Here is a 243793-nt window from a genome sequence, read left to right as displayed (position 1 = left end):
ATTCATAAGATTTAAACCCACCACAGTGCTGAGAATAAAAGATCCACAGGACTTTCCACCTCACAGAGAGTGAAACATCTACACCTCCAGCGAGCAGGTAGAGAATCATCATGATTATACACTGGACAGTGAGGACAAGTCAGAAATCCAGTAAAAAATACCTGGAAAGCACCAAAAGTTTCAAAGATATCCATCCCACCCCAGGTCCTATGAAGTCATTACTGATGATGGTGTTACATTGCAAAGGAACAGAAGCCATCTCAAATCACTGTAAATTATACCACAGAATAGGAAGAGAGTTCTGATGCAATGATCGTGTGATAATGCTGAGCACCACTGAACTGTGGAAAGACAACCAAGGTGTCAGCCAAGAGGAAGCAAGGATAACACATACTTTTCCAGATGAATATATGATCACCAGATCAGGGTGAGCTTAGAAACCTCCTATTATTCTTGTAAACTCTGTTTTTACATGTCTGTTAATTGTTGAATTGACAAAACATGCCTATGTGCATTGGTGCATTTGTTGATGCTTTTTTTTCTTTGGAAAAAGGGAATATTGTATTATGTCTCCAGCAGGGATACACTATATTACAGCATGTGACTCAATTATATGAAGCATACATTTCTATGTATATACTTTTGTATTTAAACAAGCAGCATCATGCTCAACTTGCCCTGCCTGATGTAGATAAAGAGCAAAAGCTCTATTTGTGCATTCAGGTTGTTATGCCAGATAACCGTGACAGGTTTACAAAAGAAAAGCCTCCATTATCTTTCTGAATCAGCCAACAAGTTGTTATATGTTCCATGCTCTGGGTGACCACTCAATAATTTCTTGTGGACTTCAAAAGTGACCCATGACCTCTTCATTTCCAGGATGGGTGGTATGCCAGCAGCCAAAGTAAACGCCCTCACGTTTAATATAAACAGGCATGTTTTGTAGCCTCACACATTATAACAGTGGCCACTTCAGATCATACCTCGTTGGCTGTGAAGAGTTTTGGGAGATGAAATATGTGACATAAATTTTTTTAAAGAAAATATCCCTTGCTTCAACTATTGCTTTCTCTTATTAAAAGTAGTTTTCAATTCATCCTCCATTAGTGAGTCAAGCATTTAAGAGGGAATACTATAATCAGATTAGTCATATTTTACAAGGTCAGGCTCAAGGGACTGAATGGCCTACTCAACCCTATTACTTATGCTCTTATGCATTTTATAATTTATTGGACTCCTGTTCAGTCTTTGTTTAATTATTTTGATTCATCACCCCCTTTAATGGGACTAAAATTGTCCATGCTGATTGAATACACAAATGTATGATCTTTTGCAACTCTTGACAAAAGGATCTCAGGCTCCGTCAGCTAATTCAAAGTAAAATAACGTAGTGGTTATTAGAAGATGGAAGTGAAGAGGTATTGATGTATAAGAATTAATAGAGTGCACAATAACTCAAACATGTAACTCAATGGTCATGCATTTGGCAGCAAAGTTAATTGGTAGTTCTCTCCTCACTGGGTCAGAATGTTGTGAGTCCAGGTCCTACTCCAGGAATTGAACATTATATTTAGGCTATCACTTTAGTGCAGCACTGAAGGATTTCTGCACTGTCAGAGATTTCATCTTTTAGGTGCAACATCAAATTATGGCCCTATCTGTCCTATGAGAGAGACCTTTAAAATCCAAATGGCATGACTTCAAAGAAAATCAGGGCAGTTGCCCTAAGAGTATTGGCTAGCTAATTCATTTCCCTCAACCAACATCCCAAAAGCAAATCTTCTGATCATTATTACATTGACATTTGTGTCAAGTTTTTTTGAAGGGTTTCTCACTGTGGAGCCATATCTTTGTAAACCCTGCCTCGTTCATTGTTTACCTTGTCCCTGTGGTGCATCTAACATCCAATTTACACCCCATTTTCCCACATGCCATTCTCAGAACAGCTCACCACTCCGTTAATATTTGCCAATAGACGGGCACCTGTACCATCTTTAAAAGCCCATCTGTACCCACTGTCAGTTCTGGAGATGGTAAATTGGCACCTCACTTTGCAGGCAGGGTCCTGGCATTGTGCTGGATAGGCATAATGGGAGACAGGGAGAAATTGGCACCTCACTTTGCAGGCAGAGTCCTGGCATTGTGCTGGTGCCAAACCGGAACTTACTCTTCCCCCGGGAGCAGGAGTCAAGACTTCGACACCAGACAATGTCCAAGGTTGCTGGTCAGGCCAATGTAATCTCAGCTGTCTGGAGGAATGCCCAGCACTCTCAGAAGAAAGTCAATGTTTTTCTCTACTCTGCCAAGTGCAAATGTCACAATCTTCTCTCTAATATCTCACATTCACTCTATCTTTGCTACTGGACTCACCTCTCACCAAAGCCCATACTCTACCACTGTTGCTATTACTTGCGATATCTCCTATTACACACACACCAACCGCTGACACCACTACCCTGTGTGACCTCTGTGCTGCCTGCTCACTTGCTCAGGACACCTCCCTACCTGCACCAAAGGCAACATCGATGCCATCCACTTTCACTTCCATTAATTCATTGTAAAAGCTACCAAACTAACCATATCAAAGAACCAACTCCCCCAAATGCAAATAATATGTTCATCTGCAGTGGGAATGTCCAACTGTAACAAACATATCAAAAACAATGTATTGGCTAAATTGCTCAGGAGATGCAATGTGCAAATAAATATACTGTTAAAACTCAGGATTTGAGTCGGTCCAGGAGTAGGACAGCAGAACAAATTTTATACAATCAGTGTTTAGTCAGGCTGCCTCACGAAGATGCTCAACGATTTTTGAGGAAAGAACTAAATCATAACTACTCATTGGAAAGAATATATAACTCCATCAATTACGTCGGTTGTGGTTGCAGGAATATTGTTTGTTCAGCTTTCCTCTCATACCCACTGTATGTTGGCAGGTTGTTATCCATATTTGCATTCAATAAAATGAAAACATTTCTGCTAACCTTTCTGACATCTTAATCCTGTAGGGGTGTATTATAAACAGGCCTTCATAGACACGAATGGTTTAATACCTGGATGGGCATAATGGGAGAGTATAACAGCCCTCAGTAGAGAAGAAGGAGTCAGGATGAATGGGGGACTCCTCATCATTAAGCATTTCATGAGGAGAGGACCCTGACTCTGACTGTCCTGAGCAGGTCCTGCACTATTATCAAAGGTTGCCCTTGACGTGTTGCTGGGAACCACTGAGGAAAGGATATCCCTCTTGACTTGACTGAGGTCTGCTGACATACATGACAGGATTCTCGGCTTTATATCTGTAAAAAGCAGAGAAGCAATACAGAAGTGATTTGAGCCTGATATCTCTGTCCAAGGGGATAAAGCACAGAAAGACAAGGCAATGCATGGCAAGGATGCTGTGAACATCCAGGTATGCTCAGAGCATGTGATCACTATGACAGAGAGTGAGGAGCCTGGAGCTGCGGCCTGGTCCAATCCATGAGCTGGGTATGTATCCCTGAGTGCAATGACAGTGGCATTCCAATGATAGTCACATTGTGAGCATTTGAAATGAAGAAGCCTTCTATAAATGGATCAGAGATGTGTCATGTCGGATGCCAATGTCTCTGGACGTATGGCTGGTGCCCATGGAGTGGTGTGGCCTGAGATGTTGGCTCTTGGTGTCCAGCATGGAGGTCACCTGGAGTTTGCAATAAGCTGAATCTGCCAGGTGCCCACTCTTTCTTGTTGGGCTTTCCCGATGATGGACTTGTTTGGTGAGTTTGGTAAAATCAGAAGCACTAATATTAATGATACGAGTTGAGTTGTTAACAAGGTATTTAACAATCAATAATGACGCGTGTTGAGTTGTTAACAAGGTGTTTAACAGTCAATTGTCAACTCAATTCTGCAACTCAAGGCTTCTGCATTTCAAATGCTCACAATGTGACTATCATTGGAATGCCACTGTCATTACACTCAGGGATACATACCCAGCTCATGGATTGGACCAGGCCGCAGCTCCAGGCTCCTCACTCTCTGTCATAGTGATCACATGCTCTGAGCATACCTGGATGTTCACAGCATCCTTGCCATGCATTGCCTTGTCTTTCTGTGCTTTATCCCCTTGGACAGAGATATCAGGCTCATATCACTTCTCTATTGCTTCTCTGCTTTTTACAGATATAAAGCTGAGAATCCTGTCATGTATGTCAGCAGACCTCAGTCAAGTCAAGAGAGATATCCTTTCCTCAGTGGTTCCCAGCAACACGTCAAGGGCAACCTTTGATAATAGTGCAGGACCTGCTCAGGACAGTCAGAGTCAGGGTCCTCTCCTCATGAAATGCTTAATGATGAGGAGTCCCCCATTCATCCTGACTCCTTCTTCTCTACTGAGGGCTGTTATACTCTCGCAATGAGAAGGAGCGGTATTAAACCATCCGTGAATATGAAGGCCGAGCATAAATCTTGGCACATCTCTTATGAAGCTGAAAATGTGTTGCTGGAAAAGCGCAGCAGGTCAGGCAGCATCCAAGGAGCAGGAGAATCGGCATTTTGGGCATGAGCCCTTCTTCAGGAATGAGGAGAGTGTGCCAAGCAGGCTAAGATAAAAGGTAGGGAGGAGGGACTTGGGGGAGGGGCATTGGAAATGCGATAGGTGGAAGGAGGTTAAGGTGAGGGTGATAGGCCGGAGTGGGGGTGGGGGCGGAGAGGTCAGGAAGAAGATTGCAGGTTAGGAAGGTGGTGCTGAGCTCTTATGAAAGGCATAAAAGATGGAGAGAGATGATCTCTTTTATTTAATTTACTTGTGGGACGTGGGCATTTTGTCTGATCCAGCATTTAACACCCATCCTTGGTTGCCTTTAAGAAGGTGGTGAGTTGCCTTCTTGAATCACTCCAGTCCATTTTATGTAGGTACATTCACAATGCCACCAGAGAGGGAATTCAAGGATTTTGATCTAGCGACAGCGAAGGAATGGCAATGTATTTCCAAGTCAGGATGTTGAGTGGCTTGGAGGGGAAATTGCAGATGGTTGCATACCCATGTAACTGCTGCCTTTGTCCTTCTAGATGGAAGTGGCCATGGGTTTGAAAGATGCTGTCAGAAGAGCCTTGGTGAATCTTGAAGCCAAGATGGGGCCCCCAGCTACTGCTGCTAAATTCTTTTATTCATCTTGCCATGGTCCAAGTCACTCAGACCCTTATAAGATTCCATCCATAGAGTTTGCTACAATTGAAATTACAGCACAAAACTGAGTTGGGAAACATAGTTATCACCCCTTGGAAAGACTGGTAATCACACATTCCTGACTTAAAATAAACCTATACATGCGACTAATCAGGCAACAGGTGGGAACTCCACACAAAGACTGTTAGATGTACCAGAATAATATGTTTCAATTTCATTCAAGGTTAGTGTAATCAAACTCACTGAATGCTGTCACTTAACTCTCCTTGAACTATATGTTGATGTTTATAAATTGGAAGCTTATAATTGCTGAAGGATAATGACTTAATTTGTGGGAGATATTAGCAAAAGACTATTGTTGTGCCTAATCTTGAGCTGCCTGAATGAAAGATTTATTTACTCTAGTTACAGGAGGCAGTAGGCTTATATACCAGCAGATGGCTGGATAGGATGAGGAACATCTGCTAACGTCCATCATTTTCCAGTTCCAGTCTTTTGAAAATTCCTATTTATACTTAGATGCACTAGGGCCTCTTTTTGGGATCTGTGAGAGAGTCCAGAGACATTACCGGCTATAAACTCAGGTTTTAACACAGAATACAAGGTGGCTTGGCTGAAAATTCTTCTGTCCACCACTTTATCATGACCATTACCCCATTCAGCATTCCACTTCTGATGATCTTCCTGATGGGAACCGGGAGTTTGATTGACGGGACTCTTCCCAAAGGTTTGCTTCAATTGTTGAACTGTTCTGGTTAATAAAATTGCTTTTTAGTTAGGGCAGAATTTCATATGCTGTTTCTCGACGCGCTTTCTTTGTAAACAGCTAGAAGTGATCATTTAATTATTCTGGTTAATTGTGAATTTACTTTGAATGAAACAAAATTCAACTGTTTGTGAAAACAACCCAAAACTATCAACGAGCATGACACTGGAGCAGGATTACTTAATAGCTCATATTTATTGCTCAGGTTTTGCTTTGTTAGAAGGGTAGCGACTAATGATCGTTATGTCTATGCATTATTTATAGGGCAGGATGCCATTTCGTTTTTGCAACGAATGAGCCATATAATCATCCCTTTTAGCAATTAATCGCAAATCTAATAATTAAAAGAAACCATTTTTGTTTTAGCTGACTGCTGATTGGATCAGGAAATGTCAGAGATGGGTGTCAGTGGAAACTGCCCATGGTGCAGCTATAGAAAAGCAAGTTTGTTGTTTATGGTAGCTTGTCTTGTCTTGTTTAAATGTGATTCATTCAAAGTGAATGCTGAGTAATTACTGGGGCAATGAAGATGGGGGATAAAGCTGCTGAGGGGGTCTCTTGTGGTGCAGTGGTAGTGTCCCTACCTCTGAGCCAGAAGTTCAAGTCTCACCCGCTCCAGAGGTGTGTCGTAATTTGTCTGACCAGGTTGGTTAAAAATATTTATAAATGAGCTGGATGAGGTTCCAGCCATTGATATTAATCCCCTGCACTCACTGAGATGGGACAGAGTTCAGGGGTGCTGATGAAAGCATTTAAAATGTGCTCCCAATCCACATATGTGTTGCTGTGGTTTTTATGACAATGGCTATTGGGGTTTCAGAGATTTCTGTGCTATGGAGAGGCACAATACTTATAATATATTTAAATCAGAATCCCACGGAGTGTTTGGAATAAAACTCACTATTGGTAAGCAGCTTTCCTAGTAGTTAGCAGGGAAACAGAGGCAACACCTATCAATGTCACAAGTTAACAGCTGCTTTATACCAATGCTCCTCTCTCCCTCAGCACTTCCCACCTCCACAGGCAGACTCTTCAAGTAAACGTCTGGTTTATTCCCAAGATGCAAGGTAGACTGGTTAGCAAGGTTAGCTCACATGGAAAACAGGGACAACTAACCATTTGGATGCAGAACTGGATCGAAGAAGACAGAGGCTGGTGGTGGAGGGTTGATTTTCAGACTGGAGGACTGTGACCAGTGGAGTGCCACACGGATCGCTGCTGGGTCCGCTGCTTTTCATCATTTATAAAAATGATTTGGATTTGAATAAAGGTGGTATGGTTTGTAATTTTGCAGATGACACCAAAATTGGAGGTGTAGTGGAGAGTGAAGAAGATTACCTCAGGGTACATCAGGACCTTGATCTGATGGCTCAATGGGCCAAGAAATGGCAAATGGATTTTAATTTAAATAGATGTGAGGTACTGCATTTTGGAAAGGCAAATCAGGGCAGGACTTATACACTTAATGGTAAGGTCCTAGGGAGTGTTGCTGAACAAAGAGACCTTAGAATGCAGATTCATAGTTCCTTGAAAGTGGAGTGACAGGAAGATAGGATTTGAAGGCATTTGATATGCTTTTCTTTATTGGTCAGTGCATTGAGTACAGGAGTTGGGAGGTCATGTTGTGGCTGTACAAGACATTGGCTAGGTCACTTCTGGAATACTGTGTTCAGTTTTGGTCTCTCTGCTATAGGAAGGATGTTGTGAAACTTGAAAGGGCTCAGAAAAGATTTACAAGGATGTTGCCAGGTTTGGAGGGTCTGAGCTATAGGGAGAGGCTGAATAGGCTGGGGCTATATTCCCTGCAGCATTGGACACTGAGATTTATAGAAATTTATAAAATCTTGGGGGCATGGATAAGGTAAACAGACAAGGTCTTTTCCCCAGGGCGATGGAGTCCAAAACTTAAGGACATAGGTTTAAGGTGAGAGGGGAAAGTTTTAAACGGGACCTAAGAGGCAACGTTTTCATGCAGAGGGTGGTGTGTGCATGGAATGTGTTGCCAGAGGAAGTGATGGTGACTGATGAGACATTGATGTTACAACATTTAAAGGGCATCTATTTGAATAGGAAGGGTTTAGAGTGATATGGGCCAAAAGCTAGCAAGTGGGACCAGATTAATTTCGGATACCTGATCAGCATAGACGATCATAGACTATCAGGTGTGCTGTATATTTCTATGACTCTATGTCCTGACTCAATGAATTGTAGAATTGTGAGGAAGTGATGGTCTCATAATATTATTGCTAGACCATTAATCCAGAAACTCAGTGAATGCTCTGGGAACCTGTGTTCGAATCTATGCCACAGCAGATGGTGGAATTTGAGTTCAATTAAAAATATAACTACTGCGTAAGAAACTACTGATGACCATGAAATCATTTTTGATTGTTGGAAAACCCATTTGGTTTACTAATGGCCTTCAGGGAAGGAAATCTCCCATCCTCACCTGGTCTGACCTACATGTGACTACAGACCAACCACAATGTGGTTGGCTGTCAATTGCCCTCTTAACTGACCAAGCAAGTCATTCAGTTGTACCAATCCATAAAAAGTCTCTTCAGAGGCACCTAGGGATGAGCAATAAATGTTAACCAGTCAGTGGCGCCCACATCCCACAATTGAAAATCATTCAGTACAAAAGAGGCCTTCAACCCCTCAGATCTGCTGTGGGGCCAAATGGCCTGATACTGCACTGGACAATTCTATGCAACCCAAGCTGTGAAGAAACATTGCAATTTGAAGATTAAGTGGACAATTCTGATGTGCAAATATTTTACACATACTCTGGAATGAAAGCCACGAAGCATGGAAATATTTCATAGTTTGTGCGTGGGGAGTGGAGGATTGGAAATGTTATTCTGATAAACTGAATAATGTGAGACATGAACCAAAAGCTGACTGAATGGGGATGGGGAGCTAGAAAGGGAGAAAAATGGATTAAATGAGGGGAAAATCTGTCAGGAGGTAAAGTTCAAAGTGGGGGAAGGTCATCCATGTTTTCTTCTAAGATACATAGCACAGCGGTGATCTTGCGGGAGCTATGGGGCAACCAAAGGATTTTAATGTCTAGGTACAGTAATCACTAAAATCTGGTTCACAGGCAGAAGCAGTAATTAGAGTTAGAATTAGATTAGGTTTTTTTTTATCATGTGTACTAAAGTACAGGAGTACTGGTAAACTGTACAAAGTCACAATTCTCAGGTGCCATCTTAAAATACAAATTAAAGACAAAAGCAGAAGTAAAAGAAACAGAGCTAAAAAGAAAGGCTAAAAGATCACTCCCATCCCCTCTGTCATGAGTCCTGACCCACCACTGCAACCATGGCCTCACTGCCAGAAAAATAAAAAGTTTATTTTATCTCATTAAAGATTAGTGGTCTCTGAAACACTCAGCCCTGGGCCTCCATCCTGCCTGCCTCGAGTCCCTGCCCGCTGCTGCCAATGAAACACTGCCACCTCCGCTGTAGCCATGGTCAGGAGCCTTGGCTCAGCCTGCCAGTCTGGATCAGGTGACCTCGGGTTGAGATGGAGCCACACCCGCCTCATCCTGGCTTTGTATTGCTGCCACTGCCACCTCCTGGGACATGCGCCTCATTCGCCAGGAGACCTCAAACTGAGGTGGAGCTTCACCCTGGCGTTGCTGCTGATGCCAATTCTGCCTCAGTCTGCCATTACATTCGGGGCCTGGATATCATTGTCACGTTAGTAATGTACTACAACAATGGGAATGTGCATTTGTAAAGCACCTTTAATATAGCAACTTATTATCGTTGCTGTTGCAGTGTAATGGGAATTAGTACGTTAATAACGACAATGTAGATGAAGATATGACAGTTGTCAACAGTCAAATGCCATCAAGACTCCGAGAAGCAAAGAATGGAAGAACTGTCCTGGAGAATTACAGCCAGTATTCTGTACATTAGAATATAAGTAAGGAGTTCATAGGAACTCCTGAGAAGCAGTCAATAGTCTTAGACAAGGTAGAGACAGAGAAGCTGTGATCAGAATAGGGACAATCTCACTACGCAGAGAGTATATTCAAACACTCAGCAGCCAGAACTCATGGTAGGCAGACACCATGAGGATAGAATATTGCAGACGTGGGTTCAAAGGTTCAGCACACAGTCCATGGAAACAGTAGCCCTAGCACAACTCTATATTTGCTTCTGTGGTTTCTCACTGACATTGTGTGGATGAATTTGAAGAATCCTATCAGAAATCTCAATATGTGTGGAGTCCAAAAGATATTTTCCAGATTGTAACAGAGTCTTCACTGAAGTGGAGGGGATGTAGAAGTTGATGATGTTCTCCTGAGAACAGGAGGAAGTTGAGGAGGTTTTATGAAAGGGAAAATAATGAGGCACTTAGATTGAATTGTTTGCCTCACTGGCAGGATAGTCAGTAACCAAAAGGAACCGATACAAGGTAACAGGCAATTTAACTGATGTATAATGTAATGCTTCTCAAAAGAATAATACAGTCTGCATTGAGGTAGACCCAATCTGATGATATCATAAGCACCCGAGTGGAAAAAGGCAGAATATCTTTATATAGCAAAATGGTCTATATAAGAGAAGACCTGTTGAAAGCACATGACCAGTAAGTTGTGCATAGTCAGGAAAGAGTGAGACACAGCCCAACTGAGTATACAGTTCAGGAACATTAGATGCAGCATGGGCATTCAGTGCAGAGGGGAAGAGATGCTTCTTGTTTATTTTGATGGGTCACAGTTTGTAAGGTTTTTGCATGGGATGAAGTCCAGGATTGGGGACCCAGCACAAAAGACAGAGTGACATCACAAGGAAACCATAAGTTGCTAATAGTTGCTAATTTGACTATCTATTATAGTTTACTTTCAGATTGAAGATAAATAGAGAAAATACTTATAGGTAATAAATTAAAAGACCAGTAGGAAATTTGACAAAATCAAATTAAGAACAAAGTTGATGAAATAGAGAAGCCTGTCAAGGTTGTGTTGTGTTGTACCTGAATGATATGGGAGCCCCATTGTCGTTCATAGTGACCACATCAGCAGCAAGTGTTGGTTGCTTACGAGTTGATGTGCTGAAGTGGGAGGGGGAAAGTTACCTCGATGCCATGTTTCAGGAGTCAGTCACACCCTTTATATTAACTACTCTAAATTCAGTCAGTAGGGAGGGACAGGAGGGTGTGAGTCTGACTATGAGTGAGGCAGGTAGAGGGATCTAGGAAGCAGTGCTGACTTGAACTTGTTTAACAGGTTTGAGCTTCTTGCTCCCTGTGTGGATGAAAGCGTGGGCTGTAGGGAAGACGGGCAAGCTACCACAGCACCATGTTACAGGGAGCATTCATGTAGGGGGGAGAAAGAGAAATTTAGTTGTAACTGGGGATAGTACAGTCAGGGGAATGGGTATTGTTCTCTGTGACTAGGATCAGAAGTCCTGAAGGCTATATTGTTTGCCTGGTGCCCGGGTTCAGGATAACTCATCTGGGCTGCAGAGAAAGTGTCTGGATTAATAGTGTCTGGATTAGTGTGCCGGACTGCACACTAGGGTTCTGAAGGAGATAGCTGAAGAGATTGTGGAGGCATTAATGGTGGTCTTTCAGGAATCACTGGAGTCAGGGACGGTGCCAGAGAGCTGATAAATAGCTAATGTGACACCCCTGGTTAGGAAGAGATGGCGACAGAAGATGGGAAATGAGAGGCCAGTTAACCTGACCCCGTCATCGCTAAGATTTTAGAGAACATTATTAAAGATGAGATTGTGGAGGACTTGAAAGTGTATAATGAAATAGGGCCAAGTCAGTACGGCTTCATAAAGGGGACGTCATGCCTGACAAATTTGATGGAATTGTTTGAGAAGATAATGAGCCATTTAGACAAAGGAGAACCAGTGTAAATGATCTGTTTCAATTTTCCCAATATTCCAAATGCAGTGTGACCAGACTCTTACACAATCTCAATAGCACATCCTGCTCTTGTATGTTAACCCTCTTAAAATGAAAGCTAATATTACATTTGACAAGGTGCTGCATAGAAAGCTGCTAAATAAGAAAAGAACCCATTTCATTAGGGGCAGGTTACTGGCATGGATAGAGGTTTGGCTGACTGGCAGAAGGCAGAGAGTGCAGATTAACGCATCTCTTTTAAAATGGCAACCGGTGACTAGTGGAGTTCTGCAGTGGTCAGCGTTATGACCACAGCTATTCACATTATACATTAATGATCTGGATGAAGGAACTGAGGACATTGTTGCTAAATTTTCAGATGACACAAAGATAGGTGGATGGACAGGTAGTGTTGAGGAAGTGTGCAGGCTGCTGAGAGTGGGCAAAGAGAGTGAGCAGATGGAAGGAAGAAGTTTGGTAGGAAGAATTGAGGGGGAGACCATTTTATAATGGCAAAGACTTTGGAAATCTGAAGCACAAAGGAAATTAGGCATCCTAGTCAGGATTCTCTTAAGGTAAATATGCAGCTTCAGTGGGCAGTTAGGAAGGCATAAGCAATAGTAGCATTCATTTCAAGAGGGCTAGCATGCAACAGCAGGAATGTACTGTTGTAGCTGTAGTAGAGTCTGGTCAAACTGCATTCGGGAATATTGTGAGCAGTTTTGTGCCCCCTATCTAAGAAAGGATGTGCTGGCCTTGCAGGGGCTTCAGAGGAGGTTTACAAGAATGATCCGGGGAATGATGGGGTTTGTCACGAGGAGTGATCGAGGAATCTGACTTTGTATTCGCTAAAGTTTAAAAAGGTTGGGGGGAAATCTCATTGAAACTTGTAGAATACTGAGAAGACTGGATAACGTGGACATGAACAAGATGTGTCCACTAGTAAAAGAGACTAGGATCTGAGGGCCCATCCTCAGAGTGAAGGGGCAACCCTTTAGAACTGAGATAAAGACAAATTTCTTCAGCCAGAGGGTGGTGAATCTGTGGAACTGTTTGCTGCAGAAGGCTATGGAGGCCAAGTCATCGGGTATGTTTAACACGGAGATGGATAGGTTCCTGGTTAATTAAGGAATCAAGGGTTATGAGGACGAGGCAGGAAAATGGGGTTGAAGAACATCATTGAATGTTGGAGCAGACTTGATAGTCTGAAAGGCCTCCTGTATCCCACAGTCTTATGGGGCAGTTCTGTTATCCTGGATGCTCCAAATAATCTTATTAACAACATCTGTTTTACCAACTTGTACCTGCTTGCTATCATGCATGAAACTATATCATTTTTAAGGAAGTAGCCTCTTCTCATTAAAATATCTAATGGTTTTCCTCTACCTCTGTAGACTAAATAGGCACCATAGACCCAGCTAGAAAAGGAGTGTGGTGGCAGCTATCTGCTCAAGCACATTGGCATCCCTTACTCAAATGACAAAATCTGTGGAGTAGTTGGGGTGAATCTTTTTTGATGAAGTGTGGTGTTATGATCTGGAAGGTACTGCCCAAAAGGTTGTTGAAACAGATTCCATCATAACCTTCTAACAAAGACAATTGGATCCATATGTAAAAATGAACACTTTGCAGGACTACAGTGACAAAGCAGATGAGAAGTTGTACTATTTATTTCCTAATCATTTCCCTTGCCGCAAATTCCATCTCTCTTGCTGCAACCATCTGTGTCTGAAGTGGGCAGTTCACACCCTTGGTGCCATACTTGATCCCAAAATGTGTTCCCAACCATATATTTGTGTCATCATTCAGAACACACATTTCCACCTCTGCAACATCATTCGACTTCATCACTGCATCAACTGCTTTGCTGCTAAAACCTTCATCCATGCTTCTGTTACCTCGAGGCGCAACTATTCCAATACACTCCTTGCCAAACATCCACCCTCCATAATTGCTGCTAATGTCCTAAGTCAGAGCAGTGGTGCCTATTACCTGGCTTCCCTGTGCTCGCTGACCTACATTAGGTTCCAGGTAAATAATGCCTCAATTTTAAAATTCTCATTTGTGTTTTCAACTAAATACATGGCCTTGTCTCCAAATGTAAGGAATGGCTGGAACCCCTAATCCTCTGAGATATCAGCTTTCCTCTAATTCTGACTGCTTGAGCATCCATGATTTCCATACTTCCACCATTGGTGACTGTATCTTCAATTAGCAAGGTCCCAAGATCCAGAATTCAATCTATACTCTCCCCCCTCTCCACCTTTAAGACATAGCTTTAATCCTAACTCTATAACTAAACTTTTGGTCATTTGTCCTTGTATCTATTTTTGAAGCTCAGTGTGAAATTTTACTCCATAAAGCTCCCATGAAGTGCCTTGATACTGGGGGTATTCTGGCTGAGTTTGCAGGTGATACAAAGATAGATCGAGGGACAGGGAGCATTGAGAAGTTGGGGAGGCTGCAGAAGGATTTGGACAGGTTAGGAGAGTGGGCAAAGAAGTGGCAGATGGAGTACAATGTTGGAAAGTGTGAGGTCATGCACTTTGGTAGGAAGAATAGAGGCATGGAGTATTTTCTAACTGGGGAGAAAATTCAGAAATCTAAAGCGCAAAGAGACTTGTGAGTTCTAGTCCAGGATTCTCTCAAGGTAAACTTACAAGTTGAGTCAGTTTTTAGGAAGGCAAATGCAATGACGGTTTTTATTTTGAGAGGACTTGAAAATAAAAGCAGCGATATACTTCTGAGGTGCTAAAACACGCTGGTCAGACCACATTTAAAATATTGTGCGCTATTTAATATTGTGGGCCCCATATCTCAGGAAGGATGTACTGGCCTTGGAGCATGTTCAGAGGAGGTTTACAGGAATGATCCCAGGGATGAAAAGCTTAACATATGAGGAGCATTTGAGGACTCTGGGTCTATACGCAATGGAGTTTAAAAGGATGAGGGAGGGATCTAATTGAAATTTATAGAACACTGAATGGCCTGGACAGAGTGGATGTTAGGAAGATGTTTCCATTGGTGGACTGGGACCCGAAGGCACAGCCTTAGAGCCATAGAGTCATAGAAATGTACAGCACGGAAACAGACCCTTCGGTCCAACTCATCCATGCCGACCAAATATCTCAACCTAATCTAGTCTTATTTGCCAGCAACCAGCCCATATCGCTCCAAATCCTTCCGATTCATATACCCATCCAGATAGCTTTTAAACGTTGCAATTGTACTAGCCTCCACCACTTCCTCTGGCAGCTCATTCCATACACACACCACCCTCTGTGTGAAACATTTGCCTCTTAGGTCTCTTTTATATCTTTTCCCTCTCACCCTAAACCTATGTCCTCTAGTGCTGGACTCCCCCACCCCAGGGAAAAGACTTTTTCTATTTACCCTATCCATGCCACTCATAATTTTATAAAACTCCATAAGGTCACCCATCAGCCTCTGATGCTCCAGGGAAAACAGCCCTAGCCTATTCAATCTCTCCCTATAGCTCAAATCCTCCAACCCTGGCAACATCCTTGCAAATCTTTTCTGAATCCTTTCATGTTTCACAACATCCTTGTGATAGGAAGGAGACCAGAATTGCACACGGTATTCCAACAGTGGCCTAACCAACATCCTGTATAGCCGCAACATGACCTCCCAACTCCTGTACTCAATACTCTGACCAATAAAGGAAAGCATACGAAACGCTTTCTTCACTATCCTATCTACCTGCGACTCTAATTTTGAGGAGCTTTGAACCTGCACTCCAAGGTCTCTTTGTTGAGAAACACTCTCTAGGACCTTCCATACATTTAAAGTGTATCCGGACAGATGCATGAGTAGGTGGGGAGCAGGTCCTTAGGAATTGGGCGATAGGTTTAGACAGTGGATTGGTTCGGCACAGGCTTGGAGTGCCAAAGGGTGGGTTCCTGAGCTGTAAATTTTCTTTGTTCTTTGTTCTTTGTGGTACAGCATGTTGGGCTTGGTGGTCTCCTTTCATGTTGTAAGTCCTGAAGAATGGCACTCGTATCTGATTTGAATAGCAAATATTGTGCAGGATATCTGACAATAAGACTACAGTTGATAGGTCCAACCTTTTCCTTCTGTAACTTCCTCAGGTGTATCCATTCACCGAACTGTGGCTCAGTTCTGATCAGATGTGGAAATTTGACTAGATTTTCCCAATTTTGAACTCTGAGATGCTGAAACCAAGCTTGATAGATGGGGCGCAATGGAGCTAGTCTTTGTTTGAAACAGCAACTGGAGGAACAATGGGGTCCACCTCCCAATATAACTGGCCAAAGCCAATGTTTAGCCTTATTAACAGATGTTTGACTATGTTAAATGCTGTTATATAAATGCAAGCAGTTGTTGTTGTAAATGCCACACAGTCAAGTTTCCTGTCGAAAGAGAGGCTTGCATCTGCCCCTGACATATCACAATATCAGGACACCTCACATCTTTCCACATCCAGTGAAGTGCTCTGCACGTCTATCTAAACATCCCTCTAAGAACCAAAAGTTTGGATCTGATTTCAAAAGACAGCACTTCTGACAGTGCTGCACTCCTTCAGACAGCACTCGGCGTTCGAGTTTGGACTATATACTTAAGACCAGGAAATGGGATTAAATCCATGAATGGCCAGCTTCAGGGTGAGAGGCCCCACACATCGAGTCATCGTGGTCAAAGGGCATTGGCTATTTGGTAGAATCATAGAATCCTACAATGTAGAAGCAAGCCATTCGGCCCATCAAGTCCACGTCGCATCCATCGAGTTTGGGAAGGCTAAGAACACAGTAGAATGGAGCTTACCTTTAAGCAATTTACAGCCCCTGAAAGGGGCAATACATTTTCCAATCAGTTATCAGATAGTGTCCAAGATGCCATGATGCAGTCAGCAAGTATCTCCAAATCAGAGAGATGAGGATGTCAGCTCCATTTTTACCAGAAAAATCGCAAGAAGGAGCTTCATGTTGAAGAAAAAAAACTGCATTGCTTGAACCCCCTTAAGAACTCAACAGAAGTGCATCAATGAGGGTTAGGGAAGGTGACGGTAGGATATTGAGAAAGAGGTTAGCTCGTTCTTCAATGTACTGGCAGGGGCCTGGCCAAATTCCGTTTGATCTTCAATTGCTTTTAAGCCCAATTTTATGGCATGCAGTGAGAGTTAAACTGGTCTCAAAGGTGCTTTCCTTGAGCATTGTGAGAATGTGGAACACATTACCACAAGAAATCGTTCAGATAGATTCAACTAAAAGCTAGATAAACACTTAAAGGAGAAAGGAATAGAATGTTTGGCTAATCGGGTTAGATGACGTGGCTTGTGAAGAGATTTGTGAGTGTTGTAAACACCAGCAAAGACCTGTCAAGGCTAATTGCCCATTTCTGCATTGTAAAATTCTAGGGAAAACCTGAGACTTTGTTGTTCAGCTGCTCAGCAAGTGGGAATGATCACTAATCAATCCACTGAAGGACCTCTGACCCACTGAACTCGGTGAAGAAGCCAGGAATGACTTCCACATTTTTGTAGCAGGTCATCCATATTCCTGTCAAAAACCAAACAGCTCGTGTATCATCCTTTAATTGGAAGCAAGACGTGAGGCTAAAAAAAGTTTCATGAAAGTTGGACATCAATAACTATAGAATAGTCTAGGGATTTTGTTGGGAACTGTCTGATTTTTGTCTGCTTTCTTAAACCACTACAAGGCCTCACACAGGAACTTACCCCGAATACCAATTGTAAAATAAATAATTTGACATGTCAATGTGTCCCTCCCACAGAAAAAAAACACTGTATTTTTATGTTGTTAGTATAATACTTTGTGAAAAAAAAATATATGCTGTTAAATCATTTCTTCATGCACTTATCAGGCTAGCTGACAGGAATACCAAATCTCAACAGGAATACCAATTTATACTGCATGAGAAAAGGGGACAGATTTGTTGGCATGTTAAATCTGACTGGAGAGGTGATGCTATGGAGAATGCATCAGGGAATAGTTATTCCCCAGGCTTTTGTTTAAATTCAAGTCAGTTTACCTTCAAAGCATTATCATGGCGAATGTATTAAGGAAAAGTTGTCTGGCTTTTGTTTAAATGAAAGAGGTTCAAAGCACGCACATGTTTTTTCTCTTGCAAAGAACATCACTATGTATCTGAATCCATGTAGCTTCTAGCTGTCTGAACACGTGCAGTTTGCTACTACATATGATACAAGGCCACCACTTTCGACCTTGAAAAGCGCCCAGTCTAGCTCAGATTTTCCTGGAAGGATAAAGTGTCTCAAAATGTGAGGAACAGGTAAAACTAGCCATTTCACACTGATACCATGAAGTAGCAAAACAAATGATCTTCTCCACAAACACGATGTTGTCATCAAACCTAAGACACATGCCTACCACACAAATGAGCATTGTGCTGTAAGAATTTCATTGTTCTAGGATATATGTGCCAATGCCTGTTGGACTGTCTCAAACATCATGTTCCTTTGTCTGTTCACAACAGGCAGAATACTGATTGCATTCAACTGGATTGCACTTGCCAAACCTAAAACATAGTGTGCAATCTTAGATAGTATTCTAAGCTTAGACAACACTTACTAAGCAATTTAAGATTATCATCTGTATATCTGAATGTGGCTCAATCACATGTGCTAGCAACTATATGTATTTATACACCAAGCTTTATCCTTTGCAGTCAGAGCATGTAACTTAGGATATAGAACAGTATACCATCAGAACAGACCCTTCAGCCCATTGTGTCTAGGCCGACCATGATGCCATTCTAAACTGATCTCATCTGGCTGCACATGGTCCATATCCCTTTATTCTCTGTTTTTTCAGGTATCTGTCTAAATGCCTCTTGAATATTGCTGGAAAAGTGCAGCAGGTCAGGCAGCATCCAAGGAGAAGGAGAATCAACGTTTCGGGCATAAGCCCTTCCCTCTTGAATGTTGCTGTCATACCTGCTTCTACCAACTTTCCTGGCAGCGCATTCCAGGCACCTACCAGCCTCTGTGTAAAAATAATTCCTTGCACATCTCCTTTAAACTATTTTTCTTGCATCTTAACCCTATGCTCCCAGGACTTGCAATTTCAACCCTGGGATAAAGACACCGACTATCCACCCGATTATAATTTTACAGGCTTTTATCGACTGCCCCTCAGCCTCTGACATTCTAGCAAACACAGTACAAGTTTGAACACCCCCTCCTTATAGCTAATAAACTCCAATCCAGGCACCATCCTGTTCAATCTCTTCTGCAGCTTCTCTGAAGCCTCCACATCTTTCCTGTACTATGGTGATCAGAATTGCCCACAATACTCCAAATGTGACCTAACTAAAATTTTATAGAGCTGCAACATGATTTGCCAACCGGAGTCCTGACTGATGAAGGCAAGCACAGCACTGGCCTTCTTTACCACCGTATCCACCTCTGGTGTCATTTTCATGGAAATATGGACTTGTACCCCAAGATTCCTTTGTATATCAATTGTCCTAAAGGTCCTGCGATTTATTGTATACTTTTCTCTTGCATTCAACCTCCCAAAGTGCATCATTATCTCACACTTGCCTGGATTAAAGTCCATCTGCTATTTCTCCACTGAACTATTCAACTGATCTATATCCTGTTGTATCCTTTGACAACCTTCCTCACTATCCACAACTCAACCAATTTTCATGTTGTTCCACAAACTTACTAATCAGACCACCTAAATTATAAATCATTTATAAATATTACAAACGTTAGAAGTCCCAGTGCCTTGCGGAACGCCACTGGTCACCAACCTTCAGTCGAAAAAAATTACCCCTCCACAACTACATTTTGTCTTCCATGATCAAGCCAAATTTGCATCCAACTTACTGACTCACTATAGATCTCATGTGTCTTAATTTTCTGGTCCAGCCTACCATGAGAAATAACATGCCCATGTATTGTCATTTATTTCAACTAAACAAAATCTTGAGGAATAGGCTATTCTCTGAAGTGTTTTTCATGGCAATCCATTATCAAAGTTGGCTTGAAAGCTTTGAATATAAACAAAAGCCTGAGGTGTAGTTGCTTCTTGATGTATTTTCTATGGTAAGGCCTGTGCCAATCAGAGACTTTACCAACCAATCAATAACTTTCCTTGATCATTAGAAATTGCTATTCCCTTGAAATTTGGTTTTCTTGTGATATGTCCTGATGAGTGCAGGAGAAAAAAAGTTGTTGCAATCTCTCTTTTTGCAACAGCATTCAAGTTCTATACTATTAAAAGATCATTTATATTTTTCTTTGTTCATGGGATGTGAATGTCAGTGGCAAAGCCTGTGAAGATTGTCCACCACTAATTATACTTGAGATGGTATTTTGAATGTTGCCAGGCATATCTTCTAAGTGTATGGCTTCTTTAAGGCTTACGTTGTATAGTATTGGCCAGGATAGCCACCTCCTGTTCTAATGTGAAGTGTCTTGTAGAGTAAGCAAGTTGCTGCTTATCCCATGTCTGCAAACATTTGCAAGTTTAAAGAATAGATTTTACATTAATGCAAAGCCTATTAGGAATCCCTAGCTTCCATGACCCTACCTTTTTTATCCACTGAACTATTCAACTGATCTATATCTTGTTGTATCCTTTGACAATCTTCCTCAATATCCACAACTCTCCCCATTTTATGACATCATTGTGGATGGTTCTTATTGCACTCAAATTTCTTATTCTGACCAATCATAGGGGAGTCTGCTGTTTTGTTTAGGTTCCACCATGACTATAGAGTCCAGAAGAACCTTCTACTGCCTGTTTCTTGACAGGAAATGGACCCGCTGTTCCTAGACTTTTTGTTATTTAACTCCTTGCACTTTTGCATGAGACTGAGATCAATCTGCATCCTTGTACTCAAAAGTAAGAATTCCTTCTTGTGAAATATATATAAGCTTTCTAGTATTTGGTCTCCCCTATGTTGGAGTGTTGTCTGTGGCATACTTTTACCATTAAGTGCCATGCCTTTTGAACTATGGAGTCATGCATTTTGTCAACCGAGGCTTGCTATCTAGAAATATCGTGTTCCCATTTCTAACTTGAAATCCATGAAATGCCTATGGGTATAAATGGCAGCATGCCAAAATGTTTGGTTTGGGTCATGAATTTCCCTCAGGAAAATCTTGGGCTTGTCTTCTGCTTCAGATTGTTCTAATTTATTTATTGCTTTATAAAGTGGTCTTTTGCTTCTCTCTGACTGTGTCCTACCATGCTTCGGAAGCTTTTCTGAAAGTGGCCTATTACTTTACAATGAAAACCTTCAGTTTTACTAACTGGACATTGCTCATATCTGTGGGATATTTTGCTCCACTATCTTGATGAAGAGTTTTAGTATCTGCTAACTATCTTAACTAACATGGTGGGTTATCACCTATCTCTTTTGGGGTTCAATACCATTAGAATTGACTGAATTTCAAACATCTCTGTGTGAAATTGATCTTATTCCCTTAGGATTGGACTATGTTGTTTCTTTGACCGCAGCTTCACCCATTTAAATAGCCATTTTCAGAATTATCTTCTTTGGACTGTAGCAAATCTGACAATTAGAGCAGTAATAGCTCTAATAATTCTGTCCCTTATGAATTCTAATATTAAGTCAATGTTGTGATATGGTTCCCTTTGTCTGCAGTGATAATGAAAGGTCATCTATGGATTCTCCAGGATTTTCTATTCTTCTATTAAATCTTGTTTATTCAAGAATTTTGTTAGTACTAAAGTTGAAATATTTCAAAAGCTTTCAGCACCACTTCACATCTCTTACTTCTTGGTGAACAGTAACTATTATCTGCTGTACTCCCAATTTACTTGTTCTGCTTCTGATTTAGTATCCAATTTAGAAGTTATTCTACAACGACCCAGGTGGCATGGTGGCTCAGTCGTTCGCATTGCTGCTTCACAGTGCCAGGGACCTGGAATTGATTCCAGTCTTGGACAACTGTGTGTGTCGAGTTTGCACATTCTCCCAGTGTCTACATGGGTTTCTTCTGGATGCACTGGTTTCCTCCCACAGTCCAATGATGTGCAGGACAGGTGCATTGGCCACACTAAATTGCCTATAGTGTCCAGGGATGTGCAGACGAGGAGCAGGAGTCATGGGAAGTGCGGGTTTACATGGATAGGGTAGGGGGGTGGTTCTGGGTGGGATGCTCTTTGGAGAGTTGGTGTGGGCTCAATGGGCTGAATGGCCTGATTCCACACTGTAGGGATGTGATTATTCAGGAATTTCCTCCTGGATGTATTTTCTCTTTTCTAAACCGGTTACATGAGTTCGTCTTTGGGACCTGTTAATTATGTTTCAGCTGTACTTTGCAGACACTCAAAACAATGATGGCAAACAGAGTTACAGCATAAACTGTTTTGATTCTTATCTTTTATCCTGAATTACTGTACGTTTAAAGCTTTTGGTTGTACCAAGGATTTTTGTACCATTGTACAATCTCATCTGCGCTAACCTCGCTCTCCTCTGCCCTGGTCTCACTCTCCAATGTGCTGATCTTGCTGTCCAACATGCTGGGCTCACTCTTCTGCATGAGAGACTTAATTTCCTCAGTGCTGGTCCCATTCTCCCCCACGCAGCGTTCACTCTCCCCCACGCATCTCCCATTCTTCCCCACTCTGCGCTCACTCTCCCCCACATATGTCCCATTCTTCCCCACGCTGCACTCACTCTCCCCCACGCGGGTCCCATTCTCCTCTGTGCTGCGCTCACTCTCCCCCACGCGGGTCCCATTCTCCCCTGTGCTGCGCTCACTCTCCCCCACGCGGGTCCCATTCTCCTCTGTGCTGCGCTCACTCTCCCCCACGGGGGTCCCATTCTCCTCCGTGCTGCGCTCACTCTCCCCCATGCGGATCCCATTCTGCCCCACGCTGGTCCCATTCTCCCCCACGTTGCACTCACTCCCCCCCACGCGGGTCCCATTCTCCTCGGCGCTGCACTCACTCTCCCCCACGCGGGTCCCATTCTCCTCGGCGCTGCACTCACTCTCCCCCACGCGGGTCCCATTCTCCTTGGCGCTGCACTCACTCTCCTCCACGGGGTCCCATTCTCCTCCGTGCTGCACTCACTACCCACCAGGCGGGTCCCATTCTCCTCTGTGCTGCGCCCACTCTCCCAAACACGGGTCCCATTCTCATCTGTGCTGCGCTCACTCTCCCCCACGCGGGTCCCATTCTCCTCTGTGCTGCGCTCACTCTCCCTCACGCGGGTCCCATTCTCCTCTGTGCTGCGCCCACTCTCCCAAACACGGGTCCCATTCTCATCTGTGCTGCGCTCACTCTCCCCCACGCGGGTCCCATTCTCCTCTGTGCTGCGCTCACTCTCCCTCACGCAGGTCCCATTCTCCTCTGTGCTGCGCTCACTCTCCCTCACGCAGGTCCCATTCTCCTCTGTGCTGTGCTCACTCTCCCCCACGCGGGTCCCATTCTCCTCTGTGCTGCGCTCACTCTCCCTCACGCAGGTCCCATTCTCCTCTGTGCTGCGCTCACTCTCCCCCACGCGGGTCCCATTCTCCTCTGTGCTGCGCTCACTCTCCCCCACGCGGGTCTCATTCTCCTCTGTGCTGCGCTCACTCTACCCCACTCGGGCCCCACTCTCTACTACGCTGGTCCCATTCTCCCCCATGCTGGGCTCACTCTCCCCCACGCGTGTCCCATTCTCCCCAACGCTGCACTCACTCTCCCCCATGCGGGTCCCATTCTCCCCCACGCTGGTCCCATTCTCCCGGACATTGCGCTCACTCTCTCCCACGGGGGTCCCATTCTCCTCTGCGCTGCGCTCACTCTCCCCCCACGTGGGTTCCATTCTCCTCTGCATTGCGCTCACTCTCCCCCACGCGAATCCCATTTTTCCTCCGTGCTGCGCTCACTCTCCCCCACTCGGGTCCCATTCTCCTCTGTGCTGCGCTCAGTCTCCCCCACGCGGGTCCCATTCTCCTCTGTGCTGCGCTCACTCTCCCCCACGCGGGTCCCATTCTCCTCCGTGCTGCGCTCACTCTCCCTCACGCTGGTCCCATTCTCCCCCATGCTGCGCTCGCTCTCCCCCACGCGTGTCCCATTCTCCCCCATGCTGCAATCACTCTCGCTCACGCGGGTCCCTTTCTCCCCAACGCTGCACTCACTCTCCCCCACGCGGGTCCCATTCTCCCCCACGCGGGTCCCATTCTCCTCTGCGCTGCGCTCACCCTCCCCCACGCGGGTCCCATTCTCCTCTGTGCTGCACTCACTCTCCAGCACATGGATCCCATTCTCCCCCATGCTGCGCTCACTCTCCCCCACTCGGGTTCCATTCTCCCCCACGTTGCACTCACTCTCCCCCACGCTGGTCCCATTCTCCCCCACGTTTCACTCACTCCCCCCAATGCGGGTCTCATTCTCCTCTGTGCTGCGCTCACCCTCCCCCACGAGGGTCCCATTCTCCTCTGTACTGTGTCAATCTCTCCCACACCGGTCGCATTCTCCTCTGTACTGCGCGCACTCTCCCTCACGCGGGTCCCATTCTCCTCTGTGCTGCATTCACTCTACCCCACGCTGGTCCCATTCTCCTCTGTGCTGCGCTCACTCTCCAGCACATGGATCCCATTCTCCCCCGTGCTGCGCTCACTCTCCCCCACTCGGGTCCCATTCTCCCCCACGTTGCACTCACTCTCCCCCACGCTGGTCCCATTCTCCCCCACGTTTCACTCACTCCCCCCAATGCGGGTCTCATTCTCCTCTGCACTGCGCTCACCCTCCCCCACGCGGGTCCCATTCTCCTCTGTACTGTGCTCAATCTCTCCCACACGGGTCGCATTCTCCTCTGTGCTGCGTTCACTCTACCCCACGCTGGTCCCATTCTCCTCTGTGCTGCGCTCACTCTCCCCCACGCGGGTCTCATTCTCCCTAACGCTGCACTCACTCTCCCCCATGCGGGTCCCATTCTCCCCCACGCTGGTCCCATTCTCCCCCACGTTTCACTCACTCTCCCCAACGCGGGTCCCATTCTCCTCCATGCTGCACTCACTCTCCCCCACGCGGGTCCCATTCTCCCCCACGCTGGTCCCATTCTCCCCCACGTTTCACTCACTCTCCCCAATGCGATTGCCATTCTCCTCTGCGCTGCACTCACTCTCCCCCACGCGGGTCCCATTCTCCTCGGCGCTGCACTCACTCTCCCCCACGCGATTCCCATTCTCCTCGGCGCTGCACTCACTCCCCCCCACGCGATTCCCATTCTCCTCTGCGCTGCACTCACTCTCCCCCACGCGATTCCCATTCTCCTCTGCGCTGCACTCACTCTCCCCCACGCGGGTCCCATTCTCCTCGGCGCTGCACTCACTCTCCCCCACGCGATTCCCATTCTCCTCTGCGCTGCACTCACTCTCCCCCACGCGATTCCCATTCTCCTCTGCGCTGCACTCACTCTCCCCCACGCGATTCCCATTCTCCTCTGCGCTGCACTCACTCTCCCCCACGCGATTCCCATTCTCCCCCACGCTGCACTCACTCCCCCCCACGCGGGTCCCATTCTCCTCTGTGCTGCGCTCACTCTCACCCACGCTGGTCGCATTCTCCTCTGTGCTGCACTCACTCTCTTACATGTCGGTCCCTTTCCTCTGCGCTGGGCTCACCCTCCCCCAGGCGAGTCACATTCTCCTCTGTGCTGCACCCACTCTCCCTGACGTGGGACCATTTTGCTCTGTGCTGCGCTCACTCTCGCCTACTCGGGCCCCACTCTCGACCACGTTGGTCCCATTCTCCCCCATGCTGCGGTCGCTCTCCCCCATGCGTGTCCCATTCTCCCCCAAGCTGCACTCACTCTTCCCCACGCGGGTCCCATTCTCCTCCACGCTGGTCCCATTCTCACCCACGTTTCACTCACTCTCCCCAACGTGGGTCCCATTCTCCTCTGCGCTGCACTCACTCTCCCCCACGCTGGTCCCATTCTCCCCTACGTTGCACTCACTCTCCCCCACGCTGGTCCCATTCTCCCCCACGTTTCACTCACTCCCCCCAATGCGGGTCTCATTCTCCTCTGCGCTGCGCTCACCCTCCCCCACGCGGGTCCCATTCTCCTCTGTGCTGCACTCACTCTCCAGCACATGGATCCCATTCTCCCCCGTGCTGCGCTCACTCTCCCCCACTCGGGTTCCATTCTCCCCCACGTTTCACTCACTCCCCCCAATGCGGGTCTCATTCTCCTCTGCGCTGCGCTCACCCTCCCCCACACGGGTCCCATTCTCCTCTGTACTGTGCTCAATCTCTCCCACACGGGTCGCATTCTCCTCTGTACTGCGCTCACTCTCCCTCACGCGGGTCCCATTCTCCTCTGTGCTGCATTCACTCTACCCCACGCTGGTCCCATTCTCCTCTGTGCTGCGCTCACTCTCCAGCACATGGATCCCATTCTCCCCCGTGCTGTGCTCACTCTCCCCCACTCGGGTCCCATTCTCCCCCACGTTGCACTCACTCTCCCCCACGCTGGTCCCATTCTCCCCCACGTTTCACTCACTCCCCCCAATGCGGGTCTCATTCTCCTCTGCACTGCGCTCACCCTCCCTCACGCGGGTCCCATTCTCCTCTGTGCTGCGTTCACTCTACCCCACGCTGGTCCCATTCTCCTCTGTGCTGCGCTCACTCTCCCCCACGCAGGTCTCATTCTCCCTAACGCTGCACTCACTCTCCCCCATGCGGGTCCCATTCTCCCCCACGCTGGTCCCATTCTCCCCCACGTTTCACTCACTCTCCCCAACGCGATTCCCATTCTCCTCTGCGCTGCGCTCACTCTCCCCCACGCGATTCCCATTCTCCTCTGCGCTGCACTCACTCTCCCCCACGCGGGTCCCATTCCCCTCTGTGCTGCGTTCACTCTACCCCACGCTGGTCCCATTCTCCTCTGTGCTGCGCTCACTCTCCCCCACGCGGGTCTCATTCTCCCTAACGCTGCACTCACTCTCCCCCACGCGGGTCCCATTCTCCCCCACGCTTGTCCCATTCTCCCCCACGTTTTACTCACTCTCCCCAACGCGGGTCCCATTCTCCTCCATGCTGCACTCACTCTCCCCCACGCGGGTCCCATTCTCCCCCACGCTGGTCCCATTCTCCCCCACGTTTCACTCACTCTCCTCAATGCGATTCCCATTCTCCTCTGCGCTGCACTCACTCTCCCCCACGCCGGTCCCATTCTCCTCGGCGCTGCACTCACTCTCCCCCACGCGATTCCTATTCTCCTCGGCGCTGCACTCACTCCCCCCCACGCGATTCCCATTCTCCTCTGCGCTGCACTCACTCTCCCCCACGCGATTCCCATTCTCCTCTGCGCTGCGCTCACTCTCCCCCACGCGATTCCCATTCTCCTCTGCGCTGCACTCACTCTCCCCCACGCGATTCCCATTCTCCTCTGCGCTGCACTCACTCTCCCCCACGCGGGTCCCATTCTCCTCGGCGCTGCGCTCACTCTCCCCCACGCGATTCCCATTCTCCTCTGCGCTGCACTCACTCTCCCCCACGCGGGTCCCATTCCCCTCTGTGCTGCGTTCACTCTACCCCACGCTGGTCCCATTCTCCTCTGTGCTGCGCTCACTCTCCCCCACGCGGGTCTCATTCTCCCTAACGCTGCACTCACTCTCCCCCACGCGGGTCCCATTCTCCCCCACGCTTGTCCCATTCTCCCCCACGTTTTACTCACTCTCCCCAACGCGGGTCCCATTCGCCTCCATGCTGCACTCACTCTCCCCCACGCGGGTCCCATTCTCCCCCACGCTGGTCCCATTCTCCCCCACGTTTCACTCACTCTCCCCAATGCGATTCCCATTCTCCTCTGCGCTGCACTCACTCTCCCCCACGCGGGTCCCATTCTCCCCCACGCTGGTCCCATTCTCCCCCACGTTTCACTCACTCTCCCCAATGCGATTCCCATTCTCCTCTGCGCTGCACTCACTCTCCCCCACGCGGGTCCCATTCTCCTCGGCGCTGCACTCACTCTCCCCCACGCGATTCCTATTCTCCTCGGCGCTGCACTCACTCCCCCCCACGCGATTCCCATTCTCCTCTGCGCAGCACTCACTCTCCCCCACGCGATTCCCATTCTCCTCTGCGCTGCACTCACTCTCCCCCACGCGGGTCCCATTCTCCTCGGCGCTGCACTCACTCTCCCCCACGCGATTCCCATTCTCCTCTGTGCTGCGCTCACTCTCCCCCACGCAATTCCCATTCTCCTCTGCGCTGCACTCACTCTCCCCCACGCGGGTCCCATTCTCCTCTGTGCTGCGTTCACTCTACCCCACGCTGGTCCCATTCTCCTCTGTGCTGCGCTCACTCTCCCCCACGCGGGTCTCATTCTCCCTAACGCTGCACTCACTCTCCCCAACGCGGGTCCCATTCTCCCCCACGCTTGTCCCATTCTCCCCCACGTTTCACTCACTCTCCCCAACGCGGGTCCCATTCTCTCCATGCTGCACTCACTCTCCCCCACGCGGGTCCCATTCTCCCCCACGCTGGTCCCATTCTCCCCCACGTTTCACTCACTCTCCCCAATGCGATTGCCATTCTCCTCTGCGCTGCACTCACTCTCCCCCACGCGATTCCTATTCTCCTCGGCGCTGCACTCACTCCCCCCCACGCGATTCCCATTCTCCTCTGCACTGCACTCACTCTCCCCCACGCGATTCCTATTCTCCTCTGCGCTGCACTCACTCTCCCCCACACGGGTCCCATTCTCCTCGGCGCTGCACTCACTCTCCCCCACGCGATTCCCATTCTCCTCTGCGCTGCACTCACTCTCCCCCACGCGATTCCCATTCTCCTCTGCGCTGCACTCACTCCCCCCCACGCGGGTCCCATTCTCCTCTGTGCTGCGCTCACTCTCACCCACGCTGGTCGCATTCTCCTCTGTGCTGCACTCACTCTCTTACATGTCGGTCCCTTTCCTCTGCGCTGGGCTCACCCTCCCCCAGGCGAGTCACATTCTCCTCTGTGCTGCACCCACTCTCCCTGACGTGGGACCATTTTGCTCTGTGCTGCGCTCACTCTCGCCTACTCGGGCCCCACTCTCGACTACGTTGGTCCCATTCTCCCCCATGCTGCGGTCGCTCTCCCCCATGCGTGTCCCATTCTCCCCCAAGCTGCACTCACTCTTCCCCATGCAGGTCCCATTCTCCTCCACGCTGGTCCCATTCTCACCCACGTTTCACTCACTCTCCCCAACGCGGGTCCCATTCTCCTCTGCGCTGCACTCACTCTCCCCTATGCGGGTCCCATTCTCCCCCATGCTGCGGTCGCTCTCCCCCATGTGTGTCCCATTCTCCCCCAAGCTGCACTCACTCTACCCCACGCGGGTCCCATTCTCCTCCACGCTGGTCCCATTCTCCCCCACGTTGCACTCACTTTCCCCCACGCGGGTCCCATTCTCCCCAATGCTGCGCTCACTCTCCCCCACACGGGTCCCATTCTCCCTAACGATGCACTCACTCTCCCCCACGCGGGTCCCATTCTCCCCCATGCTGGTCCCATTCTCTCCCACGTTTCACTCACTCTCCCCAACGCGGGTCCCATTCTCCTCTGTGCTGCACTCACTCCCCCCCACGCGGGTCCCATTCTCCTCTGTGCTGCGCTCACTCTCACCCACGCTGGTCGCATTCTCCTCTGTGCTGCACTCACTCTCTTACATGTCGGTCCCTTTCCTCTGCGCTGGGCTCACCCTCCCCCAGGCGAGTCACATTCTCCTCTGTGCGGCACCCACTCTCCCTGACGTGGGACCATTTTGCTCTGTGCTGCGCTCACTCTCGCCTACTCGGGCCCCACTCTCGACCACGTTGGTCCCATTCTCCCCCATGCTGCGGTCGCTCTCCCCCATGCGTGTCCCATTCTCCCCCAAGCTGCACTCACTCTTCCCCACGCGGGTCCCATTCTCCTCCACGCTGGTCCCATTCTCACCCACGTTTCACTCACTCTCCCCCACGCTGGTCCCATTCTCACCCACGTTTCACTCACTCTCCCCTATGCGGGTCCCATTCTCCCCCATGCTGCGGTCGCTCTCCCCCATGCGTGTCCCATTCTCCCCCACGCTGCACTCACTCTCCCCCACGCGGGTCCCATTCTCCTCCACGCTGGTCCCATTCTCCCCCACGTTTCACTCACTCCCCCCAACGCGGGTCCCATTCTCCCCCACGCTGCGCTCACTCCCCCCTATGCGGGTCCCATTCTCCTCTGTGTTGCACTCACTCTCCCCCACGCGGGTCCCATTCCCCCCCACGCTGCACTCACTCTCCCCCACGCGGGTCCCATTCCCCCCCACGCTGCACTCACTCTCCCCCACGCGGGTCCCATTCCCCCCCACGCTGGTCCCATTCTCACCCACGTTTCACTCACTCTCCCCTATGCGGGACCCATTCTCCCCCACGCTGCGCTCACTCCCCCCCACGCGGGTCCCATTCTCCTCTGTGCTGCGCTCACTCTCCCCCACGCGGGTCCCATTCTCCTCTGCGCTGCGCTCACTATCCCCAACACAGGTCGCATTCTCCTCTGTGCTGCGCTCACTCTTCCCCACGCGGGTCCCATTCTCCTCTGCGCTGGTCCCATTCTCCCCCACGTTTCACTCACTCCCCCCAACGCGGGTCCCATTCTCCCCCACGCTGCGCTCACTCTCCCCTATGCGGGTCCCATTCTCCCCCACGTTTCACTCACTCCCCCCAACGCGGGTCCCATTCTCCCCCACGCTGCGCTCACTCCCCCCCACGCGGGTCCCATTCTCCTCTGTGCTGCGCTCACTCTCCCCCACGCGGGTCCCATTCTCCTCTGCGCTGCGCTCACTATCCCCAACACAGGTCGCATTCTCCTCTGTGTTGCACTCACTCTCCCCTATGCGGGTCCCATTCTCCCCCACGTTTCACTCACTCCCCCCAACGCGGGTCCCATTCTCCCCCACGCTGCGCTCACTCCCCCCCACGCGGGTCCCATTCTCCTCTGTGCTGCGCTCACTCTCCCCCACGCGGGTCCCATTCTCCTCTGCGCTGCGCTCACTATCCCCAACACAGGTCGCATTCTCCTCTGTGCTGCGCTCACTCTCCCCCACGCGGGTCCCATTCTCCTCTGTGCTGCGCTCACTCTCCCCCACGCGGGTCCCATTCTCCTCTGCGCTGCGCTCACTATCCCCAACACAGGTCCCATTCTCCTCTGTGCTGCACTCACTCTCCCCCACGCGGGTCCCATTCTCCTCTTTGCTGTGCTCACCCTCCCCCACGCTGGTCCCATTCTCCTCTGTGCTGCGCTCACTCTCCCCCACGCGGGTCCCATTCTCCTCTGTGCTGTGCTCACCCTCCCCCACGCGGGTCCCATTCTCCTCTGTGCTGCGGTCACTGTCCCCCACGTGGGTTCCATTCTCCCCAATGCTGTGCTCACTCTCCCCCACACGGGTCTCATTCTCCTCTGTGTTGCGCTCACTCTCCCCCACGTCGATCCCATTCTCCTCCGTGCTGCGCTCACTCTACCCCACTCGGATCCCATTCTCCCCCACGCTGCAGTCACTCTCCCCCACGCGGGTCCCATTCTCCCCCACGCTGGTACCATTCTCCCCCACGATTCACTCACTCTCCCCAACGCAGGTCCCAATCTCCTCTCTGCTGCACTCACTCCCCCCCACGCGAGTCCAATTCTCCTCTGTGCTGCGCTCACTCTCCCCCATGCTGGTCCCATTCGCCTCTGTGCTGCGATCACGCTCCCCCACGTGGGTTCCATTCTCCCCAACGCTGTACTCACTCTCCCCCACGTGGGTCCCATTCTCCCCAACGCTGTGCTCACTCTCCCCCATGCGAGACTCATTCTCCTCTGTGCTGCGCTCACCCTCTCCCACGCGGGTTCCATTCTCCTCTGTGCTGCGCTCACTCTCCCCCACGCGGGTCCCATTCTCCCCAACGCTGCACTCACTCTCCCCCACGTGGGTCCCAATCTCCCTAACGCTGCACTCACTCTCCCCCACGCGGGTCCCATTCTCCCCCACGCTGGTCCTATTCTCCCCCACGTTTCACTCACTCTCCCCCATGCGGGTCCCATTCGCCTCTGTGCTGCGCTTACTCTCCCCCACGCGGGTCCCATTCTCCCCAACGCTGCACTCACTCTCCCCCACGCTGGTCCTATTCTCCCCCACGTTTCACTCACTCTCCCCAACGCGGGTCCCATTCTCCTCTGTACTGTGCTCACTCTCCTCCACACGGGTCTCATTCTCCTCTGTGCTGCGCTCACTCTCCCCCACGCGGGTTCCATTCTCCCCAACGCTGCACTCACTCTCCCCCACGCGGGTCCCATTCTCCCCCACGCTGGTCCTATTCTCCCCCACGTTTCACTCACTCTCCCCCATGCGGGTCCCATTCGCCTCTGTGCTGCGCTCACTCTCCCCCACGCGGGTCCCATTCTCCCCAACGCTGCACTCACTCTCCCCCACGCGGGTCCCATTCTCCCCCACGCTGGTCCTATTCTCCCCCACGTTTCACTCACTCTCCCCAACGCGGGTCCCATTCTCCTCTGTACTGTGCTCACTCTCCCCCACACGAGTCCCATTCTCCTCCGTGCTGCGCTCACTCTCCCTCATGCGGGTCCCATTCTCCTCTGTGCTGCGCTGACTCTCCCCCACGCGGGTCCCATTCTCCCCAATGCTGTGCTCATTCTACCCCACTCGGGTCCCATTCTCCCCCACGCTGCAGTCACTCTCCCCTACGTGGGTCCCGTTCTCCTCTGCGCTGCACTCACGCTCCCCCACGCGAGTCCCATTCTCCTCCGTGCTGCGCTCACTCTCCCCCACGCTGGTCCCATTCTCCTCCGTGCTGTGTTCACTCTCCCCCATGCAGATCTCATTCTGCCCCACGCTGCGCTGACTCTCCCCCACGCGGGTCCCATTCTCATCTGTGCTGCACTCACTCTCCCCCACGCGGGTCCCATTCTCCTCTGTGCTGCGCTCACTCTCCCTCATGCTGGTCCCATTCTCCTCTGCGCTGCACTCACTCTCCCCCACGCGGGTCCCATTCTCCTCTGTGCTGCACTCACTCTCCCCCACGCTGGCCCCATTTTCCACCATGCTGCGCCCACTCTCCCCGACGTGGGACCCATTCTCATCTGTGCTGCGCTCACTCTCCCCCACGCGGGTCTCATTCTCCCTAACGCTGCACTCACTCTCCCCCACGTGCATCCCATTCTCCTCTGTGCTGCGCTCACTCTCCCCCATGCGGGTCCCATTCTATTCTGCGTTGCACTCACTCTCCCCCACGCAGGTCCCATTCTCCCCCACGCTGGTCCCATTCTCCCCCACGTTTCACTCACTCTCCCCCACGTGGATCCCATTCTCCCCAACGCTGCGCTCAATCTCCCCCACGTGGGCCCCATTCTCCTCTGTGCTGTGCTCACTCTCCCCCACGTGGGTCCCATTCGCCTCTGTGCTGCGCTCACTCTCCCCCACGTGGGTCCCATTCTCCCCAACGCTGTGCTCACTCTCCCCCACACGGGTCTCATTCTCCTCTGTGCTGCGCTCACTCTCCCCCACACGGGTCCCATTCTCCTCCGTGCTGCGCTCACTCTCCCTCACTCGGGTCCCATTCTCATCTGTGCTGCGCTCACTCTCCCTCACGCAGGTCCCACTCTTCCTAACGCTGCGCTAACTCTCCCTCACACGGGTCCCATTCTCCTCCGTGCTGCGCTCACCCTCCCCCACGCGGTTCCCATTCTCCTCTGTGCTGCACGCACTCTCCCCCACGCGAGACTCATTCTCCCCCACACTGCACTCACTCTCCCCCACGCGGGTCCCATTCTCCTCTGTCCTGCACTCACTCTCCCCCACGCGGGTCCCATTCTCCCCCACGCTGCACTCACTCTCCCCCACGCGGGTCCCATTCTCCTCTGTGCTGCACTCACTCTCCCCCCACGCGGTTCCCATTCTCCCCCACGCTGCACTCACTCTCCCTCTCTCGGGTCCCATTCTCCCCCGTGCTGCACTCAATCTCCCCCACGCGGGTCCCATTCTCCTCCGTGCTGCGCTCAGTCTCCCCCACACGGGTCCCATTCTCCTCCGTGCTGCGCTCACTCTCCCCCACGCGGGTCCCATTCACCTCTACCCTAGACTCACTCTCCCCCACGCTGGTCCCATTCTCCTCTGTGCTGCGCTCACTCTCCCCCACGCGGGTCCCATTCTCCTCTGTGCTGCGCTCACTCTCCCCCACGCAGGTCCCATTCTCCTTTGCGCTGCACTCACTCTCCCCCACACAGGTCCCATTCTCCTTTGCGCTGCACTCAATCTCCCCCACGCGGGTCCCATTCTCCTCCGTGCTGCGCTCACTCTCCCCCACGCGGGTACCATTCACCTCTACCCTAGACTCATTCTACCCTACGTGGGTCCCATTCTCCTCTGTGCTGCGCTTACTCTCCCCCACGCTGGTCCCATTCTCCTCTGTGCTGCGCTCACTCTCCCCCGCGCGGGTCCCATTCTCCTCCGTGCTGCGCTCACTCTCCCTCACGCGGGTCCCATTCTCCTCCGTCCTGCACTCACTCTCCCCCACTCGGGCCCCATTCTCCTCGGTGCTGCGCTCACTCTCCCTCACGTGGGTCCCATTCTCCTCCGTGCTGCGCTCACTCTCCCTCACGCGGGTCCCATTCTCCTCCGTGCTGCACTCACTCTCCCCCACGCGGGTCCCATTCACCTCTACCCTAGACTCATTCTACCCTACGTGGGTCCCATTCTCCTTTGTGCTGCGCTTACTCTCCCCCACGCTGGTCCCATTCTCCTCTGTGCTGCTCTCACTCTCCCCCACGCGGGTCCCATTCTCCTCCGTCCTACACTCACTCTCCCCCACGCGGGTCCCATTCTCCTCTGCGCTGCGCTCACTCTCCCCCACGCGGGTCCCATTCTCCTCGGTGCTGTGCTCACTCTCCCCCAAGCGGGTCCAATTCTCCTCTGCGCTGCGATCACTCTCCCCCACGCGGTTCCCATTCGCATTCTACCCTAGACTCATTCTTCCCCACGTGGGTCCCATTCTCCTCTGTGCTGCGTTCAATCTCCCCCACGCTGGTCCCATTCTCCCCCACGCTGCACTCACTCTCCCCCACGCGGGTCCCATTCTCCCCCACGCTGCACTCACTCTCCCCCACGCGGGTCCCATTCTCCCCCACGCTGCACTCACTCTCCCCCACGCGGGTCCCATTCTCCTCTGCGTTGGTACCACTCCCCTCCCCATTGGTCCCATACTCCTTCGTGCTGTGCTCACTCTCCTCTGCATTGGTCCGATTTTCCTCTGCGCTGCGCTCATTCTCCTCTGCGTTGGTGCCATTCTCCATTGCGTTGGTACCATTCTCCTCTTCGTTGCACTCACTCTCCTTCGTGTTGGTGCCATTCTCCTCCAAGTTGGTACCATTCTCCGCCGTGCTGCGCTCACTCTCCTCCATGTTGGTGCCATTCTCCTCCATGTTGGTGCCATTCTCCTCCGCGTTGGTGCCATTCTCCACTGCGTTGGTGCCTTTCTCCTCCGTGCTGCGCTCACTCTCCTCCGCATTGGTACCATTCTCCTCTGCATTGGTGCCTTTCTCCTCCGTGCTGCGCTCACTCTCCTCCGTGTTGGTACCATTCTCCTCTGCATTGGTGCCTTTCTCCTCCGTGCTGCGCTCACTCTCCTCCGTGTTGGTACCATTCTCCTCTGCATTGGTGCCATTCTCCTCCGCGCTGTGCTCACTCTCCTCCGCGTTGGTACCATTCTCCTCCGCGCTGCGCTCACTCTCCTCCATGCTACACTGAGAACGATTCCGTCGACTGCTGCCGCCGTGAAGAACCCTTCCCTCAGACATGCTGAGTCCTTGAACTAAGAAAAAAAAGCTGTGAAAGAAGAAACACAAAGAGTTGTGAAAGAAGACAAAAAGTAAAAGTGGACAGAGTCGGTGAGGTCTTGACAGGAGCTTGCACACTGTGCTGTTACTCTGCCAGCATCTGGTGGCAAGTAAATTTGCTTCGTGTAAAAAAAATCTTTTAGTGTTTTCAACTTATATTTCATTCTCTAAGTGCTTTGGAGTTGTGATCTACAGACCATTTAACTGCAATTTTGTTAAAATTAACCTCTCAGGATTTTTAAGCACACATTTAGTGATTAGATTGCAATGGAAAAGCAGCATTCTTGCAACAGAAGGTCATGCTTCAAGTGATTTGAGAGTAAGGTGGAGTAGGAAACCTTAACAGAGTTGCAGCTTTAGATCACATGCTGTGATATAGTGATGATTTCATGAACACATCTCTTAAAGGTGAACTGATATACTGACCATGAGACATAATAACAGAAGACAATGTTGTTTCCTTTCATTCCTTAACAATATCAGCGAGTCCACACATTTCCTGATTTCCCCAAGGTCAAAGTTGTGATTTCAAAATCCAACTGCTGGTGAAATTGATTGTTTACAACAATAATATTAAATATTTGTTGTATCTGGTGTTCTACAACTAGATTCACTTAAGCCATATTTATTGAATGTATTAGTCTCCACAAAGGCAAAAAGGGCACTAAAACAAAGAAAGGCAGAGTCCCCAATTCATATGGCTAAGAATTTGCTGTAGTTTTTGTAAAATGATTTTGGGATTGTATTTCTTCAAACTGTGTTGCTTTGCCAGCTCCTCAGATTACCAGCCCCTTGGAGACAGTGGACGCTCTGGTTGAAGATGAAGCTTCTTTCCTGTGTGGTGTGGAGTCATATCCAGCAGCTGAGATAACCTGGACTCGTAATAACATTCCAATAAGGTGAGATCACCCTAAAGTTTGAAAGAAGCAGATTTTGGCCTCCATCACTGCAAAGAATCAGAAAGAGGTCAAAGCAATACAGTACATTAGAGCCATATTATGGGCATAGATTTTTGCCTTATATGAGATGGTACTGTGATCCAGTAATTCACTGACAGGAGTATACACAAGACGATGAGAACATAAGTGCTAGGAGATGATATAGGCCCTTTGGCCTCTCGCTCCTGCTGCCCCATTTAACAAGATCATGAGTGATGTTCCACTCCCCTACCTCCACATCCCTCAATTCCCTCAGTGCTCAAGAATCTAACAATTTTGACCTTGAATAGATGCAAGAACTGAGCATCCACAGCTCGTAATGAGAGAGGATTGTTAGCAATTCATAATCGCTTAACTGGAAAAATTGTTCCTCATCTCAGCACTAAATAGCCGTGATCTTTCACCCTCCTAATTCCAGACACTCCTGCTATGGGAAGAAAAGTGTCTCGGCACCAAACCTGTCAAAACATCCAGATTTGTATCCATTTCAATGAGATTTCATTATTCAAGCTCTAGAGAATGTAAGTTCTGTTGACTCAATCTCTCCTCGCAGGACAGTTGGTTCATTCTAGTGTGGATTATGCAATGACAAAAATATGGTGTTTTTAAAACTTCAGATTTTCTACTATATGTTCCTTTGTCTCATTATATATGACCCCACAAAAGGGGATGCTGTTAGGTTGGGCTTGCACACCAGTATCTCCCTAAGAAGAAATGGGGTTGAGAAATAAAGAAACAAAGAACGTCCAGTGCAAACAAACACTTAGAAATTGAGGAGAAAGATGAGAACAGATAACCATCGAGCCACCCCTCGTGATCCAAAGGGACAGTCTCATGTGGTTCCAGCCTCCAATCACCAGCTACTCGTGTGAATATTGGCAGTCTATCTGACCACAGGAGATTATCCATACCCTTGTAGTAACATTCCTGTAAGGTGAGAACACCCAACTCCTCAGGTCACTGGATAATAGTCAAGTGTAGGAATTCTAGCCAATTTTCCTTTCTTCAATCCAGAGAGAAGAAAGGTTACCTCAGTGCAGGGATAAATGTTTTCATTGGAATTTCTACTGTCGAGTATTACCAATGAATGAAAAGTGCCTTTACTTTTATGATTTTGAATCCTGGATTTTCTAAACTTTTAAGCATTTTAAAAAATATTGCTGGTTCTTAATACCACACCAGTCAGCGAGGTTGAAATCTTGATTCCTCATGTGTGGTGAATATACACAGCACTCCCTGCCATTGTCCTCAACATTCCTAGCTTAAGGAGAGAATCAATCGACCAGGGGTTTCACCACTGACCACCATGCAGAGAAGCCTGTTGAAATATTCACATACATATCAGCCATCAGGTGAGCATAGGTTGGACTTAGCTTCAATGACCATCCAAGATTAAGTAACATTCATATCAGGCAGGAGAGAGTGAGGATTGCGGATGCTGGAGATCAGTGTTGAGGGGCTCCTCGGATGCTGTCTGACCTCCTGTGCTTTTCCAGCACCACGCTCTCAACTCTAACATTCATATCACGCAGGATAGTGAAGAAGGAGTTTGGTATGCTTTCCTTTATTGGTCAGAGTATTGAGTACAGGAGTTGGGAGGTCATGGTACGGTTGTACAGGACATTGGTTAAGGCCGCTGTTGGAATATTGTGGAAAGATGTTGTGAAATTTGAAAGGGTTCAGAAAAGATTTGCAAGGATGTTGGCAGGGTTGGAGGATTTGAGCTACAGAGAGAGGCTGCACAGGCTGGGGTTGTTTTCCCTGGAGCGTCGGAGGCTGAGGGGTGACCTTATAGAGGTTTACAAAATTATGAGGGGCATGGATAAGATAAATAGACAAAGTCTTTTTGCTGGGGTGGGGGAGTCCAGAACTAGAGGGCATAGGTTTAGGGTGAGAGGGGAAAGATATAAAAGAGACCTAAGGGGAAACTTTTTCACGCAGAGGGTGGTACGTGTATGGAATGAGTTGCCAGAGGAAGTGGTGGAGGCTGGTACAATTGCAACATTTAAGAGGCATTTGGATGGGTATATGAATAGGAAGGGTTTGGAGGTGCTGGCAGGTGGGACTAGATTGGGTTGGGATATCTGGTCGGCATGGACTGTTTGGACCGAAGGGTCTGTTTCTTTGCTGTACATCTCAATGACTCTGTGGCTCTATAAGTGCCAAGCAATGGCCACCTCCCACAAGTGAGAATCTATCCTCTCGCCTGACATTTATCAGAATCACCAGCATTAAAACCCTGCCAAACAATATTAACCAGAATGGAACTGGGAGAGCATGGAGAGGAGTGCTATTGCAACATTTGTTTGTAGCAGAGTAAATAGTAAGGCTTGAGGGACTTCAGAGAGCAGTGGTTCAGCAAAATGTACGGATAAGCTCAGGTAAAGTCCTTTTAACTTTTCTCTTTAGTCTTACAGCAGTTAAGATGGCAGTTAGAGCAGTTGCATGTTCCTCCTGTAGGTTGTGGAAGCTCAGGGAGACTTCCATCATCCCTTATGACTACACCTGCGAGTAGTGCAACTCCTGGGAGACTGTGTTCTGGAGCTGGATGCATTTAGGATTATCCAAGATGCTGAGTGCTTCATTGATCAGAATTTTAGTGAGGTGGTTACACTGAAGGTGCAGGCAGAGAGTAGCTGGGTGACCACCAAGAAAGGCAAGCTGAGTAAGCAGAGAGTGTAGGAATCCTCTGTGGCCATTCCCCTCGAAAACAAATATACCATTATGGATATTGTTGAGGGGGGTATGACCATTGAGGGGAAGGCAGCAGTATCCAGATCGGTGGCACTACGACTGGCTCTGGGGCACAGTGAGAAAGGGTAAAGGTAAACAGCAGCTTAGTAATAGGATGCATGATAGTTAGGGAGACAGACAGGAGGTTCTCTGGCCATAAACGGGAATCCCAGGTGCCAGGATTCAGGATGTCTCAGAATGGCTGCCAAACATTCTGAAGGGGGCGAATGAGCAGCCAGAAGTCATTGTGCACATTAGCACTGACAACATAGGTAGAAATAGGGATGAGGTCCTGCAGAATGATTACAGAGCACTAGGGAAAAAGTTTAAAACCAGAACCTCGTCAGTGCTAATCTCAACATTACTTCTAGTGCCACATGCTAGTGAGGGTAAGAACAGCAGAATATGGCAGATGAATGCGTAGCTAAAGAATTGGTGCAGGGGGCAGGAATTCAGATTTTTAGATAATTGGGATCTTTTCTGAGATAGAGGCGACCTGTTCAAGAGAGACGGTTTGCATTTGAACTGGAGGGGAACCAATATCTTGGCGACCAGGTTTGCTAGGGCTGCAAGGGAGGGGTTAAACTAGATTGGCAGGGGGGTGGGATCCTCAACAGCAGAGAGGCAAAGTGTGAGGCTCAAAGGAGATACAGTAATCAGAAATAGTAAAGTGAAAAGACAGGAGAGGCAAGAACATGGCAGGGAGCAAGGAATGCCTGTTGGATTAAATTGCATTTATTTCAATGCAAGAGGATTGACAGATATGACTGATGAACTCAGGATGTAGCTAGGTACATGGGACTGAAGTATTATAGCCCTTACAGAAACATGGCTAATGGAGGGACAGGACTGGCAGCTTAATGTACCAGAGTACAGATGTTTTAGGTGGGACAGAGGTGGTGGAAAGAGGGGTGGGGGAGTTATGTTTTTGATTAAGGCGACTGTCATAATAGTAATCAGAGATGAAATAACTGAAGAAGGAATCATCCAGTGAGGCTTTATGGGTGGAGCCAAGAAATAAGAAGGGGATGGTGACATCATTGGGGTTGTACTACAGGTTCCCAATGGGAATTAGGGGAACATATGTGCAGGGAGATTGGGGAACTTGCAGGAACAATTGGGTTGTCATAGTAGGAGATTTTAATTTTCCAAAAATACACTGGGATTGCCAGAGCATTAAGGGCTTAGGTGCGATGGAATTTGTTAAGTCTGTTCAGGAACGTTTCCTCAAACAATATATAGAGGGTCTACTCAGGAAGGTGACAGTGAGAGAGCACTTTGGGACCAGTGACCATAGTTCTATTAATTTTAAAATAGTTATGGAGAAGGACAAAACTGGTCCACAGGTTCAAGTTTTAAACTGGGCCAAGGTGAATTTTGATGGAATTAGCCAGGAGCTTGCAGGGGTTAATTGGAGTAGTTTGTTTGCAGGCAAAGGGACCTCCAGCAAGTGGGAGACCTTTAAAAGTGAGATAGCTAGAGTTCAAAGCCTAAATGTTCCTGTGAGAGTGAAGGTCAAGGTTGACAGGAATCGAGAACCCTTGATGACAAGAGATTTTGAGACTTTGACCAGGAAAAAGGAGGTATGGCTCAGGTACAGGCAGCTGGGATCAAGGGGAATGATATATCAAAGGAGATATATAGGGAATGCAGGAATTTATTGAAGAAGGAAATCAGGAGGGCGTAAAGGGGGCACAAGATAGTTTTTGCTGAGATGATTAGGGTGAATCCAAAAAGGTTCTTTAAGTATATTAAAGGAAAAAGAGCAACTAGAGAGAGACTAGGACCCTTCAAGGACCAAAGTAGACATGTATATGTAGAACCGAAGGAGATGGGTAAGGTCTTCAATGAATATTTCTCCTTTGTGTTTACTGTGGAGAAAGAAGACTTGGGAACCTGGGGAAGTTCAGGGTCATATCTTGGGGACAGTCCATATCACAGTAGAGGAGGTATTGAATGTATTAGAATGTGTGAAGGTGGATAGATCTCCTGGTCCTGACCATATATATCCAAGAGCACAGCAAGAGGCTATAGAAGAAATTGCAGGGGCCCTGGCTGATATTTTTGCATCATCCTTAGCCACGTGTGAAGTCCCAGAAGACTGGAGGGTAGCGAATGCTGTGCACTTATTCAAGAAGGGCTATAGTAGTCCTTTTTTTGAAAGAAAAGCTGTCCTTGGCTCAAGGATACTCTGTTCTTGATTTTTTCAGAGGAGTAATAAACTGGGCCGGGCTCTGATCAGTCTGGTTTGGCACAGAGATGAAAAAGATTTTGAGGGGCCTTTTGCTTATATGTAAACAGATGAGACTTCAGGCCAAAGTGGTCGTGTTGTAGAAGAGACCTGTATAATGAAAGAGAAGTGGTCATGCCTCGAGCTGAGCTGAGCAGTTCAGTTCAGAACTGGTTGGGATTTCAGCAGTGAGCTGTTTGGAAACTCTCTCTCTCCTTCTAACTTCAACCTGTAAGCATGTGTTCCATTTGTGTTGGTTTCTAAGGGGGTTTGCTTACTGGGACTGTTGTGTATATTCACAACAGTATAATTAAGTCTAGTTTGGATAGACTTAGTTTTGTAGGGGTTCTTTATTCTGTTCTTTGTGTTTCATTGTGTAATTCTGTGAATATGTTTCTGTCTGTTTTAAAATTTAGTAGTCAACCTAGCTACCTTACGCTGGGCAACTTTCACTGTACACTTACCGAAACAAATTGCAAAGTTATGGTCTGGGTTGCCTGCTCAAGAATGTTTTGAGTGGTCTGACCTAACAAAAGAAAAACTTGGGAATTATAGACCAGTAAACCTAACATCTGTGGTAAGTAGGTTACTTGAGAAGATCCTGAGAGATAAGATATGCATGCATTTGAAAAGATGGTTTGATTAGGAATAGTCAACATGGCTTTGTGCATGGGGGATCATGCCTTACAAACGTATTGGAAGTGACTAAGAAGGTTGGCGAGGGCATGGCTGTAGATGTAGTCTATATGGATTGCAGAAAGACCTTTGATAAGATTCCATATGGTAGGCAACTCTGAAAGGATAGATTGCATGGAATCCAGGGCGAATTGTAAATTGGATACACAGTTGGCTTGATGGTAGGAAGCAGAGGGTAATAGTGGAAGGATGCTTGTTGGACTGGAGGCCTGTAACCGGGGGAGTGCCTCAGGGGTCATTGCTGGGCCCATTATTGTTTGTTATCTATATCACTGGTTTGGATGAGAATATACAAGGCATGATTAGTACATTTGTTGATGACACTAAAATAGGTGGTATCATGGACAGTGAGGAAGGTTCTCAGAAATTGCAGCAGGACCTTGATCAGCTGGGAAAGTGGGCTGAGAAATGGCAAATGGAGTTTAATATAGATACATGTGAGGTCTTGCATTTTGGGAAGTCAAATCAAGGTAGGAGTTTCGTGGCAAATGGTAGGGCCTTAAGGAGTGTAGTGGAACAGAGGGACCTTGGAGTTCAGGTACACCGTTCTCTGAAAGTGGAGTCACAGGCAGACAGGGCAGTGAAGAAGGCTTTTGACACACTGACCTTCATCAGTCATGGCATTGAGTATAGAAGTTGGGAAATTATGTTGCAGTTGTACAGATGTTGGTGCAGTTGCACTTGCAGTATGGTGCACAGTTTTAGTCACCTTCCTATAGGAACAATGCTGTTAAACTGGAAAGACTGCAGAAGAAATTTACAAAGACATTTCCAGGCCTCAATAGTCTGAGTTAAAGGGAGAAGTTGGACAAGTAAGGATGTTTTTCTTTCGAGCGTAGGATACTGAGGGGGGGACCTTATAGAGGTGAGTAAGATAATGAGAGGCATGGATAAAGTGAATGCACTTAGTCTTCACAGGGTTGGGGAATCAAGGACTACGGGGCATCAGTTTAAGGTTAGAGGAGAAAGAATTAAACAGAACCTGAGGGGCAACTTTTTTATACAGAGGATGGTACGCACATAGAATGAGCTGCCAGCAGAAGTGGTTGAGGCGGGTATATTAACAATATTTAAAAGGCAGTTGGACAACTACATGGATAGGATAGGTTTAGAAGGATATGGGCCAAGTGCAGGGAAATGGGGTTAGCATGGATGGACTTTTTGGTTGGTATGGACCAGTTTGGGCCAAAGGGCCTCTCTCCATGTTGTAGGAGTCTATGACTCCCTAGACCCAGCTCACATTGACAATATTCCCAAACTAAATTAGTCCCACTTGCTTGTGTTTGGCCTACATTCCTCCAATTACTAATCATGCACATATCTAAATGTCTTTTAAATGTTGTAATTGTACTGCATCCATCACTTTCTCTGTGTATAAAAGTTGCTTCTCGTGTTCTTTTCAAACTTTTCTTCTCTCAGCTTAAAAATATGCCCCCTAATTTTGGACTCCCCACCCTAGGGAAAAGACCCTTGTCATTCACCATAGCTATGGCCGTCATGATTTTATAAACCTCTATAAGATAACCCTTTAATCTCCTGCACTCCAGTGAAAGAAGTCCCAGACTGTCCAAATTTTTATATCTCAAACCCTCCATTTGAGGCAACACTCTGGTAAATCTGTTCTCAACTGTGTCCAGATTTATAATAAATTTCCTATAACAGGACAATGAGAAATGCACAAAGTACTCCATCAGATGCTTCTCCAACATCCGGTGCAACTTCAACATGATGTTCCAACTCCTTGTCTGAGCCATGAAGGCAAGCATGCTAAATGCCTTCTTAATCACCCTTTCTACCTGTAATGCAAATTTCAAAGAATTATGTACATGAACCCCCAGGGTCTCTCTGTTATACAATCCTACCCAGGGCCATACCGTTAGCTGTATAAGTCCTGCCCTTGTTTGTATTACCAAAATTACTGAAATGTTTGCTTTGGAAGTGCTGTGGTCTTTTACATTACTTATAGAGTCATACAGCCTGGAAACAGACCCTTCGATCCAACCAATCCATGTTGAACATAATCCTAAACTAAACTAGTCCCAACAGCCTGCTTCTGGCCCATTTCCCTCCAAATCTTTCCTATTCATGTATCCATCCAAATGCCTTTTAGATATTGTAATTGTAGCCACATCCATCATTTCCTCAAGAATTTCATTCCACACGCAAACCAACCACTGTGTAAAAAAATTTACCTCTCATGTCTTTTTTAAATCGTTCTCCTCTCACCTTAAAAATGTGCTGTTAGTCTTGAAATTCCCCATTCTAAGGAAAAGACAACTACTATTAACTCTACCTATACCCCTCATTATTTTATCAAATTCTATCAGGTCAACTCTCAACCTCCTCCACTCCAGTAAAAAAAAGCTTCCTGTCTATGATTCAATGTAAAATAGATTGAGAAAAGAAGTTATAAATATCAGAAAAGATTGAACAAACTGTGCTCTAATTCTCGAGAAAATAAAAAAGCTTAGGAGTGAATTGATAGAGATTGATGAAGATATGATCGGGTGGATGTAAAGAAGATGTTTCCACTTGTGAAGAATTCAAAACTAAGAATTATCAGTAGAACCCATCAGCAATACATTCAAATAAAAATTCCAAGAGAAACTTCTTCACTCTGAGTAGTGAAAATGTGGAACTAGCTCCCGCACAGAGTAGTCAGGGAGAATTGAGGGTTGTGGAAGCTCAATCATTGAGCAGGTTAAAGTCAGAAGTCATTATGTTTCTGGGGACCAATGACATGGAAGGGTATGGTCAAAAGTCACATGATAGCATGTTATAGTCCAACAGTTTTATTTGAAATCACAAGCTTTCGGAGCACTGTTCCTTTGTCAGGTGAAATGAAGAGAGCATCTAGGCACAGACCTTATAATCAGACAGATCAAAAGATCATACAAATATTGTGAGTGGAGTGTTGGTGACTGAATAACAGGTCTCTGCAGGTCTTCAAGGGTGTCAGACAGTGTGAGTAAAGTGTCAACAGCTGCCTAGCAAGAGAAGGGATGACGTACAATCCCATTAATTGAGACAGAGAGATCATTAAAAAAAATTAAAAATAATATAGTGCTGGACACAATCAAATGACTGGAATACCATGCTACATCGAAGAGTCACATGCCAAGGGTCTAACCAAAGTAACAAGTAATCCAAAACTGTAAAAACTAATTAATGTAAAGAGATCATAACAAGTTATCAAGGTGATAGTGTCAAAACAGGACCATAAGGAAGATATTACAAAACAGTGTGGTAGACAACACTGCCTGGAACACTTGAGTGGTCCCCATGGCTGTTCCATGTGTCTGGATGAAGAGTTGATTGTTGAAGGTGAAGATGTTGTGGCCCAGAGCAGGGAAACTACGCAATGTCACAGCCTTCAACATGCCATCAATGAAAACAAACATCTCATCAAGAGCATCCCTATACCTTCACTTCCTACCTTCAAACAGCCACCAAACCTTAAACAGACCATCGTTTGCAGCAAACTTCCAGGACTCCAGGACAACATCAACCACAGCACCATACAACTCTGCCATGGCAACCACTGCAAGACATGTCAGATCGTTGACATGGATACTAACATCACACATGCAAACATCACTTACCACGTACATGGCAGGTACTCATGTGACGCGGCCAATATTGTCTATCTCATATGCTGTGGGCAAGGATGCCCTGAGGCACGGTATATTGGCGAAACCAAGCAGATGCTATGATAACAGATGAATTTACATCGCTTAACAATCGCCTGACATGGATGTTCTCTTCCAGTCAGGGAACACTTCAACGGTCAGGGACATCCAGCCTCCAATATTCGGGTAAGCACTCTCCAAGGCAGCCTTCGAGATACACAACAATACAGAATCACTGAGCAGAAACCGATAGCCAAGTTCCATACCCATAAAGGCAGCATCAACCGTGATCTTGGGTTTGTGTCATACTAAAGCTGACTGCACCATACTGTTTTGTAAAATCTTCCCTACAGTCCTGTTTTGACACCATCACCTTGATAACTTGTTATGATTTCTCTACCTTAATTAGTTTGTACAGTTTTGGATTACTTGTTCTTTTGGTTAGACCCTTGGCATATGACTCTCATGCCTAACATGTTACTCCAATCATTTGGTTTGTCTCCAACACCACTTTATTTTTATATTTTTTGTAACTATCTCTCTGCTTCAATTAATCAGATTATAGGTCATCCCTTCATGTGTTACTCAGCTGTTGACATTTTACTCACACAGTCTGATACTCTTGATCACCTGCAGAGACCTATTATTCAGCCTGTCAACACTCCACTCACACCATTTGTATAATCGTTTGATCGCTCTGTTTATAAAGTCTATGCCCGGGTGCTCTCTTCACTTCACCTGACAGAGGGGCAACATTTTGAAAGCTCACGATTTCAAATAAACCTGTTGGATTATAACCTGATGTCATGTGACTTTTGACCTTATCCACCCCACTCCAACACAGCACCTCCATATCATAAAAGGATATGGAGGTTGTGTGTGGAAATGACATTGAAGAAATGATCATTCACAATCGCAAAAGACAGGGCAGGCTCAAAGGCAGAATGGCTTGTTCCTGATCCAATGTTCCAATCCTCCTAAAATATAGATACATTTAAGGCAAAGTTAGCTATACTTAGGTGTGAAAGGAATGGAAGAATAAATGAAGTAAGGCAGGAGGAGGCTTGTGTGGAACAGAAACAATGGTACAAATCACTTGGGCTGAATGGTCATTGTTGTGCTATGGTTGGATTGTACAAGAGGAATGATATTGAAACATACTGTTTTCTGTCATTGTTCTTTTGAAGTTGACTATTTCCAGAGTCTGTACATATATTGTTAAACATGAAAATCCATAAGTTATTGCCAATAATTCTATGTTTCTTCCCAAGCTACACTGTTGAAGCCCATGCATACAGCAATCAATTATAAATCACTGAACTGACAAGAGATTGTGTTTTAATGCTATTAGTCTCTCTGTAAAACTCTTGATCGAAGTATAGCTAGATATTTACTTTTATAATCGTTCCTGAGCAACCTCTCTGCATTCAAAAATGGTACATCTCCTTCCACTCTACTGGCGCAGCAGGTCAGAGCCATTGATGCCATCAATATTGTAATGATACTGTCACTTTAAAAAGGTTATTTTGTCCTTTTTTCAAGAGAGGTGGTAAAGGAAGCAGTGCCGAAATGTCTTGAAATGTCTACTTTAACAATGACAAGGGAGTGGCCAGTTCTCCCAGTTCAGGTTGCTTCTAGTTTGGTTTAGTTGTAGAAGAGAAGCTGCTTGTAGCTGTAGCAGAAGCTACTAGAGTGCAAAAGGGTCCCACACTTCAGCAGATGATCGTTGGCTCACTTTTCTTTCTGAAATCTCTCCTGCCTGTAAGGACCTGTGTTTGAATTTACCTTTTCCCAAGGGGTGTGTTACAGGAATTGGAACAGCTCCTTAGTTAAGTTGCTGTGTTGGGGTCAGTTGAGTTTTCCAATAGTTAAGTTATTCTAAATTCCGTTTTCTTTTATTCATTTTTCAACTGTAGAGCTTAAATAAACTCTGTTTTGCTTAAAGCCAAGTGGTTTGACCAGCTGCATCAAACCTGGAACATCCACTTCACACCTGCCTGTAAAATAAGAAAAGGTTAGGGTCTGGGCTATGTCCTGAAAATATTTTGAGGGGGTCTGGCCTGGTCCATAACAATGTGTAACTAGAACCAGAAGCTGGCATCAACACTGCCCTTCTGCACACACTACTGTCCCATTTCACTAAGTGATCATTCTTCCTTTTAACCCACAGTCTCCTCTTCAGCTTACCACACACCATTTGTATAATCGTTTGATCGCTCTGTTTATAAAGTCTATGCCCGGGTGCTCTCTTCACTTCACCTGACAGAGGGGCAACATTTTGAAAGCTCGCGATTTCAAATAAACCTGTTGGATTATAACCTGATGTCATGTGACTTTTGACCTTGTCCACCCCACTCCAACACAGCACCTCCATATCATAAAAGGAGCGGTCCACCCCCCCATTTGGTATCCTACTCACCACCCACTCCTTGCTACCTCCATCAACACCCCCACTCCCAAGGATGAAAATTACATAATTCTGATCTTTTAAATAAGATGAGAAATTCAGGGGTGCTCCATTCAGGGGTGGTACCGTGGCTCAGTGGTTAGCATTACTGCCTCACAGTCCCAGTAATCTGGGTTCGATTCTGACCTTGGGTGACTGTCTGTGTGGAGTTTGCACATTCTCCCCTTGTCTCCGTGGGTTTCCTCCGGGTGCTCTGGTTTCTTCCCACAATCTGAAGATGTGCAGGTCAGGTGAATTAGCCATGCTAAATTGCTCATTGTGTTCAGGGATGTGTAGGTTAGGTGCATTAGTCAGGGGAAAATAGATAATAACAGGGTAAAGGAATGGTTGTGTATGGGTTACACTTTGGAGGGTCAGCATGGACTTGTTGGGCTGAAGGGCCTGTTTCCACACTGTGGGGACTCTATGATTCATATACTTGTCTACCCTACTCCCTCACTCCCAGGGATGATACACAACACAGGAGCACAGTAGTAGTTGGAAGGATGGTAGCATAGTGTTGGGAACTGGACAGGCAAGTTTTTGGTGTGGGGCAAATTGATTAGTTCATTCTAAATTTTTGCCAAAACACTGACATTATTGCTCCTATTCTCTGATGTAGCCAATGTTGCTGTCAGTGATATCTAATGCATTTGTGACGACATGGATGGCAAGTATGTGATGGCAATAAACTCAGCCAATGAGAAAGCAATTTTATTTTTGTGACACGACAATATTTTCCATTATGGAATAAAAAAATTTATACTTTTAAAAAATGGTAAAGTTTGTTTATGATGTACCTTAATCCTATGTGTATGTCAGAATACTTTTGTCACATTTAAGTTAAAATGTGAAGGATAACTAGTGCATTCTTCTTCCTGTTTCGTTGTCTGTGAGACTACTTCAATGCGATTAGCTGCTTAATGACATTGCTGCTTCTGAAGGCTCAGAGGTCCCTTTGGCTTGACTCTAGATTCAACCTGGTGTCAAGAATGGGGGAAAAGCATGCCACACAATCTATGTGGGCATCTTTTCTTTTCAAATAGCAGTAAGCACAGTCAATTCACCTGAGACTGAAAGATCTGGGCAAATTTGATATCTAAATCTAGAGATTATGTTAAATGATCCACTTTAGAGGCATTTCTGTTTATGGGTTCATTTGTTGACAAATACATTGCCTTGATTTTTCTTGTCATAATTTACAGACCGTTTGACACACGCTACAGCACTAAAGAAAATGGCCAGATATTAACTATCCTCAGTGTTGAAGATACAGATAATGGAGTGTATTGCTGCACGGCAAACAATGGTGTAGGGAGCTCTGTGCAAAGCTGTGGAGCCCTGCAGGTGAAAATGAGTAAGTTGAACACTTAAAACAGCTCAGTTCCCAAAATACAAAGACATCCATTTCTATAGCATCTTTCAAAAAGGGCATCCCGGAAATGATTTACAGTCATTGAAATCCTTTTGAAGTTAAGACACTTACACCCGACATTGCACAATTGATTTGCAGTTGTTATCAAACAGTACTGCAATAATGGACAGCATTCTGTGTTTAATTGATATTAATTAAGAGATAAATACCGGTCCATACACCAGTGTCGCTTCCTCTGGTCTTCTTTGAAATAGCATCATGGATTTTTTTTTCTGTCTATTTGAGAAAGAAGGCAAGAATTCACTTTCACAGCTTGCCGATAGGACAGCCCCTCTGGCAGTGTAGCACTCCCTCCGGGACTTCAACGATGATTTTGGGCACAAGTCTCTCAAGTGGGATTTGCCCACATAACCTGAATCAGAGGCAAGACTGCTAGCCAGTGAGTCACAGTAACAGGAAATTGCAAGGTTACCAGGTATAAACTCAGTTGTTTCCAAATGATATGCTTCAAAATTATTCTAACTGTAGGACTTTTTTTTAAGATCTGAAGGGTTAATGTTCACATTACATTGGCTCCACCCAGTTTTTTGATGTCACAGAGTCTATGAATGGAGACAAGGAGTTCTCCTCTAGCTGTCAGAGGTAACAGTATATCTCTACTGTTTCTATAAGGTCCTATCAATTGTACATGACCAACTATGATTGTGCTTATCGCTACCATGTAATAAACCTCCTTGTTCATTCTTCTGCCAGTCATCATTAGATAGCCCCAATACAAAGGTAAGACAAAGGAGGGCCAGTGACAAGGGGCTACTTTAAACAAGCCTTATCCACTACCATGTACTGATCGAGATGGCAAATACCATTCAGTACCAAGGTGGTCATCTGGGAAAATACCTCTATCTTCTCTTCCCATTTTCATGGACATCCCACTCTACAACACAGCATCACTAAATGTGAAGCTTAGCAATAAAACCTCATTTACCAAAACAGCACTCAAGACAGCCATTCATAATTAATCCTGGCTCCAGCCCTTTCTCTTCTTCTTGCTCTCACATTTTGCGACAGCTTGATTTTAGGAAGGTAGCATGCAGGATATTAGGGTTTGCTGTAGTTTCCAGTGATGCCAGTGCTTGGACAAAATAGAATTAAAAATATGAGCTATAAAGTTAATGTGTTTGAATACTTGATTCATTATACAATAACATCTGATATTTGATCAGAGGTTTAGCTGAAAACTTTTAATCCACTTCTTTGAAACTAATTAACTGTTCTGTTAAAATAACAGCAGGCAAGTTAAATATTCATAAAGAGTTTATCAAAAAGTTGATCTATGTCGATCTAGTTGATTCCAGATGGTTGAGAAATATGAGTTGAGGAATGAGCAAGGAATCCCATTCATCACAAATGCAGGTCTGACTCTCAGATGAAAAGGCATTGTTAGACTTCTACTTTTGAATGAGTTGTCAAATTTCACTGTCTTGATTTACACACAAGAACAGTGAGTTGGGAAAGATATTGAAAGCTGCCTGGCACAAATCCTCAAAGACTCAGTAGCTGTAGTTAAAGGGGAGCAAAAGTTGGATGAATGAGCTTGTCATAAAATAGAGGAAAAGGAAGTGAATGTGGCCATTCAGCCCAACGTACATGTACTGCTTCTCTGAAAGTTCTTCGAATTCGGCCCATTCCTCTTGCTCTTTCCCCATAAGCGTCAAAATTTTCTTTTTCAATTATATATCCACTTTGAGTTTGAAGTATGATATTGAATCTGTTTCCACCACTTTTCCAGGTAGCACACTCCAGGTTAGAATTATACAAAATCATTTCCCTCCGAACATTTTCCAATCATTGTAATTCTACATTTGAGTACCAATTCTACTGCCAGTGGAAACAGTTTTACCCTTTCAAGTCTTTAAGCTTCTTTATAATTCAAACACTTTTATTAAATCTCTTGCTTGTCTTTTCTGCTCCAGAACAATGCGGCGACCCCAGTACCTTCAGCTCCACCATCTAATCCTGCTCTGATTCTGGCAAATACTATTCTGTAAACTGAACAATTATTGTTTTTTTCATAAAGCTATGTAAATGGAAGCTTGGCTTCACTAGTGTGAAAGCCACCACAGGCCCAGAAAGCTGCTCTCTTACTGGAGTGGTGAGTTTAACCTCAGAGTCAACATCCCTCAGGTTAAGAGGCAGGTCAAGAAGGCAAGACCTTCATGGTAACCTCGATCCACGTGGGAATTGAACTTGTGCAGCTGGTATTACTCTGTGTTGCAAACCAACCATTCAGCCAACTGAGCTGACAGGTCCCATTCACTGACATACACCGTTGGTGAACTTATTAAGGCTTTAATTTAGATCAACAAATACATTGATCATTTCTAACAAATTTAGATCAACAAATACATCAATCATTTCTAACAATTTTGTAGTAATATTGCTCAAATGTCATTTTGTTTACTTTTTAATCCTCTCAGAACCAAAGATCACTCGACCACCCACTGATGTCAGAGTGTTGCTAGGATCAAAGGTTGTGTTACCTTGTAGTACAATGGGCAACCCAAAGCCAGCCATTTCATGGATTAAAGATGAAACTGCACTCAAAGTAAGTGAATAAATGTCCTCCATAGATATGAACGAGTTATAAGGACCAGATTTTCTGTCATTGACTCAGAATTGATAGACAATAGGCTAGTTCAAGGATTGTCTTGATCAGAATTGTTCATGCAATATTTCTGTGTTACTCCTCCATTTTATATGCTGTCTGAAAACTTCTAAAATACAGGGACATTTGAATTAAGTCATATTTAGGTTCTGGATCAGCTTCAATTGGAAAATAACTTTCCAACTCCATTTAAACCAGAAACAAAAAGAAGTTGCTGGAAAACTCAGCAGGTCTGGCAGCACCTGTGAAGAGAAATCAGAGTTAATATTTCAGATCCGATGACCCTTCCTCAGGATCTTCTTTCAGTTACTATTTAAAACACTTGTACTTAAATAACACATTTTATGACCTGTGCATTGTAGCAGTAATACTATCGGTGTGTGGTCATCAGTTATAATATAGGTAAGGTGACAGCCATTTTGTGCACAGTTGGCTTCCAATAACAAAAAAATGGAACGGTCAGATTATCTCCTTTAATGATGTTTATTGAGAGAGAATTATTGGCCTGGATACTGTGTGAACTCAGGCAAGACTCTTCCGATAGTACCTTTCAAACACACGACTGCTCCCAAATGGAAGGACAAGGGTAACAGGTATATGGGACCACCAACATCATGTGCAGGTTGCCTCCCAGCCACATACCATCCTGATTTGGAACCATATCACCGTTCCTTCACTGTCACTGGTTCAAGTCCTCAAACTCCCTTCCTGACAACATTGTGGGCATCCCTACATCACAAGGATTGCAATGGTTCAAGAAGGCAGCTCACCACCACCTTCTCCCAGGTAATTAGAAACGTGCAATAAATGTGACCTAGCCAGTGATGTTCACATCCCATGAATGAAAAATAAACTCTAATGACATGCTTTGAAATATGCCATCAGACCATTGAGAGAGCAGCTTGAGCCTTTGTTAAACAACTAAGATGAGAGATGACACCTCTGACAATAAGGTGCTCCCTCAGCAATGCACTGGGAACTCTGAATTCTCATTTAACTGTGGAAAGCCTCCAAATCATTGATTTTAAACTTCCTATTAAAATTGTGCTTCGCAGAGCCCAACTAATAATGAAATGTATTCTGCTCATAGAAAGATCGCCCTCGAACATCTGTCCTTGAGTCTGGGAACTTAAGAATTCGCAGTGTTCAAATTGAAGATGCAGGACAATATCGTTGTCTGGCACGGAACAGTCTGGGCTTGGAGTATTCCAGATCAGTAACTTTGGAAGTTCAGGGTAAGACAGGTACTGAAGTTTCAAATAGCTGTACTTTGAGGAAGAAGTAGCCATATGAATACAGATATATTCAATATCATTCAGACTAACCAATAAATGGAATTGATATCTTTCTGCAAACATCATTCATTAATGACCATATAAGAAATATGATTATCCCTTGTTTTAATGAAGATGTCAAATTACTTGAAATAAATACATTAATTCTTTGTTTAAAATGGAAGGACAAAGGAGTTTTGATGGTTTTGTTATTCATGTGGTTCAGGGTCATTTCAATTTAAATAAGCCTAAATAATTAGTTCACAAACACACAGCTAATTACTCTGAGGATAGATGTTACATGACTGATCAAGACATTCATACATTGACAAGACTGTTTAAATAATCAATCTTTAACCTTTGGAAAGAGAACGCCAGGTTTGCCTGAAATGACGACTTAATTCTAAATCCCAAAAGGCAAATGAGAGATAACAGGTTTAACACAAGCCTTAAAGCCTACATCATCTGACTGGGCTTTCTCAAACAATCAAATCCATTTGCAAAGCAATAAGCAAGAAGGCCATCACATCTATAAACTTCCAGATCAACACAGCATTTATTTCTGCTAGTGTGATTATTTTGTTTGCATGTCAAATTATTTTCCGACACTTATTTGCTTTTCTCCCTCATTGTGCAGATTTTAATATGACAAATGCAACCGAGAGAGGTATTTTGCCAATTAAGATTGCTGCATGTGTGCTGTGAGTGGTGCTACTAATACAGTGAGAACAACTTATTGAGAGATTTCTTAATAGATGGTCATTTTTTTTACTAAAACCTACTTTATGGAAATATCGTAGAAAGAACTGGATGAAAGAGGCATTTTTGTCATTACTGGGGCTCCTCTCAATAAGAGGTTTTTGCTAAAGGCTGGTACAGCTCATAAATTGGAGGCACAGTGGTAGGGCTACTGTCTTTGAGCTGGAGCTCTGGGTGCAAATCCATTCCAGGATTTTATGGCCAGGGATGATGCATTACTTACAGGGTTGAGAAGCTTCAATGTCAACCTGTAAATCCCACCAAAGCACCTCAATGACAGCTGGTAAAAGCAGGAGAGATTCCTAGAAGTTGGAGCTTCTACCATCACTACCCACAATTCTGGAATAAAACATGCATGGAAAAGTACTTATTGCCAAAGTAACTTGGACTCCCTAAGAGGACTGTCATGCAGTTCCTATACTTATTGTGTTTGCTGTCACCTGCTATGTTGATGTGCAATTTGCAAAGGAGGCCATTAACAGTCTGGAGTTCTATAGTTTATGCATGACCGGATATGTGTTGTTTATATTCTTGCGTATTCATTGTGGAAAATGCCTTTATTATAGAAGTTAATGTGTTCCCCCCAAAACCATTTTCTGTATCATCCACAAATATGTTGCTTCTGAAAAGTTTAAAAGCACAGAGTAATTGCTCTGGGTGTATGTAAGATCAGGTCAAGTACATCATGAGCTAGGGATGTCCAAAACCATTTAAGAGCATAAGAACAGTTACCTGACCACCGAAAATAAAATAATTATATTCAATTCACAGGACAGAGACACAATAATCTTTGGCCTAATTGCTCCATACAAGCCTTCTCTAACCTACATCATCCAATCTTATGAGGGCATCTTTCTATTCCTTTCTCCTCATGGCATTATCTAGTTCACCTTAAGTACATCAAAGACAATCACTTCGACCAATCCCAGTAGTAGCAAGTTCCATATTCTCACCATTCTCTGGATGTTGAAGTTTCTTCTGAATTTCTTATTGAGTTTATTAGTGATTAACCTTTTGTAGCATGTAGTCTGAGACTCCCTCTGAGGTGGAAACATCTCTGTGGCTCCAGCCTATTTTGGACCCCTGCAAAATTATAACGAGCTCCATCAGGTCAGCACTTTGCCTTCTCTTTGACAGAGGAATAGTACTCAGTAAAGCAATTTAGGGAAAACAGATGATTTCACAATGATATGAAATATTTCACTGTTTCAATGATGAATTTAGTCAGAAGTCTTTAATGGATATTGTAATCATCTCAAGTAATGGGATGTAAGCATGGGACACATTTCAATGCTTTCTTAAAATTATCTCTGAAAAGAAAGCATTGAGGAAATGAATACACAATGTGGCTGAATGTGCTAATCTGTTGCATTGAATCTTAGGTACCTAACCATGTGTCAGTAAATGGGTCATTTAGTCCAATAATTAGATGGCAACCTTAATTTGGGAAGAGAAAATGTTCCGAAAGGTGCAGCCCTTTGGAATAGCAGCACTCAGCATCATAAAATTAAAGGAAGCTAAAGCAAAATATTGCTAATGCTGAAGATCTAGAACAAAAACCGAGCGTGCTGGAGAAATTCAGCTGGTTTGACAGTATCCATGGATGAAGTGAGGTCTGCAGATGCTGGAGATCAGAGTCGAGAGTGTGGTGCTGGATAAATACAGTAGGTCAGGCAGCATCCAAGGAACAGGAGAATCGACATTTCGGGCCAGAGCCCTTCATTAGGAATTTGACTCCTGATAAAAGGCCCTGGCCTGAAATGTCGATTCGCCTGCTCCTCGGATGCTACCTGATCTGCTGTGCTTTTCCAGCAACACACTCTTGAACCAGCATACATGGACAGACAAAAACAAAGTTAACATTTTGAGTCTACTTCAGAATTCAGTTCAAAAGAAGAAGCACACCAGACTTGATGTTGCCAGACCTGCTGAGTTCCCCAGCATTTTCTGTTTTATTAAAGAACCAAGGGATGCGGCCTGAATTTCAGCAGCATCTTCTTCACATGAGCATTAATCAATGTGAGGTAAAACTTCCCAATAGGGGCAAACCAAAATCCTGGACGCATTTTAAAAAAGAATTGGATTTATAGTGGGGGAATACTAGAAACAGTTCTGGATTAGTAAATTAAGAGAGGCCGAATGTGCCTCATCTGTAATTATCTTTAAAGTAATCACTATTGTACAGTTCTTAATCTTCATACTGAGCTGACCCTTCTCACTGACTTGGCCAGTTATACCTTCAGGTTCATCTTAAAATAACTAATCAGAATAGCTCACAGTGCAAGTTCTCATTTTCCACTGGATGTACTTTAACTGTCAGGCACCACTCATTGGCCCATTACTGAAAATTCTTACTATTTTGGATCTCTTAGACATTAATTCTGATCTGTGTCTCTGCACCTTCTCTGCAGCTGTAACATTGTATTCTGCATTCTGTTCTGTTACCCTGATGCTCTTTGTATTATACAATCTGCCTGTAGAGCATGCAAAACAACTTTTCATTGTATCTTGGTATATGTGACAACAATAAATCAAACTCAAATTCAAATGTTAAATCTGCTTGTTGTAATCATGGCTGTGTTCTGCAGCAGTTCTGATGTTCCTGCTACATCTTAATTTTCGACAGTCACGTAAACATTAATCTCTGGCAGCTTAACCCCAAAGCTTTCACCATTGACAATTACAATAATCACCCTGTCAGTGACCTCCTCCACATCTGCAACTGGGAAAGCATGTGCCTCATGTTGGATAACTGGTACAAGTGGAGAGGCAGTTGGAACAATAGACTCACTGTGAGGAAGTTTTAACCATGATACAGCTATGGTTTGAGGTCAGACAGAGGATTAAAACTTTAATACCCTGAAAGCAGAATCTGAGCTACATTCGGTTAATAAGAAAGTGGGCCCAGGGGGTGCATCCAACCAGCTATTAGTCTTCATGTTAATCCTTGCTCCTCAGCCTCTTTTTCCCTATATCTTAGGCATCTGCCCCTTCAGAGTGGAAAAAAAAACTGCACACATGTTTAAGGGAAGAAGTGGTATAGTGGTAACGTTACCAGACTAGTAATCCAAGTACCTACGCTAATGTTTTGAAAACATTGGCGCAAATCCCACCATCACTACTGGGGAATTTTAATTAATTAATAAATCTGGAATATAAAGCTGGAGTCAGTAATGTTAACCATCCTAACTATCATCAATTCTTTTAAAAATTCATTTGGCTCACTAAGATCCTTCAGGGAAAGAAATCTGCCATCCTTGTATGGTGTTGCTTATATGTGACTCCAGACCCACAACAATGTTGATTAACTCTAGACTACACTCTGAAATTGCCAAGCAAACCATTCAGTTCAAAGGTAATTAGGTTTAGGCAACAATTGCTGGCCTGGCCAGCAAAGTCTATATCCTATGAAAGAATAAAACTAAAATATATGTTTGGGTGGCAGAATGGAACAGTGGTTAGCACCACTGCCCCTTAGCACCAGGGACACGGGTTTGATTCCAGCCTTGGGTAGAGTTTGCGTGTTCTCCCCATGTCCGTGTGGGTCAGCTGCTCTGATTTCCTCCCACAGACCAAAGATGTGCAGGTTAGGTGGATTGGTGATACTAAATTTTTCCATAGTCTTCAGGAACATGTAGGTTAGATGGATTAGCCATGGTAAATGCAGGGATTGAGTAAGATGCTCTTTGGAGAGTTGGTGCAGACTTGGTGGGCCAAATGGCCTCTTTCTACATTGAGGGATTCTATGAAGTGTTCGAACTTTCAAAAATTTCATATCCAGCCTAGAATTATCCTTACTACTGCAAACATTATTTATGTACAATTTTGTATGCCCACTTTTATGTTGCTATTCCACATCCCTGATCTACAATAAAATCTTTTTTTATAAATATTTTTATTGAAAAGCTTTTCAAAATCTTTTACAAAATATTTATATATAAAGAAAATAAACACCATCAAAACAGAAAAAAAGAGTACAAAGAACAAGGCAGTAACATAGTACCATTGTTACTAAACAACCCACTATTCTACCAAAACAAAATTATCTACTTAACTAAAATTAAGCTACAAACATATTTAATAAATACTATCTTAAATTACATTCAAGTTATTTAAATTAGATAATGTCTTACTACTTTATTCTCTTACTCATCACATCTCCACTGAGGCTCCCATCCCTGGGAGTACCCCTACAGTATCCATATTCTTTTCCTTCCAGATTCCCACGGCTGTACCACAACCCTGACTAATATTGCCGACAGGTCAGTTTCAATATAATTTAAAAAGGGCTGCCAAGTCCTATAAAACTGTTCCGTTTTGTGGTGCGCCATATTTGTGAGGTAATCTTGGAGGAGATGCTCCATCACTAACTTGATGGTTTTTCTGATGTCCAATTTAGTTAAATGTTCTTCCTCGCGCAATGGGCAAGGATATTACACAGTCTCTTCCCATGTTCCCCCAGAGAGGGCAAGTTTGGCAGCCCCAAAAGAAGAATTACTGGATCCATGTTAATTTCAGTCCCCAGAATGTCCTTTAACTACAACAAAATCTGAACTTTATTTGTGGTTTTAAATCCCTCCATGGACTGATCCCCCTCGATTTCGCACCACTCCTGCAGTTCCATTCTGGGTATTCCGAGCCCCTAGATAAACGAGTTGGTGACTGTTAAATTTAGATCAGGTTCCTAATTCCGCCACTGGTGCTCAATTTAAATATGTTAATGAAGGGCCCTGCCTTTTCGAGATGTCCCACAAACCACTCGAACTCACGTCCTGTTGTTAAAACAGCAACAAAAGCTGCTGCTGGAAATGTGTTGCCTCATGTCTGAAGGTTTATCCCATTGATGGGTGGGAAAGGATTGGAAAATGTGGTTGGCGGTTAATATCTCTGCCATTATTAACATGCTGTCACTAACATTGCCTTGTGAAAATATTCATGTGTGATTTTCTAGCTTGACAAAGTGCTTGCTTGTTCTCCATCAACTCAAAGCGTCAGCATTGACTGCTTGACTACATGCTAACTGGCAAAGTTTATGGCAAGAGGGGACCACAATCAGCATCACAACACTTAACATGATCAAAAGCCTCCCTAAGAACATAAGAAATGGGAGCAGGAGTAGGCCAACTGGCCCATCAAACCTGCTCCGCCATTCAATAAGATCATGGCTGATCTTTTCGGGAACTCAGCTCCACTTAGCCACCTGCTCACCCTGACCCTTATTTCCTTTAGAGTGGAGAAACGGAGCTGAGTCCACAAGACGATCCACCATGAATCTATTGAATGGCGGAGCAAGGTCAATGGTCCAGATGACCTAGTCCTGCTCCTATTTCTTATGTTCTCAAAACGCTAAGTGCTCTTCTACTCTGTCAAATTTAAGTAAGACTGAGAACCATTACTGATTATGTGGGCTTCTGGACGGCATCAACTCCTCCAACATCACACACAAAAGGATTTTAACAACATGCTAGCAAGTCCCTGATGTCACTGACCAAGATCATCAGATCCTCCCACATTGTATACCAATCCCAAATTCTTAATGAGCATTGAGTCTTGCAGGCATTAGCAAACTACAGTCCCATCTCCTTAGTCCAAGTGTATATTGTAGTTACAGATGAATATCTATTAAAATAGTAGATGACGGCGTGTGATCTAATGTTCCACTTACTGATTTGCACATTGTTCCTGTGGTTTGATTAACAATATTGATTCTGATGCCGCTGTTGAATTTTTGTTTTTTTGCCATCCTGGAAGCTTTCGTCATTTTAACGTGCTTCTTGTTTCTTTATGGTGATAGAAGGAAATGAAACTCAGCAGGACATCAAAGGTATCCTCAACTCCTCCGCTACAAATGTGTCTTGTGGAACTGGAAGGTCATGACGGGTATAGCCCTCTAAGTGAATTAGGATCTGTTTTCTCGGGACAGACATTCAGAGAAATCCCTCTTTCTTGATCTAAATCAGCATCATCAAAAAATTGGATATTTCAAAATAAATGATAGAAGTGAAAACGGGTACCAGAGCAGAGAGAACCCTTCAGTCAGGGAAGTGGCAAGGAACAGTGAGATACCTGCCATTGACAGAATTATTGCGTTTTACGTGCACTTGCCACCAGGTGAAAGCTGTCTAAAGGCACAGGAAGGCACAGGATGAGGCCACTCAGCCACTTGAGCATATTCCACCATTCAACTCATTGATGTTTACAGCACAAAATGAGGCCATTCAGCCTATCATGTCTGTACCAGTCAACAAAGGCTACACTAATCCCATTATCCAACTCTTGGCCAATAATCCTGGTGGCTGTGGCAATGCAAGTGCTTAAGTGTTGCAAGAATTTCGGACTCACATGACCTTTCAGGCCATGAGCTCCTGGCTTTCATCATCTGGGTAAAAAATTATATATTTTACCCTCCTCTTAGTCTTCCTCATCTTAACCTTAAATCTGTGTCTCCTGGTTATTGGCCCCTTCACCAATGAGGAAAAAAAGGTGCCTACCTATCTTTGCTATTGATGTCCCTCATAAACTTATGCACCTCTTTCAGGCCTCCTCTCAACCTTTACAGCTCCAAGAAAAACAACTCCGGCCTATCCAATCTTTCTCAAAGCTCGGTCCCTCCAGCCCAGGCATCCTCAATGCAATGACATCCTTCCTGTAATGTGGTAATCAGACAGCACTCAGTACTCTAGCTGTGGCCTAACTAGAGTTTTGTGCCATTCCAGCATAACCTCCCTGTTCTTGTTTTCTAAGCCTCAGCTGATAAAGGAAAGCATCCTTTATGCCTTCCTAACCATTTAAACAAAAGATCGGTGTTATTAATTTGATTCCTCCACAACTTGCCTGCACACAGTCAATCTCAACTTGAAAGGTTTTTTTTTGAGGAAGTGGTGGGGTGGTGCAGGGGGCATGGGGGTGGAGATAGTTCCAGATTTCCATGACCCTTTGGATGAGGAAACATGGCCTGTTAATAGCATAGCTCTAATTTAAGCTCTGCTCCCTTGACCTGGTCTTTTTCCATGGGAGAAAGTAGATTCTTTCTGTCTACCAAATAATCTAATTGAAGACATCTTAATTACTTCAATTGCAGTGGGCGGCACGGTGGCACAGTGGTTAGCACTGCTGCCTCACAGCGCCAGAGATCCGGGTTCAATTTCCACCTCAGGCGACTCTCTGTGTGGAGTTTGCACATTTTCCCCGTGTCTGCGTGGGTTTCCTCCGGGTGCTCCGGTTTCCTCCCACAGTCACAAAGATGTGCAGGTCAGGTGAATTGGCCATGCTAAATTGCCCGTAGTGTTAGGTAAGGGGTAGATGTAGTGGTATGGGTGGGTTGCGCTTCGGCGGGGCGGTGTGGACTTGTTGGGCCGAAGGGCCTGTTTCCACACTGTAAATAATCTAATCTAATTAGATTATTTCCTATATACAAACCCAATCTAGGGGCTCTTGTGGTGCAATGGCAGTACCTCTACCTCTACCTCCACAAGTGTGTCATAACAGGCCTGAACAGCTTTATTAAATTATCTACAAACCTAGTCCTTACAATTTGTGCTCGTAATTTAACAATTACCTCCCCAGTATATCATTCTGCATTCACTACATCCCATTCAAGGTCAACATCACTTACCTGAGACACAGTCGCTAGAACCAGAGGTACTCCAGATATAATGCAATTGCTATGGGTTATGACTCACGACGGTTACAAACAGGTCACTAGAATTTGAGGCATCAAAACAAATTTCAACAGGAAAGCAATATATATTCGTCTAAGATTAACTAAGGGAAAGGATGCTGACACTTGCTTCAAAACCCATCTAATATGTATAGAACATATATGAGTGTCTAATCAAGGCACTGGTTTATCAGAGCTCATTCAGCCTGAGTAACATCTTCGAAAGTGCTTTCCAATTATTCCTACACTTCTTCGCTTCCTCACAGCCATTCCACTTTTGGAAGTTATTATTGAATCTGCTTCCACTAACTCTCCAAGCAGCTCATTCCAACATCTCACTGTGCAAACAAAATTGCCCCTGTCAATCCTCTGGCTCGTTTGCCAATTAACTTAAATCTCTGCCCTCCAGATCCTAACCTCAGCCTTTTACCAGTGAAAACAGTTTCTCTTTGAAGGTTTAATTAAGGAAATAAATTTGAACATCTCTATTAAATGTCCCCTTATCCATCTTTGCTCTAATGAGATAATTTATTACTGATTCCAAAGACCTGTTTATTATTCAAGGTTTTCACCATCGGAGGTAGCTAAATTTGGCTTCTAGTTAACAGCTCACCTGAGTTGTTTCTGCCACTTCTGAAGAAACTATACAAAATATTTCCTTAAAAGTATGTGAATGGTAAAGGTTCTAAATTCTAACCATGTAATGAGTGTGTTTATTTTCCCAGAGGGTGTGCACATTCTGTTCCTACGCTCTAACTATTAGTGTCTCACTTTGGGTCATTCACATGAGGTTAATTAGACATCAGTGGCTTGGAAGAGGATCTACCAGATACATAATTACACACAGAATGTGACCAACTGAAATTATACTCTTGGTATAGCACAAAACACACGACGTGTTTCACTGCCCAGGCTATAGCTTTGTAGAAACAATGGACTTAAGGGATCTTGAAAATAATTATGATTTTGTTAATTAAATAGTAGGTTGAGATATTTAGCAGAAAAAAAATAGTTGCTCATTTTATCTTTTCAAGGAATAGAATGTGTCAGTCACATCCTGAGGTCTTGGACATGGACCTTCTTACTCAGAAGCCAGGGCACCACCAACTGATGTGTTCATAATCTGGCAGAAAAGGTTGAGTTTTAACTTGTAATTTCCTCCAACATATGCCAGGTGGTAAGAGTGGAAGGTGGAGGTTCCATATGATGGATAGAGAATCAGAGCTCCTATCCATAGCTCTAGGCCTCAGCATGCTGGTTAAAGTGCATGTTCCACAGGAAACATGATTAGGAGAAGGGAGATGTTGGTTTGCTTGATGGTTAGTCTGGATCAGATTGGTGCCAATAGTACATGATTCCATCCCTGTCCCATTTGGGATGGCTTTGGGATCTGCTTCCTTACCCTACCATCAGGATAGACCTGTACTCAGGCAGGGAAGTGAAGATGAAACTAAGCATAATTTTTTTTCATCTCCCTGGATCAGTCCATGGATGGTTTTCTTAACTTACCAGAAATTAAAATCCTCAAGTGGTGCATTAGTGGCATCTAAGGATAATGTCACTCCCTCTATCTCCAGTTTACCTGGCAGGTGGGAAAGGTGACTAGCTTCCCAAATGGGAAACCATGGTGACCCCCCTGCTGAGTTGAGGGGGGATCCTCCAATTCCCCAATGGGGGGGAGAATGGAAGCATAGATAGGGGACTATGGGTTGTCCCCGAAAGCCACACCTTTGTCCTGACCTCTGCCCATCTCTCCCAATCCCCATCTTGTGAAGGGAAGAATAAAAGATACTTATTTTCTTGGCCTTGGATTCCCCTAGGAGTTGGCCTCAATCCACAGACTTTAAAATGTACCTGCCATGCACCAAAACATACTTGCTTCTGATTGGATGGCAGTTTTAGGCAACCAAGGTCATTGGTGTCAAGACCTGCTCTACGGCCCAGTACTCACCCATGCTGTCTGTCAGGTCTTAATGAGATGATTCGTGGAGTTGGCATGCTCATCATCATTGAACACACTCAGCCTCACACTTCGAAAAGATTGGGAAAATTCCACACACACTGTGTAATTCTGACAGTGGTTACATCAGCAAGAATTTAGAGAAGGGAGAAACAGCAGAAGAGACAACACCTTCAATTTACATAGGAAAAGAATGCCCTAAGGCACTGCAGAAAGATAGAATCATACAACTCTTACTGTGTGGAAGCATATTTCAGCCCATTGAGTTCACACCAATCCTACAAAAAGCATCCCACCCTATCCCTGTATTTCCCATAGCCAATCCACTTAACCTGCACATCTTTGGACAGCAAACCAAAACCAGAGCACCTGGAGGAAACCTACACAGACACAGGGAGAATGTGCAAAGTGCACACAGACAGTCACCTGAGGGTGGAATTGAACCCGGGTGCCCGATGCAGTGAAGCAGCAGTACAAGCGACTGAGTCACTGTGCTGCCCTGAGAGGGAAACCCATCCTGTGCTCAGGAGATTTTAGGAAGGCTGACCGCAAGCTGAGTCAAAAAGCTGGGCCTTGGAGGAAGGGATGGGGACTATTTGTTTGAATTTGCACAGAGTAACCAATGTCTGAAGGTTGAGCCACAATGCCAAGCAGTCAATCTGTGTATCTGTGACAATCTGCTCAGGTGATGATGTAACCTTCCTGGTTGTGGCATTGTCTGGATTCAGTTTGCCAGTAATTCTTGTTTAATGTATTCCTGGAGGTTTCTTCAGGACTGTTCAGCCTTCATTCTCCATTCATTGGTTGCCTGACACATATATTAGCTTGCTTTCCTGCAGCCCATTCGACAACAAACAGCCTCTTGAGTACCTGATTGGATGATACTTGACTGCAGTTGGTCATCTGGTCATCTCCAACGTTTTTATGATTAGTCAATTGAAGTGTTCATAGAAAGTTAAAAGCACATTTTTTTTTAAATTTATGCCTCATAACAGTATCTTGGAGAGCAATTTTGAATTGGTGGAGAATCCAGATCAATTCCAAAGAGTTGCAAACCCTAGTCCATGACCTGTACTTAATATAACGTGTGGAATCGACCAGTACCAGTCAATATTGATATCATCCAAACTAAGTTCAAAGTTAATCTGTCACCTCGTGGTATAAGGATTAAAATTGAGACACCAGTGTCATGAACCCATCCATTTACAAGCTGGGCTAGCATTAATCTATTCCTTTTTTCCCCTGGGAAATAAATGAATCCTCTTTTGGTCCTAAGATCAGACAAAAATTTGGCTTGCAAGTATTTTGGATCAGTCTTCATTCTTGATGGTGAAGTGTAACTGATCATATTAAATATTGTTGATAATAATACAATTGTTAACATTGTGATAGTAGAGGATAAATCATTTGGAACGAATCAGAAACCTTGAATAACTGGACCTGGATAATGTCCACTCAGAACTTCTTTTGCAAACCTACAATAAAATATAAGAAACCCTGCATCCACGTTCAGTTATTGGGCTCCTTCAATCAAACATAAGAAAAAGAAAAGGAGAAAATAGCACATCATATCAGGTTTCAGTGTTCTAAATTCTGTTCTAGGCTGGTCGCAGGTTGGTAATTAATTGTTAATTCCAGTTAATTGTGCAGTTCCACTCTCTGCATTACAGAGAGCTATAGACCTCAGAAGGATTCAGCTATAGTTCTAAATTGGCTCGACTCAGTTGAGGACATTTGTAGTACCCGGAAACTGATCTCAATGCCCCAAAAACTAGGGATAGGACAAAATTGGGCAGGATTTGTTCTTGTAGTCACTGACATCAGGCAGGATCTGGCTCAAGTTGTGATGCTCCCATTCATTGTTTTAAGAGCTTCCAGCAGTTTCTAGCTTCATACAAGAACTATTTAAATAAAGTACCACAAACAGCTGGAAATGCAGACCAGCCTGAATCAGTGCTTTCAGGAAATGGGAGGAGAAAATTGAATAGAAGTCAACTTGCTAAAACTTCAGCCATGAAATTATAGGGGATGATGAGCAATTTTTGTTTTATAATTCCCTCATGCTGTAACACAGTTATGACGAAATTGGCAGAATCTGAGACTCACAGCAGAGGCCAGGGAAATTAAAGGAAAGTCCCTTTGTATAGAGTGGAAAGGGTAGAACGGAAGATAAATAAATGAAAAATGAGAGACAGGGCTTGTTTGGAACATTGGACAGGTCAATGGGAGCAAATGGCTGGTTCCAGGAAGCAGATTAACTGCTCAGCCCTACTCAGAAGGGAGGAGGAAGAAGAAAAGAGGGAGGGAACGGAAAACAAAACAAATCTCAACTTTGTCATTTATTTCAATGGCAGATGTGCAGCAGTATCTTAGCACTTGGCCCTTGGGGAATTGTACAGTGAAGATCTTGCAGATTGTTGGGATTGTTGTTGCTGTTTCAAAGTAGAAAACAATGATTGAACTTTAAAAGTCTGCGACTTCAGCAGAAACAATATCTGATTTTCAGTGGACTGTTTATGATCAAATTCAAACGGGCGCCAAAGGACAGTTGTTTATACCACTTTGATTTAGTCAATCCCATCTTACATCCACACCCATCAAAGCTGCTGATTCAAAGTTGGGTTCATCCTTTATGTTATGTTGACCTTGGGCAATATGTGAAATCAAGAACTTTCAGCGTTGAAATTTTTTTTCAGTTTACTGACAACCTCAAATCAATGGCAATTTCTTTAGTACTGGACTGTACCAAAGCTGGAAAGAGTACAAGAAAAAGTAGGTAAATACACAAGTAGTAGTTTGACAATGCTAAGCTTGGGATTTGATCCCATGACGATAATAAGAGACACAAAAGACAGAGTAGTCATGAGTGTGAAGGTAATTAGGGAAGAAAATGGGGTGGGGGGGGAGGGGAGGGAGGTGGTTACGGTGGCTTAGTGGTTAGCACTGTTGCCTCACAGCACCAGGAACCAGGTTCAATTCCAGCCTCGGGTGACTGTCTGTGTGGAGTTTGCACATTCTCCCCATGTATGCGTGGGTTTCCTCCAGGTGCTCCGGTTTCCTCTGACAGTCCAAAGACGTGTAGGTTAGGTGAATTGGTCATGCTAAATTGCCCACACTCTTCACAGATGCCTAGGTTGGGTGCATTGGTCAGGGTAACTCTTCAGAGGGCCAGTGTGGACTTGTTGGGCTGAAGGGCCTGTTTCCACAATGTAGGGATTCTATGATTCGAAAAAGAATAAATGGACAAGGGTGTTGTCTAGACTTGAGAATTTTAATTTTGAGGAACAGTTGGACAGGTCAGGGTTATTTACTTTACAACAGAGGATGCTGACATCAGATTTGAAACGCATAAAATTCTGAGGGGTCTAAATAGAGTTGTTCAGAAGGACATATAGCCTTTGGTTATGACCAAAGGAATAGATTTAGTATAATCGTTAGGAGGTTAAGAGGGGATTAAAGGAGAAATCTTTTCATGGTGAATTTACTGCGTGAAAGGGTATAGTGGCAAACATCCTTCTGAATATACATTTGAAGTATCAAAATTTATGGCATTACAGTCCAAGAACTGGAAATTAGAGTCAGGATGGATGACTATGTACTGACTGGACCTGACCTGATGGATGAATATGCTCCTTCTTTGCTGTAGGTTTCAAAGATTTCAATGAATGGTTTAAGAAACAACATAAAATCACTGGGACCTTAATTTCCAGGAGCAGGGAACTTCCTTATATAAATGTTGATTAAAAAGTAGAAAAACTGTTCCCTCTAGAGCATGGATCCAGATCAAGGACTTATAATCATTGACAAAAAATTCGAGAAAGAACATGGGGAGATTTCTTTCTAGTCATTAGGGATGGTGGAAGTTAATTCTATAAGTAATTTTAAAAGGTTGTTGGTCAGGGACTTGAGTGTGAAAGATTATAGCATTATCAACAACGAGTTGGGGTTTCAAAGAGCCACGCAAACATGTTAGGCCAAATGGCCTCCTTCTGTGCTTTAAGCTTTTGTTAGTCTATGACTAAATAAACTTTTTAGCAATTAAGACATATACTGATGTCCTGTCTTTGTGATCTCCAGCCCCACAACCCTCTGATGTCACTGTATGCCTCTTGAGCATCTCCAGTTGAAACACACCACTCTCAGTGGCTGTGTCTTTAGCTGTCTGGAAGTTGCTCCATAAACCTCTCCATCGCCTGAACTCATTATTACTCTTTAAGACATTCTTTAAAACCCACCTCTTCAAACAAACTCTTGGCAATCTGCTCTAATATATTATTATGTAGTTCAGTATCATATCTTGCTTTATAATTTTCATGTGAAATGTCTTTGGATGCCTCATGTATAAAAGTTACCTATAAATATAGGTTGTTGTTGTTGTGAAAAGTAATATATGAACAAGTTAAAATATGTGCACTTCAGCCTCAGGATAAGCTCATTCACTCTATCATTTTTGTGTAATCTGCAGAGTGTGCTGTCATGCTTGAGAAAAATACTCTTCCTGTACCATATTCAGTTTTCCCTTTCATCACTAGATTGGTAATTTATTGGAGGATATTTCTGTTTACTGCTTGACCTGAAAGCAATTGCCAACCAATGCCATATTAGAGACAATATGGCATAGTAGACTTGTGTCTATTGGATTTGAAATTGTCCAAATTCATCCCAAAGGAACCTTTGAGCAAAAAGACAGGAAAGTCTTCATCCTATTAAACTGGCGAGAATTGAACTCAGGGGGAGGGGATGTCGAGCTCATTGTGCAACTAAATATCTCCCCAGTCAAACCTCCGCCTATATTCTCAGTATAGCATTTTACATATAATGTCTATTGAAAAATATGTGACTTCCCATTAAGACTATCTGTTGTACTTAATATACCATGCAGTGTTAGAGAGCTACTTGTCCCCTGACAGCCCAGATTCCCTTTAATTGAGGAATAGTGAATGTGCTTTGTACATTTTCCTATCTTATGAGCACGCCAGTGTTAGATAATTGGGATTCTTACTCACAATTACCCTTCAGGGAAGATTGGGTCACCATCAGATGTCAGATATCATGTGACAGATCCACATTTTTTTTATTAAACCAATTACATTGCAAATTGATGGCAAATATGTACGCATGAAGCTGTGAAGTGAAGAAAGATCCACCTATGCCAACTATTACCTTGGCAAGAAGCAGCAAGATGATGCCACTTCCCATGAATGAATCAAATAAAACTATTCAATCCCTTCTAAGTGGTGACACACATGACTAAACCCACTATCAGATAGAAGAGAAAAAATGTTCCAAAGGGAATTGCAATCTCAGAATGCTGGTGTTAAGGGTTTGTTTACAAAATGTAGTCTCTCTTACTCATAGAGAGTTGCCTGCCTTTCTATTGGGAACATTAATGAGCAATTAAATTAGGGACTGTGACAAGTATCTGAGCATCAATTTTGCTACTGTACCAATGCAGACCCTTTAAATACAGCTGCATTTCCTTCAGCAAAATAATTAGCCACGGAGTGAAGGTTTGATATTACCATTCAGGTATTTGGTATAATCCTGTGACATCACCAAGCCCCTGTGTTTAAGAATCAATGTTTCCATTAAATAGACACGGGTATGAATGTACAAACTAATAATATTCCCAAATGGTTATTGCCGTAAGCAATTCAGGTTTATGAAAGGATGAATGTTGTGGGTCAGGGAGGAGCACTTTCACCACCAAGTAAAAGCTTTTGGGTTCAATTCCCATTCCAGAGAATTGACCACAAAAGTCAAGGCTGACATTTCCCAATTCAGGTTTCATGATCATGAAATTAGGAGAGACAATGACATGGTGGTACTGCCATGTTTGAGGAGCTCGCTGTGCACAAATTAGCTGCTGTGCTTCCCACATTACTACAATAGCCACCCTTCAAAAGTACTGCTGGAAATTCTGAAGATGTGAAAGGCGGTATTTAAATGTAAGTTCCTTTTTCTCAGAAAGCAAAAATTGCAATAAAAATGAAGAGCTCTCTAGAGTATTTAGGAGGTGACTGTCATTGCTTCAGTGATAGATTTTTAAGGTCGGTGGTATTCTCTATGTCTGTTTTGTTTCTTCCTAGTCCCTGCCAGAATCGTGAAGGCTCCTACATCGCAGAATGTCAGTTTTGGGTCTGAGGTGACTCTGCAATGCAAAGCCACAGGTGTCCCTATTCCCACAATCAAGTGGTTAGAGAATGGAAAACCAGTGAGTATCATTCATATATCTTTCAGTTGGATGGTCATGAAACTGAGGGATAACATGGTGTGACAGTGTTGTTATTGGACTAGAGATCTGGAGGAGGCCTCTCATTGCCTCAAGACTGTACCTCCATTCTAAGAGATCACGGCCGATCTGTGACCTGACTAGATATGCTTTGAATTTTCCCGTTCCCCTTGCTTCCTTTGGTTAAATAAATCTGTCAATCTCAGAATTTAAAGTAATAATACATCCAACATCAACTGACATTTGGGGAAGAATGTTTGAAATTTCTACCATCCCTTATTGCCTACCTTACACTTCATTGATTGTAAAGCAATTTGAGATGTCCAGTAATCATGAAAACTACCGTATAAATGCATATTTGTTTTCTCATATGCTTGCAGAAACGTTCCTAATTGCACTCGTGGCTTTAATCCCTTAAAGTGGAGTCACTGGGCCTAGATGTGGGACAGGAATTTAAATAGGCTGGATCCTGCCACTATCACAGCTCTGCCCAAATTAAGATTTTGGTTGGAAGGTCTAAGCTCCACCTTCCCCAGCAGTTGGGACCTCCTCGTCCCAGATCCCCATGCCAATCGAATAGCCAATCAGCTGCCTGAAGGCTGCAAGTGCTGGCAGGTTATTTCACACCAAGACAGGTTGTGGGGTCCTCTCCTTCAATCTCTCCTGCTTATGGGAAGATACTTTCAGTCTTAGACCACTGGAAACATGTTCACTCTTTTATGTTATCAGTTCCCTTTAATATTTAAAAAAAAATCAAATCAATGCTTAAACTTCAAAATTCCATTGAATACAACAAGTAGTTGTAAACTCTCAATGCTATTTCATCCTTGCAATCCAGATACCATTTTGGGAAATCTATGATGCTGTTCTTCCAAAAGGTCACAATTAGCACAGTTAATCCAGACATTGTTATATGTAGTTCATTGTAGAATTTAGGCACTCCCTTACCTTCCTCTGTTGTTTTTATGTTGTTTATCCTTTCTGCTTTATCCTTTCTTCTCTTCTATCTCCTCCATCATTGTCTCCCATTAACATTTACTTTCATTTCTCTGTTTGCCTATTCTTTCTTTCCTTTCAAGTGGCAGGTGTTGGCTGTAAGGACATGACATAGGAAGGAGAAATGGCCACTCCATTTATTTTCTCAAATGTTAGTACTTCCAAACTCCTAGACCTTACTTATATCCTGTGACCTTGACTTTCACTAATTCTCCTACTGTGAAGTCTTGGGAGAGAAACCGTTCTATATTCAACCAGAAACATCCAGAATTAGAAGTGTGTGAGGTGTTGAATATTAATCCCTTACTGTATCTTCTGACCAGACTCGCTGTGCTACACATATGGTTATAGTACCCTCCATCTGATAAAATGCACAATGATCTTTTCAATACTCTACTCACCAACCCTTCACATGCAACTCCTTTTCCTCCCACTTCTCCTTTGAACACAGAACATTACAACACAGTACAGGCCATTCGGCCCTAGGTGTTGCACCGACTGTGAATAACTCCATATTCTCCTCTTCCCCTTTTTTGACCAATAATCAGTTACTCTTAACCTTTCATCCAATCCATGGGGTGGGGGAGTTCAGAACTAGAGAACATAGTTTTTGGGTGAGAGGGGAAAGATTTAAAAGGGACCTAAGGAGCAACTTTTTCACACAAAGGGTGGTGTGTACATGAAATGAGCTGCCAATAGGAGTGGTGGAGACTGGTACAATTACAACAATTAAAAGGCATCTGGATAGGTATATAAATAGGAAGGGTTAGAGAGATATGGGCAAAGTGCTGGCAAATGGGACTAGATTAATTTTGAATATCTGGTCAGTATGGACAAATCATAGGGTTTGTTTCTGTACTGTACATCTCTATAGATTCTACAAATTGGTCAATGGGCTGAAAAATGGCAACTGGACTTCAATCTGGTTAAATGTGAGATATTGCAGTTTGGAATAAGAAATAAGGGTAGGGCTTATACAATTAATGCTAGATCCATAGGTAGTGTGGTAGAAGGGTGCTGCTACATAAGTATTTGAAGTTTGTGTCACATATGGACAGGGTGGTTAAAAAGATGTTTGACACACTTGCCTTCGTTGCTTAGTCGTCTGAGTATAAGAGTTAGGAAGTCATGCTGAGGCTGTACAGGACATTGGTGAGGCTTCTTCTGGAATACTGTGTCCAGTTCTAGTCACCCAGTTATAGGAAAGGTAGTATTAGGTTGGAGAGGATTCAAAAGAGAGTTACCAGGATGATGCTGGGCATGGAAGATTTGAATTATAAAGAAAAGCTGGATAGGCTGGGAGTTTTTTCACTGGAATGTTGGAGGTTGAGAGGTGACTTGATAGAAGTTTATAAACTAATGAGAGGTATAGATAAAGTAAGTTGTACATGCATTTTCTCTAGGATCGGGGGATTTGAAGACGAGGAGGCACATTTTCAAGATGAGAGGAAAGAGATTTTAAAAAGATATGAGAGGCAAATTTTTTTGCACAGAGGGTGGTTCACATGTGTAATGAACTTTCTGGGAAAGTGGTGAATGTGGGTGCAATTAACAGCATTTAAAAGACATTTGGATAGGTACATCAATAGGAATGGTTTGAAGGGATATGGTCCAAGACAAGGCAGGTGAGACTAGTTTAGTTTGGGATTATGTTCAGCATGGACTGGTTGGACCGAAGGGTTTATTTCCATGCTGTATGACTCTGTGACTTTATTCCCTATATTTGCACTTGCCCACAAGTGTAAATATCCTTGTCAAGACCAGTCAAAATCTTAAAAACTTCAATCAAATCACTCCTTGCTCTTCTAAATTCTAGTGTAAACAAGCCCAGCCTATGCAGCCTATTCTCATATGAAATCGATTCTGGCTAAATATCAATCTAGTGAACCTTCTGTGACTTATGCATTGGAACAACAATATCCCTCTGCACCTCAGAATTCTGCAGTCATTCTCCATTTAAGGAATACTCTACATGTATTCTTCTTGCCAAAATGAACAACTTTGCATTTTCAAATATAATGTACTATCTGCCAGATTATTGCGCACTTGCTTAACCTATCTATAGTAGACCACTCCTTGTTATGTCTTCTTCACACCGAATGTTTCTACCTATCTTTGTATCATTTGCATATTTAGTCAACAGAACTTCAATCATAATTCATCTAAGTCACTGCTATAAATTGCAATGAGGGCCCAGCACAGACAAGTCAATTGTCTTTCTTCACTTCAGTGAAGCTTGTTTAAGAATTAAAAATCCAAGAATGAAGAAGACTAAAAGAGACAATTGTCTAAATGATTTCTAGTTCAGTCTTTCTCACTCATTCTCTCTTCAGCAATCTGTGGTGTTAGTAATTAAACTCCCCTAAGTTAAGTGATCAATGTTCCCCTCGCAGCTGTGTTGGAGACTTACACCCATCATTTAAACTTTCTCTAAAATACAAAATTAAAAACAATGCTACAATAAGAAATTAGAACTATGCCACATTCTCATGTAGTCACAGACATTGTCTTAAAAAAGCACTTTATCTATATTTTACCTCAGTTCACTTTTTGTGATACAGATCTGTTGCTTTCTTCAACAAATGGTCCCATCAACAAGAATCATAGAATCCCTGCAATGTGGAGGCAGGCTATTCAGCCCATTGTGTCCACACCAACCCTCCAAAGAGCATCCCACCCAGACCCCCGCACCCCCCCCCCCCCAAACTATCCCTGTAACCCTGCATTTCCTGTGGCTAACCCACCTAGCCGACAAATCCTGGACTTTATGGGTAATTTAGGAGGGCCAATCCACCTACTCTGGACATCTTTGGACTGTGGGAGCAAACCAGAGCACCTGGAGGAAACCCACACAGACACGGGGAGCATGTGCAAACTCCACACAGCCAGTTACCCAAGGCTGGAATCAAACCTAGGTCCCTGGCACTGTGAGGCAGCAGTGCTAACCACTGATATGTTTCAAGTAGTTTACACCAAGTTTTTGAACCCAAAGTGTTTTGGCAAAATGTGTGGCATCAACCCATGGTTTCCTTGGTGTTTTCTCCAGGTTTCCATGGTCTTGATTGAGAACCGCATTAAGGGGGAAGTGATGGAGTCGAGGCTGCGAGTGCATGTTACCAGACCTTCACTGTTCACTTGCTTGACGACAAACAAACACAATGAAGGGAGTACAACGGCAAAAGCCACTGCTACACTCAGCATCACAGGTAAGTTAGGGACGTTACTAAGTTAGGAATTGCTGTCTTCCTGATCTTCCTAACAATTTTCTTAATGCAAAATATTATGAGCATGTGAATCTTCAAAATAGGAGCAGAACTAAAATGGTGGACTGAGAGCAGCATGGATCTTGCAGCTGCTCCTGAGAGATTCAGGCTTATTTCTAGATTTACTTCTAGACTTTTTACAGTTATTACATTTCAGTCATATAAGATTTTTATTTTGGTTCATTTTAGTTCTTTCATGAATAAGAAATGTTTGGAGGGATATGGGTCAAGCGCAAGCAGCTGGGACTAGTTTAGTTTGGGATTATGGCTTGTTGGACCAAAGGGTCTATTTCCATGCTGTATGCCTCTTTGCCCCGAATACTAGCCCATTTAGTCACTCAGGCCTGCTTTGCCATTCATTAATATCATGCTGATCTTTTTGTATTTCAAATACCACATTTACATCCACCTTTACGAACTCTTGATTCCCCCGCTGAACAAAAATCTATCTACCTCTGTCCTAAAAATATTCAATAACCCACTTCAGTCGCCCTCTGAAATGAAATCACACAACCTTCTGAGAGAAAAGAAATTCCCATTATCTCTGTTACAAAAGGGACTAATATTTCACGTTGACCTTGTCAAAATCATTCAGGATCTTAAACACTTCAATAAAGCCACACTTACTCTTCTAAAGCCCAGTGAAATTAAGCCTGGCCCATCCAACTTATACACAGCAGACAATCCACTCATTCCACACAGTATAGAATCCCTATAGCGTGGATTCAGACTCTACAGCTCAGCAATTCAACATTGACCCTCCAAACAGTAACCCATCCAGACTCATTCCTCTATCCTTTATTTACCCCCGACTAATGCACCTAACGTGCACATCTTTGGCCTTTGGGAGGAAACCCACACAGACACAGGGAGAACATGCAAACCCCACACAGGCAGTCACCCGAGTCTGGCATTAGACACAGGTCCCTGGTGCTGTAAAGCAGCAGTGCTAACCACTGAGTTACCGTACTATCCCTGTTCTGAGTTTAGCTACAATGTATTTGCTTCTCTCACTAAATTCATTGATGTAAACTGGAAAACCTGAGACACAGACCCAGATCTATGTGGGACTCTAGTTATCACTCCCTGCCAACCAGACAATGGCCCATTTGTCAATACTGTCTGTTTTTTTGCCTGCCAGCTGGCCAATTCACTATCCTTGCTAATATATACCCCCTAAACCTTAATCTTTTATTTTCTTTAACCAATGTCTTTTGAACTAAAACCTTCCAGAAATACCATCATACAATGTCTATAGGTTCATCTTTATCTATGGACCAATTTCATAGAAAACACAGATCAGGTTTCTGTACTGAATAAGAATTACTATTTGTTCCCAAGTAATTAGACTTTAGTAACAGCTAAGCAGTTATAAACCATCATTAATGACACTAATAATTATAACTTCAATCCCCTGACAACTGCCCCTTACACACAGACCAACAAACAAGGAAAGTGAGTTATAGTTGGAGAGGTAAATCAGGAAAAACAGCTCAGAAGTCTTTGTTCCCAGATTTTGTTGTTGAGATGATCTTGATGACTCTTCAGCTGACCAATATGTTACTTTAGTTGTCTTTCTGTGGCTGCTTCTACTGGTTGGAGAGACACAAAAGGTGACTGGTTCCCTGATAAAAATTCTCTGACTTATCAGTTCAGTCACAGCATATAACAATTGTTGCATGAGGATAAACTGATTTCCCTAGATTTACAGTGAGTTTTGACAATGGAGAACAGAAAGACTGCTCCTGAGTCTGGAACAACTGTATACTCCTTTGTTTTCGTAATATGTTCCCAACTCCAAGCTGTTCAGTTAGCTGAGAACCAATCACACAGTTGTTAGCAGGCAAAAGGTCAATGATAACTGGTCACCAATACATAGACCAATCAACATCTTGTTGCCAACAAAAACTGTGTCAGTACATCCCCTCAGCTTCAAATCATTTGCAATTCATACTGCAATCAATGCTTGCTCAAACAATAGTCTATGGCATTTGTCATGGGTGCCAGGTGATCGGCCCCAAAACTGCAGTCACCCTTTCAAACACTGGGATTCTCAATCAGTAAAGAAATAAAAATAAGTTATGATTCAGGGGCATATTTGTAGTTTGGTTTATGATTCAGGGAGACTACTTTAATTTGGAACATACATTGCTATCATTTTGATCATGAGTCGGAGACACTTTTTGTGGTAATGTGGGTCAGAGACAGCATTTGCTGTAGTTTTGGTTATGATTCAGAGATGCTGTTTGCTGTAGTTTGGGTCACGAATCAGTGAGGCTGTTTACTGCAGTTTGTTGTATATATCATATGCGCTGTTTACTCTACAGTGGGTTAAAATTCAGATCCACTGTTGCTGTTTGGGTCATGAGTCAGTGATGCTGTTTTGCTGCAGTTTGAGTTAAGACTCAGAGATACTGGATGCTGTGTTTGGGTCAACAATAGGGAACCACCGCAGTAGTCGGTGTCGTGAATCAGAGACACTTTGTTCCATCCCTAGCTCTGTTGGTTGGTTAATGCATCTTTTCACTCTGAAAATAACACATTTTATTATAAATAACATGGACCGGCAGAACAAACATTTTCTATCTCTGATAGCTGAGAAGGTGAACTGAAGTCTAACAGCTAGTAATGATTATCTGGGAGTTGAGAATGGCCATTGTCAATGCTTTTTCCATTTTGTTAGCAGCTTCATTCAACCTGACCTTCTTTCTGGCACTACTTCATGCTAAATCATCATCTTTTCATGGAGACATCCTAAGGATGAGTGCTTATAATGGAGAATTTACACCAATACAGAGTACTTTCCTGAGTATTTTCATCCATACTGGCCTAGTCTGAGCCTAAGAGTTGCATCCAAAGTACATATCTACATTATACAGTGTTTACAGCACAGATACTGTTCATACTCATTTTTATCTTCCACATGGGCGTCCACACTCATTTTCATCTGACCCTCGATTCCCCTGCCAAACCAAAATAAGTATCCAGCTCTGTCTTTAAAAAATCTTCAACAACCCCATTTCAATTGCCTTCTGAGGTGGAGAATTCCTAAGTCATCCTATCACCTGCAACTCTTTCTTGTATGTTTATCCAGTTTCCTCTTAAATGCATCCGAGCTATTGACCCCGACTACTCCCCATTGTAACGACAACCTGATTTTATAAAAAGATTCTTCTCAATTCTCTACTGGAATTTTTAATGACTGTCTTATATTGACAGGCCTTAGTTCGGCCTCTCCCAAAATGGAAACTCCTTTCCCATGTCTGCCCTATCTATTCTTTCCAGCGTATTAAATAATTTATGCTGTATCACCCCCATCACCATCTTCCAACATTTCTGATGAATACAGGCTCTCTCATTTCTGATATCTTCCTTGTAAATCTTCAGTGACCAGAAAGGAAATCGGATGCTCACAAGGATCTATATATCAGCTTAGTGTGTGGCTTTATGATGGATTGCCCCCTTTAACATCATCTTAAAATTGGCCCAAAATAGTCATGATTGTTGACACAAAAATTAAGAGGTTGTATCCGTCAGGAATTATTCAACAGGCTGGGATTCTTCTGTCTGGAACAGGAGTCATCAAACTACAGTTCATTAAAAAATGCAAGTGTGTCTCTACACCAATCAGCTGAACAGCAAAAATCACTATAAAGTAACAATATCTTTCCCTTTCTGTTTTTTGCATTCATTTTCTTGTTTATACAAACATAAGTACACCCAGCTTCTGTTGTTAGTATTCACAAATGTTTTGCATTTTTAGCCACCATATTACCTTCAATTTTAATTAAATTTTCTTTAAAAATGAAATATTTGATGCTAATTCCAATCAAACTTGAACAAATAGATAACAAAATATATACTACTATTTTTTTAAGGAACTAAAATACATTCATATATATATAAAACTACTCAGGGAGAGACAAATTTTAGTATTTAGTTGCTTGGTAGGAGGTAACATAAGAGACATGTTTATCAGTACGGACCGTGAGACCATATGATAAAGGATCAGAATTAGGCCATTCACCCATTGGATCTGCCCCACCATTTGATCATGGCTGATATGTTTCTCAATCCCATTCTCCTACCTTCCCCCCATAACCTTTGATCCCCTTCCTCATCAAGAACCTGCCTCTCCGTCTCTTAAAGAAACTCAATGACTTGGCCTCCACAGTCTTCAGTGGCAATGAGTTCTGCAGATTCTGCAATGACTTCTGTCTGAAGAAATTCCTTCTCGTCCCTGTTCTAAAGGATTCTCCCCTCACTCTGAGGTTGTGCTCTCGTGTCCTAGTCTCTCCCATGAGTGGAAACATTTTCTCCACTTCCACTCTAACCAGGCCTCTCAGTGTTCTGTAGGTTTCAATGAGATCCCCCTCATCCTTCTAAACTCCATCAAGTACAGACCAGGCGTTCTCAAATGTTGCTCATATGGTGAGCCCTTCATTCCCAGGATCATTCTTGTAAAACTCCTGTGGAATTCCTCCAACACTAGCACATCCTTCCTTAGATATGGGGCCCAAAACTACTCATAATATTCCAATTGCAATCTGACCAGAACCTTATACAGTCTCAGCAGTACATCACTGCTCTCTATCCTTCTCAAAGTAAATGCTAACATTGCATTTGCTTTCCTAACTACCAATTAAACCTGCATGTTACCCTGAATTAGGATTCCTAAGTCATTTTGTGCTTCAAATTTCCAAAGCCTTTCTCTATTTAGAGAATAGTCTATATCTCAAAATGCAAGACTTCACTTTTTCCCACATTATATTCCATCAGCCACTTCTTTGCCCATTCTCCCAACCTGTCCAAGTCCTTCTGCAGCCTCCCTGCTTCCTCAATATGACCTGCCCCTCCATGTATCTTTGTGTCATTCTGCAAACTTAGCAAAAATGCCCTCTGTTCCTCCATTTAGATCGTTGATGTATAACATAAATACTTGTGGTACCAACACTGACCCGTGCAGAACTCTACTAGTCACTGACTGCTCACCTGAAAAAGACCCTTTTATCCCCATTCTGGACATTTTGCCAGTCAGCCAATCTTGTATCCATGCCGAATGCCTTGGTTTTAACACCATGAGCTCTTATTCTATTTAGCAGCCTCCTGTGCGGCACCTTGTCAAAGGACTTCTGTAAATCCAATTAGATTATGTCCACCGGCTCTCCTTTGACTAAATTGTTCATTACCTCCTCAAAGAATTCTATCAAGTTTTTCAGGCATGACTTCCCCTTGACAAAGCCATGCTTACTTAACCTATTTCACCATGCATTTTTCAGTACCCTGCAAGAACATCCTTAAAAATGAGCAAAGTCTGAAGTCAGGCTCACTTCTTAAACAGGGTGTACATTAATTGTTTTCCAATCCTCTGCGATCCTCCCTGATGCTCGTGATTCCTGAAAGATCCACCACTGATGCTTCCACAACCTCCTCAGATATCTCCTTCACAAACCTGGAGTGTATTCCATCCAGTCTGAGTGATTTATCCACTTTCAGACCTTTGAGCTTCCCCAACACCTTCTCCTTAGTACACTCACCTCTGCCCCGACTCTATGTTGAACTTCTATAATGCTACTGGTGTTTTCCAACTTGAAGACTGATGCAAAGTACCTATTCAGTTCCTCCACCATTTCTTTGCTCCCCATTACTATTTCTCCAGACCCGTTTTCCAGCAATCCAATGTCCACTTTTGCCTCTCTCTTACCTTTTATATATATAAAAAAATTCTTGCAATCTTTGGTTATATCACTAGCTAGCTTAACCTCATGCTTCATCTTCTTCCACATTATTGCTGTTTTAGTTGTCTTCTGCTGATTTTTAAAGGGCTTCCCAATCCAAGGCTTCCCGCTGGTCTTCACTACTTTTTTCTTTTGCTTTTATGTTGTCCCTGACTTCCCTCATCAGCCATGATTGCCTCGTCCTTTCCTTAGTATGTATCTTCTTCCTGAGGATATGTTTCTGCCGTGCCTCCCATATTACCACCATAAACTCTGGCTGTTGCTGCTCCACCATCTTCTCTGCGAAGCTGCCCTTCCAAACAACTCTGGCATACACAAGAATACTAAATTGCAAAGGGAGGAATTTTACAGGGGTCCAAGGAATGAAGGCTATGTTGAGACTTGTGGCAGAATCGGGCAATGAGTACAGTGAGGCCGATCTTAACATCAGGAATATATCGCTTCAACTTTGATGCTTTTGTGGAGCCACGTGATGGGTTTCTCATGAGTTGCCAGTGAGGGACAGTTAAAGCTTGTTCAGCACTTTATTAATATTCAGCTTCCTATCTTACCAAACACACCAAATAAACTAGATGTTGAGAAATCTTGAGAGAGATGTCAAGCTTACTGCTTGCTGGAGAGAAGCCCAGGGTTAGACACCAGGCACCAATATCTCTGGAACTGCTCGATAAGCACTGGCCACATGCACCCCACATCCACAGACATTGGCATACAACATGGGCCAACCTGTAAGAATTCTCATGGCACGTCTCCAATCCACTTCCCATATGGACCATTAACAAGGTGCTTCTGCAATTCAATGTCGCACCTCAGGCTACAACAGCTACTAATGTTTTAATGCTGCAGCTAGGATACCATGTGCCCATGAACGTATACCCAGCTCATAGACTGGACCAGACTGCATCTCAGAATTACCTGGATGCTCAAAGCATCCCTGTCTTGTATTGCCTTGCCTTGCCTGTTTGGACTTTACCTCTTCAACAAGAGATACCTGGTTCATATTAATCCTGACTTGCCTTGCTTTTTGTCACAGGGAAGTTAAAGGAGATAATTTTCATACAGGAGATCCTGGCATTGTAAGGGAAGGTGGTCAGTGTCAGAATGCTCTCCACATATAAAGTGAGGTGCTGAAATTCAGGCAGCCTATCTTGATTCTTTCTGTCCTCTTGAGGCAGGCAGGGTGGAGAGGGTGCAGCTGTCTTCCTCCTGAAATGAGAGAGAGGCAGGTATTATAGGAGATGGCTGTTATTCTGGGTGCAAGTGTCCTGAGCTAGTGAATGGGCAACACAGAGGGCATGCAAGGTCAATGGAGTGAAGGATCGGGGTGGATGAGGGTGAGTAAGGAAATGCAGACAACAGTGAGAGTGACAGCACAGGGGCTTTGGTGGGAAGTGGGTTCAGGACCAGAGAGAGAGTGAGCGTGAGGTAATGGAGAGAAGACAATGACACCTGCCCTGGCAGACTGGAGAATGGCATTCACCTTCTTCCTACATCGCTCGGTATTCCTGAAGGAGGATGAATTGCATTGACCCATGTGACAACATTACATCAAGCTGCATGATGTGGTACTGTGGGCTCCATTGGTCATCCTGGGTGATGAGGGAGTCTGACAGCTGTACCACCAATCCCACAAGGCCTCCAGATTCCTGCCTCAAGTTGGAATGTCAGTTTCCCCTTATCTGGTATGTCCGGGGTATGTCAGGAACCATGCAGGGTAGACAAAGAGAGGAGCTCAAAAAGTATAGCAGGACAAGCAACATCAGAGGAGAAAGAGATCAACATTTCAAATCACAACATTGCATCAGGACTAAACAGCAGCTCTGGACAGACCGTGCTTATATGATGCATTTTTAAGAGTGCCAGTGTTTTGGGAATATCTGAATAATGTCCTGTGTTAATGTAAGTCATTTATGGGGGGTGCCATAGGAGTTGGGTGGCTACTTAATGGGGGCAGGCTTGGTGAAATAATGCAAAACATCTCACTGAGCCACACAGCAAGAATCCCTCCAAAAACCCTCACACCTAAACAAAAAACATAAGACTCAGCCCTGTGTGGCAATGAGAAAAAGGTGCTGATTGGTTAACAATTCAGCTCAGACTTGCTGAAGAGAATGCACCATGGAACTATTGTCATCCACAATTCACAACAGGCCCAAAGGCTAGATACATTCCTCTGCTGTTCAGTGGACAGCTTTCAGTGTACCAAAATCTGAAACTTCTATGAAACATATTGTGAACCCTACGAATAATCTTAAATTGGTTGTTAGGTAAAAACAATGACTGCAGATGCTGGAAACCAGAGTTTAGATTAGAGTGGTGCTGGAAAAGCACAGCAGTTCAGGCAGCATCCGAGGAGCAGTAACATCGACGTTTTGGGCAAAAGCCCTGATGAAGGGCTTTTGCCCGAAACGTCGATTTTCCTGCTCCTTGGATGATGCCTGAACTGCTGTGCTTTTCCAGCACCACTCTAATCTTAAATTAGTTGTTAGTCAACCAAGTGTCAGGAACAGAACTTACCTGTTTGCATGCGTTGTGATTAGCATGTTTTGTGACATTAGAGGTGTGTATCTCTCACACCAAAAATTAAATGCAGCACCTTCTTGTACAGGTGAATATTAGAATCAAGTGAAATAGTACAAGAGTGAAATACTACACAGTTGCTAATTATGCTTAATCCAGTCTGCGGTTTACAGTCTAAGTCTACCTCATGTCAGAAATGCAGTTTTTAAAAATAGTTTCTTCGAAGATTTTGATGCTTTAAAGTTGAAATTAAGGTTATGTCAAGCAAAGGATTCACAGCAGCTTGTAAGGCTTCTTATAGTTGAATTATTTGGAGATTAGTTCACAAGTGAAGTCAGAACACATTGCTCTGTTAGAACCTCCTGCTTTCAAGGTATCACTGATAATTACCTTGTCTGCTTGAAATGCACATAGCCAATTTGATGGATTTTGGAGAAACTCCTGTACGCAGCTGCGAGTTGATTTCCAAAGCAGACAAACGAAATCTTTCTCACTAAGTGACCTTTCACGAGTTCAGTGGTCTTTCCAAATATGGCAGGTAGTTATGTTGATTACACATTTTGTTGTGAGTCAACACTTCTAGGCATCTGAGACAGCTAATGTTGCTTCTGAATGAACCATTCAGTCAGGTAACAAGCCCCACCCCCATCCCCCTAACCAATTGCTTTGAGCTGAGGGCATTGACGCACATTAGATTGGAATGTTACTGTTATCCTTCCTGAGAGTGAGTGATTTCAATTCACGAAAAAAAGTCAGGTTACATGTCAGGTAGCTATCAGTTCCAGCCTTTTGTGTCCAGATTCAAAATATTAAAATTAGTTTGAAGTTCAAAATTGATATACTGGTAATGGAATACTGCAGATAATGGAAATCCAAAATAGAACTAAAAAGAAAAACCCAGTGGATCTGACAGCATCTGGAGCGATAAACATTTTGAGTTCAATATGACTTCTTCAGAGCTAAATGTTACTCAGCTGACTTGGTTTCTCCTGTAGTTTCTGTTTATATTATGAGCTGGTTCTGGATTTGATATGAGAATGTTGTAGTTTGAATTATTTCTCCTTTTGAAGTTGAATGACCAACAGCATTATGGCTCTTCAGGTTCTGTGTTTTTGATTAAGTTTTAAAAATGGATCTTGTTTATTAACATTGCCAGTGCCTAGTCTCTAAAAAGCAAAGGCTCTGGGCTGGCCTTGCTACCTCATGAGGTGGTTGAAATGAATAGCATAGATGTATTTAAAGGGAATCTAAATGAACACAGGAGAGGGAAAGAAATGGAAAGATAGTCTAATCGGGTTAGATGAAAAAGGATGAGTTGAGGCTCCCAGAGGTTGTTTGGAGTGTGGATTGGGTGTAGCTGATGGTGGCGGTGGTTGTGGTGTGGTGATAATGACACTTGGTTAGTAAATCAGAACATATGGGTTCAAATCTTACAATGGCACCTGGTGGAATTCAAATGCAATTAATAAATCTGGTATATAAAAGTAGTCTCCTTAATGGTCACTATGACAATTATCATTGATTATTGTAAATACTTACTTGGTTCGCTGATGTCCTTTGGGGAAGAAAATCTCCTATCTTTACCTCGTCTGTCCGAAATGTGATCCCAGACCTGTAGCAATGTGGCTGACTCTGAACTGTTTTCTGAAATAGTCAAGTCACTCACAGATTTCAAAACCATTTGGCTGTAGACAACAAATTGTGGTCTTATCAGCAATACCTACATCCCACTGAAGCCATTTGAATAAACATAAAACAACTTGGATCTTTGAGCTAAATAGTTTCCATTGCTTTTTGCTGTAAATTCTTTATCATGTCCTTGTCACATAAATGCCAGATAACAACCAGTTAAGTGAATCAAGATGGAGATAAATGAATTGCTGAAATTCATCCCAATTCTTACCCTGAGGCCTAAGTGTTTTTAAACAGGGCAACTTTTTTTTTATAAAGTATGTTTTAATGGACTTTTTAAAAGAGTTTTGAAAACTTGTTTGGAGCCGCACATCCAAGGCCAAATTCCACAGCTAGGAGCAGTAGGGCTCAATTCCATGTCTCATAAATCTCAACACAACAAACACTTAGGAAGTGGAGACCAGAACATTTCAGGGCAGCTAAGAGAAATATTTAAATAAATTGAGCAATTCTTCCCCATCCCTTACAACAGTTGCTCTCACCTCATAAAAGGTCAATTCAGAAATAACATTGGCTGAAGCCTGGGCTGAGATTGGCCTCCTGTATTATGTATATAGCAGTAATGACTCTGCCATAACATTAAATCATTTGGTGGGATGTATTATGGGACATGCTGTTAAGCGGCTGTAAAAACACATATTCTTGTCTTCTTGTTATGTTAGTTCAGGTTCATCTAAGGAAAAGAAAAAAATAAAATGTACTAATATGATATGAGGTATGGAACATTGTTCAGTTCCTTACCTGGGAAAATTTTATCCTTTTATTGGATATGAGGGTGCGCAGATTTGGCAGAACAACACCAGCTTGAGGACTTCAGTCGGTGGATAGACTAAAGAAATTGGCTTGACCTCCGGAGGTGGAGGAGCAGAAAATTAAGGCAAAGTTGATTTGGCTTTTGGTAGAGAACATAGCAAGAATCCGACTGGCAAGAGGGGCAATAATCAAAGAATGCCGATTCATGATAATTGACAAAAGAACCGTGGGGAAGAAGTTTCTTTTTTTTGAAAAATAAAGGAATTAAGGGACATGGTGGGAATGCAGGTAAGTGGAGCTGAGTCCATGAAAAGATCAGCCATGACTCTATTGAATAGCGGAGCAGGCTCGAAGGGCCAGATGGCCTACTCCTGCTTCTAGATCTTATGTTCTTACAGAGTAGCTTGTTAGGATTTGTAATGGATTGCCTGAAGGTGTGGTGAAAGCAGGAAAGGGAATTGTATAAATATCGGTAAAGGAGAGATTTGTAGGACTATAATACCGTAAGCTATCGGGGCAGAATTAGGCCTTTAGACCATTGAGTCTGCTCCATCATTTGATCTTGGCTAATGTTTCTCAACCCCATTGTCCTGCCTTCTCCCCATAACCTTTGATCTCCTTACTAATCAAGAACTTATCTCTGTCTTAAATATACTCAATGATTTGACCTCCACAGCCTTCTGTGGCAATCCGTTCCACAGATTCATCATTGTCTGGCAGAAAATATTTCTCCTTATCTCAGTTCTAAAGGGACATCCCTTCACCCTGAAGCTGTGCCCTCAGGTCTTAGTTTGTCTTGCTAGTGGAAACATCTTCTCTATATCCACTTTAATTAGGCCTTTCAGTATTCTGTAAGTTTCAATGAGATCCACCTCATCCTTCTAAACTCATTGAGTCCTCAACCACTCCCCAACGACAAGCTCTTCATTCCTGGGATTATTCTTGTAAACCTCCCATGGACCACCTCCAAGGTCAGCACATCCTTGCTTAGATACGAGGCCCAAAACTGCTCACAATATTCCAAATGCGGTCTGGCCAGAGTCTTGTACAGCCTCAGCAGTACATCTCTGCTCTTGCATTCTAGAACTCTCAAAACAAATACTAACATTGCATTTGCTTTCCTAACTGCTAATTGAGCCTGCATGTTAACCTTTAGAGAATCCTGAGCTAGGACTCCCAACAGCGTTTGTGCTTCAGATTTCCTAAAGCACTATAGCAATACAGCAGAGTTAAGTTGGAAAAATTGGATAGTTCTTTCAAAGATCAGCACAGGCAAAATGGGGCCAAATGGCTTCCTTCCTCACTGCACAAGCCTATGATTTGGTTGTGAAGATATTAAAGCAAAGTTGATCTGCACAAATGTAATTGTCATTCATGAAGAATTATGAGAGGTCATACAAGCAAGAGGTCAAAGATTTGCAGCAAACCACATGATGCACTACATGATGATAAACTAGCCTACGCCAGCCTCCAGTTGTACATCAAGCACTGGATGACCTAGCAAGATGCACAATGACTGTAATGAAATGGAAAGGTTACAACAATTAGGAAAGATGGATCAGGCTGGGACTCTTGTAAGAAATAGAACACTGAGAATGGGAATTGAGGGTCTCAAAATTAAGAATGGGTTTGATAGGAAAGCACATGGAGTTTTTTTTGAGTTGTGGAGCAGACTTGAACCATGAACACATATATAAGATAGCCACGAATAATTCCAAGAGGGAACTCAAGATATGTGTCTTTACCAAGATAATGGTGAAAACGTGGAACTAGACTGATTGAAAAACACATGTTTGGATAAGAAAGAGATGATTATGATGATAGCAATAAATTAGGAACAGAGACTTGTGTGGAGTATAAATTCTAGCACGATCACTTTCTATGCTCTGCTATAAATGGCAAATAATGACCATCTCAAATAGGAGAAGAAGCAGCCATCTCCCATTGGATTTCAACAGCACTAACAACACTAGATTAGTCATCAACAACATCTTGGAGGGGGGCATCATTAACCCGAAATGTAACTGGACCAGGCACATCAAAGCATTGATACAAGAACAGAGTTTAGGATGAACACTCTCATGCATGATTCAACTCAGGAATGTTCATAAAGTTCTCCATCATAAACAGGGTTCATCATAGAGTCATAGGGTTAGAGATGTACAGTGTAGAAATAGACTCTTTTGTCCAACTCATCCATATTCTACTTTAATCTACCTACTTTAGGAAAGATGTTATTAAACATGAAAGGGTGCAGAAAAATTTGCAAGAATGTTGCCTGGGTTGAAGGTTTTGAGCTATTGGGAGAGGTTGAATAGGCTGCGGCTATGTTCCCTGGAGCCTCAGTGGCTGAGGGGTGACCTTATAGAGGTTTAGAAAATTAAGAGGGGCATGAATAGGGTGAATAACCTTTTTCCCAGGCAAGGGGAGTCCACAACTAGAGGGCATAGGTTTAAGGTGAGAGAAGAAAAGTATAAAAGGGACCTACAGGGCAACTTTTTCATGCAGAGAGTGGTGCATGTATATAATGAGCTGCCAGAGGAAGTGGTGGAGGCTAGTACAATTACAACACTGGGTATATGAATAGAATGATTTAAGAGGGATATGGGCCAAATGCTGGCAAATGGGACGAGATCAGTTTAGGATAACTTGTCGGCATGGATGAGTTGGACCAAAGGACCTGCTTCTGTGCTGTACAACTCTACGACTTTATGAGTAAGAGACAACTTGATTGAAACGTGTAAAATGCTGAGCAATCCAGGTAGAGTGGGTGCGGAGAGGATGTTTACCCTAGAATTGGGGTTACTGGTTAAAAATAGGGTGGGATAGGGTAGCCCATTTAAGACAGAGATGAGGAGAAATCCTTTCTCATAGAGGGTCATGGGTTTTTGCAACCCTCTACCTCAAAAGGCTGAGTGTTTGAATACTTTTTAGGACGGATGTAGATAGATTTTCTGAAGGAAGGTATGAAAGGTCATTGGAGGGATCAGATCGGCCACAACCTTATTGAAAGGCAGAACAGGATCAGGAGGAGGCTGAGTGGCCTGCTCCTATTTCATGTGATTGAGTTCCATTTTTGTTGAAGTTCAGTGCTCCCTCAAGTACAGCATTAAAATGGCAGCCTAGATATTAAGCTCTACCACCTACTGGAGTGAGTCTGGACTTCACATACCTATTGCCTTGGAGGCACAATTGCTTCCCACTGACAATTAGCTCAGTGGACTTGAAAAAATGCCACATTATTTGCTCAGCAGAATTTTGCCAAGTAATGCCTCCTTGCTCCAATCTTCTTACTTCAGCACTGAATCTGGAATATTTCCCATCGGATTTGTTGCCTAACTCTGGAATTTCCCGGCTCTCCAGTAAGATATCTGAATCACTTCCTCATCACATTCCTCGACATGAAAGCTACCATTAAGACTTGTTGGCTGTACCAACTCTAACAATTTAAAAGTCATTAAATGAACAAATCCAATTTGCCCATCGGTGCAGCACTAACAGGAAATTCACATGTAGTTCATCTCTTTTCTTTCTCCATTTCAAAGAAGCAACTGGATGTTTTCCTAAACCAGATCTGAGCAATGCTTTCACCTGAAGATTGCCAATTGGAAACCTTTTCAAATTATAAAGAATTTGCAGCACAGAAACTGCTGAATGCCAATGTTCATTCCCCCTACACAGTTCCTGCCTCCCCAGCCTAGTTTACTTGCACGTCCTTCTCTTCCTTTTCACATCATGCACTCATCAGAACCCCAATTCCCTCTCAAATTCACCTTTGCTGATCACCTCAGCTACATTCGAACTAATCTCAGGTGGCAGTTACAAGTGGTTTAATTTTTAGGTATCACTCCACACACACCTCCAGCCCAGGGTTGGTAAGGGAGGCTGGAATTTTCCAGTTTCCTAATGCAGACCAATGACTAGAGGTGGTAGGCCAGGGTCCTCCGTGCTTTACGGAGAAATGCATTAAAAGCCACCCACCATGGTAAGGTCATGTGGAAATATGGGCAGATCAGCTTAGGGTCTCAAAGGAGTGAGTCTTAGCATCTGGTTCTCCTCAAAGTCTTGCAATAATGTCTATCATATCAATATAGCTTTGAACTCATTCCTAATATGCGATAAGCTATATTTTGGCATCCACAGGCAATTCTGATAGCTAGACCAGATGGTCTGGTAGTGTTACTGCTAGACTATTAATTCGGAGACCCAGGTAATATCCTGGGCACCCAGGTTTGAATCCGGCCATTGCAAATGATGGAATTTGAATTCAATTAAACAAAATCTGGAATTGAGAGTCTCCTAATGACAATGAATCTGTTGTTGATTGTCAGGGAAAGCCTCATTTAGTTCGTTAATGTTATTTACGGAAGGAAACTGCCATTCTTACCTGGTCTGGCCTACATATGACTTCAGAGCCACAGCAATGTGGTTGATTCTTAAACTAACCTCTGGGCAGTTCGGGATGGGCCAGCCACACCGTCATCCCATGAAGGAAAAAGGCAAATGATTTCTACCAGACATTGTGATTTCCTTAATGGTAGAAGCAACTTTGACCCTATAACATTTGTTAACCCATACAATAGTTCTCCCTGCCTTCACGCTCAGCTCACCTTGGTGGTTGTGTTGCCTTTTCAAATGTTTCTCAAAAATAGCTCAGCGGGCACCACCTTAACGAAGTGCTGTGCACTGACTGAACTTGCATTGCCATCGGGTGTTCCCAACTGGAAAAAATCTCATCTACTACAATTAAGTAGCTGAGGAATCTGTCTCTATGCTCACTCAATTATAAGCTCACCCGTGTGAGGAATCCTTACTTTAGTCCATTTTGCCCTGGGTTTATGTTCTGAAAACAAGCCCAGTTCCTGTCACCAACCTTATGATGAAAAATCAGCCCAAGGAGTCTGAAGTTCTAGATTTGCCTTACTGGCTGACACGATAACAGTGTATGGATTCCTGTGGAAGTAACCACAGGTACCTAAATTATGAGGACATGCTCAGTAAATCCTTGAGGTGAGCTACCATCATCGTTATAAGAACACTTCAGCATTGTCCATCCCAACATAAACCTACATCAGATTGAAGTAGAAGATCTGAGAAGAGTTCCCTCAGCCACAGACTAATTCCACAAAGTGAGCAGTGTGTACCCTCTCTGGAAGCCACTGTTCCCTCCAGGGTCACTCACTGACTCCCTCCTTCACTCTGGATGCTTTTATTAAAATTGATTTGGGTGTCACCGAGAAACCAACATATATTGCCCATCTTGAATTGCCCTGGAGAAAAGGGCAGTGTCTCTGGACATTGGTTCCACTGGATCTCAGAAGGCTGACTCTGGACTGAATTCCCTGAAAATGCACCCAGCCGCAGCTCCTCCCACCCGATGTCTGAAAGGGGGCACTGGGTCAACTCAAAGCCCATGTAGTGGGGTTTCCCACTCTCCTACCAGAGTAGAGAGAGAGAGAGAGAGAGAGAAGAGGGGTGGTTTAACTTGAGGGTCACAACACCTCAAGCAAGGGGAGAGGTTGAGAATGAGAATTCTTTATGGAAACCTCAGCCAGTGCAGGAATTGAACTCATGCTGTCGATGTTCATATACAGTAAACCAGCCATGCAGATGGCGGGGCTAACTGACACACGTACCCCTCATGAGCAGCTCTTTTTCTTATTTAAAACATTCCACAATAATAATTTACATTTGTGTAAGATCTTTCAGGTTATGAGCATCACATGGCACTTCACAGAATCATTTTAAACCTAGATTTGACACCAAGCCACACAAGAAACTGTTGGGTCAGGTGACCAAGTGCTGGTGATAGGAGTTGCCTTTAGGAGTGTATTAAAGCAGGGTAAGGGCGAAGCAAGATAGAGATGGGGAGGGGTAAGGAAACAATTCAATATCTCAACAACTAAAGACCATCGGTGAGCAGTTAAAATCAAGGGACTGTCCAGAGGCTAGAATTAGAACAACCTTTGACAGTTAAGGAGTTGAAGGAGATGACAGAGAAAGGGAAGGATGATACCATAAAGGGATTTGAAAACAAGGATGAGAATTTTAAATTTGCAACATTGCTTGACTAGGAGCCAATGGAGATCAACAAGTAATAAGTAAACTGGGCTTGGAGTAAAGACACTGGGGGCAACAGAACACTCCACAATGTTTTCACCTTTAGTATATAATCCCACTGTTGGCAGGGATCAACATTGACAGAACGGGAAATATTCAATGTCCAACCCTCTTTTTTAACCTTGTCAGGTAGGTAAATAGTTCATTGCAAGATCACAAAATGCTTTGTTTTCCCAAGTAAGCAGCTTGACCAGATAATAGAAATCCGAATGGAAATTCTCGAGACCCTGGCACTGGGTCTGTGCTTGTTAAGGGGCTGTCTGCGGCTAGACATAACAACGATTATTTGTTTTTCCTCCATTGTGTTTGATCTCTGGATTTTGTGCTACTTCAGCTCTTACAAGAGTTGAACTGCTCACAGACCCCATTCCAAAACAGATGCAGTGAAACCTTTTGTGTTGGCAGCTGTCAGCTCTGTTTAAGGGATTGTGGACTCGAAAGAAAGAGACCCAGATCTATTTTGATTTTAATACCAACCTCACAATGACCTTAACCTATGATATTGATGTAGTCTGTTCAAAACCCTGTCAAATTCCACTGCATTTTATCTTTAAATATCAGTAAAACAATGTCCAGTGTTGTCTTAACAGCACAGAGATTTGTATTAATTCCATTTGCAGTCACAATATGAATACTGATGGAGCTTTCTCTGGCAATGAAAATACACTTACTGCACTTTGCCACTCTTTCATTTCAAGTTTAAAGGACAGAAAAAGTCAATTTGGCCCCTCAGGTTCCATGCTTTGTCTTCTCGCTCTATTTAATATCAACATATTGATCCTGTCCTCCTATTGCTTTCTCCCGTATGTGTTAGTAAGGTACCCTAGTGCGATCATGCTCGCCCACTGATCTCATCCCAATATATTCATTATCACACCAAATTCTTGTCCCCTGTCAATTGGGAAATTACTTAACCAATTGGATGATTCCTGACCACCAGTCAAACAACATCCTTCTTTCCCCATTTGGAACGTTTTTATTCCTGATAAGCAAATGTGTTCAAAGATAATGCTTCATTAAAACACAAGCCTTTAGCATGCCTCTGTTTTTCCCTCTTGGTTACTTGCACCTGGGTCTTGGAGATTAATCTTAGAACCCCCACAGTGTAAAAGCTGGCCATTCGGCCCATCTAGTCCACACCAACCCTCTGAAGTGCATTATACCCAGCTCCACCCCATCCCATCCCTGTAATCCTACATTTCCCATGGCCAATTCACCCAACCTGCACATCTTTGGACTGTGGGAAGAAACCAGAGCAGCCAAAGGAAACCCACACAGACACAGGGGGATGGTGCAAACTCCAGACGGACAGTCACCTGAGGGTGGAATCGAGCCCGTATCCCAGGCAAAGTGAGGCAGCAGTATTAGCCACTGAACTGTCCCAGACCAACCCTAGTTCTAGAAAATCCTAGTTCTGACCCTGATCAGATAAAAAAATTACCCACTTACCTTCTGGTGTCTTCTGCATTGGTGATTCTGGGATAGGTGCCTCCTGTTACAAACCCACCTGGGAATCCAACAGCAAAGGAAATCTTTGGAGAAGCCAATCCTCCTTTTGCAGCAGTCATTTGTTGTGTTCTGTGACTTAAACATTCAGCAGCACAGCCAGACACTCTGACAGCTCCTGTAAAAGTGTAAGTATGTGGTGTAAGTGTAAGGTTAGGCATGTAGTTGATTAGTTAGTGTACCAGTTGGGTGAGAGGTTAAGTGCACCAGGGTCAATAAACTGGGAATTGTGCCAGGTGGGTGAGGTCAGTAGGATGCCAAGTGAGTAAAGTCAATAGAATGCCAGGTGGGTACGATCATTAGGGTGTCAGGTGGATGAGTCAGTAGGGTGCCGAGTGGGTGAGGTCAGTAGAGTACCAGGATGATGTTGTGCCTGGTAAGTGGGAGGGGGGGTTTCAGACCAGCATTAAGGGGCGTGGGTGTTGACATGGTCTGGTCAGACGGGTCTCATCAGGGGGTGTTTGTCAGAGGGCAGGTGGTGTAAGGGATTGGTAGAGGTGTAGTTGGAGGGGAGGAGTCAGTAGTGAGTCAGGGGTCAGTTTAATGATTACCCAGGAATTAGAATAGTTTATAATCTTCCAACCGTTCCTCAGTAAATATTAAGCTTTACAGAGTCAGAACCCTCTGGAGTTTCTGACTTTAAAGGGTTTCTTGGCAGTTTCTACATAGAGAGGAATGGTCTTTCAGAACTTTAAGTTCCCTGGACAATTGCAATAAAGTGAGCTGGTCAGGGATAACACCAGTACAAATGCACAATATCAGTATAGGCGACTCCAACAGTTTTCTGGTCATCGGTATATCTGGCCATTAATTCCTGCAGAGTTGGTAATTTTGACTTACCTTTCCCTTAAAGGCATCTATACTATTCATTTGAATCACTTCCAGTAGCAACTGTCAAATTCTCACTGCTCTCTGAGTAAGAGGCTTATCCTGTATTCCCTACATTCATATTATCCATTCGTTCACAGCTGACAGATTCGGACACTCTATAAGTGGAATCATTGGGCTAGATTTGACACTTCCTTCTCAGTGAGTTTGAAGGTGCAGGCACATTAAATCCTGTAGACAGTCTATTTGTCATCTAACCTTCTGCTCAAGCCTCCACTGCAGTTGTACCAGCGATATGTGGCTTTGAGCACCCCACCCACTGGTGTGCCATTTGAGACACTTCAGTCAGCAATTAAATTCTGTTGAAAACATTTAACCATGATGGAAGCAATTGCTGTCAAATGACCTGCCTAGTAAGTTCGTCTGTGTGGGATGATGGTGGGCTCCTGTACCTTTGTTGGCCCTCAGTATCTATTGAAGGCATCCCCAACATAGGAATTTCCTCACCCTCAATCCCCCCACCACCCTCAGGTAGGTTGCTGTCCACTCATGTCTTTTCAAACTCCAGCCTCTCACAGATCTTGAAATGCTTAAAAGGTTCCAATCCATTGCATTAACCTCCCGTCATCAAAGGTTGGCGCGGTGGCTCAGTGGTGAGCACTGCTGCCTCACAGCACCAGGGACCTGAGTTTGATTCCAATCTGGGGCAACTGTCTGTGTGGAGTTTGCACATTCTCCCTGCATCTGCGTGGGTTTTCTCCAGGAAAGGATAGAGGGGTGGGTCTGGATGGGATGCTCTTCAGAGGGTCAGTGTGGACTCGATGGCCTGCAGGGCATCTATGATCACCCAAGTGCAGTACAAGCATTGGCCACTACTCCTGTTGGTGCTGTCAATTATTTGAACAGCAGGTTAAGCATGCAATTTCATGCTGCTATTATGAAGTAATTACACGAGAGCAACATTTATTACTAACTCAGGATTCTGCAATTAGTCCAACAAGCTGCCTGTTGTACAGTTGAGTAAGGCTGTGTATGAATTTCAATGCCAGTGTGAGGCTGGGTACAGAGGCCTTGCATCTTGATAATTGGCTGATCGAATCTAACACCATGCTCCTTCGGTGTTTCATAAGAGGCAGAGAATGGACCATATTCAATAATTGATAAGCTAACAAACATTGTCTGCTGTTAGACGTGATTCTGTGTTTGAGAAGCATGTACAGAATAATCCCGAGTGTGTTATTGACTGCAGTGATGACTGATTTAAAACATCAAGCTAGTCATATGGCTCCTTTACCCCATTAGAAGTGATCATATGCAGGAGCTCATTCTCTCCATACAAAAGGAATGCAGCTTTTTTGAATTATCTGGAAGTCTGGTAGCTTGGGGAGTCTACAGTTTCCCATTTCCTTCTCAACGGCAGCCAAACAGAGTTGACTTGTCAGCCAATCAGCACCCTTTGCTCCTGCAGAGTCAGTTGTTGTGATTGTTTGGCACTTGGCATTCTCATGCCTGTCCTGGTGAGTGGAAGATAAAACTCTTCAGCAATGTGCCTTTCCTTTCAAGTTTGACGCAAGCAGCTATTTCCTTAATCAAATCTCCCCCTAAGCTTTAAAAACATGGCAACTTCTCTGAGATAAGTTCAGCAAATATCAGAGAGCATACTCATGGGGTATACACAACCACGAAGCGAAGAAAAATAACTTCCCTGAAAACTTATTCACAGACCTGAATCAGAGAGATGGAATGGTGCATGATCGTTTGATTGCTACCTCTCTGAATTCCCAGCTGGGCAACAGATGCAGTGAAATGAACGGTGAATGAGGGGAAAGATTAAAGAAAAAAGGAGCTTTTAATATAAATACAGAGGCCTTTGAGAATCTGTGAAACCCAATCATAAATCAGAACAGAATTCATTCTTTGAATCCAAAGCCGAAACCAGATTTTTTTATACAGCAAGATGTAGGAGGAACATTATTTTCATAGAACCCCTCAATTTCAAGTCCATGGCTTTCAGGAAAGTTATTTTTCTTCACCTCATTATCGTGTGTATCCCACGAGTATACTGTCAGATATTTACTGAACCTACGCCACAGAAGCAGCCATGTTTTAAAGCAAGAAATTAAGGAGAGATTTGATAAAGGAAGTAGTCACTTGGTGGAACTTGAATACTCAAATCATGCTGAAAGACGTAGGCTCCTCCCAGCCCACCGTGTGAATTTATAGTGGGTGGGATTTTACTGCCCAGATCACCATGTGTCTGAATGGTTGACCATATTAAGAAATATTCATCGCTTGTGGAGTTACCTGATGCTTAATTGTAACTTGGCTTCTTTCCAAGTGAAAACCGCCAGCTTTCTCAGTCAATCCTTGGTCTGTGCCTGCAAACTGTAAACGCATTCTGAAATGATTGTTTGAGTGATGTGCAAGTTATTGGAAACCTGATAATTCAACTCAATCAATATTTAATTTGTCTTCCCTTTAAATATTCCCTAACAATTTAATCTATTGCACTTGACCTTGCATTTCTTGAATAAATAAGAGCTGGGCAAATGATCTGTAATCAATAAAGTTAGTTGATAACCGCAAGGTACAAAGGTGGAGGGGAATTGCTGGTTCTAATTGCCTTGGCCAAGAATAAACAGTAAAGCACTGAAAGGATAGTTGCCTGGTGACAGATCAGAGAGGTGAGTATCCTGTAAATCATGTTGAGGACCTCAATTGAAAGATTTATTCATTTAGTCAGCCCTGAGAGGTGTGTTTCTAACTTTAAACCTTAATTTTGTCACCAGGCAGGACTTTCCTGTGGGATCTGCTTCATAATTATTTGCATGCTTAAGAAGTTGTTAAGATATTGCAAATCTGACACTTAGTTTTCTGTCTCTCAAGACCTCAGCAATATTAAGGCTGTCTGATTTCCTGCACACCTGTCTAACCCAGAACTTGGGCCCCTCAGACACGCACTGGGTTTTGACAATTGAGAGCAGTGAAAAATTCAGTCAAAAGAATCAGTTCGCAGTCTACACAACTCTCTCTCACACACACATATTCACACACACACTCTCACATAGCACAGCTGTTAAACAGATCCATGCTCAGGCTCACAGAAGCACCCACCCACATTGTGAAGTCTATCACAGCTTTTGCACACCCACAGATCTCAGTGGATTAGAGTGCAGACTGTCATCGCTCTCCCTTTGTCTCACGTGCGCACTAGAAGATATGTGCATTCACATGGCAAACACATAAGAGTTCAGGGGACAGTCTAACACGGCTCTCCCACACATTTGTAGGATTGGGGTAAAGTCAAACCTGGTTCATAGACATACAGAAAGCTGAGCTGCAGTCACCACAGCTTCCTCGCATTCAGAAACAGGATTGGGGAGCAGTTCCACACAACTCTGTCACACACTCTCTTTTACATTGATGGACAAATATCTAACTCTCCTCTTTTTTCTCTTTATCTCTGATTCATTGCACCCGACCTCCAATGGAACCTGCTATTTCCCCATAGAATGGAGGTAAGACATTTGAATTATTCTGAAAGGTTCATTTCAATCTTCTTGTTTTGTTTTACTCCTTGTCTAAACAGCGGCTATGTAAGTTTGCATTTGCACAGTAAGCAACAAAAACGGCAAATGTTGTCTTTGTCAAAGGGTAAAAGTTTAATTCTGGAAAGTGCTTATGTTTTTGAAATCAAAAAACAAGAGATAAAATATTACCCACCCAGATGCAATAAGAGTTAAGATTTTGCTAATGTTGCCTACTTGACATTCCCCAGCCTACCATATTAGATGGGTTCACCTTGGTGACACACTTTTCTGTTGGCCTCATGGGACTTGGTGTTTTCCAGGGTTGGCCACAATAAAATAAATAATTTTTTAAGGGGAAATAAATCTTTGAGCCAGTGGTCATATGTGTTTTTTTGGTATATTCTCCTTGTTATTGTTCCACTTTTGGAATAAAGGTTATAGCCAGGGCAGGATGTTGCTGACACAACTACAACTTGTTCGAGCCGCCCGGAATGCTTTACCTCCCATAGTGTAGCTGGTGGGGGGGTTACTAGCTCCTGAGTTTGCACATGGGTGTTTATTTGGGATGATTCTGGACTGTACAAGAGTAAACTTCAGGAGCAGCTTATTCCAGATGCTGGAATCTGTACTGCAAACAAAGAAATGCTGGAAATCACAGGCTGCATCCATAGGCAGAGAGCAAGCTAACGTTTCGAGTCTAGATGACTATTCATCAGAGCTGCCTTGAAGTGTGGACTCCAGTGGAACTGTCTGTTCTTTCCAGTCTGGCAGTTTGAGACACCATTGTTCTTTATTCTTACCTGTCAACTGTCAACTTTAACTGTCAACACCTTTTCTCCCCCAGCATGTCGCCCTTCCACTAATGCATAAATGCTGCCCCCTCCACACTTCCCATCAGCTCTGATGAAGAGTCATCTAGACTCAAAATGTCAGCTTGCTCTGTCTCCACAAATGCTGCCTGATCCACTGTGATCTCCAGCATTTTTTGTTTGCATGAGTAAACTTCAGCATGGGTATGGAAAAACTGCTGGATCTGCATTCACAATTTCAGAGGGATGGAGCACACCGTACCACTTCTTTTTGTCCCACTCCCAATCAGATTGTATTCTAAAGACCTGTGCCTTCCCTTAGGGGGCCAGTTATTTCTTAAATACCTTTTGCTCCTTTGGAGAGCCAGACATAACAGGCTGAGTGGGTGATGTTCTGCAAACCATTCTATGATTCTGATAGAGGCATGAGGTGCTTGAGGTCCCTCCATAGTCTTTCTACTACCTATCTCCAAATTTATTGTCTAGCCCCTCAATTCTCCAAATTCTCTGCACTCCTCCTATTTAGCTTGCCCAATCATTTTCATTGCTCGATCATTGCCTGGGCTCCTGGCTCTGATATTCTTTCTATAAACCTTCCTGTGCTTCTCTACTCTGTTAAGATTAGTTTAGATTCCCTACAGTATGGAAACAGGCCCTTTGGCCCAACAAGTCCACACCAACCCTCTGAAATATAGCCCACCCAGACTCACTCCTCTACCTTATATTTACCCCTGACCAAGGTACCTCACACTATGGGCAATTTAGCATGGCCAATTCACCTGACCTGCACATCTTTGGATTGTGGGAGAAAACTGGAGCACCCAGAGGAAACCCACACAGACACGGGAAGAATGTGCAAACTCCACACAGACAGTCACCTGAGGTGGGAATTGAACCAGGTCGCTGGTGCTGTGAGACAGCAGTGCTAACCACTTTGCTGCCCAATGGTTGAGATGCTGGTTGAGAACAACCTCTCTGACCAAGCTTTTGGTTACCTGCTTTAATATTTCTTTATAAATGATCAAATGACTTTGAAGACAATGTAAAACTGTAAAGAATGGGTGGTCTGTGCCACCCAACAACACTCCCTTTCCAACCAGCCACCGTAATTTCTCCACCCTGCATAACTGAAAAACTTTTTCAAAAAGCCAGTTTAGCCTAAAGGGACTGCATAGCCTCACAATTCTTATAACAGTATTGTACATTCGCCTTTACTGATAGAATAATTTTGTTTATCTTCTAACAATTCCTTTCTAGTTATTTCTCAAATTCATGTCAAGACAAGCAAAGAGACAAATTTCAATAGTTTTACCTAGGAAAATATTTTAGGAAGAGTGCATGTACGTATAAAGACAGCAGACATTGATAAGGGTCTTGTTGAAACTTTAATTTGTGTTTAATAAGTTCAGGGAGGATATTAAGCAGAGAGAGAGAGACTTTCTTAATTATTTGTTCTCTTTACTTCAACAAAGGACTTTGGTTTTGATTTCAGACTGTACAAAGGTGACTTGGGCTATTGCAGTATCTATCGTGGTGAGGTATGCAAAGACATACTGGGCAAAGACAAACTCGTTTTCTTCAACTCTTCTCATGCTGACGCAGAGGGGACACAAGAGTCAATGACCAAGAGCACCTGGACGGAATTGGATGGTGTGAGCTTGCTGTGCAAACCAGCTGCTGAGGCGTTGTTGTGTCACTACATTTACCAGGATTGCAATCCATCTGGTCTGGGGCCTGCTCCGAAACCGGTGTGTCGGTACGTCAGCTGCAGGACTGTTCTCAGCCTGGAAAGTTGCAGGGTTCCAGGGAAAGAGCTGCTTAATTGAATAACTCATTCAAAAAGCCAGTTTAGACTAAAGGGGCTGTGTTGCCTCCCTCTAGGCACCAGATTTTATAATTCTAAATTACTTTTGCAGGTATTAAATGAACACAACAGACATTTTACTCCAGCAGTTTAAGGCAGCTAGAAACCCATTGCTTTAAAATAGACTAGTATCTCCACTAAAATAAATTAATGTAGGTATGGTATCACAAGTCCAAGTGACTATAAAGCATAGATTATCTGAAACTGGGCGTTTTAAAATCTTTTAAGAGCCTAAGCACAGTGCCTGTAGGTTGTTATCAGCAATGAAATATGTAAGCTAATAACCATTATGAAAATTAATCCGAAAAAACTAATCGGTCAGAGATAAAATTGTTGTGGAGGATAGGGCAATGACTTATTTTACTACCAAAATTAAACACTGTTGTGTTTGTGAACTATAAGAAGAGATTAGCCATGGATTTAAGATACTTTCATAATTCAGGTAAGAAAGTTTGAGAAAGCAGTCTACAGTTCCCAAGTATTGACACCAAATACTCAATTTGCATTGAACTATAAGACTACATTCTTATAGACATAAGAATAAAAATAGGCCATTCAGCCCATTGAATCTGCTCCACCATTCAATGAGACCATGGCTGATCTGATATTCCTCAACTCCACTTTCCTGTCTTTTCTCCATACCCTTACCTGATTAAAAATCTGTCTCTCTCAGCCTTGAATATACTTAATGGCTTGGCCTAAGCAGCTCTATATTACAAAGAATTCCACAGATTCACTGCCCTCTCAGAGAAAAAATTGCTCCTCATTTCTAGCTTAACAATATGGGCCCTTAATCTGAGGTTATGTCCTCTGGTGCTAGACTCTCCCCCAAGGGAAACAGCCTTTCCGCATCTGTCAAACCCTCTAAGAATCTTATATGTTTCAATAAAGTCACCTTTCACTCATTTATAATCCAACAAGTACAGGCCCAAACCACTCAACCTCCCCTCTCGAGACAATTCCTGCACACCTGTTATAGACCTAATGAGCCTTACTTGTACTGACTCTTATGCCAGTGTCACTTTCCTTTGATTGCAAAACTGTTCACAATACTCCACCTGTGGTCTGATTAAGGCCTTGTACAGTTATAGCAAAATATCTCCACTTTTATACTCTGAGATAAAGTGCAACGTTCCATTTGTCTTCGCTGTTACCTACTAAACCTGGATGCTAGCTCTTTGTGATTCATGGATGAGGGCTCCTAAACCTGTTTGTTCTTTAGTCTTTTTCCAATTAAATAATACTCGGCTCCTCTATTCTTCCTGCCAAAGTGCATAGCCTCACACTTCCTTACATTATATGTCATCTGCCAAGGTTTTTCTCACTCGCTTAACCTGTCCATATCCTTCTGCAGACTCTTTGTATCATCCTCACACTTGCCTTCTCACCTATTTTTCTGTCATCCACAAACTTGGCTGTTGTAAATTCACTTTCCTCATCTAAATAATTAACATTTATTCGAAATAACTATGGCTCCAGCACCAATCCCTATGGCACATCAGTAATTTCATTTTGCCATCCTAAAAATGTCCTCTTATCATACATCCCTGTCTTCTATTAGTTAGCCAACCCTCTGTCCATAATTATATATCCACCTCCAACAACATGGGGTCTTATCTTTTTCAGTGTGGTCCCTAATTAAATACCTTCTGAAAATCTACATATATTACATCCACTGCTTCCCCTGAATCTCTCCTGCTTGTTACCTCCTTGACGAATTCTACTAAATTTATCAGACATGATTTACCCTCCAGCAAGTTTTGCTGACTCTGCTTGACCATATTTATTTCTAAATGCTATTGACTTCTTTATCATAGACTTTAACATTTCTCAATATCAGATGTTTAGCTAACTAGCCTATATGATTTGGAGATGCCGGTGTTGGACTGGGGTGTACAAAATTAAAAATCACATGACACCAGGTTGTAGTCCAACAGGTTTAATTGGAAGCACTAGCTTTCGGAGCGCTGCTCCTTCATCAGGTGCTCCTTCATCCTTCATCATCCACCTGATGAACTATAACCTGGTGTTGTGTGATTTTTAATTGGCCTATAGTTAACTATTTTTGGTTCCTTTCCTTTCTTAAATAAAAATATTACATTGACTGTTTTTGAATTCTCTGGGACTTCTCCAAAATCTAATGATACCTCAAAGATTATTACCATAGTATCCACTATCACTGTAGCTACTTCCTTTAGCATCCTAGAATGTATCCCATCAGATCCAGGAGCACATCAGTCTTTAGCCCAATTGGTTCCCCTAGCACCTTTTCTCTAATGATAGTTATTCTATTTATTTCCTGTCCTTGCATCCCTTGAATATTTAATAATTTTGAAATGCTATCAATGTCTTCTACTATAAAGACTGATGCAAAGTATTTATTCAACTCTTCTAGCATTTTTTGGATCCTCCTTTATTATTTCACCAACCTCATTCTCTTGGGGGAGAATGTTCACTTTGGCTTCTCTCTTTTCTATATATTTAAAGAAACACTTTTTTAAAAATTTTGATATTATTTACAATTTTACCCCAAAGATTATTTTTTCATTCTTTATTATTATTTCCATTGTTGTTTGTTGGTTTTTAAAACTTTCACAATCATTTGGCTTACCACTAATCTTTGCCACATTGTATGCTCTTTTCTTTTCATCTGATGCTGTGCTTAACTTTCCTGGTTAAACATAGTTGGCTTATTCCCTTTCTAGAATTCTTCTTCATCACGGGAATACGTCTTTGCTGTGAGTCATGAACAATTTTCTTAAATGCTTACTATTGATTCTCAACCACTTTTGCTGCTCAACTCCTTTCCCAGTCCATTCCAGCCAGCTCTGCCCTCAATTTGGCATAAGTACATCATGTGAAAGCAGTTCTTAGTGCAGAGAAAGCAAATCTAGTTGTTCCAATGTATGACAAAGCTATATCTGCCTGAACTAAAGTCCGATACAGTCCACAGTGCCAAATACATTGGATTTTGGATATCATTCCTGTAATTAAGTCTTAGCAACCTTAAGAACCTGCTGTGTTGTCCGTCTTTTACCTGTTTGCAAATTCTTACTGAAAGAGAAAGAATTTATATTCCTATAGTATCTTTCCTGGCTTCAGGACATACCAAAATAATTAACATTTGACAAAATACTTGGCCAGGGGTAACTGAAGTGTAGAAAATATAGCTGTTAACATATACATAGTCAGATCCCATGAATAGTAGTGAATTAACTGGACAGGCAATCTATTCTCATGATGATTCTTGGGTATGCCCAGAAAAATGAGGAGGACTAGCCTACTGTGTCTCAAAGATCACACTACAGGATCTACTTGAGAGTGCAACTGGGGCCCTGGTTTAACATCTTGTCTGAAACATGGATCGGAGCAGCACAGGTGGCCTTTAATTCCAAACTGCGATCCCATTTCCATCACATTATGGTTACGATGAGATGGGGATTGTCATCGCTAAAAATAGGATGATTGAGAAGGCAATTGGCTGCAGTACTGTGAATAACACAAGTCTGGTCTCCATGGAGCTCAGAGGCCTTTTGACCTGTGAAATCGTGAGGACTTACAGAGATCAGATTACCTATAAAATGTTGCTTGTAATTACCAAAGTCAACCATGTTTTTTTGGAATGGTGAAAATTCATGAATTTTATGTTCAAGTTGAACTACGTCACCACTGAAGAACCAAACATTTTTCTACTTTTTACATCCAGTCTCAGGCCAGTAAGACCATAAGCTAGACGTAGAACATCATTGCTCCAATCATATACCTTAGATAGGTGCTGTGGTAAAGCATTCTCTTGCTTTCTAGATCAGAAGATTATGGGTTGGCCAAACAGGTACTGGGGGAGTGCAGAGCTGGCAAGGATGCCACCTTTCAGGTGAAACATCAAAACTCCAACTACTCCATTCAAGTAGATATAAAAGATCATATGACTCTATTTGAAGAAGAGCACTTCTGTTTTAGGGTTTTTTTTGCAGAGTCCTGGTTAATATCATCCAGCCAACACTTAGAAACAGATAATCTGATGTTTGTCATATTGCTGTTTGTGGGATCTTGCTGTGTCCAAAATGGCTGCTGTGTTTTCCACATTACCAGAAGGAGTAGGCTTTAAGTGTATTTCATTTGCTGCAAACCTCTCAGGATGTCTTGAGCTTCTGGAAGATTTGTTTCTTTAACACACCTGTAGTTCATTGAAAGTTGCGTCACAGGTAGACAGAATGGTAAAGAAGGTATTTGCCTTCATTGCTCAGATTATTGAGCTTAGGAGTCGGGACATCATGTTGTAGTTGTACAGGACATTGATGCGTTCATGTTTTGAGTACTGTGTACAGTTCTGGTTGCCCTGTTATAAAGAAGGATGTTATTACATTAGAGAGGGTGCAGAACATATTTACAATGATGTTACTGGGATTGGAGGGTTTGACTTATAAGGAGAGACTGAATAGTTTGGGACTTATGAGGTTGAAGGGTGAACCTAATAGAGGTCTGTAAACTCACAAGGGGCATAAAAAAGGTGAATAGCAAAGGTCTTTTTCTCTCACGTTAGAGTGTTCAAAATGAGAGGACTAATTTTAAGGTGAGAGGAAAGGGATTTAAAAAGGGCCTGAGGGACAACTTTTCACATAGAGGGTGGAATAAACTGCCAGAGGACGTGATAGATGCAAGTACAGTTACAACATTTAAGAGACATTTGGATAGGTATATGAGTAGGAAAGATTTAGAAGGGTATGGGCCAAGTGCAGGCAAATGGGACTAATTCAGTTTGGGAAACTTGGTCAGCACAGATGAGTTGGACCAAAGGGCCTTTTTCCATGCTTTATGGCTGTATGACCCTAAGAGCACATCCTCTCATTGATGCAGTAAGACCATGGAGGGGAAAGTGAGGACTGCAGATGCTGAAGATCAGAGTGGACAGTGTGATGCTGAAAAGCACAGCAGGTCAGGCAGCAGCTGAGGAGCAGGAGAATCAACGTTTCGGCATAAGCAATCATTCGGAATCATGCCTGGTTATGCCTGAAATGTCAATTCTCCTGATGCTGCCTGACCTGCTGTGCTTTTCCAGCACCACACTCGACTGCAATAAGAGTATGTTGATTTTCCACATCTACCATTCCCTCTGAATGTTATCACCAATTTACTGTCAAGTCTTCCCAATTAGGTTTTATTCCCTTTTGAATTGGACTGAAGACCAGATCAAAACTGCAACAGGCCTAATTTGAACTATGGCTCTTGTAGCTAACATGAAAGGAAAAAATGAAAGACATATCCTATCAGTCTGGATTACATTCATGTCTTGGTCCCAGAGGAGGAAACCACAAGCTCTACCATCGAGGGCTTTGGCCACATCTGTTTCCCATTCATTACACACCAGCAGAATAATCTTCTCTAAATGTACAGCATGTACATTATTAAACTGTACTTCCGAGTGAATGAGATGTTTTTCCTGAATAAATGATATAAATTGTCTTTTGACTCTATTGGTTACAGCATATCAGACTGGAAGAATGGGGTTTTGTTGCTTTCCTTCCGAAGTATTTAGGTGGCTCTGTTACAGGTCCCATTCCAGGGACCAAAAACACACCACCTGGGCTGACACTCCAGTGGCAGAGCTCAATAGGGCTGTCATTTGGGTGAAATGTTAAGGCATTAGCTCATTCAGATGGATGTAAAATCCCTCACAGTACTATCCAAAGAGTGGGCTAATTCTCTCCAAAGACCTCGTTATAAAATTATGGCCTCAAATCAAATTATCTCATCCTTATCACACTGCTGTTTGTGGGATCTTGCTATACAAAAAAAGTGACTACCATGTGTCCTGCATTACAACAGTGACATCATCAGCTATAATGAACATTGGGCTATCCTGATGTCTGAAAGATACTATGTAAATTCACTTCTTTTTATCCACCTATCTAGGAATTGTGGAGGGTTTTTTTTCCACATGAATTTCAAACAAAACTTGTTCCTTTTTTAGGGTCACTATTTTTCTGACGCAAAAATTAAACATTGGATATTTCTTTGTTACAGTGAACACTGTCTGGCAGTGAAAGAGCTTTATTGCTACAAAGAGTGGCTCTCTATGGAAGAACATTCACGCAAAGGAATTTACTCTGCAAGTTTGAAGCTACCTGACTGCGACAGGCTTCCTAGCCTACACCAAGATCCTGATGCATGCACCAAAGTCTCATTTCTTGGCAAGTATTATCTGTTTGGAGGGAAATAGTTGCCAAATATATCATTGCTAATTTTCAAGTTAATATCAAACATTAGATGAAGATTCTAGCTTGTTAATTATTTTTCCATTATGTTTGCAGACATAAAGCGAGGACTCATTACCAGTGAGTGAATGCCATTCTATTTTATACTGAACTACTTTCAAATTAATTTAAATAAATGTATTGAATAGTGTTAATTAACACATATAGTGCATTACTTCCACCTTTCTTTTGTAGTGGGTTAATATTTATGAGCATATTTTGCAATTTTGCATTCCTGGCCCAAATCCTAGAGATTCAAGTTGCGAATTCATAGTGACCCAGAACTGTTTTGGTTGCGTTGCCATAACTTCACCAAAGTCAAAGTTCTGCTTCAGGTTTTACAGTGGGTTCCATCTTTTGTACATCAAAACGATGGTGTGGGAGAGAATTCGTGACCAATATTGTCTTCCGAATTGTGGAACTCAGGATGCAAACTAGCAACATCTACCGTTGCTGTTTACAATCATAGAATCACAGAATTCCTACAATATGGAAGCAAGTCATTCAGCCCATCAAGTCCACACCAACCTTCTGAAGACAATCTCAACCAGACCCACCCCATCCCTGTAACCCTGCATTTTCAATGGCTAACCCACTGAGCCTGCACATCCCTGGACACTATGGGCAATTTAGCATGGCCAATCTACCTAACATGAACAGCTTTTGGACTGTGGGAGGAAACCAGAGCACCCAGAGGAAACCCACGCAGACATGGGGAGAATGTGCAAACTCCACACAGACAGTCACCTAAGGCTGGAATCGAACTTGGGTCCCTGGCAGTGGCAGACAGCAGTGCTAACCACTGAGCCACCAAAGTTTTACCACCAGAACTGACCTGCTTACAATTAAGCAATGCATACATTTGCTAATGGGTTTGACTGCTGCTTTATTGATGTATTACAAATGTTTTCCTCTCAACCATGAATGTTAATGTCACCATTTGAAGGAATCGTTAAGAAGGAGTGAGGTGTTGAATCAATATGCGTAGAGACAAGCATAGATAAATTCTTGGCAGTAATATCCTCGTGTATCCTTGCAAATTCAACTCAGAGTTTCAACTGTCTGGAATTTATGTGTGACTGATGTGTGTCATTCCAAATGGGTACTGTGCACTGGACCAAGGTCTTAGTGCAGAAATATCTTGGATAAGTGAACTAAAGGCATAAGGCATTCCAATTAGCCTGAGTCCAAGTGCTTCTAAGATCAGCCACTTACAGACAAAATCTGGACCATGGCTAGATCTCCCATTGCTTACTTAGATAACCGCCTTTACTCACTGGAATTACTCTTTCACACTGTTCCTCAGATGAAACCTTTTGGATTCAAATCCTACTTCCGAGAGATGATCCCAGGATTTTGTACATGGTGCAGTCTTTTGGATGAGCTGTTAAAATAAGGCATTTCTGTCTCTTGTCTAGTACATAAAACATTCCAAGACTATTGAGAAAAAGAGCAGAAGACTTCTTCTTTGTCTTAAGCAACATTTATTCTTCAAAATATATCACTGAGACCAATTTTCATAATTACAAAGGAAGGAGGGCAGAGCTTGCTGCAGTAAACTGGGAAAGGAGTTTAGCAGCAAAAGCAGTTGAGAATAAATGGGAAATGTTTAAGAAAATTATTCATGACTTGCAGAAAAGACATATTTCAATGAGGACAAAGGATTCTAGAAAGGAGATAAGCCAATTATGGTTAACCAGTGAAGTTAAGCACAGCATCAGACTGAAAGAAAAAGCATACAATTTGGCAAAGATTAGTGGTAAGCCAAACGATTTGAAAGTTTTAAAAACCAACAAAAGCCAATCAAAATAATAATATCATGGAAGCAAATAAACTTTGGGGATAAACTCAGAAGTAACATCAAGGTAGAAGGCAAATGCTTCTTTAACTACATAAAAAGAGAAGTGAACATTGACCCCTTAGAGAATCAAGCTGTAGAAATAATAATGGGGAACTAAGAAATGGCAGAAGAATTAAATAATATTTTGCATCAGTCTCCACAGTAGAAGACACTGATGGCATTTCAAAATTACTAAATAATCAAGGGGCAAAAGGAGGAGAGGAAATAAATAGACTAACTAGCACTGGAGAAAAGTGCTGGGGATACATATTGGGATAAAGACTGTTAAATCCCCTGGACATGATGGGATACATCCAAGAATATTAAATGAAATAGGTACAGAGATAATGGATACACTGGTAATTTTTGAGCAATGCTCAGATTCTGGAGAAGTCACAGAGGATTGGAAAACTGCCATTGCCTTTATGGAAACAAGGGAAAGAGGCAAAAACAGGTCACCATAGGCCAGTTAGTTTATTGTCTGATTTTGGAAAATGTTAGAGTCTATTAAAAAGATTATAGTAGCAAAGCACTTAGAACCACAAAACTACATTTATAAATAAGTAGAGTCAGCGTAGCTTCATAAAAGAGAAATCATGCCAAACCAATTTATAAAAATCCTTTGAAGACATAACACACAGAATCAGTCAAGAGAAATTAGTGGATGTAATATATGTAGATTTCCAAAAAGTATTTGATAAGATTTAATAAGATAAGAGTGCATGATGTTGGAGGTAGTATATAAGCATGGACAGAGCATTGACTAACTAATCAAAGACAAATGAGGTACAATAAAAGAGCATTTTTAGGATGGCAAAGTGAAATTACTGGTGTACCACAGGGATTAGCATTGGAGCCATAATTACTTACAATATATGTTAATTGTTTGGATAAGGAACATGAATGTGCAATAACCTGGGTATTACAAAATAGGTGGGAAAGCAAACGGTGGAGATGATACAAAGGGTCTGCCAAGGAATGTAAAGAAGTGAAGGAAGCAGATGTGGAGAAGTGTGAGATTATGTACTTTGACAGGATGAATAGAGGAGCTGAATATTATTTATATGATAAAAGAATGTTAGAAGCTACAGAAGAGAGGGATTTGGGTGACCATGTCTGTGTATCACACAAAGCTAGCAGTAAGTGTTATTTGGTAACATGGAAGATAAATGGAATGTTAACCTTTATTTCAAAGAGAATGGAGTATAAAAGTAGGGAGATAATGCTAAAACTTTACAAGGCTCAGCTGGAATATTGGGAAAATGTTTGGCTCCCTTATCAAAGGAAAGACATCCTGGCATTGGAGGCAGTCCAGAGACGATTCACTCGGTTGATCCTGCCGATGGTGGAACTGTCTTTTAAGGAGAGTTGTAAAGAAATACAGCATGGAAATGTTCCAATTCATCCATGCTGACCAGATATTCTAAATTAATTTATTCCCATTTGCCCATATTTGGCCCATAACCTTCTAAACCCTTCCTATTCCTATACCCATCCAGATGCCTTTTAAATGCTGTAATTGTATCAGCCTCCACCACCCTCTGGCAGTTTATTCTATACACATGCCAGCCTCTACATGAGAAAGCTGCCCCTTGGGTCTCTTTTACATCTTTCCATCTCACCCTAAACCTATGCCCTCTGGTTCTGGACTCCCCCACCCCAGGGAAAATACTTTGTCTATTTACCTTATGCACCTCATGATCTTATAAACCTCTGTAAGGTCATCTCTCAGTCTTTGATGGTCCAGGGAAAATAGCTCCAGTCTATTCAACCTTTCCTCATAGCTCAAACCCTTCAACCCTGGCAACATCTTTAGAAATCATTTCTGAACCCTTTCAAGTTTCACAACATCCTTCCTATAGCAGGAAGATCAGAATTGCACACAGTATTCCAAAAGTGGCTCAACCAATGTCCTGTACAGCTGCAACATGACATCCCAACTCCTATACTCAATGCACTGATCAGTAAGGGCAAACATACCAAATGCCTTCTTCACTATTCTATCTACCTCCAACTCCACTTTCAAGGAGCTATGAACCAAGGTCTCTTTGTTCAGCAACATGTGATCTAACCTCGCTAACCAGTTTACCACTAGGAACCTTGTTGAATGCCTTACTGATGTCCATATATATCACATCCACCGTTCTGCCCTCATCAATCCTCTTCATTACTTCTTCAAAAAACTCAATCAAGTTAGTGAGACACGATTTCACATACACAAAGCCATGCTGACTATCCCTAATCAACCCTTGCCTTTCCAAATATATGTAAATCCTGTTCATCAGGATTCCCTCCAACAATTTGCCCACCACCGATGTCAAGCCGTTTAGTAGATTTGGCCCGGTCTTGTTAGATTGTAGAAGAATGAGAGGCAACCTTATTGAAACATATAATTTATTTGGGAAATTGACAAGGTTGGTGTGGAAAGGTTATTTTTCCTTGTAGGAGAATCTAGCACCAGAGGACATAATCTCAGAAAAATGGACCACACACATTTAAGATCAGGAGGAATTTCTTCTTTCAGAGGTAATTGAATCTTTACTGCAGAGGGTTGTTGATACCCAATCCTTAAATATATTCAAAGCTGAGGTAAACAGATTATTAATCAGTGAGAGAATCAAGGATTAATGGGAAAAGGCAGGAACATGGATTTGAGGATTATTAGATCAGCCATGATCATGTTGAATGGTGAAACAGACTTGATGGGCTGAAAGGCTTACTTTTGCTGCTACATTGTATAGTCATTACCTTCATTACCATTTATGGTAGCTATTTGGGAGGTAGAAATAGACTAACATCTTGTCCATGTTACACCTCAAAAGTACTTTACTGACTTTAAAGGATATTGGAATATTTGGAGATCATAAAAGATGCAATATGAATGCAGTCTTTCTTACCTCTCAACATGAAAATATATTTGCAATCTGCAGCAATAGGAAAGCAAGAATGAATATTGATCAGATATAAAGTAATTGCATTTGATTGGGGAACTTTCATTACAGAAACTACCTGCTCAACTAAACAATCAATTACTCATTGGGTACTGCAAAATGGCAAAGATGAAGGTGGATGGAAATCTGCTCAGAGTGAAGTGAGAATATGGAATTTGCTACCACCCAGTGTAGCATTGATGTGTTTAAAAGGAAGCTTGGTAAATGCACGATAGGGAAGGAAATAGAAGGCTTTGCTAATAGGGGAATGAGAGGTTGTGCCGATCATGAACAACAACATGGACGATTTGGGCCAATGATCTGTTTCTGTGCTGTATAGTTCTATGTAATTGATGTAATACCCACTCAAGTACCATTTGTGTTGTCACGTAACTTCCCTGAAATTTATTCTCCAACATTACACTGATAGCAGCACCCACAAGTGCAGGACCTCATAGAAATGATGCATGGCTTCTCAGGGTCAATATATTACAGATGCTGTATTGCCAGCATAGAATGTGCTGGTGATTGCAGACAGACATAGAAGTACTCGTACAATATCTATAAACATTTCTAAGGCTTACAATCAGTCCACAAAGACTTGTAAAAATGACAACTGCACTACATTCCACCTCTTCAAGTGCTTTGGCCTCAAAACCAACCTCAATTTTGCCATTTTAATGGTCTCCTTCCCCACTTCTGCAAACTTCTCATGCTCCATCTTACACTCCATCTCTTATAATTCCATAAAATGTTCATACCCCCATGTTGTAAATAAACTGTGATTCCTACTTTGATTTATTATTGTCACATGTATCTAAGTACATTGAAAAGTTTTGTTTTTGCATGAAGTACAGGCAGATCATAACATACAAATCATGGGATGATTGAACAGAGCGAGACACACAAAGTTACAGCTGCACAGATGCAAGATCAACATTAGATTTGAAAGTTGGGAGGTTCATTCAACAGTCTAATAACAGTGGGGAAGAAGCTGGTTGTGTACCTGTTGGTACATGTGTTAAGCTTTTGTATCTTCTGCCCAAAGAAGAGCTTGAAAGAGAATATAACCGGGATGGGAGGGGTCTTTGATAATGTTAGCTGTCTTTCCACAGCAATGAGAAATGTAGATGGATCCTTGCTTATCCCAGGTTGACAATAGGCTGCATGGTTTTTTTCCTCAAAGATATGTGTTACCTGTTTGAGAAATGCTGCCTGATGTATACCAATTCATCCATATCATGGCCAATTTAATTGACAACTGCACTACATTCCACCTCTTCAAGTGCATTGGCCTCAAAATCAACCTCAATTTTGCCACTTTAATGGTCTCCTTCCCCGCTTCTGCAAACTTCTCATGTTCCATCTTACACTCTATCTCTTCTAAAATTGGATTGCTCTGTGTTCCTCCCCTTCCCGTCACTTCTTCTTAAGCAATGATAGTATGATGGTAATGCAATCTGAATCCTTTTTTGCCAGTGGATTACTAACCGTCAAAAACTTCCATGGAATCTCTCATATTGATTCTTTTCCAATTTCCTGCTCTCAATTCCTTCTTGGTATCTCTCTATCAATTTATTTGCGAAGTTTGATTCAACCAATGGCACTACACTTGTGTGAGTTGTCATTGTTACTTGAATATAAAATATAATAGAATAGGATCTTGGAAGCACTGCCTGACAGGAATACAATGATGGTCTTCAAAGGAGAATTGGATCATTGAAGAAGAAACATTTAGGGAGCTATGGGCAAAAGGAGGGAAGATGACTGAGGTGAGTCACTAAGGCAGAGAATCAGCAAAGATCTCATAGGCCAAATTATCTTCTTCTGGGCTACAATCATTCTTTGATTCTAGATTGTCAACAGAAAATCTATGGGAATTTGACTGCGTGCATTTTATAATCAATTGCTTCATTCCCAGTTTCCTTTTGTGGGATGGGAATCTTGTTGGGCTGCTTCATACTGGGGACAGGAACTCATTAAACAACTTCAGAACAATAATTTCTTGTATATATTGTTGTTTTATAATTCTCGTTCTTGTTTTCAATATCCCCCACCCCCCCCAGCCATAACTCTGCTCTTCCATGTATCTGTAACTGCATTCAGCTTGACAATATTCCAAGATATTGGGGTCTCTCCAGTCTGGACTCTTGAACATCTGCAATTTTCATCTCTGTACCATTGGTGATCATATCTTCAGATATCATCACCCCAGGCTTTGAAATTCCCATGTTAAACTTTCTACCTGTCTCGGTTCCTTTAAGACTTATCTGAAATCCTTCTCTTTGACCAAGGTTTTGGTCACCTGTCATTCTATCTTCTTATGTGGATCAATGTGCTGATTTTTATTGAGACCCTTTATTGCATTAAAGACACTATATAAATGCAAACTACTGTTTGCTTTGTAGCCTTGCTTTATATTCATTACATGGTGTGTAATAAATAGCAAAACCAGCAAAGAAGATAAACTCAACCGACTGGATACATTTGATCATGGAGAACTTGCCAAGCCTATAAATGGGACGAATTACATCAATTCAAACTATTTTTTCCAATTCAACTGCAGGAAATAATTGGACAAGTGAGGCAGGTCTTGAACCTAACCAGTTACCTTCCTGACACTGTTATAGGAATGATAGGATAGTATGTAGGGGCATGTGTATTCATCAAGGTATGGATGTCGGAACTGAGGGATAGAATATGTTTGTTCAAGACAGCAAGTGTTCCCAGGCATCAGTAGTCAGATGGACATAAAAAATAACCAACTCAAACAACATAGTAACCTCAGCCAGTGAGGATTTTAAAATAAGCCTCAAAGGAAAGAGAGAGAAATTAACTACAGATGACAAGCTGCAAAAGACACTGTGAAAACAAAGTTGATGTATTCTAACGATGAGTACAATTTTAATCTAAGTAGTCCTGGAGGTGTTTCTTTGGTAATTGAAATGTAAATATCTTTCTGTAATTTTAATTTGTAGTTCTGTGATTCTTATTTAGGGTGCAGCTTAGTTCACAATGTAGTTTTATTTGTCTTGTCTTCATTTCTATGATCTGCCTGTTTTGCTCTGCCATTTTAATCCACTGCTTTTAGATTTTCCGTATTTGCTTTAATCAATTATTATCAGGTCACACTTCAGGACCAGGTCTAAACAGAACTAACTTCTCAGCAAGAGAACTGAAACACAATAGAGATACTTTCTGTGTGTCAATTGTACACATACACTTAATTTTGGCTCCATGAAAATTTCAATTCGTCTCGGCAATAAAACAAACAAATAAATTTTGAATTGACCTCAAGGTAGAAAACGAGAGACTGTTTGAACCAAAATATTTTTTCACACTTTGTAGAAGCTACCCAATAGGATTGTGCCAAAATATAGAACTTCCTTTCAAATTAAATAATGATGGGCATCTTTTCTAACCAGTCAACTAATGGTGATATAAAACAAAGAACTGCGGATGCTGGAGATTGAAACAAAAATAGAAATTGTTGGAGAAACTCAGCACGTTAGGTAGCATCTGTGGCAAGAAAACAGAATTAACATTTTTAGTTTGATGACTCCACATCAGAACTGTTAACAGCTCAGAAAAAGTGGTATTTACACTGAAGTGGAAAGGGGTTGGTGGGTAGAGGAGAGGTAAGCAGATAGGTGATGGACCAGAGACAGAGAGAGATATGAAAGGGGTAAGAAAATAAGAAGATTGTGGATAGCAGGTCAGGAGAAAAAAAGCTGAATAAATGATTATAACAGCTAAGAGTTAGATAATGGGTGAGCTGTGCTGAGTGCAGTACATATAATGTTATAATGGGCCTGATGGTACATAGAGTCAGAGTCATAGAGATGTACAGCACAGAAACAGACCCTTTGGTCCAACGTCTCCATGCTGACCAGATATCCCAACCCAATCTAGTCCTATTTGCCAGCACCCAGCCCATATCCCTCCAAACTCTTCCTATTCGTATGCCCATCCAAATGCCTTTTAAATGTTGCAATTGTACCAGCCACCACCACTTCCTCTGGCAGTGTGAGAATGGGTGACTTCTAAAAGTACAGGAAAAAATGATCAATTTCGCTTTCAATTTCCACCCTGCCCTCACCTTCAGCTGGTCTATCTCTGACTCCACCCTTCCCTTCCTTGCCATCTCTGTTTCTATTTCTCAGGATAGGCTGGCCATCGATTTCCACTACAAACCCACTGACTCTCTAAGTTACCTCAACTCTACATCCTCACATCCCACTTCCTGTAATGACTCTATCCCACTCTCCCAGTTTCTCTGCTTCTGTAACTTCTCTTCTGATGATGCCACTTTCTGCAAGGGGGCCTCAGAAATGTCCACCTTTTTTCTCAACCAAGAATTTCCACTATCATGGCCGACAGGGTCCTAGCCGTGTTTGACCTATCTCCCACACTTCTGCCCTCAGCCCTTCCCTTCCCTCCTGCAACAATGATAGGGTTTCCTGGTCCTTACTTGCCACCCCATCAGTCTCTGCATCAAAGGACAGTAAGCTGCCATTTCCATCACCTCCAACTGGATTCCACAAACTGACACACATTCCCCTCCTCTCCTTTGCCAGCTCTCTGGAGGGACTATTCCCTCTGGGACACTTGGATGCACTCCTCTTCCATTCCTGCTACCACCTCACCGTCTCACAACACCTTGCCATGCAATCGCAGAAGGTATAAAACCTGCCAGTTTCCCTCCTCCCTCTTCACCATCCAAGGTCCCAGACATAGCTTCCAGGTGACGCAGTGATCTACCTGTTTTTAATTCAATCTGATGCACCACATTCGCTGCTTACAGTGTGATCTCCTTTACAATGGGAAGACGACATGCAGGCTGGGTGACCACTTCGCCGAACACCCACGCTGTGCCCGCCAAAATGACCTTGAGATTCCAGTTGCCTGCCACTTCAACACACCACCTTGCTTCCTGCCTAACATTTCTGTCTCAGGTTTGCTGCAGTGTTCCAGCGAACCTCCGCGCAAGCTCAAAGAACAACATCCTATTTTGTACTTTGGGAGCCTACAGCTTCTAGAACTCAATATCAAGTTCAATCATTTTAGAGCCTGATTCCATCTTTCCATGTTTTTCATCCATCACATATAGTCATACGCAATGACATATGGATGTACATTTGCTCACTGAGCTTGAAAGTTCATTTCCAGACATTTCATCACCCTACCAGGTAACATCTTCAGTGGGCCTCAGGTGAAGCACTGCTGAAAATTCCTGCTTTCTAGTTATATGTTTGGGTTGGTGATGTCATTTCCTGTGGTGATGTTATTTCCTGTGGTGAAGTCACTTCCTGTTCTTTTTCTCAGGTAGATGGTGTCTAATTCAATGTAGACCCCATCTACCATCAACCTGAACTACAAATCTTCTCAAAACTAGCTAAGATATGACATATGTACTGTTAAGCCATGGGTTGCTTTTAGCACAGTCACCAATCTCCCACCTACCCCTAGGTCGACTATATGAGTTGCATTCAGTACAGCTCACCCATTTTTCTCACTCTTACTCTTATTATCACTTGTTCAGCTTTTCTTCTGTCCTGGCCAGCTATCCAAATTCTCCTTGTTTATCTGCTCCTTTCATATCTCTCTCTCTCTCAGTCTCTCTGGGCTCCATCTCCACCTATCTGCTCATCTCTCCCCATCCCTCCTCCCACCCCACCCTCTCCACTCCCCCCACTTCACCTTCAGCATAAATTATACTTTCCCAGTTACTAATAGTTCTGATGAAGAGTCACTGGTTGACTCTACTTTCTCTCCACAGATGCCGCCAGAGCTTGCTTAGTAATAGTGATGGCCTTTGGGGCTTGATAGTAATCATGCAGGACTCAAAGATACATGTCCAGTTAGTTAAAGAGTTTATGCTTGCTTCTGCTTTCCAACCGTAACATTGAGACTCAGATAAATTTGACCATTGTAGAAACACTTCAATGACTGTACAGGTGTGTGAACATTAACGTTCTATTTTTTAAGTGATTGTTTTTGATTGATGTCAATGATTTGAGGGGTTTTTTTGTATTATTTTTATCTGTATCTTTGCAGAAGTGTGTTACAGTGACAACGGAAGGTTCTACCAAGGTATGGTAAATGTAACAGCATCTGGTATCCCTTGTCAGAAGTGGAGTGAACAGGTCAGTATTGGCAGGTACCAAGTTATTGCCATTTACAGATTGAAAATAAATAGTATTTAATATTCTTCAGTTTCCATCATACCACTGACCCCTTTCTCTGTGATTAATGTCAACAACTTGTCCAGACTGTAGCATTCCCATTATTTACGTTGGCACCATGCCTCATTTTCTCCGAGGGGTATAAGGTTCTTAGTGCAGGTTCCACATCATGGATTGAGTGAAAACGTCAATGCTGAATGTAACATTAAATGCTGCATTGTAGGTGGTGCTGACTTTCAGAGGAGATGTTCAATGCGGCTTCATCTCTCTGCTTGTCTGGAGGTACTCTTTCAAAGAAGTGCAGGGGAGTCCCTCCCTGGCCAACATTTTTCCCACCTTCAGAACAAGCACACACTGTCCGCTCATTCTCAGAATGTTGCTTCTCCGAACTTGTTGTGTGCAGGTTAGCTGTTGTGCTTCCTACATTAAGATGGTGACTTCAGTTCCTAAGGACTTAATTAGCTATGAAGTGTTTTGAGAAGTCGAGTGGACATGAAAAGTGCTATAAAAATGCAACATGTTTTTTTTTGTTGTCCAAATTGAACCCTATAATACACTGCAACATTATCCAACTAGCATCATGAATCTGCAATGTGTACCAAAAGGAAATAATACGTTTCAGAATCAATTAATTATACGACAAATTAAGAAGGCCTTCTATGGTTGACTCAGACTGTATCCCATGCTGCTGTCCTTTCCCCTTTAACAATTTTTTCCCAGTATTCCTGTTAAAAAACTGTTCATGGATTCTGCTTCTATCACTCTTCCTGACTGAGCTTTGGAGATAATTAACCAACCAGTGAAATCACACATAACTTATTGAAAACCATTCTAGGTCTAAACATTTCTATTAGCTATCAACAACTTGAATTTAAGTTTTAAAAAAACCTTGATATTGTAAAACACTTCATGGCACTTCACAGGATCATTATTTAACAAAGATTGACATCAAGCCATGACATGGGGGAGATGTTAGGACAGATGACCAAAATCCTGGTCATGGGAACAGGTTTGGAAGAACATTTTAAAGGAGAGAAAGGCTGAGAGGTGCAGGGAAGGAATTGAGAGCCTGAAACCTAGGCACCATTAAACACAACTGGGAATGTTGAAATAAAGGTAATCAGGGATGCACAAGAGGCCAGAATCAGATAAACACAGATACTTCAGAGGGATGTAGTTTTGGAAGAGATTAAAAACAAAAGATAGGGAGTGGCCGTGGAAGGATTTGAAACTAGGCAGAGAATTTACCGAAGTTATTCCTTTTAGTTGTTCTGTGCATTAACTCTTTCATCCTCGATCTCGACTTATCAGATCTCTTCTGTTTTCTTCCCATGTCCCTAGACATCCTTCCCATTGTAAGACACCCAGAATTGAATAAGATGCTCGAAATGTGACATGACCAACAATTTTTGTTGGCTCAGCATTTCAATCAGAACTTTGCTGGAGTCACTGTTAGGTCAGCTAGATGGGGTGAAGTCTAGAGCCATCATGTTTCAGGTGGTATTACTGCAAGATATTGAAACCAGCCTGATTATGTCCAACAGTCTTGTGGAGTTCCATGTAATTATCAGATCCTTAGCTTTCCAGTAGCAACCTGGCTGGTTTTATTTGTGTCTAATGCTCAGAAAGCAGGAGTAGAAGAATTTACAGATACTTAGAAGAGGAAGAAAATGTCCAACTGCTATTGATGATTTGATTTTGTTTGATTTATTATTGTCACATGTACAGAGATACATTGAAAAGTATTGTTTTGCGTGCTAACCAGGCAAATCATACCTTACATAAGTACATCAGGGTAATAGAACAGAATGCAGAATATAGTGTTACAGCTACAGAGAAGGTGCAAGAAAAATCAGCTCTAATATATGAGAGGTCCATTTGTAAGTCTGATAACAGCAAGGATGATGCTGTTCTTGAATCTGTTGGCATGAGTTTTCAAACTTTTGTATCTTCTACCCAATGGAAAAGGGTGGAAGAGATTATAACCAGCATGGGAGGGGCATTTGATTACGTTGGCTGCCTTCCTGAGGCAGCTGAATGTGTATGTTGAGCCAGTGGAAGGAAGGCTGAATGATGGTTGTTAAGAGAGAGAAATTGCCAGTTGATGGATACATTCAGATCTCTGGAAGACTAAGGACAATACCTTTTGCAATCACACACCTTTGAATATTTTGTTTATAAGATCTAAATTTGAAATGCGAGTTTAAAGATCAATAGTCACTGAATGGTCCTGGTTAACATGTATTATCGCTTTGGTATGTAGCATGGTCTCCATATATGAGCAAAATTAAAAAGTAACAAGTACTGTAGTAAGAAGTATAGTAACACCCACAATCTGTGCACCTAGAAAAATAAATGAGGTTCCATCTGTGGCCTGAGGGATATGGAGAGTAATGTGATCTCCATGTGATGTGAGTGCATCATTTGGTTCTATTCCAAATGTGCCAGTCATTCCCATTCCACTGCTCAACTTTGACTGGCAGATTTTCCAATGACAGAAAGCCTTACTCATTGGAGATTGAGTGCACTTAGGCTCAATCAAAGACTGAGATAGTTAAAGACAAACTTGCATTTCTGTAGCACCTTTCCAGACCCAATAACATTTCAAAGCACTTGATGACCAATGAAGTGTTGACACTGCAGAATTTAGGAAGGGTAGCAGTCAATTAATGCACAGTAATCTCCCACAAGCACAAATGTGAGAACAAACATCTGTTTTTCAGTGATGTCTGAGGGATACATATTGATCAGGATACTGGGAAGAAATGCTCTGGCCTTCTTTGAGGTAGTGCAATACAAAACTTTACATCCACCCAACAGGGCAGACAGGCCTGAAAGGCATTGTCAAGCTGTTGAATCTGGCTGATTGGCTTTGCACTCCGCCTGCTTTTATACCAATTTGAAAGAAGATTCAAGATGAAAATCTTTGAAGGGGAAGGAACGTGATGAAAATAAAGCAATTGTGAGTGGGACACAAAGGCTTATTTTGTTTTATAACTCCACTCCCCCCTGCAGTCACTGCACTGTCGGGGACATGGGCATTTTTCCATCATCTACAGGTCGCATGGTTGAATATTTTTGAATTTTTTATGTCACTTTGAGAAAATCTGGCATAGATGAATTTAAAAGCCAAATAAATACATGTCACAAAAAAGAAAGTAAATTGATAGAGTGAGATGAAGTGGGATGGGAGGAGGCTCATAGAGACCTTAAACCTTGGCCCAGACATCTAGGCTAAAAGGCATGCTTTTTTTTAAACTGGAGACTCTTTATGAGAGTCTTTGTAACATATCCAATTTAATTGAAGTCTCCGTTCCCTCAGAAGCATTCCTCCAAGGAATTGCAAAACAATGGCATAAATATAATTGTTTTTGCACTTCAAAACTCCATGTCTGGTCCCATGAGAAGTACATATTCAATTCACAGACAATGCTATTCTTTACCTTTCCTAAGGCTCCCCATTTCCACAGGCGTATGCCAGAGTTATTCCCAGAGCTGACCAACTCGGACAACTACTGCCGTAACCCAGGAGGTGAGAGTGAGCGCCCTTGGTGTTATACCATGGATCAAACAGTCAGATGGGAATTCTGCAACGTGCCTCTCTGTACCAATGGTATGTATGTTGACATGTATCAGAGATTTGTGGGAGCCGCGATCATGATTGGAAACACATTTGAGTGTCAACCAAGGACTTGGGCTAAGATCTGAGTAACCCTTCATTAGCTCATGGGAAACAATTTTGTACATTTGTTAAAATGAATACCCTTCACAAACATTTGCAATGAATTTTGCACAATGTGGAGATCTGGCCTTATCATCTCTGGGTCAAAAGCCTGATGGTTCATGACCCCCTTGAAGATTTGAATACAAAATCTGGCATGATGCTCCTTGCAATATTAAAATGCTGCATATTTGGAGATGACAATTTGCAAATACAGCATCAAACCAAAGTTCTATCCATTCTCTCAGGTTGGATGAATGTGGCTCTATTTTAAAAAAAGCCTGGTTTCGCTGATTCCCTGGACCAATACTCGTCCCTCAAACAGCATCACTAAAAAGACCAGTTTATCTAATGGGCTTTTCTGTATTGATTGTGGGACCTTGACTTCACTGTTTCCACACACCATAGAAGTAACTAGACTTCAAAACTGCTTGAATAAAACAAAAAAAAACCATTGTGCTGTAGATCGGAAACATACAAAACCACAGAGCTGACAGAACTGCTGAGTTTTTCCAGCAATTTCTGTTTTTGATGTGTGTTTCAAAACTGCTTAATTGGCTAGAAAACGCTTTGGGATATAATGAGGTCATGAATTGTGCAACATGAATGCAAATATTCCTTTTCCTATGTTCTGTACAAACAGCCTTGGCCAGAGCAGTCAGCACTTCAGGGTTAGCTTTGGACAGCCCTCCTCATTTGCCTGTGGCCACAGCTCACAGCTCAGGTTGCCCTGTGGAGGTGTTCCCTCTACGTCATGGTAGCTCAGCAGCTGCTGCCACCCTTTAAATTGGAAAGGTTTTAAAGTTGTTAAGAGATGCTTCAAGATAGAGGCACCCTCTCTCTCTTAGCATGTTGCAGCTTATTCCAGTTTCCCCATCAATCTTCCAGCATCCGCAGCTTGCCCACTAATCTTTAAACAAATGACAACCTTGTCTTCTGGCCACTAATTGGTCAATTAAAATGATGACAGTTGATGACTGCTTGATGACAGTTCCCGAAACTTTATTTGACCCCAATTTTAGTCTTGACCCAAAACATCCATTTACAAACAAACTCCTCATGTATAAATAAGCAACCTTGTGTTAGATATATACTGACATTATGGCGTGATCTGAGTGCTTCAGGATTCATGTTGACAGCTCTGTAGTGAGTGAGATTGGATTAGATTAGATTAGATTACTTACAGTGTGGAAACAGGCCCTTCGGCCCAACAAGTCCACACACCCCCGCCGAAGCGTAACCCACCCATACCCCTACATCTACCCCTTACCTAACACTACGGGAAATTTAGCGTGGCCAATTCACCTGACCTGCACATCTTTGGAGTGTGGGAGTGAGCTCAGAGTGATATATTTAAATTAGTCAAGTTACTCAGTACAGGTGCATCAACTGCCAGTTTCCAATGTGGCAATGAACATTCCAGTCCTTTCACTAACGAGGACAGAAATGATCTGCAGTAATCATGTGTAAGTCATGTATTATGTTCTATTACTAAGCATTTTGATTCAATCATAGTCAGTTCACTTGGGCAGTACCAAGATACTTGTCAAAAGGGCGGAAGGGCTGGTCAAAACTAAGGAATTACCAGTTGGCAGTACCATGAAAATACATCAAATTACTTCTTTACTCAAAGAAAAGAGCAAGTCTGCAATTCTCTTTTCCCAGAAAGCTACCACCGAGGATGTCAATTGGAAAATTCGAAAACTGAGGTTTATACACATTTTTAATCAACCTATTCAGCCATTTTATGACACACCTTATGGAGCACGTGGGACTTGAAACAGGCCTTCTGGCTCACAGGGGTAAAAACAATGACTGCAGATTCTGGATTAGAGGTGCTGGAAGAGCACAGCAGTTCAGGCAGCATCCGAGGAGCAGTAAAATCCACTTCTGGCTCAGAGTTGGGACATTATTACTATTGGGGTTAAGGGTAAAGGTGCAAGGAAGGTAGATAGAATTAAGTTGCAAATCTGCCACAATCTACTCACCTGGTGGACCAGGCTCACGGGTTGCTTGGCGTCCTCTTGTGTCTAGACTAGAATGGTGTTGGAAAAACACAGCAGGTCATGCAGCATCTGAGGAGCAGGCAAATCAATGTTTTGGGCAAAGGCCCATCAGGAACGGAGGCAGGGAGCCTCCAGGGTGGAGAGATAAATGGGGGGTGGGGGTGGGGCTGGGGAGAAGGTAGCAAAGAGTATAATAGGTGAATGGGGATGGGGATGAAGGTGATAAGTCAGAGAAGAGGGCAGAGTGGAAGGTGGGAAGGGAGATTGCCAGGTAGGGCAGGTCATGGGGACAGTGCTGAGCTGGGAAGTTTGGAACTGGGGTAAGGTGGGGGGAGGGAAAATGAGGAAACTGGTGAAGTCCTGGTGTCCTCTTGTGCCTTTGAATTGGCATTTGAGTTAGTCCAACCTATACTGGGAAATCATTCATGACAAATGTTCAGACCATTAAAGCATCAATGCTGTTGTACCTTCCCATCCTTTTTTGAAGGCATTAATTTGCATTGGGCACCAGAGCTGCTTGTGGTCTTTCTGTTCACTTGCAAGGCAGTGTTTATACTTTGGTTCAGAACGCCACCCTGTTCTGGTCCTCACTAACTGTCCAGAAACACACTGGAATGCAAATGGGGCAGAGTTTTCCTGTTTGTATGGCACACAATGCCATCAGAGGAGCTGTCATCACTAATTAATGGAGATGCACTTTTCTTGTATGTGCACCAGGGGTCCAGTTTAATGCAGTAGGTTTTAATCTTATCTTAAGGGTTTGAACATGGACAGTGTTGAAATAACATTGTTTTAAGGGGATTTTTCAATGTCTTTTTCTCTTTCAGCTACCTCAGTAATGGGTGTGGAGCCTAAAGCAGGAACATTAGATACACCCACTCTCACTTCTGCAACCTATTCTATGACTATCATCATTTCCATAATCTCAAGCATCGCAGCTTCTGTTCTCTTGATAGTTATAATTTTTACTTGTCACCGTCGTCAAAAGGAATGGCAGAACAGGAAAAGGTAAAGATTGTCTTTTCATTTTGTTTCCTACACACTGTGATGGCAATGGGTACCTAATCTTGTAACCCCTAATAAAGGACGTTACAGCAATTTTATATAAATCCCGAATCAGAGCTCAGATAGAATACTCTGCCCAATTCCAGGCACTGTACATCACAAAATATGTTAATATTTTCGGACGGGCACAGAGGAGATTTACCAGAATGCTAACAGGTATTAAGAAATAAAATGAAGCAGACAGATTGGAGAATTTGGAGAGCAGAGAAGCTGGGGCATGATTTAAATTGAGGTGTTGCAAATTATATGGTGTTTTGCAAGAGAAACAGTAACCAGAACAACTTGATTTAAGATAATTTGCAATAAAATAAAATTGCAGTAAAGTAAAAACAAATTGGGTTGAAGAGGCAAGAAGTATACAATTAAAAGTAGGCTCTGGACTAGTGGTGCTAGAAGAGCACAGCAGTTCAGGCAGCATCCAAGTAGCTTCGAAATCGACATTTCGGGCAAAAGCCCTTCATCAGGAATACCGAATTAAAAGTAGGACCTGGTGTAGTGTTGTAGAATAGAGACCTAGGGGTTCAGGTACATGATTCTTTGAAATATGCATCACTTATAGGAAGGGTGGTGAAGAAGGCATTTAGTATGCTTGCCTTCATTGCTCAGACCTTTGAACATAGGCTTTGGGATATTATGGTGATGTTGTACAGGACGTTGGTGAAGCCTCTTCTGGAATACTGTGTGCAGTTCTGATCTCCCTATTATTGGATGGATATTAGTAAGTTGGAGAGGGTTCAGAAGAGGTTTACCAGGATGTTGCCATAAGTGGATGGTTTGAGTTATAAGGAGAGACTGGATAAGCTGGGACTTTTTTTCACTGGAGCATAGGAGGTTAAGAGGTGACCTTACAGAGGTTTATAAAGTCATGGGTGGTATGGATAAGGTGAATGGTAGGTGTTTTCTCCCTAGGATGATGGATTCAAGACCAAGGGGCATATTTTTAAGGTAAGAGGAGAAAAATTTTAAAAAGACACAAAGAGTATTTTTCTTACATGCAAAGTGGTTCGCGTGTGGAATAAATTTCCAGAGGAAGTGGTGGATGCAGGTACAGTTACAACATTTAAAAGACATTTGGATACGTACATGAACAAGAAATATTTGTAGAGAATAGGGCAAGTGCAGGCAAGTGAGACTAGTTTAGTTTGGGATTTTGCTTGGCATGGACTGGTTGGACCGAGGCATCTGTTTCCGTGCTGTATGACTCTATGACTCTAGAAACACAGAGGGGAGATGAGGAGAATTGTTACTTTGCTGAGTGAGTGGTTATGATCTGAGATGTGCTGCTTGAAAAGTGCATGAGATTCAGTATTAACTTTAAAAAAGGGAATTGGACACATACTTAAAAGGGAAGTATTTGGAGAGGTAATATTCAGGTAAATCTTCTCTGTAACCACTCAATGATATTGACATCTTTTGTAATGGGTGATGCCAAGGACTGGATACAATATAATACTCTACCAGATATTCCATTGAGAAAGAGGAGGTATTGGGAATAATCAACACCTATTTCCGAGAGGCAATGGATGCATTATGGGCTAAATGGTGATTCACTGAATGATTCAGTTTACCTTGATGACCTGGCACTTTCATGAAGAACAAAACAATATTAGAAAAATGTTATAGCCTTGACCTGCTGCAGGGGCATAAAATCTTGGAGAATTGAACCACCTTCACGTGGGTTCTCCCTCACTAACTCTTTTATTGTCCAGTAACTACCAAATATTTTCTCACACTTTCTTTTTAAATTTCCCAGCTACAGAGGAACTGAAACACCTACTTTGACAGCTCTTCCATCAGAGCTGCTACTGGATCGACTTCATCCCAACCCAATGTACCAGCGGCTTCCCCTCCTTCTAAACCCTAAACTGCTGAGCCTTGAGTATCCAAGAAATAATATCGAGTACGTGAGGGATATTGGAGAGGGAGCTTTTGGAAGAGTGTTCCAGGCCAGGTGAGCAAGCATTTGATCTCTGGAACAAGTTATAGAGGAATATAATAACTATCAGGAATGTGGCTTCATTTCTAGCTCTCTTGGCTCCAAGTCACAAGTTTCCAGGTTCATCCTCCACTCCAGGGCTTCAGTATAAAAGTTAAAGCCAGGATTTCAGTGCAGTACAGTGGATGCGCTGTACCATTGGAGGTGCTGTCTTTTGGATGAGATGGTAAAAGGAGGTCCTGTGTGATTTGTGATTTCTTGCGCTAATATTTATCTCTCCATTAACTCCACAAAAAAAGGGTCAGTGCCACATTATTAGCTGTGGGATGTTTGCTGAATGTACATTGGCTGCCATGTTTCCAACAATACAACCACAACAATACTTAAAGAAAATTCAGTCTTTAAAATACAATATAAGGTGATTGTGAAAAATGCCTTGCAAAAGCTAGACATTTTTAAATACTTAATGGAATGACGTGTTTCTGTTGCCCCTTTAATAACTTCAGGATCTCTCAATGTGCTTTATGTTGAAAAAGAATACGATGGTCTGAAAGGGTTAATGCTGAGGAATGCCTTAAGCACCACCCATTATGATGATGTTACATAGACCTGGTTGGAGAATAGCTTCGGATCTTGAAGGAGTAAGAACTACCATCCAGATCCTCCATAGTCTGTAATAATTTCCATCATTTCAGTAAACATGCATTTAAACGCTAGCAAGTAATAAACCACATCTTATTTAAGACAAGGGCCTATTCTCAACAGAAAGTACACTGGACCAAGAAGGACATTTGGATTTCAAGCCGAAAAGAAGCTGGAGAAAATAAGCCTACCCCAATGTGAGCCATAGCGCAGTCAGCTTCATAAGACACAGGAGTCAGCAGTGAAGATTGCTTATGGTGATCAATGATATCAATCCTATTTAGCTGCCTTATACCACATGCTAGATAGGCAGGAGGCTGGAAGAACACAGCAGCATCAGAAGGGAAAGAAGTTGACATTTCAGGTGTAACCCTTCTTGAGGACTGTAAGGGTTATACCCAAAATGTCAACTTCTCCACCTCCTGATGCTGCCTAGCTTGCTGTGTACTTCCAGCCTCCTGCCCTGTCTATTTTGGATTTTGGCATCTACAGTTTTTTTTTGTCTCTTATGCCAAATGCTGGCAGCAATGGAAGTCTGAAGATTTCTTTGGATACAGCTTAAAGCATCCTGCTCATGCAGTCAGTTAGCATCAGGAAGAGCTGATCATTCAAGAACCCTACAGAAGAAACAGAATAACCATGAAAGATTATTATAAGAACCAAGACTGCAGAAACAAGCCAGAACAATTAACTCAGATCTTGTTATTGAAGCTGCAGGCAATAGATTTCATTTAGCAAACCTGTTCAGGAAATGGGAACCATTAATTTACATTGCAAATAGCAGGACTTATCTAGGGAACTTCGGAAAAGATGAGAGTCCTTTATTTCACTAATGGAAGCTGGAAATCCTCGATTTTAGCTGTAAGGGTTGGCCTTGCAGTTTAGCTGAGAAAAATGAACAATGAGACCCATTGATACCCACTCCATTCGCCATCAGATCATGACAGCATGTGGGCATAGAGCCATTCATATTTGATGGAAGTCTAACCTTATTGGTACAGACTATTTTCACTATGGCTTGAGGGGTGTATGAATGTCACTGTCAAGGTGTTTCAAGAGGGGACTACAACATATGATATCTGTGATGTGGTCATATCAGGCTTACACCAAAATTTGTTAATGAGTACTTCAACTAGCTTGCAGCCAATTCTGGATTTGAACAAGTCACCAAGCTACTGACAATTGAATGGGGACACCAAGTGTGGGTCAGACAGCTATAAAGAAGAATGCTGACTTTTAGACAACATTGATAAATTACCAATCCACCTCACTCCAATGAAATCTATCACCATCAGAATTTCAGATAGGCAGAAAGCTGAAGAGTTAGCTTCCTACCCTATCAAAGAGGTGACTGCGCATCTGCACCCACAGGTTCAAGATGTATGTCAGAAGGAAGAACACAGCAGGCCATACACACTAATAAACTACATGTGCCATATGGTTGACACAATTGAATGAGGACAACAGGTCTGGATACTGGACATTAACAAGAAAGGTATGGCCACTTAAGGAGCTTCGGACTACCAGCAATCCTATATCGCTTGTCCAGCTAAAGGAACTGCAGGAACCTTGTCCCATTGCAGATCAATCATCCTCCGCTGTTTGACTGGGCTGAACCTAATGAGGAATGTCATAACCACAGGGACCTTCGGACCTCACATAGTCACAAACCAAATCAAAGCCAGGAGCCTTCAACCCAGCGGTCTTGCAAGTCCAAAGAGAACACAAATTCCAGGGAATTGTACAAACTCCAGACTGCCATAATTTGTGAACTCAAGGATCTGGATCACGTGGGGAGATAGCATAGTTGTAAATGTGATTTTATGCACAAATGCATATTAGTAACAGAAAAAAAACCTCAGGGGAGATGTTACATGAAGGCATAAGGATCTAAAATGGTTAATCCTGAGGATTACCTTAAACAGCACCTTTTATGTTAATATTGACCTGGTTAGAAAACAGTTCAGGATCTTGAAGAAGTAAAATGTTCCATTCAGGTTCTCCTCATCGTCTCTGTAACAATGTCTATTACTTCAGAGTAAGTTGTGTCAAATTGTTATCATGCAATAAATTACATTTTGTTTAGGATCAGATTGCCTCTTCTCATTAGATTAACAAGTATTTATCTCTAATTTACTAGACAACTGGGCCCTGTAGATCCCTACTCTGTACATGGTGGCAGAAAATCTACCCCCCGGTGAGCAATATTGCAGACAGCCACATGCAATGTCATGGACAATGGGGAAGATTGTTCATCCAACACTTCCAGCCACTTCATTACTTTTGAAGTGGAGTCACCATGGTAATTTTAGCAACTCGGCACCGCCCTCTTGACCTGTCCATCTTCCTTCCCACCTAACCACTCCACCTTCCCACTGACCAATCACAATTACCCCCCACCTGCATCCACCTATTGCCATCCCATCCACTTTTCCCCCAGCTGCACACCCACCCCCTTTTTATCTCTCATTCCCCTTCACCCCCCACATTCCTGATAAAAGGTTTATGCCCAAACTGTTGACTCTCCTGCTCCTCAGAAACAGCCTGACCTGCTGTGCTTTTCCAGTATCACACTTTTCAACTTTGGCAATGCAGCAGCCAATATACATACGACAGGTTCCAATAAATAGCAATATGATAACGACCAGGTAATTTTTTTTTTGCGATGTTGGTTGAGGGTTAAATATCATCCAGGAGACCAGGGAGAGCACCTCTGCACTGCTTTAAAATAGTGGCCATAGAACTTTCTATATCTGCCTGAGAGAGGACATCAGATTAATGATTCATCTAAAAACCAGCTCTTCTGACAGTGCAGAAGAGTATCAGTCTGTCAGGCAAGAATTTGTGCTCAAGTCTCTAAAGTGAGACTTGAATGCAGGACTTGCTGATCCAGAAGTGAGAGGAGAGTGTTAAAAAACACAGGAAAGATCAATGCCCCACTGAACTGGACTAAAATAATTGTGAATTAAATTACCATGTCACCAACAGAATAATTCAACTGGCTTCTGTTATGTCCAATCAACACTAGTCAAATATTCTTAGGCAATGACCCATCTTCCAGGGGCAAGTTGCCAATGAAGTCACTGAGTGCATACAGCTCAGGACATCATAACCTCTGGTGTTCATAGCTTTGCAGAAAATGAATCTACTTTATCTGTCATACCCTACTTCCAGTTACTGTGTCACTTCAAGAGATATCACTGTGCAATATTTAGTTATGATCTTCTTTTAGTGTTGTTGATCCAATCCTGTGGCTGCAGTAATATTTAGGAAGACACTTAATTTCTCACCATTTATGCTTTACTGCTTGTATTTATTCATCAGATTTGCTGGCTAGGCCAGGATGTATTGCTAATTCTTATTTGGTCTTGAGAAAGCAGTGGTGAGTTGTCTTCTTGAAGTACTGCAAGTCATGGGAGGGGTAAGTCCTCACACAGTGCTGTTAAGGAGCAAACTCCAGGTTTTGACACAGTGATTCTAAAGGAACAGCAATATATTTCCAAGTCAAGATGGTAATTGACTTGGAGAGGAACCTGCAAGTGCTGGTGTCCACATGCATCCACTGTTCTTGTTCTTCTAGGTGATAGAGCTCAGAGTTTTGGAAAGTATTGACAAAACAGTCTTAGTGAGTTACTGCAGTACATCAAGTAGGTAGTTCACACTTCTGCTTCTGTGCATCACTGGTCAAGGGAGGAAATATTTAATGTGGTGATTAGGCTGCTTTATCCTGGATGGTGTTGATCTTCTTGAATGTTGTTGGAGCTGCATTCATCCAGACAATTGGGAAGTATTCCATCACTCTCTTGACTTGTGCCCTGTAGATGTTAGAAAGGTTATGGGGAATCAGGAGATGAGTGATTTGCTGCAGAATTCCTAGCCTCTGGCCTCGTCTTGTAGCTACTGAATTTATATCAGTTTCTGGACAAAGGTTATCCCTATGGTGTTGACAGTGGAGGATTCCTTTGCTGTAATGTCAATTAACTTGAAGTAAAATGGCCAGATTCACTTTTGTTGAATATGATCATTGCTGATCTTTGCTTGACACAAATGTGGCATGTGATTATTCAGCACAAGCTCGGGTATTGTCTAGGTCTTGCTGCAATGGGTATGGACAGCTTCAGAGTCCAAGGAGTTACAATGGTGTTGAACATGGAGAAAGTGAGGACTGCAGATGTTGGAAATCAGAGTTGAGAGCTGGAACAGCACAGACGGTCAGGCAGCATCCAAGGAGCAGGAGAATCAGGAATGAGGCTTGTGGGCAAGGGGGCTATGAAATAAATGGGAGGAGGGGTGGGGCTGAGGGAAGGTAGCTGGGTATGTGATAGGTAGATGAAGATGGGTGGGAAAGGTGAGGAGGGTGGAGTGGATAGATGGGAAGGAAGATGGACAGGGTCAAGAGGGCAGTGCCAAGTTGGAGGCTTGGGATTGGGATAAGGTGGGGTGAGGGGAAAATAAGAAACTGGTGAAATCCACATGTATCCCGTGTGGTTGCAGGATCCCAAGGGGGAAGATGAGGCATTCTTCCTCCAGATGTCGGGTGGTTAGAGCTTGTCGATGTAGGAGGCCCAGGACCTGCATTCCCTTGATGGAGTGGGAGGGGGAGTTAAAGTGTTCAGTCATGGTGCGGTGGGTTTGGTTGGCGCAGGTGTCCCAGAACTGTTCTCTGAAATGATCCGCAAGTTGGCGTCCTGTCTCCCCAATGTAGAGGAGACCACATTGGGTGCATTGGATACAGTAGATGACATTAGTGGTGGTATGGTAAATTTCTGTCAGATGTGGAAGGATCCTTTGGGCCCTTGGACACAGGTGACGGGGGAAGTGTGGGCGCAGGTTTTGCACTTCTTGCATTGGCAGGGGAAGGTGCCAGGAGTGGTGTGTGGACTGATGGGAGGCATGGATCTGACAAGGGAGTCGTGGAGGGGATGGTCTCTCCGAAACACAGATAGGGGTGGGAAGGGAAATATATCCCTAGTGGAAGGGTCCATTTGTAGATGGCGGAAGTGGTGGAGGAAATTGCGATGTATCCGGAGGTTGGTGGGGTCGAAGGTGAGGACTGGAGGGTTCTGTCCTTGTTGCGTTTGGAGAGGTGGGGTTCAAGGGCGGAGGTGCAGAAAGTGGAGGAGATACCCTGGAGGGCATTGTCGACCATGTGGGAGGGAAAATTGTGGTTTTTGAAGAAGGAGGCCATCTGCGATGTTCTATGTTGGGATTGGTCCTCCTGAGAACAGATGCAGCGGATCCCCACTTCCAGCATCAAGCTGGATGTTAAGTCGTTGATGAAGCAGCTGAAGAAGGTTGAGCCTTGGACACTGCCCTGAGGAATTCTACCTTCAACAGATAGATCTTTAAGGGAAAATTCAAGTAAAATTACCCCTCTTGCTCTTTTTCTCTCCCTTGTTGCCGGTCCAGTCTGTTCACTATATCCATGAGAACCTTTCCAACTCCATCAGTATTGGTGCTACTGAGCAATTCTTTGTTATGGACATTAATGTATCTCAGCCAAAATACACTCTGTAACTTCCCATGGCCTTCAATGTGAAGGAACACTGATTCCATAAATATGATACCTTGACCAATCCCTCAACGTTTGCACAATCCCCACCAATGTTACTGAGCAGGAGTTTGCAGGCTAACTGAGCAGGAGTGCCATTGCTATTCCAAAGCTGAGGTCAGTGTCAGGGGAACTGCTCACTTTGTTTTTATTACACTTTACATCAGAGTTGGCACATGACCAGCTTGGCCATGTCAGAATCAATGATATCATTGGGTCTGGAGTTACCTATACACCATACCGGGTATGTTCCTTCCTCAAGCGAGCAATATTGAAACTATTTTTTTGGCAATAATCAAGTAGTCACACAATCACCATTATTGATGTAAGTATTTTATTGCAGATTTGGTAAATTACCTAAATTTAAGTTTATCAACTGTAGTGGCTGGATATGAACTCCTATCTATAATCAGTCTAGAGTTCTAAGTCAATGCACCAGCAACCAAACCGCTACACCACTATCCCTTATTCCTCTGACTGACCTTCAGCTCACCTTATCAACATATAAACCAAAAAAATGTATGATGGCATCATTCATCTGCCACAGGTCACAGAATGCTGTAATTCAGTTTTATGACACATCCTGTTTATCTTTAACATTTTTTTGCATGAATATAATGGTAAATTGCCCTTCTGTAAGAATAAGATAACCCCTTACATTTAAATCAACAAATCTCTACAGGCCTCATGTTCTCTGAGACAGCTGGCAGTTTCTGTGCAAATAGGTTGTGAACACAGATGTACAGTAAAAGTGTTTTGAGATACTTGTCATTTTGGAACAAACTCGAAGCTTCCTCCAGATTACAAATCTTCACAAACCATTTATTAGCATTGGCGGAACAGAAACAGGCCATTGGATCGATGTTGGTGTCCCTATTCTGCACGAACCTCCTCCTTCTCTGTTTACCTCCTTACACTATCCATCAATCATCTCTTATCAAGTTTCCAATTAAATGCATCCCTGCTCATCGGCACAACCACCTGAAGTGATAGCATGATGCACATTCTCACCACGTAAAATGTTCTCCTCGGTTCCTTCTGTAGAGTAATGAAATCATATTGTGTGTGATAGATGGAACAATCACATTAGCAGTTATTGCTTGAGTCCAAGAAGAGAAGGAACAGTCTGCACAAGAGAGAGAGACCCTCACAGTACAGCATGCATTATAGTGTAAACAAGAGAAGTGCTGCAGAGACCTACAGGAGTAAGACAACAGCCATTCTTAGGTAATATTTATCAGGCTGCACATTACCCAGGGTATCATAGAAGCCCTATAGTGTGGACATCAGTTGGCCCATCAAGTCCACACAAATCCTCCAAACAGCATCCCACCTAAACCCATCCTATTCTTGTAACTCTGCATTTCCCATGACGAATCCACCTAGCCAGCACACATATGGACTGTGGGAGCACCCAGAGGGCATCCACACAGACGAGGGGAGAATGTGCAAACTACACAAAGACAGTCGCCCAAGGGCGGAATCATACCGGGTCCCTGGCATTGTGAGGAAACAGTACTAACTGCTGAGCCACCATGCCACTCCATCTAAATAGCATCCAGAAGTAGAATGTCAACCACTATGACGACCAGATTCCACGCAAGGTTCCACAAATTATTATAGTGTCAGACAGAGACTTTAAATTGTTCGGCTCTCAGGTGAGGAGGGCTGAATCGACTCCCCTTTCTCATTCAGCAGCTAGTTTATTTGGTTAAAACAAGGTTAATTTGAAAGGATCCCTCCCTTATCTCCCAGATAAGATGAATTTATGTTTCAAAACAAGCTAAATTAACCAGGCTCTCTTGAGTTAGCAAAACAGTGAGTCTTTTCATTGCTAAAGCAAAAATAAAAAGAAACACAATACAAGTAAATACAGATTTAAAATGAGAAGGGTGTCTAGAGAAAGGTAAAAGTTGAAAAATGTATAGATCAGTTTCTGTGAGCAGTTCATGAAGAGTAAGTGGTGGAAAGTAAGAAAACATTCCTATGAGCCAACAATTATTGAGCCTGAAATTAGGAACATCATCCTGAATCTGATAATTGAACATGTGATTTTGGGTTTCTTGGCTTTGCAATTAGTAGAAATTCTTTTATATTGTTTTCTTTGATGTTGGGTGGCTGACAGCAACCAGAATGAAAGGACTCTTCTGTTGTCCTGTTTCCTTCTGACTGGCTTATTGGCCAGTTGGCTTGTAGCACTATGAACAAGAACATGTTTTTACCTGTAACACAGAATGACAAGTGGGTAGTTCTTTGACTGTAAACTTTACAGCTCACTCATGCTTGAATGGAAGCCAGTAAACAATGAGGCCTCAGTTCATTAGCACATCTTCTTCCACGAGCACGCATAGACCAGAGTTGATGTTAATTTTTAATCACTTTTTTGTATATTCCTGGCAAGGCAAAGCAGAAAACAATGTCTATAAGAAGTGGTGTTCAGTTGAGAGGAGGGAGGCAGTCAGCCTGTCATTAGCTCTTCCTATCATGTCTCAGTCTATTTGAAACTTCCCTGACACTTTACTGGTGTAACATTCCATGTGTCCCACACAGGACTGAATTTACGCCTGCAATCTTTTTTGGTCCTTTTCCAAAGTGTGTATTTCAAACAAAGTGAGTGAGTTGTTAAGTGATTATTGGAGGGCATTTGATAATGGATAGGTAGGGGAGACCAAAACTAGACAGTATAGTTTAAGGTGAGAGAGGAAAGATTTAAAAGGGATCTGAGGAGCACCATTTTCACGCAGAATTTGGTGCATGTATAGAAGTGATGTAGTTGGTACAATTGCAATACTTATGAGGCATCTGGATGGGTATGTGAATAGGAAAGGTTTAGAGGAATCTGGGCCAAGTGCTCACAAATGAGGACTAGATTGAATTAGGATATCTGGTCGGAAAGAGTGAGTTGGACCAAAGCGTCTGTTTCTGTGCGGTACAACTCCATGACTATGATTGTATAAATGGATGAGGCATAAATTTACCTCCTTCTAGTGATCCCAGATGACTGCTGTTTCCAGTCTGTGCTATATACGGTTTTGCAGTTGGAAGTTCTACTGAACCCATGTGGTCTACACAACGTGCATGTTAAGTTATGCATTTGGAGTCTGGCTTTTAGATTGAAGAACATCAATTTGAAAGTGGTGAGTTTATGCAGTCTACCTCTACCATATATGCATCAGAACAGGCAGCAGAGTGACTGCACAACCTAGGCAGGCCTCACTATGAATAAACTACAGAAACGGTCCAGAATTCTGAGAAACTGTGTAGAATATGCAAAATCTTGAAAATAGGAGTCATAAGAAAACTAATTGAGTCACTCTAAATATTCAAGGTTGTAAGGTTGTATTCAAGGTTGTGTGGTTTGCCTGGTCAGTACCATGTGACCTGCTTCTTTAGATAGGCCATTAGAAGACAAAGCAGCTATTTCTTTTGCAGAACTCTTCAGAGTCAGTAACTTGTTGGCAATCTTTGCAATCAAGTATTCCTACTTGGATTACGTTAAAAATCAAACAACACCAGGTTGTAGTCCAACAGGTTTATTTTGAAGTACTACTTCCAAATAAACCTGTTGGACTATAACCTGATGTTGTGTGATTTTTAACTTTGTCCACCCCAGTCCAACACTGGCACCTCCACATCATGGCTACCTGGATTATGTGATTGTAATGTAAATCTCAGATCTCAATTCAGAAAAAGTAAATGCAGGGGAATAGCTGATGGATCATAAAGCACCACATTTTTTTTCTGTTTTGTGAGCTCTTTATTACATCTAATATCTGACGAATTTTCTTCAAATTGGGGACAGCTCTTCCGAAACTCCAAATGTCTCACACCAAATTTCGAACAGCTCTGTGTTCCTGGATCACTTGCTGAAAATCACTTAGAAACTGCCATTTAGATTACGCAACATGAGGGTGGTGGAGATTTTGTGATTCATATCTTCGTTCCACAGAAAAGCATCCTACCAGAATATTCATGCAGGAACCTGTGGAAAATAAACAGAAAGACGGCATAAAATAGTTGTACCAGATCTGTCACAGATAAATGGTGCCATATTACAGCTGGCTGCATTCTTAACAACAGTTACGGGTGCTCTAATGAATTAATGAGACGTGAGTATTGAGCCAACTATTATTGAGCCTGGAATTAGGAACATTAAACTGAATCTGAAGGAGGGGAGACAGCTTGACACCGCGCCCCCCAACCTCCCCCACCTCCTATGTCTGGAAGGCTGCAGATTGAGTTGCATAATCTGGGCAGACAGTCTCCATATGGCGAAGCCTGTGGCCCATGACATTAATAAACTACATGAAGCAAGCAGATGGAAGTAAGTTCCAGCACCTTTATTATAATAAAACACCTCCATAAATGCCACCTCAATGTTGTCATCCAAATCTCACCAAGCAAGAAGGTATTCTGACAGGCAAGAAAAAAATCTGCTCAAAATGATAGGTCTTACAAAGCACCTTAAACCAGGAGGAGAGAGCGTGGGCAGAGGGATTTAGGCAAGGAATTCCCTAGCTTTGGGTTTTAGTGACTGACGGTACAGCCAGTCAATGGAGGCACAAAGGAATTGGGAGAAGTTTAAGAGGCTTGGATCGGAGCAGCGCAGGGATCGCTCTAGGTTATAGGGTTCAGAGAAAATTACAGAGATAGAAGAAGCCAGACTACTGTGTCATGCAGGGAAATAACAACTGAACAAAAGGAGGAAGGCATTAGGATAAGAAATGGAGGCAAAGCAGCCAATGAAAGTTAGTGCAGAGTAAAATACACTGTTGCTGGCATTTTGCATTTATCATTGGCCTGGAATAGCAAACTGGTCAAAAGGAGCAGCCAGGAGTACCAGGAAATATTAGATCCTGCGCAAATTTACATGAGACTGGAGAGAGTAAAGAGCAAGGACAGACCTGTCATTATTGTATTTTATAACATGCAGTGTTAATGTCCCTACTTATGAAGCAGAAGGATATGGGTTCATGTCCAAGTCTAGGCTATGTTCAAAATGGAGCTAAAAATGTCAGTTAGCAACTTGCAAATCATTCCAATGACAGGCAGTAAGTGCAGAAGAGATGTGTGGTTAGCCATGTGATACAAAGAAATTGTAGAAGCTCCCATCATTCTGCAAAGTTCTGAATTGTAACATGCATGTGAAAACGCATGTGAAAACGCATGTTGCAACAGCAACCTGGACTCCTTGGGGGCTGGATGGTGGCTCAATGCCTGGTATGAACCAGGTTGGTGTCAACTGCATGGGGTTCAGGCCTTGTTCTAGCTTGTATGGAAATGGCAATGCTGCTGGCCGGAGCTGCAGTTGTGCAGAGACCCGATTAAGACAATGTATTCTTGTGCATGAAGTTGAATGCATTTTAAAAATAAAAGTAGAATCCCTAGGGTATTAGCATATTTGACTGATTTCAAGAGCAATTTACCTTAATGTTGTAAAATGTCCCAAGGTGTTTCACAGGAGCACTATCAAACAGTGTCACATAAAGTGATATCAGGACAGATGAGCAAAAGTTTATTCAGAAGTGATTTTTAAGGAGTATCTTAAAAGAGAGGCATTCAGAGGTTCAGGAAGGGAATTATGTGGCTGAGGGCCATCACAATTGTTGGGGCTCAAAGCAATAATGGAAGAACATCTGTTTAATTCTACAAAGGCGAAAAGTTGGCAACCTGCCACTCAGCAACAATGATAACATCAGCATCACTCTTTCCAAAGCAGAAGGCTTAGCTATTAATGGCTCAGTAACCATTTCCCCGGTTGCACAGACTCACTTTCCATTGATCCTGTGCTAATGTGCTCTCTCAATATTCCCATTTTCCAAAGTAAAACCCTCTAATTGTCTGGCACTTTGAAATGAGGTCAGTTTCACGTGCGAATCAAAGCTGAGAATGAACATTCAGTGTTTTTGTGCCACTGATGAGATGGCCAAACACCATTCCTGACACTTTACCTTTGTGAATTCTCTGGATTCAAATATATATTGCACCATTAAGACGGTATTGTACCGAGTTTTGGCAGATTGGATTTGTGCCCATTAAATAAATTGTTAAATATCTGATACTGCAGACACAGCAATGTTTTATATGAACTGTTCTAGTAGGAATATCCCTGCAGTCAGATTCCTGTCAACAGCCCTGAACACTTCTGCCAATTTAATTATTTATAACTATGTATGTAAACCAGAATCATTGACCTGACAATTATTTACTCTTGTGGAAGCTCCAGATCGAATTGCAAATACAGGAAGTTCTTTACTTTGACATTTTGTGAGTGGATGCCTCTTTTCATTCTCCCTGAATTCTCCTCAGGAATTGTAAGCTCCACTTTCCAGGCCAGAGGTATATGAGTAAGCTACATTTTGTAAGCTTCTTACTGCAACACAAAACTGATCCATTGTACGTCAAGCAACAAATAGCCATTTTTTTCAATTTAGATTATTATCTTATTCCTCTTAAAAACCATGATTTAATCTAACTCCACCACCTTCTCAGAAAGAGCGTTCTGGATCCAAACTTGTTGCGTTAACAAGTTTTTCCATCTATTGCCATTGGCGCTTTGCAATAATTTTAAATCCGTGTGCTCTGTTTCTGCACTCTTCAAACAATGGATGGAATATGATCAGATCTCGGTTGCTAATAGAAGATGGTCCAAACCCATATCAGTGAATATTAACAATCTTTATTAAATGTAAGTAAATGCATTTACATATACACATGAAATAGTAAGAGACGATATCTCTGGAGTTCCTACACACTCAAGTCTCAGTTCTGTGTGACCTGAAATGTCTGTGGTATAGCTCTTAACACAGGATTCAGTAACAATTATTATAGTTAAGAAATAGTTAACCCTTTACTCTCTATCATTTCTGCCCAATCCATCAGGATTTTAAAAACTTCCATCAAATCATCTCTTGACCTTCTCTACTTTAAGGCAAACATCTCCATTCTATCCACATGACTGAAGTCTCTCATCTTTGGGGAAATCTTTTCTGCACCCTTTCTAATGTTCCCCTGTCAACGACACTAGTCATGGCCATATCTGGAAAGATCACTTTGCCATTTTGAGAGTGCAATGTTAGCAGTGCAATGTGTTCTAACTTTGTAATCCCAAAGATTCTCACCTCCTGATGCCATGCACTGGATATAATTTTCCATCCATACAGAATGGTATAGCACAGAAGGTGACCATTTGATCCATTATGCTCGCCTGATTCTGCACAGCTGTGTGACCCAGCAGAAAATCTGCACAGCTCTGTGACCCAGCAGAAAATCTGCACAGCTGTGTGACCCAGCAATAAATCGGCACAGCTGATTGACCCAGGAGTAAATCTGTACAGCTGTCTGACCCAGCAGTAAATCTGCACAGCTGTCTGACCCAGCAGTAAATCTGCACAGCTGTCTGACCCAGCAGTAAATCTGTACAGCTGTCTGACCCAGCAGTAAATCTGCACAGCTCTGTGACCCAGTAGTAAATCTGCACAGCTGTCTGACCCAGCAGTAAATCTGCACAGCTGACTGACCCAGTAGTAAATCTGCACAGCTCTGTGACCCAGTAGTAAATCTGCAAAGCTGTCTGACCCAGCAGTAAATCTGTACAGCTGTCTGACCCAGCAGTAAATCTGCACAGCTGTCTGACCCAGCAGTAATTCTGTACAGCTGTCTGACCCAGTAGTAAATCTGTACAGCTGACTGACCCAGTAGTAAATCTGCACAGCTCTGTGACCCAGTAGTAAATCTGCACAGCTGTCTGACCCAGCAGTAATTCTGCACAGCTGACTGACCCAGTAGTAAATCTGCACAGCTCTGTGACCCAGTAGTAAATCTGTACAGCTGTCTGACCCAGCAGTAATTCTGCACAGCTGTCTGACCCAGCAGTAATTCTGCACAGCTGACTGACCCAGCAGTAAATCTGTACAGCTGTCTGACCCAGCAGTAAATCTGCACAGCTCTGTGACCCAGTAGTAAATCTGTACAGCTGTCTGACCCAGCAGTAAATCTGCACAGCTCTGTGACCCAGCAGTAAATCTGTACAGCTGTCTGACCCAGCAGTAAATCTGTACAGCTGACTGACCCAGCAGTAAATCTGCACAGCTGACTGACCCAGCAGTAAATCTGCACAGCTGACTGACCCAGCAGTAAATCTATACTGCTGACTGACCCAGCAGTAAATCTGTACAGCTGACTGACCCAGCAGTAAATCTGTACAGCTGACTGACCCAGCTGTAAATCTGCACAGCTGACTGACCCAGCAGTAAATCTGTACAGCTGACTGACCCAGCAGTAAATCTGTACAGCTGTCTGACCCAGCAGTAAATCTGCACAGCTGACTGACCCAGCAGTAAATCTGTACAGCTCTGTGACCCAGTAGTAAATCTGCACAGCTGTCTGACCCAGCAGTAAATCTGTACAGCTGTCTGACCCAGTAGTAAATCTTTACAGCTGACTGACCCAGCTGTAAATCTGAATGGTTGACTGACCCAGCAGAAAAATCTGTACAGCTGACTGACCCGGCAATAAATCTTTACGGCTGACTGATCCAGCAGTAAATCTGTACAGCTGATGGACCCTGCTGTAAATCTGCACAGCTGTCTGACCGAGTAGTGAATCTGCATAGTTAGCAGACCCAACATTAAATCTGCACAGCTGTGTGACCCAGCAGTATATCTGCACGGCTGTCTGACCCAACAGAAAATCTGCACAGCTGACTGACCCAGCACTAAACCTGTACAGCTGACTGACCCGGCAATAAATCTGTACAGATGACTGACCCAGCAGTAAATCTAGACAGCTGACTGACCCAGTAGTAAATCTGTACAGCTGATTGACCCAGCTGTAAATCTGTACAGCTGTCTGACCCAGCAGTAAATCTGCACAGCTGTCTGACCCAGCAGTAAATCTGCACAGCTGTCTGACCCAGCAGTAAATCTGCACAGCTGTCTGACCCAGCAGTAAATCTGCACAGCTGACTGACCCAGCAGTAAATCTGTACAGCTGACTGACCCAGCAGTAAATCTGCACAGCTGTCTGACCCAGCAGTAAATCTGTACAGCTGACTGACCCAGCTGTAAATCTGTACAGCTGTCTGACCCAGCAGTAAATCTGTACAGCTGACTGACCCAGCAGTAAAACTGTACAGCTGTTTGACCCAGCAGTAAATCTACACAGCCTACTGACCCAGCACTAAGTCTGTACATCTGACTGACCCAGTAGTAAATCTGCACAGCTGATTGACCCAGCTGTAAATCTGTACAGCTGTCTGACCCAGCAGTAAATCTGTACAGCTGACTGACCCAGCTGTAAATCTGTACAGCTGTGTGACCCAGCAGTATATCTGCACAGCTGTCTGACCCAACAGAAAATCTGCACAGCTGACTGACCCAGCACTAAACCTGTACAGCTGACTGACCCGGCAATAAATCTGTACAGATGACTGACCCAGCAGTAAATCTAGACAGCTGACTGACCCAGTAGTAAATCTGTACAGCTGTCTGACCCAGCAGTAAATCTGTACAGCTGACTGACCCAGCTGTAAATCTGTACAGCTGTCTGACCCAGCAGTAAAACTGTACAGCTGTCTGACCCAGCTGTAAATCTGCCCAGCTGACTGACCGAGTAGTGAATCTGCATAGTTAGCAGACCCAACATTAAATCTGCACAGCTGTCTGACCCAACAGAAAATCTGCACAGCTGACTGACCCAGCACTAAACCTGTACAGCTGACTGACCCGGCAATAAATCTGTACAGATGACTGACCCAGCAGTAAATCTAGACAGCTGACTGACCCAGTAGTAAATCTGTACAGCTGTCTGACCCAGCAGTAAATCTGCACAGCTGTCTGACCCAGCAGTAAATCTGCACAGCTGACTGACTCAGCAGTAAATCTGCACAGCTGTATGACCCAGTAGTAAATCTCTACAGCTGACTGACCCAGCAGTAAATCTGAATGGTTGACTGACCCAGCAGTAAATCTGCACAGCTGTATGACCCAGTAGTAAATCTCTACAGCTGACTGACCCAGCAGTAAATCTGTATAGCTGACTGACCTAGAAGTAAATCTGCACAGCTGTATGACCCAGCAGAAAAATCTGTACAGCTGACTGACCCGGCAATAAATCTGTACGGCTGACTGAGCCAGCAGTAAATCTGTACAGCTGATGGACCCTGCTGTAAATCTGCACAGCTGTCTGACCCAGCTGTAAATCTGCCCAGCTGACTGACCGAGTAGTGAATCTGCATTGTTAACAGACCCAATAGTAAATCTGCAGAGCTGTGTGACCCAGCAGTATATCTGCACAGCTGTCTGACCCAACAGAAAATCTGCACAGCTGACTGACCCGGCAATAAATCTGTACAGATGACTGACCCAGCAGTAAATCTAGATAGCTGACTGACCCAGCAGTAAATCTGTACAGCTGTCTGACCCAGCAGTAAATCTAGATAGCTGACTGACCCAGCAGTAAATCTGTACAGCTGTCTGACCCAGTAGTAAATCTGTACAGCTGACTGACCCAGCAGTAAATCTGCACAGCTGACTGACCCAGCAGTAAATCTGCACAGCTGACTGACCCAGTAGTAAATCTGTACAGCTGACTGACCTAGTAGTAAATCTGTACAGCTGACTGACCCAGCAGTAAATCTGTACAGCTGACTGACCCAGTAGTTAATCTGTACAGCTGACTGACCTAGTAGTAAATCTGTACAGCTGACTGACCCAGCAGTAAATCTGTACAGCTGACTGACCCAGTAGTTAATCTGTACAGCTGACTGACCTAGTAGTAAATCTGTACAGCTGACTGACCTAGTAGTAAATCTGTACAGCTCTGTGACCCAGTAGTAAATCTGCACAGCTGACTGACCCAGCAGTAAATCTGTACAGCTGACTGACCCAGTAGTAAATCTGTACAGCTGACTGACCCAGCAGTAAATCTGTACAGCTGACTGACCTAGTAGTAAATCTGTACAGCTGACTGACCCAGCAGTAAATCTGTACAGCTGACTGACCTAGTAGTAAATCTGTACAGCTGACTGACCCAGTAGTTAATCTGTACAGCTGACTGACCTAGTAGTAAATCTGTACAGCTGACTGACCCAGTAGTAAATCTGTACAGCTGACTGACCTAGTAGTAAATCTGTACAGCTGACTGACCCAGTAGTTAATCTGTACAGCTGACTGACCTAGTAGTAAATCTGTACAGCTGACTGACCCAGTAGTTAATCTGTACAGCTGACTGACCTAGTAGTAAATCTGCACAGCTGACTGACCCAGCAGTAAATCTGCACAGCTGACTGACCCAGCAGTAAATCTGTACAGCTGACTGACCCAGTAGTTAATCTGTACAGATGACTGACCCAGTAGTAAATCTGCACAGCTGACTGACCCAGCAGTAAATCTGCACAGCTGACTGACCCAGCAGTAAATCTGTACAGCTGACTGACCCAGTAGTTAATCTGTACAGATGACTGACCCAGTAGTAAATCTGCACAGCTGACTGACCCAGCAGTAAATCTGTACAGCTGACTGACCCAGTAGTTAATCTGTACAGATGACTGACCCAGTAGTAAATCTGCACAGCTGACTGACCCAGCAGTAAATCTGCACAGCTGACTGACCCAGCAGTAAATCTGTACAGCTGACTGACCCAGTAGTTAATCTGTACAGATGACTGACCCAGTAGTAAATCTGCACAGCTGACTGACCCAGCAGTAAATCTGTACAGCTGATTGACCCAGTAGTTAATCTGTACAGCTGACTGACCTAGTAGTAAATCTGCACAGCTGACTGACCCAGTAGTAAATCTGCACAGCTGACTGACCCAGCTGTAAATCTGCACAGCTGTCTGACCCAGTAGTAAACCTGCACAGCTGAGTGACACAGCTGTAAATCTGTACAGCTGTCTGACCCAGCAGTAAATCTGTACAGCTGACTGACCCAGCAGTAAAACTGTACAGCTGTCTGACCCAGCAGTAAATCTACACAGCCTACTGACCCAGCACTAAGTCTGTACATCTGACTGACCCAGTAGTAAATCTGCACAACTGACTGACCCAGCTGTAAATCTGTACAGCTGTCTGACCCAGCAGTAAATCTGTACAGCTGACTGACCCAGCTGTAAATCTGTACAGCTGTCTGACCCAGCAGTAAAACTGTACAGCTGTCTGACCCAGCAGTAAATCTACACAGCCTACTGACCCAGCACTAAATCTGTACATCTGACTGACCCAGCTGTAAATCTGCACAGCTGACTGACCCAGCACTAAACCTGTACAGCTGACTGATACAGCAGTAAATCTATACAGCTGTCTGACCCAGCAGTGAATCTGCACAGCCATCTGAACCAGCAGTAAATCTACACAGCTGACTGGCTCCGCAGTAAATCTCGACAGCTGTCTGACCCAGCAGTAAATCTGAACAGCTGTCTGACCCAGCAGTAAATCCGTACAGCTGTCTGACCCAGCAGTAAACCTGCACAGCTGACTGACCCAGCTGTAAATCTGCACAACTGACTGACCCAGTAGTAAATCTGTACAGCTGACTGACCCAGTAGTAAATCTGTACTGCTGACTGACCCAGCTGCAAGTCTGCAAAGCTGACTGACCCAGCTGTAAATCTGTACAGCTGTCTGACCCAGCAGTAAATCTGTACAGCTGACTGACCCAGCAGTAAAACTGTACAGCTGTCTGACCCAGCAGTAAATCTACACAGCTGTCTGACCCAGCAGTAAATCTGTACAGCTGACTGACCCAGTAGTAAATCTGTACAGCTGACTGACACAGCAGTAAATCTTTACAGCTGTCTGACCCAGCAGTAAATCTGTACAGCTGTCTGACCCAGCAGTAAATCTGTACAGCCATCTGAACCAGCAGTAAATCTACACAGCTGACTGACCCAGCAGTAAATCTGTACAGCTGTCTGGCCCAGCAGTAAATCTGTACAGCTGACTGACACAGCAGTAAATCTGTACAGCTGTCTGACCCAGCTGTAAATCTGCACAACTGAATGACCCAGTAGTAAATCTGTACAGCTGACTGACCCAGTAGTAAATCTGTACTGCTGACTGACCCACCTGTAAATCTGCACAACTGACTGAGCCAGGAGTAAATCTGTACAGCTGTCTGACCCAGCTGTAAATCTGCACAACTGAATGACCCAGTAGTAAATCTCTACAGCTGTCTGACCCAGTAGTAAATCTGTACAGCTGTCTGACCCAGTAGTAAATCTGTACAGCTGTCTGACCCAGTAGTAAATCTGTACAGCTGACTGACACAGCAGTAAATCTGCACAGCTGTATGACCCAGTAGTAAATTTCTACAGCTGTCTGACCCAGTAGTAAATCTGTACAGCTGACTGACCCACCTGTAAATCTGCACAGCTGACTGACCCAGCAGTAAATCTGTACAGCTGTCTGACCCAGCAGTAAATCTGTACAGCTGACTGACCCAGCAGTAAATCTCGACAGATGTCTGACCCAGCAGTAAATCTGTACAGCTGACTGACCCAGCTGTAAATCTGCACAACTGACTGACCCAGTAGTAAATCTGTACAGCTGACTGACCCAGTAGTAAATCTGTACTGCTGACTGACCCACCTGTAAATCTGCACAACTGACTGAGCCAGGAGTAAATCTTTACAGCTGTCTGACCCAGTAGTAAACCTGTACAGCTGACTAACCCAGTAGTAAATCTGTACAGCTGACTGACCCAGCAGTAAACCTGCACAGCTGTCTGACCCAGCAGTAAACCTGTACAGCTGACTGACACAGCAGTAAATCTGTACAGCTGTCTGACCCAGCAGTAAGTCTACACAGCTGTATGACACAGCAGTAAACCTACACAGCTGTCTGACCCTGCAGTAAATCTACACAGCTGTCTGACCCAGCAGTAAATCTGCATTGCTGACTGCCTCTGCTGTTTAGTTTCAAGTACCTCTGGATATCAGACTTCCTTTTAAGAAAATTAAACAAAGGATTAAATTCAAATCTGCACTTGGACACACCTATGTAGGAGAGTTCACATGAGGGAAGTAGATTAGTGGCTTTTTAAAGTGTAACTTTACTCTGTTATTTTTTTGTAAATCTATGTTGAGTGTTGTTTTCTTTTAATGATATTTTTATTAAGATCTGTGTCTTGATGAAATTTTTAAAATATAAAACATAGATACTAAGTGATACTGGAGCAGTGTTTTTGGAGCAGTAAAACTGTGCTATTTTCTGGGTTTTTAGATTGTTAAGGTGCAAAGATGGCTTTTTGTCGAATGATGTGCTCTTCCTGTCGGATGTGGGAGATTAGGGAGAATTTCAATATTCCTGATGTTTATGTCTGCAGGCAGTGAATTTGGTTGCAAATCCTATTGGATCGCATGGATAAGTTAGCACAGGCGTTAGAGGTAATGAGGAATTTACAGGAGCTAGTGGGTGTCATGGATGGCAATTATAGGAAGGGAGAAAAACTGCAGATACAGTCAAAGATAGGAGAAGGAAGTAGGTAGTGCAGGAGTCTCTTGTGACTATCTCCATCTCAAACAAGTACACTGTTGTGGAAAATGTTAGGGGTTATGGAGTTTCAGGGGAATGTAGCACTGACAGCCAGGGTCTGGTACCAAGATTGGCTCAAATCTATGAGGAGTATGTCAGGTTCCAAGCAATCAATTGTGATAAGGCACTGTCTAGTCCGAGGCACAGACAGACATTTCTGCAGCTGACAGCGAAAAATCAGAATGGTGCCAGGATCAAGGATACCTCAGAAGGGATGTGGAATATTTTCAAAGAGGAGATGACCCAGCAGAAGGTCATTGTACACATTGTAATTTTTAAGGTAGGATGAGAAAAAGATGAGATTCTGAAGGTAAAATAAAAGAAATTAGGCAGGAATTGAAAAAGTCGGTTCTCGAGGGTAGTAATATCTGGATTACTCCTGCTGCCACGAGCTAGTAAGAGTAGGAATCAGAGGATAGAGCAGATGAATGTGTGGCTGAGGAGCTGGTGTAGGGAAAATGTGTTCACGTTTTTGGATAATTAGAATCTGGGGTAAATGTGACCTGTATAAGAAGGACAGATCACACCTGATTTGGAAGTGGACTGATATACTGGCAGAGAGATTTGCTAGAATTGCTCAGGAAGACTTAAGATGGTAAGGTAGGGTATTGGAACCCAGGGAAATTGTGAGCAAAGTGATCAGTCTGAGACTGATACAGTTGGGAAAAGGAGCAACTCAGTCAGGGAAGGCATGGACAAAGCAGAGAATGGGGTAAGACTGATAAATTAAACTGCATTTATTTCAATGCAAGAGGCCTAATAGATAAGGCAGATGAACTCAGGGCATAGAAACATGGGACTGGGATATCATAGCAATTACAGAGACATGACTTAGGGATGTTCCGGGGATAGATGCTACAGGAAGGATAGAAAAGGGAGTAAGAGAGGAGGGGGAGTAGTAAGTTTGACTAGGGATAACATTATGGCTGTACCTAGGGAGGATATTCCTGGGAGTACATCCAGGGAAGTTATTTGGGTGGAACTGAGAAATAAGAAAGGGATGATCACCTTATTGGGTTTGACTATACACCCCATCCTTAATAGTCACCAGGAAATTGAGAAGCAAATTTGGAAGGAGATCTCAGTTACCTGTAAGAATATTAGGGTGGTTGTGGTAGGGGATTTTAACTTTTCAAACATAGACTGGGACTGCCATAGTGTTAAGGCCTTGGACGGAGAGAAATTCATTAAGAGTGTACAAGAAAATGTTCTGATTCAGTATGTGGATGTACCTACTAGAGAAACTGCAAAACTTGACCTACTCTTGGGAAATAAGGCAGGGCAGGTGACTGAGGTGTCAGTGGAGGAGCACTTTGGGGCCAGTGATCATAATTCTATTAGTTTTAAAATAGTGACGGAAAATGATACACTGGATCTAAAAATCAAAGTCCTAAATTGGAGGAAGTCCAATGTTGACAGTATTAGGCAAGAAGCTCCAAAAGTTGACTTGGGGGGAGATGTTTGCAGGTAAAGGGGCGGCTGGAAAATGGGAAGCCTTCAGAAATGAGATAACAAGAATCCATAGGCTGTATGTTCCTGTTAGGGTGAAAGGAAAGGCTGGTAGGTATAGGGAATGCTGGATGACGAGAGAAATTAAGGTTTTGGTTAAGAATAAGAAGGAAGCAGATGTCAGGTATAGAAAGGATAGATCGAGTGAATCCTTAGGAGAGTAGAAAGATAGTAGAAGCATACCTAAGAGGAAAATCAGGCGGGCAAAAAGGGAACATGAGATAGCTTTGGCAAATAAGGTTGAGGAGAATCCAAAGGCATTAAGGAAAAAAGGGTAACTCAGGAGAGAATAGGACCAACTTAAAGACCGGCAAGGCAGCCTATGTGTGGAACTGCATGAGATGGGGGAGATGCTAACTGAGTATTTTGCAAAAGTATTTATTTGGAGAAGGATATGGAAGATAGAGAACTTGGGAAATAAATTAGCGACATCTTGAAAAATGTCCAAATTACAATGGAGGAGGTTCTGGATGTCTTAACACATATAAAGGTGGATAAGTCGCTGGACCTGATGAGGTGTACCCTAGAACTCTATGGGGAGCTGGGGAAGTGATTGGTGGGCCCCTTGCTGAAATATTTGTATTATCGATAGCCACAGATGAGGTGCCAGAAGACTGGAGGTAGGTTAACGTGTTGCTACTAATTAAGAAGGGTGGTAAGGAAAAGCCAGGGAACTAAAGATCGGTGAGCCTGACATCAGTGGTGGGCAAGTTGTTGAAGGGTATCCTGAGGGACCAGATTTAGAAAGGCAAGGACTGATTAGGGATAGTCAGCATGGAAATCATGTCTCATTAACTTAATCAAGACTTTTGAAGAAGTAACAAAGAGTATTGATGAAGGCAGAGTGGTGGATATGATCTATATGGACTTCATTAAGGCATTTGACAAGATTCTGCATAATAGATTAGTTAGCAGGATTAGATCACAGGGAATACAGGGAGAACTAGCCATTTGAATACAGAACTGGCTTGAAGTTGGGGGACAGAGGGTGGTGGGGGAAGGTAGTGGTGGAGGAGGCCTGTGACCGGTGTTGTGGTCACAAGGATTAGTGCTGGGTCTACTGCTTTTCATCACTTATGTAAATGATTTGGATGTGAACATAGGAGGCATGGTTAGTAAGTTTGCAGATGACACCAAAATTGGTGTTGTAGTGAACAGCCAAGAAGACTACCTCAAAGTATAATGGGTCCTTGATCAGATGGGCCGGTAGGCTAAGGAGTGGCAGATGGAGTTTAATCTAGATAAATGTGAGGTGTTGCATTTTGGAAAGGCAAATAAGGGCTGATCTTATACACTTAATGGTAAGGTCCTGGGCAGTGTTGCTGAACAAAGAACCTTGGAGTGCAGGTTCATAGTTCCCTGTAAATGGAGTCGCAGGTAGATAGGGTAGTGAAGAAGGTGTTTGGTATGCTTTCCTTTATTGGTCAGTGTATTGAATATAGGTCATGTTGTGACTGTACAGGACAATGGTTAGTGCACTTTTGGAATACTGCATTCATCTGATCTCAGTGCTATAGGAAGGATGATATGAAACTTGAGAGGATTCAGAAAAGATTTACAAGAATGTTGCCAGGGTTGGAAGGTTTGAGCTTTAGAGAGAGGCTGAATAGACTGAGGCTATTTTTCCCAGAGCATCAGAGGCTGAGGGGTGATCTTATAGAGGTTTATAAAATCATGAGAGGCGCAGATAGGGTGAATAGCTAAGGTCTTTTCCCCAAACTAGCAGACTCCAAATCTAGAGGGCATAGGTTTATGGTGATTGAGGAAAGATTTAAAAAGGACCTAAGGAGCAATGTTTTCACACAGAGGGTGGTACGTGTATGGAATGAGCTGCCAGAAGAAGTGGTGGAGGCTGGTTCAACTACAGCATTTAAAAGACATCTGGATGAGTACATGAATAGGAAAGATTTAGAGGATATGGCCCAAATGCTGGCAAATAGGTCTAGATTAATTTAGGATATCTGGTCAGCATGGATGAGTTGAACTGAAGGGTCTATTTCCATGCTGTACAACTTAATAACTCTTTGTGCTTTGCGGAAATATTGTATCTTACAAGTCCATCAGGGTAACAGAAAATACAGGATACTACGTTACAGCTGCCAAGAAGATTCACTAATGTACTTTTGGGAACGAAATTTAGTGTCTTTAACTGGCTTGGCCTATGTGTAACTCTAAAACTACAGCAACTGACTCAACTGCCCTCTGAAATGGCTGAACAAGCTGCTTAGAGCAATTGGGGCTGAGCAATTAACACTGCTGTGGTCAGCAACACTCTCAAATTTTGAATGAATAAAAATGTCAGGAGCAATACCAGGCATATCTAAAAATAAGGTGTCAACTTGGTGAAAATACAATACTGAACTGCCTGCATACTACACAGCTTATGCTGTGAGTGATAGACAGAGTAAAGCAATTCCACAGTCAACAGATCAGATGAGCAACAATCCTGCCACATCCAGTTATGAATGGTGGTGGACAATTAAGCAACTCATTGGAGGAGGAGTCTCCACAAATATCCCCAACCTCAAGCCTGGTACAAATAATAAGGTTGATGTATTTGCAACAATCTTCAGTTAGAAGTGCCGAGTGGATGATTTATCTTGGCCTCCTCCAATTGTTCCCAGTGTCACCGATGCTAGTCTTCAGCCAATTTAGTTCACTGTTCATGATACAAAGAATTGCTTGAAGGCATTGGATAGGGCAAAGGCTGTGGTCCCTGACAACATTCTGGCAAGAGTACTAAAGACTGGTGCTCCAGGACTTGCTCCACCCCTAGCCAAGTCATTCTAGTTCAGTTACAATGCTGGCATGTAACCAACAATGTGGAAAAGTTCCCAGATGGTTCCTGTGCATTGACAGCATTAAGACAAATCCAACCCAGCTAATTACCACCTGCCCCATCAGTTTACTCTCGATCATCAGTAAAGTGATGAAAGGTTCAACTACAGTGTTATCAAAAAGCTATTCACTGATGCCCAATTTATCTTCTGCCAGGGCCCTCAGCTCCTGATGCCATTACAACTTTTCTTTGTCCAACCATCTTCAACTGCTTCATCAAAGACCTTTTCTCCAACATAAGGTCAGAGGTGGGCATGTTCACTGAAGATTACATAATGTTTAGCAGCATTTGTAACTCTTCAGACACTGAAGTAGTCCATCCACAAAAGCAGAATACATGAACAATATCCAGGCTTGGGTTAACACGTAACAACCAATAGTCACACCATGCAAATGCAAGGGAATTACCACATCCAAAAAGAGAGAATAGAATCTAGCCATTGCACCTTGACATTCAATGGCATTACCGTCATTGAAGTTTGCATGATCAATATCCCGGGTTAGCACTGGCCAGCTGCTGGACTGGACTAGCTATATAAATACTGTGGCTCACCAGCAGGTCAGACACTAGGAATCCTGCCATGAGTAACTCACTTCCTGATTTCCTAAAACATGTCCACCATCTACAAGGCTCAAGTCAGGAATGTGGTCAAATACTATCCAAATTCATGGATGAGTGCTGTTCCAGCAACATTCAAGAAGCTTGATACAGCCAGGATAAAGCAGCCCATTTGATTGCAACTATATCTATAATCAGTCAATCCTTCTACCATCGACGCTCAGTAGTAGTGTGTACCATCCACAAAGTGCACTGCAGAAATTCACCAAGGTTCCTTAGTCAGCACCTTGCAAACGCTGGATACAAAAGTTTAAAAGCACCTACCAACAGCTTCAACAACAGCTTCTTCCCTTCTGTTGTCAAACATTTGAATGGACCTCTCATATATTAGAGTTGATCTTTCTCTGCACCTTGTCTGTAGCTGTAATATATATTCTGCATTCTGTGCTATTACTCTGATGTACTTATGTATGGTATGATTTGTCTGAATAGCACGTAAAATGATACTTTTCACTGTATCGCAGTACATGTAACAATAATAAATCAAATTATATCATGCCAATGTTCAAGGATAAGACCAGCAGACACATGGGAACAACACCATGTTCCCCCCCAAGCCACTCACCATCCTGACTTAGAAATGTATCACCTCTCCTTCAGTGTTATAACAATGCAAGAAGACAGCTCACCACACCTTCTCAATGGCAGCTCAGAATGGGTATTAAACACTAGCCCAGCCAATAATGCCCACATCCCATGAATTATTTTCTATAAAAATGTTAGTTAACACGGCACTGAAATGACATTAAATTGCAGTGCACGGTGTGTATCAACGGACCATTTTCTTTTTACATTTAGTTAAAAAGAGTTGTAGCTATTGTTTTATAATATCCAGTGTACAGCACAATAAAGGTGATTTGCCCAATCAATCTATGCTATAGTTTACTGTCACATGAGTTTCCACACATCCTACTTTGTCTCACCTTCCTAGCATATCCTTCAATCGCTCTCATTCATGCCTTTATCTAGCATCTCAATAAATGCCATTCATATGATATCAAATTCCACCTTCTACTCAAGCACTGAGTAAAGAAGATTTTCCCTGATCCAGTACTGGATTTATTAGCAACCTGTAAGATATTTACAGCCGTTAGTTTTGATCTGTCCTACAGGTAGAAACCTGTTCCTTACATTTGTCCTATCAAATCCCTTCATAATCACACAGCCTTCTGCCAGGTCACCCCTCAGTCTTCTAGAGAGAAAACAAATCACTGCCTCTTCTAAGACAGATGTGTTCTAAGTTTGTGCTCATTTAAACTGACTAATAGCAGCTTTTATCCCCTTTATAGCTCTTACATCTCAATTTTTTTAACCATCTTCACGTTTACATCATTGTCTGTACATTCTCAAATAAGGCATTTTTCCACTTGGAAATATTGAACAAGTGGAAAAATATTGGAAGCTTTAAGAACCTTTCTGGAAAAGCTAATCATAGGAGCAGGATCAAAAGGTGTGAAGGATGAAATGGTGTCAACAGAAAACATTGTCAATGTAATAATCATATGGATCATTATGCTCAGCTGCGACTGCTCTTTGAAGTTATTCTAGTCGGGAGAGCTGCTGCCAATCTGTATTACACATACCTGTCTAATGCCAATCACAGTAGGTCATCTGCACCTACTCTCTGACATTCACCATCTATTTACATAACTCAATCCCACTTCCTACTGACTTCCAATTTGCTCTTTAGAAGAGATCACTGTAGCTTTTTATCACTCATCAGTTGGCCAAATTACTGACATTCCCTTGTCTGGATGTCACTTTTTAATGTTCCTTTTTAACTCTTCAAATTTCAAGCATTTGTCTTATGTCTATATGTGGAGGTATAGTCTATGTCATAGCATTTACATTTTAAAGACTTTTATTTGCTTCCTTTGATCTTTACTTATTGTGCAGGATGCTGAGGCAAATGGGGAATGAAATTCGACATTGGCATTAGACAGGTAAGTGTAATACACTATGACAGCAGCTCTCCTGGCGAGAGTAACTTCAAGGAGCAGCAGCAGCTGAGCATAATGATCCATAGACTATTACATTGACAAAGTTTTCTGTTGATACCATTTCGTCCTTCACGCCTTTAAGTGTTTTGCTTGTCACCAAGCTTGAGTTTTCTTGTTAGCACATCTTCCAGCTTCCCTTCTGGCTATCTCTATCCTTTTGACTTTGGTATTGCATCTACCATTTTCGGTTGTCATTTGTCCTATACAGACAAATTATGTACTTGTTCCAGTGTGACACCATCCACTTTAATCTCCAGTCTCATTTATTCCAGTGGTGTGCCTCCAATTTTTATCCATGGAAGCACATTTGACTGTGAATATCTGTTCCGTGCATAGGTTGAATAATTTTGACAATATCATGCAGCCTATCAGAATTAGGATTATTGTTGTGATAGCCTGTGCCAAGGGGAGAATCAATTCACAGATCAGAACTCTGTGAAGAGGGATAAAATTAAAAAATTGTATTGTAAGTGCTCATTGAGTCAAAATGTTACTCTGTAGAAACTAGCATGGCATTTCTGCTCAATAGGAGTGGTATTTAACGTTGCCAGCAGGCTGAAATAGTGTTCACACCATACTCTGGACAAGTTCTATGCTAATTTAATCTGTTAATGCATCATATTAATTATTGGTTATTTTGAGCGACACCACGTTTGTCAGTATTCTGTTCCTGGGTCAATCAAGAACATTTTGTTAGACACACTTTGCTGTTTCTCCTTTAGTTCCCCATTGCCTACCCTCACTTGACATTAAGCAATGAAGCTTGTCCTTGGATCTCAGAAGGAAATTCTGTGGATCGTTTTAATGAAAAGTCAATGTAAGCACAAAACAGGATTAGCTTTCTCTACTTTGGCCAACGCTTTGGTGAAAGGTACCAAAGGGAGGACGCACACTCCATGGGATAAAACAACAATGCAGCAATGATTTGACCCAACTGTTTGGGGATGTAAGAAAGTACCAGCAGAATTCTTACTTCATAAAGTGGTTTCAATGAAGGAATTTTGATGAAAGCTATTACTAGATTCGACAGCATCAGATCAAATGGTGCCGGATTTTGCAGCTGCAAATCAATTGGGAATCTGCAGCCTCTCATTGTCCCCCACACACTTGATGTAAAATAGGATGAGACGTTGCAGAATTGGCATTAGCATTGCAAAACCTCGGTGGGAGGGGGAAGCTGAAGCCTGGCTGCCATTTTGAAGTATCTAAGTAAGAAACCATTGGGCTTGTCAGAGAGCCAATTGTATGCAATTCCACATTTTGGTCAACAAGCGGGAAAAGTTTGAAGTGTTAGATGGCAGCAACAAGGAGGCGACACAATGTGCCACCAGGACCACAGCTGGGTGCAGCATCAAGATTCTGCTGGAGAAGGTGGCAACAACTTTATGCTTTTTCCACTTCATTTATTCATTTATTTTTTAAACTGACGTAAGATATAAGATGGGAGTGAGAGGGCAGGAGTTCTTTAAATTGGCAGACACAACCAACTTCAGACTCAACCATTAGCTCTCTCTCCTATTTGACGTCTTGACTTAGGCACCTGATTGGGAGATGGAGCCTTTTCCACACCCACTGGCCTGCTTTGCATCAGGTGGCTGCCCAATGCTTGATGCTCCGAAATGAGATGGTGGCAGTGGGAGCAAATGGGACACTCACTGTCGATTCTAGCCTCCCTATCCTCACCGAAAACCACTAAACCCAGCCACAGGCAATAAATGACCAGGAACCTGCTGAGGCAACAAGGTTTTGAAAGCTTTTGGGGAGAATTTTATAGAGGTCTGAGGGATGTGGTCTACGTTGAGGCGTGAGGCAGAATCGGGTGACGATTGTGGAGCGGCCTATCTCAACATCGGGAGCAACCTGTGCCACCTTTTATACTTTTCACAAACTCTTTAGTGAGGTTCTCATTGGAGAAAAGAGAAGTGGAAGGTTGCCATTTGATGCTGATTGTTATCTTTCAGAAGCCTTGTTACAAGCTCATTAATATACTGCCTCGCATCTTAATAGACTCACCAAATTAGCTCAAAGTCGAGCAACAAGGAAAGTGCAGATTAGTGCAGACACGAATCCAGGGACTTGTCATGGTTGTCAGCTGTCCTCTGTCAGATAAGGGCCTTCTTGGGGCTGTCAGAGTCAGGATCACATCCTCATAAAGGAATGAGGAGATGAATGATGGACAGCCCAACACCCACCTTGAGTCTTTCTGCCCGCCTGTCGGATCCTCCTGAAATGAGAGCAAGGAGCATGTAATAAAGGAAATGAAAGCATGTGGCACAGCTGGTGCTGTTGGTGCAAGTGGATAGGTGTCCTGAGTGACCGAGTATGCAGCACAGAGGGGTTAGTGGTGTCAGGGGTTGGGGCAACTGAAGGAAGATGTTGCAGGCAGTAGTGAGAGTGGTAGAACATGAGCCTTGGTAGGAGGTGGATACAGTAGTGGAGATAGATTTAATGTGACGTATGAGAGAGAAAATGGTGGCACCAACCCTCGTAAGGTGGAGAAAGACACTGATCTTCTTCCATCAGTGCCAGGCATTCCACAAGGCAGCTGAGACTGCTTTAAGTAAGTGGAAACTATAGATCAGGTTGGTATGATCGGGTCCTGGTCTCTACCACTGGTCCTGGAGGTAAAGGAAGACAGGTGTTGGCACAACCCGCTGATTCCCCTCAGCCAAGAGTAAATGTGAACAACCATGAACAGTACCTCCGGACTGACAGTGTTCATCCAGGTCTGGCGCGGCACATAGCATGCCAGTATATTTGCAGATGTCCAGCGAGTGGCAACTAGTTCTGGGAATGGCATGTGGTAAGATGCAGCAGAAATCAGACATAAGAGAGATATCACAGGTGCGTGGTAGATATTTAATGAGGCAAGATAGTTAAGAAATGGTGAGAAAACCTTTCAGGCCTTGCAGTGTCAAACCCTCCGGAAAAACTCAACATAACTGGAACTTCGCCAAAAAAAAGGGAAGGTTGAAAGGTTGAGGAGGCTGGATGATGGGTGGTTCACCAGGAGAGCTTTGGAATTATCAAATTTAACTCTGACAAGAGAGGCTGTGGCAACAGAACCAAAGAGAATAATACTTAGTTGAAGAAAATTTCCACTCGTCTCGTATTCAATGTCCAACCAGCAGCTTGGCAAATCAGAAACAGTGGAGTGACCAACAGAGTTACAGGGTAGTTAAGAATAGAGCAGGTGAGGGTGGAGGGGGAATGTTTACTGCAAACCAACTGACAGAAGGTGAAAAATGAATTGAGTTTGATTTAGTCTCTGCCATACAGAGGATGCTTCCATTAAAAGAGCAATTTGGCTTTTGAAAATGCAACATTATTCGCTAAATTACTGCAATCCATTGTAATTTTGAAAAAGAAACCTCCTGGGAGATATATAAGCAGCTGCTAAGCTAAAACTTAAGCATGTTTTAGTGACCGCAGCAAAGGGTTTGGAAAGGTTTCTCTTTATATTTCACACCTAGAAACATCTGTCTCCCTGGTCATGACCCAGATTAAATCAGACAAGATCAAATATAGAAAAATGTGTCGGCCATGTTAGTCCTATTCTACAGTTCACTGATTGCAATTGGGCTCTTAAAACAGCTTCAAGGAACTAGGAAGGAACTTTGAGCCTGATACAACTCTTGTCACACACATTCTCACTTTGTTCCAAACACTGAGCTGTTACGTGAACTCAGGCTTTTCCTGCACCTCTATCTCACTTCCTAAAATGTTTTTCATGTTTCTTAATGTTAATGTTACAGACAGCAGCTGGGCGTGGACTCCACTTTTCAACACAGAATGACACAATACAATTTCCCTCCTCAATTAGTGTCCAGCAAACAATGTCCAGCTTCATTATGTGAAACCTTTGAGAATGAGGTTTCATTTGAAGCCAATTAATTAGAGAGAACATCCAAAGTGTCCCTTGTAATTCATTAAAATTTCACGAGAGCAATGCTTGAATGAAGACAGTCCTTGTATCCACCAAGTTGCTCCCTCTTCTATTTATAAGGTGCTGCGGCCAGCACTTGTTGCCATGGGAAGGCTAAAAATGTTGTGGCGTATCTTCCAAACAGACAGCTGTGTTCTTTTGCTGAGCTCCAGAGTGAGCTGCCTGAGAGCATGGTACTCCCTTCCTTCATTACAATCTCCAGCCACAGGAAGGATCTTGGCAGCGAGATCTATCTTTGAACACCCCGCACTGAGCAGCCTGGTCCCCCAGTTACATACGGATTTTTGGATATCCTATTGCTTTACGATCAGGGATCAGGAATTTCTTTTTTAATGTGGATCATTTCTTGCTGCTTGATTTTCTTCTTGTATCAATCAGAGACTTCTAATTATGTCTTTTGCCAGGGGCAAGAAATGACAAAATCAGAGTGGGATCAAATAAAAAGCAGCCCACACCCCATTGGCAAATAGCATAAATATTTACGAGCTGATTTGACCCTCCACAATTTGCCCTTCACTGTACAATCACAGAAAGATACAACAGAACAAGAACACAATTCAGCCCATGATGTCTTTGCCAGTTGTCCAAATGAACAATGCACCTCCTTCCATTTTCCTACTTTCTCATCCTGACTCTGCACACAATCAGATTACTCTTCCCATTCAGATTACAATCCAGTTTCCTCTTGAAAACCTCAATTGAATAGTCTTCTACCACAATCTCAAATTCCAGATCTTTACCACTCACTCTGTGAAAAAGATTTTCCTTATGTCTCCATTGCATCTTGTGCTTGTTGCCTTAAAACTGTACCGTCTTGTTCTCAACACTTCCACTGATTGGGACAGTTTCTCTCCAGCCACTCTGTCCAAACCCCGCATGATTCTGAATACCTCTATCAAATGGCTTAGGGATCATGAATTTATGATTGTCACTAAAAGATCCAAAGTGGAATTCAGGCAAAACACCTTTAACTAGAGAGTGGTGAAAATATGGAACTTGGATGAAATGGAGTGCTTGAGGGTTGAGTCAAAGACAATCAGCACCTTATCAAAAGACTGGACATCAAGCATGGGGAAAACCAAAGGGAGCCAAGCCCCTTTCATTGGTTCAAACCCACCTGCCCTCCCACCACCTGTGACAGCAATGATTTCCTCGGCGATGCTGCAGAGCGCAAGTACCGTCAGCTTGTGATTGATTGACAGTGGTCACTCTGGGGCCTTCATTCCAGGACAGGGCATACCAATTGCCTCACCATTGCCTGATTGCAAGTTGTTTCCCTGGAAGAGATAGCACAGGTCCCTCAGCAGCTCTCAGACCTGCAGGGCCACACAATTCTGACCAATAGCCCAGATTTTGCAGCAGGAATGGCAGTAAGATTGTCGATGTTCATTGTCATTATTACTTTAAGACTGACTGCATTTCTGGCATTTACACATGCATAGTTAAATGTGGAAATTCAGTCAGTGCTGTCAGTGATTTCCTTGCTGCTCCGTAGGGTGTGCTTTTCAAATTCCTGTAGACGATCTTTTAAAAACTATTTGCTTTGACATGAATTTCAACTTTGTACATATGGTACTAGTCTCACTTGATAAAACTTTGAAAAAAATTCAACATTGTTGACTGAGGTGTCACTCAGTTTTTAACAGTATATTAAATCAGAATCACTACTAAAGATTTTTGAGTCTTGAACATTTAACTTTACATTTATGGAACATCATATTTCTCCATTACGATGAAAACATTTCAAAGAAATATGAAGTCTTCTTCAAAGTTTGGTTTTAACATTACAGTTTCTACCTTGCTGTTACTTGTAGGTCCCAGTCATAGACTCATGGAGTTAAAGAAACAGCACAGAAACAAACTGTTCAGTCCATAAGACCATAAGATATAGGAGTGGAAGTAAGGCCATTCGGCCCATCGAATCCAACCCGTGCATACCGACCAGAGATCCTAAATTAATCTAGTCTCATTTGCCAGCACTTGACCCAGATCCCACTAAACCCTTCTTTTCATATACCCATCTAGATGTCTTTTAAATGTTGTAATTGTACCCACCTCCACCACTTGCTCTGGCAGCTCATTCTACACATGCACTACCCACTGCGTGGAAAGTTGCCCCTCAGATCCTTTGTAAATCTTTCTCCTCTCACCATAAACCTATGTCATCGAGTTTTAGATTCCCCCATCCTGGGGAAAAGACTTTTACTATTCACCCTTTCTATGGCCCTCACGATTCTATTAGGTCACCTCCCAGCCTCCATTGCTCCAGGGAAAATCATCCCAGCCTATTCAGCCTTTCCCAATAGCTCAAACGCTCCAATCCTGGCAACATCCTTATAAATATTTTCTGAACCCTTTCAAGTTTCACAACATCCTTCCTATAGCAGGCAGACCACAACTGAACACAGTATTCTAAAAGTGGCCTAACCAATGTCTTATACAGCCACAATATAACCTGCCAATTCCTGTACTCAGTGCAATAAAGGCAAGCACACCAAATGCCTTCTTCACTATCCTGTCTACCTGCAACTCCACTTTTAAGGAACTATGAATTTGCACTCCAAGATCTCTTTGTTCCACAACACTCCCCAGGACCTTACCATTAAGTGTATAAGTCCTGTCCTGATTTACCTTTCCAAAATGCAGCACCTCACATTTGTCTAAATTAAATTCCATTGTCCTTTCCTTAGCCCATCTGATCAAGGTCCTGTTTTCCTCTGAGCTAATCTTCTTCACTGTCCGCTACACCTCCAATTTTGGTGTCATGTACAAACTTACTAGCCGCATTTCCTATGGTCACATCCAAATTGTAGAGATGCTGCTGTTAGACCAAGATGGACAAAGTCAGAAGTCACATGACACCAGGTTATAGTCCAACAGGTTTATGTGAAATCACAAGCTTTCGGAGCACTGGTCCTCCATCAGGTGAAGTGTGACTTCATCAAGTGACTTCACCCGACAAAGGAGCAGCACTCTAAAAACTTGTGATTTCAAGTAAACCTATTGGACTACATCCTGGTGTTGTGTGATTTCTGACTTTGTCCACAACCGAATCATTTATATAAATGACAAAAAGCACACCACTTATGGCACACCACTGGTCACAGGCCTCCAGTCTGAAAAGCAATCCTCCACCACCACCTTCTGTCTCCCACCTTCAAGCCTGTTCTGCATCCAAAAGGCTAGCCCACCCTGTATTCCAAGTGATCTAACCTTTTTAACCAGTCTACCATGAGGAACATTATCAAATGCCTTACTGAAATCAAGATAGATCACGTCCACCGCTCTGCCCTCATCAATCTCTTTGTGAATTCTTCAAAACACTCAATCAAGTTAGTGAGACACAACTTCCCACGCACAAAGCAATGTTGACTCTTCATTTTTTTGTGTAAAATGATTAAAGAGTGCAAGTTATTCTGTGCTTCTCACTTCTTGGACTGTGGTCTATGAGCATTCTTCAATGTGATTGGCTTCTTGATGTCATCACTATTCCTGGAGAGCCAATATTCCCTTGAGCTGATAGCAGAATCAAATTGTAGGCAGGAGAAAGTGAGTACTGCAGATGGTGGAGATCAGAGTGGAGAGTGTGGTGCTGGAAAAGCACAGCAGGTCAGGCAGCATCCGAAGAGCAGGAGAATTGACATTTCGGGCATAAGCCCTTCATTCTCCAACTCTTCAAATGCTGTCTGACCTGCTGTGCTTTTCCAGCACCACACTCTCCACTCAAATTGTAGGCAGCTTTCTACAAATTCAGCACAGTCTATTCATTTTCTTTAATGTAATGTGAGCCCTGATTGAAATCTCAACCAAATTGTAATATTCTGGTCTGAAATGCAGGTGCACTTGTTGTGATTGCCCATAGTGTAGCAAGTGGCTTTACTAATTCTCAATATGGTAAGTGAAACCATTTTACCTGACTATGCTCCAGGCATACTGTGCCCTGAGGCCTTAGCTTTTTGGGTGTAGGTTTGCTCACTGAGCTGGAAGGTTCATTTTCAGATGTTTCGTTACCATACCAGATAACATCTTCAGTGAGCCTCTGGATGAAGTACCACTCTTGTTTCCTGCTTTCTATTTATATGTTTGGGTTGGTGATACTTTTTCATGTGGGGATGTCATTTCCTGTGGTGATGTCAGTTCCTGTGGTGATGTCATTTCATGTTCTTTTTCTCAAGTCAATGTGTTTGTTGATAGAGTTCCGGTTAGAATGCCATGCTTCTAGGAATTCTCGTGCATGAAGGTGTTACCTAGTATGGTAACGAAACATCTGAAAATGAACCTTCCAGCTCAGAGAGCAAGCCTACATCCAGAATCTCAACCTGAGGTACAAATCTCAAAACTCGCCTTAGCTTTTATCACATTGAAATGGGGATCAGAAAATTCAGGGATGAAGTAGTTTGCTTGAGTCATTGTTAAAAGGGGGAAGCTGTGTGGGGCAAATGTGGAAAGATTAGCTGCACAGAGAAAGGTCAGTGCAGTCACAGAGCTCGTTTTCAGCTTGGACATTTCCTCAAGAACTGTGCTGATATCAGTATCAAGATGTATTTGATACCATTATCTTACTTCCTTGGAGATATTTCCTGTGGAATCCTTGAGATTAACGTGGCCACCTACCAGGTTGGAGGTCTATGGGATGAGGTGGAAGACAAATTTTGCATTACACCTAATATCACTCACTGACTTCACGAAATCAGATGAGGTGCCAAACGAACACTGCACGCAATTCCGTTTGTGTCCTGATTGACATGAGAGGTTAAATCAGCCCTCTGTGTTTTTCTCTAAAAAGACATGTAAAACTGCAGTACAGCACTCTAATCATAGGTTTGTACAAGTTTATCATTGCAGCCTTACAATGATTGTTCTGTTTATAAAACACAGAATGCTATTTTCCACTGTTGTTACTTTGGGTAACCTGCACTTGTGCTTTCAATTAATTATGGAAGTAAACTCTTAGAGTCTCTCCTTTTTTTCTTAAACCTTCATTAATTCTGCCCTTGTTCTGCAGTAGCGTTAAGCCTACACAGCTCCCAATGCTTCCCATTCAATACCAGCTCTGTACTCCTCTGGTTAGCCTCACAGAGGGTGTTCACTTTTAGTGAAGATTATCCTTTTGGTGTAGCTCTCCTTTGTCCAAGATTTGTCTTGAATGGCCAATGGCTCCCTTGTCCTCCCCCACCATCACATTTTCCCCTACTTAGTCTTCTCCATCTATTCAGCATAAGACAAAGGAAGTAATCAGGAGATTACCCTGCCCTGTTTATCAATCTAGAACCTCACTCTTTAAAGTCCCTCTGTTGTCCTTCCTTCATCATGGACCTCTACCTTAAGGGACTTTCTCCTCCTTTTCTAGAAGTTCTTCTACTCATTTTGTCATCTCTATCAATCTGGTACCAGGGTGTCTGGCAGGAATTTCTTCGGACACTTGGTCGCAACAACATCAACATTTCCTTTCATACGCGAGGTGGAGGAACAACAGAATGCAGTTGGAAACAATTATCGGGACAGATGTCTGACAGATTTGACTCTGCGTGCTGCTCGGAACACAAAAGAAAGGCTTGGACAAATGAGGCTTCTGGAGAGATTCCAGCCATTTCCCATAGCCTAACAGAGTTCCAACAATCTTGACTCACCAGCCAATGGCTAATTTAAGCAATGTGTGCTTACAAACATGATAGCCTCGATATTAGTTCACCCTCTTCAATGGGCAGGGTAGGTACTGAAAGCAGGCCTGAACCCATCCCCTATCTATTAAAACATAGACCTCCTGAAGCTAGATTCTGCTCCCATTTGCAGGAAAAGTAGTCAATCTTGTCTGCTATCCATCAGGAGTCAACACAAATTTATTAAATACATGTTGCAAGCCTTGCCTCACAACATTCCTCTCTCCATGTTAATCGCGGGACAGGTTCCTGCGTTCCTTTACAAGACATTGTTGCATCAAGTATCATTAACCTTCAAATTGAAGGGACCAAGTTAGGGACATATTTTCAGAAACGTTAATTCTGTTTCTGTCTCCACAAAAGCCTCTTGACCCGCTAAGTGTTTTTATCCTTCTTTGAGGTCTAGCTTCTGCAATATTTAGCCATTGTTAAGTAGCAACAAGCTTGTTACTGATCATCCTCGGAAAAACTTCAGGATCTGATGTTTAAATTTGGCTGTTTTTGAAACTGAACCAAATACAATGTTCAGATCACTTGATAATGGAGGCTGATTTACATAACTGAGACAGAGATGAAGAACAGATCCAATTTCCATTGAGCAATTGGAAGCCAGAATCTGAAGGCAACCACCATTCCTATCATCACAACTTCTCATTTATTATTTCTCAAGATGTGGCATCACAGTTAAGCCCAAAATGTATTACATCTTAGCTGCCTGAGAATCCGAGACTGGTACAGTTGAGAACAGAAGCAAGTCAAACAGTCAGGGCAGGCAGGGACAAGGTAGGACTAATAAATTAAACTGCATCTATTTCAATGCAAGGAGCCTAACAGGGAAGGCAGATGAACTCAGGGCATGGTTAGGAACATGGGACTGGGATATCATAGCAATTACAGAGACATGGCTCAGGGATGGGTAGGACTGGCAGCTTAATGTTCCAGGATACAAATGCTACAGGAAGGATAGAAAGGGAGGCAAGAGGGGAGGGGGGGGACGTAGCATTTTTGATAAGGGATAGCATTATAGCTGTGTTGAGGGAGGTTATTCCTGGAAATACATCCAGGGAAGTTATTTGGGTAGAACTGAGAAATAAGAAAGGGATGATCACCTTATTGGGATTGTATTATAGACCCCCTAATAGTCAGAGGGAAATTGAGAAACAAACTTGTAAGGAGATCTCAGCTATCTGTAAGAATAATAGAGTGGTTATGGTAGGGGATTTTAACTTACCAAATATAGACTGGGACTGCCATAGTGTAAAAGGTTTAGAGGAAGACGAATTTGTTAAGTCTGTACAAGACAACCTTCTGATTCAGTATGTGGATGTAGCTACTAGAGAAGGTGAAAAACTTGACCTACTCTTGGGAAGTGAGGCAGGGCAGGTGACTGAGGTCTCAGTGGGGGAGCACTTTGGGGCCAGCGACCATAATTCTATTAGATTTAAAATAATGATGGAAAAGGATAGACCAGATCTAAAAGTTGAAGTTCTAAATTGGAGAAAGGCCAATTTTGATGGTATTAGGCAAGAAATTTTGAAAGCTGATTGGAGGCAGATGTTCGCAGGTAAAGGGACGGCTGGAAAATGGGAAGCCTTCAGAAATGAGAAAACAAGAATCCAGAGAAAGTATATTCCTGTCAGGGTGAAAGGAAAGGCTGGTAGGTACAGGCAATGATGGATGATGAAAGAAATTGAGGGTTTGGTTAAGAAAAAGGAAGAAAGCATATGTAAGGTATAGACAGGATAGATTGAGTGAATCCTTAGAAGAGGGGGTCATAGATCGGAGCTTTAGAGAAGTAGTAACTCCAAAGATTGCAGACAGGTGGGTGACAGTGAGGGGGACTGGGAGGAAGCAGCCAGTGCAGGGACCCCCTGCGGCCGTTCCCTAAAGAACAAGTATACCGTTTTGGATACTTGTGGGGGGGACGACTTACCATGGGTAAGCAATGGGGTTCAGGCCTCTGGCATGGAGCCTATCCCCGTTGCTCAGAAGGGAGGGGTGGAGAAGAGCAGAGCAATAGTTATTGGGGACCCGATAGTTCGGGGCACAGATAGGTGGTTTTGTGGGGGCGAGAGAGACTCACGTTTGGTATGTTGCCTCCCAAGTGCAAGGGTACAAGACGTCTCTGATCATGTTTTCCAGGTCCTTAAGGGGGAGGGGGAGCAGCCCAAAGTCGTGGTCCACATTGGCACCAACGACACAGGTAGGAGGAGGGCTGAGGATGTTAGGCAGGCTTTCAGGGAGCTAGGTTGGAAGCTCAGAGTTAGAACAAACAGAGTTGTTGTCTCTGGTTTGTTACCCGTGCCACGTGATAGAGAGTCGAGGAATAGGGAGAGAGAACAGTTAAATGCGTGGCTACAGGGATGGTGCAGGAGGGAGGGATTCCGGTTTCTGGATAACTGGGGTTCTTTCTGGGGAAGGTGGGACCTCTATAAACAGGATGGTCTATACCTGAACCTGAGGGGCACCAGTATCCTTGGGGGGAGGTTGGCTAGTGCTCTTTGGGAGGGTTTAAACTAACTCTGCAGGGGCATGGGAACCTAGACTGTAGCTTTAGGGTGCAGGACCTTGAGTGTAGGGAGATTAGGAACATGGCATCAATCTCAAAGGAGGGTGCCTGTAAACAGGAAAGTGGCTTGAAGTGTGTATACTTCAATGCAAGAAGTATACGAAATAAGGTAGGTGAACTTGTAGCGTGGGTTGGTACCTGGGATTTCGATGTTGTGGCTATTACGGAGACATGGGTAGAACAGGGACAGGATTGGCTGTTGCAGCTTCCAGGGTTTAAATGTTTTAGTAGGGTCAGAGGTGAGGGTAAAAGAGGGGGAGGTGTGGCATTGCTTGTCAAAGATAGTATTACAGTGGTGGAAAGGACGATGGATGAAGACTCGCCATCTGAGGTAGTTTGGGCTGAGGTTAGGAATAGGAAAGGTGAGGTCACCCTGTTAGGAGTTTTCTACAGGCTTCCTAATAGTCCTAGAGACGTAGAAGAAAGGATTGCGAGGATGATTCAGGAGAAGAGTGAAAGTAATAGGGTGGTTGTTATGGGCGACTTTAACTTTCCTGATATTGACTGGGAAAGCTATAGCTCGAGTTCGTTAGGTGGGTCGGTGTTTGTCCAATGTGTGCAGGAGGGTTTCCTGACACAATATGTAGACAGGCCAACAAGAGGTGAGGCCATACTGGATTTGGTTCTGGGTAACGAACCAGGCCAGGTGTTAGAATTGGAGTTAGGTGAGCACTTTGGGGACAGTGACCACAATTCGGTGACTTTTACTCTAGTGATGGAGAGGGATAAGTGTGCATTGCAGGGCAAGAGTTATAGCTGGGGGCAGGGAAATTATGATGCGGTGAGGCACGACTTAGGACCCGTGCCTTGGAAAAGTAGGCTTCAAGGCAAGGGAGTAATTGATATGTGGAGCTTGTTCAAGGAGCAACTATTGAGTGTCCTTGATAAGTATGTACCTGTCAGGCAGAGAGGAAAGGGTCGTGTGAGGGAGCCGTGGTTTAATAAGGAATTGGAATCCCTTGTTAAAGGGAAGAGGGCGGCCTATGTAAAGATGAGGCATGAAGGTTCAATTGGGGCGATTGAGAGTTATAAGGTAGCCAGGAAGGATCTGAAGAGAGAGCTAAGAGCAGCAAGGAGTGGACACAAAAAGTCCTTAGTTGGTAGGATTAGGGAAAACCCGAAGGCGTTCTATAGGTATGTCAGGAATAAAAGAATGACTAGGGTAGGAATAGGTCCAGTCAAGGATAGTAGTAGGAAGTTACGTGTGGAGGCTGAAGAGATTGGAGAGACACTGAATGAATACTTTTCGTCAGTATTCACTCAGGAACAGGACATTGTTGTCGATATGAATACTGAGTCACAATTAATTAGAATGGACGGCTTTGAGGTATGTAGGGAAGAGGTGTTGGAAATTCTGGAAAGGGTGAAAATAGATAAGTCCCCTAGGCCTGATGGCATTTATCCTAGGATTCTCTGGGAAGCAAGGGAGGAGACTGCAGAGCCATTCGCCTTGATTTTTAGGTCCTCGTTGTCTACAGGAATAGTGCCAGAAGACTGGAGGATAGCAAATGTGGTTCCCATGTTCAAGAAGGGGAGTAGGGATAACCCTAGTAACTATAGGCCGGTGAGCCTCCCTTCTATTGTGGGCAAAGTCTTAGAGAGAATTGTAAGGGATAGGATTTATGAACATCTGGATAGGAATAATGAGATCAAGAATAGTCAGCATGGTTTTGTGAAGGGCAGGTCGTGCCTCACAAACCCTATTGAATTCTTTGAGAAGGTGACTAAGGAGGTGGACGAGGGGAAAGCGGTAGATGTGGTGTATATGGATTTTAGTAAGGCGTTTGATAAGGTTCCCCATGGTAGGCCACTGCAAAAAATACGGAGGTATGGCATTGAGGGTGAGTTGGAGGTTTGGATTAGGAATTGGCTGGCTGGAAGAAAACAGAGGGTAGTAGTTGATGGTAAAGGTTCATCTTGGAGTGCAGTTACTAGCGGTGTTCCACAAGGATCTGTTTTGGGACCATTGCTGTTTGTCATTTTTATAAATGACCTGGAGGAGGGGCTAGAAGGTTGGGTGAGCAAGTTTGCGGATGATACGAAAGTCGGTGGAGTTGTTGACAGTGAGGAAGGATGTGGCAGGTTACAGCGGGATATAGATAAGCTGCAGAGCTGGCCAGAGAGGTGGCAAATGGAGTTCAATGTGGGTAAGTGTGAGGTGATTCACTTTGGTATGAGTAACAAAAAGATGGGGTACTAGGCTAATGGTCGGATACTTGGTAGTGTGGATGAGCAGAGGGATCTTGGTGTCCATGTACACAGATCTCTGAAAGTTGCCACCCAGGTAAATAGTACAGTGAAGAAGGCATATGGTGTACTGGCTTTTATTGGTAGAGGAATTGAGTTCCGGAGTCCTGAGGTCATGTTGCAGTTGTATAAAACTCCGGTGTGGCTGCATCTGGAGTATTGTGTGCAGTTTTGGTCGCCACACTATAGGAAGGATGTGGAGGCACTGGAACAGGTGCAGAGGAGGTTTACCAGGATGTTGCCTGGTATGGTAGGAAGATCATATGAGGAAAGGCTGAGGCACTTGGGGCTGTTTTCATTGGAGAAAAGAAGGTTTAGGGGTGACTTGATAGAGGTGTACAAGATGATTAGGGGTTTTGATAGGGTTGACCATGAGAACCTTTTTCCACATATGGAGTCAGCAATTACAAGGGGGCACAGCTTTAAATTAGGGGGTGGTAGGTATAGGACAGATGTTAGGGGTAGATTCTTTACTCAGCGAGTCGTGAGTTCATGGAATACCCTGCCAGTAGCAGTGGTGGACTCTCCCTCTTTATGGACATTTAAACGGGCATTGGATAGGCAGATGGAGGATAGTGGGCTCGTGTAGGTTAGGTGGGCTTGGATCGGCGCAACATCGAGGGCCAAAGGGCCTGTACTGCGCTGTATTTTTCTATGTTCTATGTTCTATAAAGAAAGTAGGAGTATACTTAAGAGGGAAATCAGGAGGGCAAAATGGTGACATGAGATAGCTTTGGCAAATACAATTAAGGAGAATCCAAAGGGTTTTTACAAATATATTCAGGACAAAAGGGTAACTCGGGAGAGAATAGGGCCCCTCAAAGATCAACAAGGCGGCCTTTGTGTGGAGCCGCAGAAAATGGGGGAGATACTAAACGAGTATTTTGCATCAGTATTTACTGTGGAAAAGGAGATGGAAGATATAGTAAGGAAATAGATGGTGACATCTTGCAAAATGTCCATATTACAGAGGTGGAAGTGCTGGATGTCTTGAAACAGGTAAAGATGGATAAATCCCCAGGACCGATCAGGTGTACCCCAGAACTCTGTGGGATGCTAGAGAAGTGATTGCTGGGCCTCTTGCTGAGATATTTGTATCATCGATAGTCACAGGTGAGGTGTAGGAAGACTGGAGGTTGGCTAATGTGGTAACACTGTTTAAGAAGGTTGGTAAGGACAAGCGAGGGAACTATAGACCAGTGAGCCTGATGTCGGTGGTGGGCAAGTTGTTGGAGGGAATCCTGAGGGACAGGATGTACATGTATTTGGAAAGGCAAGGACTGATTTGGGAAAGTCCACATGTCTTTGTGCATGGGAAATCATGTCTCACAAACTTGATTGAGTTTTTTGAAGAAGTAACAAAGAGGATTGATGAGGGCAGAGCAGTAGATGTGATCTATATGGGCTTCAGTAAGGCATTCGACAAGGCTCCCCATGGGAGACTGATCAGCAAGGTTAGATCTCATGGAACACAGGGAGAACTAGCCATTTGGATACAGAACTAGAACAAAGGTAGAAGACACATGGTGGTGGTGGAGGGTTGTTTTTCAGACCGGAGGCCTGTGACCAGTGGAGTGCCACAAGGATCGGTGCTGGGTCCTCTACTTTTTGCCATTTACATAAATGATTTGGATGTGAGCATAAGAGGTATAGTTAGTAAGTTTGTAGATAACACCAAATTTGGAGGTGTAGTGGACTCGAAGAGGGTTACCTCAGACTACAACAGGATCTTGATCAGATGGGCCAATGGGCTGAGAAGTTGCAGATGGAGTTTAATTCAGACAAATGCGAGGTGCTGCATTTTGGGAAAGCAAATCTTAGCAGGACTTATACACTTAATGATAAGGTCCGAAGGGAGTGTTGCTGAACAAAGAGACCTTGGAGTGCAGGTTCATAGCTCCTTGAAAGTGGAGTCGCAGGTAGATAGGATACTGAAGAAGGCGTTTGGTATGCTTTCCTTTATTGGTCAGAGTATTGAGTACAGAAGTTGGAGGTCATGTTGCGGCTGTACAGGACCGCAGTTGGAATATTGCGTGCAATTCTGGTCTCCTTCTTATCGGAAAGATGTTGTGAACTTGAAAGGGTTCAGAAAAGATTTACAAGGATGTTTCCAGGGTTGGAGGATTTGAGCTATAGGGAGAGGGTGAACAGGCTGGGGCTGTTTTCCCTGGAGCGTCGGAGGCTGAGGGGTGACCTTATAGAGGTTTACAAAATTATGAGGGGCATAGATAGGGTAAATAGACAAAGTCTTTTCCCTGAGGTTAGGGAGTCCAGAACTAGAGGGCATAGATTTAGGGTGAGAGGGGAAAGATATAAAAGAGACCTGTGTTTTTCACACAGAGGGTGGTAGGTGTATGGAATGAGCTGCCAGAGGATGTGGTGGAGGCTGGTATAATTGCAACATTTAAGAGGCATTTGGATGGGTATATGAATAGGAAGGGTTTGGAGGGATATATGCTGGGTGCTGGCAGGTGGGACTATTTTGGGTTGGGATATCTGGTCGGCATGGACAGGTTGGACCGAAGGGGCTGTTTCCATGCTGTACATCTCTATGACTCTATGACTCTGAGATAGCTGTGGGCCTTGCACTTGAATTGCTGATTGCAGTTTGACACAATTGTCCACTTCAAAAGGCAGTAAAGAATCAATGACTGGGTGAAAAAAAAATGACTTGCACCAATGTAGCACTTTTCTCAACCACTGGACATCTCAAATTGCTTCGTGTCCAATGAAAAATCTCTGAAGTTTATTGTATTGAAAGAAACATGGAAGCCAGTTTGCACATAGCAAACTCCCATAAACAGCAACTTGCTCATGACCAGATCATCTGTCCTTGTAATGATGAATGAGCGATTAACATTCGTCAGGACACTATGGAGAACTCCCCACTCTTCTTTGAAATTTCCGAAAGAATATTAGTGACCCACTTAATCATTTGAGTCTTAATGACAATTTTCCCTTTTGTTGAACTCCCTCAGTTGGCTAAAAGATTATTCTACATAATCCTCTACTATCTCTTCTACTTATAAATCTTCCTGGGTCACCAATACAGTTCTAAGTACAGGAGAATGGTGAAATGCTGATTGATATTTCCTCACTCCCTCTGGGTAGCAGGTGGGGGATAATTGGTGCAAATCAATAGAATCAAGCTCTAAAGAACCAATCTTCCCAGCTACCAAATAAAAATATTTAGCTATCCAAACGTAAATCAGACTGTTCAACCAAAATTAAACCCCCAGAATGCTTGGATCTGTAGTTGAATTTTATTTCACGTTTCATTTCATGTAGAAAAAAAAAGTTAGTCTGAAATTATGGACTTTTTAGCTTGGTATTTATTGTCAGCAAAACACTCGAGTCTGTTTTAGAGGAAATATTTCATGGAGAATTAACAAGTGCAAAATTGCAAAGTAACATGATTTATGCAACAAGATTGTGTTGAAGATATTTGTTGAAATTTCTTATGAGTGGAACAGAATATTTGTAATTCTAGGATGATATAATATATTTCATTATGTAAAGAAATTTGATTTGATTTGATTTATTATTGTCACATGTATTTAGGTACAGTGAAAAGTTCTGTTTTGAATGCAGTACAGGCCGGTCATACCATACAAAGTGCATTAGGGTAATAGAACAGAGCGAAGAATACAATGTTATGGTTTCACAGAAGGTGCACAAAGAGCGAGATCAATTCTAAATTTGAAATTTGAGAGGTCCTTTCAGATGTCTAATAACAGCAGGAAAGAAACTGTTCTTGAATCTAGAGGCATTGTGCTTTCTTGACTGTCGCGTCAATTTAGGTGGACCAGGACAGGTTATTGGTGATTATCACTCCTCAGAACTTGACACTCTCGACCATCTCCCCCTCAGCTCCATTGATGTAGAAAGGGACATGTCCTCCACCTTGCTTCCTGAAGTCAATGACAGCTCTTTCATTCAACTGATGTTGAGGGAGAGATTGATATCTCTACACCATGCCCCACCAAACACTCTGTCTCTTTCCTGCACTGTGTCCCATTGTTGTTTGAAATCCAGCCTACAACAATGGTGTAAATGGAGTTAAGAACGAATTTGGCCACTCAGTCATGAGTGCACAGGGAGTATAGTAAGGGCTGAGTACACAGCTTTGTGGGGTGCTGATGTGGATTATCATGGAGGAGGTGTAGTTGCCTATTCTCACTGATTGCAGTCTGTGGGTCAGGAAATCAAGGTTACAGTTGTAGAATTGGGAGCTTACTTTAGTTGGAATCAAGGTGTTGAAGGCGGAGCTGTAGTCAATAAGTAGGAGAAAGTGAGAATGGCAGATGCTGGAGATTAGAGTTCGAGAGTGTGGTGCTGGAAAACACAGCAGGTCAGGCAGCATCCGAGCAGCAGGGAAATCAGGAATGAGGTTGGCAGCCTAGGGGGTGGAGAGATAAATGGGAGGGGGGTGAGGCTGGGGGGAAGGTAGCCAAGAGTGCAATAGGTGGATGGAGATGGGGTAATGGTGATGGGTCAGAGAGGAGGGTGGAACCGATAGGTGGGAAGGAAGATGGACAAGTGTGACAGGTTATGAGGGCAGTATTGAGCTGGAAAGTTGGAACCAGGATAAGGTAGAGGGAGGGGAAATGAGGAAACTGGTGAAATCCACATAAATGCCATTGGGATGGATGGTCCCATGGTGGAAAATGAGGCATTCTTCCTCCAGGCGTCGGGTGGTAAGGGAGTGGCAATAAAGGAGGCCCAGGACCTGCATGTTCTCAGCAGAGTGGGATGGGGTGTGGAAAAGTTTGGCCACAGGGCAGTGGAGTTGGTTGGTGCGAGTGTCCCAGAGGTGTTCTCTGCAGCAGTCTGCAAGTAGGCATCCTGTCTCCCCGATGTAGAGGAGACCGCATCAGGAACAATGGATATAATAATTGACATACGTGGATGCAGGTGAAACTTTGATGGATGTGGAAAGCTCCTTTAAGGCCTTAAACGGAGGTGAGGTGGGAGATGTGGACGCAGGTTTTGCAATTCCTGTGGTGGCAGGGGAAGGTGCTGGGAGGGGACAGTGAGTTGTTGGGAGGTGTGGACCTGACCAGGTAGTCGCGGAGGGAACGGTCTTTACAGAAAGTGGATAGGGGTGGGATGGGAAATGTATCTCTAGTGGTGGGGTCTGTTTGTAGGTGGAGGAAATGGCGGAGGATGACGCAACGTATCCGGAGATTGGTGGGTAGAAGGTGAGGACGGGGGGGGATGTTCTGTGCTTGTTATGGTTGGAGGGGTGGGGTTCGAGGGTGGAGGTGCAGGAACTGGATGAGATACACTGGAGGGCTTCATCAACCATGTTGGGGGGGAGTTTGTAGTCTTTAAAGACGGAGGCTATCTGGTGTGTTCTGTGGGGGAACTGGTCCTCCTGGGAGCAGATGCGGCAGAGGCAGAGAAATTGGGAGTAATGGATAGCACTTTTACAGGAGGCATGATGGAAGGAGGTGTAATCCAGGCAGCTGTGGGAGTCGGTGGGATAATAGAAAATGTCAGTGTTGGGTTGGTCACCGTTCGTGGCGATGGAGAGTTCCAGAAAGGGGAGGGGGGTGTCTGAGATGGTCCAGGTGAATTTTAGGTCAGAGTGGAATGTGTTGGTGAAGTTGATGAACTGTTCAACCTCCTCATGGAGCACGAGGTGGCACCAATGCAGTCTTCAATGTAGCAAAGGAAAACATGGGGAATGGTGCCAGTGTGACTGCAGACTCTGACCTTCCTAATTATGAAGTGCTTCAAGAGATTGGTTCTAGCACACACCAGCCTCCCAGCCTGCCTTGATCCACATAGCTGACAAAGAGACAGGCGTAGCTGGGGCCCATATGGGTGCCCATGGCTATTCCTTTCGTCTGGAAAAAGTGGGAGGATTCGAAGGAGAAATTATTGAGGGCAAGGAATAGTTCAGCCAAACGAATTAGATCATCAGTGGAAGAATACTGATAGGAACGTTGGGAGAGGAAAAAACAGAGGGTTTGGAGGCCCTGTCATGGCGGATGGAGGTGGATAGGGACTTGATGTCCATGGTGAAGATGAGGCATTGGGGACCAGGGAAACGGAAGTCTTGGAGGAGGTGGAGGATGAGGGGGGTGTCCCGAACATATGTGGGGAGTTCCTGGACTGGGGGGATAGGACAGTGTTGAGGTAGGTAGAGATGAGTTCAGTGGGGCAGGAGCAGGCTGAGACAATGGGTCGGCCGGGGCAGTCAGGCTTGTGGATCTTGGGAAGGAGGTACAACCGGGCAGTGCAGGGTTCCTGAACTATAAGGTTGGAAGCTGCAGGTAGAAGATCCCCTGAGGTGATCATGGTTGGTGATGGGGGTGGGGTCACGGTCGAGGGGGTGATAGAAGGAGGTGTCTTCAAGTTGGCACCTGGCTTCAGCAGTGTAGAGGCCAGTGCGGCAAACTACCACTGCATCCTCCCTTGTCCACTGTTTTGATGGTGAGGTTGGGGTTGAAGCAGAGGGGGTGGAGGGCTGCATATTGTGAGGGTGAGAGGTTGGAGTGGGTGGGGGGAGGTGGACAGGTTGAGGCAGTCAATGTCCCAGCAGCAGTTGAAAATAAAGAGATCGAGGGCAGGTAACAGACCGGCATGGGGTGTCCAGGTGGATGGAGTGTGTTGGAGGCGGGTGAAGAGGCCCTCAGAAGGTGGGTGGGAGTATTGATGGAAAAAGTAAGCTCAGAGGTGGAGGTGGCGGAAGAAGTGTTTGATGTCACAACGCATGTTGAATTCGTTGATACGTGGATGGAGGGAGTTGAAGATAAGGCCTTTGCTGAGGACTGATCGTTCGTCCTCAGTGAGGGGGAGGTCTGGGGGGATGGTGAAAACTCGGCAGGGCTGGGAGCTAGGGCCTAGTATAGGGCTGGTGCTGGGAGTGGGGGACGGATACTGTAACTGGAGTGGGCATGATCGTTGGAGGAAGGTGGGTGGCATCATTTACGGAAGTGATGTTCACCCAGGTATTGGAACATCAATAAGTAGGAGCCTGATGAAGGTATCCTTGTTATCCAGACACACCAGGGATGAGCGTAGGGCCAGGGATATGGATTCTGCCGTGGACCTGATGCAATGGTAGGTGAATTGCAAGGGATCAAGGCAGGCTGGGAGGCTGGTGTGTGCTATAACCAACCTCTTGAAGCAATTCATAATCAGGAAGGTCAGAGTCTGCAGGTAGCAGTCATTGAGATACGTTGCATGAGTTTTCTTTGGCACTGAGGTAACAGTGGGCTTCTTGAAGCAGGTGGGGACTTTAGATCATATTAAGGAGAATTTACAGAAGTTATTTGATAAAGTCTGTAATAGAATAGAAATAAATGTATTGTCACATTTACTTTTACATGAAAAATACAGTGAAAAGCTTTATGTTGCCCCACCATGGCACCTACATTAAAGACAGATGTCACACTTAATTTTATTAAAATGCAATATTAAGACAAAGTTCATCACAGTTCAGTTAATGAATGCTATGCTCAGGGAAAACTAATTAGGAAATGATGGAATATCCTGAAGACACAGCAAGGACAGGATGGCTACACCAGGTCACGGGAATACTGCACCAGATGCCTCTACTGAAGAAGGGTGCCATGCCACAAAGCTGCTGGAATACCTTGAAGCCGCAATGCAGAAGACCTCCACACAGGGACGAGACCACCACGTCGGGCTGAGACCACCACGGTCTCCTCCTTTGGGTGTCCAGGCTCAGCTGCAGACCTGGAGCCTCAGCCTCGTCTGTAAGAATGGGCCGGGGGAGTCAGTCCAGGATCTGGTCCTCGCTGGCCTTGAGACCCCAGGCTGGGGTGGAGCAGTGTCCAGTTCATCCTGGCATTGCTGCCACTGCCACTGCAGACCTCCTCCTTCGGCTGCTACTCTCCAGTTTTAAAAGAAAAGAAAACAAAGAAAAAAGAAAAAGAAAAAAGAAAGAGAAAGAAGTTGTGTGATCAAAGTGAAGACTCTGAATAATGAAGACCATCATGAGTGGGACAATGAATCAGTTTGTACTACAAAATAAACACTGATATATTGTAATTAATCATTGTAATTGGCCGATTGTAAACCAAGAAGATGCCCATAAACCACAAGATTGCTTAAAAATGTTGTGGAAAAACAACCATAACCAGGGTTAATTAACACAAGAGTTATGAGATGTCTAAGCTTCTACTTGACTTTCAAACTCCGCTTTCTGTTTATAGTGTGTTGAGCAGAGCCTCACTGAGCTTCTAACCTTACCATCGATCACTGAAGCAATTTATTTATATCTCACAGACACTGGCTACCTATTGTTTCACCTCAAGTCCACTGGCCATTAAAATGCTCATCCACATCATTTTCCATCTCCATACTCAACTGTTCATGCATCATCCTGTTCCTTCACTATCATTGAGTCAAAGTCCTGGAGCTCCTTTCCCATTGCACAATGGAGTTACCTATACTAAATGGACCACAGCAGTTCAAGCATGCAGCTAACCACCATATTCTCAAGGGTAACTAGGGATGGGCAATAAATGTTGGTCCATCCAGCAATGCCCATATAATGCAAATTAATTTTTAACAATTCTTGTATTAGGCATCCTCCCAACTCCACACTACACTAAACTGTAACTGTTCCTGAACCCCGCCAACTACATTCCTTCCAAAAAGGAGTTCAATTCATTCCTCTCTCTAGGTTTTGACAAACACAAAGTCCCATCTGCCTGCTAAAGTTGATTCAATGGCACTATTTCAAGGAAGAGTGGTGGGATTCAACTGACTTTAAATGTTAGCAGAAGAACTGCAATACCCTCCCATCTCTACCAGACATTCACTGAATCCCCCACTATCAACCTCCTAGCCAAATCTCCTGTGCCTTGTAGATGAAGGTAACACCATTGAATATTTAAATGCAACAAAATCTGGACAATATCCAGGCTTGGGCTGACAAGTGGCAAATTATATTAATTCTACACAGGCAATGACCATCTCCAACAACAGGGAAACTAACCATTGCCACCTTGGCATTCAACAGTGTTACCCTCATTAAATCTCCTCACTGGCAACATCTCCCCAATGGCTTTACCATTGACCAGGTAAAGAAATCAAACTAGACTCGCCATATAAATACAATGTCTACAAGAGCAGGTCAGAGGCTTGCAGTGAGTAACTCCCCTCTTGATATCCCAAACCCTGTTTACCATCTCCAAGACACGATTCAGATATATGATGGAATACTCTTTGATTGTCTGAGCGAGTGTATCTCCAATGATACTCAAGAAGCTTGACACCTTCCAAAACACAGCAGCCTACTTTAAATAAACCACATCCACAAACATTTATTCCCTCTCCCACTGATACTCAGTGGCAGCAGTGGGCATCATCTGTAAGATGCACTGCAGAAAATCCTCAACAGTCCTTAAACTGTACCTTGCAAATCGAAGAACACTACCTTCTAAATGGGCAAAGGCAGCAGATACATGGGAACATCACCCACAAGTTCTGCTCTAATGCCCTCAGCTTCCTGACTTGGAAATATATTGCTGTTCCTTCAGAGTTGTGGGTCAAAATCTTGGAATTTCCTTCCTAATGGCATTGTGGGTATATCTGCAGCAAATGGACAATAGTTTTTCAGGAAGGCAGCACACCACCACTTTCTGAAGGGTAACTAGAGATGACCAATAAATGCTGGCCCAGCCAGAAACGCATTCCATAGACAAATATATAAAAACACTTTGACAGGACTTAATTACCTACAATGCATTTGGAGGCATCAAGTAACTGTAAGAACTGCTACATAAATGTATACCTTGCTTATGTTTTGAAAGGCAATGAGACATTCTACAAGCTAATTGAAAAATTCAAAATAGTTTTAGATGTAGAGCATGTACAAGGCTAGAATCATGCATGTATTGTTTACATGCACAAGAGGAGGTGGCAGTGGTGTCCTTTCTCTGCATTAGGTTTAAGGAAATACAAATTAGGCATAAAGCAGTGACTGACCACAAATCAGTCAAACTCTCCACAGAGTCTGATCCCCTGAAACCACGGCATTTCGATGTCACAAAGTGATTTTGATGTTATTAATGGCTTAAAGATCAAGTGGAATATTACGGCTTGAGAGAATCTGACACAGTTAGTTATGGGCCACTGAGTGGTTTGAAGTCTGATCTATTTTTTATAGCTGACTTATTGCATTGAAGGAGTCCTACAGAGTGCAGAATTATTACCAGCGGAAAGAAACTTACAGCTTCAAGATAAGCTTTTGCATTGACAGTACGTTCAATCAATCTCAAGAATGTCAAATAAAGGGAACGTATGTCTATATTTTTATATACCTCATGGAACAGAACAGATCAAATTGGATATTAAACAGCTCTTCAAGGAGAGAATTAATGTTCCTTTTATTTTCTAGACTCCTCTGTCCCCCCTCCCCCATCCCCAATCGGAGGAAATCATTTCTCTCTATTTACAGTGGCAAATTATCCTAAACACTTCAGTTAGATCATTCCTTAATCTTCACTGTGTATATGAATATATCCCTAGTCTATGCCATCAATCTTAGTCTTTTAACCCATTTAATAACTGCATAATTGTGTGTATCTAAGCTGCACATTTCTAAGATGAATCTATCTTTTGTGTGTTGCAGTATTCAGAAATGGGTCTTATAAGAGTTGTATAAATGACAAGTAAATTCAACCCTTGATTTTTCAGGATCCTGGAGATAAAAGTCAATATTTGATCAGTTTTTAAATATTCTTTCTGTCTTCCCAATTTCTTCTAGTGATTTCTGCAGATGAAACCCTAAGTGGCTGTATTCTAAATTTTCACTAATTAGAAAACATTCTGAACTACCTTTTGGGTCCAAACCTTTCATTATTCCACTTAAACTTCATGTGCCACTGTTTTGCCCAGCCACTTAGTCCATCCATGACCCTTTGTAACATTTTGCTCCTGTCTGCAGTATTTACTGTGTTCACTGCTGTCATGCAATTAGAAGGGCAGCAATGCTTGCGAAAATCTACCGACCAAAATTCCCTACTGCCTTCCAACCAGGGACTGTTCCAAAATGAGCCAGCATGCACAGGGAAGTTGACACATCTGTCCCCACTAAAGCAATAATGGCAAACATTGAAGAATAGTGAAAAATAAACACCAGGGCCTGAATTTTCATCATGTCAGGAAGTACCTTCACCTAAGCTAGAATGGTGCCGGAGCCCCAGTTACAGAATTCCCACTCTGAATGGAGGCAGTGGGGACCAATTATATTTTTTGCATGTCCATAAAGTCTTAAAGTTCACAAGATCTTCAGTCAGGTCCACTGTTGCCTTGGGGAATGCCCTAAACATTTTAGGTTTTTGATCTTTCAGGAATTTTCTATAGCTGCTAGATTTCTTTGAAGAGGTAGGGTGAGGTGAGTTAACCTTTGAGAAGTCTTACTCCCTTTCAAATTGTTAAAAGTCAACATAAGTGTGCATTAAAAAGTGGAGGAGTGCAGTGGAATTGCCAAGCTACCAAAGAAACGGGCAAGACAGCTATCAAGTTGTCAGGCGCTTAAATCTTCTGCCCTTTAACTGTTTGAGAAAAAAGTGTTAAAAAAATCCAGCTATTTTGCTCCACCTGTTGACTAAGCCTACAGGTTCTAATTATTGATGGAGAACGTGAGGACTGCAGATGCTGGAGATCCTGTTAGCTGCATGACCTATAGCTCATGTCAGGCCTGATGCAGTTTTAATCTTGTCTTCAGTCCAATTCAAAAGAAAATAAAAACAAATTGGGAAGAATTGACAGTAAATTGGTGATAACATTGAGAGAGAATGGCTGATGTGCAAAATCAACATGGTCTTATTGCAGTCGAGAGTGTGGTACTGGAAAAACACAGCAGGTCAGGCAGCATCCAAACAGCAGGAGAATCGACGTTTCAGGCATAAGCCCTTCATCAGGAATGGACACTGTAAGGGCAAAGAGTAGTGGGTATACAGAATAGGTTGGCACACTAAATTAGCATGGAACACTTAAAGTGCCATGCGGGTGGTTAGAGGGCTGTAGATTGACACAGAGAGTATGTGGGGTGAGTAGGGGGTATGAGGTGGTGAAGGTTAGCATGAGGTTTGGTAGGGAGTGGGTGCGTGCGAAGAGTGAGAGTTGTTTATTGTGTGGTTAAACTGCAACATAACACAGGAACTAGTGCATCAAAGTATGCCATTACCACAGGCCTCTGCTGCACCCAGCTAGCTTTGTGGTAGCCGCTGAAATCTTCTCTGAGGCAAAGGGCCTAACGCCTTTAAAACCCTCCCCCGTGGAACTAAAGTCGGAATATCCAAGGCACACGTTTTCCAGTTTGGACTTGCGGAGCTGGAAATGTTGTTGTCTCTTTAGTATCAACCTGGAAATGAAAAATCAGGCTCAGGTCATGATTCACAGATCCAATTATCAATATTGTTTACAGCTAGAGAGCATTCTTTAACCTCACGATAGGCGACACCGATGTCTATCAATTTGCTGAGTGTGTCACATGATCTTCGAGCAGGAAGGGGAGACCTTATGGAAAAGATGGCATCTCTCTCAACACTGCACCAAGACATTAGTCTTGATTTCGAGTGCTGCACTGCCAGAGGTGTCATTTTTTTACATGAGACCATAATTATTTCCATCAGCCTGCTTGGGTAAATGTGGAAGAACCTACAGCACTATTTCAAAGAAGACCGTAGGAGGCTCCTCCCCTAACTCCATTACTACCCTCCAAGCCCCATGACCTGGCTAATGTTTATCCCACACAACACAAAAGCAGACTATCAGGTAATTATCACATGGTTCATTGTTGGAGCTTGCCATAAGACATAGTAGCATAAATTAGGCCATTCGGCCCATCAAGTTTGCTCTGCCATTCAATCATGGTTCATAAGTTTTTCCACCCCATTCTCTTGCTTTCTCCCTGTAACCCTTGATCCCCTTGACAATCAAGAACCTATCTATCTCCGTCTTAAATATACTCAATGACCTGGTCACCACAGCCGTCTGTGGCAGTGAATTCCACAGATTCGCCACACTCTGGTTGAAGAAGTTTCTCCTTATCTCCATTCTAAAGATTCTTCCCTTTACTCTAAGGCTGTGCCCTTGGGTCCTAGTCACTCCTGCCAATGGAAATATCTTTGCAATGTCCAATCTGTCCAGGCTGTTCTGTATTCTGTACATGTCAATTAGATTCCCCCCCCCCCCCCCCCCATCCTTCTAAACTCCATCGAGTATAGACCTCAAAAGTTACTCAAATGTTAAGTTTTTCATTTCTGAGATCATTCTCATGAACCTCCTCTGGATCTGCTCCACGGCCAGTACTTACTTCCTGAGATATGGGGCCCAACACTGCTCACAATACTCTCAATGTGGTCTGACCGGAGCTTTATAAAGCCTCAGAAATACATCCCTGCTTTTGTATTCTAATCCTCTTGAAATAAATGGCAACCTTATATTTGCCTTCCTAACTGCTGACTCAACCTGCAAGTTTACTGCAGAGAAACCTGGACTAGATCTCCCAAGTCTCTTTGCATTTCAGATTTCTGAATTTTCTCCCCATTTAGAAAATAGTCTATGCCTCTATTCTTCTTACCAAAGTGCGGATTGCCATCCTTCCTATGTTATAACATTAACTATGGGCAAAATAGGAGACTGATTGACGTGAGCTATGGTGAGATTTTTGACAGAATCATGTGAGAAGTCCAGAGAGATCTATCTCAACATCTGGAGCAACTTGATACTTATGTAACTGGTGAGCATTGAGGCATATCTCTCACTAGGCGACTGCAAGTTGCCAATTAAATGGGATAATGCTTATTAACAACCTCATTAATGGCTGTGCTCACCTCATTAATACACAGCTTTACAAACAGAGTGAACAAACTGAACACTGAGAACTCTCAATGTGGAAGTTAAAGAGTGGTTACCTAATGACTTCACCTTACTACTTCCTAATGTTGAACACTGGGCACCAAACTCTCAGGGCACACTCCATACGTATGGACCACCAATCGACACTGGTGTTGGACATGAGCTAACGTCTAAGAGCATCATGGCACATTTCCAATTCACTCTCAGGATGCTTCTGCAACACTGCACCTCATGCTGCACCAGCATCTATCATTGTACTATTGCAACAAGGAGCCTGTATACTCAGGGAAACACACCCAGCTCACAGACTGGACCAGGCTGCAGCTCCAGCCTCTTCACTTGTTCTCATAGCACTCACTTAGAGCTTATCTGAATGTTCACAGCATCCTGGCATTGCCTTTTTGCACATTGCCCCCTTAGCCACAGGTGCCAGGCTCCTGGTAGTGCTGTATTGTTATGCCATCTACTATATACACAAAAGAAGGAAGCTTCTCATGGGTCAGTTTAGGTTAAAGGATCCTGGCTCAGTGAATCAGGACGTCTCATACCAGTCTGAGGCTTGGACACAGTCAGTCACAGGAACATAAAAACATTAGGACAGGAGCAGGCCATTTAGCCCCTCGAGGGCATGGCTGACCTATGTCCTAATTCCAGCTACCTACCTTTGGCCTATGTCCCTTAATACCTGTGCTTAACAAAGGTTTATCTATCTTGGTATTCAAATGAACAACTGATCCAGCATCCATTGCCTTTTATGGAAGAAAGTTCCATCTATCATCTTTGGTGTATAGAAGTGCTTCCTAACATCTCTCCTGGTCCTAATTCTCAGACCATGCAGCTGAGTTCTAGAATCCCCAACCAGTGGAAACGGTTTCTTTATCTACATTGTCTTTTTCTTTTAGTATCTTGAAAACCTAGTCAGATTGTGCCTCATCCTTCTAAATTTTAGAAAAAACAGACTTCATTTTTAAAGTCTGTCCTCCTGACTTAACCCCTCAAGTTTGGGTTTCATTCTGGTAAACCTATGATGTACTCCCTCCAAGGTCAATATGTCCTCCCTAAGATATGGTGTGCAAATCTGCTCACAGTACTTCACAAGGGGTTGAACCAGGGTTTTGTAGAATTGCAGCATAACTTTGGCATCCTGCAGTCCCCTAGATACAAAATCAGTCAGTCACTTGGGTTGGTCATAGTCAGGAAGTTCTCCTCATAGGAGATAAAGAGTTACATGTCAATAAGCCCACTACCTACCTTGTCTCTTTCTGTTCTCCTGTGGGCTATTTACCTCCAGGCATGAGAGAGAGAGAGAGAGAGACAGAGAGACAGAGACAGAGACAGAGCGACAGAAAGACAGAGAGACAGAGAGAGAGACAGAGAGACAGAGAGAGATATAGAGAGAAGATAGTAAGGGAGTTGAAAGTGGGTGGTTCAGCTGCTGCTGTTAGTACCGGTGCAGGTAGAGGTATCCAGTGTGAGTGAGTAGGCAGTGCAGAGGGTATATAGGGTTAGGATGTGTAACAGCAAGTGAAGATATTACAGGTTGTAGTGAGCCTTGGTGGGAGGTGGTTTTAGTAGCAGAGAAACAAGAAGCGGCGAGGTATTAGACAGAAGAGGGAGGTACAATCAGTTCTTCTATAACGCGATGGTTGCGGTCTTGTGCAACCCTGTGTTATAGACAAATCGTGCTGTAGAAACAGTGCTTAAAGTATTGGCGATTCAATTGTGTTACAGCCAATGTACATTTTAAAACTACATTTTGTAGAAACAGCATCCCCAAGTCGTCAATCGTGTTACAATGATTTTGTGTTGACGAAATGCGCAATGCAGCAGAACGACCTGTACTCATACTGGTGGCGTGCAGAAGGTTACTGACCTTCTTTGTACAGTGCTGTGCATCCCATCAGATTGCTGAGGACCAGAGATCCCTGCAACAAAGTGTGGCACCAAATATCCCCCTGTCTGGGGCAAGTATCAGGAGTGTGCAGGGCAACTCCAAACTGTTAGTGCTTGGCCAAGTACGCGCGGTCTTATAAAGAGTGTGCTGGCACTGGGAATGCCAGTGAATTCTGGGATATCCCAATTGCATTATGTTGTTCCAGGACAACGTATAAAATGGGGTCACAATTGGATAAAAGAACACGAACGGGGTAAGTAGCTAATGAGGCCAGTTTGGTAAGACACTGTGAGAAAACTCACCAGGCCTCATGGCAAAAAACCTTCCAAAACATTTCGACACTGACAGTTGAGTCTGAGCCAAAGAAAACGTAAGATTCAGCTGCATAATTCAAAAAGTATTTCATTGGGTTTAAAGTGTTTTGAGGACAGAAAAGTCCCTTTATAGTCTTCCTTCTTACTTTCTGTTTTAATTAACAACAAATGACTGAATTTCTTGGGGGAGGGAGGTACTCCTTTCTATGAGATTGCCTTTGAAACATTGATTTGATGGCAACAATCATAAAGTAAACTACCATCGTCAATGGAAGGGTGTGGACTATGAGGGCACCTTTGTCACTTTGTCTGAACTGCCTGCAATGTACCTCAATCATTCGTCCACCTGTGGCACACTGTTTCCCCAGGGAAACTCAAGCAGCATTTGCCCAAATACCAAATATTCTTGGATGGATCAGGGAAGAAAGAATAAGGAGAGGCAGTACAATCTGTATTTAGTGGGCTACAAGGTGGCTTAATGGTTAGTACTGCTGCCTCACAATGCCAGACACCCGCATCAATCCCAGCCTCAGGCAATTGTCCGTGTGGAGTTTACACATTCTCCCTGTGTCTGCGTGGGTTTCCTCCGGGTGCTCCTGTTTCCTCCCACAGTCCAAAGGTGGGCAGGTCAGGTGAACTGGCCATGCTAAATTACCCATAAAAGTGTTCAGGGATGTGTAGGTTAGGTGCATTAGTCAGGGGAAAATGTAAACAAAAAAATAGGGTAAGGGAATGTGTCTGGGTGGGATACTCTTTGGAGGGTCGGTATGGACTCGTGGGGCTAAATGGCCTGTTTCCACACTGTAGAGATTCTATGATTTGACTCTATTCTAATGTAAACATTACAAATCTAAATGGCTAGCAGGAGTGGAGATTTTAGAGGTTTATGTACAGAAATCTTTGATGGTGGCAGGCTAATTTGGTATGGCAGTTAAAAAAAGATATGTGTGTATGGCTCATCACATTCTGGTCTATACAGAGAGCACCTGAGGAAGAGTAAGCAAAGATCCTGTTCACAAATTTCTTTATGGGTTTAAATGCAGCTATATTCCTCTAACTCCCAGCTTGAGGCTGTACAGAATATATTTGTCTGTGTCTAGTTCATGCACCGGATTACAATCTACATGACGTCAGCCAGGCACTAAATAGAAACTCCATCCCTTCAATGATTATCTGAGGGTGTCTGGGTTTGAAACTGTCAAGCTGTCAGACAGCTGTCCAATATAGGTGACAGAGAACAGGGACTTCTCCGTGGTTCAACTTTATTAAAAGCTCATTAATGAAGTCGGGTCAGGAAGCATATAGGGGAATCTTGATGTAGCAAGAATTTATTTTATGAAACTACTAGAACAGCCTGTTGCTGAAAAATGATCCACTGGAGGAAATAAAATAATATGCAGGAGGTCATTGATATAATTACACTTCTGATGTGCAGTAAATGGCTGTAGCAATAACCCTCTCAAAGATGTTGCATTGAAAAGTTTCGCTTTTAAAATCCATCACCTGACACAAAGTTGTGACCAGCTGAAATATCCACCATTTGTTAACTTGTTGGATGTGTTTAGCTCTGCTGTTTCAAGTTACACATTAGCCTTGATTTTGTGAACACTCCTGTCCCAAAGTCAAAAGGTTATAGGCTCAAGTTTCACTCCATAACTTGAGCCAATGCTGCAGTTGCTGCACTGTGGATGGTGCCGTCCTATTATAGGGATCTGTCTGGGCACTCACGTAGACATTAAAAATCCCATGCCAGTCACTTCACAGGGGCAATTCTCCAGCATCCCAACCATTCTTTGGTAACTGTGGACACTTGTTGCATGTAAATTGATTGTTGCTGGTAATGGTGACAACACTTCCAACATACCTTGGCTACAGTTTATGATGTTCTGCAATCCTAAAGGATGATATATAAATTCAAGCCTTTCGTAATCTCTTTTCAAAGAGTCAACTGCTGTGGAAGTGTCTAAAGCTATACTTTTAATTTACAGCCTGATTGAATGGAATCTTTTTAACATCTGACCATTGAACTTCATATAACAAAACACTTGTCCCCACAAGTGTTGGACTGCTGTGGCCAACAGAGAGTTTGTCCTCCAGTGCAGGGGAGTGGTTGATGGTAGTGGCGTCCAGGAAAGATTACAACTTTTATTTGTCCCAAGTAGAGGAATCTGTTCTCCAATGAGACACCTTGCCATAAGCATCAACCAGCTTTGTTCCTTGCAATAACCTAATCTCATTGATGCAAAATAAACCTGAGCTAGTCCCACTCTCCATGCCTTTCCCTGGTACCCCTACAGATCCTTTCCTCATCAAAGATTGATCCAATTCCCTCACAAAAGCCACAATTGAATTCACTTGCACTACACTCTCAGGCAGTCCTGCTGTCACCATGGTAACTCTTCATTTTGTGTTTTCTCTTGTGCTTCTAAATTCTTCCTAGCCGTCAGAAGTAAAATCTATCATTAGTTAATTAAACAGGGGAAGTAGGACATAAAATAAATTCTTGCTACATCAAGATTCTCCTATATGCTTCCTGACCCGACTTCATTAATGAGCTTTTAATAAAGTTGAACCACAGAGAAGTCCCTGTTCTCTGTCACCTATATTGGACAGCTGTCTGACAGCTTGACAGTTTCCTCCGGGTGCTCTGGTTTCCTCCCACAATCCAAAAATGTGCAGGTTAGGTGAATTGGCCATGCTAAATTGCCCATAGTGTTAGGTGAAGGGGTAAATGTAGGAGTATGGGTTTGGGTGGTATACGCTTCGGCGGGTCGGTGTGGACTTGTTGGGCCGAAGGGCCTGTTTCCACACTGTAAGTAATCTAATATGTCAGTAACAACTTTAAGATTTGACCATAAACTCCCTAAGGCTTTAGGCACTGCCTGTTTGTTAATGAGCTGCTCGAGGCCCTTGTTACAATGGTGTGCATTGTTTCCTTTAGAGCCCCTCAGCTGTTGGAACAGGAGACTTCCACCATGGTGGCCGTGAAGATGCTGAAAGAAGAGGCTTCGCCTGACATGCAAGCAGATTTCCAGAGAGAGGCGGCCCTCATGGCAGAGTTTGACCACCCAAACATTGTCAAATTATTAGGTAACTCCAGCTTTCAAAAGCAAAAGTGCAAGCTACAATAATAACTTACATTTTACCTTGTGCCACTCACAAAATATGACATAATGAGGGTTAGGTTTTAAGGAAAATCTCAAACTGGGAGAAAGTTGAAAAGGCGGAGAGATTTGAGGAAGCAATTGCAGAAAGTGCAGCCTGCAGGCTGCTGAAGGTACGACCGCCAATGGGGGAGCCATTAAATTCTGGGACGTGCAAGCTGTCAAAATTGGAGGAGTCTGAAGAACTCTAAAAGCTGCAGAGGAGATTACAGAGTCAGGGAGGGGTGAGGATCTGACGTAATTTAAAACAAGAATGAGAATGTTAAAACTGAAGCACTGGGAAGGAATGTGGGTCAGTGTCATGGCCCACACAGGGAGGATAGCTGAATGGGACTTGGTGTCAGGGCACAGGACACAGATTTTTGCATGTTGCCATTCGGAGGGGAGATGTTGGCCAGGGCAGTGTTGGAATAGTTGGGTCTAGACTAACAATGACCTGCTCAAGGCCATCAGCAGCAGACAATGTCATATGAAAGGGGTCGATGGGCTAAAATGCTATTCTGCTCTGCTAATTAAAGCCCATGACGTAGTACTTTGGAACATGGCCCAAAGCAACTCCAAACTGGGCCTTATCAATTTTGAAAGGTATTCAAAGTATTTGTCAGAGAAGTTGCTGATTTTATGTTGAGTAGCAGCTGTTCCATTCATGTGCAGGATACTTAGGGGGCCTAAAGCCAGGGATTAATTCAAAAGAGGATGAGGTTTTTTTCTAGTATATACGCACAGGGAAGTAAAACATCAGCGAAACTAATATTTCTGCAATGGCGAACAAAGGCCAAGCATTTGCTAGTGATGAGCTCTGTGCATATGGCTAATGAAACCACTGCAGAGTCCAAAATAACCACAAAAGATTTGTAAAGTAACATTTCACATGCTATTAATGTTGCCTGAAATATTTCATTGTAGCACACAACTGTGACAGTGCCCCGAGTGATCTTCTGTGAGTTTAATCTACACCAGACCTGTGTCCTTGACCCCATATCTATTTTTTCAGTTCACAATCTGTCCTCTGAGGTGGATGAAATTCAAGAAGGGGTCAGAAGGAATTCTCTCCCTGGTGCCATGACCCAGTGTGTACAAAGCTTTCAAAGCTGAGGATTCCACACGTTTTAACTGAGCAAGGAGGAGTAGGGGTCCAATCGGGCTGAATGGACTTACATTTCTCAGCACATTTCATGGACTTAGAACATCCCAAAGTGATTTACAACTTTCAAAGTGTATCATTTTCGGAATTGCAACAGCCAATTTGTGCATAGCAAGATCCCACAAACAGCAACCTGACAATGACCAGATAACTCTGTTTATTTAAATAACATTGGTTGAGCAATCACTATGGCCAAACATCAGGAAGACCTCCCCTTAGCTTCATGGGATCTTTACATGATGACAGGCAGAAACTTGGGATTAGCATCTTGTTGGAAAGACAGCTTATTAAATAGACAATGTAAATTTTCAAGTTAATGTTCAATGCTTGAGAACTCAAACAGCAATCTGTAATTCCACAAGCTGACAATTTGAAACTATTTTATTTGACACATATTTTGGTGGTTAACTGTTCCAGAAGATTGTATCAGTTGCTTAAGTCACACATTTCACAATATAAATCCCACGCAGTAATAATGGCTTGAGGTTCTCTTCAGTGTTTGTGAAGATCATAAAATGGGGATTTTGAGGATCAAAGTTTGGGAGATGCTAAACATTGAAACTGCCAGCAGTTTCAGGAAAATTCCTGTCAATACTGCACATCTGGTTTTGTTTGTTTTTAAGCCTGCCCTGCCATTGTACTCTAACAAAAAAAACTTGAGAATCACACAGTAACAAACTAGGCCAATCAAACAACAAAACATGAGGGAGAAGGAGGTCCATCATTCTTGTGTTAGCTGTGGAAATATCCCCAGAAGGGGCCTCGTTTTAACATCTCATCCAAATGAAGACAGAGGGTAGCAGTCATTTAGTATTAGCCTCGGCAGGGCTAGGTTTACGCTTACGTTTTTGTTCACGCTTAGGGTTAGGGTTAGGGTTAGGATTAGGGTTAGGGTTAGGGTTAGGGTTAGGATTAGGGTAAGGGTAAGGGTTAGGGTTAGGCAGTGTATTCAAGTCTCTGCAAGGTAGGAGCGAACTACCCGCTCGACCATGAATAGTGTACAGTGCCAAGAGTTCAGTGATCTCTATGTGATTTTCATCATTGCACTCCAATCTGGTGATTCTCTGCACCCAAAGACCAGAGCGTGAGAGAGGATGCTTGGCTTGAACTGGAATTGGGTGAGGAGTAGTAAAAGGTGGGCCGATTTCAATTACCACCATCTTATGCCACAAGAATGCCAAATGAAATTGGACCTGATATTAGTTTGAGGTAGTTTTCACTCTTCTGCTCCTTAAACAGCTGTTAAGTCACTTTCATGCATTAATGAGCCTGTTTAAGGAAGACGTACTTAGATTGCCTAGAGGAGATATTGGAGAAAGTGAGAACTGTAGATGCTGGAGATCAGACTCTAGATTAGAGTGGTGCTGGAAAAGCACAGCAGGTCAGGCAGCATCCAAGGTGCTGGAAAATCGACGTTTTGGGCAAAAGCCCTTCATCAGGAATGATTCCTGATTCCTGATGAAGGGCTTTTGCCCAAAACGTCGATTTTCCTGCTCCTCGGATGCTGCCTGACCTGCTGTGCTTTTCCAGCACCACTCTAATCTAGAGGAGATGTTGGGCCTGCTCAACTCTTCAGCCTTCCCAAGCATTGTGCTGGTCCAGCAAACAAGCATCACCTTGAAAGGTTTTGCTGTGAAGCCAGGAGAGGTGGTTAACATGAACTTTGAAATTGGTGCAATATGCTCTTTGAAGCTAGTGAATTGTTTGAGTGAATGGTGGAAAAAGTTGCAGAAAGTGTGCAGCTAAGTCAGCATCTGTGGAGAGAAGAACAGAAGTAACGGGCTTAGACTTTTCACTTTGGGTAATGGCTAATGACTTAGAGCAGGTCAGGATTAACTTCTTAGAAATGCCATTGGAGAGTCTACCAATACTTACAATGAGAAGTAAAGTGAAGCAGGAGAGGAGAATTCAGATCGGGGGAGGGCTTTGGAGATAAGTCTAAAAGAAGGAGAATAAGCAGTCTAAAACAATAAGTTGAAGAGTATACGAAGGAAACTTCCTTTAGGGTTGGAAAGAAGATTAGAAAAAGGAAAGAATCAGAAAAATAGATAGGCAAAGATAATGAATATGCCTCAGTCAGTGTTACATTGTGGATGTGCAATTATTTGAAGCATCGGAATTAGTAAACTAGAGACAACCTCTGGTGGCCTGACAAAGTTACATTGCTCCTGAGCTGTGTTGTTCATTATCAAAGTTGAGGAACAGAGAGTCAAACTAATGAGACCTAAACCTGCTCTCATCTGATCATGATTCTTAGCAATAGAAATCTTTTTTTTTATCTCTTACACTAGAGGAGTTAGCAGGCAAACTGGGAACTACCTGTTCTGAATGTTACAGTCTCAAACTGCGGGGGTTACATTTACTGACTGCACCTTGCACATCCTACATCAAGAAGAAAAGGCAATGATGTCTTTCATCATGACTATGATAGGTCATTTATTACAAAGGATAGAAAATACTTTGCTTTGAAATATTCCAATCCTGAATATTCTCAGTCATTCTCACTACCTTGGCTTGATTATAACAAAGTGATACAGTGATTCTGTCATTGTGCTTGTCTTGACTCTTTGTACAATAATCCAATTACTACCATGTCCACTTGTCCTTGTACTGTGGCTCTGCATTTTTAGTTCCTTTATCTGATTCCGTCTCCTGAAAATTACTATTGATTCTGCTTCCACCATCCTGTCACAGTACATACTCCAGATCGCAATTTAACATTTTTTAACAAATTGTTATTTTTTTTAGATTAGATACAGTGTGGAAACAGGCCCTTCAGCCCAACAAGTCCACACCGACCCGCTGCAGCACAACCCACCCAGACCCATTCTCCTACATTTACCCCTTCACCTAACACTCCAGGCAATTTAGCTCGGCTAATTCACCTAACCTACAGTCAGTCGCCTGAGGCGGGAATTGAACCTGGGTCTCTGGCGCTGTGAGGCAGCAATGCTAACCACTGTGCCACCGTAACCACCCCCACTCCCTCCTCATTATCTTCACTATTAACCTTCACCTTTGGTTCATTTGTCAATTATATTAGTCCCAGAAACCTCGAACAAACTGATAGCAATGTGAAGGTAGCCTGTAAAACGTTCACCGTGAATTGGTTCCACCACAGGACAGTTTGATTTTGTCTTGCCCTCTGCTCAGTGAACATCGAACTTCACATGGTAGAAATGTAATCCCTTTAAACAGCCCCAAAACAGAACCTGTAAACAGGAAGATGAATTTATTCGAGTTGCAGTAGCCATGACATTACATGAGATAAACAAGACAAAAAGGTTGCCACGTGAAGTGATGAACTACAGGAATATTTTGACAATGTCCCACTCCGGGACATCAGTTACTCCAGGCTCACATTCTCAAACCACAAGGGAAAGGCAGAGTGCCTCTCTCTTTCCGAAGAACTTTTCTTCATCAATTGGGATTGCAAGCCATGTAATCCATTGATGAATTCACCTCATGAGAAAATGACCATTTGAGGCTAGTGGGACTGGGGCCGTGACCTGTGTCAGCTGTCGGGGCACCTTTAGGGTCGAATGTATTCCTGGATGCTTCATGATCTGGCTTCTCACTTTCAACTGGACCGCTCCCAAACTTGCATCATTGATTTCTTTTAGGATGTCTCCACTTGCCATGACCAACCAGAAAGCATGCTAAATCCTCTTCACCAATCGAGTAGACATACCTTGATTGTCAATCAAACACATTCCCTCCACAATCCCAACATTCTTGTAACTAATAACCAGATGTTTAAAAACTAGGTGTGACAAAAATTAACCTTAAATTGTTTGATGCCACAGTTATGATTGTTTTTCCAGGATTTCCCACAGCAAGTGTCCCGGAGATCAATCCTTCACTTCCTAGAGACCTCAGGACAAATCTGGAGAGTTGGGTAACCTTGTGAGAGACAGGGAAGTCACTGGACAAAAGAAGCAGGCCCTAAATAGGTTTAAATGATTTAGTTTCCATCATTTGAGAAGATTGGAGCTGCATATTAGCCATAATCTGAAAATAGACTATTTGTTCCCAAGGTTTCTGTTTTGTTCTCCTGGTGACAATGATGTGCTGCCAAGCAACATTAAAACAACACATGGTGATTTATCTGGCAATCAGGGTAGATTATCCCTAGGCTAATCATGTATCTAAATACAATCACATTACAATACATTCAGCAAACCATGGGAGGCCTTGAAAAAGAACAGTATCTTCCATTTTTTTTAAATGACTGATTATGTGTCTTATCAACAAGCTACAAATAGCTGTAGTGAATGCCAGCAATGCCAAGCTGTTTTGTCTTTATTTTTCCATTAGCTCAGACTGGACCCAGACTCCAAGGTCCCATTTACAAAGATCATTTCCTCCAGGATTACATTAAGAGTTGCCTCCCTCCAGTTTTTGAGTTATTGAATCGCTTACTGAGTCGCAAATTTGCTGTGAATTCTAAGCAATCTGAGGGCGTTGCTGTGATCCAGTGGGTATATTTCCATTTCTAATCAGAAAAGTGTGTGTTCAAACTCCTACTCCTGAGACATTGGCCCCTAATCTATGTGAGTGCTTCCTTTAATGATTAAGGGGATGCTGCACTGTTGAGGGCGTCGGTTTCAAGGTAGGATGTTAAAGTGATGCATAGTCTGCTCCCTCAGGTGGATGTACAATATTCTGTGGCATTATTTTTGAAGCAAGGCAAGGGAGTGCTTCCTGGGTCAGTATGGATTTCCTTGACCAACAACCTACCACAGATAAACTGGTCATTTATTTCATTGTTGTGTTAGGTGAGCTTGCTGTATGAAAATTGGCTTCTCTGTTTCTTATATTACAGTGTTGCTCCTGAACTCCAAGCTGGAAAGTGCTTTAGAATATTGTGTGGTTGTAAAAGACTCTTTCACATGAGCTGAGGGTATTACTGGCATTTGTTGTTCAACCCTAATTTTTCTTGAACTGAGTGGCCAGGTAGCCCATTCAAAGAGCAGTTAAGTGTCAAATACATTGTTGATGACTTTAATATTCCAGAAATGCGATCACACACAATGGAAAAGTTTCTCCACCACTGTGACATTTTTTACTTGTTTTTAAGTATAAACCAGCACCATCAGTGGTTAGCACTACTGCCTCACAGTGCCAGGCAACTGGGTTCGATTCCACCCTCAGGTGACTGCCTGTGTGGAGTTTGCACGTTCTCCCTGGGCCTGTTTGGGTTTCCTCCAGGTGCTCCAGCTTCCTCCCACAATCTAAAGATGCACAGGTTAGGTGGATTGACCAAGCTAAATTACAGGGATGTGCAGGCTAGGTGGGTTAACCACGATAAGTGCAGGGTTACGGGATACAGTCGGGTCGGGGGGGTGAGATGATCTTTGGAGGGCCAGTGCAGACCTAGTGGGCCGAATGGCCTTTATCAGGACTGTAGGGATTTTATGACCTTCTATGATCTACATCGCCCATACACCAATTGAATATTTACATACAAAGCCCGTTATGGGCAATGCAAGCCATCAAAAGGTAAGGGAGATGTTGGGAGAGTTAGAAAGGGCGATACCAAAATGGAGTTGGAGCTGTAGATAAAGCACTGGGCGGCACAGTGGCACAGTGGTTAGCACTGCTGCCTCACAGCGCCAGAGACACGGGTTCAATTCTCGTCTCAGGCAACTGTCTGTGTGGAGTTTGCACATTCTCCCCACGACTGCATGGGTTTCCTCCGGGTGCTCCGGTTTCCTCCCACAGTCCAAAAAATGTGCAGGTCAGGTGAATTGGCCATGCTAAATTGCCCGTAGTGTTAGGCGAAGGGGTAACTGTAGGGGAACGGATCTGGGTGTGTTGCTCTTCGGAGGGTCGGTGTGGACTTGTTGGGCCGAATGGCCTGTTTCCACCCTGTAGGGAATCTAATCACTGTACCCACAGCGGTGCCCACCTCTCTCTAAAGGCATAGAGAGAATTGGTGCAGCCACTTTAAGGACACCCAGGCACCAATGTGTCTGCAGAAGAGGGACAGACGGTCGGCAGAAATGACTCCCTCCACAGCCTGCGACGGGTATATTCCAGATTTGTAAATTGGATCCAAATGTCATCAATTACTGTAATAATAATTGATCCCAGATCCCCAGACCATTAGCCTGGGCTTCTGGATTACCAGTTTGAGACATTATCACTATCTCCACTGGGTGAACACAAGTTCCATTTCTCCTATTGTATAAACCATTGCAGCAAATGTACATTCCAGCTGTTTCAATACGCCCATGGGGATCATCTGCATTCCGAAACTTACACTGCAAAACCTGTTCACTGAAAATAAGAACTAGGAGCAGAAGCTGGCAATTCAGCCTCTCAAGCCTGCCCAGACATTTAATACAATCCTGGCTGATCTCATCTCAGTCTCAACTCCTTCCAGTCCATTCCCAATAACCCTTCAATCCATTAATAATTAAGAATCTGTCAATCTCCTCCTTAAATTTACTCAATGTCCTAGAATCCACGACAGTCTGTGGTAGTGAATTCTACACATTGATGACCATTTGAGAGGAGTAATTTCTTCTCGTCTGTCTTAAACCTACTACCCCTTAGCCTTAAACAATGACTCCTCATTCTAGATCGCTCAATAAGAGGGAACATCCTTTCCATGGTAAAAACAATGACTGCAGATGCTGAAAATCAAATACTGGATTAGTGGTGCTGGAAGAGCACAGCAGTTCAGGCAGCTGCTCGTTGGATGCTGCCTGAACTGCTGTGCTCTTCCAGCACCACTAATCCAAACATCCTTTCCATGTCTACTTTGCCAATCACCAATTCTAGGAATTCTCGTTCGTGTCTCTGTTTGACTTGCCCTAGGATGGATGTGTTGTCAACAATACATAAGGACCATATACCAAACCACAGAAGCAATCATCCCAACACCCAGAAATGAAGCAGCATTAGAACATTATTTCAATGAACCAGCACAAAGGAACTAAAAGAACAGAGGAAAATCACCTATACAGCATAATCAAAAAGAACGGGTACCCAATGAACACAGTGCGCCGATTTCTCAGCAACAAACCTAAACAAGCAGACAAAACACGTCCAGAAACCCTAGCCACACTCCCCTACATCAAAGACATCTCAGAAATGACTGCCAGACTACTCAGACCTCCTGGCATCATGGTAGCCCACAAACCCACAAACACACTAAAACAGCAGCTAGGACAAGCCAGAGACATGTATGAGAATTCCTAGAAGCATGGCATTCCAACAGGAACTCTATCAATAAACACATCGACTTAGACCCTATTTACCACCCTCTGAGAAAAAGAATTGGAAATGACATTACCAGAGGAAATGACATCACCAACCCAAGGAAACCTAAACACATAAATAGAAAGTGGGTCATAACACCAGTGCTTAACAGGAGGCTCACTGATGATGTTATGTAGTATGGTGACGAAATGTCTGAAAAAGAGCCTTCCAGCTCAGTGAGCAAACCTACATTCGTATAAATATTGTGACTACAAGAACAGGTCAAGGGTTGGGTATTCTGTGGAAATTAACTTCTCAAAACCTGTCCACAATATAAAAGGCACAGAGCTATGACAACATCCAAGAAGTTCAACTCTATCTAGGACAGGAAGTGTCTCAAAAGTTCCATGTCTTCCAATCTCCTGACTGTTTTACACTTGCTGTATTCCTAATTCTGACAATTGTAAAATATGGTTCTAGTTTATTACAACCTGAAGCTGTACTTTAGTAACTATGATGGGGAGATGCCAGTGTTGGACTGGGATGGACAAAGTTAAAAATCACAAAACACCAGGTTAATGTCCAACAGGTTTATTTGGAAGGACTAGCTTTTGGAGTGCTGGTCCTTCATCAGGTAGCTAGTGGCACAGGATCATAGGACACAGAATTTATAGTAAAAGATCAAAGTGTCATACAGCTGCTGCCATGATCCTGTCTCACGAGCTACCTGACAAAGGAGCAGAGGTCTGAAAGCTTGTACATCCAAATAAACCTGTTGGACTATAACCTGGTGTTGAGTGATTTTGAGCTATACTTTTAACTTTAGTAATATTGACCCTATTTGCTAATGGGATGTGAGTATCACAGGCTTTATTGCCCATCACTAATTGCCCAAAGGGTAGTTAAGAGTCAATCGCATTGTTGTCAGTCTGGAGTCACATGTAGGCCACGGCAGATGAGGATGACAGAAACTTGGACAGTGCGGCACTCTCTCAGTACTGCAGTAAAGTGTCAACCTGGATTTTGAGTGGAACTCCCTGAAATGTAACTTGAACCCATAAGTATTTTTTTACCTTGGGGAAGAATATTATAATTTGAACTATACTCCCTACACTCTTTGGCACCCAATGGGTAAGGGGTTTTCACCTGAGTTCCTTATTGGGTTTATTAGTGTCTGTCTTATTCATATTGCTCTTGCATCAAGTCTTACAAAACATTGCTTTTCAGGTTTAATAACCCTTCTTATTAATGCCTGATGCAGCACTTTCCAAAGCATTTTCATTCAACATGAAAAAGCATTAAGGACAAAATAATTGGAATACAGTGGGGTGCATTAATGTGAACCATCTGAAAAATTAACTTACGATACCAAGTTCAAATGTATGCGGTTGACAACGAATGCAGTATACTCAATTCCTGTAAGCATTCTATTTATAGCCTGCATTGCACAAGTGTTTTTCATCATAAAAAGGATCATATAAATGACAAACAGAGGAGACAGGATTAGGACAAAGAGCAGAATACTCAGGCCAATTCCAGTTGGATTCTGTCAATGAATTCACAATCTTTTAAAACTGGTCAAGCTTGAGGTTTCAATTCAAAAAAGGAAAGTTCATGTAACTCCAGACTAGGAAGCCCCACACCACAGCGTTACAAATAGGGTCAAATTTCATATACTTCACAATCTGAAACCCTCCCAACACACAGTGAGCAGAAGAAGGGCTGGGAGGGGCTCAGGACAAAATTCCTACCCCCCCCACATCCTATTAAAATTAATTTATAGCTGTTTAATTTGGACAACAATAAGAATAACCAAACAATAATGTTATTTTTATATTAATCCATCTTCGTGCTGAAGCTATTAGGAATACTGCTTGTTTAAATAAACATCAATGCACAAGTTTGTTTTTAGAGACCTGCTGACTTAAATGGTGGTCTTTTAGAATTAAAGTTTGGAATGGTGACTCATCAAATATTGGAATAATTAGGGACATATAGGGATAATCCAATATGCTCCACAATAACAACATGAAACAAAATTAAACATTGAGCCATATGAGGAGACAGATGCACAAATGCTCAGTTAAAGAGACATGTTTTTAAAGAGTGTTTTGAAGGATATAGTGAAGCACAAATGTTTAGAGTGGGATTTCCAGATCTTGGGCATTTGGAAACACTGTCCGCCAATGGTGGGGTGATTAAAAAGCAAAATTAGGTAAAAGATTAGAATTAGAAGAGAGTAAAGAACATGGACTGTTTTATAAAAATTGACAAATTTTGAAATCAAAATGTTGCCAAACGTAAACCAATGTAGATCAGCGAGCATGGACAGTGATGTGTGAATGAGACTTGGTACAGGTTAGGAGAGGGGCAGCAGAGTTTACATTGATAACTGAGAGGTGTTTTCTGATATCTCTCAACAGGGGTGTGTGCAGTCGGAAAGCCAATGTGTCTGCTTTTCGAGTACATGGCCTATGGAGACCTGAACGAGTTCTTACGCACGAGGTCAGCCGTTAACATCCGCACTTTAAGTCAGGCCAGTTCCTCGCAGCGGAGTATCGGCTCAGGCATGGACCTGATGCCCCTCAGCTGCACAGACCAGCTCAACATCGCCAAGCAAATCTCAGCTGGCATGACCTACTTGTCCGAACGCAAGTTTGTCCACCGGGACCTGGCCACACGCAACTGTTTAGTGGGAGAGAACCTGGTGGTGAAGATCGCAGACTTCGGACTCTCCAGGAATATCTACTCTGCGGACTATTACAAAGCCAATGAGAATGATGCCATCCCCATCAGGTGGATGCCTCCTGAATCTATATTCTTCAATCGTTACACGACTGAATCTGATGTCTGGGCTTACGGCGTGGTCCTCTGGGAAATCTTCTCCTCTGGCATGCAACCCTACTATGGTATGGCCCACGAGGAGGTGATTTACTACGTCCGAGATGGAAACATCCTGTCATGCCCGGAGAACTGCCCGCCTGAGCTGTACAACTTGATGCGCCTCTGCTGGAGTACCATGCCATCCGACAGGCCGAGATTTGCGAGCATTCATCGCATTCTGGAGCGCATGCACGAGAGAATGACTGTCGCAGTGCCCGTCTAATCCCCCTGTAACTCTCTATAACTCCATGTCCTGGATTCCCTGTGAGAATGGCGAGCATTGCGTTGACTGGCCTGGTTGCCATGGACAACAAAAGTGGTAACATAATGTGCCACCAGAACTCACGGAAGCCAACATTTAGACCACTGTAGAGCTCTCCCTCTCTGAATGTCGTGTTTTATACAGATAACTCATGATCACATAACATTTTAAAGATACCACCCCTCATGTTCTTTATTCAGGAGTTGCAAATGATTTCATGAGTGATATGACAACATATTGCAAGGGTTTGTGATAGAATAGATAAGGAGAAACTGTTTCCACCAGCATTGGGTCAGTAACCAGTGGTCATAGATTCTAGATAATGTATTTAATCCTTGCTTGGGATGTGGGTGTGGCTCTCAAAGCCAGTTTTGGTTAGACATTCTTAATTGTCCCTGAACAGAGTTGCTTGTTGACCCACTTCAGAGCAGAGCAGAGACAAATCACACTGTTGTGAGTGTGAATACAAACATCAACCAGACCTGATAAGGAAACCGGTCTTCGTTCCCGAAAGGAACTGAGTGAATCAAATGGGTTTTTACAACAATTAACTAAGGTAACATTGTCATCACTTGGCAAAATAAATTCAGCAGGAAAGCAGATTTATTTTAACCACAGTGAATTGTAATCAACATTGCCCTCAACCACATCTCCTCCATCTCCTACAACTCTGCCCTCAAACTCCACTATCCCCTCCCCCAACCAGAGCAAGGACAGAGTCCCCTGGTCCTCACATTCCACCCCACAAATCTCCAAATCCAACACATCATCCTCCGTCATTTTCACCACCTGCAGTCTGACCCCATCACCAAAAGATATTTCCTTCCTTATCCTAGGAATTGTTTCCTCCACGACTCCCTCATTAGGTCCACACTCCCCACCAACCCCTCCACCACACCTGGTGGCTTTCCCTGCAGTCACAGGAGATGCAACACCTACCCCAACACCTCCCCTCTTACCTCCGTCTAAGGCCCCAAAGTATCATTCCAAGCCTGGCAGAGATTCACCTGCATTTCCTCTAACCTGATTTATAGCATTCGTTGCTCCCGATATGGTCTCCTCTACATTGGACAGACAGAGGACAAAATTGGGGACTGGTTTCGGGAACATCTATGGACCACACACTCTAATCAACTGCACCTTCCTGTTGCCAGCCATTTCAACTCCCCTTTGCACTCTCCTGACAACAAGTCTACCCTGGGCCTTCTCCACCATCAAAATAAGGCCACATGCAAACTGGAGGAAGAACACCACATCTTCCACCTCGGGAGCTTACAACCATATGGCCTTAACACAGAATTCACCAGCTTCCAAATCTCCCCATTCCCCCACCTCACCCCAGGTTCAGCGCTCCCCCTCTCCACCCCACCCCCTTGACCTGACCTAACCTGTCCATCTTCCTTCCTACCTATCTGTTTAACTCTTCCCATCGGCCAATCATAATCACCTCCTACCTGAATCCACCAATCGTCATCCTTTCCACCTTTCCCCCAGCCCTATCCCCCTCCCTCTATTTATTTCTCAGGCCCCCTTCCCCCTCCCCATAACTGATGAAGGGTCCCAACACAAAACATTGACTTTCCTGCTTCTCTGATGCTGCTTGACCTGCTGTGCCTTTTCTAGCTCCACATTTTATCGGCTCTGACTTTCCAGCATTTGCAGTCCTCACTATCTCCAAATGGTAATTGCGGCACCTGAAAAGATGACGGAAACAGATCCGACGGTCACTCTTAGAATAGAATTGGCACTGTGGTGGGAAAGAAAAATTTGTGTGGACTTGGGAGAGAGAACGGGGATGGGGGAAGGGCAGTCAGAGGGAATGGAGAGCTTTCCACAGAACCAGTAAAAGCATGGCCAACAGAATCACCTGCATTTGTGTTGCCTGCTCTGATTATTCTATTCCCAAGACAGACTTTAGTACAGAGTAAAACTGTTTTAATCAGTAACTACTGATGAGATATTTTTGATTTAAATCTATGCTGTTCTGGTAATTTATCTTCCTGAGTATTAAGTATTGTAGAAAGCAAGCAGACAAATGTCAATAGCCACCATTGAAAACCTGAGTCCATCAGCAGAGAGGCAGCCCAATCCCCATATTTGTAAGTAACTGCAGAGCAGAGATACACACAGCTGAGATGTTTGCTTTATTGAGTAAATTGGTGCATTGGGTATTCCATACTGAAAATTTGGCTTAAATATCACAGAAAGAGAGGGGCAGTTTACCATTGTTCAGGACACTGGTGAAAAATAATGGCAACATTGTAAACTTTTCACTGTACCCTGTACCCTACACATGACAACAAAACCTAAATCAAAATCTAAATCTAAATCCACACTGCATGGTTCCAACAATGTTGGCAAGAGAGTCCCAGGAACACTGTAGACAACAGCAGCTGAGGTAACTGTTTAACCATTCAACAGGCTGCAACCCCCTGTACTTGAACAAATTGTAACTGAATACGAACTTGTTCAGAGGAGCCTTGTTTTTTTTTAAGGCTAAACCCCTTCTGTAGCCTTTCTTCCAAACCCCTGTATTTCAATACTGTCTCTCTAAAGCAGTCTTTCAGATCTGCTGGTGATTTTCAGATTCTGGTTGTACTGAGTAGAATATCACCCAAGTGCTTCACGAATCCTACAAACTTAACCTCTGTCAGTAGACAGAGCATTTTCAAAAGAATGAATAGGCATAATGTAACACACGACACTTTAGATTTACCTATTGTTCAGCAGAACTTGTTCTTTCTCGTCTCATTTAAATGCAATCTGATGGAAATTTTGCACTCACAATGAAATGTTGTCAACACAAAAGAGAGCTTGGAATTTGAGAAAATCAAAAAAAAACCCACAACTCAACAGTTCCCATTGATTCCAGCCATGAATAGTTGTTCTTCTTTGTCGTCATTATAATTAGCATGAATGCCCCTCTCGCATCAAAATCTCTCAAGACTGTGACCGAGCAGAATATTTGGGTGAATATCAGAACATTTTCTACAGATGGTGCGGTTGCAGTAAACTTAAGTAGAACTGGAAGGGCTGAGTCCCAACTCTTAGTTAAACACCAACCACTATAAAGAAATGGTCAATTAATGAAATGAAACTATAAGTTTCTAACACTCTTGACAATGTGGTACTCACATCATTGGGGCAGTCAGTATCTTATTAGACAGATGTCTGTATCGCTTTTGTGAATGCTATTTTGAGACTCTGCTTTTCAGTTATTTTGGAGCCCATTGGGGAGATAATGCATGCACCAGGGTACTTGATATTTTTAAAATAGTTTGATGCACAATGATGCATTGTACCAGATTCAAATTACAATTTTTTACCATACATCCCATAATATACAGCACCGATTATTTAAGGGAGTTTTTCTGTCTCACCCACGCCCCTTGTTCCAAGTCGCCTAAGTGTAAGGAATAAATATCATATTTATTTCCAGAGTTTGGATTTTATTCCTGTTATACATTATCAATACCTTTTCTTAAGATGTCCATGTATCGTGACACCATTGCTGCTGGTATAAATGCAGTTGATTGGTTGGGTAAGTTAACCTGCTTGGAGACCGTAACACTGTAAGAGGTTGAGACTGATTTGCTTTGCTCAGGATTTGTAATAATCCTCCACTCTCTGCATCCTTGCTGGAGGAATAGCCTTGCTTTTTTCGGGAGGCACTGCTGGAATCTTGGTCATGACCTGTTTGCTGCAGACCCTTTTTAAACAGACTCTGTAAATGATATTCTAAATACAATATGCTTGTTGTAATTCCAAGCCCACGTTCAACATTTCAACCAACACAGCCATGCTAATAGATACAGTATTAAAACAAAACACCAGTTCTCAATTGGGAGTTTTACCATGCATTTCCTGTATATTAGGAGAAAGTGAGGACTGCATATGCTGGAGGTCAGAGTCGAAGATTATGGCACTGGAAAAGTACAACCGGTCAAGTAGTATCCGAGGGGCAGGAGGATTGACATTTTGGGCATAAGTCCTTCATCCTGATGAAGGGCTTATGCCCGAAATGTTGACTCTCTTGCTCCTCAGATGCTGCCTGACTGGCTGTGCCTTTCCAGTACTACGCTCTTCGACTCATTCACTGTGTACTGAAGGTTTAGAGTATGACTTGTGACTTGAACTGGCAATGGATGTTAGTGAATCAGGGCGTAAGGTTCTGTGAATACATAATTAACGATGGGACAGAATAAGAATATCGAGACAAATTAATCTATCCCACACAATTGAGCCCAAAATTAGCTGAATTGCAATAGAGAGGCATTCACAAATTTCTCACCATAAATCCAACATGGAGATCATTCTGGGTTAAAGGGTGCTCAGACTGCTACTGCTTTTTAAAATATATCTTACTTCAATTTAATTGTTTTAGTAGCACACAGATCCACTCCTCTAAATGCCTTCAGCAACTCCATTTTGAACTGTTGAGCACAATTCCAGTCAGGCAGGAGCCGGGCCATGTAAGTCTGGTATTACTGGCCGACATCCAACTTGCAGCTCTCAGTGTCAGACCCGTCTCAACTGCAGTGTAAAAGTACCCTTAGTATGAAAAAAATTCACGGTACAGAACTGTGACTGCAGAACCATCTGTCCATTTAGTGTCTGGAAGGCTGAGGGAACATGGGGGTTTGTCACTTGTTGTGGAGCAGGATTGAGGATAGTGCAACTCAGTGTTGGTGTTGACTATAAACTGTAACTTGAAGCAACAGACACAGGGCAAGGACAGAAATCTTAGGAAGTACAAAAGCATCCTCTACTTCTGCTCTGTTTTTATTCCTAGAGCATTGGGTTCCTTGAATGTTTTAATTTGTCTTCAAAGGGTACTTGTTCAAGTTGGACATGCATTTTGCTGCCTTCACGTTTCAATTAGTGCATTCAAAGATGAACTTTGTATGTCCATTTAAAGTACTGAGATATGCCGCAGAATAATTCACTATTACCAAAGTGCTTGAATTATCTGAAATAATTATTCAATAACATTAATATGAAATTTTATAGTGGTACAACTACTGTATCCAGTGATAGTAAACAGGATCAGAGTAGGGCCCACTATTTTGACTCAACTGCAAACCATTCTACGTTATTGCAGCTGTTAGAATTTGCATGTGCCTTGATCACTCAATCATGAAATCCTTCTCTCCCACTTTGACGTCAAGATATTTCTTCAAATGATTGTAAGAATTTCTTCATTTCAGTTCTTTATAATAAATCCTTAATGTCTTTTGCATCATTACAAAATCGTTCATCAAATGTTTTGCCAAAATAAACTTTGCGATTCAAGTTAATTAATCCCTGCATGTTTTATTCTTGAAATGATAGAGTTGTTACACCATTGAAATAGGCCTTTTGGCCCATCATGCCTGCACCTGTTCTCCCACATACACAATGACTTGTGCCATTTGCCTGATTTTTCCCAAGCCCTTGCACATTGTTTCTACTCAAATAATATCTAATGCCCTCTTAAATACCTCAATTGAAACTGTCACCATCACACGTCCAGATACTACATTCTGGACCCAGATCAATCATTATTCAAAACTGCTTTTCTCACATCACATTTGCAATGTTTGCAAATCATTTTAAATCTGTGCCCTCCTGTTCTCAATCCTTTTACGAGCGTAAACAGTTTCTCCCTATCTATTCTATCCAGACATGATTTGGAAGACTTCTATCAGATCTCTTCTTAGCTTTCTTCAAGGGAGAACAGTCCCAATCTTTCCAACCTATCCCCATCCAGGATGTTTCTCATCCCGGAGTTATTATTTGAAATCTGGTCCAATGTGTTCACATCCATCCTATTATATAGCATTTAGTCCACAATACTCCAGCTCAGATCTAAGAGGTGCTTTACACAGGTCCAGCCTAACCTTCTTGCTCTTGTATTCTATGCTCCTAAACTAACATGCAGGATAATGTATGCTTTATTAACTCTGTCTACCTGTCTTGTCATCTTCAATGATCTATGCACATACATTTGCAGGTCGTTCTACGCTTGAACTTCTATTAGTATTGTACCCCTCATTTTTTATTGTCTGTCCATGTTCTGTTCCTAACCCTAACCTTGTTCAAGCTTCTGACCCTTCCACAAACTGCAGTTTTTCTCACAAGTCTGGTGTGTAGCACTGTATTAAACACCTTCTGAAAATCCGTGCATATCACATCAACAACATTACATTAATTGACCCTTTTTATTATCTCTTCAAAAACTCAAGCAAGTTAGTCATACATGATTTTCCCTTTAGAAATCTATGTTGATTCTTCCTAATCAACCTACTTTTTTCTATATGACGACTAATTCTATCCTAAATAATTGCTTTGAGGAGCTTCCCGATTGAAGTTAAACAGACCAGTCTGTATTTGTTGAGCTTATCCTTTGCAATTGTATTTTTTGAAAAGGGGTATAATGTCTGGAATTCTTCACTCCTCCAGCCTCTCCCCCTGAGTTGAAGGAATACTGAAAGATTATGGCAAGTGCCCTCACAATTTGCATTCTTGCTTCCTTTTCCTTCAAAATTCTTGGATGCATCTCATCTGGCCCCAGTGCCTTGGCAATTTTAAGTATCGATTGCCTATCCAGCACTTCCTACTTTGAAATGTTGTACCTTTCTAGTAAAAGGCCACCTCCTCTGTCCCCAAAACCTGGGTAGCTGGGTAGCTAAAAGGGATAAACATTGAATAGAACCAGTAATCCAAGCCTGAGCATCCATGAGGTTCTCGGGCCATCACCAGCAAGATTGTACTCCAACACAATCTTCAACCTAATATTCCTGGCATATTCCCTACTATACCTATTACCATCAGGCCAAGAGATCAACCCTGCTGTCATGAATACAGGAGGACATGCCAGGAGCAGGACCATGCATTCCTAAACAAGAGATGCCAATTTGGTGAAGCTACAACACAGAACTACAACAAGTAATACACAGGGATAGGAGGTTCCCCAACCAACAGATCAAATTTAGGTTCCTGCAGAACTGCCACTTGGAAGTGTCAAGTGATGATCCATCTCAGTCTCCTTAGAGACCCTCAGTATCACAGATGCCCACCCTCAGTCACTCTACATGATATAAAGAAGCAGCTGAAGGGCCCAAAAACTCTAAAGGCTACGGGCCCTTACATTATTCAGGCAATAGCACAGAAGCAGCATATTCTGTGCTTCAGAATATGCTGCTCCCCCAGCCAAGCTCTTTCAGTACAGCTACAACTCTGGCTTTTATCCAACCGTGTGGAAAATTGCCCAGGTATGTCTTGTAGCCAATTACGCTTGATCATCAGTAAATTAATGGAAGGGGTATTAACAATGAAATCAATCAGATTTGCTTAGCAATACATTGTTCACTGACACTCAGTTTGAGTTCCATCAGAGCCACTCACCACCTGACCTCATTACAGCCTTGATTCAAATATGGACAAAAGAACTGGATTTCAGAGGTGAGGTCAGAGTGACAGGATTGCCCTTGCCATCCAGGCTGCACATGAGAGGGTACAGCACCAAGGAGACCCAGCAAGACTATCTCAATGGGAATCAGAGGCAAAACTGTCTATGGATAGAGTCAGATCAGGCAAATAGCAAAATTGCTGTGGTTGTTGGAAGTTCATCGACTTCATTTCAGGACATTGATGCAGGAGTTCCTCAATGTATTCTTTCCTAATCAATCTGTTCAGATGTGTTATTACACATCTCTGGGGCAGGATGAGAATTGAACCCAGACATCCGGGTCAGATGTAGGAACACTACACTGTGCTAGAAAAGCCCCTTCCTTAGGGTAGTGGCCTAAGTCCGAACACCTTCAGCTGCTTCATCAATTACCTTGCTTTCATCATAAGGTCAGGAGTGAGGGTGGTTGTTGATGATTACACAGTGTTCAGCTCTCTTTGTGATTCCTCAGATGCTGAAGCAGTCCGTCCCTTTGACAAAAACATTTTGATTCTGCCTGATTATCTTGAACTTTTTTTAAGTGCCCTGATATAACACATTTAACAACAGTTTCTGACTTGTTCCCAACGACAGATTTTACGTTACTGAGCCTGTAGCTTTCTGTCTTCTGTCTCCCTTTTTGAACAGAAAAGTTACATCAGCTAATTTTCATTCTAATGGAACCATCCTAAAACCTAAGCGATTTTGGAACACTAAAAGCATCATCCATTTGACTAACCATTTCTTTTATGACATGAAGGTGAAGTTCATCAGAACCCAATGATTTGTCAACGTTGGCGTTACATTGGAGTTTGCACATTCTTCCCACGTCTGCATGGGTTTCCTCCGGGTGCTCCAGTTTCCTCCCACAGTCCAAAGATGTGCAGGTTAGGTGAATTGGCCATGCTAAATTGCCCGTAGTGTTAGGTGAAGGGGTAAATGTAGGGGAATGGGTCTGGGTGGGTTGCTCTTCGGAGGATCGGTGTGGACTTGTTGGGCCGAAGGGCCTGTTTCCAACTGTAGGGAATCTAATCTAATCTAATCTAAGTAGAACTAATTCTCAATCTGGATTCTGATGTTTCAGTGACTTCACAGTCTTGATTGTCTTTCCAAGTCTCTGTTCAACTGAGGACAGAATTACTATCACCTGGTTGGCGCTTGCCTCTAACATCCTGAAAACCTCATTCATGGATTGTACCCCATTGTCCAATTCTTATTGTGCCAAGAAACCTTTTATTACAAAGAGTCATTTAGGTACTCCAGTCGGACTCTGCTGTGGTTGACTTGAGTTTTGCCACTTCAATCCAGTTTGAAGAAGAGATGACTAGGGTTAAATACATTTTCCCATTAAAATCAAACAAATCCATTGCCAGCTTTTTCCAATTGCCTTTCTGGAAACAGTGATGAAAACATTGGTTTTGTAGGCACTTGGTTATTTCACAAAGTTAAATGTGAACCTTTATGTTTTTATACCTGGCTGCCACTGATTGTTACGCTCTTGCTCTGCGCTTTGGTGTTACCAAAATATCCGGATATGATTTCTCTTCACGTGGAATTTGGTATAATTGTTCTATAGCCATACCAATTAAATCTTCCATTACTGTCAAATGTGTTTTTGCTCATGGTACCTATTCAGCACTTGATCTTCTGGACTACATTGTGACTACCCTGACAGTCAGAGCTATCTGATCTTTTTGAACACCTTGTCAAATTTCTGAGTTGGGAAAGATTTATATGAGTTTTCTCTCAATTGCAGGTCAGAGTTTGTTACAGCCATTAAATAACACTATTTTATCAACAATAATAAGATCTTCCTATTGTGTGCAAACCACTGCTGCCTTCAAGATTACATCTGCCACTACTTGAGCCTTGTCAGAAACATAGACTATTCTGCTAACGTATCTTCTTACTTTAAATCTGAATCTTTCAATCCCAATAATGTTTCCAAAGGCTTGTAGTCTCCCTCATCCTAAACTTTTAGTCCCTTGAGGTCATTTGCAAACCTTTCATATCCTTATGTAACTGCTCAATCTTTCTTCTATGTAGTTCAGTCACCATCAAAGCTCTCAATGGAAAATATTAACATTCAGGCAGCTTGCACTTCAATAAGGACTGCTCCTAGTCCTGTGAATGATTACATATATGGCTACTATAATAAGCAAGCCTGGATTGGAATGGCTCGCACGTCAGCAAAGTTAACTGGGGTAAAATACCCCAGATACTAGAAATCAAAAATGTGTTCTGAGGAAGGGTCACTGGACCAGAAACATTAACCCTGATTTCTCTCCATAGATGCTGCCAGACCTGCAGAGCAGTTCCACCAATTTCTGTTTTTGTATCTCCTTTATTTACAAATCCCTACAGTGTGGGAACAGCCTTTTGGCTCCACACCGACCCTCCAAAGAGTAACTCACCCAGACCTTTTGCTCTACATTTACTCCTGACTAATGCACCTACCCTGAGCACAATGGGTAATTTAGCATAGCCAATTCACCTAAATTGCACATCTTTGGACTGTGGGAGGAAACCGGAGAATCCGGAGGAAACTCACTCAGACACAGGGAGAATGTGCATACTCCACACAGACAGTCACCTAAGGCTGTAATCGAATCCAGATCCCTGGTACTGTGAGGCAGTAGTGCTAACCACAGAGCCACCATGCCACCCCAATCTCTTCAAAAGCTGCAGTCTATTCCGAATTCCAATTCCATTGTTGGCTTTTGTTTCAAAAGCTCTCTTTTGGGTTAAGAAATTTGATTAACTTGCATATAAACATTTCCACTTGGGTATAAACAAGTTGCCCAACTGGTCACACACTCAGCTACCCTTGCTGGCATTTGCTGCACTTGTAATTTTGTTTGAAGCTACTTCTTGAACAACCTAATATATAGATTCCTGTTCTTTTGACATTTTGGCAGGCTTTTGGGAGGGTGACGAGCCTATCATAGGAGTTGGCCATCCAACCTGATCAAAAGAATCCCCAATGTTTCCTCACAGTACTGACTAGGCCCTGATTTCTGCCTGCAGAGCAAACTGAGTTGTCTGTTCCACTTAAATCCTGCTTGACTTAAAAATAACTTCTCATCCCTTACATTAGTTCCGACATAATTCATTCTTGAAAGTTCAATACCCGCAATATCCTGAAAGAAATTATGAATCCATTACAAAGGCTTTATTGACTCTCCCCAAATATAACGATTGCTGATTAAGTATTGCTAATTCTATGACTACGTTCCTCGTGGGGGATAAAGTAACATGCTCAATACTTCATAGAGCTTTCTTCCACACTCTGGCTTAGCAAAGCATCATCAGAAAGAGGACCTACAATAAATGACTTGACAATGTTGCTCCTTCTTGTGTAAGGTTGAAGCCATTCTATAGTGCTGAAGCTACCATTTCCTGAGGTTCCAGTTGTGGCCTTGTCATGGGGGTCTTTCACATCATCAAATGGTTGAGTTAATGGCAGGATCTGAGCCAGAACTGTGATCCCTAGGGCGTATGGCACCTGACTGACTAGATGAATACTTGAATTTTATTTCTTACTTTTGAAATGGCTTGATCCTGTATATTTTTCTGTCCAATAGACTTCAAAGTCACCCAAGTATCCCAGGCCTGCATTTGATGCCTTCCCAGATTTTATTCAGCAGCACATTTGAAGTCTCCTGAGTTCCTCCCTTGCATTTGGAGTCTTCCCTTCTCAGCAATGCCTCTTGAGCTCTGCTTTTACCCTGAGGCCTTTGCCCCAAGCTGCCACCTCACTTTATCTTGTGCTTTATGTCAGTACTGCTACCTGTACATTGAGATACTGGGCCACAGTATCTCTGGGCTGTGGGTGTCAACCTGAGGCTGCTTGGACCTTGTGTCTAAGTAAGACTCTTCAATTCTTGATGCACTGTAATACTCCTTTATTAAGGACTGCACATGGCAGATTATCAAATACAGCTGTCCAGCGTACTGTCTTCATATGCTCATTCTAGGCTGGTCTCCTTTCTCTTTCTATTGTCAGGGTCATGTGATCATCATGACTTACACAAATATCATTGTACCCACGATATATTAGAAATCCCTCTGCTCCTGCCCTACCTTCCCAATTATACCCTTGATTTTGCATTGCCTTTCCACATCCTTCAAGGCAAAATGTATTACTTTACACTTTCTCCATTAAATTTCAGCTGCCACACGTTCACCCTTTCATTCAGACACTTTACATCCTCCTCACGGTTCCAAATATTTATAGCTTTTTCTGCAAATTTGGAAGTTGTTCCCAGCATACACCAGTCTAGTCCATTAATATAGATGTGGTCCTGTTATTGACCCTTGGGGAACACCACTGTGTACTTTCCTTCAATCTGAAAAGGATTCATTCATAATCCTCCTCTCTATTTTCTGACACTTAGCCAACTTTACATCCATATGTAAAACGTCTCTTTTCCATTTTTTGAAACAAGTTTGTTTTTTATTGATGAATAGCCTTTCATTATCGTTAAAGTTAATCAGTGAATAATTCCAATTAAAGAGTACTCCAGCACTCTCTGTCCTACATCGGGCAATATTATTTATTAACCTTCCATCAAACTGTTGTAAATAGTTTACATTGCAACTGATCATGACGAATGGTTCAAATATAACAATGAACAAATGAATAAGAGGAAGATATCTATAACAGTGCAGCTCTGCACAGGAGTTTTAGCCTGGTTTTTCTGCTCAAATCACACGAGCTGGATTGAAACTCACAACTTTCAGATTCTGAACCAAAGAGTGTGAGTGACTAGGCAAAGTCAACAGATGGAAAGAGAGTAGCATGATGCATTTATCCTGACTTATCACACAGAAAAACGCACACAGACGTGTGGTAGTGTGTCCACTAATTGTTCATGTTGTACAACTGCTTTTTCTTAAAACTGGACTTGCTGTGGCAGTGTACGAGTCAAATCACTGTCAGCTAATACTTTAATCCTTTGCTTGGCAGAGCAAAATGAATTGAGAATACCTACATTAATTCCATGACATTTACTATCTGTTATGTAATTTTGTCTTAATAGCCTGCCAATAAAGGTTTCCCATTGGGGATATATGATGGAAAACTTGCAACGCTGCGAATGGAAAACGAATATTCCTGTAATACACAGCTGGTCTAGGACACAGGATCAGGAAGAGGCTATTCTTGCCCCTGAACTGTTCTATCATTCTTGTAAATCATAACTGATCTGCATCCCAACTCAATTTATTTGCTCGTGCTCCTTCTTCTTTGGTGCCCTTACCCACAAAAATCGTCAATCTCAGTCTTGAAATCTTTACTTGATCCAGCCTTGAGAGAGAGGAATTTCAGATTTCCACTGTTTTTGGTGTGAAGAATTGCTTCCTTGTTCCTTCCGAAATGGCCTGCCTCTAATTTTAATGTTTGGTCCCGGTATTTTCGACTCACTGCCTCTCCTCAGCCATTCCCCTTTGCTCTCCCTCCAACCCACCACAGGACATTTTCTCTTTCAAATCCTTTAATCATTATCAATACCCCAGGTAGATCATCTACCTATCTTCTAAATTCAAAAGAATAAAAACAAATTTGATGCAAGCAGACTTCATAATTTAACCTTATAAAGTCATAGAGTCATGGAGATGTACAGCATGGAAACAGACCCTTTAGGCCAACTTGTCCATGACAATCAGGTATCCCAACCCAATCTAGTCCCACCTGCCAGCACCGGGCCCATATCCCTCCAAATCCTTTCCATTCATATACCCATTCAGTATGTTTAATGTTTTAAATGTTGCAATTGCACTGGCCTCTACTACTTCCTCTCGCACTCATTCCACACACGTACCACCTCTGTGTGAAAACATTGCCCCTTAGGTCTCTTTTATATCTTTCCCCCCTCACCCTAAACCTACATAGAACATAGAATATAGAATAATACAGCACAGAACAGGCCCTTCGGCCCATGATGTTGTGCCGAACATTTGTCCTAGCTTAAGCACCTATCCATGTACCTATCCAATTGACGCTTAAAGGTCACCAATGATTCTGACTCTGCCACTCCCATCGGCAGCGCATTCCATGCCCCCACCACTCTCTGGGTAAAGAACCTACCCCTGACATCCCCCTTATACCTTCCACCCTTCACCTTAAATTTATGTCCCCTTGTAACACTCTGTTCTACCCGGGGAAAAAGTCTCTGACTGTCTACTCTATCTATTCCCCTGATCATCTTATAAACCTCTATCAAGTCACCCCTTATCCTTCGCCGTTCCAATGAGAAAAGGCCTAGCACTCTCAACTTATCCTCATACGAGCTATTCTCCATTCCAGGCAGCATCCTGGTAAATCTCCTCTGCACCCTCTCCAAAGCACCCTCTCCAATGCCCTCTAGTTCTGGACTCCCCCACTCCAGGGAAAAGGCTTTGTCTGTTTATCCAGTCCATGCCCATCATGATTTTATAAACCTCTATAGGGTTACCCCCTCCGCTCCCCCCACCCCCAAGCCTCCGACGTTCCAGAAAACACAGCCTCTCCCTAAGCTCAAATCCTCCAACTCCGACAATATCCTTGTAAATCTTTTCTGAACCCTTTCAAGTTTCACAACATCCTTCTGATAGGAAGGAGTCCAGAATTGCACACAATATTCCAAAAAATGGCCTAACCAATGTCCTGTACAGCTGCAACATGACCTCCCAACTCCTGTACTCAGTACTCTGACCGATAAAGGAAAGCATACCAAACACCTTCTTCACTATCCTATCTACCTGCCACTCTACTTTCAAGGAGCTATGGACCTGCACTCCAAGGTCCCTTTGTTCTGCAACACTCCCTAGGACCTTACCATTAAGAGTATAAGCCCTGCTAAGATTTGCTTTCCCAAAATGCAGCACCTCGCATTTATCTGAATTAAACTCCATCTGCCACTTCTCAGCCCATTGGCCCATCTGATCAAGATCCTGTTGTAATCTGAGGTAACCCTCTTCGCTGTCCACTACACCTCCAATTTTGGGGTCATCTGCAAACTTACTAACTGTACCTCTTATGCTCGCATCCAAATCATTTATGTAAATGACAAAAAGTAGAGAACCCAGCACCGATTCTTGTGGCACTCCACTGGTCACAAGCCTACAGTCTTAAAAACAACCCTCCACCACCACCCTCTGTCTTCTACCTTTGAGCCAGTTCTGTATCCACATGGCTAGTTCTCCCTGTATTCCGTGAGATCTAACCTTGTTAATCAGTCTCCCATGGGGAACCTTGTCGAATGCCTTACTGAAGTCCATACAGATCACATCTACTACTCTGCCCTTATCAATACTCTTTGTCAATTCACTGGTCTACAGTTCCCTGACTTGTCCTTAACACCTCTCTTAAATAGTGACACCACATTAGCCAACTTCCAGTCTTCCAGAACCTCACCAGTGACTATCGATGATACAAATATCTCAGTAAGAGGCCCAGCAATCACTTCCCTAGCTTCCCACAGTGTTCGTGGGTACACCTGATCAGGTCCTGGGGATTTATCCACCTTTATGCGTTTGAAGACATCCAGCACTTCCTCCTCTGTAATATGGACATTTATATTTACATCTTCCATGTCTTTTTCCACAGTAAACACTGATTCAAAATATTCATTTAGTATCTCCCCCATTTTCTGTGGCTCCACACAAAGGCCACCTTGCTGATCTAGTTACCCTTTTTCCTTAATGTGTTTGTAAAAACTCTTTGGATTCTGCTTAACTCTATTTGCCAAAGCTATCTCATGTCCCCTTTTTGCCCTGCTGATTTCTCTCTTAAGTATTCTCCCACTGCCTTTATACTCTTCTAAGGATTCACTAGGTCTATCCTGTCTATACCTGACATATGCTTCCTTCTTTTTCTCAACCAAACCCTAAATTTCTTTAGTCATCCTGCATCTGTATACCTACCAGACTTTCCTTTCACCCGAACAGGAATATACTTTCTCTGGGCTCTCATTATCTCATTCCTGAAGGCTTCCCATTTTCCAGCTGTCCCTTTACCTGCGAACATCTGCCCCCAATCAGCTTTTGAAAGTTCTTGCCTAATACCATCAAAATTGGCCTTGCTCCAATTTAGAGCTTCAACTTTTAGATCTAGTCTATCTTTCTCCATCACCATTTTAAAATTATTATAATTATGGTTGCTGGCCCCAAAGTGCTCCCCCACTGAAACATCAGTCACCTGCCCTGCCTTATTTCCCAAGAGTAAGTCAGGCTTTGCACTTTCTCTAGTGGGTACACCCCAAAATCAGAAACTTTTCTTGTACACACTTAACAAATTCCTCTCCATCTAAACCCTTCACACTATGGCAGTTCCAGTCTATGTTTGGAAAGTTAAAATCCCCCACCATAACTGGTCTATTATTCTTACAGATAACTGAGATCGCCTTAAAAATTTGTTTGTCAATTTCCCTCTGACTGTTCGGGGATCTATAATACAATCCCAATAAGGTGATTATCCCTTTCTTATTTCTCAGTTCCACCTAAATAACTTCTATGGATGTATTTCCGGGAATATCCTCCCTCAGCACAGCTGTAATGCTAACCCTTATCAAAAACGTCACTCACCTCCTCCCTTGCCTCCCTTTCTGTTCTTCCATTTGTATCCTGGAACATTAAGCTGCCAGTCCTGTTCATACCTGAGCCCTGACTATTTGATTTGCTCCATTTTCCAACTGTACCAGTCTCAGATTGATCTCTTTCCTCACTATCTCCCTGGTCCCAACCACCCCCACCTTACTAGTTTAAATCCTCCCGAGCAGCTCGAGCAAATCTTCCTGCCAGTATATTAGTCCCCTTCCAATTCAGGTGCAATCCGTCCTTCTTGTACGGGTCACTCCTACCCCAAAAGAGATTCCAATGATCCAAAAATGTGAAGCCTTCTCCCATACACCAGCTCCTCAGCCATGCATTCATCTGCTCTATCCTCCTATTCCTCACCAGCTCATAGCACCAGGAGTAATCCAGATATTACTACTCTAGAGGACCTCCTTTTTATTTACCTGCTTAGCTCTCTGTATTCTCCCTTCAGAACCTCAACCTTTTCCCTTCCTATGTCATGGTTTCCAATGTGTACAATGACCTCCTGCTGGTCCCTCTCCCCCTTGGGAACATTCTGCACCCTCTCAGAAACATCCTGGCACCAGGGAGGCAACACACCATTCTGATTTTTCGCTGCTGACTACAGAAACATTTGTCTATGCCTTAGATTGGAGAGTCCCCTAACACAATCAATCTCTTGGACTCCAACATACCCCTCATTGAATTAGGGCCAGTCTCAATACCAGAAACATGGCTGTTGGTGCTATAGTCCCCTGAGAATCCATCACCCCAAAACAGCATACGTGTTAGAAATAGGGATAACTACAGAAGACTCCTGTACTACCTGCCTACCTCTCTTACCTTTCCTAGTGTTGACCCATCTATGTGACTGTGTCTGCAACTTTTCTCCCTTCCTATAACTGCCATCCATCACACCCCCTCACTCCAACCATTCAATTCGATCTGATAGGATTCGCAACCAATGACATTTATTGCAGATATAATCCTCAGTAACATGTAAACTCTCCCTAAAATCCCACATCCGACAAGAAGAGCATATCACTCGACTAAGGGCCATTTTTGCTTCTTCCAATCTGCAGACCCAGAAAATAGCCCCATCTTATTCCTCTACAAAACACTGTTCCAAGCTAACTTAATACTTATGGCTTATATTTTTAAGTTTAATCAAGAGGCATATCTCGATAAAACATATAATCAAGAAATAATCCACTCCAGTCACTACTGCAGACTTACAGCAAGGCCACTAGGCCATACTTAAAACTATTACTTATCTGTTTCTGTGCCGTGACCTCTCCCAGACAGGTTCCTCCAAGATCAGTTGTAAATTTCGCTGCTTGTTAATTTGCCCAGATGCACTCCAATGTTCAGCGATACATGCACTCAACGGCAATGGCTATAACAACATAAGTTCACTGCTGTGTCAGCTAGTAGTGTGGGTTTCTTTCTCTCTCTCCGTCCTGCACTGACCTCACCGTATGCTGCCTTTGTCTGTCCCTCTCCCTTTTAAAAGTGTCATTGTTTTGCCTTTTGCTTTCTCCAAAGTTCCAAAACAATGCAACAGCATATAACACAGTAACTGCTGCTCCTGGAATTCGAGGAAATCACCTCCAACACCTAAAATACCTCAAAAAAGGAGCAGCCTGTTATAGCCAGAAATCTTTTTCCCGTCCTCAATATTGGTTTGCTTTATTTCCTCCATTACATTTTCCCACCATATCAAATCCAAAAAATTCTTCCCTTTCACATGTTTTAGGTTCCTGTTTGCTACGAATATTTTGTGCATTAATTTAACAAGCTTGTTATTGTCCATTATAATCTCTTTTGCAGCTGGATTTAATAGGTCCACATTTCCTAGTAAAACTCACCTTCTTTCAGTTTATTTATAAATGTTTTTTCTTGCAAGCTTTGTATGCTTTGCCATTGTTATTTTTCATGTTATCTCTTTATACCTTTTATGTGACATTGTTGCTTTTTTATAACTCACACAGCGCTCTTGACATTTTCACTTTTCATCGCAGTTTTCCCTGGCTGTTTATCAAGTTTTATCCTGTCTCTTATCTCACGTGCTGACCTGGGTTGCTTCAACCACACAAGTGGAGCTCAGTCACCAGATGGAACAAAGAATAACATTTCAAATGGACTTTCTGAAGCAGTAATGATGAAATGGTTGTTTCATCGGGCTGAATCTGAACTCCCAAAAACAGGGTCAGAGGTTAACATAGTCTGTTTAAATATGCAAATGATGCTAACATTACACTGACAGAACAGGATGTAAGTAAAGTCTCCATAGTCCCAGTGGACCATAGGGCTGTCTTCTCCTTAGAGGGAGGTGACTGGTGGTGCTTTAATCTAAGGGTCACTATGGCTCAAGTGTGATATGTTTTTGAAATGGTGTCACTGTCGTACTGTAGGAAACACAACCACCGTTTTTTTTTGCACAGCAATGCTCTCATAAACAGCAACACGATGATGATTCTATATGTTTCTAATATCAATTGAGGGATAAATATTCGCCAACACAGTGGGAAGGTCTCCTGTGTTCTTTTTCAAACTGGTGCCATGGAATTTTTGTATCCTCCTGAGAGGATAGACGCAGCCTTGGTCTCATGTCTCAGTCAGAAGAAGCTTAGCAAAGGTATTACACTCCATTGTCAACTCAGGTCGAAGCCAGTTGGTGAAACAAAAATCAAGACTTCTATTTTTAGAATTCATTAAGTACTCAGTCTTACAGCTCCTTTATAGAATGCCTACAGTGCGGAAACAGGCCATTCATCCCAACAAACCCTCTGATGACTATCACACACAGATCCATTCCCCATACCCTATATTCCCCATGGCTAACACATCTAAACTACACATCCCTGAACACTATGGGGCAAGTTACACAGCCAATCTACCTAACTTGCACATCTTTGTGGTTGGAAACCGGAGCACCTGGAGAAAAAAACACGTTCTTTCAACACACCATCCTACCTGATTCCTCCTTTTGTTTTCAATTAATCTGGGCAGAGATGTTATTACACACCTATGGACCAGTTGGGATTTGAACCTAGATCGTCTGGCTCAGTGGTAGGTGCATTACCATGGCACAATAAGAAACCTTCCACCTTTATATCTACTCAGTCAATTCATTAATCACGATGTGGAGGTGCAGGGGGTTGAACTGGGATGGACAAAGTTAAAAATCACACAGGACCAAGGCTATAACCTGGTGTTGCATGATTTTTAACTTAATTCATTAATCAATTAACCCCCTCATCTGCTTAACTATTTGTTGTACTAACAGATTCCCATATGCTTTTCAAAATAAAACTTTTGAGACAAAGCTAATAAAAATGAAATAAAATATTCTTTCATATTCTATTCCTTGTCTTATCATTCAGCCAATCTGATTTTCTTTTCAGAATCCATTTAATACAATCAACCCAATTTTTTTTAAATTGAAAAATGTATTTTTTTTATAAAATACTAAAAATACAAAAGATGCTTTAACAATCTTACGTTACAAAAAATATTAACAATAAACTGCCTACTACTCTACAAAACAAACCAAAACTGTCACAAAAGTACAGAACAATCTTTCCACATTACAATTCAATAAATAATTAACTTAGCAAATTAGTTTACATTATCTTAAATTATGCTAGACTAACCTAACATAACTTAGATTAGGTCAGATTAGATAAAATCAACTTAAATGAACTTAAATTAGATTAAATTATACCACTCGACACATCTCCACCAAAGCTCCCATCACAAGACCATCAGTTATTATACCCGTATTTAATCATGCTTCCTCCCTGCAAGGTCCCTGGACCACCAATTCCTGCCTTCACGGCTACATAAAGGCGCTGGTCAATATGGCTGACAAATCCATGCCTATATAATTTTAAAAGGGCCGTCATGCCTTCTAGATTAGTTTCGTTTTCTGGTGCACCACATTCGCAAGAAAATCCAGAGATTCTGAGGAGCAGCTTATTAAAATGTTCTTCCTTGCACAATACATGAGAATGTTGAATAATGTCTTCCTGTGTTCATCTAGTGAAGGCAGACTTGGCAGTCCCAAAAGGAGGGATATTGGATCCGTCTTCACTTCAATTCACAGGATCTCCTCCACTTCATTCACCATGGCACCCCAGTACCTACTGACCTTATGACACGACCACAGACAATGTGAGAGGGTGCCGGTGCATGTTTTACATTTAGGGCACCCTGGAGATGCTCCTTTCTTGAATTTTGCTAATCGCTCCTTGGTCATATGGGCTCTGTGGAGAATCTTCAATTGCATTACCTGCGTTTTGTTGCATATCGAGATCTTTTTCACATTCTCCCATATGTCCTCCCATGTTTCAGATGAAATTTTTACCCCTATTTCCTGACTCCAGACTCCATAGAGTCTTTCCATATCTTCCATGGTGGCACCTCTCTGTAAGTGGTATAGAGTACTGACCGAGCGGGTGCCTGTGCACTGGAGCACTCTTCTCTCCATGTCAGACTGGTAGGACTGAGCTAAAAGCATGGCCCTTCTCTCTATATAATCCCTAATCTGAAAATAACGGAAGAGATCCCTACCAGGTCACCCATATTTGTGACTTGGCCTGTCAAAAGACATCAGGACCTCTCCCTCAAATAGGTCTCCCAAACAGGAGACTCCCTTGACCTTCCATGTTTTAAAGCCAGAATCTATTGATCCTGGCTTGAATCCTGGCATCCAACTAAGGGGGCAAATGGTGAGGTCTCATGCAGGTTGCCCTCACCCTGCTGTATCATTCTCCATGCTATAAGGACCGCTGACATAGAGTCGTTATCAGCACTGCCACTTACCTAACAAAAGACCCCCCCAAGGCCAAAACAAGACACCAAAAAAAAGGGCCACTCCATCCGGTCAAATGCCTTTTCCACATCAAAGGAGAACACCAAGCCTGGAATTGGCCTCTGCTGGCAAACCTGTACTATATTCAACACTCTCCTGATGTTATTGGAAGAGCTACGACCCTTTATAAGACTCGTCTGGTCTTCCTTTATGATAGTGGGCAGTACCTTCTCCAATCTCAGAACTAGTGTTTTGGACGGGATTTTAAAATCTACATTCAGCAGCGAGATAAGTCTACACGAGGCACAGTCCTCAGAATCTTTTCCTTTCTTTAGAATAAGGGAGATATTGACTTCCCTAGGAGAGGGTGGAAGGCAGTCCTGGCTGGATGAGTGATTGTACATACCCAGTTGTAGAGGGTACGACCTGGTTGGTCAATGGGTGGAATGAATCCGGTTGGTGGCAGGGAGGAGTGGTAAGGAAAGGGAGGGGCTGGGAAGTGAGTCAGGGGATGGGAAGGGAGGTTATTTGAAATTGGGGAACTCACTGTTGAGTCCTCTAGGCTGTAGGCTGCCCAGGCAGAAGATAAGGTGTTCCTCCAATTTGCAGTGTGGTTTGTTGTGGCAATGGAGGAGGCCAAGGATGGTCATGTTGGAAAGGGAATGGGAAGGGCAATTAAAATGTACGGTGACTGGGAGGTCTGGTCAGCCCCTGCAGGCCTGGCTGCGATGGTCGGTGAACCATTCCCTAAGTTTACATTTGGTTGCCCCGATTGTAGAGAAGGCCGTATTGGAAGCACCAGATACAGTAAACTAGGTTGGAAGAGAGGCAGGTAAACCTCTGTCTCACCTGGAAGGACTGTTTGAGGCCCTGGATGGAGGTGAGGGGGGTGGGGTGGTAGGGGAGGAGGAGGTGACACGAGGTTTTGCCTCTTTTCCGGTTGAAGGGAAGGTACCTGGGGGTTCGGGGGGTTGGTGAGGAGAGTGGCACAAACCAAGGATTGGCAAAGGGAACGTCCTTGCTGAAGGCAGAGAGGAGTGGGGAGGGGAAGATGGTCTTGGTGGTGAAGTTGGCGGAAGTGTTTAAGGATGATGAGTTGGATGCAGAGACTGGTGGGGTGGTAGGTGAGGACAAGGGGTCTCTGTCTTTATTGAGTTGGGAGGGTTTAGAGCACTGGAACAGGGAATAGAGGTGGTGCAACGGAGGGCTGTCTGGATGACAGAGGGAAGAAAAGCACATTGTTTGAAATAGGTGGCTATTTTAACGGGTCCCTCTTCAGTACCTACACAGGCACTGAGCCCCAACTCTTCCGCCACTACATCAATAACTGCATTGCTGCAGTGACCTGCACCCAGGCTGAACTGGAGCAGTTTATCGACTTCGCCCACAACTTCCACCCTGCCCTCAAATTCACTTGATCCATCTTGGACACCTCTCTCCCCTTTCTTGACCTCACCATTTCAATCGCGGGCAACAAACTCCAGGCGGACATTTACAACAATCCCACAGATTCCCATAGCTACCTGAACTACAGCTTCTCCCTGCAAGAACTCCACCCGATTTTCCCAATTCTTCTGCCTCCATCTCATCTGCTAGGACAAGGAGACATTCCACTCGCGAACATCCCAGATGTCCATCTATTTCAAACAACATACTTTTCCTCCCTCTGTCATCCAGACAGCCTTCCACCGCACCAACTTCATTCCCCGTTCCACTGCTCTAAAACCTCTCCCTAACAAAATAAAGACAGAGTCCCCCTTGGCCTCACCTACCACCCCACCAGTCTCCGCATCCAATGCATCATCCTTAAATACTTGCGCCATCTCCACCACCAAGAACATCTTCTCTTCCCCATCCCTCTCTGCCTTCTGCAAGGACCATTCCCTTCGACAGTCCTTGGTCTGCGATACTCTCCCCACCAAACTTCTGAATTGATTAGTTTTTACTGTGGATGCAAAATCACCTTTCTGTGAGGACCTAGGCTGATTTATTGAGTTGCAACATTTACTTTCCAAGAAAGTGTTGATCCAAAATCACTGCTTAACTTCTAATCGTACGTAACGGAGGAATACTGAAGCCTGACTTCCAATCTTAAATTCCTTCTCTAATTTTCACCATCACATTGCTCAAATTCCATAGTAAAACCTCAAAGAAACTCATCAATATGCATCATAAAGATGCCTGCCAGTGTCCCTTTGTCATGCCATCAGACAAGTATTGGGGCTGCTTTAAGTTGAATACAACTTACACTCAACAAGGCACACAATATCCTTGTTGCATCATACAGCCCACAAACACATTTCTCTACCTTCTACAGTTTCCCTTTTAAATCATCTGCTTCTTTAGGTGGCTAGGAAAGTACTACCCTCTGAAACCTTTCACCCCACACAAATTTGGCTTTTTATACTGATTAATTTATATTCCCAGGAGTATATTGCCAAAAAAGCTAAGAAGATTTTCAAGATCACTTTCCTGCAGTAGGGAATCCATTCTTACATCTTAATCACCCAATTTCTCTTCCAACCCCAAACCACTAGTTTGCCTTATCCTAATTTATTCCGTAAGTTAGTCTCTTTTTCTCTGTACATCTCTGTTAACCTATTTTTAATTTCTAGACACTAACACTTCTCGATCACTCTGCATGTAGAATTCCAAGTCTGTTCCATAATTCTTGTTCATGGCAAACCATGACTTCTACCTGCCCTTTGTTCCAGGTGACTACTTCACAAGAGTATCCTCTTATGTTCAGAATTTCTTTTGCAAGTTTTTGATCTTTTCTGAGGGCCATGCTCACTTCCAGGTCCACTGTCAGAACTCATACAACATTTGTTGACTTTTGTACATCTTTACCTCATTTTGCCAATCCATGGATCCCACCTCCTGTCCTTCCTCTTACGCATTTAGCCAATGTTTGCTGGTGGCTTTCCCTGTTCTCCCTATGATCGTGGCAAACTGCATACACTTTAGTGCTAATTTTCTGTAGGTGTCCACTGCAGCAAACGCTCTTGTACTGTGTGTCTGTACCATCATGTCCATGTTCATTTAGCCCATAATCTGGTCCTTATAATGGTCCAACATGCAGGTGTGCAAAGTGCATACTTCTTCACCACTTTTCATAACTTGGAATCATAGAATACTTATAGTGTGGCCCACTGAATCCATATCGAGCTTCTGAAGAGCATCCCTTCCAGACCAACCCACATACCCTATCCCAGTAATCCCCCATTTCCTATGGCCAATCCATCCAGCCTGCACATCCCTGCACACTATAGGCAATTTGGCATGGCCAATCCACCCAGCCTGCACAGCCCTGGACACTATGGGCAATTCAGCATGGCCAATCCACCCAACCTGCACATCTTTGGACTATGGGAAGAAACCGGTGCACCTAGAGGAAACCCATGCAGACATGGGGATAATGCAGACATCGCCCGAGGGTGAAACCAAACTTGGGTCCCTGGCATTGTGAAGCAGCAGTGCTAACCACTGAGCCACCACGTCACCCCTACTGTTCAGATTCTGTAAGTGTGTAATCAGTGTCAATTAACTTCCAGGAATGCAGCTTTACACTTTGATTGCCATGCTATAAAATTACTGTTTTTCACTAACCACTCATAAGCCTAACCAGACATTTCTACTCTTTCCATCCTTTTCTTTTATAATTACCATGTCTTCTTGATTAAAATATATCTCTGATGGCCTTATACCATGCCATCAAGCTCTTAGAATTTTCTCTGAAGCCTCCCCTGTAATACATGCCTTTCTCCTTGCATGCAGGACTCAGAAAAAGTATTATTAATTATCAGCAATTTCAGAGGATGATCACTTATTACTGAAGGAATTTTTGGCTTTCTCCCAAAAACCAACTGGTATGGACTGTAGTCACCAATCATTTAGAGTAAGCAATTCGCACGGTGTGTCCATGCCAGGAGAAGTATTAGTTACAACATTTCTGGTCTGCTCCATTTTCTGAATCATGTGATGGATTACCACATGATTCCTTTTCCACACTCCATTACAAACGGGATTTTCCACTGCCATATTCATTACCAGAATGTTTATATCTTTACATGTCTCCCTAAATTCATTACTGGCAAAGTTCCCACATTGCCTGCTAGGGAATTAGCAGCTGCCTCCAGTTCAGTCTTTATCTGTTTCTCCATTACCTTGTCCACTGTTACCCTTTTTTCTTTCCTATGACTTATTTTAGAATGACTAAATATAGTTGCTGTGTTTCCAAAGTGTAAAGTGAAAATTATCTTTGTTTTCTTTATTCCATGTCTTCAAGTCCATTGCTACAATTTCACCAAAGTGGCTTGCTAATGGTAGTTTCATTACAGTACATAATGATATCTCTTTATGTTTTTGGATATATCACATTTATTACTTCTATAAGTTTACTGTCTTCATTGTCCCTTATGAGTATTTTGCATCAGTGTTTAATGTGGAGAAGGATATGGAAGATAGAGAACGAGGGGAAATAAATAGCAACATCTTGAAAAATGCCCATATTACAGAGGAGGAGGTGCTGGATGTCTTTAAATGCATAAAGGTGGATAAATCCTCTGGGCCTGAACAGGTGTACCTTAGAACTCTGTGGAAAGCTTGGGAAGTGTTTGCTGGGCCCTTTGTTGAGATACTTGGATCATTGCTAGTCACAGATGAAGTGCCGGGGACTGGAGGTTGGCTAACCTGGTGCCAGTATTTAAGAAAGGTGATAAGGAAAAGCCAGGGAACGATAGGCTAGTGAGCCTACCATCAGTGGTGGGCAAGTTGTGGGAGAGAAACCTAAGGGACAGGATTTACATGTATTTGGAAAGGCAAGGACTGATTTGGGATAGTCACCATGATTTTGTGTGGGGAACTTATGTCTCACTCACTTAATTGAGTTTTTTGAAGAAGTAACAAAGAGGATTGATGAGGGCAGAGGATGTGATCTATATTGACTTGAGTAAGACATCTGACCAGTGTCGTGGCAGACTGGATGGCAAGGTTAGATCACATGGAATACAGAAAGAACTAGTCATTTGGATACAGAACTGGCTCAAAGGTAGAAGACAGAGGGTGGTGGTGGAGGGTTGCTTTTCAGACTGGAGGACTGTGACCAGTGGTGTACCAGAAGGATCGGTGATGTGTCCAGTACTTATCATCATATATATAAATGATGTGGATGTGATTTGCAGATAACACCAAAATTGGAAGTATAGTGGACAGCAAAGAAGGTTACTTCAGTGTATAATAGTGTCTCAAACAGATGGACCAATGGGCGAAGGAGTGGCAGATGGAGTTTAATTTAGATAAATGTGAGGTGCTGCATTTTGGAAAGGCAAATCAGGGCAGGACTTATACACTTAATGATAAGGCCCTGGGCAGTGATGCTGAACAAAAAGACCCTGGAGTGCAGGTTTATAGTTCCTTGAAAGTGGAGTCACAGGTAGACAGGATAGAGAAGAAAGTGTTTGGGATGCTTTCCTTTACTGGTCAGTGCATTGAGTATAGAAGCTGGGAGGTCAGGAATACTGTGTGCAATTCTGGTCTTGCTGCTATAGGAGGGATGTTGTGAAACTTGAGAGGGTTCAGAAAAGATTTACAAGGATATTGCCAGGGTTGGAGAGTTTAAGCTACAGGGCAAAGCTGAATAGTCTAGGGCTATTTTTCCTGGAACATCGGAGGCTGAAGGGTGACCTAATACAGGATTATAAAATCATGAGGGGCATGAATAGGGTAAGTAGACAAAGTCTTTTTCCAGAGATGGGGAGTCCAAAACTAGAGGGCATAGGTTTAAGATGTGAGGTGAAGGATTTAAAAGGGACCTAAGGGGTAACTTTTTCAAACAGAGGGTGTTGCATGTATGGAATGAGTTGCCAGAGGAAGTGGTGGATCCTTGAACAATTACAACATTTAAAAGGCATCTGGATGGGTATATGAATAGGAAGGGTTTGGAGGGACATGGGCCAAGTGCTGGCAAATGGGGTTGGATTAATTTAAGATATCTGGTCGGCACAGATGAGCTGGACCAAAGAGTCTTATTTCCGTGCTGTATATCTCTATGACTCTCTGTGACTCTGCTCCTTCACTATTTAGTAGGGTTTTTGAGCTTTAAGAACCTGAATGGGAAAACAGCTGATGAGGTTTTAAGAAAATTAGCTGTCTTTTTTCCATTAAACTCCTTTCCACTGATGCCAATAACACCTCCTTAATATTTTGAATACAGAAGTTGTTAAAATGACACAATAATGTCTGGATTGTGTAAACTGTAAATCGACTGACTCACCAAAAACAATTGCTTCACCGTGTTCCATGTACGCATTCAATTGAATGGTTGCCCAAAAAGATCTCAAGTCTCAGCCAGTTTATGCCAGCTATTGGTGCCAAAGGTGATAGCAGCACTGACAGTTCTGACAAGCTCTGTTCCTCACAATCGTTCCTCATCATCTATCTGGGTTCGAAGCTGAAGTTAACAATCACTGAAGCACAATAACTTCAATGGAGTGATCTCTCTCCTTCGAAAAATCAGGACGCCACAGCTGATCCAATTTGAAAAACGGGAGTTTTAAAAGTACTGAATGACAGTTTACTACAGGAATCAGAAAACCATAAGACCACAAGATGTAAGAGCAGAGGGAGGCTATTCAGCCCATCGAATTCACAGTTGATCTGATAATCCTCAACTCCATTTTCCTGCCTTTTCCCACGATTCCCAAGCTGCTTAAAAATCTATCTCAGCCTTTAATATATTTAATGATTCAGGTTCTGCAGCTATTTTCAATAAAGAATTCATCAGATTCACTATCCTCTGAGTGAAAAGATTGCTCCTATGTCTAAAATGGGCAACCCCTGACTCTGGGTTTATGCCCTCTGGTCCTAGACTCTCCCACAGGGGAAAACAACCTCTCAGCATCGCCACTAATGTAACAGTTGCTGACATGTATACTATTATATTCCTCAACAAGTTTTGACAATGGTCAACAGTAAACTAGCATGCCAATTCATGTCCGAAAATGGAACATTCAATATTTTACATTTTTCCTTCATTTCCCTTAATTGAACTGTCTCATATCTGAGGTGTGATGGAGCCGGTATTTGACTGGGGTGGACAAAAAATCACACAACGCCAGGTTATAGTCCAACGGTTTGTTTGGAAGCACTAGCTTTCAGAGCGCCTCTCCTTCATCAGGTGGACTATAACCTGGTGTTGTCTGATGTTTAACTCATATCTGAGACAATGTACTGTTTGAAAGGTTCCAACTGGAAATGTCCACTCCCCTCCTCTTCTGATGCTGCTTGACCTGCTGTGCTTTTTCCAGCTCCACTCTTTATCCACACTGTTTGTACAGTAAAACGCATGATAATCAAGTGTAAAGCAACTTGCTAAGATTTGCAGACAGTGATGCGAAACCTACTTGTTGGTCCTCAAGGCAACAGTTTACCCTCACAGGCAGTTCTTATGTTTAGGAGACATAGCCACACAGTCCTTCCCTCCCACACTCTCACTATCCAACCAATTGTGTTTGGTTTGAAGCTAGATAAATTCATGAGGGATAGAGGAAAGGAAGGTTATGCAGATAGAATGAGATTAAGGAGGTTGTAAATATGCTTGCCTGGGCTTAAATACAGCTAGGATCGATAAGAACATAAAACATAGGAGCTGGAGTAGGCTATTTGGCCCCTGGAACTTTGTCCTCTATTCATTGAGATCCTGGCTAATCAGATTACGGCCTTGACACCGTGGTTGATCAAAAATCTGTCTAGTCAGCCTTGAGCATTGTTAATGACCCAGATACCGTTCACTGGAGAATGGCATTCCAAACTACTGACTTTGTGAGATAAGCAATTCCTCCTTCTCTTCATCATAATTAGGGGACCCTTTACTTCAAAACTGTGCCCTATAGTTCTAGATTCCCCAAGAGAGGAAATGTCTTCTTAGCATTTACTCTGTCAAGGCACCTCAGAATCTTATATGTTCCAACAAGATAGAGTCATAGAGTCACACAACACGGAAAAAGACCCTTCAGTCCAACACATCTGTACCAACCAGACATCCTAATCTGACCTAGTTCTTTTTTTACTCATTTGTGGGACTTGGGCTTCACTGGCTGGCCAGCATTGATAGCCCATCTCTATTTGCCCGAGAAGGTGGTGGTGAGCTGCCTTCATGAATTGCTGCAGTTGACCCACAATACCGGTAGGGAGCCAATATGAAGATTTTGACCCAACGACTGTGAAGGAACAGCAGTATATTTCCAAGTCAGGATGGTGAGTGGCTTGGAAGGGAATTTGCAGGTGGTCGTGTTTCCAAGAACCTGCTGCCCTTGTCCTTCTAGGTGGAAGTGGTCGTGGGTTTGGAAGGTGCTGTCTGAGGATCTTTGGTGAATTTCTGCAATGCATGTTGTAGGTAGTACACACTGCTGCTACTGAGCACCAGTGGTGGACGGATTGAATGTTTGTAGATATGGTGCCAATCAAGTGGCTTGCTTTGTCAGTATTTCATCCATATCCCTCAAAGCCCTTCCCATTTATATAGCCCTCCAGATGCCTTTCAAATTTTAACTCACCACTCCCTCTAGCAGCTTGATCCATACACAGATTACACTCTGCTTGAAAAATGTACCCCTCAGGTCCTTGTAAATCTTTATCCTCTCACCTTAAACGTATGCCCTCTAGTTTTGGACTCCACTACCCGAGGAAAAAGACCTTAGCTATTCACCCTATCCACAGCCCTCATGATTTTATAAATCTCTATAAGGTCACCTGTCAGCTTCTGACCCTTCAGGAAAAGGAAGTCCCAGCCTATTCAGCCTCCCCCTGTAGTTCAAACCCTCCAGTCCTGGCTACATTCTTGTAAATCTTTTTTGTACCCTTTCAAGTTTAACAACATCCTTCCTATAGAAGGTCCACCAGAATTGTGCGCAGTATTCCAAAGCGGCCTCACAAATGTCCTATATAACCACAATGTGACATCCGAACTCCTATACTCAATGTTCTGACCATTGAAGGCTAGCATACCAAATGCCTTCTTTGTCACCCTGTCTACCTGCAACTCCACTTTCAGTGATAACTTCCCAATCTTTAAATTGCAATGAACCGCTCAATGCTCAATCAGAAGACAACCCCTTCATCCTGGGCATCAGCCAAATAAACGTTCTCTGATCTGCTTTTAGTGTAAGTCTAGCCCTCCTTAACCAAGGATACAAGTGTTGAATAGCCTGTTTCTGTGTTGTAAAATTGGAAATATTTCCAACAAGGCCTTTCAGAAATTTGTTGTGCACTTTTGCCACGAGTTCCATTTTTGCCACGGACAGCAGAGAAATTCAACTTCTCTGGAATTAGTTAACAGCTGTGGAAGTGCTTCCATGATGTCGTCATCTGAATTCAGGTTGTGCAAGATTAAACTGTTGTTCTTCAGCAAGTATATTTACCTCACATTGTTATGTTGTGACTGGGATCATATCCTGTTGCAATAATCATTACGTGTTATTCAGCTCAACGCTAAACCTTCCAGTAGGATTGACAAGATCTAGGACCATGTTTCAAGGTGGAATTCACATTATGCGTAACTAGCAAAAAGCTCTAATTGAAACATTCCCTTTTTTTCTCATCCTCAGTAAATGAGCAAGATCCTTTATCCTTACAAATTTAATGTTCTTTATTATTATCCTGAAGATTGAAGACAATTCCCTCAACTGTGACTGATGTTTCCATAGTAACAACACAAAATCTAAATTGTTTAAGTCCCACAGAGACATTTATAGCATGTGCTTCAAATGTTTCTATATTTATGGAAACAATGAAAAATTGAAAGATAATTGACTCCAGTATGTTGGGCATGCTTTTGGTCTGTCAGTTTATTTGTCCCATTTGATTTTCTTTCGAGACAAGCCACTTAAACTACATAGAGTTTGAAAGAGACCATTTGGCCTACACAGTTAATGCTGAGTGTTTACGCTCCACACAAGTTCCCTCCGCTCTTCATTTCACCCCATCAATATTATCTCATTCCTTTCCGTTCTCCCTCATGTGTTTATCCAGCTTCCACTGAAACGCGTCAAGGCTGTATGTTTCAAACGGTGGGCAGAAGCAACTTGATTCAATAGGCCAATAAATTCTATTATAAGTTCATGCAGCCTCTGTTGCTGCCTGAACGCTCTCAAATTATTGCTTGGCAGAGTCCAAACTCATCTGTCCCAATAGGAGGAGGACTCATTGTTGTCAGCATCCGTGATGCACCATCTGTGGGAGTCACCAATATGGCTGACCCAGGTAGATGCAATGAAAACAGCATATTAAGTCACCCCTTCTGGACACCAAGTTCCTGGAAAGACCAAATTTCTGACTAAGATTCTTCACTAATTCTGATATTGTCTTGGTTTTAGCCTGTATCCCGAGTTCATATAGTTGCAGATACTGGCACTCACTGTATTCAACTTTCCAACAAAGGCTGTAAGGGTCTTCTGTAGTTTTGGAAACAGCAGCCATAGTATCTGCTTTTGGCTAATTTGTGCTCATTCACTTTTAGCTTAGTGCATGGAATGGTCCACTTCAAGAGAAGTAGCATGTTGTTGTTAAATTAATTCCCTCAAAGCTCCATCTTGCATCTTATAACTCCTCATTTTTTTGTCTGTTATTTTCTGTCGGTAAATCAATATTTTGTTCTAGTGTTCGGCCTACCATTTACCATATATAACGCGCATTATCATCTGCCTCCTATTTCAGTGTAATCAGCAAAAGTGTAACAGAGTCCTAATGTTTTCCAGTCTGCCCTCACTTTCTTACTGGAATTTATCAACCCATTCTCTTAGCTCTGTGTACTTTTCATTCAACTATAAGATGGACTTGGACATGTGCAACACAGGCCAAATTATCTTTAATCTTGTATTTTTTATGATTGTGGGGAAATTAATAGCCAACTTTCATCATTTAACTTTAATACCTGAGACTTCCATGGACTGAAAATGGCTTTGGAGGGATACGATTGACCTAAAATTGCTATGATTATATGACAAAACCAGACAAATTAGATGAAATATATGAAACTGGCTACTTTGGAATTACTGTTTTAATAAAGAGGCACAACCAAGGCTCAAAAAATTCACCTTTTCTTTCACACATTTGGAAAATAAATTCACATTTTAATGAAAAGCTACCTACCATGTGCTCAGTTTGGAAAAGGCAATGGAGCTAGACTTGGAATATACAAATGAAATATACTTCAATAGCAGTAAAAAAAAGAGAAAACAATATGGACAGATTATAACAAGAATGCTTTTCTCTCTCTCTTTCTCTTAATCTCAGTGAAAAACAACTTGAAATAGCCATCTATCACCCAGAAAGCAAAGATTACATCTAAGCTTTGTCACTCCTAGGAAAACAGGACAACAGCTCAACTATTGGGACTCAGTTTTCACTTCAGCAACTCAAAAGCATTGAAAACTTTAATCTGTAACTAATTCTTCTTTCCTGTCTGTTTAGATATCCTCCTCCATAAATCTTATTTTTACATTTATTACCAGGGCTTTGTGATTATGTTCGTGTCACCAGAACCTTTAAGTAGTGTGGGCCTTTTTAACTTCTAACTCCAAAATTTAAAAGTGGACTACTCTAGACAAGAAAAAGACTAAAGATCTAAATTCAATGCTGTCTGAAAAGGCCGTATGCAAGACCCATAAAATGTTACACATCTGTATAGTTACAGGGGATTTTAAAATGGAGAAGGAGAGGTAATAGAAAGAGATAATGATGGGGCTGATTATTTACCCTTCTCGGCAGAAAGCCAACTCTTGCAGACCATTTTTGTGTTCTGACCTTCCAGGAATACACACAAAAAGGATTAGAAGTTCTATGAAAGTCAGCTAGAGAACCATCCACTAATCACCCCTATATTGCAGGTAAAAGGACTATAGGCTCTGAGCACTAGGAGCCAGTGCTAACAAGGCAGTCAAAAAGGAAGTAGAACAAAAGAAGCATTCTCTCACTCTGAGCACTGCCAGCTAATCACTATAAAAATGATACAAGACTAAAAGAAAATTCAACTAACTGCAGAGCCAAGAATCCCAAAGTTGGCTGTTCCAACAATCTATGTTCCATTCTCTAGTCTTCATTGACCACCCAGAAAGACTGATCAGTATTTGTTTTAATTTATATCTTTTTTTTGGACTCACTTCATGGTTCTAATCTGTGTGTTATGTAGTTAGTTCTTCTCGCGTCCAGTAACTGCCAAACGAACTCTTTTGTTATGTCAAGAAAGTCTGATCAACTGTCTTCTTTTTAAAACATAAATTCATTTGATCTAGGAAAAGGGCATCCACAAGAAGGGATCCTTTCTAACCTTGCTACAGCTAAATGATTGGGTGGGTGAATAATGAAGGGAAGCTAATTCATCCACACACACTTGAGAGAAAACAATTTAGATAACCATGTGGAAGAGCTTCGCCCAGGATCTGGCTTGTTTTTGTATTGTTCTCAGGTTTAATAAGAAGAAAACTTCAATCTCTTTCACTCAATAGAAAAGCTGCAATTGCCTCTCAGCTTTCAATATAAATTGCAAGGTTTAATTGAAGTGTGATACTGGGTGCTGAAGAAATAAAAATATTTGTGGTGACCCAACCAAGAGAGGCGTTAGAATGAGAGGAGCTGACCAGTCTGCCTCATCGATAGTAGCATTTTCTGAAGCTGTTTAGAAAGTCTACCAAGAATACAACTATAATCTCCATCACACCTTTCTGCAGCCCCAGGATCTCTCTTACTGTCGACATGCCTCTTTTCTCTGGCAGATTCTCTATTGGTCATTCTCTTGCATATGCCAATACCATCACAGTCATAGAGTCATAGAGATGTACAGCACAGAAACAGATCTTTCAGACAAATTCATTCATGCCGACCAGCTTACTTAAACTTATCTAGTCCCATTTGACAGCATTTGGCCCACGTTCCTCTCAACCCTTCCTATTCATGTATCCATCCAGATGCCTTTTGAATGCTGTTATTGTACCAGCCTGCACCACTTCCTCTAGCAGCTTGTTCCATACATGCACTACCCTCTGCCTTTGGTCCCTTTTAAAACTATCCCTCTCACCTTAAACCTATGCATTCTAGTTTTGGACTCACCTACTCTGGGAAAAATATCTTGGCTATTCACACTATCCATGTCTTTCATGATTTTATAAACCTCAAAATGTCACACACGCACACACACACACACACCCACACCCTCCAATGCACCAGGGGAAATAGCCCTAGCTATTCCCCTGTAGCTCAAACCCTCCAACCCTAGCAATGTCCTTGTAAATCTTTTCTGTACATTTCAGGTTTAGCAACATTTTCCAATAGCAGGGAAACCAGAACTGCACACAATATACCAAAAATGGCCTAACCAATATCCTGTACAGTTACGCCGTGACCTCCCAACTCCAAAACTCGATGCACTGGCCAACAAAGGCAAGTGTATCATACACTACCCTGTCAACCTGTGACTCCACATTCAAGGAACTATGAGCGTGTACTCCAAGGTCTCTTTGCTAGGCAACACTTCCGAGGCCCCTACTATTACGTGTATAAGTGACTCCAGACTACGTCTGGTAACTACTCCATATGGAATTAACTATAATGTAAAGAGTTCCCTGCTGGTCATCATTCGCAACAGCAAGTGTCACTCACCACGTACAGGCAGAGGACACAGAAAACTGTAGCTCCTCAAGTTTCAAGCCAATGATTTCTCAACCAGTGTGAATCTACAACTTATAACATTTAGCGTTCCAGAATCACAGTTCAGCTAAGATAGGTGACTGAATACTTGCAAATTATCCTAAGAAAGTTTTCTTGTAAGTTAATTGAGAAGCAACAGTTTAGATACGTGCATTCAACGAGAAAAGTAAATGACCTTGACAGATGAGACTGGTCCAATGGCCCATAGGACAAATGGACATGTAACACTGGTTTTGATTGGAGTAACTTATAATGGCAACAGTCTGCTCCCTAGCCAAAGTTTTAGAGAATTCCTCCCCTGGCCTCCCTCTACCTTTCCTGGGTCATCTTTTGTCTCAAGAAGGCATCTGCCTGATATGGATAATTCCCTGTCGCTGAGCACTAATAAATATACTTTATCTTCAGGGTCTAGTAGTTTACCCAGTATCAATCACATACTCTAACGCTTCGAACCAATGAATGGAAGACAGATACCCCAGATAACAGGGTACTCACCTCTGCCTAATCCGCCAATTTTAAGGTTACCTCATGCTGGGGACCATTTGCTTGCCCTTACCTGATACTTGTAGAGAATAAGGGTGTAAGATGTCCTCCATCGACATAGGAATGCCAGCATGTAAGCATGAATAAGGAGATTTTGCATTTTTAGGCGTTGTTCATGTGTTCTTCCAGAGGGAGAAAGCAAAACATTTCCTATCAAGGTGGCCTTAAGCTATGTCTACCAATTCCATAATAACTGTATAATTATTTTGAACAGCATCATATGTCAATGGTCCCAAATCACATATGAATGTTCACGTACTTGTACCAAATTCCTCATCAATCCATGAGTCCCAACCACACCTCTATTCTCCAGTCTCTCAGTGCCACCCTTTGAAACATTAAGAAAGCCTAGCGACAGGCAGTCCATTTGCAGTCTGTTGCATTAGAAAGGTGGGAAATCTCTGGCGACCTCTTAACCTTAGCTTTTAACAAGTTCTAGCTGAGTTGACTAACCACTTTGTGAGGCTGGGGGGTGGGGACGGGGTGGGGGGTGGGGGAGGTGGTGACAGCCCTGCTGGAATACTCTTCAACCAAAATAGAGATGACACTGGGAAAGTGGTCAGGAAACTGGAAGGAAGCGGTATTTTCAAATTCTATCTGCTTCTGCTCCTGACATCAGCGCAGCCTGAAAACCCTAGCCTAAGAATTTTACTGAAGAAACCCTGGAGCAAATAAACCAGAAGGCAGCAAGACAAAACAGAATAAATAAGCATAAGGTTTTTGTTTTAACTTTTCCACATTAACAAATTACATTTCGAAACCAGGGTATTTGAGGTGATCAGAATAATTCACCCCATTGAATGGAAATGTTTTATAAGTGAGATCCACTCAAGGCAATTATCATGCTGTGGAGAATTGCTTCCTGCAAAAGCAGTTTCTCATTTGGGGGTTTTCAGTTGTAAAGGACACCCGAGGTGAGGTAATGGTTTTGCATACTTACCACATGTTGCAATGTTCCCATTGCAGCTAATGCAACAGTAACAGCAATTACTGCTACTCCACTTCCTATTAAATCCAGATGTTTCAGAGGCTTATGTCTAAAATACCATTTAGTAACAGACAAATGCAAATTAAATGATAAAAATTGTATCCTCTGACTTACGTACCTTCACCCTGCATGCGTAGGGTTTAACCCTACTTGACATACATTTAAATGATGCCACTAGAACCACAATATCCCTCCCATCCCTGTTTGACATTCAATGGCATTCACTGAATCACCCATTATCAACATCCTGACAATGACCACTGACCAGAAACAGAACATGACCAGCCATGGTCATGTACATATTGAGGCTACCAGAGAAGGTTAGAAGCTGGGAATTCTGCAGTGTGTAACTCACCTCCTGATTCCGCAAAGCCTGTTCACCATCTATAAGGCACAAGTTAGGAGTGTAATTGAATACTCCCCTCTTGTCTAGATGGGTACAATTCCAAAAACAGTCAAGAGGTTTAACATCATCCAGGACAAAGCAGCCCACCTGATTGGCACCTCATCCATTGCCTTCAACATTGACTCTCTCCACCACTGCAGTAAATTGCATGCACTGCACCATTTAATTGGTACTCCTTCAACAGTACCTCATAATCTCAACCAAAAACAAGAACAAGGGCAGAAGGTGCATGTGGAAACGACCCACCTGCAAGTCTCCCTCTAAGCCATGCACCATGACATGCAATTGGACATGTTTTCACTGCATCTGAGTCAAAATCCTAGAATCAAACAGAATTAAAAGGGGAAAGACTGCAGCACACGGGGATTTGAGGGCCCTTGTGCATGAATCACAAATAAAACCTAGCATTCAAGTTCAGCGGCTAATATGGAAGACAAATTATCTATTGGCCTATATTTCAAAGGGAGTATAAAAGTATGAGGGTAAAATAAATGCACAGAGTCTGGTATCCAATCACCAAATCACCCTTTATTCAAACGAACGCAATACATGGACTCTGACCAGCTAGCTCAGAGCCAGTCGCTAACATGAGGAGACTCTTTGAGACTTCTGTTTGTACCTGTCAGCCAGAGCTCCCTGATTGGCCTGGGTTAACAGCCCCAATTAGGGAACTCATACTCAACGTGATCGATCTGGCCAATCTTGTTCCAATCAGTACCTCCCTTCTCATCTATGTTCAGGGAAGTAGGCCCGTTATTTTTCTTGTAATTCCTCCTGGAACATTTTTACACCTGGTCCAGTTCCTCCGACTCAGACATCGGTAATGGGTACCAGACCATAGCCGGTCTCTTGTGTCCAGAGCACCTCGGGAGAGTTTCCTCCTCTTCTTCCGGCGGTAACGCAATCGAGCTGCATCCATCTTGGATGCTGAGGTTTCTTCGATGGTAGACTGAGAGGGAGAACGCACAATTTCTGACTGCCTTTCTGGCTGTTCTGAGGGGCCAGATATGTTTTGCTCCTGCCCCATTTGGGAGGTATCAGTTTTCAGACGATCACATGTTTATTCAGGATCGCCTCACCTCCCTGAACCTTGTATGTCACAGGACCTGAGCTTGTGTCATCTTTGCCTCAAACCCATACAGGCTCATTTCCATGGTTTCACCACCAAACCTCATTCCCTGGAAAAAGGCCCAGGCTGATAATAGCCCAAATGGCAGTCTTACCCCAGCTGCAAGAAACTGATTACTGTTTGTTTAAACTCCCTACAAAGGCGAACCGACCCATCAGACTTCACAATCGGTATGACTGGCACTGCCAATTCCACAAACTGAATTGGTTTGATGATTCCTTCACTTCCTGGCCTCCTGATTTCTGCCTCTACTTTTGCCCGTAAGACAAATGGCATTGTGTGGGCCATGGAAAATCGCAGAATGTTTCCTGGTCAACATGTAAAGTGGCTTTGGCCCCTCAGACAGTCCCAAGCCCTTGTTGAAAATCTTCTGGTACTTAATTAGGACTTCACTACTCAGGCAGCCATTTCCTAACTGAAAAATGTTGAGCCAATCAATGTGAATCTTTCTCAACCAATTTCGGCCCATCATCTTTGTGCCCAAACCTTTTACCCCAATCAGTAGTAACTGAAATGATTGCTTCTCATAAGAGCCTGGGACTGAAGTTTTCCCCTTAATCTATAACAGTTTAAGAGTGTGGTGTTGGAAAAGAACAGCAGGTCATGCAGCATTCGAGGAGCAGGAGAATCAACATTTCGGGCATAAGCTCTTCATCAGGAATGAGGCTTGTGGGCCTGGGACTGAGAGATAAATGGGGTTGGGGGGGATGGGCTGGGGGCAAGATAGTTGTTCCCCAGTATACATTCTCAGTCTGGCAGAGGTCTTGAGCAAACTTAAGGATCGGAGCTAATCTTGTTAAAGGCTGTTTCTGCAAACAGTGATACAGCTGCACTGATATCAACCTCCATTTAGCCAGGCATTTATTTTGATTGGTTCTGATTTGGGTGTTGCTAATCAACATAATTGTTCTAAATCACGTGTAGGTGGACTTTCCCAGGGTGTGGACTCTCCTGGACACCGGCCTGTGAGTTGCCTCACTGAAATCAGGCCTTGTAGGACTCTCTTGCTGTCTCGAGTCTGCTTACAGGCAGCAAATACAATAGCTTGCCAGCCCGGATCCTGAAGAACATTATAGCCACTTGGCTAAGGCTTGGCTTTGTTTTGGCGTTATGCTGTGGTTTGGCCTTGGGTCCCTTTGTTCACAATATGTCCTGCATGAGGCTCTGCAATTGCCTTCACTCAAGTGGTGCTCCCCAAGCTCGGTTGACCGTGTTGGAGTGTCCACTTTAATTGGGATGCCCTGTAGCTCCCATGCTCCACTTGCCATATTTTCTAATGATAAAGCCAGCTGTAGTGCCTGCTTGAAGTCCAGTTGGGCTTTAGCTGATAAGTGCTTTTGCACGGTTACACCATTTATCCCACATACCAAATGGTCTTTCAGTATCTCATTCAGGATTAGCCCAAAGTCACATGCCTCTGCCAGTCATCTTTACCACATAAAACCGATAGCGTCTCAGAATTAGAGGAGGCCTGGGGTCATAATATTCCTCAACTAAAACCATCAACTTTTGAAAGGTTTTAGTTTGTGGTACATCAGGCAAAGTTAGGTTCCCAATATCCAAAAATGCTGTGGCTCTGCAAGCAGTTGGAAGAATTTCTAGTTGCTTTTCCTCTGCTTCAATGTCATTTGCCCAGAATAAATAATACATTTTTCCACTTACTGAGCACAGCCTTCAAAGACAAGAAGGAATGAGTGAAGTTTCCCAAGTAAAGGCATGATGCTCGAAATGCTTATCCCAACTCAAAGACAACTGTTGAGAGCAAACTTTCTTCAGGAGCGTAATATTTTCTCTCGTCGCCATTGAACTAACTACACAGAGGCTGCTATCCTGTCACTAAGTCACCTTTTACTTACATGTGCACAGTACATGGACTCTGACCAGCCAGCTCAGTACCAGTCCCTAGAGTGAGGAGATTCTCTGAGACTCCAGTTTATATCTGTCAGCCAAAGCTCCCTGATTGCCCCAGGTTAACACCCCCAATAAAGGAACTCAAACTCAACAAGATCCACCTGGCCAACTTCATTCCAATCACTACAGAACAAGAAGGTTTTGTTAAAACAATACCAGGCATTGGTCAGATCAAACTTAGAATAGTGTTTTAGTCCCCTTATCAAAGGAAAGATTTCTTGGCATAGGAGGCAGCCCAGAAAAGGCTCATTTGGTTGATTCCAGATGTGAAGGAACATTTTAATGAGGAGGGGTTGAGTAGATTTGGCTTCTCATCACTAAAGTTTAAAAGAATGAGTGGAGACCTTATTGAAAGAGATACAATTTGAAGGGACCTTAACAAGGTGGATATCGAGAGGTTGTTTCCTCTTGTGGAAGAGTCTAGGACACAGAGTAGTGGAGTGTGGCATCTTCTTGCAGGAACAGCAGAAAAATGGTGTCATGCTCGCTATTGGATTTGCAGCAGCAATTAAACAGTGATCTTGGTAAGATGCTGAGGGGGAAACATGCTCAGCATCATGGTGAGCATCACTCCACTGACATATCTCGGACTTTGCCAAAAAAAGAGATTCCAACTTTGTGTCATCCTCATCAGCCTTCCCAACAATTTTTGTGTCTTCCACAAACTTGGCAACAGTACATTTCACTTTCCTCATCCAAGTAATTATTATATATTGTAAATAATGTGGCCCCAGCACTGATCCCTCTATTTGTCATCCTGTAAATGGCCCCTTATCCCAACTCTCTGTCTTCTATGAGTTAGCCAATCTCCTAACTATGCTAATTTTCTACCTCCAATACCACAGGCTCTTATCTTATTAAGTAGCTTAATGTGCAGTCCTTTGTCAAACAACTTTTAGACCACGAAATACACTACATCTACTGGTTCTTTTTATTTATCCTCCTTGTTGGTTGAGAGATAAATATTGGAAAGTATACTAGGGAGAAATCTTCTTCGAAATACTACTGGGGGATGTTTCATATTCACCTCCGTGAGCAGGCAGTACCTCAGCTTAACATTTCATCAGAAAACAGCACTTCCACCAGTGTGGAACTTAGAGTCACAGAGTCATAGAGCACGGAAACAGATCCTTCATTTGAACCCATCCATGCCAACCAGATATCCCAACCCAATCTAGTCCCACCTGCCAACACTTGGCCCATATCCCTCTAAATCCTTCCTATTCATATACCCATCCAAATGCCTCTTAAATGTTGCAATTATATTAGCCTCCACCACCTCCTCTGGCAGCTCAATCCATACTCGTACCACCCTCTGTGTGATAAAGTTGCCCCTTAGGTCTCTTTTATATCTTTCCCCTCTCACCCTAAACCTACGCCCTCTAGTTCTGGACTGCCCCACCCCAGAGAAAAGACTTTGCCTATTTACCCTATCCGTGCCCCTCATAATCTTGTAAACCTCCATAAGGTCACCCCTCAGCCTCCGACACTCCAGGGAAAACAGCCCCAGCCTGTTCACCCTCTCCTTATAGCTCAAATCCTCCAACGCTGGCAACATCCTTGTAAATCTTTCCTTTCAAGTTTCACAACATCCTTCCAATAGGAAGGAGAACAGAATTGCACGCAATATTCCACAAGTGGCCTAACCAATGTCTTGTACAGGCACAACATGACCTCCCAACTCCTGTCCTCAATACTCTGACCAATAAAGGAAAGCATACCAAACACCTTCTTCACTATCCTATCTACCTGAGACTCTAGTATCAAGGAGCTATGAACCTGCACTCCAAGATCTCTTTGTTCAGTAACACTCCCCAGGAGCCTACCATAAAGTGTATAAGTCCTGCTAAGATTTGCTTTCCTCATGTTTATCTAAATTAAACTCCATCTACCACTCCTCAGCTCATTAACCCATCTGATCAAGATCCTGTTGTAATCTGAGGTAACACTCTTCGCTGTCCATTACACCTCCAATTTTGGTGTCATCTGCAAACTTACTAACGGAATTTCTTATGCTCACATCCAAATCATTTATATAAATAACGAAAATTAGTGGACCCAGCACTGATTCTTGTGGAACTCCACTGGTCATAGGCCCCCAGTCTGAAAAACAACCCTCCACCACCACCACCCTCTTTCTTCTACCTCTGAGCTAGTTCTGTATGCAAATGGCTAGTTCTCCCTGTATTTCATGAGCTCTAAACTTGCTAACCAGTCTCCCATGGGGAACCTTGTCGAACGCCTTACTGAAGTCCATATAGATCACGTTCACCACTCTGCCCTCATCAATCCTCTTTGTTACTTCTTCAAAAAACTCAATCAAGTTCGTGAGCAATGATTTCCCACACACAAAGTCATGTTGACTATCCCTAATCAGTCTTTACCTTTCCAAATTTATCTACATCCTGTCCCTCAGGATTCCCTCTAACAACATGCCCACCACCTACATCAGTCTCACCGATCAAAAGGCTTTTCCTTACCACCTTTTTTAAACAGTGGCATCATGTTAGCCAACCTCCAGTCTTCCAGCACCTCAACTGTGACTATCAATGATACAAGTATCTCAGCAAGGGGCCCAGCAATCACGTCCCTTGCTTCCCAGAGAGTTCTAGGGTACACCTGATCAGGTCCTGGGGATTTATCCAATTTTATGTGTTTCAAGACATCCAGCATTTCCTTCTCTGTAATATGGATATTTTTCAAGACCATCTATTTCCCTACAGTCTATATCTTCCATATCCTTCTCCACAGTAAACACTGATGTAAAATACTCATTTAGTATCTCTCCCATCTCCTGTGGCTCCACGTAAAGACCACCTTGCTGATTTTTGAGGGGCCCTATTCTCTCCCTAGTTACCCTTTTGTCCTTAATGTATTTGTAAAAACCCTTTGGATTCTCCTTAACCCTATTTGCCAAAGCAATTGCATGTCCCCTTTTTGCCCTCCTGATTTCCCTCTTCAGTACAGAGGAGCCTCGATTACCTGAACGAGATGGGCAGGCACTATTTTGTTCTGATAATTGATTATTCGGTTAACTGATTTCCTCTGGGGATCGGCGTTTTCAGTGAAGTCTGTTCCCCATTCAGGAGACTAAGCAGCAGCCCACTGCAGACGAGTCCCCACCCCCTGCCCGCCTGCAAACCCCGTCCACCGCTACCCCATTCCCAAACTCATCTGCCTGCCCCCAAACCCGATCCGCCCCCTGCCCGCATGCCCAACCCCACCCGCCACCACCCTGGCTCCCAACCCCATCCGCCTCCAAACCCAGCTGCCCATCCACCCCCACCCACCATCCAATACCCACACACAGACACACACACACACAGAAACACACAAACACACACACACAATGTTTTACTGCAATATTTTGTCAGGTTCCACCTTTGTCCTATACAGGACAATGTTGGAGAGATTTTCTGGGAAGGGGGCCTGAGGGTACACCCCTATGTAGAACTCCAGGGAAAGTGTGGGGAAAGAGACAGAGGACGGGAGGTCAGTCATTTGGAGACAGTGACTGGACTGGCCAGGACTGTTCTCGACAGCATTTCAGTGAGCCGAGTTCATTTTTAATCATTGTATCTGTAAACAAAAGATGTGATCAGGGTTGAAACAGCTCTTTGACATAATGTTTCTATTGGGACCTCGAGATCTCCTTCAGATAATCCAATATTCGAATAATTGATACTTGGATAATCGAGGTTCCTCTGTTTACTCCTACTGCCTTGATACTCTTCTAAGGATTCACTCGATCTATCCTGTCTATGCCTGACATATGCTTCCTTCTTTTTCTTAACCAAACCCTCAATTTCTTTAGTCATCTAGCATTCCCTAATACCTACCAGCCTTTCCTTTCACCCTGACAGGAATATACCGTGCTGAAAATGTGTTGCTGGAAAAGCGCAGCAGGTCAGGCAGCATCCAAGGAACAGGAGAATCGACGTTTCGGGCATAAGCCCTTCTTCAGGAATGAGGAAAATGTGTCCAGCAGGCTAAGATAAAAGGTAGGGAGGAGGGACTTGGGGGAGGGGCGTTGGGAATGCGATAGGTGGAAGGAGGTCAAGGTGAGGGTGATAGGCCGGAGTGGGGTGGGGGCAGAGAGGTCAGGAAGAAGATTGCAGGTTAGGAAGGCGGTGCTGAGTTCGAGGGATTTGACTGAGACAAGGTGGGGGGAGGGGAAATGAGGAAACTGGAGAAATCTGAGTTCATCCCTTGTGGTTGGAGGGTTCCCAGGCGGAAGATGAGGCGCTCTTCCTCCAACCATCATGTTGCTATGGTCTGGCGATGGAGGAGTCCAAGGACCTGCATGTCCTTGGGGGAGTGGGAGGGGGAGTTGAAGTGTTGGGCTACGGGGTGGTTGGGTTGGTTGGTGCAGGTGTCCCAGAGGTGTTTTTTGAAACGTTCCACAAGTAGGCGGCCTGTCTCCCCAATATAGAGGAGGAAGAAGGGCTTATGCCCGAAACGTCGATTCTCCTGTTCCTTGGATGCTGCCTGACCTGCTGCGCTTTTCCAGCAACACATTTTCAGCTCTGATCTCCAGCATCTGCAGTCCTCACTTTCTCCAGGAATATACCGTCTCTGGACTCTCTTTATCTCATTTCTGAAGGCTTCTCATTTTCCAGCCTTCCTTTTACCCGTGAACATCTGTCCCCAATCAGCTTTTGAAAGTTCTTGTCTAATATCATCAAAAGTGGCCTTTCTCCAATTTAGAACTCCAACTTTTAGATCTGGTCTATCCTTTTCCAACACTACTTTAAACTAATAGAATTATGGTCGCTGACCTCAAAGTGCTCCCCCACTGACAACCCAGTCACCTGCCCTGCCTTATTTCCCAAGCGTTTAACACCTTCTCTAGCACTTCCTCAATCAGTCTTGATGTTTGAAGCTCAGATTCTGGAATAGAACTTGAAATCACATCTTACTCATTGCAAAGCAAATACAATTCCCTCAGAGTCAGTCACCCCAAAGCTGAATCCTGATCTAGGCTTGACTAATTACAATCATGACATCTCCTTGGAAAACATCAGCAATGGATTAATGTTGGTTTTATATCATTGCTGTCGAGCCTATTTGGGCTAAGTTGATACTTTTTATGGTGTTAAATTGGAAACACAACCAGCTACTTACAAAAGTAGCCTCATCAAACATACTAACAAACTCTAACATACTCTGAATAATTTTATAATTCGCCAAGTTATAAAATTGTACAGTGTATAAATGATAAAGGAACTTTATCAATTTAGCCATGCGAATTGTCGAAATAAACATTACATGAACTTCATTTTCTTAATGAACAAAACATATCAGTGGTCCTCTCATTGCTCATGGGAATTAATTGACTCTCACTGATAGCAAACACACTGCAGTGAACTGATACAAGCATAGGACAAGGCAGGGAAGGTCAGATTGAATTGACAAGTCCATAAATCAAACAGAAAATAAAAATAAATTCTGGGCAACAGCTGTTGGACTCCTTGTTGCTCATCATTTAACAGGGCATGTGTTGTGGGTTCATTTCATTCTCTGCATCAATGAGTTTCAGTGCGTGGGACCTGATAGCAGGAATGTTGTTTCTATTACTGGGAACGGCAGAGAATGAATTACCATCTGGTGTTGGGGCAGATGAAGTGTAAATATGTGAATCGTATAGATCTGGTGGTAAGAAGAAGATCAGATG

The 243793-nt window shown here is 43.2% G+C and overlaps 1 protein-coding gene across 3 annotated transcripts; it reads left to right on the top strand.

Annotated features, from left to right (window-relative positions):
• Positions 1–5694: 5694 nt before the first annotated feature.
• On the top strand, positions 5695–202616 carry musk (muscle, skeletal, receptor tyrosine kinase). 3 transcript variants are annotated; one of them, XM_072588114.1, is made up of 18 exons: positions 5695–5900; positions 36426–36552; positions 49531–49682; positions 52178–52305; positions 53456–53609; positions 54277–54306; positions 60193–60222; positions 70108–70232; positions 74293–74452; positions 97178–97184; positions 105894–106060; positions 106181–106204; positions 116951–117039; positions 120532–120691; positions 123633–123813; positions 125624–125821; positions 186920–187068; positions 197919–202616. In XM_072588114.1, the coding sequence occupies exons 1-18, from the start codon at positions 5816–5818 to the stop codon at positions 198599–198601; spliced, it is 2649 nt and encodes an 882-aa protein (XP_072444215.1). In that variant the 5' UTR covers positions 5695–5815; the 3' UTR covers positions 198602–202616. The 3 variants fall into 3 exon arrangements, with proteins under 3 accessions (XP_072444215.1, XP_072444213.1, XP_072444212.1); XM_072588112.1 differs by lacking the exons at positions 54277–54306; positions 60193–60222 and adding an exon at positions 99498–99761 and having other exon boundaries at positions 53456–53600; XM_072588111.1 differs by lacking the exons at positions 5695–5900; positions 36426–36552; positions 49531–49682; ... (4 more) ...; positions 70108–70232; positions 74293–74452 and adding an exon at positions 99498–99761 and having other exon boundaries at positions 96695–97184.
• Positions 202617–243793: the final 41177 nt, after the last annotated feature.

The sequence above is a fragment of the Chiloscyllium punctatum genome, chromosome 2, assembly GCF_047496795.1.
Source record: "Chiloscyllium punctatum isolate Juve2018m chromosome 2, sChiPun1.3, whole genome shotgun sequence".
Taxonomy (NCBI): domain Eukaryota; kingdom Metazoa; phylum Chordata; class Chondrichthyes; order Orectolobiformes; family Hemiscylliidae; genus Chiloscyllium; species Chiloscyllium punctatum.
The sequence above is the reverse complement of the archived record's forward strand: the minus strand, read 5'-3'. Positions and strand labels throughout refer to the sequence as shown.

Bases quoted from the DNA above. Each gene is read 5' to 3' on its own strand.
- musk (XM_072588112.1), top strand. From the start codon at position 5,816: ATGACCATTACCCCATTCAGCATTCCACTTCTGATGATCTTCCTGATG. The intron at 52,306-53,455 runs GTAAGTGAATAA...TTCTGCTCATAG, and splicing joins AAGATGAAACTGCACTCAAA to AAAGATCGCCCTCGAACATC. The intron at 187,069-197,918 runs GTAACTCCAGCT...ATCTCTCAACAG, and splicing joins AAACATTGTCAAATTATTAG to GGGTGTGTGCAGTCGGAAAG.